Raw genomic sequence first — 288358 nt, 5'->3', positions numbered from 1 at the left:
ATCCCTGCTAGAAAGATTCCTATATATCATTGACAATACACCATGAGCTACTCTTGCAGCCCATCTGCACTGCTCAGAGAACTTCATATCTGCCTACACCTCCCGCCTCCCCCAGGTCCCTTTCATTCTCTACCACTGTCAGTGTAGTACCACAGAGTTGATACGTTGCTCTGGGGTTGCTGTTTCCCATATGTAGTACTTTACATTTGTCAATGTTAAACTTCATTTGCCATCTCGCAGCCCATCTGCTCAACCTTTCGAGATCCTGATTGCAGCAGCATAGTGTCAGTAGTGTCCTTGATAACCCTGCCAAAATTCGTATCGTCTGCAAACTTGGACATTAAGCTTGATATACCATCATCAATATCATTTATAAATACAGAAAACAATAATGGACCCAACACTGAACCCTGAGGGATTCCACTAATAACATTAGTCCACGATGAGCAGTGTCCATTTATTACCACTCTCTGTCTTCTCCCCCTCAACCACCCCTTTTATCCATAGGAGCAATTTGCCTCCAATGCCACACTGCTCCATTTTGTGCAGCAGTCTTCCATGTGCAACAGTATCAAAAGCCTTTCTAAGATCCAAGTATATAATATCAAAGTTATTCCCTGCATCCAGTTCTTTTGTGACTGCATCATAGTATCCAATCAAATTGGTCAGGCAAGACGTCACCTTAACAAAACCATGCTTTGTCTGAGCTACTGAAGTCTTATCTAGATGATCCTGCAGTGCTTCTTTAACCAGTGCCTCCATTAATTTTCCTGGAACAGAAGTTAAACTCACAGGTCTATAATTACTTGTGTCAGCCTTTGATCCACCTTTGTGAATTGGGGTCACATTTGCACATCTCCAGTCTGTGGGTACCTCCCATGAGTCCAAGGAAGCTCTCATAATTATGGCTAAGGGTTTGCTTACTTCCTTTGCTGCCTCCTTTAATATAACTGGATAGATCCCATCCACCCCAGGTACCTTTCTTGTGTTTATCTTCAACAATTTCTCCTCCACTTTACTCTTAAGTCATTACAAGATTCTCTAGCTTACTGCCAGAGTTGAATACACCTCTTTCATTCCCCTCGCTGAATAACTCCTCATGTGTGAATGTCAATGCAAAATATTCATTTAGTTTGTTAGCTACCTGAGCAGGATCATCAACAGTTGACCCATCGATATCCAGTGGACCAATCTGATTCAGCTCTTTCCTTCTAGAGTTTACATAGGTAAAGAAGTCTTTTCTGTTTTCCTTTCCATCCTTTGCCAAGGATTTCTCATAATTTGCCTTTGCCTGCCTAATCTCCTTTGTGACTTGGTTACAGACCAGCTTATATCTATCATAGGCTTCCATGTCACCCATTAATTTATATGTATCCCATGCATTTTTCTTCTCTGTCATATGTCTCATTAGTTCATCTGACATCCATTTAGCCTAAACCTTGAACAATATTTCTTAGTTGGTATGTAAAGCCTAGTAGCTTCCAAGGTAGGTTCTTTGAATGCTTCCCATTTTGAATTTTGCTGTTGGCAACGTCATCAGTTGGTCCCGCTGTATAGAATTTAAATACTGTCTCAGTCCATCATAGTTGCCTTTACGAAAGCAATAACCTTTCCCTTTACCCCTAATGGTAGTTACCTCTTTGAGTAAATCCAACTTCAGCACACTGTGATCACTGCCACCTAGTGGTTCATTTATCTGCAGATTCTTAATGCATGAAGAATCACTACTGATAATCAAATCAAGAGTATTACTTCCTCTAGTTGCCTCCCGAACATGCTGATGTAGAAAATAATCATCCAATAAATCCACAAAAGCCTTGCTAGTGTGTGAGTGACCAGCCCCCAAATTCCAGTCAATATCTGGGAAATTAAAATCCCCCATTATAAAACTCTCTGATTTACTGGCCCACTCTATTTCCCTATACAGTTTCTTATTATACTCATCAGAGTCATTAGGCCTATAGCACACTCCTACTCTCAATTTTTATCTCTCAATGCTTATGTCACACCAAACTGACTTGACACTGCACTGTCCAGCGATGTCGACTGGCTTGACTTCCTTGGATTTTATGTGTTTCTTAACTAATAGCATAACCCCTCCTCCCTTCCTATCCTGTCTATCGTTTCTGTAGATATTGTACTCCCCAAATTGCAGTTCTGTATTCCTTATATCTGGGTGACACCACGTCTCTGATATCCCAACAATATCTGCCTTTGATGTTTTGAACAATACCTCAAATTCATCAAATTTATTTACTAAACTCCTAGCATTTTTTTTTTTTTTTGGCTGATGCTGCATAAGCTTGCTTTCTTGCATCAAATGCCTCTACTAATGCTAATGCTAATGCTAATGCATTGGTGTACACGCAAGTATACATGCGCCTGTTTCTATTCTTAGCTAGCCTTGTCAATGATATATAGGAATTTTGCTAGCAGGGACAGGAATGTGATTATCCCGTTATACAAGGCAATGGTCAGGCCACACCTAGAGTACTGTGTACAGGTCTGGAGGCCTCATTTTAGGAAGGATATAGAGTTGCTAGAACGAGTACAAAGAAGCACAAGATTAGTGAGGGGAACAAAGGCATGCTCTTAGAAAGAAAGGATTAAGTTCTGCAAATTGCAGCGCCTGGAGAGTAGGCACCTACAAGGTGATGTGATTGAGGTGTATAAGGCCTTGAATAGGTTGAGCAAGCTGAATGCCGATGGGATTCTTCCTCTTGCTCAGATTAAGAACCTGAGGGGGCACAGATTCAAATTGAGAAAAGACAGTTGTAGAATAGATGTGCAGAAATTTGCCTTTAGCCAACGGATAGCTGATTGGTGGAAGGAACTTCCATTTTTTGTTGTGGAAGTTGATAGCCTAAATAAATTTAAGGCTGAGCTGGACAGGCATTTGGAACAAATGTAGGGGTGAAATGGGAAGGGTTTTTTTTGGCTGATGCTGCATAAGCTTGCTTTCTTGCATTATATGCCTCTACTAATGCTAATGCTAATTATGCAGTGAGAGCAAATAAACTCACCACAAAAGCAAGAGTAAAACCAAATCGATTCGATTTCCCTCAAGTTAGACCAGTTCTGAAGGCCAAAAATTTGATTGAAGGCAGTTAATATTCCCAAAAACAGTATCAGCAGTCCAAAAGAGAAAAAAAAAAAGTAGCAAAGGATTGACAGAATAGAAGAGGGAGAGGGGCTTTGCTCTTAATTAAAAAAGCACAAAATCGGAGGCAGTGCATCCAATTGACACGGGTGGCCAGTGCAATGTTGAGTCAGTTTGGTGTGACATTAAGTACTGGAAAAATGAAAATAGCAGTGTGTTATAAGCCTAATGACTCAGATGAGTACAATGAACAGCTATACAGAGAAATTAAGTGAGCCGATAAATCAGAATATCTTATAATGGGGGATTTTAACTTTCCAGACATTGACTGAACTTGTGGATTGGGCACCCACACACTAGCAAGGCTTTTGTGGGTTTATTGGATGACTGTTTTCTACAGCAGCATGTTAGAGAGGAAGTAATACTCTTGATCTGATTATTAGCAGTGGTTATTCATGCATTAAGAATCTGCAGATAAAAGAACGCTAGGTGGCAGTGATCACAGTGTATTGATTTGGGATTTACTAAAAAATGTAACTAACATCAAGGGTAAAGGGGAGAGGTTTTTGCTTTCATAAAAGGTAATTACGGTGGTCTCATACAGCTTTTAAATTCTATACAGTGGAACCAACTGATGATGTTACCTCAGAATTCTAATGGGAAGCATTCAAAAGATAAATCTATTTATTCTGTAATCAAGTCACAAATGAGATCAGGCAAGAGAAGGAAGATTATGAGAAATCTTTGCCGAAAGATGCAATGAACGGTCCAGGTTATGTCCATCCTTGCAGACCATCTGCATCCTTTCATGGTCATTGTGCACCCGCGAGACAATGGACTCTTCCAGCAGGACAATGAGCCTCCTCACAGAGCCGTGGTGACTAGGTCACTAGAACATGGTTCGAAGAGCATTCTGTAAATTTTACCACCATGAAATGGCCTCCCCATTCATCAGACATGAACCCTGTGGAGCATCTTTGGGATGCTATGAAAAAGTCCAATTTGAGTTTTGGATCCTCCACCCAGGAATGCAACGGAATTATGAACAGTAGTGTAGCAAGCAATGATGGAAATACCTGTGGAACGCTTTCGTGAACTAGTGGACTCAATGCCTTTCCATGCGACTGCCCTTATTCGGGTGAAAGGTTAGCCTACCCGTTACTAGGTAAGTATTCCCATGATTTCTGTCCACTCAATGTATGTTAGCACTGGGACCACATAGGTGTTTATGGCTTTAACTGCTTACCCTCTGTTTAGCTTTGCTTTGAACGGGCTTCTGAGTCACTGATGGTATTTTTTAGTCAGGCAGATCTTGATCTCGTTCGTTAGCTGCTAAGCCTGCATCATCTTCAGGTATTTATAGGTCTTTTCCACCCTATCATGGCTTTGATCTCTTTACCAGTCTGCAGCTGGTAGTTTCAGCTGACTAATTTCCCTGATGCAATCCGTAAGTCTTGCATTTGTCTAGACCTAATTCCATCCTGAATTCTTCAGTGATCCAGAGTAATTGCTGGAGTTGCTAGTCGGGTTGCCACGTAGAGCCTAATGTCATCCATGTACATCAGGTGGGAGACTGTGTACAGGTTTTTCTTTCCTTCTTTGAGGTTACTGTATATCCATACTTTCTGTTGTTGAGCATGGCAGATAGTGGGTTGAGTGCTAAACAGAACCACAGCGGGGTCAGGGCATCTCCCTGAAAGATTCCTCTCCTGATGGGGATAGGTATGGTTGCGATGTGCTCAACCTTGATGGTGGTACTCCATTTTGCCATGGATGCTTCTAGGAAGTTTGCCACTGTCAGATTGACTTTGTAGATCTGACTTGGTTTTTCTTTTATTTTATTATTAATCCTTTAATCCCTATATTCTTTTTTATTATTCTACTTTACAGAGTCATTGTGATAGTAATTTATAAATAATTAAAAGCCAAAAAGGTGAACATAAATATGATAATAATGGTCTTCGGGTTTCCTATGTGCCGAGGCATGTGCACTGCAAGGCCTTCACTATGCTGAGGCTGAAAATAAGTTGACTGCCAAAAGAATCAAAGCAAAAGAACTGAAACTTAAAATATTCTGGTGTATATTCTGAGAAACAGACTTTTCAGATTGTGATGTTGACGATAAACCTGACATTGTCATCCATTTAAACGCACTACATTCAAATCCAAAGATGGAAGTGAATGTAGTGCATTTAAAAACATGAATGATAGTGTTATTATTGAATTTATTTTTTGTAACACATAACCAGCCAAAATGTGCTGTACATTTTTTTTGAAGCAGCATATGGGATCGATCTTGCAATGTGCAAGCCTGCATCTTGAGTATGCTACCTCAGGCATAACCAACTGTACATTTAGAGATCAATTTAGAGATTGCTATACTCCATAGCCAAGTGGACAGGAGCGGGAGTGCAGTAGCACACGCTCTTTGAGTAGACCGGGGTTCAAGCCCCTGACTGCTGAATACAGTCGATCTGCCAACCCGCACCGGACCAGCGTGGCAGATTATGGTCCATTTCCCTCAGCATGAATTGTTGAGGAGGCTTCCATCCTGCAGTGGGTTGATAATGGCTGCACTTTACCTTTTTTTTTTTTATACTGCTATTCCCAACACATTTTGTCATCAGCAGGCACAAGAGCAAATTATTATGCAAATCATGAAATCAGCACCTCTGGCAAACAATGTTATCTTATGCGACACCTTAGGTGTTCTTAAACTGGAATTGGCCTATATGGCTGAGCTGCCCCTATAAAGTTTCTGGACTGGCGCAAGAAAAAGAAAAGAGGTGAAGGAGCTAAAAAATAGTTTTATTTTTTCAATCAAAATAATCAACACCTGATTGAATGCAATTATTACAGCATTCTAAAAGAATTTCTGAAAAGAGTCAGCAAAGACATCCAAAGAAATTATGTTGTTCAGCGGTTACATGTTCTATACGTCATCAACATCCTGAAATCTGTTTCCTTTGAGAGCACCTTGAGAAAGAGGAAGTAGTCCGCTTGTGCTAGATCAGAAAAGTAGGGTGGTCATTGATTTATACAATGCCATGTTCCATCAGAAATATCTTCAAAACAAGTGAGGAATGGATAGGGACATTGCCATGTGCAACAAGAACTGTCTGCCTTTCTCTCGAAATTGCAGCCGCACTCGGGAAATGCACTTCAATAGTCTTTGAAGCACGCAGAATGCAGCATTCACTCTCTCCCCTTCAGTTATAAATTTTTCATGAATCACACCGTTTGTCAAAAAACATTATCAGCATCTTTTTGATCCTGGACATCTGTAAACGAAACTTTTTGGGCTTTGGTGATGATTTTGAGATCCAGTGCATACTCTGACGCTTTACTGAAATACCCATCTCCAGACAATACAGTCGAGGAAATTAGGATTGTCTTGAGAAGTCTAGATGACGTCTTCGCATGATGACACTCTTCATTTCTTCTGCTCATCCATGATGCTGTGTGGCACAGATTTTGCACAGATCTTCCTTTTCCATAAATCTTCATGCAGAATTTGTCGAATCGTCTCCTCATTCATATGCAACTCATCAGCCATCATTCTGAGGGATAAACAACAATTGCCTGCCACAATTTCCCAAACTTTTGCAACTCTGTCCTCATTTCAAGAGGCTGACGAAGTTTTCAATAACTCAAGGCCACCCCTTGAGTTATTGAAAACATCCTCACGTCAATTTTTGAACCACTTTTACCATTCAAACACACTGATACGACTGCACGTTTCATCATCATAAACAATTTTTAACCTTTCATACGTTATTTATTATTATTAATCATGTCGTGATGACTTTCTCTAGGACCTTGCCCAAAACTGGAAGTAAGGCGATTGGCCGGTAGAATGTGGGATCCTGTTCTGGCTTGTCCGGCCCTTTCAAAATAATTTTCTGATTGGCTAGTTTCTAAGTCCTGGGGAAGGTGCCAGCAAGGAGGCAGGAGTTAAGGGCCCCATGAATGGCTTGGGGCGCAATTGCCACACCCTCTCTTTAGACCTCAACTTCAATGGCATCATGGCCCGGGCATTTCCCACTCCTCGTGGTGGCGATAGCATAACCAATTTCTTCGTTTGTGAAGGACGGTTCCATTGGGGGTTCTATATATAACTTGTTTTTTTTTTTTTTGCCTTACTTCCTTTTGGTATGGCAACTCACTCCGGTCTATATCCGGATGTGTGATGGTATCCAATATTGCATTGATTGTTTCCGCCCAATTACAAGTGGGGGTGTTCCCTTGCACTTCTATTGTGGTATAAATTTCTGGAGAGAGGATCTCGCTATTTATCATTTTACCAGACCAGACCCCATGGGTCTGGATTACCTTTGGTTTCGATCAGTTTTTCCCAGACTATTCTCTTCTGCAGCTGAATGTTATGATGGTAGGCTCTTCTTGCTTGTCTGTATCGCTCTTGTAGGTTGTGTATTTCTTGTTGGGGTCTGGTTGGTTCTCACCGGGCTCTTTGATATTCCTTTCTAGCTAGTTTGGTTTGCTGCTTCCAGTCGGTTTTGGTTTTTTTTTTTTTTTTTTTTTAGGAGCATTAGCAACTAAGGCCATATTGCTCCGGGATATGCGGTGGTCATTCCCTAACCTTTCCGCATCCTCCGTATTTGGTGGTGACGGGCTCGAACCCCGGTCTAATCAAGAAGAGTGTGCTACCACTGCCGCTCCTTCCCACCTGGCTACGGAGACGCCGCTTCCAGTCGGTGAGGGTTGCTGTCCACCAAGGGACATGGTATTTTTTTCTTTTTCAGGGCTTCATGGATGCAATGCACGATTTTATTATTTTTCCTTGCAGGCTCTCTATATGTTCTTCAGTTGTCAGATTTTGTAGGGTCAGTATGTCTTCGTTTATCAATTCCTTCTTTATGGTGGTTTCAAACTCATCCCAGTTTGCCGATTTTGTTTGAAATCGGAATTGGTCTGTGTTGTCATTCCTGGTGAATCTGGTTCCTCGTGTGACAGTGAATGTTATCGTATTATGATCGCTAGTCGTGATGGTTTGTTGGACTTCCCAGTTTGACTCTTTGCCCAACATTGGGGTTTGCTAGGGAGACATCTATATATGACATGCCATGTGGAGTTATGCACGTTGGGGGATGACCTTGTGAGCTTAGCATTTTCAGTCTGTGCATTATAATTACTTCCTCCATGATCTGCCCTTTGTCATTTGTCTGTGGGCTGGTCCATAGAGTTGAGTTTGCGTTCATGTCTGTTAGTATCAGAACGCTTTTGTTTTCCTGGGTGTTCAGTGTGAGTTCCAGGTAGTCTGTGAATGGTTGGATAGGATCTGCAGATTGCGAGCACTGGCAGTACAAGGATACTACATACATCTGGCCGAAGTTGCCCTCAAGGCAAGTACAGACTGCACGCATTGTACACAATGGGGTGACCTTAGTCACCATGATGGTTGGATCCGTTATAACTATGGCAACCCAGATCATTCTTCTTCCATTTTCACCTCGCCCCAATGTGATTAGGTTTGATTGAATGATTTGGTGGGTCAGGGGGATTCCTTTAATTGTTCCCTTATATGAGTAGGGTTCCTGTAGTGCCGCTACTTGTATGGATTCGTCTATTATTAGAGTTTTGGTCATGTCGTTTGTGACACCAATGGCTCTTTCGCAGTTTACTCGTAGGAATTTAAGGTTCCTTGAATTTCTTCTTGCTATGGTTCTGTTGTATTGTGTGTTACTCATAATCGGTTTTTTGTCTTACAAATTCAACTGCTTTTATGTACTCCAGGCATTTGGGATCTTTGAATGAGTGGTTATTGTTTCTTTTGTGTACAGGTGGGGCAGTTTGGTGGCTTTTCTATATTTGGACAATCTTGAGTGTTGTGTCCTTCCAAATACTCGAATACCCACAAACACCTCGCCGACGGTTTGTGCGTATTCCCTCCTCGGACAATTTCGGTAGGTACTAACCACAGCTGATCGTAAGCATTCCACCAGCCATGCCATTCAGATATGCTCTGACCCATTCATCTGGCCATTACAATTTGGCCTTTGTAAAGCTCGCTTAAGTCTGCTGCCTTTCCCATCTAAAGAACAAGAGTAACACTGATTAACGCAAATCAGTATCAGGTGTTTTCTTTATACAGTGTCCCAACCTGTGCACGCGCCGTTGTTCACCTGGAGTTGCTTCGATTTGCATAACGACTCACTGGTCAATGTTTTGGCTCATCGGTGTAAACTAGTACGTAATCAAGTCATAAAGGAGCTTAGGCAAGCAAAAGAAGATTACAAGAAATCTTTGACAAAGAATGCAAAGAAAAACAGCAGATTTTTTTACTTATTTAAACTCTAGTATCAACGGGACGAATTAGATTGGTCCACTTGACATCGGTGGTTCGACTGTTGATGCTCCTGCTCAGGTAGCGGACAAACCGAATGAGCGTTTTTTATCTACATTTACATACACGACCTGGGGTAATTGTGCAGTCAGATATGAAGTTTTCTGAACATTGCAGACAGGCTGCTACTGAAGGTCATAGGATCTTGTCAATGATATACAGGAATTTTGCTAGCAGGGATAAGGAGGTAATTATACCCTTGTGTAAGGCAATGGTCAGGCCACACCTTAAGTACTGCGTACAGGTCTGGAAGCCTCATTATAGGAACGATGTACAGTTGCTAGAACGAGTACAGAAAAGGGCAACAGACTGGTGAGGGGAACAAAGGGGTGCTATTACGAAGAAAGACTTAAGTTCTGCAAATTGTAGCGTCTGTAGACTAGGCACCTGTGAGGCGATCTGATTGAGGTCTATAAAGCCTTGAACGGATTGAGAAGGCTTAATGGTGAGGGGATTCTTCCTCTTGCTCAGATTACAAACCTGAGGGGGCATAAAGTGAAATTGAGGAAAGACAGTTGTCGAACAGATGTGTGGAAATTTCCCTTTAGCCAGCGGGTAGTTGACTTCTGGAATAAAGTTCCATCTGTCGTTGTGGAAGTTGATAGCTTAAATAAATTCAAGGAAGAAGTGGACAAACATTTGGAGCACATGGGTGAAATGAGGTTTTTTTTTTTTTTGGCTGATGCAGTATAAGCTTGCTTTGCTGCATCATATGCCTGTACTAATGCTAATGTGGGAACAAAATTCCATGGTAGGCCGGATTTGCGATTTCTACAGAGACAACAACTGTTTGGAAGAAAAGTAACGTCGAAAACGAAAAAGAAAGAGAAAATCCAGTTTTTTAGTTGCAGAGGAAGCAATATTTGTAATGTGGTTTATGCCAAGAGAGAGGTCAGAAGTCAGGGTAATCCCCAAGATCTTGCCTAGAAATCGGAGCGTCATCGAAGATAAGCACAGGAGCAGAACAATCCTTTTTGTGAGATATAAGACAGGACAAAGTTTTAGAAGGATTGAAATTAAGTTATCTTTACTCCACAGGAGATATAAGACAGGACAAAGTTTTAGAAGGATTGAAATTAAGTTATCTTTACTCCACAGGAGAATTACCTGGAGATCAGCATTTAAGGATTTAAGAGTGGGTTCTTGAGAAGCTGAAGCTGTTTGAGCAGGGCAAGGTTTCTCAAACTGGGAGGTGGAATGCAATGTGCTATCGTCAGCAAAACTATAGATAGGATTTCCAGTCAATTGAAGAAGGTCGGTCATTAATATAAAATGAGCTGGAGAAAATACAGAACCTTGGGGACACCAGCATTAGTGGAGAAGTTAGAAGACAGAGAGTGTCTACCATCACCCACAGTGAGTAGTCGGGGAGAAAACTGGATACCCAATTACAAAGAACAGCTGGCAAACCATAAGATGGAAGCTTATTTCGAAGACCTTTATGCCAAACACGATCAAAAGTCTTTGAAATGTCAAGAGCAATGGCTTGAATTTCACCAAACGTTTCCATTGAATTTGTCCATAGATGGATAACATAAGCCAGATATCACCAGTGGAACGACAATGACGGAATCTATACTGGCGATCGTTGATTAGATGAAAGATTTACAGATAGTTTAAGAGTTGGCGGTTAACTGATTTCTCCATTACTTTGGAAAGAGTAGAAGTAATCGCAATGGAACGAAAATTGGATGGAAGGGATTTGTCACCCTTCTTAGGAACTGGTGGATATGAGCAAATTTCCAAGCAGAAGGAAAAACACTTTTGGAATAAGAAAGTGAAGCAAGATGATACAAAACAGGAGTAAGTTCAGGGGAACAGAGTTTGAGAACAAGTGGAGAAATGCCATCAGGACCTGGAGCTTTCCTAGCATCAGATTCATTAAAATCCTTCTGACATCCGTTTGACGGAAGACCACAGGAGGTATTGAATGGAGTATACTGGGAATGGTTTGAGGTGATTTACCAAGGTCATCAATACATGAGTTGGAAGGAAAATAGGATACTAACAGGTCAGCTTTATCTTTGGCTGATGTGGCAACAGAACGATTTGGTTTTGATAGAGGTAGGAACAGAGACGGGCAAAAATTGCAGCCAATAGCTTTGGCAAGAGACCTGAATGCTCGGCTAGCATCTGGATAAGAAGCAAGTTTTCTACTCTTAGCCTGTTTGAAATCAGTTTGGACTGATTAAATACTGCTTTACAAAGTATAAATAATACTAATATTAATTTTTATTATTACGCAATGTCGCTTATAAAAATGTGGTAGTGGAAATATTTTATAATAAAAATTCAGAAATATTATACGATTTCAGAGAATATACGCTTAGTGGTTCACATTAAAAATATTATGTTGAAAGGGGTTCGCGATAAAAAAAATATTACGTTGAAAGGGGTTTGCGAGTCAAAAAAGGTTGGAAACCGCTGTGTTAAGGGAAGTTTAAACTAAAAATACCATTGGTAACACCAAAATTCGTTCCAATCAATCTTGCCCTTCTCTGTACTCATTGCAGCAGCTCTACATCTTTCCTAAAATGAGGCCTCCAGACTTTTATACAGTACTCAAGGTGTCGCCTGACCACGGCCTTACAATTGGGGACAATCACATCCCCACCAACAAAATTCCTGCACATCACTGACAAACACTATGAGCTGCTCTTTCAGTCTTTTTGCACTGCTCAGAAAACTTCATATCTGACTGCACAATTACCTCCAGTCCCTTTCATTCTCTACCACTGTCAGTGTAGTACCACACAGTTGATACATTATTCTGGGGTTAACGCAACCCATATGCAGCACTTGACATTTGTCAATGCTACACCTCAGTTGCCACCTCTCAGCCCATCTGCTCAACTTTTCCAAATCCTGTTGCAGTAGCGTATTGTCATTAACAACCCTGCCAACCTTCGTATCTTCTGCAAACCTAGACACCAATCCTGATATACTTTCATCAATATCACCGATAAACACAGAAAACAACAATGGGCCCAACACCGAACCCTGGGGCACTCCAACAACAACATTTGTCCATGAAGAGCAGCGTCCATTGATCACCACTCCCTGTCCTCCCCCACTCAACCATCCCTTTATCCATGGTAGCAATTTTCCCCTAATGCCACACTGCTCCAATTTGTACAGCAGTCTTCCATGTGCCACAGTATCAAAAGCTTTCCTAAAATCTAAGTATATGATATCAAAATTATTCTTTGCATCCAATTCCTTTGTGACCGCATAGTATCCAATCAAATTTGTCAGACAAGACTTCTATTAACAAATCCATGCTGTCTGAACTATAACTGTGGTCTTGTCTAGATGATCCTGCAAAGCTTCCTTAACCAGTGAGTCCATTATGTTCCCTGCAACAGAAGTTAGACTAGCAGGTCTGTAATTACCAGTGTTACCCTTTGACCCCTTTGTGAACCGGGGACACATTTGTGCACCTCCACCGAGTCCAAAGAAGCTTTCATAATTACGGCTAAGGGTTTGCTTACTACCCTTGCTGCTTCCTTTAAAAAATTCAATTTATTTAAGAAAAAATCAAATACATCTGAAATGAAATGCACTGTATACATTAAGCTTTTGTAACCTATCATTGTTAAAATTATAAAAAAATGCTGTACGTACATCTTCAAAATAGACAGTGCTTTCGTACATGATATAAGATTGAAATAAACTCATAGCATATAACTGCAGATCAAATATAAAAATATAAAAAAAATAATAAAAAGGAATAGAAAAACACCCATGGTCATTTAAAGCAGAAACACAGGGTAAAGTTTATTATGTTTCATATTAATATTATTAATATTATCTGGGGTCTCTTATGTGGGGTTTTGCTTCTTCCTCCCCTTCCTTTCCTTAAAGAAAGGAAGGGATGGAGAAGCAAAACTTAATATTACCACTGACTTGCAAACACTATTAAGTTCTACTGTAGCTTGATTTTTAAGAGCGGGATATAATCCTTCGTTTTTACATATTCGTTCTAAGTTATACACATTTTGAAACAGGCGGAGTCCCAATACATGTTCTGGCATTCAACAACCTCAGAGCACGATACCAAAGTTTCTAAATGTCAATGAAGTTTAAAATGCAACAATGGCTTCTCAGCCACCTCACCTTTCAAAAAATTAACAGAAAACAAACATTTAGAAAGAAAGAGCACGCGCAGTTGTTTGCAACAATGAAAAAAATTCAGTTACCAACAGAGCAACATTCCAGTATTCCATTTTAAAATCCCGCACTCAGTTATCGTGTTGTGCTGTAAAACAACACGGTCGAGCCTTCATGGAGTAAATCATCGCTGGACAGTCTCTGCGTCCCGCCTTTCCAGCGATAGTGTGGAACGCCTGAGACCATGATATCCAAGCATCAGGCAACAGACCAGCGTCATCACTCTTCTGCTCTTACAGCTCCTCAATTTTTGGCTAAAGAAGGCTATAGATTAGGACGCGTAATTGGCGAAGGATCATATTGCAAAGTCAGGTTAGTAGCAAGCAAAAATACATAGATGAAACTGTAATTAATAATAATAAAAAAAATAAACTCCCATAACACAAATTTAAACAAAATCCCCTAAAATTTCGATTATATATGACTTTCACCAGATGTGTTTTTCTTCAAAATTCAAAATAGAGTTTAATTCTAAATATATATATATATATATATATATATATGCAGGTGTATTCGAAATGACTGCACAGATTTAATTTTTGCGATTTATTGAACAAATGAAATTGCAATATACATTAAGGCCGACTTCTACAGCGTATTACTGTATATTTAAACACACTATCTTTTATTTTACAAAATACATAATGCGTACGCAGTGTCACTCAAACTGCCGTAGCCTAGTCAGGTCAGGCGCGCGCGGGTGCATAAGTACACGTGCCTTGAGTGACCGGGGTCCAAGCCCGTGACTGCTGAATACGGTTTGGTTTGGATTTTATTGGCGCATTAGCAACTAAGGCTATAATGCGCCAGCTGAATACGGTGCTGCTTCTTATATTCTGTCTATCTTGTGAACTCCTCTGACCGTTTGGTCGTCCTGGAGTATAAACAGAAAATTTATTATTATTATTTTACGATTGCGAATCCATTTTGATTCCTGGATTTACCGGTGATCCACCAAAAAAAAAAAAAAAAAATTTTTTTTTTTTTTCTGATTGCTCTGTAATAAAACAAACACCTATCTTTAAAATATACCCTTACACATTTCAAATTAGGCATGTAGATTTACAAAATAAAATTAAAATATTTTGTCCCGTCTGTCTATAGTCCGCTCGATACATATAGCATTCCGACTTTCAAGAACGCTAGGCGGGGGAGGGGAAGTCTAACAATTTACCTCTCAGAATAAGTATCACACTTAGTTAGCTTGTGTATCTTTTGTCATGTAACTCATTTGTGGTGCACATAATGAGCAGAGAGACCACCTCGCGAACCTCCACTGAACCTCTCCGCGGATCACTTTGCGCGATACTGGCGTGACAAAACAGTGTAAGCAGAGAATATGCAAGAATTAAAATAATGGACCACTAGAGGGCACTGAAGTTTTAGAGTTTTGGAAGCCGTGGGAAATGATTTAGGCGGGTCCTTATTCTGACGAACAGGTAAAATAACCCCAGGGACTCACATCTGGTGAGTATGGGCTTGGCACACCTAGGGTACTGAGCTGGATATCATCATTCTTCTCTTTCTTGGTGACTCCTTTCTACTTCTGATTCTCTCTTTCTCTCTCTCTTCCCCCCCCCCCTCCCAGGGTAACTCGGAAATTTTTTTTGGCTGGTACAGCATAAGCCCCAGGCTTCCTTGTACCATATGGCTAATAATAATAATAATAAAACACACTGGTTAAAAAAAAATAAATAGACTCTAGAAGCTGTGATCCCTCTATCAGTGGCGAAACTATAAATTGTGGTCTCGCTGGATTGCCGAGAGGCCACGTGATTTTTTAATAACAACAAAAAACCAGCCGTCAGGCCCTCTAACTCCTTGGCCCTCCCCTACCCGGTGGCGAACCTAAAAGTACGGTAGTTTTGTCACTGTTCTATTACAGAATATAAACGCATAATGGAGAGTGAGTTAGAGACTACTTTCACAATCCCACAACACAATCTCGTTTGGAGAGGTGTGAATTCAAATCCCCTCGACAACTGGACGAATTTCTATAGTCCTCTTCGACTGAGGTTGTAGTAAGCCGGTCTCAGGCGGAAGGGTAGAGTCTTCTTCGTGATTTATTCCGGGTTTTTCAAATGGCACAACGTGCATATCGACCAGTGCACACATACTTGATATTGATGAAGGTATATCAGGCTTGGGCGCCTCCGTAGCCAGGTAGGCAGGAGCAGCAGTGCGTAGCACACGCTTCTTGATTAGACCGGAGTTCGAGCCCGTGACCATCAAATACGGAGGATGTGAAAGGGTCAGGGAATGACCATATATCCCTGGAGCAATATGGCCTTAGTTGCTAATGCTCCTAAAAAAAAACAAATAACATATCAGGCTTAGTGTCGAAGTTTGTAGATGATACAGAGGTTGGCAGGGTTGTTAATGACAGTAATGGCAGTGTGCTACTGCAAGAGGATCTAGATAATTTGGGAACATAGGCTGAGAAGTGGCAACTGAAGTTTAACATTGACAAATGCAAAGTACTGCATATGAGTAGAAGTAACCCTAGAGAAACGTACCAACTGTGTGGTACTACACTTAAGGTGGTAGAAAATAAAAAAAGACCTGGGAGTAATTGTGCAGTCAGATATGAAGTTTTCTGAGCAATGCAGACAGGCTGCCAGGGCAGGTCATGGGGTTTTGTCAATGATATACAGGAATTTTGCTAGCAGGGAAAAGGATGTGATTGTCCCTCTGTATAAGGCAATCGTGAAGCCATGCCTTCGGTACTGCGTATAGGTCTGGAGGCCTCATTCTAGGAAGGATGTAGATTTGCTTGAGCGTGTACAGAGAAGGGCAACAAGATTGGTGGGGAGAATGAAGGGATCCTCTTACCAAGAGAGGCTTAAGTTCTGCAAATTCCAGCGACTGGAGACTAGGCACCTGCGAGGTGATCTGATTGAGGTGTATAAGGCCTTGAATGGGTTGACCACGCTGAATTCTGATGAGATTCTTCCATTTGTTCAGATTACGAACCTAAGGGCGCATAAATTAAAATTCAGGAAAGACAGGCGTAAAATAGATGTGCGGAAATTTGCCTTTAGACAGCGTTTGGTTAATTGCTGGAACAAACTTCCATCTGTCGTTGTGGAAGTTGATGGTTAAATAAATTTAAGGAGGAATTGGACAAACATTTAGAGGGAATTGTTTTTTATTTATTTATTATTATTATTATTTTTTTTTTTGGTTGATGTTGCATAAGCTCATACACTTGCTTTCTTGCATCACATGCCACTACTACTACTTCTACCGACATAATAAATTTCTTTGGATAGAAGTTACGCCTCGGAGCCCTTTCATTCCTTGTAAACCCTAACACGCAATTATCAGTGCAATTATACCTTCATGGGGCCCAAGGCAAAATGGAATTTGGGAAACAGCCTGGTTCGGCTAGAAGGGTGTACATTATGCAAATTCGAGTTGATTACATTGATTGGAATTACAAGAAATCAAAACAGATTGAAAATACAAAAAAAAAAAAAAAAAAAAACAGTGAATCCAGGGAAATCCTTCCACATAATAGTTATTGTTCGTGTTTATAGACTTCTATCAGGATGTCCTGTCTATAGCGCTTCGAGCTGCAGAAGGTTGAGGCATCAATTTCAATTCCCATGGATTTATACATTCCGAAGGTATTCGGCGGAAACACTGATCTAAGGTATTGCACGTTTTGCAGCCAAGATCGTGTACAAGGTGTTGAACAGCACAGAGTTCGTTCTGAGGTCCGAGGGTTTGTAGAGACGTCCCACATGTCAGGCGAATCCATTTGGCGGCACAGAAGTTGTGCCAAGGTGTGGAGATTCCTCTCTTTGATGATGGATTCTCAGGGCTTCATGCCATAGAGCACGCTCTTAGAGATGGTGAACTTGTAACCCATCTCCCTGTTTCACCATTTCGGGAGCCAATATTCAACCCAAGAAATCTCTTTAGTTGAGTAGAGGAGGCTTCTGACCAGAGTACCGAAGCGTAGAGCGGTATGGATGTCAATTTCCTTTGGACGTATTCCAAGAGGAAACCTCAAGGCCTAACACCGACCAATTCCTGCCGGTTTGCCCAAAGCGCCGCAAGCGTTTTTAGCTTGGCCATCTTGAGGTGGGCTTTGAAAGTAAGCCTGTCATCCCACTTCAACCCCAAATTCGTGTGAGTGAACCTTTGTAATGGCAGTCCCGTTGATTGTGAGCATAATTTCATTCATAGTCCTCCTTTTCGTAAAGGTCATCTGAAATGCTTTCTGAGGATTCAGCTTAAGACCTAGATAATCCTGGAGTTCAAACAATACTCTGATTTTCATAGGCGACTGCCTCAACTTTTGCTGGATCATCAAAGGTGAACTGCGAAGTGGTGCGTTATCCTATAGACCAACGGTTTACAACCTTTTTTGACTCGCGAACCCATTTCAAAATAATATTTTTATCGCGAACCCATTTCAAAATAATATTTTTATCGCGAACCCCTAAGCCTATATTCTCTGAAATCGTATAAAAGTGCTGAATTTTTATTATAAAATATTTCCAGTACTATGTTTATAAGCGACATTGCGTAATAAAAATTATTATTAAGTATTATTTATACTTTGTAAAGCAGTTATTGATTAATCCAAACTAGATTTTAAACAAGCTAAGAGTAGAAAATTTGCTTCTTGCCCTAATGTAGCCGAGCATTCTGGTCTTTCCAAAGCTTGGCCGAAATTTTTGCCCATCTCTGTTCCCACCTCTGTCAAAACCAGATGGTTCTGTTGCCACATCAGCCAAAGATAAAGCTAACCTATAAGCACCTATTTTTTTTCCAACTCATGTATTGATCATCTTGGTAAATCAACTCAAACCGTTTCCAGTACTCTCCATTCAATGAATTCTGCCGTTTTCCGTCAAAAGAATGTCAGAAGGATTTTGATGAATCTGATGCTAGCTAGGAAAGCTCCAGGTCCTGATGTTATTTCTCCACTTGTTCTCAAAACCCGTACCCATGAACTTACTGCTGTTTTGTGTCGTGTTGTTTCACTTTCTTATTCCAAAGATATTTTTCCTTCTCTTGGAAATTTGCTCATATCCAGACAGTTCCCAAAAAGGGTGACTTCCATGCAATTATCGTCCCATTGCGATTACTTCTATTCTTTCCAAAGTAATGGAAAAATCAATTAACTGCCAACTCAAACTATTTGGAAACCTTTCATCTGGTGAACGATCGCCAGTATGGATGCCGTCAGTGCGTTCCACTGGTGATATTCTGGCTTATGTACATCTATGCAAGTACTTCTACAAGAGACAAAAAAGCAATGAAAAAAGGAGAGAAAATGGAAGTGAAAAAGAATATTGACACTATCAAAGAAAAACGTTTAACGTGGTATGGACATGTAAAATGGATGCAAGAAACCAGATATTCAAATGCTATCCTGGAAAGGATACCTTCTGGAAGAAGGAGAAGAGTAAGACCTTAGAGGACGTGGATGGATGGAGTACGGAATGCATGACAGCCCGAGGTTTAACTAACCAATACAATTTGAACCGCACTTTATAGCGGGAAAAAATTCGTACCAAAAAATAACATGTAGGCTGACGAAACCTATTGTAAATGGAACCACTCCTCTTGAAGATGTGCATCTATGGTTAAATTCAATGGAAAAGTTTTTGGTGAAACTCAAGGCATTGGTGTTGATAAATCAAAGGCTTTTGATCGTGTTTGGCATAAAGGCCTTCTAAGTAAGCTTCCATCCTAGGGTTTGCCAGCTGTTCTTTGTGATTGGGTATCCAGTTTTCTCTCTGACCGCTCATTGCGCGTGTGATGATAGACGGCTCTCTATCTTCTAACTTCTCCACTAATGCTGGTGTTCGCCAAGGTTCAGTTCTTTCTCCCACTCTTTTCCTCTTGTATATTAATGGCATTTTTCTATTGACTGAAAATCCTATCCATAGTTTTGCTGGTGACAGCACATTACTTTCCACCTTCCAGTTTGAGAAACCTTGCCCTGCTCAAACAGCTTCAACTTCTCGAGTATCCACTGCCAAATCCTTAAATGCTGATCTCCAGGCAATTCTCCAGTGGGGCAAAGAAAACCTCATTTCAATCTTTCTAAAGCTCAGTCCTGTCTTATATCTCACAAAACGGATTCATCTGCTCCTATGCTTATCTTCGATGACACTCCGATTTCTAGGCAAGATATGGGGTTTACCCTGACTTCTAATCTCTCTTGGCACAAGCACATTAAAAATATTGCTTCCTCTGCATCTAAAAAACTTGGTTTTCTCTTTTGATCTAGGCGTTACTTTTCTTTCAAAGAGCTGTTCACTCTGTACAAATCGCAAATCTACCCTACCATTGAATATTATTCCCACATCCGGGGCGGTGCCCCCAAAACCTCTCTCAGGCTTCTAGATTCCATTCAGAAGAGGGCAATTGGGTTAATTAATGACTCCTCTCTAATAGAATCTCTCCACTCGCTGTCTAATACACGTTTTGTTTCTGCCGCATGTCTTTTCCATCGATAGCTACTTCCATGAGCACTGTTCTTCTGAATCGGCTTCTATAATTCCCACCCTCTCTTTTAAAGCGGTCCGAACATGTGATGCAACCAGCCAACATCCTTTTACTGTCCAACTTCAAACTCACAGAACCAACTTTTCTCCTTCCTCATTTATTCATTCAACTTCTGTTTTCTGGAACAACCTTCCTTAATACGTATTTCTTGAAAATTACAATCTAAATAAGTTCAAGTCTAATGTCAACAAGTATCTTCTTTCATATTTTCAACCCATGCATGGTATTAATACTATAAGTTCTAAAATAAAAGTACCTATACATAACGATGATCCTTAAGAATGAAAAAATATAGTATGGAAAACATTTATTTAAAAAAGGTTGTTTAGGAACATTTTTACTATTACTACCCAGGTAGTATGAATGCATCGTTTATTCATATGTCATATTGTGAATGAACCTTCAGAACGAGTGGCCGAGATATTGCACTGATTTGAATAAGTAACTTCACCAGACTAATGTTACTTATTCTCGGCAGATACCACCACCCAGATGGCACCGTTTCGAAGCTTGTTGGCTTACCCATCGGTAGTTGGGCAGGTACCCTGTTGTTGTAATAGTGACGTCCCGGTTATGAAGTATAACTCCACAATATGAGAGATACTTGATTGTGTGCATGGTTTAATCTTAAACTATTTCTTGACTAAACGTCCAAGAGTATGAAAAAGATTGTTTATGCATGGGTAATGCACTTCTATCATTTCTACTACCCAGGTAGTATGCATGCATGTATCTGATTATATCTCGCATTACCCATGCATAAACAACCTTTTTCATACTCAAACATTTAGTCAAGAAATAATTTTAGATATTTATTTAACATGATATACTGTAAGATAGTAAAGTAATTATAAGGAATTGTGGGGGGGGGGGGTTTATTTCCTTGGCAGTTCTTTACTTTTTATTTAATTTTATTTTACTTTCTTGTTTATTATTAATTATATTTTGTAGTTTACAATAGCAGACGCCATTACAGAATTTTTAGTGCGAACCCCCTGGAACACTTTCGTGCACCCCTGAGGGGTTCGCGAACCACCGGTTGGGAACCACTGCTGTAAGTTAACAATGAGGCAGAACTGTCCATTGGTGTTCCTGAAATTTGCTCGTAAAACAGATTGCCGTTAAAGGCAAAGTTATTTTTCAATAATTTTTCAGTTATTTTTCTCAACGCACAGATTGGCAAGATTATTCCAAAATGCAACATTGCATTTAATTACATGTTTGTATTCATGGTATATTTCCTGTATTCAAATTATTTAAGATGAATGCTGGTGAAAACACTTTGGAAGTCACGGGTTCGTATATTTATGTTACAGTTATGTAAAGTATCCAAAACTGGTAGATTATTAAATATTATTTTATTATTAGGCAGAAAAAAAAAAAAATGCCCAGGATGCGTTTAAGTAGTTCCTTTAATGTTTTTCCAGGTATCTGGGCATAACTGCTTCTGCAAGAGGTTATAAACCTAAAACTTACAGGGCAGGTGCTTTGTGAAATTTAATAATGAAATATACATATAGAAAATTACATTTATTTATGTTTAATTTCAATTTCTTGTTTAATGCCAATCACTTTTTGATAATGATACTGAGAAAGGAAAAAATGCGTTTATTAAGACTCTCACTAGACCGAAGCTTTTTCTTTAAAGTATTAGCATAAAAAAGCTTTACAAATAAAAGCATAATTATTGGAGGCTTTGTCTACAGGGGTAATAATAAAATGTACTTGTAATTTTTTTTTTTTTTTTTTTTTTTATGTAAACCCCAAACACGAGAGGAGTTAGAACCTATAGTACTTAGTACCGTGCTTGGGTTGGAGGTTGAGAAGACAAAAGAAGATATTTGTTGACATTGGACTTGAACTTCTGTAGATTGTAATTTTCAGAAAAGACATATGAAGGAAGGTTGTTCCAGAAAATGGTAGATGAATGAATAAATGAGGAAGATGAAAACTTGGTTCTGTGAGTTTGAAGTTGGACAGTAAATGGATGTTGGCTGGTGGTGGCACGTGTTCGGACTGTTTTGAAAGAGAGCGGGAATTATAGAAGCCAATTCAGAAGAACAGTGCCCATGGAAGTATCTGTAGAAGAGGCATGCAGCAGAAACAGAACGTCTATGAGACAGCGAGTGGAGAGACTCTTAGAGATTAGTCATTAATTAACCTAACTGCCCTTTTCTGAATGGAATTAAGAAGCCTGAGAGAGGTTTTGGGGGCACCATCCCAGATGTGGGAACAATATTCCATGGCAGGGCGCATTTGCGATTTATACAGAGTGAGCAGCTGTTTGGAAGAAAAGTAACGCCGAGAGCGAAAGAGAAAACCAAATTTTTTAGATGCAGAAGAAGCAATATTTGTAATGTGCTTGTCCCAAGAGAAATTAGAAGTCAGGGTAATCCCCAAAATGCCGACCGGGCTAGCCGGGTGGGTAAAGTGCCTGCCTGGCAACCCAAAGGTCGCGGGTTCGATTCCCGCCTCGGGCTTGGATCAAAGTACTGCAAAAACCTCGGGAGGTGCATTATGGCCACAGAAGCATATGCGCCAAACAACTACAAAAAAAAAAAAAAAAAAAAAAATCCCCAAAAGAGATATATCATTTTGCCTAGAAATCGGAGTGTCACTAAAGATGAGCAGAAGAATCCTTTTTGCCAGATACAAGACAAGACTGAGTTTTAGAAGGGTTGAAATCAACTAAGTTGTCTTTGCCCCACTGGAGAATTACCTGAAGATCGGCATTTAAGGAATAATAGCAGATTTTCGAGAAGTTGAAGCTGATTGAGCAGGACAAGGTTTCTCAAAATGGAAAGTGGAATGCAATGTGCTATCATCAGCAAAACTGTGGATAGGATTTCCAGTCAATGGAAGAAGGTCATTAATATACAAGAGGAAAAGAGTGGAAGAAAGAACTGAACCTTGGGGGACACCAGCATTAGCGGAGCAGTTAGAAGACAGAGAGCCATCTACCATCACCCTCAGTGAGCGATCAGAGAGAAAACTGGATAACCAATTACTAAAAACAGTTAGCAAACCATAAGATGGAAGCTTGTTTAGAAGACCTTTATGCCAAACACGATCGAAAGCTTTTGATAAGTCAAGAGCAACTACTTGTGTTTCATCGAACCTTTCCATTGAATTAGTCCATAAATGGGTAACATAAGCCAGAATATCAGCAGTGGATCGGCACTGACGGAATCCATACTGGCGATCGTTGATCAGACGGAAGGTTTCTAGGTAGTTTAAGAGTTGGCGGTTAATTGATTTCTCCATTACTTTAGAAAGAGTAGAAGTAATTGCAATGGGACGATAACTGGATGGGAGGGATTTGTCACCCTTTTTAGGAACTGGCTGGTTATGAGCAAGTTTCCAAGCAGAGGAAAAAAGACCTTTGGAATAGGAAAGTGAAAAAAGGCGGCAAAGAATAGGAGTAAATTCAGGAGCATAGGTTTTGAGAACAAGTGGAGAAATACCATCGGGACCTGGAGCTTTCTTAGCATCAAGATTCGTCAAAATCCTTCTGACATCCTTTTGACGGAAGACCACAGGAGGCATTGAATGGAGCGTGTTGGGAATTGTGGGAGGTGTTTTACCAAGTTCATTAATACATGAGTTGGAAGAAAAATGGGATGCTAGCAGGTCAGCTTTATCATTGGCTGAAGTGACAATAGAACCATCTGGTTTGGACAGAGGTGGGAGCAGAGATGGGCAAAAGTTGCGGCCAATAACTTTGGCAAGAGACCAGAATGCCCGGCTACCATTAGGGCAAGAATTGCAACTGCGCTTTAATTTTGGCAAAACTGTGGTGTCTAAAATATTTGTGAGCGAAAGATTTAGGATATATTTTTCAAGTAATTTTTAATTAAATCAGGAAACTCTTCATTCCACATATGGTAAGCTTCAACAGGTGTGTTGAGCTTACACGCCAAACATATACAATAGTCTAATAGAACTTTAAAAAAAAAAAAAAAAAAAAAAAAAAAAAAGTAGAATTATCCTAAACTTACATCCAAATGAAAGAATTTTCTTTAGGTTCAGAATGCGCCACAATACCCAAATGTCCAGAAATACCATAATTGGGATAAATGTAAGATGGTAAATTTTGTTCTTTACAAATGCAATTGTCCAAATCATAAGTGTCAGCACATAAATAAGTTTCTATAGTTTTATAACTGCAAGTTATTAAGCCAGGGGGTTTAGAATATTTATTCAGCAATACCCCGCATAGCACTGATATTTGGTACCGAAACTATTCAGTGTTATGAGAAACCGTGCTGATTACAGTATAATTATAATGGGCTTTAATTGAATGCGTACCAGAGAAACAGCCTGTAAACAAATTATAATAAATCTATAAACAATTTGCGCTTGATAGCCAATTAAAAGGATGTGAAATAAAATATATATATACTGCAAAAATTTTATTAATGAAAAGGTAACATCACGAGAGACGAGAAAAAAAGTTTACAAAAAGGCGGTTGGTTATTTAGGTCTTTCAATAATGAAGTCGTCTCTTCTTTTTCTCGATGCTACAAGTCTTTGTAGCATCGAATCCCATCTTGTAAAATTTGCTGTATCTTGATGCTACGTTCAACATTCGGATCTCCATTCATAATCGCCTCGCACAGTAAAAATGAGACCGCAACTGACCAACGAAACTCAATAATGAATAAATTGATATGACTGCATGAATCACAACTCGTGCATTACAGGTTATCTCATGCCTCATACACTAACAGAGCCGACATTAGACGTGCAACACAGCTATTCGTGGCAGCACGACCCATCACCCGTCAACCACACGTTCCAAAAGATCTGGGTTCAGTTCCTGTCGACTAATGATGTAATTTCTAAAGTCCTCTTCATTCCAGGTTGTAGTTAGCCGATCTCAGACGGAAGGTGTGATATTTTACCACTGAGTTAATACCGGTTTTTAAAAGCCCGCACAACATTAAAATCTACCTGTGAATACTCTTCTACAGACATAATATACTTACGGTTATAAGCGCACGCTTTGAGGCAGGTAATTTTAATATAGTTGGGGAAGGACGTTCCGTGGTATTTTTCTATAGAATTATACTTTTAGTAATGACCAACACTTATACCACGTATCTATTAAAATAGTTTATTTGTTAATAACTGAATCCTTATAGAAGCTTATGTCTGTAGAAATGAGCGCACACTTCTACAGATATAAATAAGCTTATAGTTATGAGTGCACGCTTGGGATCCGCTAATACCAATACAAATGACCTTTTGGCCTCGTGGAGAAGAGGCACTCAACCCCCCCCCCCCCTCCACGAGTTGCTGTCCTCACCACGAGGAGGTAGGTCTCTACTATCTAAAATGTCTTAATCTACAATCACATCTAGCAGAAGTAAGTTCACATGTAGTAATTACAAATACATGTCATATAAATGAAGATCCACCTCCTGAATAACACAATAAGCGATTTCAGTAGTAAAATTACAATTATCAATAGGATAGACGAAAATGAAACGACAAAGTCAGCAAAGCAAAAAGATTAGAAAGAATCCCAAACAAGCAAGCCTGTGCAGCAATAATCCCGCCTGAAACCTTTATCGTCGCCAACCAAGTACACTTCTTCGTGATGACTGTGTACCCAAACAATCCCCGCGTCAACGCGCCATGCCACAAGATCCGTTAGGCTTCTAAGTGGTTTCAGGAACATAACAATGAATTCTCCGTCATACCATGGCGGCCCACCTAGTCCGATATGAATCTAATTAAGCATGTGTAAAGTGTATCAGTTTTCTGACGGCACCAGGGGTTCCCCCCATCTCCACATTGTATTCTTTGTAAGTGACACAGAACGCTGGAAGTGGTCTGTTGTGTAGCGTTACGTTCTGTTGTTTCTCTGACCCTTTCGCCGTTGGGCCCCTATTGGGACCACCGTTGCCCACACTTTGCCACGAGGAGGCGGGTCAGGCACCCACTAGATCAGTGTTTCCCAACCTTTTTTTTTACCATGCCCCACCTAAGTCTTTCTAAAATTCTGATGCCCCCTATGTAACGTTGGGAAACACCGATATACATATTTTTTATATTCAAAAATTGAATTATTCCCTAAATGAAGCCTAATTACAACTTGTTCAGGACACAAAACTTAGGTTTTAGGAAGAAATCATTAGGAAATTATTAAGAAAAAAACAGTAAGTAAATTTTCAAAACATATAATGGACAACTAAAATTCAAGTACAAAATAATTTATATGAAAGATTTTTTTATAATATTTTAATTTTTAGTAATTATTATTTAATTGTTTAATAATTTCAACATTCCATGTGAAGTCACTTCTAGATGAGTGCACTAAATTTAGTGAGACCCTTGTGCTTGATGCTTGCCGCAGAGAGATTTTATATTGGGCTCCAATTTAGTCAGCTTCAGTCTCAAGTCTCCCCGTTTTGTGATATCCAGTCGATTTCTTTTCTTTAGGAAAAAATCATTTATGGCACTAAATCCACATTCAGCTAAATATGAAGATGGAAACGGTAACAATAGCTCTCTTGCAAAGTTGGTTGAATTTGGGTATTTAATTTCTGTTTCATCACAAAGCCATGCCATCGCTCCTTTTATATTGAATAAAGTTTTAACTGACTCATCATTTTGCATTTCTGAGAGTTCTTCTTGGTACTGCATTGATACATCAGACAAATCCACTAACATTGGTTGCATCATCCAGGTTGTAAAATCAATTTGTTTTAAATCAGAAAACCTTTCTTTTAAATCAGCGGACAGAATTTTCAGATGATCGACAATAACAAGTACAGCGGTATCAGTCACTTCACATTTTTGCAGCCAACGAAACTGTTCAAAATTTTTGTTACAAATATATTTTTGACATAATTCAATAAATGTAATGAAACCAAATATCTTCGCTTTTGCATCGACGAGAGTTTTATTTGTTCCTTGAAGTTGTTTATTTAATATATTTAGTTTTTCAAAGATATCGGCTAAATAACTCACAAATGCTTTACCATCGACCGTTAACAGATGCTTCATTTCAGGTTTGTCACTTAAAAAGTCACTAATAGTATCAAATAGTTCCATGAATCTTTTCAAGCAGTTCCCTTTCGAGAGCCACCTTACTTCAGTGTGAAGTAAAAGTCTCACATGGTCTCCATTTTGTTCTTCACAAAAAAGCTTGAAGAGACGCTCACATTTGGCATTAGCTTTAATAGCATTGACACATTTTATAACTGATTTTAGTACTTCATGAAGAACAGGCGAAATATTTTTAGCTACCAAGTTTTCCCTATGAATAACACAATGCACAAGAAGCATTTCTGGATTCTCATCTTTCATCAATTTTAAGCAGCCATTTTTCTTGCCCATCATATTAGGAGCACCATCTGAAGCGCAAGATGTTATATTTTTCATTGGTATATTATTGTCATCTAAGTAATTTTTTAGCTTATTATATATATCTTTGGAGGTAGTGGTGCTCTCTAATGATTTACAGAATAACATTTCTTCAGCAAAATTACCTTTATCAATATATCTCACATAAGTTATCAGTACGGCTTCACTGTCTCTCAAAGTTGATTCATCCATTTGCACTGAGAATTTTCTTGTTTTCAGCTTTCCAACAAGTTGTATTTCAATATCTTCACTCATTTCATCTATTCTTCTGCTAACAGTATTGTTATTGAGTGGCATAGCTTTCACGTCTTTGTCATCTTTTTCCAGAACTGTTTTAAGAAATGCTGATATTGATGGTTTGATTAAATTCTCTCCTATAGTATGATTTTTCCCAGATTTAGCAATGAGTAAAGAAATTTCATAACTAGCCTCAAGAGTACGATTGACAGTTGCAGTATGAGCAATAAACAGAGACTTTAATGTTGCTCTTTTTTCAAAATTCTTCTTTAAAGTTTGAAAGTAATCTAAATCTGAATTTACATGAGCATTATGTTTCGCCTTCAAATGCGCCTCAAGACGACCTCGCTTCATTGATTCGTTGGTCAAGCATTGTTGGCATAAAAGACAAAAAGGTGACCTTTGATCGTGGATAGCGGGTATGAAACCAAATTTTAAGTATTCCTCTGAATACTGACGAACTTTTTTTTTACTTGCACTACTCATTTTACTGCGCAACTGAAAGAAATAAATATAAGATAAATCAAAAACTAAAAATAAACTATGCATTAAAGTTAATTTAATTTTATTTTAATATATCAAAATTAATTATTAGTACGCTTTTTGAATGAATAATTCACACGAATTACTGAATTCGGGCTATTAAATCTGTGGTCTCTGTGAACAAGCAGATAAGTCTAATTTGTCAAAAATGAGATAAGTGCACTATAATAAAGTATTTATTATTTACTATTATGTGACACGCAGCTATCTTCGTTATTGTAGTTTTAGCGTGAGTAATAAATATTTGTATATTCGAATATATGCGTGTTTATATGAGAGTGTGAAGTTTATTTTTCCTCTCCTGCAAATTCGAGTTTTTGGACTTATTTGCTTATTTACTGAGACCACAGAAATACATATATGACAAATACATACCATTGTATATCACGGTTCTTCATTAATAATAATTCTGTGCGTGGACAAAGTAATTTTTATTTTAATCTGAGATCGTCAAACCTATCCAAATGTACAGTCACGATGCCCAAACGAGCGTTTGTATGAAAGGAATTACCTATTTCATATAACATGCTGAGTTTGCGGTAGGCTACAGTAGACAACCACTTTGCTTGCACATTGCATATGCCATAAGCAATCGTCCAATACAGTATGTACTATTCCTTCACTAGGCATAGTAAGCAATACTCTCCGAGCAAACTGTAGTTGATATTACTCCAAACTTTCAAGTGCAGCCCTATAGAAAGTACAACATTTAACGAATGCTTATTTAAAATTGAGATACCAACAATTCTTCTTTTGTACAAGTTAAATCATAGTAGGCGGTTGTTTTAAACTCTAGACGAGCAATTTTTGAATTGTCCCCCTGAACAATCAAATTGCCCCCATGTGGGGCGTGGGACCCACGTTGGGAAACACTGCACTAGATTATTTAAGTACTCTGGCAGGCTCCATTGCCTAATTTCCAAGAATTTCAGTGGCAAGGGCAAAAAAGGGGGGGGGGTGAACTCTCCCTCATGCTAGGTCACTCTTTCCTTCACCAAAACTGACATTTATACCCTTTTACCATAATTCCTAGTTCACTCAGTGCCCAGCCTATTCATTCTGTCTTTCATTCTACATTGCATCCCCTCGCTATTAGCTTACTGATATTTTTCAGCTAATCTGCTTCCCTTGCTCCCTGTACATCACCCTCCCCTATGTGGGGCCCCAGGTTCCTACACATGGCAAGGTAGTCCAGGGGGGTTTTGCCCTGTCAGGGCACAGAATACTGCTATCCTGACACTTTTTACGTCATCGTCTGGGCGTGGTGGGACACGTGGACAATTTTAACTATTGATTAATTGCTGGGGGACTGAACTGCCATTCTTTGGATAGTTCTGCGCATTTCGAATACTTTCTGTGTGAAGGATGTAAAGGCTTTATAATTGTCCTCTTCTATAAATATCTTTAAATACCTCAGCAAGGAACCGACGTTCTTCTCCCCTGGAAAGGGGAGCCAATCTGTGCTATTAGCTTTGTTCTGGCCATGTCATATATTATACTTTCATATAGAAAGTGTGTCCAGTCTTCCCTCTCACCATAGGTGCTGTTTGGGTAATCAGTCAGCCCTAAGGAGGTTAGTTTCGCCTTTAGGGAGCCGTGACCTGTCAATATAAAAGTTGTAAAAAGTTCAGGAGCATACCACTTAGGTGACTTTGGGCTAAACATTTTACCACCTGTGGCAGAAACTTTTTGGTAACCAAACCTCTGGTTTCCTGCTCCCACTTAGTTTGCCATAGCTCATGGAGCTTTGTGGCTATTCTTTTTCTTTTAGCATTGAAGGTGTTAGTTGTATCAAGGGCTATTCCCAGAAATTCTGTGGGTGTGCCCTTTTTAAGTCTATAATACAAGCCTCTTTTGGCTACTTCTAGGTAAAGTGGGAGAGTTCCGGCCAGCAAATGTAGCGCAGGTGTGCTTTAGGCGATATTTTGAGCATGTGCATTTGTGCCGACTCCTGCAGCTGCAAGAGGGCGGTATTTGACCTTTGCTCTACAACCACTAGCGTGTTACCTTTTACAAGGAAAATCATGTCATCTGCAAAGACCAGGCTTTCCACGGGGCCAAGATCCAAATCCAGAAATTCGTCTAGAACAATTTCCAGAAGGGCCAAGGATTGAACCCTGCGGGCATCCTTTATTCACAGGGCGTGTCAATTCCTGGAACCTTGTGCATATTGAGACACTCCTATCTGTAAGGTAGCTGTTTATTACCTTATAGAGGTTTTGTGGGGCATTTGCCTGGCGGAGTCTCCTAAAGACACTAGGCCAAAAGAATGAGTCAAATGCCCCAGAAAAGTCAATAGAGACTGCTAGCATATATTTATCCTTTGAGTTTTTAACTGTTGTCAGTAGGTGGTGCATGGCATCCTCCGTAGTTGCTATGCTTAAAACCATACTGACTGTTGCAATGTAAACCTGCTTCCGTGTAGCATTGAACTAATCTACTATATACATTAGTCTTTCATATATTTTCCCTAGTACAAGGAGTAGGGCTATTGGTCTATATGATTTGGGATCAGTAGGCGGTTTCTCGGAGTTTGAGAATTAATCTTAACACATCTTTTTTCCATATTATTGGGAATATACCTTCTGTCATACAGTTATTATATAGTGCTATTAATTTGTCTGGTGATATTTCTGCTAATTTTTTGATAATCTCAGCCTCTAAGAGGTCAACACCTGGGCATTTATTGTGTTTGGTTTTAGATAGTGTATTTCTAAATCATAGGCTCAATATTGGCATTTTCATATTCAGTGTTTTCTTTTTTAATGTCTAGCTGGGTGGGGAATGATCCCCGCTTTCAGTCTGACTAATACTGTCTAGGATGTTATTTACAGAATCCGCCCAACACAGGGTTGGGATTCCACCTGGTTAGACAGTAGTTTCCAAGACTGTTTCCAAATCTCCTCTTGGCAGCTTGTCGGTCACAATTCTGTAGACAACTCCCCAAGGGTTATTGTTTCCGGTAGTTCCCACTAAGTGCTTCCAGCATTTCTTTTTCTTGTCTCTTATGAGGGCTGTATACTGATCCCTGAGAGTTCTATAAGAATCTCTCAGTGCATCCACCTCATTTTGCGGCCAAGATATTCTGGCTCTTCGAAAATTTCTCCTCGCCTGGTGCACATTTCTTCTGAGTATAGTCAGTTCAGGACACCACCAGGGGACTGCTTGCTTCCTCATTTGTTTCCCGTGGAGTAGACAGGTTTACTGTTTTTGTTAAAATGTTTGTCATAGTCAGTGCTTGTTCGTCCGGGCTACAGCTGTCTGATCTAAACCACTCATTTTCCTGTTTTTGTAGCTCAGCTGCTGTATGTTCTGCGAAAATCTGCCAGTTTGCCTTTTTAATGTTATATCTTTTAATATCCAAAAAGGAGTGTTAGGTTATTTGTAATTGCCTGTTTAGTTTTAGGGTGAAGGCTCTATGATCTGATGAGATCCAGGCTGGCTGGACACACCAGTCTAATTTTACAGGCTACTGAATTGGTGGCAAGAGTGACATCAATGTCACTGTCCCACGTGGTACTGCCAAAAGTTGGTAAGTTGTTAGGTTGATTTATCACTTGAAAGGGTGAAGTGGCTATAAAACCTGACAATACTTCGCCATGTGTATGCCTGCTCTGTCTTCTGTACGGCTATACCATAAAGCGAATGGATCGGTGAAATGGGAAGGTTTTTTTTTTTTTTTTTTTTTGTGGCTGATGCTGTATAAGCTTGCGTTCTTGCATCATATGCGTCTACTAATGCTAATACTAAAAAGCTGGCCGGCAGTTGACATCAGCACACACTATGATATTTGCTGTAGGTAGATATTCTATTGTAGATAAATATGTAAATATTCTATTGTAGGATTTATATCTTCACCAGGTCTGGAATAAAGTGAGATAACATAGAACTGCCCACAACACTAGTGATATGAGCACACACTGCCGCTGGGGAGCAGAGGTGACCCACCTTTGTGACTGTAAGGTCAGTGTTTTTAACTACTATTGCTGTAGAGGGGACATACGAGGTGTATTCTATGATTTTGTAGTTTCTTAGGTATCCTTGAACTCTATTCATATATGTTTGTGTGTGTGTATGGTTCTTGGAGTACCAAGATGTCTGTCATTTTCTTCTAATTTGAGCTTCATCTGATCTACAACAGCTCTTGCTCTTCGAGTAAATAAATTTTCTGTTTATACTCCGGCACGACAACCAAGTCAGTAGAGTTTACAATAAATCGTCAATACAAATATTTATCGTATTTAGTAGTCACGGGCTTGAACGCCGGTCCACTCAAGGAACGCGTGCTATGCACTCTCGCTCCTGACCACTGGGCTACGTCAGGCGCAGTATTCAAACGGACGTGATTTAGAGCCCTAGTCACGTTTATATTTTCAATTTGGCCCATAATTGGTCCCAGATTATATAAGTTTTACAATTTTTTTTACAGCAGGGGCATTTGTCATCCCTGATGCTGTGTGCATAGTCAATCAGCTCTGCTACCTTGCAAGTAGCACATTTTGGCTGCTGAGACTTATTTTTGTAACTTTTATAATCGTGGCCAGTGACTACACAATGACCACAGACAGCTTCTGTTTAACCGCAATCCCTAGCAGTATGACCATACTTATGACATTTAATACATTTTTATATGAAGAAATGTTCCTTGAATCTATGGCTGGTCCAGCCAGCATGGATTCTATGTTGTTCCTGCAGTGTCATCCATATTTTAAGTGTAATTTCTGCTATTATGTTAAATAATCCATTTCTTTTGCTTTTGGTTCTTCTTTTTAGAAGGAATTCAGCAGAAAATTCATCTATTGTCATTATGCTACTGAAGTTTTTATAATGAACATCCATCATTAAGTCTTCTTCTAATGTTGCCTCTGGAAAATCAAAAATTAAGATGTGAGGATTTTTTCCTTTTGGCTTTCTGTTTTAAACCCAAGTTTTGTGACTTCAGGTGCATGTTTGAGACTTACTGGGAAATGACATTCGATGCTACGACACTATCCATCTGACAATATGTGGCAGGTGTACCATCTACTGGAAGTGGCCCACCTTCCCGTGGTCCACGAGTACCCAGAATCATATCTCCTGGTGACTGATGCTTCTGGGTAGCCAAAGCGGGCCAGAACATTACAACAGAACACACACAAACCTGCAAATTTCTGGCCCTTTTACAGTGGTTCTGTTCTCCACAGAGATACGAGGCGAAGTTGAATAGACGTTCTAGGAGCCGCCTCTTACATAAACACATGTCCACATGACAATATGTGACAAAAAAAAAAAAAAAGGCAATATGTGGGAAAATGGAACTTTTTGAAACTCATCTAATTCTTGCCAAGAATTGGTTTTTACCTCGGTGGGATCACTGTGGTAATGATTGTTACTTAATCCAGTCTTATTGCCTTTGAGGAACCAATAAGAACTTAAATACTAATGATTGTACTATTTTTACCTCAGAGAGGATGAAGTAGATTTTATGTCACAAGCCTTGTGTTCCCTCAGTGATGACACTGTGGCTGAAGCGACAGATCTCTTAGGATTATATAGTTAATACGTATTGAGTACAGTATTCTCTTTAATTTTAAATTAATGAAAATTGGCGGATATTATTATTATTATTAGCCCTACGGTACAAGGAAGCCTGAGGCTTATGCTGCACCAGCCAAAAAAAAAAAAAAATAATAAAATAAAATCCTGAGTTACCCTCAAGTAGAAAGGAATCACCAAACAAGAGAAGAATGATGATATCCAGCTCAGGACCCTGGGTTTGCCAAGCCCATACTCACCAGATGTGAGCCCCTGGGGTTATGTAAGACACCAACTTGAAATTTCACCTAGTGGATGACACCACGGTCATTTGGCTTTGATTGTTACGAGGATCTGGTGATCTCTAAAATACCTCAGCAAGGGAGCTGTAAGCAAGACTGTTCTAATAATAATAGTATATATGTTTTTCCCTCACTGATAACGAAGTGGGCTTGAACACTTCCCCATAGGAATACTATGGTAACACCTAGTGAAACAATAGTAATGAAAAGAAATGGATAAAACAGGTAATTTTTAATTGAATTACATAAGTGGGGCAGCTTTATATGATGATGAATGAATGCTATAGTAGAAATTAGAACTTTCTAGGACAAGTATTTATTGTAAGCAGCTTGACTCTGTTATGTTACCTCAGGAACAATTTAAGGGACATGATAAGTGCTTGTGTGGATGGTTTCACCTGAGGGGTAACACCGTGGAAGTTACAAGTTAAATTATAGTCAAATGAACAATATACATGCATAGTGGTTTGAAAGGGATACTGCATATTTGTGTCTGGCTTTTGTGATGTACATAGTATTTCTACTAATGACTACGTAAATAAAAAATTATGACTCTGGAAACAAGAATTTAAGGAGTTTCTTTCTGTGTTCTGGAAACTTTGGATGGAATTTGGGGTGAATGCTAAAGTGGAATTTAATGATATAAACCTAGGACAGTGGTTCCCAAACTACCGAGATCTACGGACACTATTAAAATTCGAAAAAAAAAAAAAAAAACTTCACGGACCCCCTTCAAAAATCAAAAAAAGTTTTTTGATTTTTGTGTGTGTATACAGGGTGATTCACTACCAGTGAAACAAATTTGCAGGAGGTGTAGGGGGCACAAAGACGAACCGGAATTACATAGCATTGCAGGGTCCGAAATGCCTTCGTCATGCGGTAGAGGACGTTGAACGGGAAGTCGCGTGAACAGCGATCCCGCTGGAAGTCAGCATTTGCGAACCGGTTCCCGAGACAGTAGGATGGACGAGTATTCAAACGTTGAACTGGCCGACATGCACCTCGCGTATGGAGCTGCGGACTGTAACGGGTGCGCCGCTCTGCGCTTGTACCAGGAACATTTCCCGCACAGGCGTGCTCCTCATCATACGATTTTCGCACGTGTGCACAGAAGGTTACGTGAGACTGGTTGTTTCACGAGAGGTGCCATGAATCGAGAGCGAACGACGAGGACGCCAGACAATGAGGAAAATGTCCTACGTCTTGCAGAAGGCAATCTGAGTACGAGTACTCGAGCGATAGGCCAACGATTGGGTATTTCCCAATCCACTGTATGGAGGATACTGTCAACAAACCAAATGAGTTCATACCATCTGCAACGCGTCCAATCATTGGAGCCTGCGGATTATCCACTCCGGAGGACTTTTACTATTTCGTTTCTTCAACAGAAACGGTTCGGAAATGCTGACTTCCAGCGGAATCGCTGTTCACGCAACCTCCCGTTCAACGTCCTCTACCGCATGACGAAGGCATTTCGAACCCTGCAATGCTATGTGATTCCGATTCGTCTTTGTGTCCCCTACACCTCCTGCAAGTTTGTCGCACTGGTAGTGAATCACCCTGTATATGTATCAATACTGGGTTTTCTGAAAAGAAAATGCAAAGTTTTAAGTTTAAAGCAACTCAGCTTTATTCTTATTTTTACATAAACATATAATAATAACTATATTTATCATCAATTTGCTATACATAGAACGAATAATTTGACCAGTTCCAGGGGGTACATTTCGCGGACCTCCTGGAAATGGTCTACGGACCCCAGTTTGGGAAACTGTTCTAGGACAAAAACTTTTCGAAGGTAACTTGATTCTGTTGGGTTACCTGAGGAACAACACAGTGGACATGTCACACGCCAGTGTTGGTAGTTTTCGTCCGAGGGGTTACACCGTAGATTTTACAAAATACATTATCGTTAAACGAACAATATATAGTGATTTGTAAGGGAAACAACTTATTTATGATTGGATTTGGTGATGTAAACAGTATTTCTGTATATTGATTACTGGACTCCGCTGTAAATGGTATTTCCGCATATTGATTATGTAACCACAAGATTATGACTCCTAGAAACAAGAACTTGGGTTTCTCATTGTGTTCTAGAAACCTTAGACGGAAGTTTTTATCATTCTCCAGTGAATCACTGGAGGTCTATATAGAAAATTTAGAGTATTAGAAATAGATGGAGAACCGAGGAATAAAAAAATACTAGGATGAACTTTATTAGTTCCAGATCTTGAAAATGAACTTACAAAATTTCTGTTAATAGAGTTTGGAATAATATTTCTTTATACGAGAAGGATTTTAATAATCAAACCCAATCTGCGCGTGGTTTTTGGTGTTTCTTCCATTTGAGACTACACCAGACTATGTATAAAAAAGTATTCTGACAGGTACTTTCAATCTGTGAAGAGGACTGTGGAAGTGGTCTCATAATGGCTACCTTCCACACAGTATCCTTTTTACAATTAACTAATACCTTGTTTACTGAAATTTACTTTCCGTGGATTTCGGAAGCTTCCAGATCCATATCTTCAACTATTAAACTAAATTCTCAATGGTACTGAGTAAACTATTCTAATTACACCACTAGTTGGGTTTTTTTTTTTTTTTTTTTTTTGCTGGCTTCCAGGTTTGGGCAACCCTGGAGCGGGATTTCAAGCACCCATCGATATTGCACTACATCCAGTGGGTGCGGGATATGTGCTAAAATGCACAAACAGACGATAGTAGACCCGGCCTGCCGCTCCCTGGTGGGGACGTAGCCTGACACTAACAACACAACACACAAAAACGTTTTCAGGCCCGTTTCGTGGAGATTCTACGTCATCATAAGTGAACAATACGGAGATAGCTCATGCCTAAGAGCCACCCCGACACACACACACACACACACACACACACACACACACACACACACACACACACACACACACACACACACACACACACACACACACACACACACACACACACCCCTGCGTAGCCAGGTGGGAAGGAGCAGCAGTGCGTAGCACACGCTTCTTGATTAGATAGGGGTTCGAGCCCGTCACCACCAAACACAGAGGATGCGGAAAGGTCAGGGAATGACCACCGCATATTCCCGGAACAATATGGCCTTAGTTGCTAATGCTCCTAAAAAACAATTAACAACAACAACACACACACACGACAATATGTGGGCATTGCTGGGCACACTGTGCTACGAAATGGTAGCATTACCACAGGATTAGCATTATAATTAGTTAAGACATATGATGCAAGAAAGCAAGCGTATCAGCTTATGCAATATCAGCCAAAAAAAATCCACACAACCATTCCCTCTAAATATCTGTCCAATCCCTCCTTAAATTTATTTAACCTATCAATTTCCACAACGACAGATTTAAGTTTGTTCCGGAAATTAACCCCCCGCTGGCTAAAGGCAAATTTCCGCACAACTATATTCTACATCTGTCTTTCCTCAATTTGAATTTATGCCACTTAGGTTCGTAATCTGAACAAATGGAAGAATCCCATCAGAATTCAGCGTGCTCAATCCATTCAAGGCCTTATACACCTCAATCAGATCACCTCGCAGGTGCCTAGTCTCCAGCCGCTGCAATTTGCAGACTTAAGCCTCTCTTAGTAAGAGGATCCCTTAATTCCCCTCACCAATCTTGTTGCCCTTTTCTGTACACGCTCAAGCAAATCTACATCCTTTCTAAAATGAGGCCTACAGACTTGTACGCAGTACTCAAGGCGTGGCCTGCCCATTGCCTTATACAAAGGGACAATCACCTCCTTTTCCCTGCTAGAAAAATTCCTGTATATCATTGACAGAACCCCATGACCTGACCTAGCAGCCTGTCTGCACTGCTCAGAAAACTTCATATCTGACTGCACAATTACTCCCAGGTCCTTTTCATTCTCTATCACTGTCAGTGTAGTACCACACAGTTGGTACGTTCCTCTGGGGTTACTTCTACCCATATGCAGTACTTTACATTTGTCAATGTTAATCAGTTGACACTTCTCAGCTCATCTTCCCAAATTTTCCAGATCTTGTTGCAGTAGCACACTGCCAGTACTGTCATTAACAACCCTGCCAACCTTTGTATCATCTGTAAACTTCGACACTAAGCCTGATATTCATAAATATACAAAACAACAGTGGACCCAACACCGAACCCTGTCCGATTCCACTAATAACATTAGGCCACGAAGAGCACCGCCAATTGATTACCACCCTCTGTCTTCTCCCACTCAACCATCCTTTCATCCACTGTAGCAACTTACCCTTAATACTATTCTGCTCCAATTTGTACAGTATTCTTCCATGTGCAACAGTGTAAAAAGCTTTCCTGGCATCCAAGTATATGATATCAAAATTATTTTTTGCATCGTTCCTTTGTAACATCATAATATCCAATCAAATTTGTCAGAAAAGACTTTCCCTTAACAAACCCATGCTGTGTCTGAATTACTGCTGCAGTCTTGTCTAGATGATCCTGCAATTCATCTTTAACGAGTGACTCCATTATTTTACCCGGAACCGAAGTTAAACTAACTGGTCTGTAATTACTCGTGTCACCCTTCAATTCCCCTTTGTGAATTGGGAGGTTACATTTGCACATCTCCAGTGCGTGGGGACCTCCCCTGAGTCCAAGGATGCTCTCATAATTATGGCTAATAATTTAGGTGTTTCGAATGCAAAGCTAATTCAGTGTGCGTGTGCACGCGGAACCAAAATCAACTTTATTATATAGTGGAAATTCTGGCATTCCCATAAGCGACAAACATCTATGCTTACAAACATGGATGCATAAGATATCGTGTTAAGGTTTTTTTTTTTTTTTTTTTTCCCTAGACAGATACAAATAATGGATGGAAGTTGCACCAATGCTGTTAAACGAACAAGGTCAAAATATGTTAAAGACGTAATGTTGGACGGACAACTTGTGTAATCGAGACCAGCTAATATCAGTAAAATCAGAAAAACGCTAACTCATTGATTTTCAGTTGTACAGGATCTGTGTCCTCATTTTAAATTAGATTTTTTAAATCAATCTAATATTTCAAGCAATTTTTTTTTTATAGTTTTGTTAATGGATTTCACTCTGATTAATATTACGGAATGCAAAATAATGTGATATTCTTATCACAATTTATTTCAACACCGTTATGCCATTAATAATAACTGCAATTTCCTTCACTGGCAGGGAGGTTGACTATGCGAATCGACATTTCGCTGTCAAGATTATATCACGGGATCAAGCTTCTAAAGATTTCCTTCGCCGTTTCCTTCCTCGCGAACTTGCTATTCTACCTGAACTCGACCACCCCAACATCGTTAAGATTTATCGAATTGTGGAATTCCCAGATAGCGTCTACATATTTATGGAACATGCCGAGAGAGGCGATTTGTTGGAGTACATCCGGGTAAGTAATTCCTACATACTATGTCATTTAAGAATCAGTATGTATATCAAAAGCTCAAAACGTTATTTCCTTCAGTCGACACGCATTTATTCCGCCTAACAATATTGTATATAATTGAAGCTGTATGACAGAACCTACAAAATTGTTGATATTCCTCTAACAAATGTCAAAATATATAGAAAATATATTCGAACATATTTTAGAATATGTGAAATACATCCAACTCAATGTTGAAAGCATCTACTGCCAATACACGGTTGGTCACGAGGTTAGAAATTCAGAAAGGAATGCGAAGGAGGAAACTGCACATGAAAACAAGTTGTATCCAGCTAGGCTGTCAGTATTTTCCAGAATTTAGCCGTGCAAAGATACTAGCAGCGGACGCTTTCAGCATCTTTTATGAGTTAAATCTATTGAACATGGTCCAAGTTGTATTCAGTGTATTTTCTGTATGTAAGAGGGTGGTTGAAGGTTGTTTATTTATCTGTGCAATAAATAAATTTATTTATTTAATTACTTTGTTTTATAAAAAAAAAAACATACATACCGGATAAACAACAATCTTAGTATGGAGAGTCTTATTGTTACTAGCCTACTGCTAAACCAATTAACCTCACTTGTCAATTTTGGCACCTTTCTTTTGGGAAACTTTTCCACTCGTATCCTCGCGGTAGCGCAATGAATATAACCATCGTCCTCGCCACACCGGGCCAAAAAGATCCCCAGTTCGAATCCCAATAATGAAGCGAAGAATTTTAACTAACGGGCCTTTGATGTGAAAACATCAAAGCAGCACCTACTAAATTTTTCGTACTGAAGTAAAACCGATTGATAACGAAAATGAGCGTCGGAAATGACGCAAACTCAGTCACTAACGTTGATTCGATAGAGTAAGCAGCGGGCGTGAGCATAAAACGCTACGTCTCTCACAGCTTCGGTTCTAGCTGTTCGATTTTAAAATTTTAAACGGTTTTCATTTTCGTCAAAGATGTTTTCACATAAAATAAAACACCTTTCGTGTGTACAGGATACGCACTTTTTTTTTTTTTTTTTTACAACGTGGCTGAGTTCAACCTCAAGAAAGGGTTCCATGTTTCCAGGAAACTGATTGTGTGTATTCTGAGGTAGATTTGTCTGTTTGCTAGCAAACACGCAATTTAGAGATACAATACACTGACGCCTCATAGCCTTAGTTGCCTTGGCCCTTTTCACGCGCGCACGCACAAACACTTCTACTCTTTTGAAGAGGCCTGGGTTCGATCCACGTCGAAGAATTTCTAAAGTCCTCTTTATTCGAGACTGTAGTTAGCCAATCTCAGCCGGATGGTGTAGGGTTTCCTTCGTGAGTTATTCGGGGTTTATATATGACTGTATGTGTTCAAAGAAAGTACATCGCCCAGGAATTTAACATTTTTATCCTTTTTGACGATGATATGTTACATTAATGACTAGCATCACAAATAGCTACCAAGCTTTTCATACCAACTAAGAAATACAGTACTGTTCAAGATTTAGACTTAAATGGATGTCGGATGAACTTACGAGACTCGTGGCATAATGGATGCCAGTTGAACTGATGACACTCGTGGCCTAAACAGATGCCAGATGAACTGATGACACTCATGGCCTAAATAGATGCCAGTTGAACTGATGAGCCTTGTCTGGATACACTCGTTGCATATAAATTATCAGGCGACATAGAGACCTATGATAGATATAAACTAGTCTGTAACAAAATCACAAATGAGGTTAGGCAAGCGAAGGCAGATGAGGACAAAAATTTGGAAAAGGATGCAAGAAAAACAGTAAAGACCGCTTTACTTAAGTAAACACTAGAAGGAAAGTGGGGAATCAAATTGGTCCATTGATAGCGATGGTTCGGCTATTGATGATCCTGCTCAGGTTGCTGACAAACCTAACGAGTATTTTGCATTTAAGCGCACACATGAAGTCTTTAGTGCAGGGGATGCCATAAGTTTATCAAACTTTAACGGAGAATTAAATGATTTTGTGATAAATGAAAGGAAAGTGGAAGGGAAATTGTCGAAGTTACACATAAGAAAGGCAACTGGGGAGTATGGGATCTATCCAATTATATTAATGGAGGCAACTAAGAGAATAAGCAAACCCTTAGCCATAATTATGAAGAATCTTGGATTCACGGGAGATCCCCATGGACTGTCGATGTGCAAATGTATCTCCAATTACAAAAGGGGAGTTCAAAGGATGACACGAGTAATCACAGACCTGTTAGTTTAACTTCTGTTCCGGGAAAATAATGGAGTTAATGGTAAAAGAAGTAATGTAGGATTATCTAGATAAATCTCCAATTAAACTTCAGACACTGCATGGGTTTGTTAAAAGGAAATGTTGTCTGACCAATTTGACTGGACAGTACGATATGGTTACAAAAGATCTGGATGCAATAAATAATGTTGATATCATATACTTGGATTTCAGAAAAACTTTTGATAATATTGCACATAAAAGACTGCTGTAAAAATTAGAGAAGTGTGGTATTAAGGGAAAGTTGCTGCTATGGATAAAGGGATGGTTGAGTGGGAGAAGACAGAGTGGTAATCAGTGGATACTGTTCTTCGTTATTATTAGAGCTGGAAAAGGAATTAGAAAATGTGAATTGGAATATCATCGGTTTGGCTGAAACAAGAAGAAGAAATGAATCACTTATAAGTTTATCAAGTGGAAATCTGCTGTACACCAATGGAAATAGTGAAAGGAGTGAAGGTGGAGTTGGCTTTCTGGTCCATAAAGATATAAAAAACAACATTTTGGAATTCAAAAGTGCATCACCAAGGGTGTCAAGACTAATATTCAAGATTTCTAAGAGGTATAAGCTAAAGATTATAATGATTTATGCACCAACATCAAGCCATGATGATGAAGAGGTTGAATGTCGACGAGGAATATTACAACTTTCTGAAAGTGATAAAGCCCAAGAAACCTATAGGGAAACAGAAATCCAAAGAAGAAAAAATTAGTCAAGAAACACTTGTCATGATGAACCAAAGACGACAAATGAAGAGCAAGAAAAACACTGACAGGGAGAAAATTGAGTATACTGAGTTATGCAAAGCCATTAGAAAGAGACTCAGAGAGGACATAAGAAGATTTAACACAAGAAAAGTAGAACAAGCATTAAGGGAAAACAAAGGATTTAAATCAGCAGCCATGAATTTGCTGCTGATTTAAATCAGCAGCAGTGGAATTTGCAGAATCTCAAGGACTGTCAGTAATGAACACTTTTTTCAAGAAAAGGGCGAACAGAAAGTGGACATGGAAGAGTCCAAATGGATTAACAACTAATGAAATCGACTTCATCCTCACTAACAGAAGATATATTGTGAATGATGTTACCGTCCTGAATAAGGTAAATGTTGGAAGTGATCACAGAATGGTAAGATGTACACTTGATATAGATGTAGGAAAGGAAAGGAAAAAACTGACTCGAGTAAATAATACAAAGGTCTTTGAAATAACAGAGGAGGAGAAAAAGCAGTATGTACTGGAACTTAAGAACAAGTTTGAGCTTCTGCAGACTGCTCAGGACCAAGATATCGACGAGGAATATTACAACTTTCTGAAAGTGATAAAGCCCAAGAAACCTATAGGGAAACAGAAATCCAAAGAAGAAAAAATTAGTCAAGAAACACTTGTCATGATGAACCAAAGACGACAAATGAAGAGCAAGAAAAACACTGACAGGGAGAAAATTGAGTATACTGAGTTATGCAAAGCCATTAGAAAGAGACTCAGAGAGGACATAAGAAGATTTAACACAAGAAAAGTAGAACAAGCATTAAGGGAAAACAAAGGATTTAAATCAGCAGCCATGAGCAGTAATACAGAAAGACAAATGATACTGAAACTGAAGAATAGCGATGGTGTACTTATAAACAGCAGAGAAGGCATAATTCAAATAGCAGAAGACTACTATAGAGAATTATACAAGGAGCGAGGGAATGATACCAGCAGTGGGGAACATGGATTGCAAAGTAGCAACACATACGACATACCCGATATTCTTCCTGATGAGGTAGAACATGCATTGAAGAAAATGAACAATCGGAAAGCCCCGGGGGAAGATGAAGTTACTGTAGAGTTGTTAAAATTGGGAGGAAGAGACATAACACAAAAACTGGCAAGGCTCTTCACAAAGTGCATTAGAAAAGGTGTGATGCCTAAGCAGTGGAATAATGCAATCATAGTTTTTCTGCATAAGAAAGGAGATAAATCAGAAATTGGAAATTATAGACCAATTAGCTTGTTATCCCATATCTACAAGTTGTTCACAAGGGTCATTACTAACAGATTAGAAAGAATACTTGATGAGAATCAACCAAAAGAGCAAGCTGGCTTTAGGACAGGATTCTCAACTATGGATCACCTTCACGTAATATCACAGCTAATGGAGAAAGCGAATGAATATAAAACACCATTATGCCTGGCATTTGTGGATTATGAAAAGGCATTTGACTCCATACAGCATAAGGCAATGTTTCGGGCACTGGAAAGACAAGGCATAGATACTCCATATATTATGATTTTGAAGAAAATATATGAGAGTGCTACCTCCTTTATTAGACTAGACAAAGACAGTAGCAAATTTAAAATCGAGAAAGGAGTTCGACAAGGAGACACAATATCTCCGAAGCTGTTTACTGCTGCCCTTGAGGAAGCTTTCAGAAGATTAGACTGGTCGCAGAAAGGAGTCAATGTGAACGGAGAGTACCTGAACCATTTACGATTTGCAGATGACATTGTGGTCATAAGCCACGATCCCAAAGAATTAGAGGAAAATCTTAACCAGTTATGCACAGTTAGTAAGGATTTTGGACTAAAGATGAATATGTCTAAAACAAAAGTAATGATGAACACTATGCCACGGAAAGGGAAATAATGATTGAAGGAGCAGTAATTGAAAAGGTGGAGTCATATACTTATCTGGGACAAGTTATTAGCTGTAATAATGATAAATGGCTGGAAGTCAACAGAAGAATAAATTTTGGATGGATAGCATTCAGGAAATATAGTCACATACTGAAGAGCAATATCCCAGTTTGTCTGAAACGTAAAATAATGAATCAATGTATACTCCCCACCATGACTTATGGAAGTGAAACTTGGGCACTCACCAAAAGAATGGAAGAGAAGCTAAGAACTACACAGCGAAGAATGGAACGAATTATATTGGGAATCAGACTGTTAGATAAGAAGAGAAACACATGGATTAGGCAGCAAACTCAAGTAAAGGACATTCTTATCAAAACTAAAGAACTAAAATGGTCTTGGGCAGGACACATAGCTCGAAGACATGATGACAGATGGACTAAGAAAATAACAGAATGGTACCCAAGAGGAGCTAGAAGAAAACCTGGAAGACAAAGGCGGAGGTGGATAGATGAAATTCATGAGTTTTTGAGTAGTAAATGGATGGCCAGTGCTCAAAACAGAAGGAACTGGAAAGTTGCTGGAGAGGCCTTCATCCTGCAGTGGATTGAAAATGGCTGATGATGTGATGATGATGATGACTGTTCTTCGTGCACTAATGTTATTATTGGAGTCCGAGACTGTCTTTCCTATCTGGATTCGGCTTTGGGCCCATTGTTGTTTTCTATATTTATCTATTTTTATATTTATGAAGGTATATCGGGCTTAATATTCAAGTTTGCAGATGATACAAAGGTTGGCATGGTAATTAATGAAAGGAATGACTATGCTACTGCAACAAGATCTAGAAAAGTTAGGCAGATGGGCTGAAAAATGGCAAATGAATTTTAACATTGACAAATGTAAAGTCCTGCACGAGAGAGAGAGGAGAGGAGAGGAGAGGAGAGATCCCCAGGGCTCAATATCTGGTGAATCACGATCCAATCACCAGATATGAACCAATGGGGATAATATTTCGGGGTATCGGAAAACGAAAAAGACACGAGGTTAGTTGTGCAGTCGGAGTGAAGTTCTCTGAGCAATGCAATCAGGCTACCAGGTCAGCTCAATAGATTTTGCCAATGACATGGCTTGTCGTCGTCAGAGGATGTGTCCGACTTTGCTCGTCATTTAATGTGATATTATACAGTGCTATGGTTAAATAACTCAGTAAGTTTAGCATTAGCATTAGTAGAGGCTTATGATGCAAGAAAGCAAGCTTATGCAGCATCAGCCAAAAAAAAAAAAAAACCCCACTTCCACTTCACTCCTCCATTCGTTCGAAATACCTGTCCAGCTGAGCCTTAAATTTATTTAGGCTATCAACTTCCACAACAAGGGATAGAAGTCTGTTCCACCAACCAACTACACGCTGGCTAAAGGCAAATTTCCGCACGTCTATCATGCATCTGTCTTTCCTCAATTTGAATTTATGCCCTCTCAGGTGATTATTCTGAGCAAGAGGAAGAATCCCATCAGCACTGAGCTTGCTCAAACCATTCAAGGCTTTATACACCTCTATCAGATCACCTCGCTGGTGCCTAGTCTCCAGACACTGTAATTTGCAAAACTTAAGCCTTTCTTCGTAAGAGTACAGCTTTGTTCCATTCACTAATCTTGTTGCCCTTCTCTGTACTCGTTCCTACATCCTTCTTGAAATGAGGCCTCCAGACCTGTATACAGTAGTCAAGGTGTGGCCTGGCCATTGCCTTATACAAGGGAATAATCACCTCCTTATCCCTGCTAGAAAAATTCTTGTATATTATTGACAAGACACCATGAGCTACTCTTGCAGCCCGTCTGCACTGCTGAGAGAACTTCATATCTGTCTGCACAATTACCCCCAGGTCCTTTTCATTCTCTACCACTGTTAGTGTCCTTGACAACCCTGCCAACCTTTGTATCGTCTGCAAACTTGGACATTAAGCTTGATATACCATCATCAATATCATTTATAAATAGAGAAAACAATAATGGACCCAACACTGAACCCTGAGGGACTCCACTAATAACATTAGTCCACGATGAGCAGTGTCCATTGATTACCACTCTCTGTCTTCTTCTCCTCAACCACCCATTTATCCATAGCAGCAATTTGCCTCCAATGCCACACTGCTCCAATTTGTGCAGCAGTCTTCCATGTGCAACAGAATCAAAAGCCTTTCTAAGATCCAAGTATATAATATCCAAGCTATTCCCTGCATCCAGTTCTTTTGTGACTGCATCATAGTATCCATCAAATTGGTCAGGCAAGACTTCCCTTTAACAAAACCATGCTGTGTCCGAGCTATAACTGAAATCTTGTCTAGATGATTCTGCAGTGCTTCTTTAACCAGTGCCTCCATTAAGTTTCCTGGAACAGAAGTTAAACTCACAGATCTATAATTACTTGTTTCAGCCTTTGATTCTCCTTTGTGAATTGGGGTCACATTTGCACATCTCCTGTCTATGGGTACCTCCCCTGAGTCCAAGGAAGCTCTCATAATTATGGCTAAGGGTTTGCTTACTTCCTTTGCTGCCTCCTTTAATATAACTGGATAGATTCCATCCACCCGGGTGCCTCTTTTATGTTTATCCTCAACAATCTCCTCCACTTTCCTCTCAGTTATTACAAAATCATCTAGCTCAGTGCCAGAGTTTACTTCACCTCTGGCATTCCCCTTCCTGAATAACTCCTCATGTGTGAATGTAGATGCAAAATACTCGTTTAGTTTGTTAGCCACCTGAGCAGGATCCTGAACTGTTGAACCATCAATATCCAGTGGACTAATCTGATTCATCTCTTTCCTTCTAGAGTTTACATAGGTAAAGAACGCTTTCTTTTCTTGTTTTTCTTTGCATCCTTTGCCTGCATAATCTCCTCTGTGACTTGGTTACAGACCAGCTTATATCTATCATAGGCTTCCATGTCACCCATTAATTTATATTTATATAGTGTAGTATTCTTTATAATTTATTTATATAGTGTAGTATTCTTTATAATTTATTTATATAGTGAAGTATTCTTTAATTTATATAGTGTAGTATTCATTAATTTATATAGTGTAGTATTCATTAATTTATATAGTGTAGTATTCTTTATAACTAGGATCGAGGACGCCTCACCGAGGCTCAAGCTAGACATTACTTCCGTCAGTTGGTCAGCGCCGTTAGATATCTTCATTCCAAACAAATCACACACAGAGACCTCAAATGTGAGAACATTCTTCTGACTAAAGAGGATACAATCAGACTTGTTGATTTTGGTTTCGCCCGAAAATGTGGTAAGTATTCCAAATACTAAAATATCCACTGAGTTCAATAGCTACACAGTATCAGGACACAACTGGTATTCTGATACAAAAAAAAAAAAAAATAAGGCTGAAAGGGCTTACTTTCAAAATTAGAAAATACAAACTTTGAAAAATCATTCGACACAATGACAAAAAACCACGAAAACATAAGTTTAGGATTTCATTCCTGTAGTCAATATTTTTTCCTCGAAAGGCATTATATCTATATCAAACGTATTGGCAATCTTAATTGAAAGAAATGGAACATTCGCTCCTGTGAACGGATTTTATAAGAGATCCAAGGTATATATTTCTTGTAAGTTTAAAGCGAACGTGCCATCCAATTTATTTTCTTTCCGAGATGATTGAAACACCCATTAAGAAACATTTTAATAAACACAATAAGAGATTTAAGTTGAACTCTTGCTTAATTAAGATGAATTTTTGATATATAATTCTGTTCTGAAGATGCAGGAATGGATTGTTCCATATTGGCCCACTTTAGAATTAAAACTTAAGCAATGAAAAGAGACAGTAAAGAGAGGCTTTAAATTCGTTGATGATTTATGTTGAAAAAGTTCAACATATACGTATCTAATAATGATGATATCAGTATCAGAGTCATGGGGCTGATTCAACAAAATTTTCTGTGGGCTATAGATTTTAATTTCCTAAGCTAAATTCCAAAAAGAAATGTTTTATCAAATAATAAAACGTCAGTTTTACGATTTGATAAAACGCACTCTAAACTCAAATGATTTAATACTTTAAATTATCAATGAGAGATATAAAAAGCCACTCTTCATGATGATCAACTTTACAAATTTATTTCGAGATCAAATGAAAGTATATTTTTAAAAATAAAATTAGTTTTAGTATATTTAAAAAGACATGTTTAACAACAAAGTCAGAGCCTTATTCAAGCAAATGTTATTAATGTTGCCATTAGATTGGGTGATGGAAATGGTCGAGTTTTAAATGTTATCCGTAGGAAGGTAATGGAATTCGATTAGTGGTTTATTCGGGCCGGAACGACGTTTCGGTACTTTTATCTAAATGCCATAATAGAAAATAATTAAATTTATACACCTAATATTATGAAACAATGGCATAATCGAAGGGGAGGGAGAAATATCTATTTTACCCATTGCTACTAAAAATATATATTAATAGTAATCTTTAAAATTAATAGATTTCTTTAAAAATTTATTTAAAAACAAAAATATAAATTTCTCAATGAAACTTGAACGTTTCTTACTAAAGTACAATGTGTTAGATAAAGAGATCCAAAGAATAAGATATACTGTGATGCGCGCGAACGCTGCATTTTGATTCGCCATGAGCTGAAACGCTAGAACTGGTTGTTCTATGAACCGTGAGTCTGAATTCTGATTCAGTTACTGTACAGTCGATGTGGCGTTATCATATAGTCTTCTAGAGAACGAGCGTTCCGGTACTATTTTTTTTAACAATACACCTCTGAGTAAGACCCCCGTATCCGCAGGGGATACGTTCCAAGACCTACCGTGGATGGCTGAAACCGCGGATATAAGCGAACACCTGTTGACCCCATATATAACGTGATTTTCTTGTACATATACTGTATACGTATAATAAAGTTTAATTGATAAATTAAACACACAGTAAGACAGTTAGTTTAACTTCTGTTCAGGGTAAAATAATGGAGTCGCTGGTTAAAGATGCATTGCAGGATCATCTAAACAAGACTGCAGCAATAATTCAGACACAGCATGGGTTTGTTAAGGGAAAGTCTTGTCTGACAAATTTGATAGGATATTATGATGTGGTTACAAAGGAACTGGATGCAAAAAATAATTTTGATATCATATATTTGGATTTCAGGAAAGCTTTTGACACTGTTGCGCATGGAAGACTATTGTACAAATTGGAGCAGAATGGTATTAAGGGTAAGTTGCTACAATGGATAAAAGGATGGTTATGTGCGAGAATACAGAGGGTGGTAATCAATGGGTGCTGCTCTTCTTGGACTAATGTTATTAGTAGTGTCCCACAGGGTTCGGTATTGGGTCCACTGTTGTTTTGTATATTTATCAATGATATTGATGAAGGTATATCAGGCTTAATGTCGAAATTTGCAGATGATACAAAGGTTGGCAGGGTTGTTAATGACAGTAATGGCAGTGTGCTACTGCAACAGGATCTAGATAATTTGGGTAGATGGGCTAAGAAGTGGCAACTGAAGTTTAACCTTGACAAATGCAAAGTACTGCATATGGGTAGAAGTAACCCCAGAGAAACGTAAAAACTGTGTGGTACTACACTTAAGGTGGTAGAAAATGAAAAAGACCTGGGAGTAATTGTGCAGTCAGATATGAAGTTTTCTGAGCAATGCAGACAGGCTGCCTGGGCAGGTCATGGGGTTTGTCAATGATATATAGGAATTTTGCTAGCAGGGAAAAGGTGATTATCCCTCTGTATAAGGCAATGGTCAGGCCACGCCTTGAGTACTGCGTACAGGTCTGGAGGCCTATTTTAGGAAGGATGTAGATTTACTTCAGCGCGTACAGAGAAGGGCAACAAGATTGGTGAGGGGAATGAAGGGATCCTCTTATCAAGAGAGGCTTAAGTTCTGCAAATTGCAGTGGCTGGAGACTAGGCACCTGCGCGGTGATCTGATTGAGGTGTATAAGGCCTTGAATGGGTTCAGCACGCTGAATTCTGATGGGATCCTTCCACTTGTTCAGATTACGAACCTAAGGGGGCATAAATTCAAATTAAGAAAGGACAGATGTAGAACAGATGTGAGGAAATTTGCCTTTAGCCAGCGGATGGTTAATTGCTGGAACAAACTTCCATCTGTCGTTGTGGAAGTTGATAGGTTGAATAAATTTAAGGAGGAACTGGACAGGCATCTGGAGGGAATGGTGTGATTTTTTTTTTTTTTTTTTTTTTTGGCTGATGCTGGATAAGCTCATACATTTGCTTTCTTGCATCACATGCCACTACTACTACTACTACTACATTACCAACATTAAATACGGTAATAATAAAGTACAGCAGACTCTCGATTTACCAGGATTAGATTAACGGGGACACTGCAAGACTCCAAATTATAAAATAAAAAAAAATATAATAAAAAAAAATCAACTAGAAATCATAAAATTCAAGTACTAACTAGAAAGGTATAAACAGCTATTTTGCAAGTCGTAAATAAGCGACAAGAAATAAGTCATCATTGGGAGGTTAGTGTACCTATTATCACGCATTTATTTTTCTCATTGTTTTGCTTCCCTTTATTTTTTTCATTGTAAAAAATAAAGGGAAGCAGCTATTCGATTTAAAATCGACATCGTAAAAAATAAAGGGAAGCATCGTATTGGACAAGCGAGTAGTACGTGTTAAGATTTTTCGGTTTTTTTCCGTGGTTAATCGCGGGTAACTGAATCAGCGGATATGGGGGCACAACTGTAATGGGAAAATTGGAGCTAAAAACGAAAAGACCTAAAAAATACCACCCTGGAGATTTCTAATCCTTCCACGAATTAGTAACGGTGAACATGAAATCTTGCTTAGAAAGCTTTAGAAATGGCAACAGTAGCTACTTTAGATTCTTCGAACTTTTCCTTTCAAAGTGTTTCAAAATACTGAGAGCTGGCAGTTGATGGAATTTTCGATTACTTTAGAAAGAACTATGACTAAAGTCACTGCCGACATTACGGCTACGGACTACGACTGCCAAGACTTCACCTCCATGTAGAAGTGCTGACACTGGCTTAAGCTAGTGGGAAAGTAAAATACAGGTTTTGCTGATATCATGCCCTGTGATATGTGCTGACAAAGGCCCTTGGACCTGTGTGAGATTGATTGGAACTGACTGCTAGCATTGTGTCTTGACACGATGTGGGATTTTATTTGCTGACGCTGTCTTCTTGGCCAGTGTCAAATCGCCTCTTGGCAAATAGTTATGAATGAGACAAGAGCATTAAATGGGCAGAGCTCCTACACGAGGCCCACCACAGTCTTATCGCTGCCAAGCAGCACCCACCGATTATGACAGCTGACACCACGTTTTTATCTTTTATCTTACTGAACCATCCTGACGAAGGCTGGACCAGCTTTTTTTTTTTTTTTTGTGAGATCGCTGACACTGGCCAAAATCCCACACAGAATTTGGCCCATTTCAGGCCCAGCCTTCGAAGGATGGCGATCTTATCCACACAGGGCACCCTAGCCCCGCGACTTATCTTCCGCACACTGTGTGGTCTCCCCTCCCCTCTTTAGTTTTGCCTAAGGATGGGGGCCCATAGATGGGTCCCAACCTGTCTCCCCTCTGACAAATTCCATTCTGATGAATGCCTTTGCCTCCAACCACCCGTGTAAAACGGTTACTTCCCCTCCTGTTCCCGTACTATCCCCTCCTGCACTCTATTTCAATAAAAACTGTTTTTGGGGCCTCCTGCGAATCTCCGGCGATCCTCGCGTTTAGCCCCCCACCAGAGAAATTGTTCTTCCTGGTCCCACTTCATAAGTCGATGGACGGGCAAAGGAGATCGCCGACGTTCTACGGTCCCGTGGCTAAGAGGTCAGATGAACAACACAACCCATCACTAACACTACTACAATTCATACTCTCTGGCCTTTACAGAGTTTGTATACGAAATACAGTTCACTACGCAGAGTTGGGGAAGACCTTCAATGCCGCTTGCCATAACACCACACACTACATAGCGTATAGTACACAATACTATTGCACCTCCCTAATAGCTAAGTGGCCAGAAATAATAAGACATATACTGCGTAAACATAACATCATACTCATATCTGGCTATTTTACAGAGTTCTGTAGGCGGAGTTTAACTAACATTTAGGACCCACCCTACATACGGCCTCCGTAGCCGAGTGGTCAGGAGCGGGAGTGCAGTAGCACACGCTCTTTGAGTAGACCGGGGTTCAAGCCCCTGACTGCTGAATACGGTCGATCTGCCAACCGGCACTGGACCAGCGTGGCAGATTATGGTCCATTTCCCTCAGCATGAATTGTTGAGGAGGCTTCCATCCTGCAGTGGGTTGATAATGGCTGTACTTTTTTACTACATAAGACAACACATGTCTACTGTATCTAGGTTAATAATACGAGCACTTTTCCATTTGATATTGAATCAACTACAAATCAGAGTTTGAGGGAATCTGATCATGGTGAGATGACACTAGCCTCAGATGGGGGAACTAGTTCAACTGCTGGATATTTTAGCATGATAAAAAAAAGCATTATATTGTTATATTATTTATATTTAGCATGATATGGCTCTCCAAATGACTGGAAAACGCTATGATATGGTTTAAGTTCACAAAATTTGTTTTTATAAACAGGGTGAAGAGTATTATATTTCTAGTAGTTTTCAATAAGAAAGTAACGTAACCATAAATAAGTTTTGGCTCAGACTTTTTATCCGGCAAATTAAAACATCACTTAGTTTTACTGATTCAAAATCTAACTTTTCATTTGCTTTTTTAACACTTGGAATTAATATTGTACATTATTTCATTAAAAACGTTTTCTTAGGATTTGTGCACATGCTATTAGGATGTGATTGAGAAAATATTATTTAGGGTAATATATTGCGGAAAGGACACATGTAGTTTTTACGTGAAGAAATACATCGAATCCTCGTGATGAGTCTAGTGAGGCTTCTAGATCCTCTTATCATGCGGACGTGGTATTTCCTCACGTAAAACGTGGGTGTAAGCAATCAGATTAAAGTTTTTTTTTTTTTTTTCTATTTATTACCCTAGTGGACGCAAATGGGAAACGCATTTTAAGTCGAACCTATTGTGGCAGTACAGCGTACGCCGCTCCCGAAGTCTTGATGGGAACGCCCTATAATCCGAAGATGTATGATGTCTGGAGTCTAGGATGCGTGCTCTACATTATGGTGACGGGTTCGATGCCATACGACGATTCTAACGTCAAGGTGATGGTCAGCGATCAAATGAAGAGGAAACTCAAATTTCCAGGTGTGACAAGTCTAATAACTCAATCTTGTAAAGATCTCATACGACATATGCTAGAACCAGATGTCACAAGAAGGGCAACTGTGGAACAAATAATGAGAAATAGTTGGATGCAAGTAGGGGAAGAGAAAAAAGAAAACATATTGCAGAAGAAATAAAATTCTTAATCTATGCTTATATTTGTTGATGTATTTATAAGAGCAGAAACTAACATTTCAATTCTACCAACTAATAACTGAAATTTATAAATACGTAATATGAATATTAGATAGGCATTGAAGAGACAAGATGTAGTTCAAAGTAGGGTAAATAAATGCTTCTCACATTAATATGTGGGAACCAAGCAGCACTTCGGTCACCAAAAAATTTGCAAATTTGGCGAAAATAATTCAAAAAATCTATACTGGCAGTTATTGGGAACGTTTGTGGTAGTTCCCATAAAAATACCACGATCGACAATGCAACCTGACTAAGTTATAATTCTCTCAATGCTCAAGCGATCCAAGAGCGCGCTTTTTATTTATTTTTTTAAATACAAATATATACACACTGGCCAAAACAATACAAACCTTTGTATTAAGACAGTCACAGAGAGAAGAAATGCAAATAAATGCGAACAGATGCAAAGAAAACTGCGACGTAGGGCGATTACGTGTTGCCACCTTGAGTATAAAGACTGCACAAGTTGTTCCACTGCAGTAATTTGATATCAGAACGGTAAAAACGCGTGATCTACCAGACTTTGAAAAAATGTCTTATCTTGGGTACACGTTTAGCAGGAGCTACGATTCAAATGAAAGATATAACTGGTTTCTCAAAAGCATCCATTTCAAAGGTTTTTAAATGAATGGAAAGCAAGCGGTTCTTCCACATCTCAAAGGAGGGCATCCAGTGTGCAGTAAATAACATCTGAATTCAACCAAGTCCCGAACTGCCTATTTCAGCCCGTACCATTCGCAGGGAATTGAAGAAATTGGGTATTGGTAGTCGTCTGCCTATTCATAAGTCACTTGTTTCAAAAAAAAAAAAAAATAATAATAATAACACAGAAAAATGTGCTTGCAGTGATGCCAAGAACGTCGTAATTGGACGGTGAAACAATGGAAGAAAGTCGTGTTGTCAGACGAATCACGATACACACTGTTTTGCACTGATTGGTAGGCACCCGCTTGCCTTGTTAAGACAACTCAGGCATCTGGAGGTGATATCATCGTATGGGGAACGGGTTTTTTTTTGGCACAGATTGGGTCCGTTGATACCGGTGAAAGGTCGAATGTCATCTAGGGAGTACCGGATCTACTGCACCCTGCAACGTTACACTTTAATCATGAAATTGATGGCCATTTTTATGGATAGCAATGCAGCAGCGCATCGTGCCAGAATGGTTCGGAGAACATGACACGGATTTCCACCAACTACTCTGGCCCCCCCACATTTACTGATCTCAATCCTATTAAGAATGTGTGGGATACGCTGGTGAGAGCTATTCGGGAACGAAGTCCTCTTCCTTCAACTTTGTCGCAATTGCGCGATATATGCCGCGCGGCACACTTCCATTGTTATTCAAAACAAAGGCGGCCCGATTCGATACTCAATAAAATATTTATTTATTTATTTTTTTATTTACCAGTGTATGTGTATTTGGCAGAATTATGTTATATATTATGGGCAATTGAGATTGACATACAAAATCGAAAATACCAAAACATTATTCAACAACGTTTACACATACATATACGTAAATGGGAACCATTACTAATGATCGCTTTCCATCTTCACTTTTTTTTTTTTTTTTTTTTTAACTTTCTTTCATTCGTTTAAAATTCTAAACACTACACGGCGATCGAAAAGTCTTTTCGCAACGGCTATTGGCACACATTATTTATACAGTGGATAGCACTTACTCTAAACACAGCAGTGTGTTCTAAATAACATGTAAAATGTTTACCAATAAAGTTATTGTATGTCTAGTATTACTGCGGAGAGGCCTTTTTCACCCTGTATGATGCAACTTTAATTAATCAAAAGTAACCATATATTCTCAGAATTCGCATCTGTCTTGCTTTAAGAATTCAATATACAAATTACCTCTATAAATTATGCTGAATTCAATGAAACCTAAAATGTTCAATACAATCAAACTTGTAACATTAACATCTATAATTCAAGCTTTCAATAATGCTTCCATTTCACAATACCTGTAATTTTCAAGGAACACAGTTATCGGTACAGTAGTATTTCTTCAAGTTAAAATTCGATTACTACAAATGTAGAAGACAGAAACTTGCCAATATGAAATGCTCTCTAATCTTACTCTCTTAACAACAGAATTCCTTCTAAATACAGGTGCGACCCAATTTATGTTAAACTTTCATAATTAATTCTTCTTTCTTTTAAGTTCTTCTGACACTACATGACCTATTAGTAAAGTGACCAGATCCTTAGTATTCCAATGCGGGACATTAAGGGGGGGGGGGTCAATCCCCCTAGAAACAATATACACATTTTTTTATATATATATATAAAAAATATTCACATACTAAATATAAATTAAACACATACGCTTCTTTGAACTAAACTTATAAAATATCACACTTCTTAAAAAAAAAAAAAAAAGTGTGTGTATATATATATAGTACGCTACGTAACGAACAGTAGGTTGCATGAAGGGCGTGAAGGACGTGAACTGAGAAAAATAGCTGCAATTAAAAGGGGGGAAAAACTTATTGGAGGGGTCATGTTTTTAATCGAAAAAAAAAAAAGGCTAGGCTTTTTTTGTGAAATAATAATAAAAATACTTCTGTTAACAATAAAAACAAGAGAAATTAAATATATTTTTCAGCTGAGTGAATTTTTCTTAATAATTCTTCATTATTTGCTATTTCTTCGTACAATTCTTCACAAGAATTAGCAAAATTGCATTTAACTTGTAGTATTGCTCTCAGCGTTTCTACGGTCAGTTGTGTTTTTGTTGACGTCCACAGCTGATTTACTACCGAAAAAACCCTTTCCGTTGTACCAATGGTTCCCGGCAAACATAATGCAAATCATTTGCATTATGTGTGCCATTAATTATGGAGGCTACATGTCCAATCAGGGACATTTTCCGGGACAGCTTGCAATGTGGGGCAAACGACTGAAATCGGGGACTGTCCCGCATAATACGGGAAGTCTGGGCATTTTACCTATTAGGTATAAACCTGCTATTAATAATATCTGTAATTCATAAATGATAAGCAGCAAAAAAGCAGGAGTTTGTTGCAAAAAACAGAAGGGGAAACAGAAGACTTTAAAAAAAAAAAAACAAGCGAAAAACTGGAGGGGTTTTTACAAAAAAAAAAAAAAAGGAAATTTTGAAAAAACAGAAAAAGCAGTGTGGGTTTTACACTGCACTAGACGTTAAATTTAATTGATATTTTATATTAAAATACAGACAGAATTATTTATCAGTAGAGTATGCTTTCAAATATTAGCTTACTTGGGATTTGATGTCTGTGGATTTTCTGTTAGAAAAACTGATTTTCATTACATATTCTCCAAAAAAGATACTGTTGCAAACATTACAGAAATGTTGAGTCAATGTTTCATTCATAAAATCCCTGCTATCTAGATTTGGCTGTTACGACCATTTCCAGAGCTTCACCAGAAAGAAGATCTAAACTCAGTTTTTGTTTTTTTTTATCACCTGGATGAATATTCTATCATAATTATGCACTGCTATCAGGAATTGTTGAAATGCCAAACGTGACATGAGATAATTTGTTTATCTCATGTTATTTAATTTGTTAGATAATATTTCAAGCTTCCTCGTGCACTTGTCAATTCCACAACCAACGACCACTATACAACAATTCTTTTTTCGTTCATCTAGTGCCTGGTGGGCTCCCTCACTGAAACAGATGCTGCAAAACATCTACTGTTTCATCTGTGTCTAATGAATAATATTTATTGCTGAAAAGTACTGTACAGGTACTAGAAACAATAATGCTAATCACGGCGATGTAGCTAGTAGTTTTATATTAATGTAGAAAACGATTAATGTAATTAAAAAATTGGAAAAATGAAAAGTTACATAAAAAATTATATTACACAAAAATGAAAAAGCATATAGAAAATATAAAGAGAAAAAATATGAACATAGTAGCACATAACAAGAACAATGAAAAACAATGGCAGGGAAGGTGAATCAAAATCAAACCATGGATTCTGATCAAACAACAGATGAGAAACAATTGTTGTTGCAGCTCAAAAACACAGCTCGGCACGAATTGGCGAGGTGGACGGCCGATGTCGTCGTTTAGTAATCTGGCACAGTTTAAGCCACAAGATTTGGAAGCAGTTATTCCAGTTGAACAGATGCGATCGACTTTAGGAAAATGGGACGGTATTTGTAATCGACAGCAATTTTCTGTAGGTTTTCCAAGACGCAAGAGTGGCTATATTTTAAGAAGTTGTTGTAAGGTTTTAGGAGCATCAGCGACTAAGGCCATATATTGCTCCGTGTAGTGTCTGTACACCGCGTGTGTCCTGAGGTCGATTTTCTGTTTGCTGGACGAAGACCACCAGTTTCCTGGGAGGAAAACCATGCTACCCTCGCTCGAAACCAACGAACTCAGACACGTTGTGAAAAAGGCCCACAAAAATTCCTCCCGTCATCGATGAGACTGAAAATCGGGTCTTTTCCACCCGGTGTGATTTTAGGAAGTGCATTGGCAGGTAGGAAACGATTACAATGTTTCAGACGGCTGTATTTTAGGATTAATATGGAGTTGGGTCTCAAGGATGGCGAGGGGTTGTGCCACTGGCAGAAATCCCAGACGTTCGGGGCATTTGTCACTCCTGTGATATTTTTTACCGTAGTCATTAAACACCTGATGCCAATTAACTTTGGGAACCTGGGTACATAACTGTTCAGTCATGTCAGTGGTTCTCAATTGAGGGGTCGACGATGCTTATTTGTGGCCCATTTCAGGGTCCAGTATTCACGTGCGAACACTGATTTTTGAAGTGAGGGCGAAACAGATACCCAAATTTCATTAGCATATAAAATAACCAGATAAACTGTGGTTTGCAGATATTTGGTAGTGGTCGCGGCATCGTTGACATGGAGTAAGTGTTGTTTCGCTCTACAGTGTACGGTGATAAATCACTTCCGGAAGTATTCTGGGTGTACATCAAATCTCAGCTTCGGATCAGAATAGACACAGAGGTCCTTGCGGCCGGTAACTAGCGAGATGAGTGCCACAAACTGATGGTTGGTCGCAATGATTTATTCTGAGTGAATAAATCATTATTCACTCAGACTTAGATTTAGAAAGGTTAAGGTTTAACTCAAAAATCTTTAAGTAAGTTAAAAGAACGGTAAAGTTCGTTCTACTGCTGCTCTTTCTCTGATGGTGGCTGGGTGCTCTTTTTACTTTAGCGTGGTATCTGGAGATATGGCCAACTTATGCTATTCCTGAACTACACAATCGTCTAGAACTAGAGTCTCATTTGTTGACACCTGGGTGTCCTGGGAGTGGGAATATTATGCCGACACCAAGAATCCCTTCCTTGTTATATGATTTTCTCTTCAATAGCTCTTATGTAGGCCATAATCTGATCCCAGCTTTTGCAAGTTCTCTTTTCCCCAATCAACTCGTGAATTTCCTAAACCCTTCTTCATGGTATCTCTTCTAATACAGGATTCTATGCTCTACGTTCGCCTGGGAAGATGTCTCTCCTAATATCCCGTCTATGCCTTCCTTTTTATAACAAAAACTCTCCCTACCATCGACCCCCCATCTTTCTCAAAGTCCAGCCTTCAATCTTGTCGTGGCAAGAGTGTAGGAGGACCAGCCAGTGGTTATTTGCAATTGAAGTGTGGACGACCGGCCTCCTGGTGGTAGGGACAGAATTAGACAGCAGTTCCCCCAGTGATTGCTGCTGGCTGTTTATCAAGAGGCTGTCCACACAATATAAATACGATAGCACATTAAACACAAGCCAAACAAAACCCTCACAACTGGCTTAGCAGTATTCATGCTTCTTCAGTGACATTTGGCTGGTTTGTGGGAAACCCCTTGCACCGCTTAGACAAGTAACACTAATGCCACTATAGCGTTCGTTCCAATTTTCTTCTACCATAACCGTTTTAAAGTTACAATCAGCTGCAAGCGGAAAAACGGTTATAATTAAAATGATATTTAAAGATTCATTGCCACAATAATCAGCAGTTTGTGCAATAAAGTATCACTATCAGCAAAAATATGGCGATTTATTATTATATATACAGTGAAATGTCAAGAAAACCAATTCGCAATGAAAAATATATATATTAGTTAAAATAAAATTTCATTACAGTGAAACTCAGAAAAAATTTCAGAATAATAAATTACATATTAAAAAATAATTATAAAGAAAGTTACTTATTTAATTCAATTTTATATTTTTAAATTAAAAATTAAGTGTTTTTTAAGCTCATCTTCAATGAAACAAAAAAAAAAAATTAAACCCTGCTTGAACAAAAACAAGGAAGAAAATCATTAGAATCATCAAACTACAGATTTTTCCATTTTCAAATTTATAAAACTGTAATAAGCGCAATCGATTTAGACCGAGGTTCGAGCCCGTGACCACCAAATACGGTCAGGGAATGACCACCGCATATCTCCAGCCCGGATAAAGGGTGGGGGTTGGCGTCAGGAAGGGCATCCGGCCGTAAAAATTGCATGCCAAAACAATAAAAACGCTGACCCCATATATAATGGGAAAAAGCGAGGACAAAAAAAAAATAATAATAAAATAAGCGCAATCGATTATAAAAATACTACGTAAACAATCTTCTTCGATAAATCTCTGAAATGGAGACGGGTCTTTTCCTACGTGAATGAAAAAAAACGAAAAACGAGTGAATCAAATAGGTTCTGAACTTGATCAAACTGAAAAATCATGGAAAGCCCAACAGAACTAGCAGATGAATTGAATAGGTATTCTGCAACGATCTTTACACAGTTGAAAGTCCATTTGAACCACGAACGATCAGTAACAAGGAGTCATTCTACTGTAACTTATGTGATATATCCATTTCATAGAAGAGTATGTGAGGGAGAACCTACTGAAATAGAATGAACATTTACCAAGGCTCCTGGAGTGAACGGTATATACATCCTATTATAAAAAAAAAATATGTGGGTGCAAATCCCATTGAGAATATTAATGAGATCACCATCAGAATCTGGAGAGATTTCCCTAGATTGTAGAGCGCTAACGTTTCCCCAATCCAGAAAGCAGGTGCAAAAGACGTGTAAAAAGACGTGATGGGCAAACTATAGACCACTGAGTTTGACTTCAGTGGTGCGCAAAATCATGGAGTCTCTGAGTAAGGATACAATACAGGATCATCACGAAATAGGAATAATCACCTTAACAGATCGCAGCATGGGTTCGTGTAGGGGGGGGGAGTCTTGCCTGACCAATCCAGCTAATTATTATGACGAAGTCATAAAAGAGTTAAATGCGAGAGAGAGAGAAACTTCTTAAATTATTTACCTTGACTTCATAGTCAGAGTATATTAATGTATGTATGGTGACACCTAGACTTGAAGTCCATCTCCACCGTATGATCAGTATCAAGTAGAACATCTACAAATAAAAAAAAAGAACCACTCTGTCACCAGGAAGCAAACGCAAAATTTGCGATAGCTTCCCGCTGCTCATCCCTAGAGCCGGGCCTGAGTCAACTTTTCTTGTCTGTGCACAAACTCCACACCCATCGGATGAAGTGTAATACCGATAGGTGTCACCTTTCCCGCATCCTGGCTGCCCACACTAGGAAGCACAAAAAAAAAAAAAAAAAAAAAGAAAAAGAAAAAACGTGTGCAAGCAGTCAGGAGTAAATCCCGCATCATCAATTCATGATGCCAGCAAACAAAAACAAAAACCACTTATCTAGGCCCTTATCTAGGCCACTCAGCAATAATCCCGCATCTTAGCATTATAAGTTATCTTGACTTCACTAAAACGTTTGATGCGTTTCCCCATAGGCTATTATATAAACTGGAACAATCACGATACAGAGATTAAAAGCAAGATCCTTCGCCGGATCAAAGGCTGACTAAAAGATAGGAGACAGTAGTCATAAATGGAACAGGGCATTTTGCTTCAAAATTACTCATACAGATTGCACAAATGGTCTGAAAAATGGCAAAAGAAGTTTTATGCTTCTAAATGTAAGGTTTTGCACCTAGGGATCAGAAATCAGGAATTACTTATAAACGAAAAGAAGGGGGGGGGGGTTAAAAGTGGTCCAGGACGTAAAAGACTTAGGGTTTACAATTCAGTCAGATATGAAATTTTCCATGCAGTGTAAACAGGCGGCTATGAATGCTCATGGAGTCTTGTATAAGATATATATACAGTGCCTTTGCATGTTGGAAAAAGGATGCCATGTATCTTTGCATAAGATGCAGTGACCAATTTTTTGGCATCTTATTGGGTAACTGACAGAGGTGGATAAAGGTGGACAGAGGTGGATTTACTGATTGCCCTGAAGGCAATCAGTAAATCCACGTAACAATTTTAAGGCTCGCGCCTCATCTATCAGCACTTTTCACTAATTATGTAATTCTACCTAAAAAAAAAAAACCTGTCACTTCAAAAATACATGTAAGACTTCCAGAAAGTAGACGGATTCTCAGTTCGTAAATCATTGCAACTCTGGCAGAGGCTGAAACCCAAAGATCAAAAATTTTATGCCATATTATTTAAGGAGTGGCCCGAACCACAGCTCGGCAATCGCCGCTGGGTAAATAGCAAATTTTGGTCATCGACTAAGAATAATGGCTTGAGTCGCCCTAGCCGAGTAGTCAGCGCGAGGATGCATAAGTTCACACGCTTTGAGTTACCGATGCTCAAGCCCTCAAGACTGATTTATACGGTGCTGTTTCTTGTATTATATCTAGTAACTTCCTCTGTGTGGTTGTCTAGTCCCAGGGTATAAATGGAAAGTTTACTTTGTTTCAAATGAGGCCAAAATCGTTGAGAATCGCTGGAGTCGAAACCTGCCCGTTCGGGCCCTGATAATGATTATATATTTTCATAGCAGTATAAATTTTTATTACGCCAAAGTAGTATTTTCGTTACGATTATTGATATTCGTTTAAGCGGAACATTTTTACATATAAAGATACACAGTAAATTATCAGTGGATGGAAAACGACTTCGTTATACCAAATATTTCATTACACCGACATGAAACCCGTGTATTCTCAATAATAATATTTGAGAGAGAGAGAGAGGGAGAGAGAGACAGAAAATCTAGTTGCAATTTTCCCATCACGGCCAAAGGCTCACATCAGAATCTAAGTGTACTACTTCTAGATACTAATACAAATAGCATACTAATACTTAAATTTGAAATGAAGCAGAATTCAGCTAATGATCAAGTTTTAAATAAAAATTTTAAAAAATCAAAAATCCTTCAGTTACATCAAAAATTCTTAAATCCTATAAATGGATACAGATATAAACCTTGTAGTTGTCTTCTCAAAATTATGTTTCAAATTATACTTCTGAAAGTCAGTATAGTAACAATTATTAAATATAATTTCTGTCTTTCTTAATATGTACTTGATAACGAATATTCCAGGTTTGGAGAATTACCTATGTGAATAATGCATTAGTAAGAGTTGAATTGTTTTACAAGGTTTAATAAAACCAAGCTTTCTGTATGCTTGCAAAATGTTATTGTTAACGTTCTTGAAAAGAGCAATTATAAAGACCATATGTGAGGCTGTGAGATGATATGGACGATTTCTTGATGGAAGAGCTAGATGAAGCAGAGGCAGACGCAGTGGAACTTGATGCAATGGAGGTAGAAATCTGGTCTGAGAATTCTGCGAGTGAAAGACGCTTATCTTTCTAATTTCTGCAAGTTATGGAGGTAATTAATACATGTGTAGGCATTAATTACCTCATAAAAAATACATACAAATCGGCCTACAAAAATACACTTGAAATATAGTACATGATAAACAACCCAACCAGCACACACAATGACCATAAGAGTCGTGCCAAAAATCCCGAAAACAAGAACTGTAATAAATTGATATAATTTTACCAGAATTTTTTCATACATTTAAGAATAATGTCAGATACGAAATTTAATTTTTTCCGACAATATATTCAACAGGCCTTACCACTTGGGGCCCATCGGAAATTTCCCAGTGGCCAAATCTGCCCCTATTTCTCAAGTAAGTGATACTTCAATGCGGCAGTTCAGCTGACAGACTTCTGTGCCTCTTGTGGCCACTTTTGAAATAATGTAAGTTAAAAAAAAAAAAAAAAAAAAAAAAAAAAAATATACAAAACTTACATTAGGTGGTCATACACGAGAGGTTTTATTTTTATCATTGGTTTTGTTCCCCTAGATCTAGGCAGCCACGGTACAGATCTGCGAGGAAAACTGTTCGTGTGTGTGGCCGTCTACTGTAAACATTAATTTCCAACTTTCTTAAAAATTTTCTTCAAGCAAATTTTTTAATATAAAATTGTTCCTTATTAAACATTATTGCTTTTTATTTAATGCATTGTTGTAATGTTTAATTATTCAATTCACTCTTTCTACTGGATAGGCAGGTGGTATAACACAGCGGCACACTACTATTTTTTGATCAACGGGTTCGATAATTTTGTAAAAACGACTCAGCAAGAAAAAGTATAATTTTATAGAAACTCCTGCAGCTTATCACTGATGCAACCGTGTGATTTTTAAAATTTGAGGAGGCATGAGCTTTCCAGATGGATGGATGCCGGATATCTGGGCTTTTATTACATATCCTACTACAGCGTTTCCCAAACTGGGGTCCGCAGACAGTGTTCCAGGCTGTCCGCGAAATATATATAGCGTAATCAAGCATGTAGAGGCAAATGCTTTTTGCTGCCTCTGATGTATGCTTTACCCCCTTTTTTTTTTTTTTTTTGTAAGATTCAGTTTTCAATTATTTCAAACATTATTCAAATATAAGTATATCACATGACAGTAGTGGGCTAATCTGCTAACGCTGCGCCTGTGCTGCCATCCATAGTTCATGATTTGCCTATATAATCTGGTTAAGATTACTTTTGTCAGTGGTGTGGCTTTGCATTTCAGTGCTTGTATCTGTCCTATTTTTAATTTTCGCTGCATCAGGACCACCGCTATTCAAGTCCTCTGCATTGGCGATTCAATCTGGGGATCGGATGGTGGACTGATCTTTCGATCGATTCGCCTTTGTGGCGATTTGTCTAGCGATCGAAATGCAGCGATTCCCTGACCATTACTGGCCTTGTGGTCCTCTGTTGAGATGGGGCATAATGGTCAGTCTATTTTTGCTTTTGTTTTATTTTATTTTATTGTGGTTGTTCACATCTCTGCTCGTGATATTTCACATAAATTTGGACCTGGTACCCGTCAGAGGGGGCGATTAGATTATATTTTATTATCGTTGTATTTAGACTTTCTAAAAAATCTTCGAGAGTGTCTGCTGCAATAATTTTATTCTCTTCCCTCCCTGTTGGTTTGATCGTTACGTATAATTTCAATTTTCGCTCTTCTGTCTTGCCATGCTACTGGCATTTTTATTTATATCATTATTCTCACTTAAGTTTTTTTTTTTTTTTTTAATTTTGAAGGGGTCCGTAGATCTCAGTAGTTTGGGAACCACTGTGACCTACTACTTCCGTTCTACCACCAATCCTCGAACGGGAACGAGAGTCTTTTACCACTACGTTTGATATCAGTAATCTCGGCATCAAGGACATTTAGAATTATTATTAACTTTTGAAGTGAAAATTCTTTGGGCGCGTTCCAGGCAGTTTTCAGATGGGAATAACTTGCGTTCGTGAACGAAAATGCCACTGTTGTATTAGTAAACGCATTACAGGCACTCTGAACAGCCAACTATTGTGCTAAGTAAATGCCTCGGTTTTCGTGCGATCACCAGAATTAAACAGCGTTAGGATGGGTTACTAATTGGGAGAGTACCCGGTGTAGTTGCCTTTCTTTTTTTTCTCTTTTGTTAACCTGTGGAAAATATTTCAATTCTTAAAACGTGATCACAATGACCGGCAGTACACATCCTATAGTCAATGGTATTTTGCTATGGAGTGTCAATCGTAAAGTGATTTGATCGTACAGTGAACCAAACGTAAAGCTGGGGGGGGGGTCCACTGTAGTGAGCGTTGTAAGGTGTAGAGAGCATGTACACGTTCAATGCGTCCTTGTATTAACAAAAATGACCAAGAAAATGAAACATGAAACGATTCATCCCCCCCACCATTGTACCACTCTGTACCAGGCACGAGCGACGCATTGACCCAATAAGTACCCCTACTGATTGCGTCATGCCATTTCTTTCGCCATTCTCCACTGTATTTAATAAAAAATTTCGACAGAAAATAATTTATAATTCAACATGCCGAAGACTAACAGTGAGCGTTGTAAGGCGTATAGAGCACGTATACATGTAATGCGACCACCGAAACCACCTCCATTAAGTACAAAGCAGAGATCTATTTCAACAGAGGAAGAAATTACAGCGCGCGATGGAGTTGAACAAAGAAGTCGAAGAAGGTCCATCCACATCTTCAGAGCTTTACATCTCCCCAGAAATGTTAAAAGTGAATTTGGGAGAAGTCATGGAAGTTGATACTGTAAATGAAAACGATGAAGAGTCCTCGTAGCCCAGTCATAAACGAAAAGCGAAGTCAAAACAGACTGCCAGAAGTACTCCATCAAATCGTTCAACTGTGTATCACGTAGTGGGCGTGATACACAGCAGGAGCAGCAACAGGATTTTAAGAAACACAGAACGTCCACACACAGTTTAAACGTACATTCCTGGATAATGATTTCGGTTCAGTCTGTTCAGCGTGTGATCAGCTTTGGTTCAAGGACGATGTGAAGATTGTAGCTGCTGAGATCAGGCTCTTCTTCACCCAGTATTTCCAAATGTGGATGCAAGTCAAATGTATGCTGTAACAGCTGTCGTGGCTCTCTCTCTCTCTCTCTCAAGAACAAAGTGAAGATTATAGCTGCTGAGATCACGCTCTTCTTCACCCAGCATTTCCAAACGAGGATGCAAGTCAAATGTCTGCTGTAACAGCTGTCGTGGCTCTCTCTCTCAACAACAAAGTGATTCTGTCTCTATCGAAGTCAAATGGTTTTAAATATCATCCGATGTCACAGCACTTGCCGAAACTAGATTTGGTAACGGATGTCACATCCGATGCTCCCATTCATGCAGATTCGTCGCCTTCAGCATTCACACGGGATTCTCAGTCAAGTGCTAAATGTTTGCCTAAAGAAGTTTCACTTAACTTCTCCTATGCGTGCTCAGCACGGACACAGTATTTTAATTTCCACATCAGTGGGCATTCCCGGAACAGCCTATTTCGGCTAGAAAGGTGTATATTATAAATATTCAAGGCGATTACCAGTAAGAAGACATTCACTCGCAGGGCTTTTTTTTTTTGTGGCCAGTGGCGCTCACTAAACTGTGTAAAGATGTCCATCATGCCCGGAAACAGTATCAGCGGCATCGTGGATGGCCTCCTCCAGACATTTGCAGGATCTATAATGAATACATTACTAAAAAGAATCAGTACACAAAAGCAATAGCAAGCATGAAAAAAAGAAACGTGGACCAACTTTGTTAAGGACTCTGGCAATGCGAATCCCTGGGGGCTCCTCTAGAAAAATTGCTAGGGAGAAGACCTTTACCTCGTACATCTTGGGGTCTGTGGTCGTAGGAACGAATGAGTCAACTAATTGGCTCGACTCTGTCAATCTCATTCTGGATAATCTTTTCCCAACTGATGACCCCTTGGAAGATCTTCCCGAACATCTTTGAACACAAAACGCTAGTTACTACTCTCAGTTTTCAGCTGACCTTTACCATGGACCTTGGAGCTGCATGCAGTACTGAAAAAAATTAATCCCAGGAAATGTCCGGGCATGGACCTTATTGATTGTATCTTCATCCTTAGGTTCCATAAATTAAGGCCATCACATCTTTTGCTTCTGTTCAACAAGTGTCTACGAGACAGTCGATTCCCTAAGTGTCGGAAAGAGGCGCTGCTCCAGCTCATTAAAAAACCAAATAAGCCCTCAACTGAACCACGGTCATTCAGACCTATCGCACTATTGGATTGGCAAACCTTGAAAAAATATCAGAGTGGCTAATGGCCCTCAGAGTTACCACTTTGTTCCTTTCACAGGATTCAATCTCCCCATCCCAGTATAGCTTCACACCGTGCCGCTCCTGCGAGGAGACCCTCTTTGATCTGGTCCTGCACCTGGAGAGCTCTACCTCCAAATACGAACTAGCGATTTTCGTCGACTTCCAGGGAGCCTTTGACATTGTTTGGTGAGAAAGTGACTTGAACGTCTCCGTGCTGCCAGATGCCCTTCCAATTTGTACAAGCTGTTCCAGAACTACTTTTCAGAGCGCTCCGTAATAGTAGTAAAATCAATTTCTTTAGATCACAAGGCCTGTCTACCAGGGTTGTCCTCAAGGGCTCGGTCCCCTGGTCTGGAACATGGTTCTCCAAAATTGGCTTGGAAACTCCTTTGACAACACAAAAATTGTAGCATTTGCAGACGATCTCACCATCATGTTTTATCCAATATCTCCATCTGGACTAGGTTAAACAAGCTCCGCATAAATCCAGCTAAATCCAAAATGAAGATCTTCAAGAACAAACTTGACTTGGAAAGACACCCGCAAGTCAAGATCTCGGGTGCACAACTGCCCTTAGTTACGCAGGCAAGGGTCTAAGGGGTCACCATTGACTACAAACTCTACTTCTTCCCACACAGTGCCTCCGTAGCCAGGTGGGCAGGAGCAGCAGTGCGTAGCACACGCTTCTTGATTAGACCGGGGTTCGAGCCCGTGACCACCAAATACAGAGATTGCGGAAAGGTCAGGGAATGACCACCGCATATCCCCCCGGAGCAATATGGCCTTAGTTGCTAATGCTCCTAAAAACCAAACAACAACATCTTCCCACGCCTCCAACACCTCAGCACCAAAGTTAAAGGTTTCTCTGCCTCCATTCTCAGAGTCTCCGGAAGTGATTGGGGTTTGTTCAAGAGAACGTTCCGCTATACTAAAAAGTGTTCCTACCCATTGTAACTTATGCTGCCGGCGTGTGGTTCCACCGTCCAGTTATTATAAAAATGAGAAACAAACTCAACTCCACTCAAAGAGGATTGATACTGGCCACCCACCAAATCTGTAGGCCTATCTCCACGGCAGCTATTCAACTAATTGCGGGAACTCTCCCGCTTCATTTGTTTACAGTTTTCCGCGGGCTCTGCTTCAGCATTAAAAAGAAAATATCAACCTGTATTCTGGATATTGAGCTTAATCTCACTGCATATGTAAAGCGTGAAAAAACACGATGTTACAACGAACTGGTCAATGTCTGGAAAACCAGGTGGAATACATCGCCACAAGACACAGTAACCAAGAAATTCCTCCCCGAGGTAACGTTCGCAATCACCAAAACCGCAAGATCCTGGTTCTCTCTCAGTCTTGGGACGTCCTTCTTGGTGACTGGCCACGGCTCCTTGAATGAAAAGCTATACCAACTGGGCTTCTAGCTACTAACCGATTCTTTTATGGAGCCAAAGAAAACTAGTACCATCGTTTTGACTGCGACTTATACTTCTCCCCAAACCAGGTGGATCAACTAATCCAGACTCCAGACAATCTTTCTTCTCTGCAGGCCTTTGCATCTGGCATTTTTACCCGGCGGAAGATCTTGTATACTAATGCCAACCAAAACCAAATAAGTGATTCTACAGCCTAGATTTCACCGGTGAAATGAAAGGCTAAATTAAAAAAAAAATTTTTTTTTTTTTTAAATGTTTATTTATTTATTTTGCTAAATTTGCCATACTTCTTATTTTTTTTATATACAGTATTTTTGTTATTTTAATCTGCACCACTAGCTTTTTTATTAATATTTACTTATTATTATTATTAGTTTTTAATTAATTTTTTTTATTATTATTTTGTTTGCTGCAATTTTTTTTTCACAACCGGAACCACAGAATTCCCCCCCTCCTCTTCTCTTTTCCCTTTGCAATGGGCTCCCAGAGGATCCCGGCCCACCTCAGTAACACACTAGGTGGGTCAGCGTCTCTCTTGGGACAGTACGTGTTTTGCTGGGACTGGCCCACCTTCCCGTGGTGTGGACGAGTACCCAGAACATCTGTCCAGTGACTGATGCTTCTGGGTAGCCAAGAGGCCAGAACATACACATAAACCTACACTATACACATTTCTGGCCCTTTTATAGCGGTACTGTTCTTCACAGAAATACGAGACGGAGTTGAACAAACGTTCTAGGTGCCGCCCTTACATATACACGTGTCCAAGGCGATGATGACATTGATTGAATTTAAAAGATAGGAAAACTCAATTTACAAGTAAGCTAACAGACAATGAAGTTTCAAAACTGTGAAAGTAGTACAGTCAATAGTTCTAGTTTACAAGCTTCTTTCAGGGTGTTCTGTCTGTGGCGTTTCGAGCTGCAGAAAGCCGAGGCATCAATTCCGAGGGAGTTATATGGTCAATTATCAGTACCGGCAAACGATGCAAGAAAGCAAGCTCATACAGCATCCTTTTTTTTTTTTAATTTTTTTCCCCTGATATTAGAATGTATAATTTTCGTGAGAGTATAAATATGTTATGTAAGCCCCTCAATCAATTCCCCCTTCCGCCATTACAATTCACGAGTTCAACTCGCGACAAAATGTATCATGTTCTTTTTTATTTGTGAATACCACTAAAATCCCACATTTTTTCTCGTCAAGGTAATCAATGATGGCTAACATCAGCTACGCCACAAAAAAGCAATCTCGTGAATACACAATAAGATTTTGCTTTCGATACTCGTGTCTTGGGGCGATGCTCAACTCAAAGGCAAATACAGGTAGTCTGCGACCCTGGTATACCTAAACAAAATACCATACTGTTCAAATATAAAGTTACATAATTAAAAGTGGTAACTGATGCGTACAGTATACTGCCGTGCGTTATATATTTATGAATAGAGTTAGTGCAATAAACGAAAATAGCAATACAGTATTACAGTAAATGAAATGCAATTAAAAGCTTTACTGTTCACAGTAACTGAATTGGTGAGGGATCCCTGTTACCTTGTCTAGCTGTCTACCGTGATTAGTGATATCTACTAAAGCTAACATCAGCGGAAAGAATTTAACCCAGTGGTTTACAACCGGGGTGCCGTAATAACAACATTCCAGGGGTGCCACGTAATTTGGGTTTAAGTTACTTAAACTTATTATTTTTTAATTTATATGTTTATTTCATTATAAAAAGGTGTACAGTATCTTTTTAATTTTGTGGTGATCTATAATTGATGTTAGTACCTCTATATAAAGAATAACATTATATACTGTATATATATAATTTGTATTATGAAATGTAATTTTTATAATTATATTATTGTAATAAATATCATATAACATATATATTTTTAATATTATATATATATATATATATATACACGGATATATACAGAGAGAGAGAGAGAGAGAGAGAATCGGATCTAACAGGCAGAAAATTTATTGTGCGCCACCCTACTCATCACTGATCCATTTCGATGGCTCGGTGATGAGTAGGGGTGGCGCACAATAAAATAAATTAATTAGGGGTGCCGTAATTAAAAAAAAAAGGTTGAAAACCATTGATTTAACCCATGGGAAAAATTTCCCAGGAAATTTGCGCGATTGGTCAGTTAGCTGACAATCTTTTTGGTTCTCATTTGTTTCTCGTACTCCTAGCTGAAAGCCGACACACATCACAATATATTAGCATAATTTATGCATACAGACAGCTGTCATCGCAATTCGTAGTAGCAGACCGCTGGTATTGCCTTAGAAGGCCGCCGTAGCCGAGCGGTCAGGCACGCGGGTGCATAAGTACACGTGCCTTGAGTAACCCGGGTTCAAGCCCGTGAATGCTGAATACGGTGCTGTTTCTTGTATTATCTATGCCTTGTGAACTCGTGTGGTCGTCCCGGAGTATAAACAGAAAATTTATTATTATAAACTTCACGGATTTCAGTCATGTGAAACTCCCTAAAATACAGTAATTTAATATCGACCAGAAATAATTGTTTAGAATTTTGAACGAGGTGAAAGACAAATTTTTAAGTAAAGCAATGTGCTGCGTCAAGAGTATAATGTTTGGCAGAATGGAAGGCAAAATGAAATTTTATTTCTCAAGTAACATACTGCGAGCATAATGTTTCGCATGAAAGTTAACTGCATATACCCTGTGCTTTCTCCGTTTAGTTCTGCATGAATTGCGGGCTTCTCCTTTTGCAAATTTCGGTAATCTGACCTAATATATTAACACTGTTGTATACAGTTAAGTTACGGAAATTGGCTAAATTACGAAACTGTATGGATAAACTGAAATTTAATTAGTAAATTCTGTTATATTTTATACATATAATAACAAAAAATATAACAAAATATAATTATTTCCAAATAAAGCGCTCCGCTTTCTTTAAGCGCGCTCAGATAACTTTTTGGGCATCAATCGACCAAAACGGTAATGATAGTAAAGGTTAAAAAAGACGATGCGCTCGCTGCTCAGGGTAAGGTTTCATGAACCTATCAAGCATCCATCGTTGATCGCAGTTGGTCGTTCCTGCATCGCGCAATCGATGGAGCTGATCGCGCGAAAATGATGGAGAACGATGCGCCGCGTGTTAAGTAATCCAGGAATCCAGCAGAAGATAACCTTGTAGTTGGCTGTTTGATGGTAAGATAATTTAGACCGGATCTCTTTAAGAACGGGATGAGAGGGAGGAAAGGTAGATTGAAAGGTATACATTGTTGTTGTATTTGAGGTTTTTTGGCACAAGGGCCTCTTGGGCCATATTGTGCCTGTTCATTGTTTGGATATCACTGATTTCACGTTATGGTTAGAGACTATTATATAAATTGATGCGTTTTAAATACTTAAACAGATCCTCGAAATTTGCTTCGTTGCCAAGAATATGTGATAACGTTAAGGGTTCCTGCAAATTGGAGAGGGAGCTGAAGCTGGAATTTCGGACAGATGAAAGGTGTGGACATTCAATGAGAATATGTTTTATTGTTAGTTGCGACTGGCAGAAAAAACACTTAGGAGGGGTCTCTCCTAAAAGCAAATGCAGATGAGTTGGGTGTGAATGACCGATGCGAAGCCTTGCCAGAATTACTTCTTGTCGCCTGTTTCTTCTAAAACTAGATGTCCACAGTTGGGGCTCTTTTTTTATCTGGAACAGTTTATTATTGGTTTGAGATTGCCAGAGATCAGACCATTGTTTCCAACATGTTTTTTTTAATAATGGATTTATAGTCTGTGTATGGAGCTTTCAGTTGACTGTAAGATCCAGAGTCGGGATGTTTAGCAGCCTCATCTGCACAATCATTGCCTTGGATGCCGACATGACCAGGAATCCAGCAGAAGATAACCTTGTAGTTGGCTGTTTGATGGTAAGATAATTTAGACCGGATCTCTTTAAGAACGGGATGAGAGAGAGGAAAGGTAGATTGAAAGGTATTGATTGCACTTAAAGAGTCTGTATATATCAAAAAGATTGTGTGATATGATATTTGTTTATGTTATCTAGAGCCAGTTTTATTGCAAATAATTCTGCAGTATAGATACTGCATTCAGTGGGAAGAGAGGCAACTGTTAAGAAAGTGGCGGAAACTGCTGCTGCACCAACAGCCGTATCTGTTTTGGAGCCGTCGGTATAGATATGAACTTTCTCTGAGTTTTCCAAAGAATGCATTTTATGTAGCTGTTGAATGTTGGTATTTGCCAGGGAGGATTTTCCCCATCTTGAAAAGAAATTGTCACAGAGAGGTATGAATTCAGTCCAGGGAGGTTCAGGAGTGGCAAGGTCTTGGAATATATTCTTAAAATTAATTTTCCAACTGATCATGAGTTCTTGCAGTCGAATCCCTGCGGGGCGGTTTTCATTAGGTTTATTGTGATATAGCAGGGTGTGTTGAGGATCAAACAGATACTGCCAGCTGGGGTGGGCTGGGTTACTTCCAATCTTTGCTGCATAATTTAACAATAACATTTTTCTCCTGAGATGCAGAGGGGATTCGTTTGCCTCAATATACAGGCTGTGAACCGGAGATGTTCTGAAGGCTCCAACAGCTATTCTAAGGGCACTATGCTGGATGGTGTTCAGACGTAATAGAGAACTTTTCCTGGCGGAGTCGTAGATAGGTGCTCCATAATCTAAGCGCGATCTTATTAAAGCTCTATAGAGGTGTAGGAGAGAGCTTCTGTCAGCACCCCAGGACATAGCAGAGACAGCTCTTAGGATATTAAGTTTTTTAAGACAAGTATTCCGGAGGTATGCCATATAGGAAGCGAAGTTAAGTTTGTTATCTAAATGTAATCTCAACAGACGGAAATTGGTAGTGACAGGAATGAGGCTGTTATTTAAAAATATTTCTGGATCCGGATGTAGTTTCCGTTTTTTACAGAAATGAATAGCAGCAGACTTCTTTTCTGATAGGGAATAACCATTCCGCAATGCCCATGATTCTATTCTAGCTATAGCAATTTGAAATTGCCTTTCAATGGTGTTCATAGTCTGGGATTGAGTAGAGATAATGAGGTCATCGGCGAACATGTACGATTGTACTGTATTTGGTACATCCCTTGTCATGTTGGTGATTCTTATTGCAAATAACGTTGGACTCAGAATGGAACCCTGTGGTACACCTTCCTCTTGTTCAAATGTTTTAGATAAATTATTCATGTATCTGACCTGAAAAGTTCTATGGCATAGGAAGCTTTGTATAAATTGGGGTAGATGACCTCTCAAGCCGAAAGAATGAAGATCTTGAAGAACACCATATCGCCAGGTGGTATCGAAGGCTTTCTGAATATCTAGATTAATCATGACCAGATGCTGTCCCCTTATGAAGGCATTCCGTATATTCGACTCTGCTTTTATCATTACGTCTAAGGTGGAACGGTTTTTTCGGAACCCGTACTGATTACTATTTAGCAAGTTGTTTGTTTCCAGGAACCAGATTAACCGCCTGTGAACCATTTTTTCCAGGACTTTGCCTAAACAATTGGTCAGTGAAATTGGCCTATAATTATGTGGAAAGGTACGATCCTTTCCGGGCTTTGGGAAGGCTAGAACTACTGAGTGACACCAGAAGATAGGGTATGCATTTTCTAAGAATATTCGGTTGTAATAGTTTAACAATGATCTTTTTTCTCTGTGGTTCAGTTGTTTTAGCATTATATAGTAGATCCCATCTGGACCAGCAGCGCTATTTGATGTTTTATTGAGCGCTCCAAAAAGCTCTGTTAATGTGAATGGCTGGTTATATGGATGTGAAACTCTGGTAGAGAAATTAATCTTATGCTGCTCTGCAGTTTTTTTTAATTTGCTGAAAGGCTGGTTTGTAGGAGGCTATTGCTGATATACTGGCGAATGATTCCGCTAAGGCATTTGCTATTTCTCCCGGGGATGACAACTCTTTCCCTTCCCAGTTTAGTATTGTAGCTGGGGACTGAATGTATTTGCCATTTAGCATTTGTATTTTCCTCCAGATAATTCTGCTGTCTGTATCCTTGTTTATGCTCGAGGAAAAGCTGAGCCAGGCATCTTTCTTTGCTTTTTGTCTTATTTGGCGGAACTTGGCTTTCAGTCTTTTGAAGTTAATTAGATTGGTAGTTGTGGGAAATTTACGAAATAAATTCCAAGCTCTATTTTTGTACTGTTTGGCGTGTGTACAATCTTGATTCCACCAATAATTACTATGTTTCCGTTTCCCTGAGAAAGATTTTGGTATTGCAGAGGTAGCAGCTCGTAATATTTGATTAGTTACATGTTCTGTGACATTGTCTATGGGTTGAGATTGGATTATTTTGTTGTCTAACTGCACATGAGAGGCATATTCATACCAGTGTGCCCTACGAAATTTCCAAGAGGAGCGACGTAGTGAAGGAGAGTTTACCCGTGTTTGCAGCTTGCAGAGAATCGGAAGGTGGTCACTGTTTAGCGGATTTTCAAGAACCGACCACTCCATAATACTATATACGGAAGGAGAACAGATTGATAGGTCTATTGCACTCATGGATCCTGTCGAAAAATGAATATAGGTAGGTTCACCAGTGTTCAGAAGGGTAAGTTGATAAGAGTCCAGAAGGGATTCTATTAACTTGCCTCTCTTGTCAATTGTTAGAGATCCCCACATCGGATGATGAGCATTAAAGTCTCCAAGTAAGCAGAAAGGAGACGGTAGCTGTTCTATTAGATTTTCTAGGTCATCTGAAGAAAATGAGAAATTAGGAGGAATATATATAGATGCTATTGTAAGAGTGATGCCAATTTCAATGCGCACTGCCACTACTTCAAAAGGAGTCTGAAGATCAATATGTTTGGATGGTTACGTTGTTTCTTATAAGAACCGCCACTCCTCCACGGGCTGGAGAGTCGATACTTCTATCTCTTCTAAAGATAGAGTAATCTTTTATAGTAGGACACACTTGTGAATTTAAATAAGTTTCCTGAAGGGATATGGCTGCTGGATCATAACGGTGGATGAGATCACATATATCATCTTTTATACTGCGAAACCCTCTACAATTCCATTGAAGAATTCTTTCCATTAAGCGGTTTTGTTGGTTGTTTTTGTTTCTGACTGCTTTTTAGTTGTGACTTGTTTACATCGATCCGATTTTCCTTTGTCTTTCTTTGGAAAGTGGGGGCGTGTTACGTCCATCTCATCAGTCGCATGAAGTTCTAATATGGCCTCTTCGGAGTCATTGTGCTGGTCAATATCAATTCTGGTTGAATTTGGTGGTTTCAGTACCATGGTTTCTGTCACTTTTTGTTTTGCTGTTGGGTTTACATTAGCTGGAATGGTAATTGGGGTATTACAGGCTTGTTCAGTTTTTTGTTGCGAAGGACACTGTTTGGGAGCAGAGAGAATGGAGCGTGCCCAATTAGCGATGGACATATTTGGGGGAACGGCAACATCTGTTTGTGTACCTATTGACTGAAATTGTTTAGCAGCCATTGCATATGTACGTGTTCGATCTGTTTTTAATACTTGCCTTCTGGCCTCTGAATATGTCACTTTATTCTCAACTTTATATTTCTGGATTGTTTTTCCTTGCTTCCAAAGTTCGCAACTTTTGGAAAAAGCTGGGTGATCACCCTTACAGTTTGGGCAAACAGAAGTCGTAGCAGTGCATTCAGTTTGATTGTGCTCCTTCGATCCACAAATTGGACATACTGACCACCTCGACATGCAGTTTGGGAGTGTCCGTATTTTTGGCACTTGTAGCACCTGATTGAGTTTGGGATGTAAGGCCGGACACGGCAATGGAGATAGCCTGCTTTAACAGATGATGGTAGGATGGGAGAGCTGAAAGTGAGAATTATGCTCCTAGTGGGAACAAGAACACCATCTTTCCGAGTCATAATTCTCCTTGCTTGTATGACTTTTTGTTTACCTAGCTCTTGAACTATCTCCTCCTCTGATACAGTTAGCAAGTCCCATTCTGCGATTACTCCCTTCGAGGAGTTTAAGGTGGCATGGGGAGTAACTTTTATTGGTTGTCCGCCAAAAGTAGTCATCTTTAATAATTTTTCGGAATGCTGTGGTTTCATAGTTTCTACAAGAAGATCTCTAGACTGGAGCCGCTTTACTGTTTTTGGTGAGCCTGCAGCAGACTCGATGCATTTTTGGACAAGGAATGGGGACAGTTTACTCAGAGGCAGCTCTGATAGAGAGTGTAGTATGAGGAAAGCTGGTATTTCCTCTTGTGGGGTTGTTTTCAACCTCTTTGGTTGAGAATAGTCATTTTCGGTGTCTTTTTCTAGTCTTGAGCTCGATGGCTCTAAAGGTGGAAAAGAACTGTTTTCCATCTTTGCTCCTTTCAGCCCCGGGAGAGTGGATTTCTCCTCCCAGGTTACCGGCCCCGCCACGGGGAGGCAGGAGCAGTGCCGCTAGAGTGACCAAGCGGTTAAGGGTTAATGCGTTAGTTTAAAGAGAAAAAAAGAAAGGTGAATTTCCTTCCTGTAACTTAGTTACAATTCGTAATGCTAAGTTAACAAATAATTAATGGGAACGTAAGAAAACTTTTACAAATGAATATAACTGTAGCTTTGACAAAAACGCTCTAGAAATCACTCAGGGAATCGCTTGATCACTATAACGCTTGGCACCCGGGGCCAGTACAATCATTAAAAATCTCCCCACCTCAGACGGTATCTGATTTTTACAAGGTTTAATAGGCGCCTCCATAGCCAGGTGGGCAGGAGCAGCAGTGCGTAGCACACGCTTTTTGATTAGACCGGGGTTCGAGCCCGTGAGCCACCAAATACGGAGGATGTGGAAAGGTCAGGGAATGACCACAGCATATCCCCGGAGCAATATGGCCTTAGTTGTTAATGCTACTAAAAACAAAATAACAAGGTTCTATGAAAAGGGCAGTAAAATAAATAAAGATGATATCTTAACGGTAATAAAGGCAAAAAAAAAAAAAAAAAAAAAACACACACACAATAGGCTCATTATTAGCTGTTGCGCTGGTACGAAGTTAGTTGCACGAAAACTGCGACAATGAAGCTAGTTAACTTCTTACTAACAACTAGTTAACTTCTCCACATGCATTTAAATAAGTAAGCTGGTCAATTTGAGGCACCCTGTATATTCAAACTTTGTACGGAGCCATTTTGACTCTGCAGGAAGAAAAGCAAAATTTAGGTAGTATGAGACCCTAGAGCACATTTTTAGAAGTTTTAGGCCAATAGAACTACACTGTTCTCGAGAAGCGCGACCTTTGGGCCCTGGATAAACTACGCCATGCACCTCAGTAAATCCAGCATTGGCTGGAAGACTGCTTTCATCACCGATCCCGCTTTCGGTGGATGCATAAGGTGTTCCTCACATATACTACTTGGTGTAGGTACCGCAGTTTTCACAAGTGGTAAATAAATCCCATTACTAGAACACCTTCCTAGCAACTCTGTCCAGAATTTTACGTTTAAAAGTACGACTAGCCGACCGGGCTAGCTGGGTGGGTAAAGTGCCTGCCTAGCAACCTAAAGGTGGCGGGTTCGAATCCCGCCTCGGGCTTGGATCAAAGTACTGCAAAAACCTTGGGAGGTGCATTATAACCACAGAAGCTGATGCGCCAACAACTACCAAAAAAAAAAAAAAAAAAAAAAATCAGAAAGAGACTCTTATCCATGGATCTTTGTGACAGCAATGATTTTTTTATTTATTACTTTTTTAAAGCGGTCCCAGCCAACCAATAGCAACCCCGCTGTCAGTTACACATAATTTAGCAGCATAATTTTGTTACTCCCTCTCCTGTTTGCCCAAGTACAGTGAGGGAAAAAATCTGCCATGACCAAAAATGATTGATATGAACAAATTTAAAATAATTAAATTACATAAAAAATAAATATACATATAATTAAATTTCAGACAAAGTCCAAACTTCATTGGAAAGAACTGCATCTGTTCATAATCTGTTGGAGAGCCAGCAGCTGCCGAGAACATAAATGCCAGCACAAGGAGCTGGAGTTGCTGTGGATATATCAGACTCAAGCCTCCACGATTTCACAGAACTCTAGGTGATTCGGCATGCACCATACCGCATTACAAACCCAAGGCTTCCAGATGCAGAAGAGTCTTCCGTCTAAGAAATATTGCAGTTGCAAAGGCCTGGAAAGCCAAGAAGTTCTCCTGTTTATCAACTAGAATTGTTTCGCAGCCTTCTGCCATAAGATTGAGATTACTAACCCGAGATACCAATTCAATTCGTAGATCGCTGTACTCCTCACAGTTGTACATAATATGTTCCCATTATTCTCTTTCGCCACAATGGCAACTAGATCTTTCAGTAATTCCTAAATCATGCAACTTTGCATTAATCGAACCATGACCAGTTAATAAGAACATAGCTTTTAAGTTTGGCGGACAGCAATGATGGCCAGATTTAACTCCATCCCTATTTCACACTAAGTGTACAATCTATTCCTTTGCGCAATTTTGTTCCCAGATTTAAAACCCATGGCAAAGGGGGGGGGACCAGTTCCCCAATAAACGGTTTACGGGTTTCCCCCTTACCACTGGTTTTAAATCGGGAAACAAAATTACCTAAAGGAATAGATCGTCCAATTATCGCGAAGCACTAGAAGCTAAACCTGTCCATTGCTCTATGTCGCAAAGGTCTATGGGTAAGAATCTCTTTCTGAATTTAACCTAAGGACCTTTTTAACTCCTTCATATTTGGTCCAAGAAACTGTTCTGTTATTAATAGGGAGTAGTTTTTATTATTTATAAACGTCACTTGAAAATCACCTGCGTATCCTACAAAGATTAAGTATTACTGTATTAATAATTGTTAAACTGGGGCCTGGGGAATACCGACTGTATTTCATAGTCTGTTCTATAAAACAAGTACAATACGTATGCGCAGTTCAGGATTATTTGCAAGTGCCTATTCTGAATTAAAATCCAACAATTTTATATTTCTAACAATTGCATGAACTAAGTAAATAGTCCTGAATCAAAAACAATAAAATAGAAGTATGGATGTTAATTTTTCACCTGAACCTACTAACTGTGCCGAGAAGTGTGTGAAGGTAAGATAAGGTCACGATAGCCTACAATGTTCTGTCTGTGCGACCACGCCTTTTTAACCAAAAAAGCCACACGCCTTTTCGAAGGCCATAATCATTCTTCATGCTTGTCGGGATTATTCTCTTGGGTGATTCTAACATCCTTTACTTTAATACAGGGGAAACTAACTTATCTAAGCATATAAAATCTGAAAGAGAATAAGGTTTGCAATCACGTCGATCGGTCAATACCACAGCGCACGCAAGGTCAAACTTCAATGCATGTCTGTTGCTATGGTTCCTCTGCTATCCCTAAAGATCATGACCTCTTAAGACTTAACACAACGCTTCAACCACTACAAATCCTTTTTGACCCCAATAAAACGACAATTGCGATAACTGTATATTCGCAGCTTATCGCCTGAGCGACACGATTTTCCAAGTACGTGAAACTAAGTTTAGTGCTGACGACTAGCATATCTAAGAAGGTATCGGTTTTGATAAAATTATGTAAAAATAACATGCTAACATGACAATGTTGTCCCTGTACGATTATTTCCTAATGCACGTGGCATAAAATGGGGGGAAAATCATTCTAAATTACGTGTAGTATCAAGAAGTATTTAAATTATAAAGTCAGCATATTTTCACTTCCATAGCATTGGAAAAAAAATGCGTAAGCAATACAGATATATTCATAAAGGGCATTATTTGTAAAATGCAATTGTTTGCATAAATAATTTATTACATACTCATAACGAAATACGATAGCATTAATTCGTCCCGAATTAGTGTTTATGGCATTACAGAGATGATAACGCAATCGACTATTTTGCATTTTATTTGGGCGACTTTAGATATTTGCAATTTTCAACGCTTCACAACGATAAACTGACGTATCTGGAAATCACAAAACTCAAATATACTGTGTTCAACATTCTTTAGAATGCACAAACGAAACAAGCACTTGTACAAAATGGTCATTAAAATACTCAACTATTTTTCATTAAAATATTAAGATTAAACTGAACTTATATTGCCTTTAAATAACCACATACCTAGTTTATTTGATAAATAATACCGGAATTCCGTTTCAATCAGAAAGGTACGAACTTCCACATCTCGTAACGCTGTTCAGTTAGTTTGATTTTTCCTGCTAACACTAAATCTCAGATACGCACAAGCCACCAAAATAAAAATTGTATAATTGAGCAAAAAGGTTGTAGATAAACAACAGCAAAACACCTGGACTGATATTATTAGCTAAGTTACACTTCTGCTTACTGTAGCATTCGACTGTGCTGCCATCGTTTATTTCATCAAAAATAAATACTAGAATCCAAATTTCCAAAAATAAATTTAATAATATATATATTAAATAAGTATTAAATTACGGTAAAAATGATGCAAATGGACTAGCTTATACATAAGTATTAAATATATTAACTTGTACATAAGTATTAAATATATTAACTTGTACATAAGTATTAAATATATTAGATTATACAATATATTATATACTTTTTTCAATAAAATATATAATTACTTTTAAAATAAATATTTCTTATATATTACTCACTAAAAATATGCATTCCACTGACCGATTGTAAAATACCATACTTCAAATAATTAAAATAACAATTATTAATACAGTAATACAGTTTTTTTTTTTTTTTTTTTGCTCATATACCTTTTTTCTCAAGGAATCTCGGACTTCTTCATCCAGAAAAACAAACTGACCAGAGAAGTCACGCATTCTCGGACATAATACACGTGGGTAAATGAGTATTCTCTCAGATATTTATTATTTCCTAATACTGTATTTCATATTAAGGAATTAATAAAAATTTCCTAATAGGAAATATTTATTTATTTTTTTTATACGTTCATATATTCCCCTCCAAACCCTGGGATTATTATTCTTCTCGTTACCATCGATGTAACATTGACAAATCTATAACAAACCCAATTAGCTTAAATAACAATTAATGCTTTATCATAAATCCATCAAACTAAATATCAGTAAATGTTTTATCACAAAGCCATTAGTCTAAATACCAACAAATCTCTACCAAAAAACCATTTAAAAATAAAATTATTATTAATTGAGGAAATTAATGTTGAATTCCTAAAATACAGATTTGATATGAGAATGATTGGATCTAGGCTGTTTTTCTAGTGGAGGGTCGCAATATAGCGATAATGATGTGTGATCGACAGTAATTAACATGATAGGCTGCCTACTGGCTTTCGAGATGGATGGAATTCATTGCAAGGTCTGCAATGTCCAAAACTTGCATCCTTAGTCCCCACTCAAAGCCATGATGGAATGACCTCCTGACCAAGGCCTTTAGGGAAAAACAGGCAGCCCATGCCTCTTACAAGAAGTCGCCTTCACAAAAGTCTTACGCCAAATTTTCCAAAGCAAGGATGGATTTCCAGAAGAGTAAACAATTTGCGATTGACAATTTCATGAACGGCCGGCTATCCAGGGGAACACGTGTGTGGTTCACTAGTCATACTTGCACCCCCTCTATCTTTAGATGTCCAGGAATGGTGTGAGCATGTGCTGCGTTTTAAGCGAGATCACCGGGTGTCACACCGAGATCACAGCTTATCCTTGGAACGAAGCGTTTAACGTTTCTTCACCTTCTAGTAATACAGAAATTTCCGAAGAACAGCTAATAAAAATAATAAATTCACTACCTGACAAGTCCACCATAGGAATTGACGCAATACCTCTTTTTAGTCTAAAAATTGCTTCTTATTTCATCAGCAAAGAGCTCACTCAACTCTACAACAAAGTACTCAAATTTGCACAGGTGCCTTCAAGCTGGTTATCATACAGAGTCGTGGCAGTTCCGAAAAAGCCTCGTGCGAAAAGACCGGCTGACTTCAGGCCAATATCAATTGCCTCTCCCTTCCTGAAATGCCTCGAGAAGTGCATCAATGATGATGTAGCACTCGCAATCTTTGCGCATAGGCCAGAACATACCAATTATGCCATGCCTAATAGATCTACTGTAACCTGCCTACAGTACTTATCACAGAAAATACTTCACGCCTGGAATGACAACGAAGATCTTCACACCATTTTCTGGACATGAAATCTGCTTTCGACTCAGTCCAAATAACACCCCTTCTTGCCTTACTTGAGAGATTCTACGGGATATCCGGAAATATGCTCGAGATCCTCAATAATTTGCTATCTAGGAGAATGCTTCACTTCAAAGGCAATGGCATTACAGTCACTAAAAGCGTCGAAGTAGGGATCCCACAAGGTGGTTCTCTCTCAGCCTTGCTATTTGCAGCAATATTCGTTCCACTAATGGATCAAATTCTAGCTTTCCTATCGTATGCTGATGATATTGTATGCTACTTGCCATGCAAACACCATGTTGGTGACTCACAAGAAAGACAAACCTTCTCTGAATCTGTAAACAGCTACCTAAATACTTTCTGTAAGTATGCTAAATTTTTTGGCCTGTCAGTCAATCCAGAGAAGTCAAACTATCTCAACTTTACGCCAAGTCGGATGACTTCTACTGATACTGCGTCTTCTCTACTTCCGGAAATGGCAGGAAATGTTCTGACTCCCACAGACAGTGTCAAATTCCTAGGAGTAATCCTTGATGCCAACCTCACCTATAAAAAAACAAATCCAAGCCCAGTATTCCAAAGCCCTGAGAGCGTTCTGGGGAATGAAAATTGATCTGTGCAAAACGCACAATAAGCAAATAATCAAGAAATACCTCGCAACTTACTTCTGTAGTGTACTCTCCTATGCCGTGGAAGTTTGGTCGGCGGCACCACCCACCAGCCTCAGGAAACTATGGGGTCTCGAATTCTGGGTGCTGAAGTGGGCCAACTTGTGGTCGCACCAGATCTACACATCTAAATCTACTCTCTGCTGCAACCTGCAATATACGTCCATAGTCCACAGAGCCCATGTGCTAAAAATAAAATCAATCCTTCATCTGTGCTCAGCTAAGCAGGATCACATCAACATCTGGAACACGGTTGGTTGGCGTTTTCCAGGCAGACATCTCCGTAGTACACCCTCCTTGTGCTCAAGGCTCCAGCGGTTACAGAATTTCAAGAGACACTTTCCAAATGTGACTCTGGACACTCTCAACTCGCTCAACATCAACATCGACCTGTGGACTATAGACAAGGCATATCGCGATGGCATCTTGTCCCATCTTGCTGTTTGTAAAGGACATTTATGTAAGTGCCGATCTTAGTTAGCTGATGTCATTTCATGTTCTGCTCAACTTGTAGCCCTTTCGCTGTAATTACTACTTCATTCATTTTTACATTTTAATTATCATCTTTGCTTTGATCTATTAATTATTATTTAGTTATTATTATTTTTTATTTATTATTATTATTTTTATTTTATTTATTATTATTATTTTATTTTATTTATTATTATTATTTTATTTTATTTTATTTTATTTATTATTATTTTTTTTTTATAAAACAAAATCACTTGTATAAACAACAAATTGTAAGATTCCTCTGGCTTTCTGTGTAAGGAATCACTATTGTATAAATTTTATGTTAATAAAGAATCTTATTATTATTATTATTATTATTATGATAAAACAATATTTGTTCCAGTTTACTGAGGGCTGCTCCTATTGGATCCGCCATTCAGTAAGAGCCACATGATTAACATGAGACTTCCATATCCCCCTCAGAAATTGCCCTGTAAACGAGTGGTTGGCTTTCATTCTCATCTCCAAGAAGATAAATTTACACTATATCTGTATTATTCCACATCACTTACGTGTTTCAGTACCATTATACCTCATTAAGGAAGCAGGTAGGAAGAAGTGACACCCCTCTGTCATTATAGAAGTCAGTTAAAGCAATGGTAACAAAATATTTTAGTGATAATGAAATTTAAAAAGAAAAAAAAAACAATTACATTAGGATCACCCGGAAATTTCTTTCATATATCCATATATATATTGTGTCTGTAAATTGCGTGTGTTCTCTGGTCGATTTGCCTATTTGATAATGAAATAAAGCAAAAAGAGGCATAAAAAATTATATGTTCAACAGAAACAAATTCAAGGGCCTTGCCTGTTATCAGTTGCCTGATTAACACACAGGGGGTCATTGTGAGTAGCACTGTTGGTATAATGCTCTATCATCTTCCCCACACCAGAGGAAAAAGACCTGAGTTCGAATCCCGCCAATGACGGGAGGAAATTTTATAGGTCTTTTTCACAACGTGGCTAAATTAGTCGGGGGAGGGTAGCATGGTATTTTCTCCCGAAAACTAGGGTTTTTCCCAGCATACAGCAAATCGCCCACGGAACACCTTCAATTTACAGACATATTATATAAGGCGCAATATGGCCTAAGTTGCAGATGTGCCTAAAACCCTACAACAACAACATAACATAACAACACAAAGCCACCTTAACATCGAATATGCATTCCATTGTTTCACCAAGCAGAGAATATTTTCCTTGCAACGAATGATGAAATGACAGCCTACTGCACAGCAAAAGAAGCACTAAAGAAATGCCGTCCAATTAGAAAGCATCTCGCCAAAGCTTTTTTTAGAGGTCCTAAAAGATGTAAATCACAGAGGTGATCTGAATTGTAAAGGGGGTGAAAAAACCAAACTGTAAAGGAATTGGTATGCTTTCTCCAACAATTCCTATCCGTTCCGCATTTTGTGTTCACTGGATTTGCTACTGTGGTTAAGCGTTGTCAAAAAACTTTCTCTGTGTCTGCGTATCTATGCGCGCTTGCTCTTAATCGCTTTATGCAAATCTTGCAGTGTTTCTCTAAATCACTGAACGTGTCTGCGCGGCAGCAGAGTGGTTACAATCACCGTCCTTCCAAAACCGGGTAGAAAAGGTCCTGGTTCGCATTGCTTGAATGACGCAAGGAACTTTTATGGACTTTTTTCACTCCGTGGCTGAGTTCGGTCTCAGGCTTAGATAGCAATTTTTTCACTCAGAAACTCGAGTAAAACAATTGCCTGTTTCTCTCGTTGTCGAGAGAAACAGGCAAATTGACCAGAAAACATATGCAATTTATGTACATAATACACATGGGCATATAAGTTAGTCCATGGGTGGCTCTAAATGATAGTTTATATCACTGATCGTTATTAGAAAAGCCAAGTTTCTGAAACTCCCGAAGTAGGATCCTCGATGATTGAAGAAAAACACCAAGAATAACTCAGTAGCGGATTTTTCACATCTCGTAAAACTGTGAAAGCATATCTGTTCTTCTTGTGACCGCTTCATGTCGAATATGCAACAGCAAATCTCGAATTTTTTTGCCTCTTAAAAAAAATCAAGTTTCTACCAAATTCTAGATCTCTTCGCCTCTAGAAGTAAGTGTGAATCGCATTTCTTCACAAGTCACAATCTGTTTTTCTGACTATTTCTGATCAACATCTTGGAATGAATCTACTTGCCATGAATGCACCCTTTTCCTCCTGCCATGAAACAGCCTGATATTCATATAATTTTTTGAACCCTGTTCTGAAACCATCCGCTTATCCCATTGCCATAACAGTTTATCAGGTTAGTTAAACAAGATTTCCCGTTTACAAAACCATACTGTGTTCCGCTGAGAAACCATCTCTATCTAGATTACCCTGTATTACATTCTTAATCATTGCTTTCATGATTTTTGCATTACCCACTTCTTCATTGTTGAAACTGCATTTATGGACTGGCAATATGTTGGAAAGAATGTGAATTTTTGTTTAAAAAGAAACTAATATCAATGAGTAGGTGATCTAGTTAAGTTTAAAATATTAATTAATGGCTTCAGCAATGCATGTGCTAGAACATGCTTCTTGATTAGACCGGGGTTCGAGCCCGTCACCACCAAATACGGAGGATGTGGAAAGGTCAGGGAATGACCACCACATATCCCGGAGCAATATGGCCTTAGTTGCTAATGCTCCTAAAAACCAAAAATAACTAACTAACTAACTAACATGTGCTAGAATTTAAGGTAAAAGATGTTGTCATACTCGATTCTTTAACGCCACATAAAACTTTAATATTCGTGGGTTCGATATACGTCCTAAGACAGTAAACATAACTTTCTAATGTGATGACCTAGAACTTGGGTCTGCAAAATAAATGAAGTAATTAAATACAATTACTTAATTATTTAATTACTTCAATTAAGAAACTGCAAATGGTTCAAAGAAAGGAGAGCAGATCATGCACGTATGAACAATGGCTTAGAAGTGTGAACTATAAAGTTGACAAGTAGATATTTAAGGAGAAATCTGATTGAGGTGTATAAAGCACAGGGGGGTTGAGTAAAATGAATGCGAAAGCTTTGTATATATATATATATATATATACAAAGTCATGTTAATATATATATATATTAACATGACGTATATATATATATATATATATATATATATATACTATCATTAAATATTGACAAAAGTTAAATTTATAATAAAATAAATAAATAAATAATTGAGCATTTAATTAGAGGCAGCGACTTGCAATTCCTCCATATGAAGCCGAAATATATTTTAAATTAACTAAAATAAAACATAAGCCAGTAGTATGGCAAAAACTGGAAGCCGAAATATATTTTAAATTAACTAAAATAAAACATAAGCCAGTAATATGGCAAAAACTGTAGAGCGAAAATTAACATAAAAATAACCAAATAACAAACGGAAAAGAAGAATAAAAGTTAGACATAAATAATAGCCCAGAAATCACTATATAATTTCGAACTTTAAATCCAATTAACATGACGTATATAAAATTTAGAATAATGCCAAAAATTTAGAATAATGCCAGTTTCAAAAGACGTGAAATATCACCAAAAAAGGGGTTGAAGGAACTACTGAAAGATAACAAAATCAGAATAAATTAAAATAAAATAGACTGACCATTATGCCCCATATCGACAGAGGACCACGAGGCCAATAATGGTCATGGAATCGTTGCATATCAATCGCTATACAAATCGTCGCAATGGTGAAAAGATCGAAGTACCAAATCACCTTTCCTCCCCCGATCGATCCCCCAATGCAGAGGACTTGCACGGCGGGGGTCCTTATGTGGCTCTGCTCTAGAGTGCTGTCCGTTCTATAATTTATTTTTCGCTGCATACAGTTTTTGCCATACTACTGGCTTATGTTTTATTTTATTTTATTTAAAATATACATATATATATATATATATATATTTTTTTTTTTTTTTTTAATTTTGACTGATACAGAAAAAAAAAAGTCCGCTTCCTTGCATTTTTTGGCTAGTGCTAATATCAATACTCTGAAGCCCGTGGAAACAATTCTTTAAGATAAGAACATGTAATTTCATGAAAGGACCTGAAATTAAATGTTCTAATCCATTGCCAATCATCGGAAGACGACCAATATCATGCCTTAACAGCGAAACACAAGAAAAATATGTCTGCAGTCAACCAATATTGGACCTACATGGGCAGCAGATCGTTTTAAGGTATACCGTGAATCGCAGGCTTAAACAGAGGGGACGCTGGTCTAAGTAAAACTTTCAATTTATATTTCTTTAACTCAATCCCACAATCCGTTTATCGTGGAGCACAGAGTACCTCAATTGGGATGTCATGCAGACAGTGGAGTTAATCCCTCGTCTGTTCTCTGAGTCCAAGTTTAGCCTAAATAGCGTTCTTATGTGTTGTAAATAGTTTTGCATCTGTAGGGACGTGATAGTAGACCTCCCACCTATGAAAAAGGAAAGCTTTGGTGGCGGAGGAATAATGGTTGGTGGAGGGTGGAGCTTTGCTGCTCAATGATATAAAATCTTAGAGCCCTATGTGATGCTTTTCGGAGTGCAGTTGGTCTTCAATTGCATTTTATGAACGATAGCATACTTTCTCGTGGGGTTCCGTTGACGGATTTCGAGAAAGAGAAGATATTCAGAGAACGGAGTTGCCTTGAAGATTCCCAGAACTGAATCCTATAGAATATACCTACAGTGCTTTGGGGAGGTGAATTGAAAGTTGTCAGTCTGCAACAAAAACCCTATATGAGCCATATTATGCCTCCAAAGAAGAATGGAATTTATTGCCTATTTACCTCCTGAATAAATATGCTGACAGTATGAAGAAAGTGGAGAGTTGCATAGTATAACCATTTTTTAATTGTATAAAACTTGCATGATTTTTCTTCCATGACATTCACGTTTGTTTTGTTTTTGGTGAATTTTATGAGTTATTCATTTACAGAAGGCTAAAGAAAATTTAATACAGTTGTGATTAAATTGAAATCACAACTGTATTTAAAATTTCAGTATGTCATATGATGCCATTATTTTCACATTCCATAGCGTATACGATCAAATGGAACACGGATGCGCTGGCATATTAATAAGAATTCCATTTACCTCTCTTACGTATAAATACATTTTAGTGAATTTATGGATGATCATTTTGATTTTTGAGACCATTTTCTGAACATATTGGCATTATCCCGTCAATAATGCGATATATTGTGGAAAAATTTCATTATTGCATTTAAAATTGTAATATAGTATTAGTTAATCTGGCCAAATGATGCAAGGGATCTTGTTCTAGTTTAACCTGCCTACGCCAGTATTCTGCATCAGCCAAAAAAAAAAAAAAAAAAAAAAAGTGAGTCGATAACTAAGTCAAATTTTCCCCCGTTGCTAAAAAACACTCTACCTCAATTGCCTGTCCACGTGGGTAGCCTCATGGATAGCACAGTTAGTATAATAACCGTCCTCCCCACACTGGATGGAAAAGACCTGAGTTCTGGATGGAAAGACCTGGATGGTAAAGCATTATCCCGTCAATAATGCGAGGAATTTTTATGAACCTTTTTTACAATTTGGCTGATTTAGTCGATCGGTCTCGGGGGAGGATAATATGGTTTTCTCTTCCGGGAACTCGGATTTTTGTCCAGCAAAACACAAAATCGACAGCTGAATACAAGCAATTTACAGACATAATATATTTAAAAGAGCAAGAGATTCCCTCAATCTTTTGCGTAGAATGTTTCCAATCAATGCTCTCCAAATGTAAAACGAATGAAATAAACAGATAAAATGCTCGTATACGGTTTTCCGACTTTCAACTATTTTAATTATTCTGACAGAATGTCTTCTCGCACTCATCGTTTTTTCTGAGTTGGTTTGATGTGTTTCGGGGTCGAGTTGGGGCTGTCAGCTTTCGATTCCGTTGTGAGCCGGATCGGCCATGTCTATATGAGTGATAGAATTCATTAAAATCATTTCATCCATTTATTTTATTCGTTTTACATTTGGAGAGCATTGACTGGAAGCATTCTGCGCAAAAGACTGAGGTAAACTCTTATTCTTTTAAATACGTGTATATTGTTACAACGTATAAGTTATTGAGCCTAGTAGCTCTGTGTTTTTTACAGACATAATATATAAGCACAATATGATCTCAGTCATTAATGTGCCTAAAACCCTACAATAACAACAAAAACAACTGCCTGGGTAGCACAATGGTTATAATCACCATTTTTCCCACACGGGATGAAAAGGCTCGGGTTCGAATCCTCAATGACGCGAGGGAATGTTATGGGCTTTCTTCACTACGTGGCTCACGCGTGGGGACAGCAAGGGTTTACCCCCTCGGAAACTCTGGTTTTTCGTCGAGAAAATTAGGCAAAAAAAAAAAAAACTCTACCTCAGTTACCCGTCGACGTAGGTAGCCTTCGTGGGTAGCACGGTTGGTATTACCGCCGTCCTCTACACGCTGGGTGGGAAAGACTTCAGTTCGAATCGCGTCAATGATGCAAGGAATTTTTATGGGCCACATGCACAGAGAACACATGCAATTTATAAACATTACACATGGACAGATGCGATGGCTCTAATATGACAGAAACACTTTACCTCAAATACAATAGGAGGAAAGTTGTTATTCAAGTGATCAATACCAGGCTACTCGAAGATGAACTTCGTAAGATCTAATTTTCTGTTTCTTTTTCAAAACTTTATATTTGTGTCCCTTGTTCTAGTTTCACCTGCCACGGTGAATAAACCTCACTCATTCACCAATATTCCTCCATCTTACTTATTCCTTTAACGGCCTTAAACACTGCTATCAGGTCACCCCTGAGGTGTCTGGTTTCCAGACTCCATAATCCAATGGTAAGGGACAACCTTTATCATTGGATTGCGGACTCAATTAATTTAGCTTTCCTTTTTTGGTCGCTCTTTAGCAATTCCAAGTCCTTTTTAAAAGACGCTTCCAGAGCTCAGTACAACATTGTAAATATGATCTCACAATCGTTTATAAAAGGAAATAACGAACATTCTACGTGATAGCAAAGGTTGTATGGATCCGTCTCATTCTGAATAAACTATACTCGTCTTATTCTGAATAAACCTTTAATTCTGGGGTTTTCTAGTCTGAAAGTCACCTTGCGTTTCTTTTACCTACCCATACATTTAGCAGGATTAAACTTGTTGCCATCTTTCAAAACATATGTGCAACAGATCTACTGTAAGTCAATCTAAAGCAGCATAGCCTGGTACTGATTATTTACCATCCTACCTACCTAATTTAAAATCATCAGCAAACTTTGGCAGCTTTCCTGCATACCCTCATCCGTATCATTGAAGCAAATTAGAAGAAATAAAGGCCCATCACGGAACCATGCAGGACACCTCTCTCAACATTAGTTCATGCTGAAGAATATTCATTGAAACCACACTCTTTCTCCATCACTTAGCCAGACCCTGATTCACTTAATGGTAGTAGTAGTGGCATGTGATGCAAGAAAGCAAATGTAGGAGCTTATGCAGCATCAGCCAAAAATCACACCATTTCCTCCAAATGCCTGTCCAGTTTCTCCTTAAATTTATTCAACCTATCAACTTCCACAACGACAGATGGAAGTTTGTTCCAGCAATTAACCACCCACTGGCTAAAGGCAAATTTCCGCACATCTATTCTACATCTGTCCTTTCGTAATTTGAAATGATGCCCCCTTAGGTTCGTAATCTGAACAAGTGGAATGATCCCATCAGAATTCAGCGTGCTCAACCCATTCAAGGCCTTATACACCTCAATCAGATCACCGCACATGTGCCTAGTCTCCAGTCACTGCAATTTGCAGAACTTAAGCCTCTCTTGATAAGAGGATCCCTTCATTCCCCTCACCAATCTTGTTGCCCTTCTTTGTACACGTTCAAGTAAATCTACATCCTTCCTAAAATGAGGCCTCCAGACCTGTACGCAGTACTCAAGGCGTGGCCTGACCATTGCCTTATACAGAGGGATAATCATCTCCTTTTCCCTGCTAGCAAAATTCCTATATATCATTGACAAAACCCCATGACCTGCCCTGGCAGCCTGTCTGCATTGCTCAGAAAACTTCATATCTGCCTGCACAATTACTCCCAGGTCTTTTTCATTTTCTACCACCTTAAGTGTAGTACCACACAGTTGATACGTTTCTCTGGGGTTACTTCTACCCATATGCAGTACTTTGCATTTGTCAAGGTTAAACTCGAGTTGCCACTTCTTAGCCCATCTGCCCAAATTATCTAGATCCTGTTGCAGTAGCACACTTCCATTACTGTCATTAACAACCCTGCCAACCTTTGTATCATCTGCAACCTTCGACATTAAGCCTAATATACCCTCATCAACATCATTGATAAATATACAAAACAACAGTGGACCCAACACCGAACCCTGTGGGACTCCAGCAATAACATCAGTCCAAGAAGAGCAGCACCCACCGACCACCACTCTCCGTCCTCTCCCACTCAACCATCCTTCCATCCACTGCAGCAACCCACCCTCAACACCACTCCGCTCCAATTTGTACAATAGTCTTCCATGCGCAACAGTGTCAAAAGCTTTCCTGAAATCCAAATATATGACATCAAAATTATTTTTTGCATCCAGCTCCCTTGGTCTTCCAAGTAATGGCAGTATACTCCAGTTTGTACAGTAACTTCTCGTGTGACGCTAAATCAAAACCTTTACTAAAATCTAGGTATAGAATATTGAAATTGTTTCCCGCATATAAATGCTTTATGACTTTATTATTGCAGTTGACCAGCAATTAACTAGGAAGGCTTCTAGGGTGGATGGGGGCGCATCCACCTTAGGGGTATTCCTCTTTCAACCGGTATTTTTCTGATGGTGCTTCTGGCAGATCATTGTATCACTAAACTTACTGCAATCTGACTCTGCTCTGTTTACCATTAGTTCAAAGGTACTTTCACTTGTAAGAATAGATTCAAAACTCCTCAATTCCGGCTGAAATGTCTATGATTTTAAGATTTAATATTGAAGTTATGTTTCTTGAAAGAATGGAGTATACTAATTTGTTGTTGTCGTTATTGGATTTTAGGAGCATCGGCAACCAAGGCCCTGTTTCTCCGTGTATTGTCTGTAAATTGCGTGTGTTCTGGGGGCGATTTTGTTTACTGGACGAAAAACCCGAGTTTCCGGGAGAAAAAACAATGCTACCCTCGCCTGAGACTGACTAACTCAACTACGTTGTGAAAAAGACCCATACCAATGAAAACCGTATAAGAGGACTTGTTCGTTTGTAATACTCAATTTTATGTGTATTATAGGCCTATACTCATTTTGGATATTCTGATTTTCTATTTTACTGTTAAATATTTACGACCTCATTCAAAATCAATCTCATTATGAATGAATCCAGATGAAGAATGGCGTTCTTCCCCAATTTAATATTAAGGCATTTTATTTATAAGTAGCTACAAAGGACTAAGAAGTAACCAGCACAATACTAGTACAGTAGTTAAAACATAAAATGTTTTAAAACTCTGCTGAATCTCGTCATCAGGCTTGGAGAACAAAAGGTTTCAAAGGTAACCCATTTGCGCTTTCTTTGCCCCCTAAGCCCCTTTGTCACCTGCTCTTCTTGAGGCCAGACGAAGAGATTCTGCAGAAATTTGAAACGTTGCCTTAGGGACTGTTACTTTATAGTAACCATTACATATATAAGGAGTGGAAATACTATTTGCCACATGATACTATATTAATGAGTGGTAAATTAATGCTCCTGCAGCTTAATTTAATTCACTATAAATAACTGCGTGGCACTTTCAACAGTGTCTTTATTATTTTACCACATTAAGTGAACCAGTTATCCGAAACTGGCGCCTCCGTAGCCAGTTTCGGATTTTTACAAGGTTTAATAGGCGCCTCCGTAGCCAGGTGGGCAGGAGCAGCAGTGCGTAGCACACGCTTCTTGATTAGACCGGGATTCGAGCCCGTGACCACCAAATATGGAGGATGCGAAAAGGTCAGGGAATGACCACCGCATATCCCGGACATTTATGGCCTTAGTTGCTAATGCTCCTAAAAACTAAACAATAACAATAATCCGAAACTCTTTACTCAATTGGTTATCAAACTTTGCATAGCCCTTAAACTACCAAACTGGATCGAAACCAGAACATGGGCGTACATTCCCAAACGAACCTGAACTAAATCTTTATTTAAGTTCGTTCAATGCCCTTATTTCTAATTCTTCAGTATTCTGACTCTACAATAAATGCAACCGCATATTGCACTGAACCAGGGTTTTCTAAAGTGTGGTCTGCGCCCGGTACCGGTCCGCGAACAACTTATATGAAATATACCTAAATTTTCCTGAAGAAATGAAATGTAACAAAATACCAAATACCCAGGTATACTAAAAATACTCATTAAATAAATACATATTTATTTGCCCAAAAACAGACACAAAAATATGTCAATTTTATGTAAACTTTTGATAATAAACAAAGAAATGAATTGCCTATCTTTTATTTATATTTATTGATGTTAATGAATACATAATTGCATTATTACTGGTATGTTAAATGACCCAATGGTAGTGTCATTATTTCCTGAACTTACGAGTATAATTATTGAAAATACATTAATTTATAACTATAGGTGGGCCACGAAAAAAAAAAAAAAAATATCTGCAAACACCCGTCCGCGCTTGAAAACGTTTGGGAAACCCAAACCAATGACTGAACCATACAAACCAATGACATTTGTTTATTACGGTCATTATTTATTTGGTGAATTTAACCTTGTAGATGTCACAGAGACCACGCTTAAAAAATGGCAACTTTATCTAATCATATCTACCACCAGTAACGGATTAAGATCGTTTGAGGGCCCCGGGCGCAGAAGAAAATATTGGGCCCCTTAAAAAAAAAGAGAGAGACAGGGAAAATAAAAATACATGTTAACCAATTTTTAAAATAAATAAAAAATATTATGTACTATTAAGGTTTTATTTCCAATAAAATTTGAATATATGTATAATATAATTAATAATAGCATAACAATAATCACAAAGTTTTGAACTAATAGTTGAACATATTAGTTCAACTAGTTTGTTGGGGTTTTGCGTATAAAGTTGGGGTTTTGCATGGGCCCTTCAGAAGTCTGGGCCCAGGGCGCGCCCGCCGTTAAATCCACCTCTGTCTACCACCTACAATTTTATTTGCAATGACAGAAATGGGAAAAGCGGAGGAGGAGTGATAATCTTCTATTCCAATCTTTTTATTATTTTTTTTTCAACAAACTATATTTGTAATGGGTGAATCAGGCAATTCTGGAACTTTATGTTCTTCTTTAGAAGTTCATATAAATAAAAAAAAAAAAAAATGGGTAAACAGCAGCCATTATCAACCCACTGCAAGATGGAAGCCTCCTCAACAATTCATGCTGAGGGAAATCTACCATAATCTGCCACGCTGGTCCAGTGCGGGTTGGCAAATCGACCATATTTAGCAATCAGGGGTTGGAAACCCGGTCTAAATAAATTTTCTATTTATACTCCGGCACGACAACCAAGTCAGTAGAGTTTACAATAAATCATCAATACAAATATTTATCGTATTTAGTAGTCACGGGCTTGAACCCCGGTGCACTCAAGGAACGCGTGCTATGCACTCTCGCTCCTGACCATTGGGCTACGTCAGGCCTTACTCAAAGAGCATGTACTACTGCATTCATGCTCCTGACCACTCGGCTACGGAAGTTCATATAATCTTGTTCGAATATGCCTGATATATCGTGATCGGTACCATAATGACAACGCAAGATTGAGATCGTGGGCTAGATCAGACACCATCTACAACCTTGCTCCCCACCCTCGCATTTGTCACGGACAATTTTTAATATTCCCAAAACATGCAAAAACAAAGGGGAAACTGAACACAATATTGAAAGACCTTCAGTGTCACACTAAAGGTTATCCTTTCCCAATAAGGGCTAATCAAGCACCAGATCTATCATAATTTTTCAAATACAGTATCAGTTCTCATAATTTTATGCTTTATTCAGACAATCTGCCCCTATCATTCGAATTAAGAACCATACTCGATGACGCAACATACGGAGACTAATTATTATTATTATTATTATTAATATTAACCATATGGTGCAAGGAAGACTGAGGCTTATGCTGCACCAGCCTAAAAAAAAAATTTTTTTGAATTACCCAGAGAGAGAGAGAGAAGTAGAAGGGAATCACCAAGAAAAAGAAGAATGATGATATCCAGCTCAGGACCCTGGGTGTGCCAAGCCCATACTCACCAGATGTGAGCCCCCTGGGGTTAAGGTCAGCTTCTCTACCAAATTCATCACATGCTTGGGTATATTTCTATGTACAGACACAAACGTGAATTGGGTTTACCCGTAGGAATTTAATGGGGAAATTCCATGAACAGTATTTCAAAGATGGTTTGTTATATGTTACTGTACTAATTTGGTATATAATATCTTCTACAATCGTGCGCGCGCACACACAACACACGTACACACACCCACACAAAAGAAAGAGAAGGGGGAAGTACCAGTAAATACGTACCATTTGTCACCGATAAAACATATGTAGCTACTGTAGTCGTATAAACTGTTTCCGAGAAGAATTGTTTAATCGATATGTTTTCCACTACAATATATTTAGCGAGCTGAAACATAAATACCACTTAAGGGATAATGGTAAGTATAGGATATCCTTTTAGAAAATGATTGTTTTATTTGTTTATGTCAAGCACTTTATGGTGCATTGCTTATAATCAGTATAAATAAAATCAGTATAATCAGTACTAAATTCTTCACAGTGTGCTAATGGACATCAGTGATGTTCTTTGACAACCAAACATCATTGTATTATTCAAAGATCTTGAACCATCATTTTACTAAAGGCAACAATAAGTCATTCTACCAATTATAAAAGGCTAAATATTTCCAGGCATCGCCATAAAATCATGGGCACCATTTCTATGTACAAATTATTTTATTTATTCTCGACGAGAACAAATGAAATAATATTTTACAGAATTACATAAATACAGAATCAAATAAACATTTACTCTAGAATGCTATCGGCATCTAAAACAGAAAATAAAGTTCGCCATGGTTTTTGCACCAATAAGTTCTAAGAACTAATGAAACCTAATTTCTGATGCTTTCAATGTGGTAAATAATGGAGTCCATTTCAATCACGTTTCTGGATTGTTATTGAAATAGAGTTATCCTAGTCAGACGGCTCTGTGCTAGCGATAATTTAACAGGTACATGAAAACGGGTTCGCTAACCGACACCATGTGATACGCAACTGTCTTATGGTAATAGAGTTTGGAAAAACATCCAAAATCTAACGACAGGCGCAATCGAGTCCAGTAACGTCCACGACTAAGCCTCCTGTAACGTTTTCACTGTTTGTTTGTTTGTTGTTTGGTTTTTAGGAGCATTAGCAACTAAGGCCATATTGCTCCGGGATATGCGGTGGTCATTTCCTGACCTTTCCGCATCCTCCATATTTGGTGGCGACGGGCTCGAACCGCGGTCTAATCAAGAAGCGTGTGCTATGCACTGCTGCTCCTTCCCACCTGGCTACGGAGGCGCCTAACGTTTTCACTTGCTGCATGTGTAAACCTCTTGCAACCCTAACTGTTCCTCCCCCCGTTTGGCCCAATGACAGGTTTCTACAAAAGAACAGAAATATCGCCATTTAATTCTTATTTCTTTAGTACTGTATAGAGATAATGACTGAGTTGGATACATTGCTTGTTTGTTATTCTACCTGTAACGTACAAATTCCCTTTAATGCCTACAAATACTTAACATCTGAATCAGCCCTAAACACAGAAATACAAACACTAAAAAACAGATTTCAAAATAGAGGTTACTCCCTATCTATTATAAACGAAATAAGGGTACAAGCAAAAAAGTTTAGGCAATACCTCTCCTGTTATCAACAATAATAACATAAAAAAATATTTTATTGTTTTACCGTATATTAAACAATGGTTCAAACAACTAAATAGTATTTTCAAAGACACAATTCAAAATCATTACCAAACCCACAACGAAACTACATGCTGCCCTAAAAAAACCACGAATCCAATCCTCTTCCACATTCCAATTAAATGACTTAGTCTACAATGTATCTTGCAAGGATTGCAATTCCTCATATCAGGGATCCACTCCTTGTACATTCAATACAAGAATGAGACAATATTAAACATGTCCTTTCATCCCGCTCCTTGGCTTGGGAACTCGCATTCCATGCGATCAGTGAAGGCCACACCTTTCTATTCAACGAAGCAAAACTTCTCAGCATCCAACATGACTACATTAAACTATCAATTTCAAAGATGCCTGAAATTAAATTACATCAAAATTCAGTCAATATACGTCGTCCCTACACCATCTCAGATTCATGGTCCCTCACGCGCATGCACCAGGATCGCAACTAATCTCCATGCTACAAATTTCTTCCGCAAAACCCGCGGTTTCACTTTCCTGTGATCATGACCCTGGTCGAAAAGCCCCATCCGCTTCAGGGAAGTAACAAAATTCTTTAGTTTTAGAGGATTCTTAATGTTTTTTTTTTATGTTTTAATATTAGTTTTTAAAGTATTAAAAGTATTTATTTGGTTTCAAAATAAAATATTTAATAGCTATATATAAAGTATATACAGTATATAAAGTATTTATTTGGTTTCAAAGCATTTAAATTGTTTTTAAAATACGGATGTATTGTATTTCCTCTCGCTCAAAGATTAAGGTTGGTGATTCGATGTGTTTTGGGGTCGAGATTGAGGTCCGCAGGTCTCCGATCCCCCTGGTACATTAGATCATTGATTTTGTCTACGGGGGGGGGGAAATACATGTAAGCTATTTGTATAGTTATTCAACTACAGAGAGTATCAGCAGTAAAGTGTTCTACAAGACACCATAGAGGTAATTCTTCCATTTCTAAACTAATTTATTTATAACGTAGAACGTATTGAGCTTTTGCTGCTCTGTTGTCTTTTAATTAAATATAATTAATATTGAAAAATTATGCAATGAAGCAAGCTCATACAGCATCAGCCAAAAAAAAAAAAAGTTCACACACTGCCTGTCCATTCCCTCCAACGTTTTGCCAAATCCTTCCTTAAATTTATTCCAATTACCCACTTGCACATCAGATGGAAGTTTGTTCCAGCAATCAATTACTCTGAGCCCATCCGCCTTATTCTCCTAGACCCTTGTTGCAGTAGTATAGCCTGATTCCTTTTAGTTACTTTTAGCTCCAGTCATTAACGGCTCTGCCAACCTCTGTATCATCTGCAAACTTAAACAACCTGATATACATTCAATGTGGTTGATAAATATTGAAAACAATAAGAGGACTCCAATAATAGCAAATGATTAACTGACGTCCAACGTTTTAAATTTTTACAGGTAATTGCTTCTCCTAAATATGAATATAATTTCCTTCACTCTAATAATCAGCTAAAAACATTAATGCACATTCGTAAATTGCAACTGGAAAACACTCGTATCATCAGCAATGACTGTCAACTCATTTAATGAATGAGTTGACAGTCATTGCTGATGATACGCATTTTGTCAACTCATTTAATGAATGAGTTGACAAAATGCGTAATTTGTACTGTATGTCCAATTTTTTTGAATAATTATATTTTAAATAAGAATGATAAAGATAGAAGTAATTCAAAAATATGGGGGGAATAAAAAAATTCATTAGTTTAATATTTATTTTGAAATTTCTCTGGAAATTATGTAATAAACAGTTTGCTCATTTTTTCCACATTGTATTTTAAATTATGAGTTATATTGTATCTTGAAGAAGAGTAACCTCTCTTGAGATGTGGTCATTCATTAAATGAGTAATTTGTACTATATGTCAATTTTTTTTCTGAATAATTATATATATATTAGAAATAAGAATGGCAAAGATACAAGTTACTCAAAATTCAAGAACATGTGGAAAATTAAAAAAAAATCATTAGTTTAATATTTATCTTGAAATTGCTTTGGAAATTATATAAGCAGTTTGGTTGATGTATTTACATTATATCTTAAATTACGAGCTATATTTTTATGAATAGATCTCTGTTATTTTTATTTTGCTACAATCAATGTAAGTCTATTTAATCTGAGCTAGACATTTTGCAATCAAAATGTCTATTTAGCTCAGATTTCATATTACAGTATTTCATTCTGCATTATTAATTCGACGGTTATAATGTAAGCAGAAATATCGTGACAGTGAAAGTTTACATTTACCTATTAGTTAACTGAAATGAATTTTTTTTCCCTTTATACAAAAAAGTACTTCATGTTATTAGCATTTCATTTTCTCTAGCAGATTTGGAATAGTTTTCCAAATCTGCTGGAGAAATTAATTGTAAATTTTAAACGTCGAATTATTATTGCATTAATATTCCTTAGCCCATACGAGCCTTTCATATAACGCTTACTATTGCCGCCATCTTGATTTCGTGCTGCGGCACGAAGCACAGAGGTTCCCAAACTACTGAGATTTATGGACCCCCTTCAAAAATCAAAACATGTTTGCAGACCCTTATATATATATACACACCGATGAGCTAAAACATTATGACCAGCGAGTCGTTATGCAAATCGAAGCAACTGTAGGTGAACTACGGCGCGTGCGCGGGTCGGGACACGGTATAAAAAACACCTGATACTGAGCTCAGTTAATCAGTGTTACTCTTGTTCTTCAGATGGGAAATGCAGCAGACTTAAGCGAGTTTGACAAAGGCCAAATTTTAATGTCTAGACCAGGAGTGGCCAACTTAATTTGTGATGCGATCTACCATCTCAAAAAATATTTAAAATTCGTCGTGATCGACCGAAATTAAATCCGCGATCGACTCGTTGGCCGCCCCTGGTCTAGACGACTGGGTCAGAGCATATCCGAAACGGGATGCTCACGGTCAGCCATGGTTAGTACCTACCAAAAGTGGTCTGAGGAGGAGAAACCCATGAACTGCCGGCGAGGTGTTGGACGACCACGGCTCATCGATGCTCGAGGTGAGCGAAGACTCTCCCGCTTCTTGTGCCTCTGCTACTTCTGCTTCTTATGCCACTGTTACTGTATTTTTTATGTAGGAAGGCATATCAGAGGTATAGGCGGTTGGGGCTGAATGAGGCTCAATTTTATCACGCATGTTATAGGAATAAAAAGAAAATTTATTATAGGGCTATTTATGAGAGTAAATTAAAGGCTTGGAGAAATCTAGTTACTAGTGCGGGCAATACAGATCCGTGGGGATTAATTTATAAACTAAGTATGAATAAAGTAAGACCTGGAGAGATAATGAATACCGTAATCGTCAATGGTGTGGAAACAACTGATTGGATTACAACAGTGCAGGCAATAACATCGGAGTTGTTTCCTCATGAGGGTATCAAGGACACTAATGTAACATACCTTGGGTCTGTTGATATTAGCTTATTTACTTGAGAGCCGTTTCTAAGAAAATTAACATTTCCAAAGCTCCGGGGATCGATTTAGTAGAGAATATCGCTGTTCTTAAAGTGATTGAGCTTTATCCTAACATATTGTTAAACTTATATAATAAATGCTTACTTGAAGGTACCTTTCCTGGGATCTGGAAAGTTGGTTTGATCAAACTGTTAGTTAAGCCGAGTAAAAAACCAAATGACCCAAGAGGGTATAGGCCAATTTCGTTATTGGCCAATCTTGGCAAAGTTTTTAAAAGATTGTTATTTTTAAGATTGAACCAAGTCATGGATAAAAATGGTCTGACCCTGCCTTATCAGTATGGTTTCAAGAGAGGGCATTCTACGGAGGATGCTATTAATGATCTCATGAATTTCACCAACCAGGCAGAGGATAAGTATGTGTTAGCCATCTTTATAGATTTTACTGGAGCTTTTGACATGGTGTGGCATGAGAGTATTCTGTCTGCATTAAGGGGTATGCAATGTCCAGACTTATTGTATAGGACGATACAGAGTTATTTGCATGGTAGGAAAATTATACTGAAAGCTAAGCATCTACAGTTTAATAGGAATCTTTCGAGAGGGTGTCCTCAGGGGTCTGTATTGGGCCCACTTTTTTGGAACTTAGTACTTAATTTATGGCTAGAACAATCAGTTGAAAATCTGCATAAGATTGCTTATGCAGATGATTTGGTTTTATGTTTTACTGGTAAATCCAGGTCTGTGCTTGAAATAAGAGTGGCCCTAATGATTACTAATTAAGATTTGGTTATATACATTTTGATTATCTGTTTTTTTTTTAGTTTGTTTATATTATATGTGTGTGTGTACATAATTTTATTTTATTTTATTATTATTATTATTATTATTTATTTATTTATATATTTTTTGCTAGCTCTCAGGTGTGGGCAGCCTTTGAGCGGGATTGCTGGCACCCACAGGTATAGCACTACTTCCGGTGGGTGCAGGATTTTTGTGCATGAGGCACTCAAAATAGAAGACCAGGCCCAGTACCAAATGAATATGGGCGGCCATTAGGGTCTCTTCGCCACCAGGGAGCGGCTGTGCAGGTGCCAGCTGCTCCCTGGTGGCGAAGAGACCTTCCATACAGGTCTATTTTGCAGAGGTTCTGCACAAAGTCAGCTTATCAGGTGGAGATAGACGGAAGTCTAGGTGCCACCTTAGACATAATAATAATAATATGCCTCTGCTACTACTTTTCCGTGACGTTTCCGGTTATGGGTTCCTATGCGATTCACATTCCTTTAGATGTTACCTACCTCCCCTAAACGTTTGTACCAATATTTTTGAGACACCCTGTATATATATATATATATATATATATAGTAAACTAATAACTAAAACAAAAAAAGTGACCTCTTAATAAGTGCAAACTGAAAACCGAGAAAATTTTTCTTTTTTTTTTCTGCGCATCTGCAGTATTTCCCATTCATTCCTCCAATCAGCGCACCGCAACAAACGATATACAATGCTTCAATGATATCCAATATATACGGTATATGAACAACATATGTCATATGCATGAAACAAAGAAATAACTACCGAATTTCTACTTGTCCGAGTTTAATGAAATTTGAGGTTGCTACACAAATCTTTCTGAAAAGAGTCAAATATTAAGTTTCATGAAAATCTGTCCACTGGGAGTCAAGTTATTATATGATGGCAGACGGAGACAGAAGTACATCGACAATAAGTACTATATGCATACATGCGAACATGCAAAAAAGTGGCCATGCTAGAAGAGTGAAAGCACTGGTCTTGGAACTTTTTTTTCAACAGTGTGTGTGTGTGTGTGTGTGTGGGCAAATGAATCACAACATTCTCAACCAGAGTATGAATTTGAAAATATTAATAACCAGAATGTTAATTTTCGGCAACAATTACACGATTAAATATACAGTATTAGGTTTTTTTTTTTTTTTTTTTTAATCAAAAGTCCTGGTATAGTATACATCAAAACAAATATACAGTATACTAATTCTTATTGGTTCTGATTCTATACTGATGACACAATAAATTGCGAATGTGCTGAAACTTGTAATTGGCAATGACCACCTTGATGCTTTGGAAAACTTTCATTGGGAAGTTTAACAGCTGGAATGGTTGAGTTTAATTGTAGGAAGTAAACTTATAAATTGAACATTAATGGTGAATTTAGAACTAGTTTTTAGTTAGTTTTTTAAAAGTCAAGCAAGAGGTGAATTAGAAATTTATTTAGTGCTCGTTTGTTATATGTGAAAAAAAAAATGATGTACCGTAAATCTACAGTAATATGTGAAAAACGTATACTGCACTTTTTTCACACATTAATGTACTGTATTTTGCTTAATCTGGGACAAGTCATTAGCTGTAATAATCATAAATGGTTGGAAGTCAAGAGAAAAATAAATGTTGGATGGATAGTATTCAGGAAATATAGTCACACACTGAGGAGCAATATCCCAATTTGTCTGAAACGTAAAACAATGAACCAAAGTATACTCCCCACCATAACTTATGGAAGTGAAACTTGGGCCTTCACCAAAAGAATGGAAGAGAAGCTGAGAACTACACAGCGAAGAGTGGAACGAATTAAATTAGGAATTAGACTTATGGATAAGAAGAGAAACACGCGGATTAGGCAGCAAACTCAAGTAAAGGACATTCTTATCAAAACTAAAGAACTAAAATGGTCTTGGGCAGGACACAGCTCGAAGACATGATGACAGATGGACTAAGAAAATAACAAAATGGTAACCAAGAGGAGCTAGAAGAAAATCTGGAAGACAACGACGAACAGATGAAATTGTCGAGTTCGTGGGTAGATAGTAAATGGATGGCCATTGCACAAAACAGAAGGAACTGGAAAATTGCTGGAGAGACTTTCGTCCTGCAGTGGATTGAAAATGGCTGATGATGATTTTACTTAATAAAATCTAAGGATCGAAATGGAAAATTTTACAAAACGGAACGTTAGTTAACAAATACTTTTTTAATAATCAAGCATATACATGACATTGCGATGCGTGTAACGAAATGGAATGGTGTCCCGGTGTACTCCGATCCCTAAATGTAAGAAACTTTTTTCTTGGAACACGCTTTCGAATTCCGTGCAGCCGTATGACCATGGCGTCTAACTTTATTTCTTAACGGAGTTTTCGGTTGCATAAAGTTAATTAATACCTCAAACTGTACAATCAGAGAACCTCTAGATTTTTGTTCAGTGCACACTTGGCAGAATCAATGGCTGATAAATATGTATAAAATAAATTACTCGTAACACGACATTGGAATATATTTAAAAAAAAAGTATTTTTTGCGAGCCGAGACTCTAAACTCTCTTTTACCATAGGCGCTTAACTTCACCATTTGCCGATTTGATGTCGGCGGACAACCTTGGAGACGTAACCTTGTGAAAAGTGAGTTTTTCCTGTTCTTAATGTAAGATTTGACAGTATATAAGATAATCTATGCCTTTTAATATGTTAATAACGGCACTGATTCGAGTCATTTTTGCGTGAGTGTGCACTACATGCTCCTGCTGTTAACCACTACGAACACACATTAAGTTTACTACATGCTCCTGCTGTTAACCACTACGAACACACACAAAGTTTAAAGTCACGACACATCGTCGCTGTTTCCAGGTAACGAATTGTGGCGTACTTAGACATGGCGTGTAGCATCAGTTGCCAAGGCAACGACACTGTTTTCACAATCACGCAATGAATGGCATATCGTATCATAGGTGGCCTATTTCTGTCGCCACGCATACCAACTGTTGACACTTCACTTGGTATAGTGTCGGTAAAGTGAAAGCAAGGAAAAGTGAGTACTTGAATGTAGAAATAAAATCACAATACGTCAACGGTTATTTTAGAACTGAAGAAAGAACATAGCTAACACTATTTATTGTAATGTTATGGAAATCGGGCGATTACAAAAGCTGTAATGACAGAACATCGGGAAAATCAGTCTTCAAGTAACAAGTTCACAAGAAATCAAAAAGAAATTAGAAAAAGTTTGTCAACCCCAGAAACAAGGCAGGCTTATTTGCAGAGGAGATATTCTAATCGAGATTATGACAAGAGTAAAGCTACTTCTTTCGACGGTAATAGTTACCTCAAGAGGGAAATTTCTGTTGATTCAGTGGAAAGTATAGATACTCTAGAAGATGAATGTATTGGTGAATGGCCCCTTCCTTCCACCCCTCGGAAATTCAGTGGTAAAAATTTGAAAAAAGATTTCAGTGTCGATTTCGATAGGTCACCGACAGACGATAATCAGTTTAGGCACACCGCACCAACTCGAAAGCACCTTATTACTCCTCCTCTCCTCGACCCCCGACCTTATTCTGTTGGTCATCAGTTCTCGTTGACTAGCAGACCAAGAACTGCCGATATCTTGTACGAGTGGGACGGAGAAAGGCGCAGGAGTGCGCTCTCACGATACATTCCCTTGCCAGCCATTGGATCTAAGGGTGAGGATGACTACGACGAACACATAAAATCTCTAAACAGCGTAGTGCAAAATATCAGACTCGGGGACGAATCAGATGATTCAGACTTTGACGAAGTGATCACAGCATATTCTAATTCTGGTAGAAGTCTGGGAAATGAAAACTTTCGAATGAAGCGACCTTTGGCAAGGTCAGCAACCTTTACGATTGTAAAAACGAAAGGTAGTCCGGAGAAAGAAGTTGGTTGGATAGCTAGAGCTCACAATGGGTCATACATGTTGCCTCACTGTTTAGAGGAAAGTGGAAAACTTTTACTGGCTGTCAAACTCCGAAATGGCTCAAGAATTACAGGCCTTTTCGAACCGGAAGAAACATTAGAGAAAGTTTTGTCATTTGTGAACTCTGAGTGCGACAAAGAATTCACGAAATGCCAATTTGTGACAAACGAAGTTCCAAAACGCGTTTTCTCTGATTTGTCAAGTACTTTAAAAGAAACTGGAGTTCAAAACAAAACGATGTTTTATCTTGAAGAATTATGATGTCTTGGGAATAATAAGATTAAAAAGAAAGAGGAGGTTAAAAATCATCGTCTGTACAGTAAGTGGTAAACGCAAATTCTGTTTCGTGTGTGTTGTATATTCTCAGAATTCATGCTTCACACTAGCATAACTTTTTCCATACTGCGTAATGACAAAGTTCTTCGCTTATTATACGAAGCGACAACAGAATTCGAGGTAGGATGAATAAATAAAGAAGAGGTAGGCATTTTACGATTCCTGAATTCCAGAAAATTACCAAAAGCGTCTGGTTATGAATATGAAAAAAAAAAAAAAAAAATATATATATATATATATATATATATAATGAACGTTGAAAAGAAACTTAGATATTCTCATTTACGCCCTCATTGGAAATTTATATTTCTAGCGTGTAATTACCCTTAATTATAAATTCTTGCATTTCCTACATTTCTTATATATTGCATTTCTTATATGTAATTCACCGCTGTCTTAAATTTTGGTTGTAATTTATGCTTAAATAAAGTCTGCAAACAGCGATCGAAATTTTATATTAATTTTAAATTAAAAGTATTTTTTCACTCTATGGTACATTATTTCTTTCTAAGCAGTACAGTATCTCAATTCAAAACAAATGAAACGGTAGTCTTATAACAAGTAGACTGGTTAAAAATTTCATATTATATACACTTTTAAATATAATACTACTAATATAAAATGAGATATCAGCAAATGTGGACATCACTTTGTGATTTATATTATAGGAGGCCCTCAGAAGAGAGTAGTATGTCATTGATAATCAGTTTTGACTTAGCCCATTCCATGTTTCTTGCAGAATGTGCTCTATTTAAAGATGGTGTAATTCTAAAATTTATTCGGTAACTTTACAGAGCAGACCTCAATACACTAAAGAAAAAAAAAATAATAATAAATCTGTTTATACTCCGGAAGACCATAGGGTCAAGGTAATACAAAAATATCATAGTATTTAGCAGTTCGTAGAAGTGTGCACAGATAAAGTCGTATTAGTAGATTTCACGTTGAACCACCATTCTGATAAAAATGAAGGGTCGTACGGCTAACAGTCAAAATAGCCACCTGCCAAAAAAACAAAAAAAAAAAAAAACGTAAACAAAAAAAAAATGTCAACCTGTTCTCAAACAACGACAAGCATATATGTATAATTGAATACAGTAATACCTGTAGTCAGTGCCGCATTCAGGGTAGGGGCACGTGCCCCTCCTGTCGTTTTTCGGAGAATATTCACCAATCGTTTCAATTCCCTTTAGCTACAAAAAAAAAAAAAAAAAAAATTTTTTTTTTTTCATTGTTAACATAGAATTTTATCTGTTTTTGCATTGTGGCTCAGCTGTTTTCAACTGACTGCTGTTGGCAATGCTGATGTGATCGCCATTCTAGTTCTAGGCGTCACGCAGTTTGGTCGTGTGTAATGTTTACTTCAAAGTAATTCAGAATTCTATGTCCGCCAGTCACATTATGTTTGAGTGTCATATTTGTTTTGTTCTATGCATTATGTTGTGCCCAAACAAGGCACAAAATGGTGGCCCCTCCTGTCATTTTTTTCTGGATCCGCCACTGCCTGTGTAATGGACAAAATAAGAAACTTCGGAGGAAAATCATTCAAAATCCAGAATTATCTGTCGATCACAAGTTCGTAGTGTCTGGACTTTATTTCTTACCAAACGACTAATTTGTAATTTGGTAAGATTATTGGGTCTGCTGTTAAACAGATGGATATCTATGTTCTTGGGCAATGGTATAAATTATGAAAGAATCTCAAAAAAAGAGAAGCCTTTCATGTCGCACAAAATGAAGCGGACCGACTTCCTTTCAACTGAGCCAGTAGAAAACTGTCACAAAACGAAGGCAAGTGAAAGACAAGATGGAAGTAAACCGGTTGAAAATTCAGTGGATTGGCGCGGGGGAGGATACCAACTTTTTTTTTTTTTTACGAGGAGAGTAACAGCGACGTCATCGATGTTAACAGTGTTCTGGATTTGAAGAGTAGCAGATGCAGTCGGCCAAGCTGTTTTAGTGCTGTTCCACAAACTAAGCCACGTTTCAGAACTTATAAAAAGTGACAATGCAGGATCTTTTTACCATTCATTCTGCCTATACATTACTCACTTTTCAAAATTTGAAATCAGTAAAAGTGAATCCGATACTGGACTACTTATCGATGAAAAGTAAGAGATGGCATAATTAAACTTTTTATGGTGCATTTGCATATATTCTCTTCGCCATGTCCGTTCGTTCATATGTCATAACTCGATTACCTGCCGGCGAATTTTCATTAAATTTGGCTCTTCTAGAGCCAAATTTTAAATTTAATGAAATTTCATTAAATCAACCCAAATTTCATTAAAAAAGAAGTAAAGTTATTACTTATTTTTTCGAGTTATTTTTGTGTATCACATTAAGCTATTTATTCATTACCATATATTGCAGTTGGAGCATTGGATACTGTTTGTTGCTGCACGCTGATTGGAGAATGAATGGGCAATATGGTGGATGTAAAGAAAAGAAAGGTCTCGATTCGCGCATATGGAGTGGTTGTTTTTGTTAAGCTTGTTTCTTTGTTATCAATTTGCTAAATGTATAAATCATGAATTGTTAGTGTTGCATATTATATTAAGCGCGGTAGTACATCGGTTATAATCACCATCCTGCGCACACCGGATGGAAAAGGCTCGGGTTCAGTGTGGATGAGATAGTCCGTCTCAAGCGAGGAGAGCATTCGCAGACACCCGACATCCAGACATAAAGGGTGCAAGAATATTTGCTGATGCTATCGAAGCAGTGTTAGGTGGGTCGGAAAACTGCTAGCTTGGGGGGGATACAAGGACTAACAGATCAACAGTAGCCACTGGCAGAGGTGAAAGTGATTCTTGCACTGCTTCTATTGGAATGAGCAGAAGCCTGGAAAACAAGATGCAGGATATTTCAGAGACTGCTGGGAGTTATTGGGGTACAAGTGAACACATGGGTTGTGTTAGGGTAGCCAAGAATAGGAACAGGTGCATGTATACTTGCATGTTAACAGGAGAGATTGCTTCTACAGGGATGGGATACACTTAAATAGAAAGGGTGCAAGAATATTTGCTGATGCTATCGAGGCAGTGTTAGGTGGGTCGGAAAACTGCTAGCTTGGGGGGAGACAAAGACCAATAGATTGACAGAAGCCACTGGCAGAGGTGAAAGAGATTCTTGCACTGCTTCTATTAGAATGAGCAGAAGCCTGAAAAACAAGATGCATGGTATTTCAGAGACTGCTGGGAGCCATTGCAGTACAAGTAAACACATGGGTTGTGTTAGGGTAGCTAAAAATAGAAACAGGTGCAGGTATACTTGCGTGTACACCAATGCTAAGAGTTTAGTAAATAAATTTGATGAATTTGAGGTATTGCTCAAAACATCGAAGGCAGATATTGTTGGGATATCAGAGACGTGGTGTCACACAGATATAAGGGATGCAGAACTGCAATTTGGGGAGTACAACGTCTACAGAAAGGATAGACAGGATAGGAAGGGGGGAGGGGTTATGCTATTAGTTAAGAAACACATAAAAACCAAGGAAGTGAAACCAGTCGACATCGCTGGACAGTGCAGTGTGGAGTCAGTTTGGTGTGACATAAACATTGGGAGATCAAAATTGAGAGTAGGAATGTGCTATAGGCCTAATGACTCTGATGAGTATAATAAGGAACTGTACAGGGAAATAGAGTGGGCCAGTAAATCAGAGTGTCTTATAATGGGAGATTTTAATTTCCCAGATATTGACTGGAATTTGGGGGCTGGTTACTCACACACTAGCAGGGCTTTTGTGGATTTATTGGATGATTGTTTTCTACATCAGCATGTTCGGGAGGCAACTAGAGGGAGTAATACTCTTGATTTGATTATCAGCAGTGATTCTTCATGCATTAAGAATCTGCAGATAAATGAACCACTAGGTGGCAGTGATCACAGTGTGCTGAAGTGGGATTTACTCAAAGAGGTAACTACCATTAGGGGTAAAGGGAAGGGTTATTGCTTCCGTAAAGGCGACTACGATGGACTGAGACAGTATTTAAGTTCTATACAGTGGGACCAACTGATGATGTTACCAACAGCAAATTCAAAATGGGAAGCATTCAAAGAACTTATCTTGGAAGCTACTAGGCTTTACATACCAACTAAGAAATATTGTTTAAGGTTTAGGCCAAAATGGATGTCAGATGAACTAATGAGGCATATGGCAGAGAAGAAAAATGCATGGGATACATACAAATTAACACATGACACAGAAGCCTATGATAGATACAAGTTGATATGCAACCAAGTTACAAAGGAGGTTAGGCAGGCGAAGGCAGATTACGAGAAATCCTTGGCAAGGGATGCAAAGAAAAACAGCAAAGAGTTCTTTACTTATGTAAACTCTAGAAGGAAGGGGATGAATCAGATTGGTCCACTTGATATTGATGGGTCAAGTGTTGATGATCCTGCTGAGGTAGCTAACAAACTAAATGAATATTTTGCATCGACATTCACAGATGAGGAGTTATTCAGCGAGGGGAATGCCAGAGGTGTATTCAACTCTAGCAGTAAGCTACAGAATCTTGAAATAACTGGTAGTAAAGTGGAGGAGAAACTGTTGAAGATAAACACAAGAAAGGCACCCGGGGTGAATGGGATCTATCAAGTTATATTAAAGGAGGCAGCAAAGGAAGTAAGCAAACCCTTAGCCATAATTATGAGAGCTTCCTTGGACTCAGGGGAGGTACCCATAGACTGGAAATGTGCAAATGTGACCACAATTCACAAAGGAGGATCAAAGGCTGACAAAAGTAATTATAGACCTGTGAGCTTAACTTCTGTTCCAGGAAAATTAATGGAGGCACTGGTTAAAGAAGCACTGCAGGATCATTTAGACAAGACTTCAGTTATAGCTCAGACACAGCATGGTTTTGTTAAGGGGAAGTCTTGCCTGACCAACTTGATTGGATACTATGATGCAGTCACAAAAGAAATGGATGCAGGAAATAACTTTGATATTATATACTTGGATCTTAGAAAGGCTTTTGATACTGTTGCACATGGAAGACTGCTACACAAATTGGAGCAGTGTGACATTGGAGGCAAATTGCTGCTATGGATAAAGGGGTGGTTGAGGGGGAGAAGACAGAGAGTGGTAATCAATGGACACTACTCATCGTGGACTGATGTTATTAGTGGAGTCCCTCAGGGCTCAGTGTTGGGTCCATTATTGTTTTCTGTATTTATAAATGATATTGATGATGGTATATCGGGCTTAATGTCCAAGTTTGCAGACGATACAAAGGTTGGCAGGGTTGTCAAGGACACTACTGACACTATGTTGCTGCAACAGGATCTGGAAAGGTTGAGCAGATGGGCTGAGAGGTGGCAAATGAAGTTTAACATTGACAAATGTAAAGTACTACACATGGGAAACAGCAACCCCAGAGCAACGTATCAACTCTGTGGTACTACACTGACAGTGGTAGAGAATGAAAGGGAGGGACTTGGGGGTGGTTGTGCAGGCAGATATGAAGTTCTCTGAGCAGTGCAGACGGGCTGCAAGAGTAGCTCATGGAGTATTGTCAATGATATACAGGAATTTTTCCAGCAGGGATAAGGACGTGATTATTCCATTGTATAAGGCGATGGTCAGCCCACACCTAGAGTACTGTATACAGGTCTGGAGTCCTCATTTCAAGAAGGATGTAGAGCTGCTGGAACGAGTACAGAGAAGGGCAACAAGATTAGTGAATGGAACAAAGGGGTGCTCTTACGAAGAAAGGCTTAAGTTTTGCAAATTACAGTGTCTGGAGACTAGGCACCAGCGAGGTGATCTGATAGAGGTGTATAAAGCCTTGAATGGTTTAAGCATGCTCAATGCTGATGGGATTCTTCCTCTAGCTCAGAAAAATCACCTGAGAGGGCATAAATTCAAATTGAGGAAAGACAGATGTAGGATAGACGTGCGGAAATTTGCCTTTAGCCAGCGGGTGGTTGGTTGGTGGAACAGACTTCATCCCTTGTGGTGGAGGTTGATAGCCTAAATAAGTTTAAGGCTCAGCTGGACAGGTATTTTGAACGAACAGAGGGGTGAAGTGGAAGTGGGTTTTTTTTTTTTTTTTTTGGCTGATGCTGCATAAGCTTGCTTTCTTGCATCAAATGCCTCTACTAATGCTAATGCTAATGTACACCAATGCTAGGAGTTTGGTAAATAAATTTGATGAATTTGAGGTATTGCTCAAAGCATCAAAGGCGGATATTGTTGGGATATCAGAGACGTGGTGTCACACAGATATAAGGAATGCAGAACTGGAATTTGGGGAGTACAATGTCTACAGAAAAGATAGGAAGGGTTATGCTATTAGTTAAGAAACACACAAAATCCAAGGAAGTGAAGCCAGTCGACATCGCTGGACAGTGCAGTGTCGAGTCAGTTTGGTGTGACATAAGCACTGGGTGATCAAAATTGAGAGCAGGAGTGTGCTATAGGCCTAATGACTCTGATGAGTATAATTAAGAAATTGTACAGGGAAATAGAGTGGGCCAGTAAATCAGAGAATCTTATAATGGGGGATTTTAATTTCCCAGATATTGACTGGAATTTGTGGGTTGGTCACTCATACACTAGCAAGGTTTTTGTGGATTTATTGGATGATTGTTTTCTCTATCAGCATGCTCGGGAGACAACCAGAGAGAGTAATACTCTTGATTTGATTATCAGTAGTGATTCTTTATGCATTAAGAATCTGCAGATAAAAGAACCACTAGATAACAGTGATCAACAGTGTGCTGAAGTGGGATTTACTCAAAGAGGTAACTACCATCAGGGGTAACGGGAAGGGTTATTGCTTTCGTAAAGGCGACTGTGATGGTCCGAGACAGTATTTAAATTCTATACAGTGGGACCAACTGATGTTACCAACAGCAAATTCAAAATGGGAAGCATTCAAAGAACTTATCTTGGAACCTACTAGGCTTTACATACCAACTAAGAAATATTGTTCAAGGTTTAGGCCTAAATGGATGTCAGATGAACTAATGAGACATATGGCAGAGAAGAAAAATGCATGGGATACATATAAATTAACACGTTACACAGAAGCCTATGATAGATGTAAGTTGATCTGTAACCAAGCTACAAAGGAAGTTAGGCAGGCGAAGACAGATTACGAGAAATCTTTGGCAAGGGATGCAAAGAAAAACAGCAAAGAGTTCTTTACTTATGTAAACTTAGGAAGGAAGGGGATGAATCAGATTGGTCCACTTGATATCAACAGATGATCCTGCTCAGGTAGCTAACAAACTAAATGAATATTTTGCATTGACATTCACACATGAGGAGTTATTCAGCGAGGGGAATGCCAGAGGTGTATTCAACTCTGGCACTAAACTAGATAATCTTGTAATAACTGAGAGTAAAGTGGAGGAGAAATTGTTGAAGATAAACACAAGAAAGACGCCTGGGGTGGATGGGATCTATCCAGTTATATTAAAGGAGGCAGCAAAGGAAGTAAGCAAACTCTTAGACATAATTATGAGAGCTTCCTTGGACTCAGGGGAGGTACCCATAGACTGGAGAAGTGCAAATGTGACCCCAATTCACAGAGGATCAAAGGCTGACACAAGTAATTATAGACCTGTAAGTTTAACTTCTGTTTCAGGAAAATTAATAGAGGCACTGGTTGAAGAAGCACTGCAGGGTCATCTAGACAAGACTTCAGTTAATCAATGGACACTGCTCATCATGGACTAATGTTATTAGTGGAGTTCCTCAGGGTTCAGTGTTGGGTCGATTATTGTTTTCTGTATTTATAAATAATATTGATGATGGTATATCAAGCTTAATATCCAAGTTTGCAGACGATACAAAGGTTGGCAGGGTTGTTAAGGACACTACTGACACTATGCTGCTGCAACAGGATCTTGAAAGGTTGAGCAGATGGGCTGAGAGGTGGCAAATGAAGTTTAACATTGACAAATGTAAAGTACTACATATGGGAAACAGCAACCTCAGAGCAACGTATCAACTCTGTGGTACTACACTGACAGTGATAGACAATGAAAAGGACCTGGGGGTAATTGTGCAGGCAGATATGAAGTTCTCTGAGCAGTGCAGACAGGCAGCAAGAGTAGCTCATGGTGTCTTATCAATGATATACAGGAATTTTTCTAGCAGGGATAAGGAGGTGATTATTCCCTTGTATAAGGCAATGGTCAGGCCACACCTTGAGTATTGTATACAGGTCTGGAGGCTTCATTTCAAGAAGGATGTAGAGCTGCTGGAACGAGTACAGAGAAGGGTAACAAGATTAGTGAATGGAACAAAGGGTTGCTCTTACGAAGAAAGGCTTAAGTTTTGCAAATTACAGTGTCTGGAGACTAGGCACCGGCGAGGATCTGATAGAGGTGTATAAAACCTTGAATGGTTTGAGCATGCTCAGTGTCGATGGGATTCTTCCTCTTGCTCAGAATAATCACCTGAGAGGGCATAAATTCAAATTGAGGAAAGACAGATGTAGGATAGATGTGCGGAAATTTGCCTTTAGCTAGCAGATAGTTGGTTGGTGGAACAGACTTCCATCCCTTGTTGTGGAAGTTGATAGCCTAAATAAATTTAAGGCTCAGCTGGACAGGTATTTCGAACGAACGGAGGGGTGAAGCTTGCTTTCTTGCATCATATGCCTCTACTAATGCTAATGCTAAATACACATGGATAGATTATTTCCGGGTGGCCCTCATATGGCAGGTTTTATTATATTAATCACAACAGAAACTTGAATTACATGTTATCTTTCCACTGTTATTGAAATATAGGAGATAATAAGTAAAGTATATTTCAAAAATACTGATTGCATTTTATGAGCTGAGATACGTGTTGCTATTTGTTTATTTCATTAAAATACAGAAGAACCGTGAAATTGCATGGTTTTGATATGTGGTGCTGGAGTTTTGCACATCATAATGGTGTAAAATGTTAACATTTATCACTTCAATTTTTATTTTAAATTCAGAAATAAATAAAGCATTACAAAATTTGAGCGAATGTTATATTGCGAGGTATGCGCAGCAATGCAAAAACAATTACTTTTATATTTTATTCATTGGTAACAAGATAATCAGATTTTTTTTTTCCCCGCTTTAATCAGGGAACAGTAAAAATGTGGTTAATTTAATTTAAATCAAACACGTGAAATGTAATGTCACGTACGTTAGGCCACCGTAGCCTAGTGGTCAGGCGCGCGGGTGCATAAGTACACGTGCCTTGAGTGATCGGGGTTCAAGCCCGTGACTACTGAATACGGTGCTGTTTCTTGTATCTTGTGAACTCCTCTGACCGTTTGGTCGTCCCGGAGTATAAACAGAAAATTTATTTATTTATTACCTAACTCTTTTTTTTTTTTTTTTTTTTTTTGGAGTACAGTAAACCTTTCTTTGTTAGGTGTTTTCTTTAGATATATGTCCAATTAGTTCAGTTATTAAAGTCATTACAGCTTGATATTTTGATATAATGTTTGGAGCACAACTAATATCAAAACTCAACTCATAACTATTATAGGTTATCTGGCTATTTAGGTACCACAGGTAATCTGTGAAAATGAAGCATAGTAAAAAAAATAGAATAGAAATATAATGAATGCTGGCAGATGTAATAAAATTTTTTATATTTTCTTTTGATTTTTGTTTTTCTTAATTTTATATTAATTTTTCGATTTTTATCTGAAATATGAGCATTCTTATTTTTCAAAACAAGGAAACTCTGATTCATACACCTTTTCTTCTGAAGGACTCATATGTAATAATAAGCATGACTCAGTCTGTGGAGAGTACTGATTACCGATTAGATATGAACTGAGTGGCTACTTTTTAGGTACATCTGCCATTTTCATGAAATGGAGCACTCCTTAACTGCATGCGTCATTATCATTATTATTATTAGCCAATACGGTGTAAGGAAACCTGAAGCTTATGCTGCACCGGCCAAAAAAAAAAAAAAAATTCTGAATTACCCTGAGAGAGAGAGAGAGAAAACAGAAGTAGAATGGAATTACCAAAAAAGAGAAGAATGATTATATCCAGTTCAGGACCCTGGGTGTGCCAAGCCTATACTTACCAGATGTGAGCCCCTGGGGTTAATGTGATTTTACCATACAATATAAAGCAAGTAGAGAGATATGTAGGGAGACTTTTTGGGAGCGGTTCAATGTGGAATAGACAAAACACAAACGAAAGATTTAAATGACTTGGATCGTGAATTGGAAAATTAAAAAAATAATAAAATAAAAAATAACAGAAAACGCGAAATCTCAGAAATTGTAGCCCTTCTGGGGTTTTCAAGTACGACTGTTTCTCGGCTGCATCGTGATTTGTCCAATAATCAAATAACATCCAACCAACAGCAATCGTGTGGTCAGAAACGGTTGGTTGATGTGAGAGCATATGGAGACTAGCATAACTTGTGTAGAGTTACAGAAAGTATACAATTAGTCGAATAACAGTAGTGAAAAAAAAGAGGCATTTCAGAAAGCACAACTCCTCATACCTTATCATTGATGGCATATTGCAGCTGATGGCTGAACCGGATTATACACTTCTCATAAAAAACAAGAAGGTACAGTTACAAGTGGGCTCAGGAGCCCCAGTACTGGACAGTAAAGATGGAATGCGTTTTCCTAGTCAACGAATTACGAATTTCATGAAGCTGATGGGTGGACCAGAATATGGCTTTGATATCAGTAAAACATCATTTAGCTTCTACAGATTATCTAGTCTAATTAAATTTAGTTATCCACCTGCAAATGTTTCTCAAATAGGATAATATGGCATCACAAAGTCAGAATTTTGTTGAACTGGTTCCAGAAACATGAAGGTGAATTCAGCTTACTTTGGTGGCTTTCGCCACCACCAGATCTCAATCTAGTGAATGCCTGTGGGATCAGGTAGAAAAAACTCTTTGAATTAAGATCCGCAGTTATTGATTTACAACTGTGAAAATCAATTGAGTCAATATTAATCAACATCCCTTTAGCATGCTTCTGACACCTTCAAGCCCATGCTACGAAAAATCCATGCTGTTCTGAGGGCTAAAGGGAGACCAACTTGCTATTAAGTAGATATACTTAATCAAGTGGACACTACGTGAACAGTAGGCTCTATCACATTATACAGAGGTTATAGCCAGCACCTTCCCCACACTAGGTGGAAAATATCCGGCTTTGGATCCTGTTAATCCCACAAGAAACTTTTATGGGTTTTTAATGTGAAAACATCTATGGCAGCACTAGAGTAAAATTGATTGGTAACAACATTTTTTTTATAATAGAAATGACACGATTGATGACATCACTTCCTAAATGGCACTAACAATGCTAACTCAATCACTAACTTTGATTCGTAGAGTAAGTAGTTGATTCAGTAGAGTAAGTTCATACTAAGATATGGAAATGACGTCACTTCCTAAATAACCCCAACTCGGTCACTAATGTTGACTCAGTAGAGTAAGCAGCCGGTAGTAATATTATGCATGAATAAAAACAGAATATTATGCAAGAATAAAATAGACTAATAAAATCTGCTTCTCAACATTTTGATCAACAACACCTTCTAAGTAGTGTAAGTAGGTAAGTTTCGATCAAACCGTTCAAAAAGTTAAATGGTTTTACTCTAGTGCTGCCATAGATGTTTTCACGTAAAATAAAACATCTTTCATATGTACAGCAAGGCCCCCTCTCCAGCATAACAGGAAAATTGACCAGACAGCATATGCCATTTATGATGTAAAACACATTAGCAAATGAGTTAGTTCTGGGGTGACTCTCACGTGGCAGTTTATTTTATGTTTTTCATTTTAGTTTCGATGATAATAGCCAAGATATACACAAATTGAGATTTTATATGCAGGATCATCGAAAAAGGTGTCCGTGATTTCCTTTTTAATTATCTACAGAAATATTTGATTGATTGCTGTGATCGTAGCAGCAAACAGTGTGGTAACTCACTAAGTTTTATTTGACACATCAACAATGACCGTGGTTGCGCTGTCAGTGTGCGCAAATGACTCCCATGTGCAATGCTGCAGTCAGTGTCAGTAAGATGGCCATTCAACAGAAAGCGCAGTGTGTGTTGTGGCATGCTGAATTTAAATGTCATAATAGTGTAAGGTCAATACCAACATACGGTGGTATAATTCAGTACTATAATACACACTGCACTTGCTGTTGCATGACCATCTTACTGAGACTGACTGAAGTGGTGCGCTTAGGAGTCATTCTGTGCACACTCACGGTGCAGTCATTGTTGAGGTGTCAAATAAAACTTAGTGAATTACCACACTGCTGCTATGATCACAGCAATCGATCAAATATTTCCAAAGATAATTAAAAGGGAAATCACGGACACCTTTTTCAATGACTCTGTATATATAGTGGTGGACCAAAAAACTGCATCACTTGTGAATTTTGCAAATAATGTGTATTGTGGATTGCAGAAATGTTCGAAATGCATTTGTTAGATGGGATATATATCTCTGGAAATGAAATCCAATAAAGACTCCACCTGATATACCTAATTGCCATAAATATCTTCCCAAAGGATAAAATGGAAATATGAGAAATCATGCAAATGGCAATCATGACAACCAAACATACATTTTATTGCATTTACGTGTACAAACTAAAATGACAAGTTAACGTAATAGCATTATGTACTGAAATCAGCAAAATAAGTCCTCAATATTTTGTTGCTCCTCCTCGAGCTGAAATTACAGCCTTGAAATGATCTGGCATAGAGTTAATCAACTTCTGGATATACGGTTGCCCAATTTTGTGGTTGTAAGTAAGAGCATTGTAAGTAACACACCCTTACAATGCTCTCCTACATCTGAACCTTACTTGTTGGCTTCTTGTGAGCAATTTTAGACATTATATACCAGCAATTTTCAACAGGGTTCAAATCTGCACTGTTGCCGGGTCAGTCCAACACTGTAACACCAGCATTTCTGAAGTATGACTGCACCTTACCTCAGCCTCAGAAAAATCAGGGAAAACATTGGTGTAAGTATGTTTTAAGACTTGTGAGACAAGACAAACTCGTCATTAAATCTAAATAGCATAAAACTTACCAATTTTGCTGTGTGGCAAGGTGCTGAGTCCTGTTGAAAAATGCAGTTTTGGACGTCTGTGTAGTTATCCCTAATAACGGGTTTCAGGCGCTCATCCAAGACAGCAGTGTAGGTTTCTGCATTCACCGTTCCATCAATAAACTTAATTCGCTCTACCCTTTTCCTTGTTATGTATCCCCAGACCATCTGACTGGCAGGGAACTTTACAGTCAGTGTTATGCAGTCAGGATGGTATACCTCAGATTTTCATCTTCTGACATATCTCTTCCCATCCAAGCCATGCAGGTTGAATTTCGATTAGTCAGAAAAGATGACTATGTCCCATTGCTCTGTTGTCCATGAAACATGCATTTTAGCCCAAGCAAGTCGATTTTTCCTCATTTGTTGGGTCAACAAATGCTTCTTTTTGGGCCGATAGGCATGCAGACCACATTCCAAAAGCTGTCTTTAGACAGTTTGTGTATTTGTTTCAACACCAGAGGCCATCTGAAAGTCCTGTTTTAGATCAGGAGCACTAACGTGGCGATTACGAAGGCATAGCCATTTCAAATATCGATCTTGGGAAGGCATAGTCACTCTCTTAAGGTCTGATCCAAGTCTTCTCTTTTCCTCAACAGTTTTGCACTGTAATTTCAGCACCCGGGATACTATTGACTGGTCGCAGCCTATTTTATCAGTTATAGCATGCGTAGAAAGCACGTCCTGGGACAGAGCAGCAGCCACACTTTTTTTTCTTGATATCAATTGAACATATGGAGCCATGCTTGCACCTCCACAAAACAGGATACTAATGAGTGTGTACACCCTTCCACTACCGTATTTATAGAAACAGCTGATGCAATACCTTGTAATTACTGTCTGATGAAACAGAAGCTTTATCTGATGCAATACCTTTGCTTTGCAACAAATAAAATGACTGCAATCAAACAATATCTTATGCATTTCACTACAAATGTAACTTTTTTTAAGGTGATGCAGTTTTTTTGTCCGCCGCTGTATATATATATATGAACTTTACAAATATACAGAACCTCTGATTTCCTGTTATAAGCTAGTGTATTAGTTTTCATCTCTTCTATTCTATGTATAATAAAAACTGTTATTAGTGTTGCAAATTTTAAAACAAAAGTAAATAAATAAATAAAATAACATTAGACGATATCATTGCTCATGCAAATTTAAAATCCTTGAAATTAAGATTGTCATATCTTACAAAGTGAAGCTCTCAGAAGAAACATACTAACTTCTAACTGCTACAGACCACAGCCAAGAAAGATGAGGAGATTGTAATTATTTGACTCCCCTGAAATGTGCATTTTTTAAAAATGTATTAGCGAGTTACCAGAAATAAATATCAAAGCTAGATATTATCACTATGCCGACTGGGCTATCAACCAAGTGCCCATTTATATATGTTGGCCCTAGACAAAATATCCATATAAATGCCCCACAGAGAGAACTTGGGGAAATTTTTCAAATAATAATAATGCTGTATATACTAATTAGAGGCTATTTTTATTTTAAAAAATGGTACAAAACAACTTTAGACTTTAGCCATCCATTTTATAAGTAACACAATTAATGCAACAGAACATGGACCTGGAGATGTCATGAGCTTGCCAAGTTACGACACCTTGACAACTGTAACTTATTTAGGCATAAATTCGCCAGGCTGTCAATGGATCAATACCGCAGCATGAATTAGTGAGTGATATATGCTTTATAAGAATTCGGGCAGGTGGAACCAGGAGAGGTCCCAGGCAGGAGCTAAAGGGACTATAGTTGCTCTCTGATGATCAAAATAATGCGATTCATTTTATTACTACTACTACATGATTAAAGAGCTTGATGATTCCCTGGGAACACTGCTTCAGCCTCCTCTTTAGAAAATCATGGGACCACTAAGTCCCATGATTTTCTAAATTTGGCTGTGTTATTATGATTTCCAAATTTAAATTTTGTCTACTCAATTGTACTTTTCTCAATGGGAAAGTTATTCCCCATCCTCGGTTTAGTCTAAAAACATTTTCAATGCAAAGATCATACCAGATTATACCCTGTCAAAGATTATACCAATATCTTTATGAGCTATAACATTGTTAATTCTAATGCCTTGGGTGGCCAGGTGCATTTGTATGGGTTTGTGCTTGAGGGAAAAGGTTAAAGTTGCTGACTTCTGTATATAACTTTTGATTAGTGCTTGTAATAATTGTTCCTGCAGTGTCATTGAGAAGAACAACGCTGAAAGAAAAATGCTTTCTCCACGTACAGAAGATTTTATCGTGGAATAAGCGTCTAACATTCAGTACAATGGAGGAAACAATCTCACAAAAAAAAAACCTCAGGTAAACTGTACATTCCCAATATTTTTTTGGAAGAGAAAATAACACTAGTCAGAATTTTTCTGCCAGATAAATACTACATTTTAATTACATTTATGAACAGACTTCAAAAACTAAGCTTAATATATGTCAATCACACCAGGATGGATTTTTAATTGCAATATATTTTCATTGGGCTGAATATATAAAAGGTTAACACATTCAAAGCCTGAGTACTTGGAGTCTTAGGTTTTGAAATTAAAATTTTCAGTGAACTCAAAGATGTTTAAAAAATAAATAGAAATATTTCTTCATCACTTTCCCTCTCCCTTTCTTTAATGCAACAGGCCTAAGAGATTAGAACAACAGCCACCAGTGCACAAGTTATGGCTGCTATGTTTACAGAATGAAGAACTTTTGTTTTCATGCATGTTTTGTTTAATAAAGAGAATATGCATATACAAAAGAATCATAGTCCCATAACTCCTGCCGATAACTTGTGTTTCACGTGTAACAAATTTACAATTAAGACATAACAAAGACCAATTTCCAAGTTTATAAAGATATCTAGAACATCTGTAATCAAGTAAGAAGAAAAAAGCTTCATTCCACATAATTGCACATGCTATAAACGTTTCAGGCAATGGGCAGTCAAAAACCCCTAAATGATTACTACTTGTGAATGGAAACTATTTCTGTTTTCTCAACTTCAAACAAACAACAGTACTGAAGACTCTGAAATTTTAACTGCATTAAAATGTATTGTGCAATGAATAGCTACCAGTTTCTGCCCCATCAACTGGGAGTGATAATGATAGGATCAAGACACTGCATACCTCCCTAAAAAAGAAGTCAAATCACCATCTCTATTAAAAAAGCTGAACAGAATGCCTTGATATGAGACTTGCACTTAATCATATATAAATATATATATATATATATATATATATATTTTTTTTAGTAATGGCCATATGGTGCAAGGAAGCCTAAGGCTTATGCTGCACCTGCCAAAAAATAAAAATAATAGTACCCATTGGAAAAATTTCGCAATTGGTAGCAGAGGTTTTCTCTAGCTATCCTAAAGAAATATAGTCCGTGTTTTGTTGTGAGCAGCTAAGCCAATACACGTCAAATCCTTTCTCATTTCTTGTATCTGAGGAATCATTTTTCCGATTATTCAAAATGTGCACGTTGCATAACAATTTCACATGTACAAAATGTAGTAGTCTCTATAATACTTCTTTGAAAACAAAATTTTTTTATATTCTTGTGCCCCTCTGATAACCTTATCTTAACATGCTGGAATGATCTGACCTGAGACATTGCTATATACAATTGGTGATGACTAAATACAGGGTTAGTAAACAAAATTTCGACTCTATGAAACGTTTACCCTTGATTTTTATTTATAGCCAGCCAAATAGGAAACTGCCGTCTCTTAAATGAGAATGGCAAAGTTGAATCAGATGGAGTCGAATCTACACGCGGTAAGGCTGCCTACCTTAGCACATTTGGTAAGATTTCACAATTGGTAGCACACTTTTTATTGCCTGATACTTCCCGAAAATTTTTGAACAATTCATTGTCATCTCTATAAAATACTACTGAAAAGTGCAGAATATTAAAAAGTACACTAAAAACTCACCTTTCACTTTAAAAACTTGGTCAAGCTTTCATTATTAGTGTTTCATTTCTTTTGTTTTCTTGCAGATGCTTCTACTGTACAGTACCTCTTCAGTATCCAGCAAATATCAGCCCTGACATTGACATTTCAACTCCCCTGGTACCTCATCTCCATGTTTTTAATGTCCTGTTTAAACCTCTCACCCTGTTCTTCACTTACTTCCAAATGTGGAAGTGTAAAAATGTACTGTGATGATCACAACTTCTTGAAGTTCGCCAACATATTCTCAACAGTAGTCCGGATCTTTGTTGTCTCTAAAAAATTCTTAACCACAGACCTGAAACTAATGCATACTTGAATTTCCCTTTTAAAATTTGTTCCCTCATTGGTATGCAAATTTAAAGTTTTCTCTAGCTGTTCTAAAGAAATGTAATGCATGTTTTGTCATAAGCAAGTACACCAGTACACATTGAATCCTTATGTCGTAAGCAGGTAAGTTAGTACATGTTGAATCCTTATGTCATAAGCAGGTAAGCCAGTATGTGTCGAATCCTTTGTCTTTTCTTGTATCCTTGTATCCAAGGAAACTTATAAATTTTCTTTGATTTCACCATTTCAGACTGATTCCTGAATACATTTGCAGAAACACAAAAAGGCGTGTATCTTCTTTGCCACAAGGTACATTCAACATGACCAATCATAGTAGCATGGCAGCAGACATGCCTTCCTGATTGTGGCATAATTCCAAATCGTTAAATTATTACTTGCCTTAAAAAACAAACTTGAAGTTGATAACGATAAAATGATCAGTTCTGAACGTTTTAAACGTAGCAAATGGCAATGAGTGCATGAGCTCGTGTGTGCAAAGTGTGGACCCTAACAATCAGTTCTTTCTTTTAAGGTAGGCAATTTCACAATTGGTAGCAGAGTTTTATTATTATTATTATTTTTTTTTTATCGGAACAAAGGACATGATTGTGCAAATTGTTAATCAGAAAAAATGCCTTATCAACTTAGACAACTGTTTGTTTCACAGTTATCTTCCTGTGGCTCCATCTATGAAGTGAATGTTGAACTATTCTCGCTTGTTCTACAAAACTGGCCCATTCCATAAAATCAAACTATTTGGAATTTTTAAATTTTAACAACTTTGAGCACACCTAGGAAGAAATAGCTTCAATGTGAGACCACTTCCAGCCCGATCGGTTAAGCCTATCGCTCATACTGACTGTCAAAAGAAAACTCCTTCCGTATTAAATATATAGATAAGAGAAAAGGAAATAGACAACCTATGCATTTCCTTCCTCCCATAGATAACTATCCAGCTGAACTTCGAATTTCCCCAAACTGTCAGCATCTACCACCATTGTAGGTATTCCAGCAATTTCTAACTCGCTGGCTAAAATAAAAGTTCTTGCAATCCAGTCTAAACAGATCTCCCCATAACTTGAATTTATGGCCCCTAGTTCTAGAATCATTTAAAACCATGAAAATTTCATCATTCATTTTACTATTGCCTCTCAGAGCCTTAAACACCTCAATCAAGTTGCCTCTAAAGTGGCTAGTTTCCAACTGTGCAACCCACATATTCGAAGTCTTTCCTCATAGGGACGTCCTTTGGCCGATCTTACCAGGTGAGTTACCCATCTCTGGACTCTATCAAGAAACTTACTGTCTTTTTGAAGTGAAACTTCTTTAGGCATGTCCCAGGCAGTTTTCACATGGGAGTAACTTGCATCCATGAACTGACAAAAATTTCAAGAAAATGCAACAAGAAATGAAATACGTAGCAGCAATACATGACGTAATCAGTACTCCTACAGTGTGGACATGGTGTAACTCACACGGGTCACGTTTATGTTTTAAATCGCTATATCTCAGCTTCAAGCAGTCAGATTTTTTTAAAATTTAAAACCAAAATATTTCTTTCATCATTCTCTACCATATTTCATAAAAAATTTCAACATGCTGAAGACTAATTGTGAGCGTTGTAAGGCATATGGAGCATGTATATGTGCAATGTAACCACAGAAACAACCTCCATTGAGTACAAAGGAGAGATCTGTAAAAACTTTGTAAACCTGTAAAATATTAAACCACTGTAACATTGAAATAATAAACGTTTCAAAAGATGCTAAAGAAGTTTCACTTAACTTCCACTATGCATGCTCAGCATGCACACAATTTTTTTTAGGTGTGGTCTAGCAATAGTCTTATGACGTCCTTATCTCTACTAGCAAATGTTCAATAAATCATCGATAGGACACCATGAGCCTTCCTTGCAACCTGTCTACAATGCTTGCAGAACTTCATATCTGACCATATCGTAACTCCCAAGTCCCTTTCTTCCACCACTATTGACTTTAGTTCAACTCCACCAAGTGTATGTATGCTATTTTAGGATTACTGTTCCCCAGGTGTAAGACCTTGCACTTTGCTGGATTAAAGCATAGCTGCCACTTTTCTGACCATCCCTGAAGTCTATCTAGGTCATTCTGATGAAGCTCTGCTTGGTGATCATTAACTACTCTACCAATCCTTGATTTGCAAATTTAGACATCATACCCTCTATCCCTTCATGGATGTCATTTAAGAAAATCAAGAATAACGGTCCCAATACTGATTCTTGGGGACCCCACTTCTCATATTAACCCAATCTGAGGAATAACCATTTACTACGACCCTCTGCCTCCTGCCCTGAAGCCATCCTGCTCCATCTAAAGATTTTCCCTGTGATTAGTATTAGTAATGGCCACATGGTGCAAGAAAGCTTATGGCTTATGCTACAGCTAACAAAAAAAAATTTTTTTTTTTTTGGAACAGATAAGGAATAAGATGGAACAGATTCCAACCTGTTCCTGCTTATAAAGTAACCGCTCATGTCAGACTGAGTCAAATACTTTGCTGAAATCGAAAAAAACCATGTCAAAATTATTCCCTAAATCCAGCTCATGAGTGACCCTGTAAAAATAGCTAACCAGATTTGTTAAAAATGATTTTCCCTTTACAAAACTATGCTATGTATCCTTCAGAATTCCATTTCTATCCAAATGATCCTGTATTCCACCCTTGATCATTGCCTCCATGATTTTCCCCTACTACTGAAGTTAGACCGACTGGTCAATAATTTCCCACTTCACTCTTAGATCTGGTTTTTTTTTTTTAGGAGCATTAGCAACTAAGGCCATATTGCTCCAGGGATATGCGGTGGTCATTCCCTGACCTTTCCGCATCCTCCGTATTTGGTGGTCACGGGCTCGAATCCCGGTCTAATCAAGAAGCGTGTGCTGCGCATTGCTGCTCCTGCCCACCTGGCTATGGAGGCGCCCTGAGGATATGTATGTGCCCCCTCGCAATGAGGGGGCACATACATATCCTATTATGAAGTCTATTTTCACACATAACAATGATAACTGTCATGGCATCTACAATACATTAACTGCTGGATCATTCCAAGAGCACAACTAACTTCTCTTCACCCCTATTTCTCTTTTTCCATTTTGTTTCTTTTTTAGCTCTCTCATCTTTCCTTTTCCATTGCTGAGTATGATGTGCCGTGTTTTTACAATCCCTGGTTACACGTGTATTAATGGCATTCTGAGTTGTTTTAAGTTGACAAAGAGACACACAGCTCCTGTATTAGTGTATAGTTTTGTGAACATCGTTGATTTGCATTGTGCTGTACACATTTACTTTCTCTGCCAGAGGGAAATTTTGTTTAATAGACTCTCCTCTTAAAGAGAAGATCCCACGGGCTTACTGAAGTGTCATTTCTTTTCTATAACATTTCATGAGATTCTGTACTAGTTAAAAGTGAAACAGAAGGCCCTAATTTCAAATTAATTTTGATGCAAATTCATTACTCAGTAAAATTACTCATTTTAAAATGCGAGGAAACACAAAATACATTCTAATTGATGCAAACCAATTCAGAATGACTGCAGATACAGTTTATTCATTCATTACTATATCTAGATGAGTTGCCAAACAAGTTGTGATAAGGTGCAACAAGCTATGACATCACAATTACAAAATATAAAGTTGTTATAAAGCTATGACATCACAATTACAAAATATAAACCGAGTGAAATAAAAATATAAAGTTAGTCCAGAATATACTGATCAGGAGCAGTAATTGAAAAGGTGGAGTCATATACTTATCTGGGACAAGTTATTAGCTGTAATAACGATAAATGGCTGGAAGTCAAGAGAAGAATAAATTTTGGATGGATAGCATTCAGGAAATATAGTCACATACTGAAGAGCAATATCCCAGTTTGCCTGAAACGTAAAATAATGAACCAATGTATACTCCCCACCATGACTTATGGAAGTGAAACTTGGGCACTCACCAAAAGAATGGAAGAAAAGCTGAGAACTACACAGCGAAGAATGGAACGAATCATATTGGGAATCAGACTGTTAGATAAGAAGAGAAACACATGGATTAGGCAGCAAACTCAAGTAAAGGACATTCTTATCAAAACTAAAGAACTAAAATGGTCTTGGGCAGGACACATAGCTTGAAGACATGATGACAGATGGACTAAGAAAATAACAGAATGGTATCCAAGAGGAGCTAGAAGAAAACCTGGAAGACAAAGGCGGAGATGGATAGATGAAATTCACGAGTTTGTGGGTAGTAAATGGATGGCCAGTGCTCAAAACAGAAGAAACTGGAAAGTTGCTGGAGAGGCCTTCATCCTGCAGTGGATTGAAAATGGCTGATGATGATACTGATCATACCTTGTAGTAGTAGTAGTAGTAGTAGTGGCATGTGATGCAAGAAAGCAAGTGTATGAGCTTATGCAGCATCAGCCAAAAAATAAAAAATCACACAACCATTCTCTCCAAATGCCTGTCCAGTTCCTCCTTTTAAACCTATTTGAATAGGGTCTCAAATTCTTAATCACAAAGTTTTGGAAAGAACTTATCTTGAAAATTACTGATTTACAATTTGGTACAAAGGATGGTTTTAGAGTGAAAAGAACCTAAAATAATGTAGAAGTGCCTCCATCCAGGTTTGGGTTATCCATTAGGCACTCTCAAAAACCACTAGGAGATTAGTATTACCAAATGATGAAAGCAAGTTTATACAACGCGAGCAAAAAAAAAAAAAAAAAAAAAGACTGTTTCCTCTAATAATTTGTCTAATTCCTCCTTAAATATATTGGAGTGTTGACATTGCCTATGAAGCTCCCAAGGGCATACTGTCACTCTTAGAACCACCCTTATGTATGGGAGATACATTGGCACTTTTCCAATCCAACAGAATCTCTCTTGAGTCTAGTGATGCTCTCATAATTAGCCTCAATGGTTCAATGCACTCTCTTACTGCCTCCCATAAAATTATAGGGTATATGCAATCAACCCCGGGAGCCTTACTTGCCTGTAGGCTCGAAAATTTTTGCAATAAATATCAAACTTCTGGTGTTACAGTTGCAACAGAAGAATTTGTTGATTACAAAAATATGAAAAACCATGTATATAGAAACTGCAACCAGTTTGCTTTTGTTTATTTTGCCATTCAAGAATCAATGTGTGCATATTTGTGGATGATCTCATGCAAAACCTGGATTTGCAGTGCAATTTTAATTGACGTAATTTAATCAAACTCCCCAAAGATCAGCTTAAAATGTTTTACTGCACAATGATAAAAAAAAAACCTTCAATCCAAAAGTTCCCTGGTGGTGCACCATGGCCTTAGTTGCCCCATGCACCCTAAATACCAAGATACCAAGTTGTGTTAAATAAAATGATCATGGTTAGCAGGCAAGTGGTAATTAAAAAGAAATCAGACTGTTACAGGTAGGTTTACAAATTATATGTTGATGATTTTGCCTTCAGCAGTAATTCTGCTGACAAACAACAATTTTAAACAACAGCCACAAAAGAAAGTATTTTCCCCAACAAAGGAAATGTGAGATATTTACCACAAGCAGATATGAAAAGATGATTGTTTCCTACAGCAAGTATGCCTTTACAAGGAGCACTCCCAAGCCCTTCAAATTTAAGAATTTAAATTTCTATCAGCATGACATCAACATCAATTTTAGTACTCCTCAAGTATTGTTTTAGCTTTCCATCTGCATCACTAACTCAGTTGGAATTAAAGTATGGTCATAAGAAAGTAAAAATTCAGTAGACTCGATTTTCCGGGATAGATGGTAAAAAAACAAATCCCGGATAATTGATTTCCCAGTTAATCCAAAAATACAGAAGTCCCCAAGATACATTCCAAGACTTCTTACTTCGTCGAGTTTTACGTAACTCAGGAATGACTAATAATATATTGCTACTATATTTATTATTGACAAATCTGAATTCAGAGCGATACTTGTTAATGTTTGACCATTTTCATACATTCTTATTAGTTTTTCTGATCCAAATCGATTGCTTTCCCTTTCTTGGTAGATTTACTAGTACCGCTGTCACGTATTCTCTTAGTCGGCACCATGATAAAGCTAAAAATGAAATTTTATGTAAACAACTTCACAGGGTTAAGACGAAAACTCACTATTATCACCCAGTGCAAGCTCACATTTTACTAAAGCACATTTCTGGAGGTCACTACCATAAAACAATAAAAACAATTTGTACTTTCCGTGTTATCGGGTTTTTCTGTTGGTGCATCTAATTATAAATGAGTAGTAAACTCGATCTTACTGCACTTGCGAAAATACTGATAGCTGGAATCCTGTGAGTTTTTACGTTATCATGGTGAAATGTGTCCCCTTCACTGAAATCTTCAGTCATATAAAAAAAAAAACTATAAATAAATTGTAAAGAATCTTCTCTTCTTTCATATTTTTTACTTGTTACTGTGTATCTCACTTGTGCAATTTGTGCTTGCCACAATCATTGTTATTGATTGCTTATTTATTTATTTTTTGGTTTTAAATTTTACAATCCTAAAAAAAAAAAAAAAAACCAAGTGAAAAAAAATTTACGTAAATCCGTAGTTGTGTAAGTCGGGGACTTACTGTGTCAAAAAATGTTCAGTAACCTACGTAAAAAATATAGTGATAGATAAAAAAAACTTACCATGTACTACTCGTGTGTCCAATACGATGCTTCCCTTTATTTTTTGCAATATCGATTTTAAATCTAATAGCTTCCCTTCGTTTTTTACGATGTTGTGTATGGTTTGGTTACCAACATTATAAAGGTTCATTAAAGATTTAACGGATGCACCATTTTCGAACTTTTGAATAATTTCAAGTTTTTGTTTAACTGAAAGTGCAACTCTTTTGCGTTTACCCATCATTTTCGTGATTTCTAAACAAAAAAAAAATAAAATAAATATTTACTATAAAAAAAATTTCGACATCCCTGACATAAATAACAAAACAAAATTTGTCTTTTTGTGGTGCAACGGCGATGCAACGCACTAAAACAAACTAAACATTTGGTCTCTCCCTTTTTTTTTTGAGCGGCGGATTCACACATGGCTGTTTCACAACTGGTTGCAAGATAATAGGTACATTAATTTCCCAATAATGACTTATAACGCCGCTTCTTGTCACTTATTTACGACTTGCAAAATATCTGTTTATACCTATTCTAGTTATTATTTGAATTTTATGATTTTTTTTTTTTTTTTTTTAATTTTAAGTCTTAAAGTGTCCTAGTTAATCCGATCCCGGTAAATCGAGAGTCTGCTGTATATGGCTCAGTCTGACAACTGGGCCACATCAAAGCAAGGTGCTTTTAGTTTCACATTGATTTACTCAAGATTTGTGCATTAGTGTGTGGAAAGTCTTAGTGAATTTGCATCATTACTATACAGTTGAATTTTTTAGACAAACCAAACTTTGTACACTGTCATCGTTATTGTAACATCTCATATTGTGAAATCCTTCATGGGTTACTTCTTATATTTCAAATAAGTAACACTTCCCCATTACAGAAGACACAACTGTTAGTTACTTAGACAACTTGCTAGTTACTTAATAAGACTATATTTTCATGTGGTGGTACTCAACTGAAAGTAAGTAACAGTAGTCTTGTTTACCGGGGAAGGTTTACTTATTTGAAGTATAACAAGGGCAACTTGTGAAGGATTTCACAATATGAGATGTTACAATAATAATGTTACAATTTTGTTAAAGAACAGTTTTAAACAATTTCTTACCTATTTGAAGGTTATTAAAAGGGAGCCCTTCAGGGCAATCCACATTCATTCAAAGGAGTGACTTTGGAACCTGCTGGAGAGTTAATGAAGAATTTTGCACAAGCACCATACAGAACAGGTGATAGCTTCAACTAATGAGAAATTTAAGTGATGCAGATCTTAAAGAAGGAATATTTATTCAGCAAATATTCCTTCTTTAATTAACTGTATAGCAAATCTTTTAAAAAAAGATTAAAGACTTTATAGGAAACAAAAAAAGGAATGTGAACATGGTGTTGACCAACAAATACAAGAACTGAAATCAAAACTATAATAAGAATACAAATTAACTACATATGATAAAGAGTGCAATGCATAAAAATTTATATAAAAAAAATAGAATTTTGAAGGCTAAACAACATGGTTTTGTTAGAAGAAAATCATGTTTAACTCACCTGTTTAGCTAGTTTGACACAATTACTCATGAGGTGGACTGGAAATAATTTCATCATTATTTAGATTTTAACAAAGCATTTGACTCAGTCTTGTATAAGCTGAAACACATTGGTATCGCAGATAAGATCCTAAGTTGGATTGCAGGATGGTTGCAGGGTAGGAGGCATGTAGTTGTGATTAATGGTTACACTTAAGACTGGTTTAACATTAGAAGTGGATCTCACAAGAATGAGTTATGGAACCACTGTTGTTCCTGATTATCATAAATTTTATTGACAAAGGGATAGAGGACATGGGGTCAAAATTTGCAGATGAAATCAAGAATGGGAAAATAATTAATGATCAGCATCAAGCAGCACACCTTCAAGATGACTTGAACGGCTTCAAGGACGATGAAAAAATTGAAATTGGCAGCTATGTTTTAATGCAACAAAGCGCAAGTTCTCATGACTGAGGAATAGCAAACCCAAAATGACTTATGCACTTGGCAGGGTTTAATTAAAAAGTAGAGGAAGAAAGGGATTTGGTAGTTAAAAGTTCTCCAAGCAATGTAGAGAGGTGGCAAGGAAGGCCCGTAGTGTGTCCTAATGAATATTTGCTTGTAGAGATGGGGAGATCATAATCCCACTGTATAAGGTAATTGTAAGACTGAAGTTGGAATATTGTGTCCAAATATGGAGGCCACACCTAAAAAAAACACAAGCTTCTTGAAAGGTTCCAAAGACAGGCAACCTAGTTGGTGAGATATGTGAAAGGGCTTACTAATAGAAAGACTTTGAATATGTGTGGTACAGAGATTGGAAACCAGACACCTTAGAGTGGACCTCACTCTGAGTGTCATGTTTACTATCCCCTCTCAATCTTATAGGACTCTGAGAGGGGATAGTAAATGAATGAATGCAAAATCTTTCACTGTTATGATTGCAGAACAAGATGCCATAAATTCAAATTACAGGGAAGAAGATTTACACTAGATTGTAGGAAGTTTTATTTTATACAGTGAGTTGTTAATTACTGGAGTAAGTTGTCTGTGGTTTGGTGCTGACAGCTTGGAAAAATTCACAGGTCAGATGGATAGTTGATTTATGAAGGAAACACAAGTTATTTTCTTTTATTTTTTATACATTTATTTTTATTATCTTTATGTATTTAATTTTATTTAGTTATTTTATGACCATGAGGCAAAAGTCTGAGGCTTCCTTGCACTATAATGCTAATATTAATGCTAATATATAATGCTAATACAATATGGAAATGTCTGCATGTCAAATTGCATTGGAGCTCTTATTAACCACAGGTAATACTGTATCAAGGTATCACAGGTTTAAATAAAGGGGAGTGGATGCTAGAATATCTGCCATTTACATTTTCCTCTAATTCAATCCTGTAAGAGAGCTTGCTTATTATAGAGTAGGGACAATCATAATTGGGACAATGAACAATGGAGTTGTATTTTCTGATGAGGTAAGGTTCAGTGTGAATAATCAATGTTATTACATCCAGAGAGAACATAGTGCATAATATTAGCCCTCTAACATGAGGGATAAGGACAGTTTTGAACATTACCATTAAAATAGCACACTCCATCTATGTCTTTGAGGGCAGAACCTTGACTGCTCAATATTTGGTAATGAAACCTTACACTCTACATGAGATAGTTCTGGGTTGCAATTAATTCCCAATTCTCTTTCATAGATAACAATGTATTTGCCCAAAGGACTCCTGAAAAGCAGAGATGATAGCAAATGAAGTGGCTTGCCAGATCCCCAGATTTGAACTGTATGTAAATTCCTGGAATTTTTTGAAAAGGGGAATTTCAACTTGAAAACACAAATCTGTTCTCAAACTGTAATGGGATTAATTGCTGACTTCTTGAATATTGTTAGCACGAGGGGCGAGTCTGAAAGTTGTATAGCAGTGAGGAGTGTTATTTACTCCATTAATATTTGTGTAACCTTATATGATAAGGTTATATGATACTCACAATCATTGCGTTTTTAATTAATTTTATGAATTATTCATTTAGAGACGTCTGTACTACATTTTATTGAAATATTGATGACAAGATATTTATAAAACTGTAAGACTTCATTAACATTGCATAAGTGTATATTATAATTGAAAATACAGCATTGTGCTTATATTTTACTTTACCTAAATAATCACTTTATATGAGGGGGGGGGTATCAAAAAGTTCACACCCTTTACCTAGAAATGATATTCCTAGAAGGGTGAAACTTCACAGGAACTTTAATTCTTTTCTATGTACTCTCCATGTATAATAACAAGTTTCTCCCATCTATGGATCAGTTGTTTAATGCCTTGATCATAAAAGTCCACACTTTTTGCCTGAAACCATGATTCCACTGCACTGATGACTTCCTGAGATGAATCAAAGTGGTGTCCATGTAGAGCTGCCATCCGTCCTCATTTTTTACATATCATGGACTGTCCAGGAGGAATTTTTAAAATACAGGCATACCTCGATTAACGAATAGGATGCATTCCACGAAATTACTTCGTTAAGCGAAACTTCGTTTTCAGAGGTAAAAATACTATGGCCAGAATAGGGATACGTTCCTACGTAAAGAAAATGAAAAGCTTTTTTTCGAACAAAGAAAAGTTTTATTAAATAAACAGTCAACTTACATACAAAGTGAAATCACATTTTAAAATATGAGGTTAAAGTTGATTGTTTATGCTTTTTTTCTCTTTCATTTAACAATTGCCTATACGGAGTTATTGCATTTAACACTGATCGCTTAACAATAACACTTCTTCCTAAATCGGGATCATTTTCACTAAAAAAATTTAAAACGTTTTCAATGTCATTTAAGCACCTTTTTAAATCTTTGGTTGTTAACACTTTTTCAGCAGGAACTTCTTTAACTTCGCCTTCATTATCTTTGTCTTTGTTGCTAACAAGGTTTTCTAAATCTTCCACTGAAAAACCATCATCTTCTGCATTCAATAAATTTCTAACATCCTCTTCATCGACATTTTCGAAACCTATTGATTGAGCCATCTGGATAACTTCATTTCTAATTTCTTGGATGTTATTTTCTTCTTCTAGTACAACTTCTGGCCATATTTTGCGCCAAACTCCATTTAAGCATTTCTTAGTGACTTCTTTCCAAGAACTATCAATGTTTTCAATTGCGTTTTTAATGGTGTAGTTTTTCCAAAAAGTTTTAACTGTCATTTCCACTTTATCCTCTAGTTCAGTTAAATTGCTTAAAGTTCGACGCAGATAATAAGCTTTAAATGATGCTATTACTCCCTGATCCAATGGTTGAATCAGGGAAGTTGTGTTTGCTGGAAGAAACACAACTTTGACAGGAATGCATGTGTCCAACGTGTTAAGATCAGTAGGATGTCCCGGAGCATTGTCTAACAACAAAAGAGCTTTTTCTTCAAAGTTGTTTTTTTGACAATACCGTTTTACTCCAGGACAAAAGTGGTTAACAAACCAATCAGTAAATAACTCCTTGGTAACCCACGCTTTTCTATTTGCTTTCCATATTACAGGTAAATTCATTTTTATGTTACCTTTTAACGCCCTCGAATTTTCTGAATGGTAAACTAATAGCAATTTTAATTTATAATCACCAGAGGCATTTGATCCAAAGAGTAACGTTAAACGGTCTTTGGCTGCTTTAAATCCAGCAGCTGATTTTTCTTCAATAGAAATGAAGCTTTTTGTTGGTAGCCGTTTCCAGAACAAACCGCTTTCGTCAACATTGAACACCAAATTTGGTGGAAAATTTTCACGTTCAATTATTTCCTTTAGTTTTTCTGGAAACTTATTTGCAGCTTCTCCTGTTAATTTTACACTATGAATCCTGGCCCGTTTTTTAAATTTCTCGAACCAACCACGAGAAGCCCCAAAGGTTTCCGTAATTTCTTCAGTTTGTTTAGATTTCAGGTGATTAAACAAAAATAATGCTTTTTCTTGAATCACCATTTGACTTAAAGGCATATGACGTTGTGACATATCATCTATCCACAAACTTAACATTTTCTCCATTTTTTCTAAAATTGGATTCCTTAAGCGAGTTAATTTTGCCGCTGTAACATCTGTACAATTCTGAGCAGACTGTTTTATTTTTTCTGATTGACTTAGTATGGTTGTTAAAGTTGATTGCGCTAATCCTAAAGAATGTGCCACATCGGATTTTCTTTCGCCGCTTTTAACACGTTGTACGATATTTAGTTTAGTTTCCAAAGAAATTGCTTTTCTTTTCTTTGATTCTGACATTTTAATTAACTAAAACAAAAATATTTCTATTAAAATTTACAAAATCTACGTTATGTAATGCTATAAAGAACCTACGTCGATTATTGCAATGCGCCACACTGAAACAACGTCAATCATGTAAACAACAACTAAATTACGCGATTGACACGCAAAACTGTTATAACAGATATGCCCGCAGCTCGGGAGCACTCGGGAATACGTAACGAGTCGCCGTCAGTCACCAATCGGATGATTGTCGGGCGCTGGCCTTAAATTGGAATATTTTTTTATGTTAAATGGGGCTTGAAATTGCGGACTTCGTTATATCGAGGCTTCGTTATCAGAGGTAACGTTAACCGAGGTATGCCTGTATATGGAATCTTAAAATTTGAAAATCACCCGATTCTTATCATTTGTAAAATTTGTAAGGCGTACAGTAATCAGGTTTGTGGTATTAATCCCAAAAATCTCCACTTCCGGCTGTAAACAACGCAGATCAAACGTCAAGGAGTTTATCATGCGTTTGGAGTTAACAATATTTTGTTCGTGCAGTTTGACTTTTTCACTCCATTTTTTTTATTCTCTTTTACATTCTTGGTGAGTAGACAATTAAAAATAAATTTTATTTTACCTAAAATTCATTCTAATTAAGTGAATTTATTCTAAATTAAAATTACGATTCCACATTTTTTCAAGAGATCTCACACTTTATATTCTTCTTTCAGCAGTTCATATAAACAATAATTTTATACATCCAGCTTTACTTTGTCGTATTTATTTACGAATAAGTATAGTTTTTTTATGCAATATTTCTTAATTATCAGTTGAAGTAATCAGTCACTTCTTCAAATAATTTTTTATTTCTACTATTTAAATTAAAATAATGCTTTAATTTACTTAAATTCATGAATACCCATTATGCCGAAAAGGAAGTGCAAGTTTACGGGCGACTTGAGTATGAAATATCCAGGTTTCAAAAGGGAAGAGTAGATGAGGAGGCGAAATGCATCGTTTGGGGTCCAGAAAGTTACATCTTTTTTGAAAAGATAGTAAGAGAATGTAAGGCATTTTTTGGTACAAGAGGGAAAGGCGTCTTCAAAAGTTTGGATTTTTCTGATGAAACCTCCTCATTTTTAACGTTAGAGAGGTGGCAGCCCTACATCCATGAAATAGTTTCTTCATTTCTTGAAACAAGTCTGATGGTGCTAGGTCAGGAGAATAGAGCGGGTGCTGCAGTAGTTCGAAGCAGCACTGGACAACAAAGTTGGTGGTGGCAACGGCTTCTGCAAAGGCATCAGCAATCTTCGAACCCATCGTGCAAAGACCTTAGACATGTGCAGATGGTCATGTAAAATTCTGTGGGCAGACCCATAACTAATTTTCACTGCATTTGTGATGAAATGAATTGTCACATATTTGTCACTCAGCACAGCTGCTCAACCTTTGCAACCATCTCACTGTCTGTGGATGTTGAAGGCCTTCCTTCTCTTGGCTCATCAAAGACATTTGTATGACCACACTGGTACTCCCGCGTTTCCTCTTTTTTACAGTGTCCATACACAGTTTTGCCCATACACAGCTTTCATTTCTTTGTTAATTTCCTGAGCTTTCTTGCCCTGCAAATGCAGGAACTTGATCACTCGATGCTCCACTTTGTCAAACATAGCATCCTTCCTCAGATTCCAGGCTCCACCTCTGGTGTACGATCACCTACGGGAATGAAATTTCACATGTTAGTTATTGAATATGTAGAAAACTTGTATCAAAAACGGCATCTTCCTACCAATGTTTTATCTAGGTCAGGGTACAAACTTTTTGATACCCCCTCATATGTGCAGATAAAAATTATCTACACACACAGCATGAGTTAAAATAATTTTTAACTCATGCTGTGTGTGTTATGCTGACAGAGAGCAAAATGTTAATACAAAATCTTCAAAAATAATATTCACATTTTTTTCCATTGACTTAAAATTGGAATTGTTTCTTAACAGCATTTGGTTTTTTTGCTCCAATGTTTAAGCTCTTCTCCTCACTTGAAGTCAGAAAAAACATGCAACTACTGCAACTCAAGTTTTGACAATTTCAATTAATTTATTCGACACCAAATTCTAGTATTTGTGATTTTAACTCATGCTGCAAAGCCATACAAGCAGCAGTTGCAAATAAAAACCATCTTTTTCAGTATATTGTTGACATCATAACAGATCAAATGTCTGCAGTAAAGATTGGATAATGGAAACCCACTTTATTCAAATTCACATTTTTGTTTTCTCCTGAAATTGTAATTAGCAAGATTTCATTATATTTCAGTGACATCATTTAGTTTTTAATGTACATTATATATGCATGTTCATTTTCAGGATATTTGTGTAAATTCATGAATACCCATTATGCCGAAAAGGAAGTGCAAGTTTATGGACGACTTTAGAATGAAATATCCAGGTCTATCAGAATCACAGTGAATTTACGCATGTCTATATAACAGCATTTTAATATGTACGGTTTAAATCAATCATGTCAAAACAATACTCTTGTCCTGTTCATCTTCTAGTTTTACTATTTCTTCACGAAATTTTGCAATTGTTTCTCTAGCAGTTTTCAGCCTTTCTTTAAGGTCAGTTATTTCAAGTCGTATTTTATTCTTTGCTGATAAAATGCAATGCAGTGTCTTCTCCTTCTTTTCTTCAACTAAGAGAGTAAAATATAAGCAACATAAAATCAACAACAAACAAACTGGCTATATATACATAAAATATTGTTTTAATAATCATATAAATAAACATAATGAACAATTTATAAATCAGTATTAGTCATGTAAAGATATTATAACATGACATGTGAAAGTGGTCACTAAGTACAGTAAGCAACGGTTACTGTACTTAGTGACCACTTTCACATTTACAAATGTGATAAATTGAATTGATTTTGTATATTGAATCTAATAAACAGTGATTCTAATAAGCAAAAATCAATGAATAATATCCACAGGCTATAAAAATAAAGATATAAAGCACAAATTTACACTTTATCACCAGACGTTTATTACCAATTAAATGACACGTAAAAATCGAAAGAATAGTCTATATCCACAGGTTAGCAAAATAAAAATAAATTTATACTTAATGTACATAGTTTAATTAATATACATATTAATTAAACATAACATTTTGTAATATAATTATAATTTAAAATAGTCACTTATTTTAGATTGTTTTAAATTATCACTGCAAAGTCAATTTATAGATTTTTCAATATTGTATAACAGTCTATATTCATAATCACTTGCACCAGTTTCTTCCAATGCTCTCCTCAGAATGGCTAGCTTCATGAGTTTGCGGTTTTGTAACTGGAATTCGTTCGGATTCATCTTCATTTTCCTCCTCCTTGGTGAAATTATCAGTAACAGACTGGGCAATTTCTTCATCTGTTAAAGCTGTAGTAACTTGTAGATCATCATTTATTTCCACTCAATTATTAAACTCCTGTTCACCCATGTCTTCAGGCTTTTCAACATGATCAGTATCGTGACTTTGTTATGAGTAATTAATTTACAGTTTTTGAAACAGTTGCTAATGCAGGTTTCAGAAATTTCATTCCAGGCACTCATTGTCATATGAAGTGCATCTAGAACAGTTATGTGCTTTGTGATATCATATGATGTTCCCAAACCATCATTTATAGACTGGATGATTCTTTGTCTCATATCTAATCTATAAAGGTCTTAAAGGTTTTTATTATTCTCTGGTCGAGTGGTTGAATCAGTGATGTGGTATTCGAAGGTAGAAAAACTAACTAATGTTTTTGAAAGTCAATTTGGATGAGCTGGGCAATGCAATTTTTTTGTTTTTCTTATCCAATTGCAAATCCCATTTATGAAGATAATCTTTAAATAAAGAAGCTGTCATCCAAGTGTTGGCATTATTGGCATATTTAACACACATTACTTCTTTAAAACATTTAGTCGATTTACTCTTGTCTATAACTAATGGCTAACATCTTGATCATTCCCGTAATGTTGCATGTTAAAAGAGCTGTAATCCTGTCTTTGATCTTCTTTCCTGCAGATACAGTGGAATTTTTAAAAATCATGCAATGATCTAGGGCAGCCCTGAAGTACAACTGTGCTTGATCTGTAGTAAAAATGTCTTCAGGATTATGTGCTTAACACAGTTTGCCAAGAGGTTTTCAACCAGTTGTCAGCTGCAGAACCATCAGAATCCTGTTTTTCTCTGTGAATTTTTTTTATAAACAACATCATGCCTCTCCTTCCATCTTGTCAGCCATCTGTCTGTCGCCTTAAACTCTTTGTGTAGTTTTTCAGCAAAATCATTAGTTTTTTGAAGAAGAATGCTACAATTGATTGGTGCATTAAATGAGCTAGCCTGTTTGAACCAAATGAACAGAGCTTCATCTACTGTTTGGCATTTCCCTTCATGCTTCCTTTTTCTGGTTTCAATAATTACATTAGTGTTTAATGTGTGATGTGATTTTAAAAGATTTTAATAAAGATGACTAAGAAATTCCTAATTTTACTGCTGTTTCCCTTTGAGACATATTGTTTAAGTTTAACTTGTCGTATGTTTCTATAATTCGTAACTTATCTTTTACATTTAAATCACTCTCTTTCTGTTCACTGACATTTTTTTGGGTAATAAAATTTAAAACAGTAAAAAAGACAAGCATTCATCAATCAGTAACAAAGCACATGGCATGCACAAACTGGAACTAACAAGTCACTCGCATGTAAGATATGAAGTAAAAAGTTTACGAAGTTTAGATACAGGAATGAAGAGCAGATTTCAGTGAAGGGGAAAACGTGTTTCACCATAATAATGCCAAAACACACAGAATTCCAGAATCAGTTTTATAGCAAATGCAATAAGATTGAATTTACTACCCATTTATAATAGATTGTACAAATAAAAAAGCCCAATAAACCAAAAACTGCAAATTGTTTTTATTGTTTTATGGTTGTGACCTCTAGAAATGTGACTTCCAGAAATGTGCTTTAGAAAAATTTCACAGGGGTGTTCAAAATTGATTCTTATAACCAAAAATGTGATTTCTAATAAACGATAAAAGTGTAGTGTATTTTATTGATCTGAATGGTTCTTTGAAATTTGATTCTATAAAGTGGTTGATTCTAATAACCAGTGATCATTATAACTGGTGCTTACTGTATTTATCTCTTTTATCACTTCTTCTCCTTTGATAAAAATTTTTATAGTTTTGTTTTATTGTTATGTTTTACATTATTAGTCAATTATCTTTTGCTAACTGTGTTAACTCCTCCCTGTGACTGACAGCTGCTGCTATGTTTTATGTTCTAAATGGGAATAAGAAAAAAATTTTATTGGGAGTATTTTTTTGTTCATAGTAGTGTTATTTTTGGAGTAAGAATATGATGTATTTTGGGTCAACACTGGCAGTGTTACTTCTTTATGAAAGAAATTTAAAAAAATTAAAGAAATGAAAACATGAAGTATACCTGAATGTGCAAAATATGAAGGAATCAATTCATAATATTAAATTGTGAAGTTATGAATGAACTGCAAAAAAGTCAATAAAAGGAATAAAATTGTTTAAAAGCTTATCAAAACAGCTGTTTCAAGCAAGCTGGTAAATGGATTCTTGGTGCATTGACTACAACCATAGAGTACTGGTTCTCATGGTACTAGAGATGACCGTCATTAAGTATTACATATGTAGAAGTGTGTTTATACATTGTAGGCTGAAAAAATTTAAAGCAAGTATTCAGAGTATTGATAGACAAATCAATATACCAAAAAAAAAAAAAAAAAAAAAAGTTATTTTTACATAGAATTAAATAAATTATATTATTTGGTGAACTCAAACAATTCATTATTGGACATTTTAATAGAAATTTTTAAAATATGACCAGTGATACAAGTGTTCTGAAATGCTGACTTTAATGGTGAATACCATGCACATATGTAGAGAACAGATATGGTTTTCAAAAGGCTAATGAATTATGTGCATAAAGGCTTTTGTATTGGATAAACAAACTGAATCTATTATAGATGAGGTATAACTTTTATTTCTACATCAATAAAAGAGAAGTTTAAATGTTAATGATTTTTTTTAATAAAATTACATTAGCACTAAGTATCAACAATTCAAGCATTGTTACTTCTTGAGGTAGTCCCTGTTGTGCTTCCAATTTCAAGGAAGAAATAACGGATATTTTTGTCAAGCAACCTTTGCCAGTGGCTGATTAATACAGCCATAATGAGAAGAAAGCTCAAAAACATCTCTGCCCTCCCTAATCCAGATCGATTTAACCTATAATTTTTGAATTCAGTTCATAAAGATCACCAGTGAAGGAGTCAAACAAATAATAATCTGGAGATGCTAAGTCTAGACTACAAAGAGGGAAGGCTCTCCCATTCCATATCTATCAGGGCATTAATACTGTAGCTCAATGAGGCTTGGCATTATCTTAGTGGAAGCAAATGCCTTTGGAAATGACCTCTACATTATGATAATATTACTTGTTTTACCTTATCCTTAAATCGCTTGCAACAGTAATCTGAATTAATAGTCTCTCACTCCACAAAAAAAATCAAAAAAATCAATGAAAGTGATACCTTTTACAGCCTAAAATTCACAAACATTTTCTGTCACTAGGCATGGAGTTGGGCATATTTTCATGACCTTAAATGAAGACTTTTATATACTTGTGAAATACATGTATAATAAACATTCATTTTCATGCTGAGCCTTAAGTCTCTTAAAAATTTTGCTTGGTTTTTTTACATTCGATAACTTTATAATAATGACTGTGCAACAGAACTTGGCACTTTTATTTCAGACATGCTGAATACTGATTAAACCAGGCTTTCTGTACTTACTGCAGTTAATGATCACTCCTACACCTGGTGAGTTACCACCACATTTCTTAAGCTTGTAATAAAATAACTATCATTCATAACCGAACTACCTCAATTAAATTTTCAATATAATTTTTCCTGTTCTGCAGGAAGTTCAATCAACTTCTAATGAGGAAATGAATGATAACTTTTATAGTGTTCACACAAACTGAAGCCTTTGTTTCACATACTTAACTAAGTTTGAATTTCATAGATGATATTTTCATTTCTTTAATTTTATAATTAATTCCAGTGCTGAGTGTTGCTCCAAAATACATAATAAAGACTACTTAACTTGACACATCAGTGTAAAGTAAGGCTTTTATTGAAATTAAGCTTTGACAAGCTTAGCAACTAGAGTTCTACTAGATAGTGATGTGCAGTTTGGGGGGATTCCATGAAATGCATTCTCTATTATAAGAATACGGCTATTCTTTCTGAAATCACTATTTCTTCAAGTTCTTAATCTCACCCGAAAAACTTGAAGGGCTTAATCTACACATCCACAATAATTTATCTGCAGATCCATCAATTGGCATACTTCATATATATAGGTGCTTCCACTTGCATAAAGGAATAATGGAATTTGTTCAAATGGGTGAAATCTCACTCTATGTTTAGAAAAAAAATGAGCAGCAAACAAACAGACAATCCTCTCTATCAATTATGAAAACTGGAACACATATTCAAGTTATTTATTTAACAAAATCAGAAAAATGTGTTACACGAGCAGGTGCACTTTGTATAAAATGAAATTAAGCCTATCATTTTATGTTTTTAACATTCTATTTTACTTTCGATAATTAATCATAAGGATCAAAAGTAAACACAATAATTGAGGAATAGTAAAACTGACCTGACATTAGTGCCACTCTGATATAAAGTATATGTATTTTTAATTTAAAGGGCTGTGGTATACTTTATATGAGAAGGCATCTGTCTGAGGAGTATTTAAGATGATAGATTAATTATGGAAATAAAGAACAGAATATTCAAAAGAAGTACAAAAAGCTAGTTAAATTCATTTAGAGAAAAAGAAAAATTAGCCAAAATACTAAACTTCTGCTTACAACAGTTTTGAAGCCTTTTTTAACCAGACACCAAGAGCTAAGTAGGAAATAGAGGAATTAATCAAAAAATTTGAATCTTCAGAAATGAAAGTTTTAAGAAATATAACCAGAACTAGCAGAAGAATGTAATGGTAAGACCTCATTACAAATGAGGAAATAAGAAAGAAAAGCCTGAGATAACTAATAACTAACATGTAATCAAAGGTAACTGAACAAAACTTAAGTTGGCATAGGATACAGAAGGGATGGATTAAGAGAGAAATTACAAAGATATTTAATAGAAAAATTTTCAAACCTAAGGGCAAGTAAGGCTTCTAGGGTTGAAGGCATACGCTCTGCTCAGTAATTCTGGGGGAAGTGGTGAGAGAGTGCATCAAACCATCTGCCCCACTCAATACTAGACCGCTGCCAAAGTATGACTCCACTACCCTCCAATCTTTCCTAAATACATTATACATACCATATTGGAACTTTTCATCCCTAAACTTCCAGATAGCACCACATTTCTATTAGCCATATTATGTCAGCATTAGTTATCCTAATTCATCATTGACTTCGAATTCATCCATTTTATTGACAGCATTCCTGACATTACTGTAGACACAGTTAAGACTAAGTATTCTTCTATAGTTTAATACAATGATACACCCCTTGAAATTATTTAGGCTTCTTTCCCTAGCTTTATCTTCCTACACATTTCCTCAGAACATCTTGTGAACATTTGCTGTTGTGGCAACAAAAGAATTCTTAATATGTGTGCAAGCATTATTTTGATCCATATCGTCAGATAAATCTGACGATAAGGGTCAAAGTTGGGTCTCCCAATTAACAATTTCCCTGAGCCCTTAAGATATTAAGCTTTTTCCAGTATCATACATTAAGCATTAGCAAAGGCACATGATGCAAGAAAGCAAGCTTATATAGCATCAGCAAAAAAAAAAAAAAAAATAAATAAAAATAACACCCTTATTTCACCAATCCACTCGCTCCAAATGTTTATCAAGTTCTGCCTTAATTATTTAAGCTATTAACTTCTACAACGACAGATGAAAGTTTGTTCCAGCAATCAACCACCCACTGGCTAAAGGCAAACTTCCGTACATCTATCCTACAACCGTCTTTCCTCAATTTGAATTTATGCCATCTCAGGGGATTATTCTGAGCAAGAGGAAGAATCCCATCAGCATTGAGCATGCTCAAACCATTCAAGGCTTTATACATCTCTATCAAGATCACCTCGGCAGTGCCTAGTCTCCAGACACTGTAATTTGCAAAACTTAAGCCTTTCTTCGTAAGAGAAATCCTTTGTTCCATTCACTAATCTTGTTGCCCTTCTCTGTACTCGTTCCAGCATCTCTACATCCTTCTTGAAATGAGGCCTCCAGACCTGTATACAGTACTCAAGGTGTGGCCTGACCATTGCCTTATACAAGGAGATAATCACCTCCTTATCCCTGCTAGAAAAATTCCTGTATATCATTGACAAGACACCATGAGCTACTCTTACAGACCATCTGCACTGCTCAGAAAACTTCATATCTGCCTGCACAATTACCCCCAGGTCCTTTTCATTCTCTACCACTGTCAGTGTGGTACCACAGAGTTGATACATTACTCTGGGATTACTGCTTCCCATATGTAGTACTTTATATTTGTCAATGTTAAACTTCATTTGCCACCTCTCAGCCCATCTGCTCAACTTTTCTAGATCCTGTTGCAGCAACATACCGTCATTAGTGTCATTAACAACCCTGCTGACCTTTATATCGTCTGCAAACTTGGACATTAAGCCTGATATACCATCATCAATATCATTAATGAATACAGAAAACAACAATGGACCCAATACTGAACCCTGGGGGACTCCACTAATAATACTAGTCCACGAAGAGCAGTATCCATCAATTACCACTCTCTGTCTTCTCCCACTCAACCATCCCTTTATCCATAGCAGCAATTTGCCTCCATTGCCACACTGCTCCAAGTTGTGCAGCAGTCTTCCATGTGCAACAGTATCAAAGGCTTTTCTAAGATCCAAATATATGATATCAAAGTTATTCTTTGCATCCAGTTCCTTTGTGGCTACATAATAGTATCCAATCAAACTGTATCAAAGGCTTTTCTAAGATCCAAATATATGATATCAAAGTTATTCTTTGCATCCAGTTCCTTTGTGGCTACATAATAGTATCCAATCAAATTAGTCAGACAAGACTTCCCCTTAACAAACCCATGCTGTGTCTGCGCTATAACTGATGTCTTGTCTAGAGGATCCTGCAATGCTTCTTTAACTAGTGACTCCATTATTTTCCCCGGAAACAGTTCTATAGTTATTTCTGTCACCTTTTGAACCCCCTTTGTGAATTGGTGATACATTTGAACACCTCCAGTCCATGGGGACCTCCCCTGAGTCAAAGGAAACTCCCATAATTATAGCTAAGGGTTTGCTTACTTCTTTTGCTGCCTCATTTAATATAACTGGATAGATTCCATCCACCCCAAGTGCCTTCCTTATGTTTAACTTCAACAATTTCTCCTCCACTTTGCTCTCAGTTATTACAAAATCACTTAGCTCCCTGTTAGAGTTCGATAAACTTCTGGCATTCCCCTCATTGAATAACTCCTCATGCATGAACGTAGATGCAAAATACTCATTCAGTTGATCAGTTACCTGAGCATGATCATCAATAGTCAACCCATCTATGTTAAGTGGTCCAATCTGATCACCATTTTTTGAGGAGTGTGATGTGAATCATCAGCTTCCTTGTTACAATCCTACGGCTTAACTAGTTCTGACTTAAAGATTACTGCACGCCGAGTCTTTCAGGGAACGTCTTTCATCATCACAGTCAATGACCTCAATGACTGTGATGATGCCTTGTTATATAGTTGTCTGGAACACAATTTTGTGGCTACCATAGCCATATACACTGCCCTACTATTAATATCCAGACACTCTTCCATGGATGGGGAAACAGGTCCTATGCATGCAACACGTCACAGAACCTGCTATAAATATGCACACTGGGCTTTGAACAGACAATTGCAAAAGTAGGCATGCAAGATGGCACGTTCAACAGAATTAACAGACTTCCAACGTGAAATGACAGTAGGATGCCACATAAGCAAGCATTCTGTATGAAACATTGCAGTCACTCTGGGAATCCCTAGGTCAATGGTTAGTGACATATAGGAATGGGACTGAATCAGCCAAAAAACAGCTAGGTAAACTCTGAAAACTAACAGAATGGGACAAGAGAATTCTGCGAAGAACTGTGCATCAAAATCTTAATTTGCCATTGTCTCAAGTCACAAAAACCCTCTGTGAGAGTATTCGGACTAATGTCAGCACTAGTACAATACAAAGGACACTCCATGATATGGGTTACAATGGTCATGCAGCTGTTCACTAATCCTACACTATAAAGCAGTGGAAAACAGGCTCATGGATAGACGAGTCGAGGTTCGGACTCTAACAGTCTGATGGCCGTTCCTGGGCGTGGTGAAAGCCAGGGGAACAGTTCTTTCCTGATTGTATCTTCCCAACAATGAAGTTTGGTGGAGGCAGTATCATGGTATGGGACTCCTTTCATGGTTTGGCTTGAGCCCATTAGTTGTTATCGACAAAACCATGAATGCTGTGCAATACCAGGACATCCTGGACAATTATGCACTTCCAACATTATGGCAATGCTTCGGGGAAGACCCATACCTGTATCAGCAAGACAATTGCCCATGCCATACTGCTCGGGTTGTAACAGAGTGGTTTGAGGACATGGGTGTGGAAAAGTTGGACTGGCCAGCCCAAAGTCCTGATCTGAACCCTATCGAGCATCTTTGGGATGTATTGGATTGTCGGGTATATATCCGTCGAGACTGCCCAAAGAACAAGGCCAAGTGGAGGAACATATCACCCGACATTTATAAAAAGCTGGTTGAGAGTATGCTGCAAAGATTGAAGGCTGACATAAAAGCAAAAGGTTTCAGCACAAAATATTAAATGTCACAATAAAGCTTTTTTTTGTCTAAAGGCATGTCTGGATATTAATGGTAGGGCAGTGTATATAATAATATAATACTACACCGATATCTGTAGTTGTATATATGATAGTTTTTCATGTGTTACCAACAAATTCTTAAATAATCTCACAAGCCTTTATTTTGATTCAATGTTTAAAAAGTTGTGAATCAAGTATTATACATATACAAATTTGTATATAAACTTAATTGGTGGAAACCTCTTGTTATGCTATCAGTGGTCTCATCTGAGTCTTTAAAATGTATATATTTGTATATGTTTTTATTTTTGCATATGATTACTATATATAAAGTGATAATGGAAAAGGAATAAAAGAACAGTTAAAAAAAAAGAATAAAGTCAAAGAGAGTGAGAAGTGAGAAAATTAAAGAAAGTGAGAGAGACAGAGTAAATTTAGATTACTTCCCCATTTTTCTACTTTATTTCTACATTCATGTTCTATTTAATATATGTGTGTGTATATGGGGTTGTTAAAATTAAAGTATCCCTATGTAGAGGGCTCTGGAGCGAGTTCTAAGGCTAGTACTGAAGAGAAATTTGGACAACAGGTACAATAAAGAATGTGCTCACCATTTATTGGAAAAAAAAATTAGTTACAAAATTTGTCACTGTATGGTGCGTAACTATCTTAGTTACGATTATGCAAATAATGTAAGGTAAGTTATTTGCATAATCATAAGTTATTGCCACAGCACCACTACTCAGCTCTACTCTACTGTATAAAAGCAAAGCAGTATCTTCAAAATCATACAGTAGATGTTTGCCTGCACTACAACAGCAATGTGAACAGTGTTGCAGGAAAAGGCGGCATTAGTGAAGCTGTACTATCAGAACAGCAACAATGAAGCATGGCTATCAGAGAATTCCGGCATCAGAAGTGCATAAGGTGTGGACCTATGACTGTTTGTGCTGTCCACAAAATGATTGCGAAATTCGAAGCGGCAGGACATCTTGGTGTTCAACCAGGTAGAGGTCGAAAAAGAGTGGACTCCTCTCGTGTTGAAGTTGTGGCTATGGCTGTCGTGGATTTATCAAGTTAATCTCCATGTGGTAGCACAAGTGTGCCAGCTGTTTCTCATGAAGTGGACATGTCGTATTACACTGTAAGGCTAGTAATGCATCAGGTGTTGCGGTACTATCCTTACAAGATGCACATGCTACAGCAGCTAAAGCATGGTGATGCAGATATACATTTCACATATGCACTTCAGTTTCTGGCGTGAATGACAGTGGATATCACTTGGTCATGGAACGTCCTTTGGAGTGTTGAAGTCCACTTCTGCACAAATGGACAAGTGAATACACACACCTGTCACATTTGGCAACAGAAAACCCTTGAGTTATCCAAGAGCATTGCAATCTCCAAAAGTGACAGTGTGGTGTGGATTTACGGCCACATTCGTGATTGGGCCATATTTTTTTGAACAGGTAACACTGACCGTACCCCCGCACCTGTTCCGTCACTGGACATATAGTGTATAGTGTGTTTAGGGTCTAGGTTTAGGGCACCAGGGGTTTCCCCCATCTCCGCGTAATATACATTGTGGTGTGATACAGAACACTGTAGAGACCAGAGGTTTAAAAGAGTGTGGATATTGTGGTGTGTAATGTTTTGTACCGTTGTTCATCTGGTCTTTTAGCCGTTGGGTTTTAAATAAGACCCACCGTTGCCCACACTATACCTTGTGGAGGCAGACCAGGTACACAGTATTTTAGAAATATACTCTGGCAGGTCCTGCCACCTAATTTCCTGAGATTTCAGTGGCTAGGACCAAAAAAAAAAAAAGTGGAGGGGGGGGGGGGAGAAACGCTAGAAATTGGGTTAGGCCGAAAGAGATATAAGTTATGCGGGTTAGAGTTCATTTTTATTTTTATTATTTTAGTGTGGAGCTTGTGTAGTTTTGGCAAGGGTCAAACGCTAGTCGCAAGATAGCTAGAGAGGGAAGGGAGACTGAAAAACTGGGGGGTGAAATACAGAAATATGGGGTCAATAGTGAAGATAACCCCAAAAGTCGGCGGGGCAGGCCCATGCCTCACCAGGTGAAGATAGGGGATGGCAGGGGGGGGTACAGAGTAACCATCCCCTGCCAAGGGAAGGGAAAGAAAGTGAACCGAGTGGGGGTACCCGGTTCAGATCGCCTAATGATGTTTCGGCAGCAAACTGCATAATGTCTTTGTCAGGTCTTTGTATGCCATTCCTGGGACAATCCGTCACTGGACAGCAATATTATGAAATGGCAAATTTCGCAATACCAGAGCTGCAACAACATGAGTGCCTTCAGGATACCATATTCATGCAAGATGGCGCACCACCCCACATCCACTGTTGTGTTCAAAGATTGCTAAGGCAACACTTTACAGACGAATGGGTCATCAGCCATTGTTTCCAGACATCTTGGCCACCCCGATCACCGGACCTCATCCCATGTGACTTCTAGTTGTGGGTTTTTTTTTGAAGAACCAGGTGTATCGGGAAGGATGTCAAACTCTGGCAGATCTGAAGAACAGCATTAGATGTCATGTGCTGGCTATTCCAGTTGACATGTTACTTTGTTGTTGTTGTTTGTTATATTTGGTTTTTAGGAGCATTAGCAACTAAGGCCATATTGCTCTGGGAATTTGCAGTGGTCATTCCCTGACCTTTCCGCATCCTCCGTATTTGGTGGTGATGGGATTGAACCCCGGTCTAATCAAGAAGCGTGTGTTACGCACTGCTGCTCCTTCCCACCTGGCTATGGAGGTGCCGACATGTTACGTTCTGCTGTAGAAACTGCTGTTCTTCGAATGTTGTTGACCAAAATGGAGGACACATTGAGCAACTGTAGCACTGTTCAAGTGATTTGTATTGCCACAGTGCCATATAGTGACAAAATTTGTAACTAATATTTTTTTTTCCAATAAATGGCAAGCACATTCTTTATTGTACCTGTTGTCCAAATTTCTCTTATTGAAGAGAAATTTGGACAAGAGCCTTAGAACTCACTATGGAGCCCTCTACATAAGGATACTTTAATTTTAACAACCCTGTATATATATATATATATATATATATATATATATATATATATGATTACTATATAGAAAACAGAACAGTATTATTTTTTTCTGTAACATTAGTAATTCATGTATGTTTATACTTGTTAAAATATTTGTACTTGCACTTGCCTTATTAAAGAATTTATTAATAAATTTCATATTACCGTATTTCCCCAGGTATAAGACACACCTTAATTTTGGGGCCCGAAATTTGAAAAAAAAAAAAAAAAAAATGTATTACATAAAGTTATTGAACTCAAGTTTTATTTATCATAAAATTCATACAACTCCTCGTCACTGTCAAAACTCCCATCCATTAGCGTGTCCTCATCTGTGTCTGATGATGAATCACTGTCTTCATATATTGCCTCGTCCTCAGTTCCATCTATGGCATTCGAAATGCCACACTTCTTAAATGACTTGACAACGATCTCAATCTTGATATTATCCCAGGATCTTTTCACCCAGGTACAAACTTCTCCTATAGTTGATTTTTTCACTCTTCCTGCTGGTGTCAAATTGTCCCCAGAAGACTTCATCCATTGGTTCCATTCATCTCTCATGGCAGCTTTGAAGGGTTTGTTAATGCTGATATCAAGTGGTTGGAGCTGGGATGTCAAGACTCCAGGTACGACGGCAAGTTTTGTTTTTTGCTCTGCAGCAATTTTCTTTGTGTTTTTTGTTATGTGTGCCCTAAACTGATCAAGCACCAGTAGGGCAGGTTTGCGTAAGAGCCCACCTGGTCTCCTGCTCCAAACTTTCTCAAACCAGTTCTTCATCCCATCCTGATCCATCCAACCCTTGTCACGAACGTGGACAATCACTCCTCGAGGAATGTCTTCTTTTGGCATTGTTTTGCGTTTGAAAATCAGCATAAGAGGCAGCTTGGTTCCGTCCGCACTGTATAATGGCTCTTTTCATGTCCACTTGTCTTCACAGTTACAGTTTTCACCCCCTTCTTATCAACAGTTCTGTTACTTGGGACATCAAATTGAAGGGGGACTGTCCATATTTGCAATCTGTCCCAACTCAAACTGATGTGTCTTCCGACATTGAATGACAAAACAATGAAATTCAAGGACCTTCTGCTCACAGCTTTCAGGCATCTTTTGGGCAAGTCTGGTGCGTGTATGCATGCTTAGTCCATTCCGTTTCATGAACCTTAAGCACCAATTGTGTCCTCCTTTGAAATCAGTAACTTCTTTTTCATCAGCAATTCTTTTTGCCTCATGCTGAACCATCTTTGTGGACACAGGAATTCCAATTGCTCTTTGCTCTTCAATCCATATCTTCAATTCCCTCTCTAAATCAGGCCATTTTGCTGACTTACCTCTCATGGCCTTCTTCTGCCGTAGCGTTTTCAGTAGGGTTTCTTCTTCCCGTAGCCAGTCTCGGATTGTTTTCTCAGTTGGAGGAGGACCAAACTTACGTTCAGCAGCACGATTTCCATTCACTTTTGCAAACTGGATCACTTTTAACTTGAATTCAGCACTGTACGAAAATCTTTTCTGAGCCATTTCTGAGCACAACGTGGCAAAACGTAACTTAATATACCAGTAACAAGTGCAAAACAATGAGGACAAAGATAACAAGCGCAAAAAAGCGGGAAATGCAAGTAAAAAAATTTACAACCACTGTATAAGACGTTTTTAGACCCAAAATTTTTCGAAAAAGGCTGCGGCTTATACATGGGGAAATATGGTAATTTATTTGCCTCCCCTGCTATACTTTATCATAGCAGGGGAGGCAAATTCTTCTTGCCTTCGAATGGACTTATCTAATTTAAAAATAACATAACATGAAATTTTTCATGGATCACAGAGGATTTATAACTACTACTATATTTTATTTTTGATTTCAGTATTATGGCCTGTGTTACTTCTTAAGGTCCTCTTTTTGACTCCTGTATGGTCAGAAGTCAGTCAGAGCTGGTTTAATTCATAGTCTGCATGTAATGCAATGACATGCAGTAAAGGATTCAATAATACCTAATGTGTTGCGTGAAAGGCATAACACACGTTGTCAACACTAATTAAAAATTAAATTAAATAAAATGAAGGAAACAAAATACCCCACATTTATGCAATTAGTTTATTGAGAATTAAATGATCAGATACCATAAAAACAAATACAACACTGTGTGCAGAAACATGTGGGATATTTATTCTGAACTGAAGCTAATTTCTTGAATTTAATTGCAAGAGGGGAAAAGGAATGGATTATTAATAACACCTGCCATTTCAGCAGTTGCCTTTCTCCCTTCCGAGACTGCAATACATTAAAGGGGCATTAATCAGTAAGTCTAAACTTACTGATTAATATCTTTTTAATGTACTGCAGCCTCATAAATAAAGGTTAACTGAATTAAAAGTAACAAAATAATAAAAAAAATTATAATAAAATAAATTAAAATAAAATTTTTATGTATATACATGCACAAGGCCAGCTTAAGGGGTGAGCCAACATTGCACTGGCTCAGGACACCAAATTTAGGGGAACCAAAATTTGAAAGAGCAACAGAAAAAATATCACTTGCAAATCTACAAGGAAAAAGTGAACAGTTCAAAAAGGGAATTCTAAACAGGAAATTATAAGCTCCAAATTTTCAACAATTGAAAGACTAGTAAACCAAATTTACCTACTAATCTAGTTGTTTGGTACAACATTTTGAGCCAAATAAATTACAAGCATAGGCCTCTAAGAGGTCAATTTGGTTATATCACAACAAATTGTCTCCTTACTTTCAAAATCAATCAAATACTATAAAATTTACAGAAGAGGGGACACATTTATATGACTTCTAGAATAGTATTTTCTGTGTGGTCTATAGACCACTTTTAGTCTGTGTAACTTATGAAAGTGGTCCACAGGATGTAACAGCAAAACAGAGCTTGGCAACAAACCTTTAACATTGGTTAATAAGATTGTCGCATTAACAAATGATGTAAGAAAGCTTGTTGTTATCTGTTATCTGGTTTTTAGGAGCATTAGCAACTAAGGCCATATTGCTCCGGGGATATGCGGTGGTCATTCTCTGATCTTTCCGCATCCTCCGTATTTGGTGGGCATGGGTTCGAACTCCGGTCTAATCAAGAAGCGTGTGCTACGCACTGCTGCTCCTGCCCACGTGGCTATGGAGGCACCTTGTAAGAAAGCAAGCTTACATAGTACTAGTAAGAAAAACAAACCTCTCTACATCAATTGTCCATCCCATCCAATAGTTTGTCTAGTTATTCTTTGAATTTATTCAAACTTTCCGCTTCCATAACAGATGATAGTTTGTTCCAACAATCAACTGCCTGAAGGAAAACTTCCACATCTATCCTGAAACCACCATTCCTCAGTTTGAATTTATACCCCCTTGTGTGCATAGTCTGAGCAAGAGGAACAATCCCATCAGCACTGAGCTTACCGAATCCACTCAAAGCCTTAAACACCTCAATCAGATCACCTTGCAAGTGCCTAGTATCCAGTTACTGCAATTTGCAAAACTGAAGCCTTTCTTGGTAAGAGCACTCCTTCACTCCCCTGACCAAACTCCATACCCTTCTCTGCACCCATTCCAACAGCTACATCCTCCCTAAAATGAAGCTTCCAGACCTGTATGCAGTACTCAATAACATGGCCTGACTATTGCCCTGTACATTTGAATAATCACCTCATTATCCCTGCTAGCAAAATTTCTGTATATCATTTACAAAACCCTATGTGCTATCTTGGCATCCTTTCTGCACTGCTCAGAGAATTTCATATCTGACTACACAATTACCTCCAGATTTTTTTCATTTTCCACTGCTCTGATACCTGGAGAGCCCTCTGGATGAGGTGCTTTCTCCCTTACAGAAATTTAGACCACACAGGAAAAAGTAGACTTAAAAAACCTTAAAACAAACAGACAGGACCTAGTGATCCACATTAGCAAAGCTAATAAAAGGGAAAGGATAGTCATTTTAAATACAGGGTGATCATTTGAAATAAGAACTCACGAAATTGTGTACAATTCAGAGTAAAAGAGTGCTAGAGACATGAAATTTATACGTAACATTCTTTATTCTCTAACATTACTCTCTCTGATTCTGAAATGGATGTTGTCAAAAACACTGCCTGCAATGTGCTGAGGAGTGATGTGACGTTGATCCCATTCCCAGTCTCTCTGAACATTTTCATAAGCTGGCATTATTGCATATTTTGATGGTGCCTTACAACGAACTGCCTACAAAATAACATTGAATAATTGTAAATGAGTCTGTTTTGGTGTTATGTTCCTTCATGAACACATGCTTCACTATACTGAATGCTATATTCATTTACTGATTGCACTATCATTTGTAGTTTTACAGGTTATTGAAAATTGCAACACCATGCACAGAATAAAACATATTACTTGTAACTCTTTAACCTGAATTTACTTATATTTTCATGGGTTATAATTTAAAATGATTACCCTATACTTTAAATTACAAAACCAAAATTGGAGTTACTTGCTCTTTCCAAAACTTATACTGAATTTATTAGAAACCCTTCTGCTCAATTAGAGAAAAAAAAATTAAGAAGTATCCTCAAGACACCCCTTTACTAAATAAAAAATCAATAGGATTACCCATAAATACTTTAACTTCAACAATTTGGAATTTCCCATTATTTTCATTAGTATTAAGGCTCATAAAGGCTGTTGGAATGTCTTTGTGACAGCTAATGGGAAATAGCTATAAAAATATTGCCCAAGGCAAAGTCATTTCTGTATGGTCCATCCCCATTCTATTAAAAATGCAAACATGCAGCAAGACACAGCAACTGAAACCATGTTGTTAGAGTTTTCTGACTGTGAGCATGTTGTCACCACAAATAGGTCCCAGAGGGACAAACAATGAATAAAGAATTTTTATTCATTGAATAAAATTTAAAAAAAAATGTTTAAATTCAGAGGTACCTTTGTAATGCAGTTAAAAAAAAATGACCAGAAAAGTGGAACTCCAAAGACTGGCTGCTTCACCATGATAATGCTGTCACATTTATCACTACTTGTATAAAGTATTTTTTTTGGCCAGTCCAGCAACTCCTGATCACCAGACATGACTCCAAGTATTTTTTGATTTCTCTATGACTGGATGGGGAGGAGACTGAAAGGACATCATTTTCATGATGCACAAACAATATAGTAATATGATGGTTCAGCTTTTGAAGATTTTGAAATGACCTTTCCCAGTGGTACTTCCAAAAGCGGGAAAATTGTTGGACTAAGTGCAACAATTTTGCCTCAGAAGGACACTATTTCAACCATAAATATGCTTATTGTTACTCTATTGCAGCAGTCCAGATACTTTTTGAACAGACCACATATTCCTAATATATTTAAAACTTCTAGAGCTATCATGGTATGCCCATATTTATAATTTAAAAGGCAGTTTTACAAACAGAAAGAGTTCAAATCTATCTCATTATATTAATAGTAATTATGACAAATTCATCTTCTTCTTTTAGTTTATTATTTTCCATCTCAAATTTCTACCCACTCATGCAGTTGACAGCAGCTCCATGGTTTGAGTTCCTTCAAAGTAAGCACCTGAGAACCACACTGTTCTGTGAGAAAACTGTAGAGACTTAAAATAGGAATCTGAAAGTCTACACAAACACACACAAAACCATCAACTTTGTTGCAATCAACCAAAGTTCAGTTTGCCACATTTACATTTTAAAAACTGGATCATTATCAACAGTCACTATTGGTATGGACAAATCCACAGTATATTCTGCCTGTTTTTTTTGTATGGTACATAATTTTTTTTCCTGGTTTATTTGTGTATATACTACAGAGGAAGTGTCCCCCCCCCCACAAAGAGAAGTTTAATATATGGTTCTTTCTGAATCTATAAACTTTCTTCAGCAAAGAAAGCATTTGGATATCATGTTGTTCTGTTACACATTTTTGACCTTTATATTAAAGTGCTGAAATCAAGTTGATATGTGTGCCAGTTTGTTGAGAAACAATGTCAACAGTGAACTTCTCAAATATCTAACCTAATTTGGGTTTATGTTTGCTTAATAAATCTTTGAAAATATATCTAAAATCATTTATAATTTTGAGCTACCTTGTATAAGATACCACAAGTATTGATATTACTGATACCAATTATGAACAAGGGCAATCATATAGCATCACATCATTCCAGGAAAAAGAAATGAAAGTCTCAGTGTGGACTGGAATTTGTTTTCACTTGCAGCTGGTCACAGTAAAAGCTCCACAATATTCCTGGCATCTATATTCTTGGTTTCAACTATTAATATACAAAATCCTTTGTATATTCATTTTGTAATCAGCAAGTATGCAAACTTATATACCACAATTACAAAATAGCTATACAAAGTTTACTGTATAGTGAATTATTATGAAATATAGGAACAGATTTGTTAATACGGAAATTGAAAATTTAACTATTCTATGGGTGCAAATATGAAATTTAATATATGGATTCTATAGAGTACTTATGCATATACATATTGAGGTTGTTTCTTTGCAGTCAAAAATTTTTCTTGAAACTCTATTGGAATGTGGTGCATCTATTAAATATTCAGATGTAACAGGAGCTATTTTTGTATTTATAGTAGTTTCACAAATCAGCAGAGAAGTGTGACCTTTCAAAAAGGCAACTGCACTTGTTGATAATGATATCAGTAATACCAATGCTTGTGATATCATATACAAGGTGGTTCAAAATTATATATAAATGCTTTTGAGATATTAATTTAAAGGTTTATTAAAGTAGAACTTGAAGTTTATGAGCTTACATAAGCTGAAACTGAATGAAGTAACACATTTTTTTTTATGCTATAATCTACATTACAGCATCAAAAAAAGACTAATAATAAATAACTACTGCTTTAGATATTTTTTATATATATTTTTTCTCACTCCATAAAAACATTCCATTAAAAAATGAAATGTTTTTATGGAGTGAGATTTTTGTCAAATTTTTTTTAATTTGACAAAAATCTCAACTCCAATGTTCTGGATATATAGAATCAGAAGAGGAAAATATCAACATTTAAAAACATTTATGTACACAATCTTTTAATTTTTATAAAACTTCTGAATTCCTCAAGAAAATCACTCTTGGTGTCAAAGTGTACGAAGGCAGATGTGGTGTTAGAGACTAAAATTAGCACAATTCAATCTAACAATTTTATTATAAACAATATATAATATCAATTTAACAATTTTATACCAAATGGGAAATTCTGCTAGAAACTGCAATAAAATAATGCTAGCTACCTGCTAGCATGGCATGATGTATATTGAACAGCCTGAACAAAGAAAAAAATAAAGATAGTGAAATTAAGAGATTTAAATTAAGCAAGAAAATTTATTTATTTTTTGATTACCATTCCACACCCTCTCTAAACAAGAGTAATACAAAACTTTTTTTATTATTTTTTTTCCATCAGTCATAACTTTGCTAGAATTTTTGATATACATACACAGAGTGACTACTACAATTAAATGTTACTAAACAATTCTGGAACATTTCTGACAGAGCCGATTGCATTAAATCATAAAGGTATTAGTGGGAGAATCAAAGCATTCAACTTTAAATACCTGCTGTAAAAAGTTGTGGAAGGAAGCAGTGAATGATTCGATTGACTTCAATGCAGAGGAGGTTGTAGATGACACGGCAGGAATGACATTTTATGTTTTGGGTGGGTGGGTGGGGGAGTTCATGGTCAATCAGTCTACACATGTAGCATAATTATAATCAGTATTCTCATCATGAAGATTAGAAAGAACTGATCATGCATAGTGATCCTGAAGGTGATAACAGAGTATTGAATCTGTTACTGTGAAAGGTTTTATTGTTTTTTAATGAAACCTCAAACATGGAAGGTATCAGAACTTATAGTACTTAGTACTGTGAATGGGTTGAAGGCTGAGAAAACGGAAGATACTTGTTGACATTAGACTTGAATTTCTGTAGATTTTTCAGTAATTTCTGAAAAATACACAAGAACAACAAAGAACAAGAACACAAGAAAAACACAAGGTTGTGCCACAAAATAGGTATAGAAAAAAATAAACGAGGAAGAGAAAAAGTTGATTCTGTAAGTAGCAGCTTGTATTTGGACTCTTTTGGAAGACAGCAGGGAAATTAGAGATGCCAATTCAGAAAAAAATGCCCATGGAAGTACCTGCAGAAAAGGCATGTGGCAGAAAATGAATGACTATGAGACAGAGTGAAGAGAATTTGTAAAAGATGGGCCATTAATTAACCTGATGGCACTCTTTTGAGTAGAGTTAAGAAGCTTGAAAGAGGTTTGGGGACACTACCTCGGATGTTTTTCTGGAGCACCACCTCTTTCAAATTTGCCCTACCATTGAAACAATATTCCATGGTAGGCTAGATCTGAGATTTGTACAATGAGTAGTTTAGAAGATAAGTAACACTCAGAGTTAAAAATAAAATCCAATTTTTTTGATGGAGAGGAAGCAACATTTGTGATGTGCTCATGATGACAGAGAATAGAAGCTGGGGTAATCCCTAATAGAGATGGGAAATCAATAATATGATCTCATCTAGAAATCTGAGTTTCATTGAAGATGAGCATAGGAGTAGCAGAGCAAGAAATTAAGACAGGATTGAGTTTGAAAACGACTAAAGTTAACAAAGTTTTCTTTTTTCAATGGCACAGGAGATCAGCATTTAAGAAATCCCAAGAAGAAGAGGCTGTTTGTGCAAGGCGAAATTTCTCAAGCTGGAAAATAGAATACAATGTGCTATTATCAGAAAGATTATGGATCAGATTTCCAGCTGGTGAAGAAAAACTGTTAATATACAAGAGGAAAAGAGTGGGAGAAAGAATTGAACCTTGGAAACATCAGCACTAGTGGAGAAATTAGCAGACATAGTGCTATCTACCATCACTCACAGTGAGCATTCAGAGAAAAAGCAGGTTGTCTAATTGCAAAAAACAAGTAAGCAACCAGGGAGTCGGAGACCTTTATGCCAAACAGGATTAAAAGCCTTAGAACAAGGGCAATTCTTTGAATTTCACCAAAATTTTCCATCATATTTGTTCAAAGATGAGTAAAATAAGAAATATATCACCATTTAATTGATACAAATGGAATCCATTTGGAAATACTTAATCAGATGGAAGGTTTTGAGATAGTTGAAAGAGTTGGTGGTTAATATAGTTCTCCATTAGTTTAGAAAGAGTAGAGAAAGGTGCAATTGGGTGAAACCGGAAAGGAGGGATTGGTCACCTCTTTTTAAGAAATAGCTGGATAAGGGAAAATTTCCAAACAGAAGGAAAAGCACCAGTAGAATAAAAGTGTAAAAAAGCCACAGAACAAGAGCAAGCTCAAGAGCATAGGTTTTGAAAACACATAGGAAAATGACATAAGGACCTGACCCTTGTACAGAATTACTCTAACCTTTTTCTTCCAGTAGACCACAGGAGACGTCAAATGGAGTATATTGGGTAGTAGGTGGTTTACCAAGCTTGTTGATACAAGGGTTAGAAGAAAAATAGGGTGCTAGTAATTTAGCTTTGTCTTTAGATGAGGATGCAAGAGAACCATCATATAAGTGATGGGAGTATGGATGGACAGAAACAAGTTTTCTATTTTAGTCTGTTTCAAAATCAAGTCAGTGTTAGTACTAGTATTAGTAGTCACACTGATGCAAGCTTACACAGCATCAGCAAAAAAAAAAAAAAAAAACAGTACCCAACCTCATCTGTCCTCATCTCAAGGCGAGGTGATCTGATTGAAGTGTATAAAGCCTGGAATGGTTTGAGCATGCTCAATGCTGATGGGATTCTTCTTCTTGCTCAGAATAATTGCCTGAGAGGGCATAAATTCAAATTGAGGAAAGACAGTTGTAGGATAGATATGTGGAAATTTGCCTTTAGCCAGTGGGTGGTTGATTGCTGGAACAAACTTCCATCTGTCGTAGAAGTTGATAGCTTAAATATATTCAAGGCGGAACTTGACAAACATTTGGAGCAAGTGGATGGGTGAAATAAGGCCTTTTTTTTTTTTTTTTTTTTTGGCTGATGCAATATAAGCTTGCTTTCTTGCATCATGTGCCTTTGCTAATGCTAATGCCCATCAACTGAAATGCTGATGCTAATTTGGATACAAGTCAATTGTAATATGCTACAATCTTATCTTGAATAGCAATTTATTGTAAAACCAAGATTTACATAAGTGACAGGGTTTTAGAGTGGAATATGGAATAAAGGATTTCATTCCAATAACTATAATTTCACCGAAAGTATGAGCAAACATTGGGATCAGAAGACTTAAACCAGCAATTCAACCAAGGAAAGAATAACAGAAATCACAGAGATCATTCCATTTCACCTTCCTGTATTGCCAAATAACACCAAGCTGAGAATGGCTGTGAGAGAGAGAGAGAGAGAGAGAGAGAGAGAGAGAGAGAGAGAGAGAGAGAGAGAGAGAGAGAGAGAGAGGCGCTTCACTGGAGAAGAAACTATCATCAAATTGTTATATGAAGTATATATGGATTGTTTGTTTGGGAATTTTTTAGGCGCTTCGGCATCTTCTGGCCATAGTGCGCCAGAAGTATAGGGAGGACTGCTAACACTGATCACATACTTTGAAGGGTTGTTGGTGAAAAAAAGATCAAGGGTGTTCGGTGTGTGGTTGGTTAAGATTGTATGGTATTCTGGTAGGTGAATGAACAAGCTGTAATCACATTAGTAATCACAAAAACCTCAACACCTTGACTAGTTGGGTCCATGTAACTAGAAAACTGAAGCCAAATGGGGTTGCGAACAATTACCAAGAAAAATTTCCTGACTGTTAGGAAAAAGTTAGAGAAGGGAGAGTTTCAAAGAAAGGAAGACAAAGAATTCCAAGAAGTTAGTCGAGTTGGAAGAACAATAGATGAAAATAAAAATTTGAGAGAATAAGGTAGAGAGATTTTTAGCCAGATGAAATCAAAAAGAGGAGATTCCAAGTTAGGAAGTATCTGATAAGGAATATCAAAACAAAAATATGCACTAGTACCACCGCTGAAGCAAAAGGAATCACACAACAAATAGTTAGGGCAAATGAGATGAATAGTGGTTGAGGCAACTGATAATTGAGACTGTCAGAAAAATAAGTGGGGGCTTGGCAGATTGTAGGTGGAAATGTACGTCATCAAGATTAGAACCGAGACCACATATATTTGTGAAATGAATGAAGAAGCTTTAGATCTTTTCACATATGTCTTTCTCTTCATGATACATTAAATAGACAAAGTTAAAGTGGAGGTGGGGAGACATTGTAAGAATTAATAAAACTTTGCATATGGTGTACACACATATGCAGACAAGCTGCAAGAGCAGGTCATTGGGTTTTATCAATGATATACAGGAATTTTGTTAGCAGGGAAAAGGAGTTGTGATTATCCCTTTGTATAAGGCAATGGTCAGGCCATGCCTTGAGTACTGCATACAGGTCTGGAGGCCTCATTTTAGGAAGGATGTAATTTGCTTGAGCATGTACAGAGAAGGGCAACAATTTAGTGAGAGGAATGAAGGGATCCTCTTACCAAGAGAGGCTTAAGTTCTACAAATTGCAGCGGCTAGAGACTAGGCACCTGCAAGGTGATCTGATTGAGGTGAATAAGGCCTTGAATGGGTTGAGCATGCTGAATTCTGATGGGATTCTTCCACTTGCTCAGATTATGAACCTAACGGGGCATAAATTCAAATTAAGGAAAGACAGTTGTAGAATAGATGTGCAGAAATTTGCCTTTAGCCAGCGGGTGATTAATTGCTGGAACAAACTTCCATCTGTTATTGTGGAAGTTGACAGCTTAAATAAATTCAAGGAGGAACTGGACAAACTTTTAGAGGGAATGGTTGTGCGAATTTTTTTTTTTTTTTTGGCTGATGCTACATAAGCTCATACACTTGCTTTCTTGCATCACATGCCTCTATTACTATTACTATTATACAGCAAGAATATACCCAGAAACTTGACATAGCATGGCTTCAACAATGTGCTTAAATCACAATTAAAAACCTTTTCCATCACATTTAAATTAACTCAAAGTCTAAATCAAATTTAATAATCCTAGCTCAGGAAATGAAGCTTTCAGTGATTTCACTAAATTGTTTATGGATACTAAACCTTACACAGAGAATCATTATATTTAAGGGGGACAGAAATAGTTTGTCATATTGTAGAGAAGTTTACTAAAATCCCTGGAAGTAAAAATAGGCAACTATAACAAACTGCTTCAGGCCAGCTGACAATCATCTTTATAGTTCCACCCTTATTAGTAAAGTTGTTGTTGTTTGGTTTTTAGGAGCATTAGCAACTAAGGCCATATTGCTCCGGGGATATGCAGTGGTCATTCCCTGACCTTTCCACATCCTCCGTATTTGGTGGCTCACAGGCTCGAACCGCGGTCTAATCAAGAAGCATGTGCTACTCACTGCTGCGCCTGCCCACCTGGCTACGGAGGCGCCTATTATTAGTAAAGTAGCGAATAAGTGAACATATTTAGTCAATGACATATTTTAAAATTATTTTTCTAACTGTATGTGTATAAACTGTAATGTACCACACTGTAATGCTGTAATTTTCTGCAACAGAGGCTTTTTTGTATTTTTTTTGTTTATATTCAGCATAAACCTACCTTTTCTTCATAAGGGTATTCTTTCCACATTTTTTTGTATAATGAGGAGTCTCATTTTTATTAACTGAATTCCAAATATTTTAAAAATGTGTTTTTGATATTAATTAAACCAGTAGGGAAATTACTAATGATAATTATTAACATTTGAAATGACATGGAATCAGTTTCAATTTTGACATATACATAAATATTAACACTTACAATCTGTTTCATGTTTATATGGACCCAAAGTCAACTGACGGGAACTTGTTAGCAGCTGTTGCATCATCGCTGAAGGATCCTGAAATATCTATAGGAATGCAAATAATTACTTTTTAAAATTAACTAAGTATTTTTAAGGGGTTATTTATTTATTGTAAAACAGATATCAAAGTTGTTTTGCCTATCATAAACTCATGATTTGATTTTATTACCTGTTACAGTGGAAAAGCTAGCACACTTATGTCATGCTGAAGAGAAGCTATGCTCACTTAACATTACATTTATAATATCACTAAACGGCTGTTTGCATTATCCTATAGAAACACTATACATAGCAAAAAAACTAATATCAAAACCCTTATGATATACAGAGTGAATGATTTTATAATATTACATAAGTATCTTTAATAATGAAGATAATAAACACTAGCTCCACATGAAGTTTTCAAAAAATTAACCTTCAGTCTTCAGTTTATTCTCTAGACCAAGGGTGGTGAACCTTTTTAAGGGTGCATGCCAAAATTGGCTAAATCTTTAAAAAAAAACTACCCTCGCGTGCTGCTCAGAATTTTGAAAAGTACAGTATTGTTATTTTTCTTATACATGGTTTATGTGACAAAAGGGTAAACAAAAAAAGAATGAAATAAAAGACACTATTTCAAAGATGCTGTAATAAAGGTATTAAAATAAATTCATTCATAACAAAAATGTAATGTAAGAGAAGAAATTTAACATAAAATGAGAAACCTCTCATATTTTAAATATAAAACATCAGTGAGACTTCTGTTGCTGCACCATCGACGACAGATATTTTACAGGCTTATACTTTGTAACTTTTAGAGCTATGCATGCAGCACTAGTTTCATCCGTAAAACTACTCCTATGACTAGACTTTACAAAGTTCATCACTGAGAACAACAAATCACAAGAATATGTTATGAGAAAATTGTTAGTAATACTGCTGTCAGATTTTTTAAACAGACAAAAGTTTCCGGAATGGAATTCCAAACTTTTAATACCTAATTTTCTGCAGTTTTCTTTGCTAATCTGTTAACAAATCATTCCCTTTCAATATTTTATAAATCAGCTGTGTGATCAATAAATATGTGCCTCCAAATTGAGCTGTTCTGAAAATCAATCAATTGCACATCTCAAAATCATCCAGGTCAATCCACTGAAACATTTTCAGGTTCAGTTTGGCTAGTTTTACACTGTCTGCAAACTTAATGAATTTTGCAGTTTCTTCCAATTCCCTGAACTTGACAAATATTGAAGAAAACTGTTCAATAGTTGACTCAATTTTTTTGGGCTCTGAATTCCATGTGCCCAAAAAAATTGTATAAGTGTCACTTCGGGCATGCGTGCCATAGGTTCGCCATCCCTGCCCTAGACCCACCACATTTACAATACACTAAAACATATTTACGTATATGAAGTTTCTGAACCCACTTTAGGATTCTTTTCCCAATTCAAAAACCATAAATTTAAGAAACATATGATCATGATGAAATTCTGATATTTTACTAGTTTCAAAATTTTATTACAGTTGGATATTCCTTAATTTTATGGTTTGTTATCTAAAAAACAAAATTTCAAAGCAGGTTCTGAAATGCTGTCATTTAATGTTTTAATTTGTCAAAAATTACAGAATTTTTGAAATCTAATACTGTACTGCAGGTAGTAACCTGAGCAGATCTTCTGTAGGAAGATTATGCAGCATTCCAATAGAGTGGCAAAACAACATTGTCACGATTGAGTCAGAAAATTTCACTTCGGGAAACTTTATCAAGCATCATATTCTCAGCATTATGTTAAAAAATAATAATATAAATACAGTAAAAGCGTCGCTACCTGACATCGATTTATCTAGAAAAACATATGCAATTTACACATTTTAAAATATATATAAAAAAGGATATCTGCACTACCTATCCAGTAGCAAAGGAACCATCAGTTAAGTAAGTAAACATTATAGAAATGCATTAAATAAAAACAATGATGCTAACAAGGCAACAATTTATATTAAAAATATGCTTGAAGAAATTTTTGAAATTGGAATATACTGTATTTCCTGTTTACATTACATCAAAAGTGACCATCAGAGTCAATATAGTCTGTCCTATTTTAACCAGCCACCACCATTAAAGTTGGTTACTTGAGCAAGTGTATTTGTATCGTCATACCCATGATTGCCTCCCCACTTCCACTAGCTATGATATCCGAAAAAGGCCAGAAAGTTGGTGAAAATATAGACATATTGTGCTAGCCTTAAAGCAGAAACTGGATACTTGTAGAAGACTAGAAAAGGGCAAATATCACAATACACTAATGAAGGAGCATGACCTTGGCTTTTCAACAATTTATGATATAAAAGCATAATCGATGATAAATTTTCAATGATAAGTGTTTTAAAATTAAGCTAAAGGAAATAAAGTATAGTAGACACTCGTTTGTTGTTTGTTTGTTATTTGGTTTTTAGGAGCATTAGCAACTAAGGCCATATTGCTCCGGGATATGCGGTGGTCATTTCCTGGCCTTTCCGCATCCTCCATATTTAGTGGTGACGGGCTCGAACCCCGGTCTAATCAAGAAGTGTGTGCTACGCACTGCTGCTCCTTCCCACCTGGCTACGGAGGCGCATTAGACACTCGTGTGACTAAGAAGTTTAATTTCACATTACAGATTGTTATTGTATAATACCAGCACCTATATGAGTGACACTCATCCACTTTCAGCTCCCAATTTCCATAGATGCTGGATAACTGGACTTATACTGTGTGTGTGTGTGTGTGTGTGTGTGTGTGTGTGTGTGTGTGTGTGTGTGTGTGTGTGTGTGTGTGTGTGTGTGTGTGTGCGCACCTACATATATAAATAAATAATTTTCAAAATAATTAGAGGAATTACTGCAATATATGCATGTAGGAAGTTTCTTTAACACTCTCCTTGAATTTAAAAGAATATTAAAATAATGAAATGAATTCTACCCTCGGAGGCAAACCATTAGCAATCCAGTATACTCAGTATCCGTGGTCCAAGAGTTCTAAACCCATCACCAAAATACACCAGAACTCCAACGAACGACAATGAGTGGAAGATGGCATTGTGTCTATAAATTAAAAATTAATACAAATAACTTCTGAAAATCCTAAAAATTCAAAAAACTTATTTACTTCCCTTAAGTGGATGGGACTTTTTGACCTTAGTCATGATCACAGAATAGCAAACTTAAAACAAATTGTTGAATTTATATATGAGATTATTTGCTGTAGTGGGGCATACGTGTAAAAGACTAGGAATCTGAAATAGAGTAGGGGCATCGTACATTAATCAAATTACAAGTTAATTTAATTTCCAGTGTTTCAGCTATTAATAATTTTGTATAGTTATGTTGGATGTTAACAATTTTAGCATCATTAAATAAAAACATATGGCCCTCACTAAAAGGATGGATGCAATTCTGAGGCTGCAGAGAGTGAAGCACATACTGTGTGCTTCACTCTCTCTGCATATAAGAATAAAACAACTGTGTGTTGTTTTATTCTTATATGCAGAGTACAGAGTTGTAGATCTCCGACAGGATGAGTCAAATCTTTACACGAAATATGATAAACTAAATCATTTGTTTGAAACGTGACAGATTGGATAGAATGACTGTGGAGTATAGTCTGTCATTTCTGCATAATTAAAGGTTTAGAAATAATTTTAAATTCTGTGTCTTTAAAAAGTCGATTGCGCTGTTTGTGCCATTGTTCAAGGTAAGTACAGAAATAAAATATTTTTTCTTATTATTGTTGTTATTTGGAGCAATGTGGTTCAACCTATTTTACGTTTGTTCTTAGATATGTTGAATCACAAACAGGGGTAGCCACAATTTCGAAATATGTTTGTCAATATTTCTATTTCAGTGTTTAAGGCCAATTCAGATGAAGAATATTTAAATGCAGTAAGGAAATGATTTAAACATGATCAATCTTTTATACATGAAGGGATGGTAGCTGCCATAGTGTAAAAACATGCCAGTGTTAGTAGGTTTCCTATATATTTTGTTTGTTTGTTTGTTTGTTATTTGGTTTTTAGGAGCAATAGCAACTAAGACCATATTGCTCCGGGGATATGCAGTGGTCATTCCCTGACCTTTCTGCATCCTCTGTATTTGGTGGTCACAGGCTCGAACCCCAGTCTAATCAAGAAGCGTGTGCTACGCACTGCTGCACCTGCCCATGGAGGTGCCCTATATATTTTGAACAGAATGTCATTCATGTTATAGGTAAGGGTAAAATTTAAAAAAATTAATGATCTATTGTCCATGTTCTCAGTTTCTAAGGTAAGATGTATTCTAGGGTGGATATTATTGAATGTATGTAAGATTTCTTGTATGGTAGTTGAGTCTGAAATACAAAGGACATCATCTAGATATTTACAGTAACATGTGATTCTAGGAAGTAAAAGTGATAAATATAACTGTTCAATTTTTGACAGATAAATTTCCGCCATGAGGCTACTGAGATTTAGACCCATCGGTAATCCAAAAATCTGTTTGTAAACATTGTTTTGGAACGCGATGTAGTTTGCTTCAATTAAAAATTTGATCAAATCAAAAATTACTTTAATAGGAAATTTTGTATAGTTTATTGGGAAGGAGTTTTTACTCCTTTCTAGTTATGCCATTTTTATTTTAGATAGAGATTTTGTAGGTTACTACTTAATATATACGGTAAAACCACTGTTTCATTCAAATCTTGCCACCATTTTTATAGTATAGAGTGAGTGGTAGGGAATTCAAAATTTTTAATTGTGATAAATAGGTAGCTTTAACGTAAAACTAGATAGCATAATATGTATCGCTGCATTTAGGAATCTATTAGATAGTGTGGTATTGATAATTAATTAATTATATTTATTAATCTTATTAATTTTCATTGTTAATCAATTGTATTTAATCGGATATCATGCCACAGACAACAGCAGCAGGAGTGCATTGACTTGGGGAGAACTGAGGGGAGAGATTCTCCAACACACTACAGCCTATAAAAATGTGCAATTTGTGAAATATTTGCAGATCTTTCTGGAATAGGACATGATCTAGCCAAGGATGATGTCTTTGTGTGTGCTAGGTGCAGAATGTGTCAAGAAATTAAGCACAAACTCAGTGTTCTGATGGGTGCCTATGAAAGTTTGAAGAGTTGGGTGTGGCGCCTCCGTAGCCAGGTGGGCAGGAGCAGCAGTGCGTAGCACATGCTTCCTGATTAGACCAGGGTTCGAGCCTGTGACCACCAAATACAGAGGATGCGGAAAGGTCAGGGAATGACCACCACATATCCCTGGAGCAATATGGCCTTAGTTGCTAATGCTCCTAAAAACCAAATAACAACAAAAACAACAAGAGTCGGGTAGATGCCCTCGAAAGTATTAAAGTGGAAGATGCAACAAGCTCTCAGCTGCCCAACTCAACACCAGAGTTCACTCTTGTGAATCAGGCAACACAGTGGCAATCTCCAAGGCAGAATGCACTGATCCCATAGGAGTTAGTTATTGTTGGTGAATCCATTGTCAGGGACACAGGTAATATATTGTCTAAAAAGAAAGGTGGAACAGGATCAGGGTATGTCTGCCAGGGACAAATGTTGATGATGTTGTAGAGAAGATATCATCTTTTAAGGGCACAAAGGGCGATACTGTTGTACATGTTGGCACTAATTACATTAAGAGTAGATCTACAGATTTAATTAACAAGTACATGTCAATATTAAAAAAAAGTTATGAGTTAGGATTAAATTTGAAAGTGTTTGCAATTCTGTCAAGACATGATAGGAGGGAGTACATAATGAGAGCACTGTCAATCAATTTGGCCCTGGAGAGATTGTGCAAGGCTCATGGAGTAGAATTCTTAGCGTAGTTTGTGCTTGTTAACAGGAGAGAGTGTTTCTACACTCTCTCCTGTTTCTACACTTAAAATAGAAGGTGTGCAAAAGTGTTTGCTGATGCTATCGAGGCAGTGTTAGGTGGGACGGAAAACTGCTAGCTTGGGGGAGTCAATAATTAAAAGATTAACAGTAGTCACAGGCAGAGACGAAAGTGATTCTTGCACTGCTTCTATTAGAATGAGCAGCAGTCTGGAGGGCAGAGTTCTAGGGATTTCAGGGACTGGTGCGAGTCATCATGAAACAAACAAATAAATACATCGGCTTCATTAGGGTTACTTGTGCATGTATACTTGCCTGTACATCAATGATAGGAGTATAGTTAATAAATTTGATGAATTTGAAGTGCTAGTCAAGGCATCAAAGGTGGATATTGTTGGGATATCAGAGGCATGGTATCACACAGATATAAGCAGTGCAGAATTAGAATTTGTGGAGTACAATGTGTACAGAAAGGACAGACAGGATAAGAAGGGAGGAGGGGGTTATGCTGTTAGTTAAGAAACACAAAATCTAAGGAAGTGCATCCAGTTGACATAGATGGCCAGTGCAATGTTGAGTCAGTTTGGTGTGACATAAGCACTGGGAAATCTTGTTTGTTATTTGTTTTTAGGAGCATTAGCAACTAAGGCCATATTGCTCTGGGGATATGCGGTGGTCATTCCCTGACCTTTCCGCATCCTCTGTATTTGGTGGGCACGGGCTCGAACCCTGGTCTAATCAAGAAGTGTGTGCTACGCACTGCTGCTCCTGCCCACCTGGCTACGGGGGCACCACTGGGAAAGCAAAAATGAGAGTAGGAGTGTGTTATAGGCCTAATGAATCTAATGATTACGACGAACAGTACAGAGAAATAGAGTGGGTCAGCAAATCAGAATGTCTTATAATATTGGGGGATTTGATTTTAACTAAACAGATACTGACTGGAACTTGTGGATTGGTCACTCGCACGTTAGCAACACTTTTGTGTATTTATTAGATGACTGTTTTCTGTAGCAGCACATGTTCGAGAGGCAACCAGAGAGAGAGAGAGAGAGAGTAATACTCTTGATCTGGTTATCAGCAGTGATTATTTGTGAATTAAGAATTTGAAGATAAAGGAATCACTAGATGGCAGTGATCACAGTGCATTTATGTGGGATTTACTTAAAGATATAACTACCATCAGGAGAAAGGGAAGGGTTTTTGCTTTCATAAAGGTGACTATAGTGGTCTCAGACAGTTTTTAAATTCTATACAGTGGGACCAACTGATGATATTACCAACAGCAAATTCTAAATGGGAAGCATTCAATGAAATAATAGTGGAAGCTACCAGGCTTTTCATACCAAATAAGAAAAACTGTTCAAGGTTTAGGCTTAAATGGATATCAGATGAACTAATCAGACTCATGGCAGAGAAGAAAAATGCAAGGGATGCATATAAATTCAGGTCTGTAATCAAGTCACAAAGGAGGCTAGGCAGGCAAAGGCAGATTACGAGAAATCCTTGGCAAGGGGTGCAAAGGAAAACAACAGACTTCTTTACTTATGTAAACTATAAAAGGAAGGAGATGAATCAGATGGTCCACTTGACGTTGGTGATTCGACTGTAGAGATGATCCTGCTCAGATAGCTAACAAACTGAATGAGTATTTTGCATCTACATTCACACATGAGAAAATCTGTAGGGAAGTGAAGGATAGAAGATTATTAAGCTTTAACAGGGAGCTTAATGATTTTGTAATAACCTAGAGCAAAGTGGAGGAAGTGAAATTGTTGTTTCCCTGGACACAGGTTAAGTCCTCACACACACACTGGAGATGTGCAAATGTATCTCCAATTCACAAATGGGAATCAAAGGGTGACATGAGTAATTACAGACCTGTTAGTTTAACTTCTGTTCCAGGGAAAATAATGGAGTCACTGGTTAAAGAAGCATTACACGTTCATCTAGACAAGACAGCATTAATAATTCAGACACAGTATGGGTTTGTTAATGAAAAGTCTTGTCTGACAAATCTGATTGGATACTATGATGTGGTTACAAAGGAACTGGATGCAAAAAAATAATTTTGATATCATATATTTGGATTTCAGGAAAGCTTTTAATACTGTTGCACATGGAAGACTACTGTATAAATTGGAGCAGTGTGGTATTAAGGGCAAGTTGCTACAATAGATAAAAGGGTGGTTCAGTGAGAGAAGACAGAGTGGTAATAAATGGACACTGCTCTTCGTGGACTAATGTTATTAGTAGAATCCCCACGGTTCGGTGTTGGGCTCACTGTTGTTTTGTTTATTTATCATTGATATTGATGAAGGTATATTAGGATTAATGTCCAAGATGGAGATGATATAAAGGTTGGCAGGTTGTTAATGACAATAAGGCAAGGTGCTACTGTAACAGGATCTAAAAACGTTGGGCAGATGGGCTGAGAAGTGGCAACTGAAGTATAACATTGACAAATGCAAAAATACTGCATATGGGTAGAAGTAACCCCCCCAAAGAAACGTACCAACTATGTAGCACTATATTTAGGGTGGTAGAAAATGGAAAAGACCTGAGAGTAATTGTGCATTCAGATATGAAGTTTTCTGATCAGTGCAGACAGGCTGCTAGAGCAGGTCATGAAGCATTTTAAATGATACACAGGAATTTTGCTAGTAGGGGAAAGGAGGTGATTATCCCTTTGTATAAGGCAGTGGTTAGGCCACATCTTACAGCATACAGGTCAGAAGGCCTCATTTTAGGAAGGGTGCAGAGTTGCTTGAGTGAGTACATAGAAGGGCAACAAGATTGGCGAGGGGAAGAAGGGATCCCCTTACCAAGAAAGGCTTAAGTTCTGCAAATTGCAGCATCTAGACCTGCGAGATGATCTGATTGAGGTGTATAAGGCCTTGCATGGGTTGAGCAGGCTCAATACTGATAGGATTCTTTCTCTTGCTCAGATTACGAACCCGAGGGGCATAAATTCAAACTGAGGAAAGAAAGTTGTAGAATAGATGTGTGGAATTTGTCTTTAGCCAGCAGTTAGTTGATTGCTGGAACAAACTTCCATCTGTCGTTGTGGAAGTTCATAGCTTAAATAAATTCAAGGGGGAAGTGGACAAACTTTTAAAGGGAATGATGTGTGAAACTTTTTTTTTTTTTTTTGGCTGATGCTACATAAGCTTGCTTTCTTGCATCACATGCCTCTACTACTACTCAACATTTCCCACATGATATCTAGCGTGTACGCTACATTCACATTGGTGTATAGTGATGTGACATCAAGTGAATATAGCAAATCATATTAATGGCATATCTTTAAACTATTAAAAAAAGCAATAGAATTTTTTATATTGAAATTTATAGCTTGCCGAAATGGGTTTATTATATTATATAAATGTGTGGCTAAGGACGCAAAAGCTGAGTGCTTGTACGAGATGATTGGACAGATGGGGTAGTTCATTTTATTTAACTTTATTTGACCAAAAAGTGCAGGAATATTATATGTTCTAACTTTTAAATCTTTGAGTTGGGCCATAGAAATGTAATCCTTTCGGTATAAAGTCAACGATTTGTTATATTGGTTTACCAGATTGGCTTTCCATGCTATTAGTGAAGAGCATACGTTTTTATTTAATGATGCTAAAATTTTTAACATCCAACATAACTACACAAAATTAAACTTGCTGGTCTCAAAAATTCACAAATCACATTACTCAACATGTCAAGTTGTAATGACCCCAATAACTGATGTGGAGGTAAATTTGATTGAAGAACTCTCCTCACATTTTCATACAATGGTATAACAAAAAAGGAATAAGCATAATGCTTTATTTAAGGTAGAAGAAAGGATGATAAACAACCCTTCTGCACATTCACTTCTTTTCTTTTTTTTTTTTTAAACTCCTTTTGGATCATGAACCAAATTTGGACATCAGTCAGTGCCATGCCATTCGCTAATGATTGCTTGTTTCAATTTAGTAACCAAGAACTGCTTATATAGCTTTCTTAGCACTTCTAACCTTTTCACTGTTTTATTAGTCAAGTTAGGCATTTACCTAAAGACAGCAAACACGTATGTACATTTTTCAAAATCTTTTTTCACTTCTTTCCAGACACCAGAAATAAAGTGTAAAAAAAATATGCTCCTTCCTCCCTTTCAACACACAAATTAATCAGATAAAATTGACAGCCTATTAACACTGAGTGCTCATTACTCAATCTCCTCTTTTAATATGAAGAGATTGAGAACTGAGCACTTTTAACTTTCTGCAGTTTTAATGCTTATTATAGAGACATCATTGTGCCAAATAGTTTTCTAAAAGAATCACGCCAGTATCACAGCAAACTTTTGTTCAGTTCTGCTCTAACTCTTGTCGAATTCTGCACTCCAGCGCAAAATTCAATTTCATATTCCTGGATTCACAACCCTTTGTTAGGCATGCAAAGAGAACTTTGTAGGAACCCTTTGGGACAGTTTCAAAGAAAGGTTTTTTTTTTTTTTTTTAACTTTGTAGCTTAGAAAAAGATCACAATGAATTTCTGAGAATATGATTATTAGAGAACACTTGACAACCGTATCAGGGCCACTGTAGCATGAGGAATGGTGCATTCTGCATTCTTGTTGCACTTTTTCCATGGTTCTACATTCTACATAAGAATGTGAGGGACATTTAGGGAGGCCTCTTTGGCTAGGGTCTCCAGTACATCTCACTATACCAGTTTGTTACATATATGCTACACCACTGAATCCCACATGCTTACAGGTCAGTCAGAAGATCCAAAGAAAGCTCTGCAGCTGCTAAAATTGGTCTTTATTTTTTACAGCTCCAGTGAAGCTAATGAGTTTTTGCTGAAAGAGATTATGAATTTTTGTAGTTTTATCATTTATTTGTGATCACATAACTGAGCTTATTACTTAAATCAAGCAAGTATTTCAGAATATATACTTGTTTGAATTATGAGCTGTTGCTGGAGTTATTTTTAGTGCAAATGCCCCAAATTACAGGCAAACATTTCTTTGTGTAATTACAAATAGCATATTTAACTGATTATAAACAGTACTGAATCTCAAGTAGGTTAGCTTATTTTTGTAATTAGCTAGGCATTTAAAAAATTACAGCTAATATTCACAGAGCCTTCATTATCAGTAATTTTAAAATAGTATAAATGACACACACGCACGCAAGCGATAATTAACCAATGCTCATCTGAATTTATAGCTAGATATTTTGTAATATTAAATTCTATTTAAAAGAGATCATGGATTCGCCAAGAAAACTTAGTTATAACATACTAAATTATGATGTGACAGAGGTGAAATTACCAGAGGCCATTCTATGCTGAGTTATGGCCTTTTCTGATCGCACTCATCACATGCATGCCACGCTTTCACTAGTTGATGGATAATTCCTTTGTGCACGATGTTAGGATTATGACAAACTGAATTCGAAACTCAACATACAGCTAGGCATGACTGAGTCTAATAAAGCAAGTTGATGCCCCAGAGCAATTCAATCCAGAGGCTCACTGGAGACTCAAGTGTATGATGTTATATGGAGCAATATATTTCCAAATTTAGTCCCAGAAATGGATCAACTGGTACAGAAGACCCTGCAAGGCTTCTGGGAGAAAATTTTTCTCAGTAGAGCTGACCTCAGTTGTAGATAGAATTTATTTTGTAAAGACTTAAACAGAGAAGATGCAAGTGCTAGCCCTTTCTCTGATCCCTTAATAATGCCAATGGCATTATTAAGGGATCAGAGAAACTGATAGTTTGAGCAGGGATAGGTTAATTGGTACACAACTGACTCAGATCACTGGGACAGAATTACATTTGCATCCTCTGAGAGCACTTGTGTGCAACCATTAAATACCCTAAACACTTAAATGGAAATTGTAATAGAAGCAAATCTCACCAACAATCTAAGAACACAGAAAAACTATTTTAAGTAATTATAAGTTGTGCATCAGGGTTATCAAACTCAATAAAGTACACAACTTAATGTCTATACAGGAGCGATGCAGGAGTACTGTAAACAAATTAAATGAATTTGAGTCTTTTATTAGGTCAACTAATGCTGACATAGTTGGGACATGCTGCCACTCATCAATACAAGATTAAGGATTTAATTTTGATGAATATTGTTTTCAGGAGAGAGATAAGGAGGGATGGACAGATAGGCAAGTGATGCTTCTGATCAGGAACTGCGCAAGGGTGGCATGAATGTTCGCAAGTCAGATCAAGGTAATGCAGACATTGAGTCTGCATTACCTTGCAGTAGGAGAAAGATGACTGTGGGGGTAGGTTAGAAGCCAAATGACTCAGAGGAGTGTGACAAAATCTGAGAACTAGACCATACGGGCTAGTGAGAATGACTGTCTCATTATGGGTGACTTCAACCTACCTCTTACAAACAAATACATGGAACAGAAATATGCAATATGGCAACATTTTGAACAAAATGTTGTTCAAAATGGATAACTGCTACTAGCCCAAATTGTCCAAGAGAGTACAAGGAGCTGTACTATTCTAGATGTGGTTCTCACTAAAGAGCCAAACTATATCTACAGATTAAAAGTGGTGGAAATAATAGTAGGTGATGACCACAATACCATAAAATGGGTATTGTGGGTATAGTGTAAAAGATCCAAAGAAATCTTTTTGGCTAGAGGTGAAGGAACCCATGTGGTCACATCTCATTAGAGTTCACCCTCTTCATCAAGGGAAGGGAACATAATGAAATGAGACATTTTTTGTCTCATTTCATTATTTGTATTTGATTCTATTTGTATTTGTCCTATTTGTATCTAACATTCTATGATGTTAGATACAAATAGGACACAGGAAATATTCAAAGGATTTATCCTTGAAGCCACAAATGTATTCATACCAGTGGTCAAGTTCTGTAAATATATACTGGTAGTTCTCCACTTTTATGAGTTAATTTGTTCCTAGCACGCGCTTGTAAAGCAAAAACTCTTAAAGCGGCACGCGCTCGTAAAGCAAAAACTCTTAAAGCGGGAATTTATTTCCCATAGACATAAGGTTAAAAATAGGGGTTACATTTTCAACAGTGATTGATTTATCGAAAGAAATGCAAACGTAGCCTGTAAAATCAAGCAAATTATAATAATAGAGAAATTATTTACGACTTACAAATGTTAAAGAACGTTTATTCTTCATCATCAGCCATTTTCAATCCACTGCAGCATGAAGGCCTCTCCAGCAACTTTCCAGTTCCTTCTGTTTTGAGCACTGGCCATCCATTTACTACCCACAGACTCATGAATTTCATCTATCCATCTCCGCCTTTGTCTTCCAGGTTTTCTTCTAGCTCCTCTTGGATACCATTCTGTTATTTTCTTAGTCCATCTGTCATCATGTCTTTGAGCTATGTGTCCTGCCCAAGACCATTTTAGTTCTTTAGTTTTGATAAGAATGTCCTTTACTTGAGATTTCTGCCTAATCCATGTGTTTCTCTTCTTATGTAACAGTCTGATTCCCAATATAATTCGTTCCATTCTTCGCTGTGTAGTTCTCAGCTTCTCTTACATTCTTTTGGTGAGTGCCCAAGTTTCACTTCCATAAGTCATGGTGGGAAGTATACATTGGTTCATTATTTTACGTTTCAGACAAACTGGGATATTGCTCTTCAGTATGTGACTATATTTCCTGAATGCTATCCATCCAAAATTTACTCTTCTCTTGACCTCCAGCCATTTATCATTATTACAGCTAATAACTTGTCCCAGATAAGTATATGACTCCACCTTTTCAATTACTGCTCCTTCAATCATTATTTCCCTTTCTGTGGCATACAGTTCATCATTACTTTTGTTTTAGCCATATTCATCTTTAGTCCAAAATCCTTACTAACCGTGCATAACTGATTAAGATTTTTCTCTAATTCTTTGTGATCGTGGCTTATGACCACAATGTCATCTGCAAATCGTAAATGGTTTAGGTACTCTCCATTCACATTGACTCCTTTCTGCGACCAGTCTAATCTTCTGAAAGCTTCCTCAAGGGCAGCAGTAAACAACTTCGGAGATATTGTGTCTCCTTGTCGAACTCCTTTCTCAATTTTAAATTTCCTACTGTCTTTGTCTAGTCTAATAAAGGAGGTAGCACTCTCATATATTTTCTTCAAAATCATAATATACGGGGTATCTATTCCTTTTATTTGCAGTGCCCGAAACATTTCCTTATGCTGTATGGAGTCAAATGCCTTTTCATAATCCACAAATGCCAGGCATAACGATGTTTTATATTCATTTGCTTTCTCCATTAGCTGTGATATTACGTGAAGGTGATCCATAGTTGAGAATCCTGTCCTAAAGCCAGCTTGCTCTTTCGGTTAATTCTCATCAAGTATTCTTTCTAATCTGTTAGTAATGACACTTGTGAACAACTTGTAGATGTGGGATAACAAGCTAATTGGTCTATAATTTCCAATTTCTGATTTATCTCCTTTTTTATGCAGCAAAACTATGATTGCATTATTCCACTGCTTAGGCGTCACACCTTTTCTAATGCACTTTGTGAAGAGCCTTGCCAGTTTTTGTGTTATGTCTCTTCCTCCCAATTTTAACAACTCTACAGTAACTTCATCTTCCCCCGGCGCTTTCTGATTCTTCATTTTCTTCAATGCATGTTCTACCTCATCAGGAAGAATATCAGGTATGTCGTATGTGTTGCTACTTTGCAATCCATCTTCCCCACTGCTGGCATCATTCCCCTGCTCCTTGTATAATTCTCTATAGTAGTCTTCTGCTATTTGAATTATGCCTTCCCTGCTGTTTATAAGTACACCATCGCTATTTTTCAGTTTCAGTATCATTTGTCTTTCTGTATTACTGCTCATGGCTGCTGATTTAAATCCTTTGTTTCCCTTAATGCTTGTTCTACTTTACTTGTGTTAAATCTTCTTATGTCCTCTCTGAGTCTCTTTCTAATGGCTTTGCATAACTCAGTATACTCAATTTTCTCCCTGTCAGTGTTTTTCTTGCTTTTCATTTGTTGTCTTCGGTTCATCATGACAAGCGTTTCTTGACTAATTTTTTCTTCTTTGGATTTCTTTTTCCCTATAGGTTTCTTGGGCTTTATCACTTTCAGAAAGTTGTAATATTCCTCATCGATATCTTGGTCCTGAGCAGTCTGCAGAAGCTCAAACTTGTTCTTAAGTTCCAGTACATACTGCTTTTTCTCCTCTTCTGTTATCTCAAAGACCTTTGTATTATTTACTCGAGTCAGTTTTTTCCTTTCCTTTCCTACATCTATATCAAGTGTACATCTTACCATTCTGTGATCACTTCCAACATTTACCTTATTCAAGACGGTAATATCATTCACAATATATCTTCTGTTAGTGAGGATGAAGTCGATTTCATTAGCAGTTAATCCATTTGGACTCTTCCATGTCCACTTTCTGTTCACCCTTTTCTTGAAAAAAAGTGTTCATTACTGACAGTCCTTGAGATTCTGCAAATTCCACAAGTCTTTCACCTCTTTCATTTCTTTCACCAATTCCAAAATTTCCTATAGTTCCCCTTTCTGCACTGTTTTGTCTTTTTCCAACCTTAGCATTGAAGTCCCTCATAATAATAGTGTAGTGGGTTTTCTGCTCATCTAGAAGACTCTCAATTTCGGTGTACATTTCATCAACCTCTTCATCATCATCATGGCTCAATGTTGGTGCATAAATCATTATAATCTTTAGCTTGTACCTCTTAGAAATCTTGAGTATTAGTCTTGACACCCTTGGTGATGTACTTTTGAATTCCAAAATGTTGTTTTTAAAATCTTTATCTTTAAAATCTTCATCATCATCATTGACTAAATGCACACTTGTTGATCACTCATTACTGGTTCGGCACTCATTGGTTTGTTGCACAAGGAGTCGTCATCTTCAGAAATGTTTCAAGAGGCGTTTGTTTCCAAGATAATCTTCTCTTTTAATTATAAATTTCATGATTGCATGCATAAGCATTTTTAACGGCACACACAAATTGCAACTAACACGATTTGTGTGGAGTAACAAGTTTACAAAGCTTAAAAAAAAAAAAAAGGAATGAAGAGAAGATTCTGAAAATTTATTTATGTTTTTTATACGATTGAAGATTCCAGTAAAGGGAAAACACATTTCATCATAATAACTTAAAAAAACACACAATTTCAGCTATCAGTATTTTTGCAAATACAAGAAGATTGAGTTTACTACCAGTTTATAATTGCTTGCAGTAACAAAAAAAGCCCAATAAACTGGAAAGTGCAAATTGTTTTTATTGTTTTATGGTCATGACCTCCAGAAATGTGATTTAGAAAAATATCACGAAGGTATTGATTCTTATAACGGAACATATGATAACGATGAAAGTGTAATGCACTTTAATGATTTGAATTGGTAACTAATACAATTTACAAACTACGCTCACCACCTTTTATACGGCCTTAAGGTCACGCTCATGACCTTAAAAATGACATTTTAGAGAGATAAATAGCTTAGTTATACAGCGAAAATTTCAACTTCCGTGATCTTGAAACGAATTACCAAAAAACATAATGTGTTATTGGGTTCACATTACGATATTTTAACGATACAATGGTGTCTCTGGAACTGATTAATATCGTAAAGCGAGGTACACTCTGTATTGTAAAGCTATGCACGTGGTTTGGAATGCGGTATTTATGAATGTTTAACATTCATTTTTTGCAATTAATGGTCATATTTTCGATAAAGCTTATTGATACTTGGAGAAAAAAAAACTAGTAAACCCGGGAACTCGTAAAGCAAAAACTCGTATAGCAAGAACTGCCTGTAATGCCAAAATGGATGACAGATGAGGATAAGATTTCAAATGAGCAAAAGAAACAATCATTAGACAGCTATGGCCTGATGGGGCAAGATAAGCAAAAGCTGATTAAGAGAAAGAACTAGCAAAGAGAGTTAAGAATGGGTATAGAGAAATTCTTCTTATGTGTGCACACACACACAAAAAAAAAATAATAAAAAAAATATTAATAAATCAAATAGGTCGTTTAATTGGATACAGAGGGTTCACAGAAAGCACGGCAGAAATGCCAGATAAGTTGAATAGAACTTCAACAATATTTACAGCTAAAAGAAAGCTTGAATCCCTAGGAAATGCTATAGAGTTGAATATAATGAGCTTAGAGAAGCCTTTCTAAGAAAATGCTAATGTGGTTAAAGGACAGCAAGCTCCAGGTTTATTTAACCAATATATTCAAGTATTAAATTAAAAATGATAGCATGTGGGTATATGCTATCTGATATGATAGCATGTGGGTATAAACTGTTGGGAATGTTAAAAAGAGCTTCATTAGATTTCAAGAAGATCTCCTTGTTCCAGAGAAGTGCTAACACCTCTCCAATCCACAAAGACGGTGTTAAAGAGTTGTTAAGTAATTATGGGCCAGTAACTCTGACTTCTGTGGTAGGAAACATAAGTCTGTGGTTAAGGATGTGAATTAGGACCACCTTGACAAGAATCATATCTCAAATAGATCCCAGCATGGGTTCATTAGGTAGTAATGCCACATTGGGCAACCGTTTGCACAGATAACACTATTCATCTAGGCCTGAACACACCTGGGATCTACAGCCATGCTGCCTGCAAAGCTTTCTGCAGTGTCAGTATAGACGATGGTTGCATATTAATATGCCTCATTACGCATTCCAAAACATTGCACATATGTTAAAATGGATTGAGGTGGTGAATTTGGAGGCCAATCAAGATGGGTGATGTCTTCACTGTATTCCTCGAACAACTTATGCATGGTGTGGACCCAATTACATAGTGTATTATTGTATTGGAAGATTCCATTTCTGTCTGGGAAAAAATGCAACTTGGCAGGGTGGTCTCTAAAGAGCTGCCAGTAGCCCTCAGCAGTGAAACATTGGTCCATATACACCAGGGATCCTAGTTCTTGCCAGCAAAACATGCCCCATATTAAGCAACCACTGCCACCTACCTGAATAGTGGGCACTATGTACGATGGGTCCATGGACTCATGTTGCACCAGGTTTTTCGACTCATCCAACCAGCACACTTGTTTCCAGTCCTCTAGTGTCCAACCAACAGGTCATTGACACCACAGTATTCACTGTCAACGATGGTCAGTGGTGAGGAAAGAGTGTCTCTTGGGTCATCTGCTGCAGAGCCCCATACATCTGAGTAAGTGGTACATTGTTATTTGGGATATTGGTTTTGCATTTCTCATATTGTATTGCAATGTCAACTGCTGCACAGTGACCTGTTGTTCAGCACGTACAACAGGCTGCATCCTTTGCTCACCATGAACATCCACCTTGCATAATCCTTTACAGTTCTGTCAGCGTGAGGTGGTTTGACTCAATCACACCCTTCTTTGTACACTTTAATGATAGTGGGCCATAAGCAACTGACAAGACATGCTGTTTCTGATATGAAAGCATCCAACACAAAAGTTCCCACAATCATGTCCTTTTTGAAACACTGTGATATCTTTACCATGTTACATAACTGCTACTTTATCACTTTGACTTGCACAACCAGATGCAAATTACCACTGCTCTATTGTACAAAAGTGTTCAGCTTTTCACACAGCGAGCTATGTGGCATAGTCGATTACATGATACTCAGTCACCAAACTGGTTGAGAAAATGCTTAGTTTCTTTCTGCTTAGAACATACAAGCAACCTAAGCAATTATTAATGTTTTGATATACTGTATTTTGGTCATATTGTAGTTTAATTAATATCTCACACATAATATTAGCATGCTCATACAATGAAATGGCCAATATACCTTCTGCAACTGTTTAGTAACTCTTATAAATTTTACAGCAGAGGTCACCAATCAGTTTTAATTACTGTCTGTATTAGAAAAATGTCTCATCACTGTCTGAATCCCTTATTAGCATAAAATTAATAAAATGTCAAATAAATATCATAACAATATATATTTTCATTTCCTTTTATTATTACAGCACACTTAGATATATTTATAATTATATTCCAAAATCTCTGTATATTAATCAGAAAAATCAAATGTTAGAGAGTATTACACATATATGCAAAATTATTACTTCTTAGATTAATGCAGAATTGTCGCAAATATATATACAAGTAGCAATGCACATCTTACGTTCATTAGCATTATGCTTCTTAATACTAAAATGTTCTCATAACATATATGTATAGCTAGACTATGCAGCAGAGCAACTGTAAAGGTTAACTGTTCCCTCCAATAGTTATGCATTTAATTATTAAATTCTGTTATAAAATAAAATGATATATATTTCAGAAATTTTATGGCACTGCATGCAAAGAAAGGTGCATTCAATAAATTATGCAAAATAAATTTTTTAAATGCCACTTGTAAAATTAAGGGAACTTACAAAAAGCAGAACTAAATTAATTAATTTATGCACAAATTACTGACAAGATCATATCTTTGCAATCTGTGAAAAATCACTGGTGGTGTAGATGGAGACTGAAGTTCACCAGTTGGTGACCTCCTGCTCCATAGATTAGTAAATTTATATTGACTTACCAATTCATCATAAAATTCTGAGACCAGATGTTTCTTTCCTAACATAATATTTGTTTCACTTTGAAACAGTTTCAAAATGTGATATATTGTAACCTAGAAAGAAAAAAGAAATACAAGGTTTTTAAATAGATTTGAATTATCATAGATGTTACAAATGTACAAAAATTAAAGTCTGTCTTTATTAGAAATCCTAGTACAGTGGCATTCAGATTGTAAGTTGCTATTACATCCTTGGGATGGAGGATTGTAATGTTACAAAATAAAAAGGCAAAGAGGGGTCATAAGGTGGAAGTAACATATCGAAAAAACTTCACCCAGCAGTGATGACATGTGACTTTGCACACCCAAAAAATATTTGTGGCAAAGAAAGAAAATTCTCCATGGCAGACACTACAATACTACATCAACACAGATAAGGTTTCGAATGCAGAATAGTCATGATAATCCTGCAGGATATCAGAGTGGTACTTGACAAAAAATGTCAAGTAGGATGTAAAGACACCTGTAGGATGTCCAAAAAGTTCCTTAACCAATAGTAACACCAGACATAACAACCACCCTGTGTACTTGGTTGCAATACCTGTCACAGAGCAAAATCCACTAAACAGGGAGAAATAATAATAATAATAATAATAATAACAACAACAATAATAATTACAATAAGTGTCCACAGCAAACACAAGATCAAAAATCAGAGAATAGGAGAATACTTGGACACGCCGAATGAAGCAGAACCTCCTCATACTCAGCAAGAGACTAGCTGATACAAAGAGAGCTCCCAGAGGGAAATAAACTGAATCTTCGATGAAGACCAAACAGCTTTCTACAGAAGTCTCGGAGAAGACAGGAAAGATGGAAATGGACCACATAAGCAGAAGACAATCAAAGAGTTCTGGGGCAACATATGGAGTACTGAAGTAACACAAAACAGCTGAGCCCCTGGATAGAACTAGAAAGGAAGAAAAATAAGGACGTATAAGAGATGAGAGTGGGATATTAAGGAGGAAGAAGTAAAACAGTTGATCAGGAACTCCCACAACTGGCAAATCCCAGGAATAAATAACATCCACAAATGAATACGCTGAACATCCACAACCGAACCCCAGAAATTGATAATGTTCACTTGCAGACATAAGCACCTAGGTGAGCGGTTCACCTGAATGATAAGGCACCCAGAGACAATCCCAAAGTTTCTCACTCAAGGAATCACATATCTGAAGGCTAAATACCAAGATACAAGAAACCCAGAAAAATACAGGCCAATCACCTCTCATCCAGTGATGACAAGATCCTGAAAACCTGCAAAACCAAGAAGATATCAGACAACTTGGAGAGCCAAAACATAATGGCCAAACAGCAGAAAGAATGCAAACAGATGAGCAAAAGATGCAAGAAACAATTAACCATAAATGCTGCAGTTATAGAGCAAGACTGCAAGAGGCGACGTAACCTGTACATGGTCTACATTGATTACCGCAAGGCCTCAGACGCCGCGCCTCATAGCTGGCTAATAGAAAGGCTGAAGATCTACAAAGTCAATCCAACAGTGACAAGCTTCCTAGAAGCAACCATGGCAAAATGGAGTACCACCATTAAGATCGAGAACATCACAACCAGACTGATCCTCATCAGGAGAGGAATCTTTCAGGGAGATGCCCTGAGCCCACCGTGTTCCTGTCTAGCACTCAACTTGCTATCCACCATGCTCAACAGCAGCAAGTATGGATATAACTTCAAGAATGAAAAACCTGTACATCCTCTCCCACCTGATGTATGGAGCACATCAAAATCTATGTGGCAACCGAGAAGCAAATCCAGCAACTACTCGGGATCACCGAAGCATTCAGCAATGATATCAGGATGTAAATTTGATCCAGACAAATACAAGACCCATAGATTACATCAGGGGAAATTAGTCAGCTGAAATTATCAGCTGCAGACTGGTAAAGAGAGCAAAGCCATGACAGAGGGAGAAATCTACAAATACCTGGGGATGATGCAAACTCAGCAGTTAAGGCACAAGGAAATCATGGCCTGCCTGACTGAAAAATACCATCAGAGATTCAGAAAACAGGCCAAAGCAAAGCTGAACAGAGGGAACACAGTTAAAGCCATAAACACCTATGCAGTCTCAGTGCTAATATATTACTTTGAGATCATGGATTGAAGTCACACTGAGATTAGCTTGAGGATATCATGAAAAAGACAAGGACACTGATGACCAATAACACCACCCAAAATCAGCTGTGAAGACACTGACAACAGTTTGGAAAGAAGGAAGGAGGGACCTGATAGGCCTCAAGTAATCTGAAGAATTGCTTTGATTACCTTTGATTACTTTGATTGATGAAGGTATATCAGGCTTAGTGTCAAAGTTTGCAGCTAATACAAAGGTTGGCAGGGTTGTTAATGACAGTAATGGCAGTGTGCTACTGCAACAGGATCTAGAAAATTTGGGAAGATGGACTGAGAAGTGGCAACTGAAGTTTAACAATGACAAATGCAAAGTACTACATATGGGTAGAAGTAACCCCAGAGGAACGTACCAACTGTGTAGTACTACACTTAGGGTGGTAGATAATAAAAAAGATATGGGAGTAATTGTGCAGTCAGATATGAAGTTTTCTAAAAATGCAGGCAGGCATGATGTACAGGAATTTTGCTAGTGGGGAAAAGTAGGTGATTGTCCCTCTGTATAAGGAAATGGTCAGGCGACGCCTTGAGTACTGTATACAGGTCTGGAGGCCTCATTTTAGGAAGGATGTAGATTTGCTTGAGCGTGTACAGAGAAGGGCAACAAGATTGGTGAGGGGAATGAAGGGATCCTCTTACCAAGAGAGGCTTAATTTCTACAAATTTGCAGCAGCTGGAGACTAGGTACCTGCAAGATGATCTAATTGAGGTGTATAAGGCCTTGAATGGGTTGAGCATGCTGGATTCTGATGGGATTCTTCCACTTGTTCAGATTACAAACCTAAGGGGACATAAATTCAAATTGAGGAAAGACAGATGTAAAATAGATGTGTGGAAATTTGCCTTTGGCCGATGGGTGGTTAATTGCTGGAACAAACTTCCATCTTTCGTTATGGAAGTTGATAGGTTAAATAAATTGAAGGAGGAACTGGCCAAATATTTAGAGAAAATGATTGTGTGAATATTTTTTTTTTTTTTTTTGGCTGATGCTACATAAGCTCATACGTTTGCTTTCTTGCATCACATGCCACGATTACTACTACTACTACTACTTCCCCAAAGTCTGTACTAGAGATCCAAACCCACAAATTGTACTGGCACCACACCATAATAACAGACAAGACAATCCTGCACAACAGACTGGACATAACCCTTGTTGACAAGAAGGAAAAGGCTACCAATCTGATTGACACAATGATGCTCAACACTGGAAAACTCCAGAAAACCCACAACAAAGAGATCAGGAAGTACACGGACCTAAGACAGGAAATCAAAGAGATGTGGCATATGCAACAAGTAATGACCAACCCAATCATTGTGTCAACCACCAGTATGGTGCCTAAGATCCTATATAATAGGCAAGCAGCAATTGGTCTCCCATAGAACACATACAAGGAACTCCAGAAAGTCACAATCCTGAACACCTGTTAGGATAGTCAGAGAGTTCCCCAAATCAAGAGTAACACCAGACATACGACTACCCTGTGCACTTGCTACCACTACCTGTCACGGGGGTGGAACCCCCATCAGGATGGAATAATATAACAATAATAATAATACTAATAATAAGGGAACATGATTAGTCCAGTGATTACAACCAGCCCACCAATATCATGGATCCAGGTTCAAATCGCACCACAGGGCGGAAAAAAAACCCCCAAAAGTCACTTCATTGCACCTACTTTCCCAAAGATTGATGTGACTGCTGAAGCAGAGTGGCACCATCTGGTGTTGCTCCCATAACTACCACCCTCCAATGGATGTCAAAGCTAAACAGTTCTACCTCCATAGCTGGATGAAGATCACTTATAGATATACTGAACATACTGCACTGAGTGTGGCACAGAATAAAGTCACTCATGTTCAGAACTTAGGCAGAGATGTCAGTTAAAAAAGTCGGACAGTCTCCTGCGAATGACAGTGGAGTGAGTGCCACTGTGTCCAAAATGACAACTGAAGCGCAAAACTATCCAGTCCAACCAACTGGAAATGCTTTCTGTGCAACTGCATTAGTAACCACCCAGGAGGGTAAAAGAAAATGCACGAAGTGGAGCATCAAAATGAATATGTTCATCATATAAGCATACTACGAAGTAACAAGGCTAGAGACAGGCATGACAATGTACAGGATGAAACTAGACACTAAGTAGTAGGAACAATTCCTGACTGTGATGGACTATCATCAAGAAGAACCTGATAGCTCCTGCAATCTTGGAAAAAATGAAACGGAATGTGAGCGACCAACTACAAACAATAATGAATATGGACACAATGGAGCCAGAACTGGAGGAGGAACAGCAAGTATAATAACTAAAACCTGGAGCAGCTGAAGTGGACACAGATGATATCGCAATATCCAGAATAGAAAAAGAGTGGAAGAAAGCCGTAGAAGAATTAGAGAGAATGGACCCCACAAAGACCCATACCATATCGAAGGAAAGCCATCAGAATCCTGTGGCAAGTCACAGACCACTTCAATAAGTGAATAATACCAGATTATTTCAAAAACAACGAAGTAATACTAGACATCATGCACACAGCCATTTACTATGCCACAGTAACAGCCACCAGGATTAATGGAAGGGAAACCAGAGACCAACATAATACAAAACGCAAGACAAGGAAACACCAGTCTGGGAGAGAAGGCTAAAGCAGAAGATAGAAGAGATAAGAGCAAAGATAGACCAACTGACCCAACACCAACATAACTGAAGTGCAAAGCTGATCAGAAAAGTGAAGGCCATCCTCAAGAAAGATAACATCCATAGCAAATATGAGATCTATAATCGGAGGATCGAAGAATACCTTGCACCCTCAAGCAGAAACTCCTGGCACTCAGCAATAGACTTTGATGTTACAATGAGAGTGCTCAGAGGAAAACAGACAATGGGATATTTGAAAACCAGAGAGCCTTCTACAGGAAAATCAGAGAAGAGGAGAAGGAAGGCAATGGATCACCCAACCAAAAAGTATTCAAGGAATTCTGGGGAAACCTATGGAGCAGCGAAGTTAGCCATAATGGCCACGTGCCATGGATACACATAAAAAGAAAGAAAACCTAGAGATGACAGAATGGGAGATTCCAGAGGAAGAAGTACAACAGTCGATCAGAAAGTCTAACAACTCCCGATCCCAAGATATAGATAACATCTACAACTACCAGTACAAGATGATTGGTTCTAAAACAGAGTTTGCAGGCCGGCTACTATATAGTCCACTGGACCAAACCTATTGGTAACTCTCTAGGAGGCTTCCTGATCAGCTAGTGTACAATTTTGATGCCTCTACTCTGTCAGATAGTGACTGGAGGGAGTCTGAGTAGTATGTATGCATGAGGCACTGTGAAGGACATGATATGTCAAGCAGCTGGGTATATTCTTATCATGTGTATGCCATTTCCAAAAATTTCATTACTTCATACACCACATCGCTCCACCTTTTCTTACTACTGAATACTACTGAATTCAGTAGTAAGAAAGTTTCTTACTACTGAATACACCATGAATTGTCAAACCAATAGAATAAACTTATCTGCAAAAACATCTAAACTTCCCAAACACTTATTCCTTCATTTCACAAACATACATGGTCTCAGTTCTAATCTCAATGATGTCCATTTCCACTTATATTCTGCCAAACCCCATGTACTTTTTCTGCCAGAATCCCAGTTATAGGATGATTCAAATAGGTTGATTCGCTTGTCCCAACTATTTGCTGCATGATTCCTTTTAACTTAAAAGTGGTACCCGTGCATGTCTGTTTTGATATTCCCTGTCAGAAACTTAGAGATTCGGAATCTCCTCTGTTTCACACTTCTCTGGCTTAAAGTCTCTCTAGCACATTCTGTCAAATTTATCTGTTGCCTCTATCATTCTCCCACATTCACTAATCCCTTGAAACTCTTTGACTGTTTGAAACTTGATTTTCTACAGTCCAACTTTACTAACAGTGAGGTACTTTTCCTTGATGATTTAATGTTTAAAACTCCAGCTGGCTTCCATTTTTTAGTCACATAGACCAAGCAGGTCGAGATACTGAGGCTTTTGCAATTAGCATTAGCATTGTACAAGGTTAAAAAAGTTAGCATTAGTAGAGGCATATGATGCAAGAAAGCAAGTTTATGCAGCATCAGCCAAAAAAAAACCCAAAAAAACACTGCCATTTCACCCCTCCATTCGTTCCAAATACCTGTCCAGCTCAGCCTAAAAATTTATTTAGGCTATCAACTTCCACAACAAACGATGGAAGTCAGTTCCACCAACCAACTACCCGCTGGCTAAAGGTAAACTTCCGCACATCTATCCCACAACTGTCTTTCCTCAATTTGAATTTATCTCCTCTCAGGTGATTATTCTGAGCAAGAGGAAGAATCCCATCAGCATTGAGCACGCTCAAACCATTCAAGGTTTTATACACCTCACAGGTGCCTAGTCTCCAGACACTATAATTTGCAAAAATTAAGCCACGTAAGAGCAACCCATTGTTCCATTTACTAATCTTGTTGCCTTTCTCTGTACTCGTTCCAGCAGCTCTACATCCTTCTTAAAATGAGGCCTCCAGACCTGTATACAGTACTCAAAGTGTGGCCTGACCATTGCCTTTTACAAGGGGATAATCACCTCCTTATCCCTGCTAGAAAAATTCCTGTATATCATTGACAAGACACCATGAGCTACTCTTGCAGACCGTCTGCACTGCTCAGAAAACTTCACATCTGCCTGCACAATTATCCCCCAGGTCCTTTTCATTCTCCACCACCAGTGTAGTACCACAGAGTTGATACGTTACTCTGGGGTTACTGCTTCCCATATGCAGTACTTTAAATTTGTCAATGTTAAACTTCAATGACCTTGCACACATTGTTCATTTACCTACCAGAATATCAAACAATCCTAACCACACAGCCAACATGCTTGATCTGTTTCTCACAAACAATTCTTCTAAATACATGGTCATGGTGAGTGGTCCTCTAGGCAACTCAGATCACAACTTGATGATGGTCTCTTCTCCAATGGTGCCTCTCTGTCATGGCCATTTTCAACCGCATGTTTTCTGGTATTAGAAGAATGCAAAATGGGATGATCTGCGAGATTTTTGTTCAGATTACGGTTTCAAATCTTCTGATGTCAACATTTGCTCAAATTGTGTCAGAGATATTATTCTTGTTGGCATGAAATCCTTTATTCAACACTCCACCTTAACATCTCATCTTTTATTTAAACCTTGGTTTTCCAAGAAATATGCTATTACTGTTCAAGGGAAGAACGTTGCATATTATAATTGGCTCATTTCCAAATCTCCAAGTTTATTTCTGCCTACACCAAAGCTTGCAACAATTGTAAAGCAGTTATTAATTAGTCCAGACTAGATTTGGCACAGAATAACAGTAGAAAACTTGATTCTTGTTGAAATGGTAGCTGAGCACTCTGGCCTCTTGCCAAAGATATTGGCCACAACTTTTGCCTATCTCTGTTCCCACATCTGTCAAAATCAATGTTTCTATTACCACTTCAGCCAAAGATAAAGCTGACCTGCCAGCATCCTATTTTCCTTCCAACTCATGTCCTTGATGACCTTGGTAAACCACCTCCCACCATTCCCATTCCATTCAATGCCTCCTGTGATTTTCCGTCAAAGGATGTCAGAAGGATTTTGATCAATTTTGTTGCTAAGAAAGCTCCAGGTCCTGATGGTATTTCTCCACTTGTTCTCAAAACTTTTGCTCCTGAAGTTACCACTGTTCTGTGTCACCTTTTTCAATTTCTTATTCCAAAAGTATTTTTCATTCTTCTTTGAAATTTGCACATATCCAGCCAGTTCCTAAAAAATCACTAATCCCTCCCATCCAATTATTGTCCCATTGCACTTACTTTTGCTCTTTCTAAAGTAATGGAGAAATCAATTAACCACTAACTCTTAAACTGTCCAGAAACCTTCCATCTGATCAATGACTGCCAGTATGCATTCCGTCAGTGTTGATCCACTGGTGATTTACTGGCCTATGTTAGTCATCTATGGACAAATTCGATGGAAAAGTCTAGTGAAACTCAAAAAGTTCTTCTTGACATTTCAAAGGCTTTTTGATCATGTTTGGAATAAAGGACTTCTAAATAAGCTTCCATCTTATGGTTTGCCAACTGTTTTTTTGTAATTGGATATCCAGATTTCTCTCTGGCCACTCACAATGTGGGTGATGGTAGATGGCTCTCTGTCTTTAACTTCTCCACTAATGCTGCTGTTCCCCAAGGTTAAGTTCTTTCTCCCACTCTTTTCCTCTTGTATATTAATGACCTTCTTCCACTGACCAGAAATCCTATCCATAGTTTTGCTGATGATATCATATTGCATTCCACTTCTGAGAAACTCTGCCCTGCACAAACAGCTTCAACTTCTCAAATATCCATTACCAATTCCTTAAATTCTGATCTCCAGGTAATTCTGCAGTGGGGCAAAGATATCTTAGTTGATTTCAATCCTTCTAAAACTCAAACTTGTCTTATATCTCACATAAGAGCATTCTTCTGCTCCTATGCTTATGTTTGATGACACTTCAATTTCTAGGCAAGATCATATATCTCTATTAGGAATTACCCTGACTTCTAATCTCTCTCTCTCTCTCTCTCTCTCTCTCTTGGCATAAACACGTTACAAATATTGCTTCCTCTGCATCTAAAAAACTGGGTTTTCTCTTTTGCTCTCGGCATTACTTTCTTCCAAACAGCTGTTCACCCTGTAGAAATCACAAATCCACCCTGCCATGGAATATTGTTCCCACATCTGGGGCAGCTCTCTCAGCTTCTAGATTCCATTCAAAAGAGGGCAGTTAGGTTAATTAATGATTCATCTCTAACAGGGTCTCTCCAATCTCTGTCTCATAGATGTTCTGTTTCCGCTGCAAGCCCTATATATAGATACTTTCATGGACACTGTTCTACTGAACTGACTTTTATAATTCCCACTCTCTCTCTTTTGGAAATTATCTCTGTCAGTTCATCTATTCAACCTTCAATCCGTGCACAGTACTAGTGTACTATTGGTTCATAAAAAAAAAAAAAAAAAAAAAAACTGCACATACAAGGCACAGAGCAGAGCAGTTCACCTAGATTACAAATATTCAAGAATGTTGCAAGCTCAACAGTTAGAGCATAGGGAGATCAAGGCCTACCTGATTGAAAAATACCAACAGAGACTCAGAAGTCTGAGTCTCTGTTGTACCTGTACAGGCCCAGCACTAACATACTCCTTCAAGACCATATAATGAACTACCACTGAGCTGGAAGAGATCAAGAGAAAGACAAGAATGATGATGAGCAACAGCCACCAACACTATGCGAAGTCAGCCATGGAGAAACAAACCATAATCTGGAAAAATGGAAAAGACCTGTGTTGTTCTGGAAATTACTTCCAGAAAAACACAGCGCCATACTACCAGTTCATAAGGAAGACAGATAAGCAGCATACCCCACTCAACATAAGTGTGGAGACCCCTCCCAACCAGAAAGAAAGATGGGCAAGAAGGCACTCCACACCAGACACTACAATTATTTCCATGAAGACCATAAAGATAAGACCATAAAGGCTTCCAGCACATGGCTTGCAAGTGGGACGCTCTTCCTTGAGATTGAAGGATTCATGCTTGTCATCTGAGACCAGGGTAACCAACACTAGGAAGTACAGAAAATGCATCAACCAAGGATCCTGGAGTGATAAATGACATGTGTCAATGAGATGCCACCTGGCTTCAGAAATTATGGGATTGTACCATAACAGACATGACGATTCCACACAACAAACCAACATAACCCTCATTAGGAGGGAGTACTGGCCATTGCTGAGAATGAAAAGGCTACCTATCTGATCGAGATAGTGGTGCCAACAGTGGCAATGTGTCATATGAAAAAAGTAATGACCACCCTGATAACTGTGTCAACCATTGGTATAGTGCCAAAGAGCCCACACAAGAACCTAGCAGCAATAGGCCTCCCAGACAACACCTACAAGGAATTCTAAAAAGTCATAATCCTGAACACCTTTAGGATAGTCAGAGTTCCTCAACCAAAAACAATAATAGTTGGACATAACAATTACCTGTGCACTTGGCACTAGTACTCTTCACAGGATGAAAAAAATAAACAAATAACCCCATCAGGAGAAATAATAATAATAATTGCATTTAGTAAGCATCTCAATTCATTACGAAAAGGTCAAGCATTGGTATACTACAAACGGAATTAAAAAAAGAAAAAAACTTTTACTTTGTAATAAAAAAGGAATAGGTGGGACTGGCAGGCCTCAGGTAACCATGTTTGTTGCAACTGGGGGGGGGGTTGATTTCACTGCTGCCAATTTAATAGCCACTATCCTGACAAACCATTTTTCTTAACATTAGCGCAAGATATTAATACAATTAATAGAATACACTAGCAAGAAAATGCCTGCTTTCTTGTTTTATTTGATCTCTCCACTGAAAATTTCAGAAATCTGTTAATTATTGTACAATTAGGAAAACTTCATTTATTAAAATAAACCTAATTATATACATGTGTTGATCTTTCTCCTTTCCTGTAATGTCCTCCTTTCAGCTGGCTGTCTGCACTCTTGCAGGGGCAAGAGTACAGGCAGCCCAACAGACATCTCTCTATTTCCATGGCTTAGCTCCTCATGCCAGTGGATGAATGCTGGGAGGGTCTTTCCTTGGTTATCGAGCTTCACAGTAACTAAGCAGCCAAATGAAAAACACATTATGCCTACCATAATTCACACACCCAACTGATCTTGGCAGTAATGATTTCACCACAGAGACACAAAAATGTGGTTTTATGGGAACAACAGGAGCTGTTTGATATGTGACATAATACAATACAATTTCTATCTTTACTATGGGGAAAAAATAATGAATCTTTAAAAAACAACTAGGCTAAGACTATAGATGTTTATTGAACTAGTGTGAAAAGAAAACAAGTAACCTGAAACTACAAACACAGTGTCAGCACCTGTCTGGTGTCATGCAGCTCTTCAAACAAAAAAAAACAAGATACTTGCAAGGATGGTGGTGGAAGTAACCTGAAAAATTATCCTGTGCAATTTCTATAAGAAAACCATAAAAATTCATTTCAGCAGTAAAAGTTGCCTATATTTAGGAAAGTAGAAAGTTTTTCAACAATTAATGATTAACACAGGAAAACTATTTTCAGAGGTCACCTGTCAGTAATTTGCCGCTACCACCAAGTTAATTTGAACTTTAAATCATTCATGTTACTTACAGGTCTCTCATTAGTATCATGAAAGTACACTTTGATCACAATTTCAAATTCACCCCAGCCTGTTTCTGTTACTTCATATGGTGGCTTGGTCACAACTAAATGAAAAAAATGGAAAAAAAAAAAAAAAAAAGAAATTCAACATACTTTTTAAAGTTAACTGTCATCTTAAAAATAGTTATCAAATTGTTACAAATATTAATAAATAGTTAAATACTATTTTTGGTAAAAATAAAGTATTTGAAAACCAACTTGTCACTTGTTTGGAGAAGTCGGGTTCAAGTCCTGTCAACAACTAGAGGAATTTCTAAAGGCTTCTTCAACCAAGACTGTACTTGGGCAATCCCAGATGGAGGGAGTACTGGCCTGTGAACAGTGACTACAGACATGAGGGAGATACATAAATTCAAATTGAGGAAGGATGGTTGCAGAATAGACATGCAGAAGTTTGCCTTCACCAGTGGGTGGTTGATTGTTGGAACATGTTTCATTATGTAGTGTGGAAGTGGGTAGTTTGAATAAATTCAAGGAAGAACCTAGACAAATTCTTGGAGGGGTTGATGGGTGAGGTGGGTAGTTTTTTTTTTTTTTTTTAAATGATGCCCCATAAGCTTGCTTTCGTGCATCATTTGCACTACTACTAATAATAATACTAATACAGTCGATTCCAGTTATTTGGGACACATCGGGACTAGTGCATTTTGGCCTGATTAAGCGGCTGCCCCAATTATGCAAAATTTCATATAAATAGTTAAAAATACAGCTTTACAATTGATTTTCTGTACGATCAAATCACGTTATGACGGACTCACCACAGTAAAATACCATTCACTATACGACATGTAGTAAGCACTGGTCATTGTGATCACATTTGTGAATTGAATTTTAATTCTATTAAACAGTGATTCTAATTAGCGAAAATAGGAGGCATATTATCCACAGGCTATAAAAGTAAAGATATATTAAGTACAAATTTACACTTTATTTACCTTACCAATTAAAAATTAAATGATATGCAAAAATTGGAAGAATATTTTCCACAGGTTAGAAAAATAAAAATAAATTTACGCTTACATGCATAGCTTAATTAATACTTACATACTAACATTAATAGGTACATTAATATGTACATACTAACTAGTTGATATTTCTGTTCACTAGCAGTTGTGGGTGGAGGTTAAAATTTAAAACAATAAAAAAGATAAGCAATCAATAACAAAGACACGGCACACACAAATCGCAAGTAACACGATATGCACAAGTGAGAACAGAGTAACAAGTTGCAAAGCTTAAAAAATAGGAATGAAGAGAAGATTCTGAAAATTTATTTTTTATATGATGAAGATTTCATGGAAGTGTAAACACCTTTCACCATAATAACTAAACACCCACAGAATTCCAGGTGCCGGTATTATCACAAATTCAATAAGATCAAGTTTACAATCCGTTTATAATAGATTGCACTAACAGAAAAGCCCAATAAATCGGAAACTGCTAATTGTTTAATGGTTGTGACCTCCAGAAATACGACTGGACAATGTGGTGTGGTCGGAGACAATCGTATGGTAATCTCAAGTGCTGTGGTCTCGTGCTCCGACTAAACGGCATGTTGTCCCAATTAAGCGAAGTAAACCCTAGCTATTTTCTCGATTGGGTTCTGTTCTTTAAGATTTGTCCCAAATAAATGGCTGCCCCGATTAAACGGTGGCCGAATAACCAGAATCCACTGTACTAATTCCTGCTGTCAAAACAGGAGTTAAAATACAATATTAGCAGGCAGTCATCTTTAGATAGAAGTGCGAAAATGCAATTAGGCTGAAAAAGAGGTGGATGTGCAAAAATCAGGACCAATGGCTGCAGCAAGGGATCAGAAGTCCAACAATCATTTCAGATACCAGGCAAGATTCTTACTCTTGGAGTTGAGTTTGAATTGTTTTGTTAATTACAAGAAAGCCTGTGTAGCCAAGTGGTCAGGGGAGAGAAAGAGTGCAGCAAAACACACACACACACACACACACACACACACACACACACACACACACACACACACACACACACACACACACACACACACACACACACACACACACACTTTGAGTATACTGTGGTTCAAACACGTCTAACTTAACTATGGTAAATGATTATGTTCATGATTTATCGTAAACTCCTCTGAGCAGGTGGTCATGCTGCATAAACAATAACTTTAAACTAAAATTTAAGAATGTCTTCCATTATGCCATCAGAGCAATTATCAGGTTTGGAGGATTTTAAACAGTAGTTTAATGAAGAAAAAGAAGAGAAATGTCATATTCGTGAATTTTGAAACGTAATCAGAAACCGGAAGAAACATTGTTGACTACAGAACAGTGCCTGTGAAAATACAGAAAGTGTACAGCAGGAATTACATGTCTGTGTGATATGTAGAAGTAAGAATGGGATCATTGATTATTCAGACCAATCTCTTTTGTATTGAGTTGACGAGTTTCAGACAAATATAAATTACATATTATAATTTCTTGCATACATCTACCACATGAAAGAACTTTAATATTTAGTGAAAGAGTACACATAGTTGAATTAAAAAAGTAAACTGGCACTAGGCACAGACATTCAAGATATAACAATAACTTTAGCACAAAAATCAAGATATGATATACTTAATTTAGCATTAGCATTAGTAGAGGCATATGATGCAAGAAAGCAAGTATTATTCAGCATCAGCCAAAAAAAAAAACCTTCCACTTCACCCCTCCGTTCATTTGAAATACCTGTCCAGCTGAGCCTTAAATTTATTTAGGCTATCAACTTCCCCAACAAGGGATGGGAGTCTGTTCCACCAACCAACTACCCGATGGCTAAAGGCAAATTTCTGCACATTTATCCTACATCTGTCTTTCCTCAATTTGAATTTATGCCCTCTCAGGTGATTATTCTGAGCAAGAGGAAGAATCCCAGCATTGAGCATGCTCAAACCATTCAAGACTTTATACACCTCAATCAGATCACCTTGCCGGTGCCTAGTCTCCAGACACTGTAATTTGCAAAACTTAAGCCTTTCTTCTTAAGAGCAACCCTTTGTTCCTTTCACTAATCTTGTTACCTTCTCTGTACTCGTTCCAGCAGCTCTACATCCTTCTTGAAATGAGGGCCCCAGACCTGTATACAGTACTCAAGGTGTGGCCTGACCATTGCCTTATACAAGGGAATAATCACCTCCTTATTTATCCCTGCTAGAAAATTTCCTGTATATCATTGACAAGACATCATAAGCTACTCTTGCAACCCGTCTGCACTGCTCAGCTTCATATCTGCCTGCACAATTATCCCCAGGTCCTTTTCATTCTCTACCACTGTCAGTATAGTACCACAGAGTTGATATATTGCTCTGGGGTTACTGTTTCCCATATGTAGTACTTTACATTTGTCAATGTTAAACTTCATTTGCCACCTCTCAGCCCATCTGCTCAACCTTTCCAGATCCTGTTGCAGCAGCATAGCATCAGTAGTGTCCTTAACAACCCTGCCAACCTTTCTATCGTCTGCAAACTCGGAGATTAAGCTTGATATACCATTATCAATATCATTTATAAATACAGAAAACAACAATGGACCCAACACTGAACCCTGAGGAACTCCACTAATAACATTAGACCATGATGAGCAGTGTCCATTGATTACCACTCTGTCTTCTCCCACTCAACCATCCCTTTATCCATAGCAGCAATTTGCCTCCAATGCCACACTGCTCCAATTTGTGCAGCAGTCTTCCATGTGCAACAGTATCAGTATCAAAAGCCTTTCTAAGATCCAAATATATAATATCAAAGTTATTCCCTGTATCCAGTTCTTTTGTGACTGCATCACAGTATCCAATCAAATTGGTCAGGCAAGACTTTCCCTAAACAAAACCATGCCGTGTCCAAGTTATAACTGAAATCTTGTCTAGATGATCCCGCAGTGCTTCTTTAACAAGCGCCTCCATTAATTTTCCTTGAACAGAAGTTAAACTCACAGGTCTATAATTTCTTGTGTCAGCCTTTGATCCTCCTTTGTGAATTGGGGTCACATTTGCACATCTCCAGTCTATGGGTACCTCCTCTGAGTCCAAAGAAGCTCTCATAATTATGGCTAAGGGTTTGCTTACTTCCTTTGCTGCCTCCTTTAATATAACTAGATAGATCCCATCCACCCCGGATGCCTTTTTTATGTTTATCCTCAACAATTTCTCCTCCACTTTTCTCTCAGTTATTACAAAATCATCTAGCTCACTGCCAGAGTTTACTTCACCTCTGGCATTCCCCTTCCTGAATAACTCCTCAGGTGTGAATGTAGATGCAAAATAGTAATTTAGTTTGTTACCCACCTGAGCAGGATCCTCAACTGTTGAACCTTCAATATCCAGTGAACCAATCTGATTCATCTCTTTCCTTCTAGAGTTTACATAGGTAAAGAAGTCTTTTCTGTTTTTCTTTGCATCCTTTGCCAAGCATTTCTCATAATTTGCCTTTGCCTGCCTAATCTCCTTTGTGACTTGGTTACAGACCAGCTTATATCTATCATAGGCTTCCATGTCACCCATTAATTTATATGTATTCCATGCATTTTTCTTCTCTGTCATATGTCTCATTAGTTCATCTGACATCCATTTAGGCCTAAACCTTGAACAATATTTCTTAGTTGGTATGTAAAGCCTAGTAGCTTCCAAGATAAGTTCTTTGACTGCTTCCCATTTTGAATTTGCAGTTGGTAACATCATCAGTTGGTCCCACTGTATAGAATTTAAATACTGTCTCAGACCATCATAGTCGCCTTTACGAAAGCAAAAACCCTTCCCTTTACCCCTGATGGTAGTTACCTCTTTGAGTAAATCCCACTTCAGCACACTGTGATCACTGCCACCTAGTGGTTCCTTTATCTGCAGATTCTTAATGCATGAAGAATCACTACTGATAATCAGATCAAGAGTATTACTCCCTGTAATTGCCTCCCGAACGTCTGATGTAGAAAACAATCATCCAATAAATCCACAAAAGCCTTGCTAGTGTGTGAGTGACCAACACACAAATTCCAGTCAATATCTGGGAAATTAAAATCCCCCATTATAAGACTCTCTGATTTAGTGGCCCACTCTATTTCCCTGTACAGTTTAGAACAAACATAGAACACAGAAATAGTAGCTTTCAGGTATTGTACGTAGCCTTTATCAATTGACTGAGCACTGCTAAGTGGTGGTCTTATGTGCGTGGGTTGACCTTCAATTACGTAAGCTCATGAGGTCAAGGAAGGAAGGAGGTTGGGGTGCAGAGGGCGATGAGGAAATGGCAGTGAGTAGTCTAGATAGAGGGAGGGAGAGCAAAGGGTTTGAGGTAGGTGACAATGATGGCAACTGCTGACAGTATGAGAAAATGATGGGGGGTATGCGGGTGCCGCAGTCTCTGTTGATTGTAGTTTCAGTGGCAATGATGTGTGCCAATTCTAACCAATGGCAGAGCTTGAAATTATGTGAAAAGCCTATGATTTTAGCATCATTGGGTGTGACTTCGTGTCCCTCCTGCCAATGGTGCGCAGCTACTGCAGAATGGGCAAAGTCAGCTCTGTGGTAGTGATGTGGTGATCCCTAAGACAGATAGCTTCGCCAATGCAGCTAGTGCCATAGTCCCAGCAGGGTATGTGGTAAATGACTCCACTCAGCTACAGAGGTGGTATCCATGTTTTTAGAGGGGGGTGTAAATGGATTGCAGTTTTTTGCTAGGTGTTTGTATGGTGCGGATGTTGTAGCTACGTAAGATTCTGGATATACCCTGTGATAACATGGGACAAAATGGAATGTGGGTGATGCCTGTGAAACTGGATGTGTCTGGCTCTCTCTTTAACCAAACATCAAAAAATGGCAGGGCCTAGTCTTTCTCAGTTTCTATGGTGAATTTTTAAAAAGGTGAAAAGCACGAGATCTTGCCAAATTAAATAGCTACAAAGACTCATCACAGATCAGAAAACCAGGAACCACCAAAGTTACAGCTGCCACACCAATGATTCATTTGTCTTAAATTTAAGCCGCCAGTCCTTGCCACAGGAAAAGCTAGATATATTAAAATTTGGCCCAAACGTTGCCTTGCCCCTCTACAGATTCCCAGGATGGAAAACTATTTTAGGTGTTGAAGCCAGCCTCTTGGGACTACCCAAAAGAAACCGCTATGGAGGCATACTACAAGATCATCGATTTAATAAGATCAGCATAAACAGCCAAACCAAAACCTTATAGAGGAAAAAGTGCATCACCTGAACCAAATCCAGAACAACTCCGACATTATCATTGTGCCTGCAGATAAAGTACACATGACTGTAATAGATAAATAGACTGCACACAATGTCACAGCATTACCCATACACTCATGAACATGGCTTGACCAAGAGAAAGCTTTGGAACACCTCGGTGATCACATGGCATACGAGGTATGCCACCCATCCCTAAACTATCTAGAAAAAAAGGTGAACTCTCTACTCAGCAAATGGCTTAACCAGGCAAAAATTAGCAAAAAACAGTATTGGAATCCCCATGCTACCGACTGCAACTGGGGCCACTTCTACAGACTACCAAAAATCCATAAACCGGAAACCCCCTGCACCCAATCATATCAGGCAAGGGCTCATCCACCCATGAACTCTCATGCTTCATTTAGACTCTCATAAAACCGCTGGGCCAGACAGACTTCATAATCCAATCCAGCCAAGAACTCATACAGTGCTTAAGAAACCTCAGCATCAGTGACCAAGACCTTCTCGTCTCTTACGATGTTCATATACACCAGCATCTCCATCTCGTGTGCTATCGACAGTGTCCACCATGGACTTGACCTCAACCACACCTCTTGTGACAGGACAGAACTTTCCATAATGGATATCTGTGAGGCAACACAGCTATAACTCAACAATACCAATTTCATATTTGAGAACCCAGTATATAAGCAAATCGAAGGACTAGCCATGGGCTCTCCCATCAGTACTCAGTTAGCAAACTGATCATGGAGTAATTAGAAACTGATTCCCCTACCAATTCCCCATTCCTGATCACCCTCTTGTGTAGATACAGGGACAAAATAATCACCATACTCCCCCGAGGCTCCAAGATGACATTTCTAATCTATCTTAACAGCAAATTGCCTTTTTTAAAATTCCCACAGAAACTGAGAGAGACCAGGCTCTGCCATTTTAAGATGGCTGATTAAAGAGGGAGGATTCACGCATAACAACATCAGCCCATCAGAAACCCACCTGTGCCGGACAGTACACCAACTACCATTCCATTCACACGGGCACACAATGTCACAGCATTACCCGTACACTCATAAACACGGCTTGGACACATTGCTCCAATGAAACAAGCATATGCTTGTTAGTTTGTTAGATTGTTATTTGGTTTTTAGGAGCATTAATAACTAAGGCCATATTGCTCCGGGGATATGCGGTGGTCATTCCCTGACCTTTCCGCATCCTCCGTATTTGGTGGTCACGGGCTCGAACCCTGGTCTAATCAAGAAGCGTGTGCTACGCACTGCTGCTCCTGCCCACCTGGCTACAGAGGCACCACAAGCACATGCAACGAAATACACAGGGTCAAATCCAACCTCAGCAAATGCGGCTAACCCAAACAGATCCACAATTACTGGGACCTGCACGCATCAACAGTTACACAACACAGGAAATTCTTCATCCGATGACTGTCAACCCGACATTAGCAAAGGCACATGATGCAAGAATGCAAGCTTATATAGCATCAGCCAAAAAAAAAAAAAAACAAATAGAACACCCTTCTCATTTCACCCATCCACTACTCGCTCCAAATGTTTATCTAGTTCTGCCTTGCATCTATTTAAGCTATCAACTTCTACAACAACAGATGGAAGTTTGTTCCAGCAATCAACCACCCGCTGGCTAAAGGCAAACTTCCGCACATCTATCCTACAACTGTCTTTCCTCAATTTGAATTTATGCCCTCTCAGGTGATTATTCTGAGCAAGAGGAAGAATCCCATCAGCATTTAGTGCTCAAACCATTCAAGGCTTTATACATCTCAATCAGATGACCTCACAGGTGCCTAGTCTCCAGACAGTGTAATTTGAAAAACTTAAGCCTTTCTTCGTAAGAGCAACCCTTTGTTCCATTTACTAATCTTGTTGCTCTTCTCTGTATTCGCTCCAGCAGCTCTACATCCTTCTTAAAATTCTTAAAATGAGGCCTCCAGACCTGTATACAGTACTCAAAGTTTGGCCTGACCATTGCCTTATACAAGGGGATAATCACCTCCTTATCCCTGCTAGAAAAATTCCTGTATATCATTGACAAGACACCATGAGCTACTCTTGCAGACCTTCTGCACTGCTCAGAAAACTTCATACCTGCCTGCACAATTACCCCCAGGTCCTTTTCATTCTTTACCACTGTCAGTGTAGTACCACACAGCTGATACATTACTCTGGGGTAGCTGCGTCCCATATGCAGTACTTTACATTTGTCAATGCTAAACTTCAGTTGCCACCTCTCAGCCCATCTGCTCAACCTTTCCAGATCCTGTTGCAGCAGCTTACTGTCACTAGTGTCATCAGCAACCCTGTCGACCTTCGTATCATCTGCAAACTTGAACATTAAGCCTGATATACCATCATCAATATCATTAATAAATACAGAAAACAATGGAACCGACACTGTAGATGAAAACATCGGAATGGATACTGCTCTTCGTGGACTAACAACATTAGTTCACAAAGAGCTGTGTCCATTGATTACCATTCTCTGTCTTCTCCCACTCAACCATCCCTTTATCCATAGCAGCAATTTGCCTCCAATGCCACACTGCTCCAATTTGTGCAGCAGTCTTCCATGTGCAACAGTATCAAAAGCGTTTCTAAGATCCAAATATATGATATCAAAATTATTCTTCGCATCCAGTTCTTTTGGGACCACATCATAGTATCCAATCAAAATGGTCACACATGACTTCCCCTTAACAAACCCATACTGTGTCCGAGCTATAACTGAAGTCTTGTCTAGATGATCCTGCAGTGCTTCTTTAAGAAGTGACTTCATTGTTATGGCTAAGGGTTTGCTTACTTCCTTTGCTGCCTCCTTTAATATAACTGGATAGATCCCATCCACACCAGGTGACGTTCTTATGTTTATCTTTAACAATTTCTCCTCCACTTTGGTCTCATTTATTACAAAACCATCTAGATCACTGCTAGCATTTAATTCATCTCTGGCATTCCCCTCTCTGAATAACTCCTCATATGTGTATGTAGATGCAAAATACTCATTTAGTTTGTTAGCTACCTGAGCAGGATCATCAACAGTTGAACCATCGATATATTAAGTGGACCAATCTCATTCATCCCCTTCCTTTTAGTGTTTACATAAGTAAAGAACTCTTTGCTGTTTTTCTTTGCATTCGTTGCCAAAGATTTCTCATAATCTGCCTTTGCCTGCCTAACCTTCTTTGTGACTTGGTTACAGACCAGCTTATATCTATCATGGCTTCCATGTCACCTGTTAATTTATATATATATGCATTTTTCTTCTCTGCCACATGTCTCATTAGTTCATCTGACATCCATTTAGGCCTAACTTTAGTTGGTATGAAAAGCCTAGTAGCTTCCAAGATTAATTTGCTGTTCGTAACATCATCAGTTGGTCCCACCCTATAGAATTTAAATACTGTCTCAGACCACCACAGTCACCTTTACGAAAGCAAAAACCCTTCCCTTTACCCATGATGGTAGTTACCTCTTTGAGTAAATCCCACTTCAGCACACTGTGATCACTGCCAGCTAGTGGTTCCTTTATCTGCAGATTCTTAATACATGAAGAATTACTACTGATAATCAGATCGAGTATTACTCCCTCTAGTTGCCTCCCGAACATGCTGCTGTAGAAAACAATCATCCAATAAATCCACAAAAGCCTTGATAGTGTGTGAATGACCAACCCACAAATTCCAACCAATATCTGGGAAAATAAAACTCCCATTATAAGACACTGATTTACTGATCCACTATTTCTCTGTACATTTGTTTGTAATACTCATCAGAGTCATTAGGCCTATAACATACTCATACTCTCCATTTTGCTTTCCCGGTGCTTACGTCACACTAAACTGACTCAACACTGCACTGTCCAGCCACGTTGACTAGCTGTATTCCATTGGATTTTATGTATTTCTTAACTAATAACATAACCCCTCCTCCCTTCCTATCCTGTCTATCCTTCCTATACACATTGTACTCCCCAAATTCCATTTCTGCATTCCTTTTATCTGTGTGACACCACATCTCTGATATTCCAACAATATTTGCCTTTGATGTTCTGACCAACACCTCAAATCCATCAAATTTATTTACCAAACTCCTAGCATTGGTGTACATGCAAGTATACATCTACCTGTTCCTATTCTTAGCTACGCTAACACAGCTCATGTATTTACTTGTTCTGCAATGACTCCCAACAGTCTCTGAAAACTCCAGCACCTTGTTTTCCAGGCCTGCTCCTCGTTCCAACAGAAGCAGTGCAAGAATCACTTTTACCTGTGCCAGTGGCTACTGTTAATCTATTAATCTATGTATCCACCCCCCCCCCCCAAGCTAGCAGTTCAATAGCATCAGCAAATACTCTTGCACTCTTTTTATTTAAGTGTATCCCAGCTCTGTAGAAGAAGTCTCTCCTGTTAATAAGCACAGACTAGGCTGAGAAAAATTCTACCCCATGAGCCTTTCACACTCTCTCCAGGGGCGAATTGATCAACAAGGCTCTAATAATGACATGACTAGTTTCACAGGTGTCACCTGCATTATCACATGGCATAGCCAGAATCTTATGGAGCTACAAGATCAGCACTGTACAAACACCTGGGCAAAAACTGCAATCCATTTACAACATACCCTGCGAGGACTGGGGCACTAGCTACATCAACAAAGCTATCCAACTGCTTGGAAGACCGTCTTAGGGACCACCACATTGCTATCACTAGAGCTGACTTTGCCCATTTGGCAGTAGCTGCACATCGTTGGCAGGAAGCACACGAAATCACATTCGACGGCGCTAAAATCACAGGCTTTTCATGTAATTTCAAGATCCACCATTGGTTAGAATTGGCACGCATCAGTTCCATTGAAATTACACTCAACAGAGACTGCAGCACCTGCATACACCCCATCTTTCAGCCTCTCATACTTTACAAGGTCGGCAGTCGCCATCACTGTCACCTACCAAAACCCTCTCCCTCTCTAGACTGCTCTCTGCCATTCCCTCATCAACCTCCACACACCAACACATCCTCCTCCTCCTTTTGTGACCTCGCAAACTTACAGAATTGGTCAACTCACGCATCTAAAACCATTATTTTCCAGTGCTCAGTCAGTTGATAAAGGCTATATACAGTAGCCAAAAACTATTATTTCTGTGTTCTATGTTTGTGCTAAATCAAGTGTGTTATAGCTTGATGTTTGTGATAAATTTATTATGTTATATCTTAAATGTCTGTTCCTAGTGTCAGTTTACTTTTTTAATTCAACTATGCGTACTCTCTCATTAAATATTAAAGTTCTTTTCACTTGGTCGATGTATGCAAGAAATTATAATATGTATCCAACCCCGCCCTCATAGAGATCTTATCATAATCAATAACTTGTGCTTATGTGTGGTTTGTTGTAGTTCACTTAACAGTTTTATTATCACATGTAGATTTCTGACCTTTCTTAAGGTCTCTACTTTCGATTTCTCTAGTGCTATTTGTCATCAGTAACTGTTAGTGTTTACTCTCCCGATATAACCTGAAAATTTCCATATGACATTGTATGGGTTTAAAATATAACAGAAAGTTTGGAGGGTCAATAAATGCTGAAATTTCAATTATCATATATTTACACTACACTGTAATCCTTATTATTGATTTTTGAAAGCACCTTTGAAATGTCTTTATACTTGCTCAGATGAATATCTCTCTTATAATGGCTATGCATAACTGAAATGTGTGCAAACTTCTTAAAGTTATGTGGAATGTATTTACAGAATATTCTATGAACCTGCTAAGCAATTTTGTCCCTTTTTGTCGACTACAAAGGAATAATCAAAAAGTAAATTCTCTTGGCTGTTTTTCTTTCCTTTTTGTGTAATTTAATTTTCCTTTGTGGCAAAACTGTTGCTAGTGAATGCACAAAACTGAGATGATGCAAGAAATTGTGTTGATCTGAGCTTCTGCCCTTTTCAAATTGTGTGTGCATCTACCAGAAAAGGCACAGCATCAGCATTTTGGGACAATGACAGAATGATTCTTTTGGAGTTCATGCCATTTGCAATGACAAAGCCAGATATTATGAAGACTGTGGGAAGTCCATCAAACAAATATGACCTGGAGTCATCCGTCTTGTGGAGTAATTCTTCAGCATGAAAATGCAACAGTACATAACAAACTCAGAGCCTGTTTATCATTTGGATGGGAAGTTCTCAGCAGACAGTCTGAACTGTCTGCTGAGAACTTCCCATCTAATAAGGCCTGAACTACTGTACAGCAGGGCACCTCCGTAGCCAGGTGGGAAGGAGCAGCAGTGCGTAGCACACGCTTCTTGATTAGACCGGCGTTCGAACCCGTCACCACCAAATACGGAGGATGCGGAAAGGTCAGGGAGTGACCACCGCATATCCCGGAGCAATATGGCCTTAGTTACTAGTGCTCCTAAAAACCAAATAACAATAACAACTGTACAGCAGACAGTTCATACCTTATTCACCCCAACTATTTTTTGTTTCAGCTGCTGAAGGAATACGAAAAAAGCAAACATTTCAATTAAATGCTGAAATCCAAAAGTAATTTCTTGTGGGTCAATCAATAATCCGAATAACCCCTCTGCCCCAAATGGCTCTGGTCCCCATGTTATGGCAACCCAGACCACAAAGCCTTGAAAGAGATACAGACATAAAAAGAGAACATATAGCCTTGCAGTTGTAAAAATTCTCAAAGGACATCCTCCCATATGAATATGGCTAAAAATCTGAATATGGCAACAAAATGAAATTTAGCAAAAAGACTGAACAAAATACCCTAAAAACTGCATGCAAATGTATATTTAATATTTAAAAAATATAAATATATATATATTTAAAAATTGTGAAAAATTATGCTATAAGTATAATCTAGTACTAACAATAAAGCAAAAAAAAAAAAAAAAAAAAATGCAAGTTGCACTTATTTTTTCTTCTTTTTTTTGCTACATTCCTCACATCTTTTTGTGAAGAATTGGGGTTCTTTAAAAACCTTTTAGGTTGAACCCTTCAAATTAGCAGTAGCAGTCACAATGAACAGACATTCTTGAACCAGCTCTGGTATGCTTTTGGATTATAGAAGGTTAGGATTAAAGTATCCTAAAGTATCTACTAAAGAAACCAGAACACCATGAAAGAGTGATCCGGTTTTGACCAACGTTGGTGTGTTAAGAAGGATTACAGAAATAAATGATTAAATTTTCAGGGAATCTGATTCTATATTAAAAGAAATATAATGTTATCTGTGAACAAATTATAAAGTTGAAATTACTGGGGTTTTTTTTTTTAAACAAAAAATACAATTTTTGAAAGTTTTTGATTAAGATATTCTGTATTCCTAGAAAAATTCCCAAAAGAAGACAAACTGCAATATATCCAATTGACATACAGAGAGGAAGGATAATTGGTTTACTAGAGGGTTGAATGTCATTCTGCAATACTGATGAACAAATTGGATGAGGAGTATCTAAAGTTCATTGGTACTGGAAGTGAAGTTGAGATCTTTAGTCTCATTGAATTGTTTGCCTCTCACTCCCCACACATTATCATAAACATCCAGTGGCACTGTGAACTTACTGATTTGAGGCACAAGGTCTCTCTTTTAAAGAGATCTTGGCAAAAAAAATTACCTTGGAGAGCATTTAAGTTACTCCAAAATGATTTATACAACCACACAGCCATCAATTGGTTCTTGATCTGTTGGCACTGTCTGAACTGTTTGCTTCTCACTCCTACACATCAACATGAACATCTTCAGTGGCATTGTGCACAGGTTGATATGAGGCACAAGGTCTCATTTAAAGTGAGCTTGGTTAAAAAAAAAAAAAAAAAACACTCTTGGAAAGCATTTTAAGTTACTCCAAAATAATTTATACAACCACACAGCCATCATTGGGTTAAAATATAAAAGAACTAAATAATAATGAGGATAATTTCTAATCTAGATCCTTGAACAAATTATATGCACAGGCACTTGGGTGTCATTTTAACCCCATTCTACACAGACTCCTTGAATTTTTCATAACATAACACAACTAAGAAAACATTTTTGAAAGATACTGAGTTAGCTGAGCAATTTTGAAGATAAAATTGCTCAGCTAAAAAAATGAACTAAAAAACGTGGAGTCAAAACGATCTCTACATGTATGCCAACAAGTTTATTTCAAAAGAGATAAACAGCAAAATCCTTGTCTACAGTTTTTTTTTTTAAACATTTAGTAGAATTATAAAAAAAAACAACTGAATTTTAAATATCTGAAAGTAAAGCACACACATATACATTACCTCGGTTCTGATTTGCATAACTTTCATGCAGTTTAAAATGAACTTTCTTCACATATATTGACATATCCTATAAAACAGTGGATAATAATCACACATTAGGAAATTTGATTCAAAATTCAATGTCATAAGAGACTAAAATTTAAAACAAAAGAAAATGATAAATATCTTACTTTCTAAAATAATGGAGAAATTCATTAAATGGTACCTTGTACACTCTTCATTTTACTGAGAGCCAATATGGATTTCATCAGTGTTGATCTAGGGAATCCCTTGGTTTATGACAGCTCTGGAACAACTGGGAGAAACTCACACTACTGCTTCAGGAATTTAAAAAATCATTTGACTAGATTTGGCTCTTCACCCTATGGTCCATCTTCAGTCTTTTGCAATTGAGTGGCCTCACCACAAACTATATATATATCACGATAGATGGCTCTTTATTTTCCCACTTCTCAACTACTACATTAGTACCTCAAAGTTCTATTCTTTCACCAAGTCTTTTCTATTGTATGGGATTTTCAGTCAGTGGAAGGTCATATACAAGAGTAAAGACTAGGTGAAAGAACACATCTTCGAGGCACTACAGTAGTAGATGAGAAATGGGAAAATACAGAGCCATCTATTGTTTTTTCAGGATAAAACTCTACGTTCTAAATTCCAATATAACAAATCCAGATATACAGACTGTTTTGTAAGAAGAGTGATAAGGATAGCCTGACAAGCCCCAGATTTTTACTTTAATATTTGAAATAAAAAATAATAAATGAATTAATTAAATTCTACAAGCCTCATGATTAAAAACAAGGCAAACTTTTGTAGTAAAATAGGATTTAATATCCAAAGATATAGAAAAATAGAGGTCAAAGATAGAGAAAGATATTGGAAAATACTGGAAATCAATGTTCAAAAAAAAAGAAAAAGAAAAAGCTACTCAAAGATCCGTTAATCTAAATGAATATTATATACTGCACTGATAAGAATAAAATTTAAGGATTATAGGAAGTGCAGGCATCATTATCTACATGAAATACAGGACATTATATATATATGAAAGAGGAAATGCAGAATATGTCTGAACTATATAGGAAGGAGGACATTAGAAGCACTAAAAGATCTGTTGACTTGCTAGTCCATTGTAATCAGTTTATCACTGAAATAATTTAGTGTCTGCAGCAGCTTGTTAAGACAAAGTGCAGAATCACAAAACAGCACTAAATGAAATGCCTGCATGCTCATACAATGTACTTCAAAACGATATAGAAATACTGTATATATTTCTACAGTTTACATATAAAGTACATACTAACAAATTATCCCTGTCCCTGTTGAAAAATTCTGATCTCTACACTGGCTACTTTGGAAACTATTAAGAAGTGCAAATTGGATGCTGATCTGGAAGAGAAAAAAAAATAATGTCAAACTATCTTTAAAATTAATGTTAACAATGAAGCAGGTTTCCCTTAACCTGGCAGTAGTATTGTCCTGTTTTGTAAGAAGAGTGATAAGGATAGCCTGACAAGCCCCAGATTTTTACTTTAATATTTGAAAGTACTCTTGAATTGTGCTTGGAATATACTAATGCTCAATCTTTTACCAGTAGATCGCAATACTTATTAATTTTATTTCTTCTTTTTTTATAATAATTGAAAATTTTGCAAACATTGCACTTTTTGACAACTAAATATACTCTTTAGTTTTAATGAACTTAAAAGCTTAATTATACTTAAATATTCAGAAAAAATATTGGTATAATTAAACATAAAACAATTTAAGTTGGCCAAATTTAAGTTTGTGGATGTATTAATCACATGAAACTTTGACATTACTCTAACACAACAAATTAAGTTAAAATTATTTTAAATTATCATATTTCAATGAAAATAAATAAATTTCTATTAATTATGCTTATGTATGTAACTAATATTATAAATATGAACTCATCCATATCTTTTTTTCCCTCCCAAGGTAACATCACTACATGAAAATTCAGTGGGGGTTAGCTGATTTACTGTTTGTGGCCACAAACAAAATCAAAATTTCTCTTATTTTTCATAATAATAGCCACATAGGTGAGTGGTGAACTTTGAGGAGTTTCTGGATAGCAAAAATCATGCCACTGTGATGAAAAGCAGCATTACACTTGGCCAGACACAATAGAGTAATATAAATAATATCACCTATCCTCGCAGCCCATTCAGCTTTCACAAAGTGGATAACAATCTGAAAAAAAAAAAAAAAAAAAAAAGCAGCACATACAAGACTAAAGATACTATTAAGAAAGTATAAAATGTAACAACTACTAATCTCTAACCAGTGAGTTACTAGGATTAAATATTTTCCAACTGGGCCTGTCAAACAATGTAATGTTACTGCTGAGTTCACCGGGCTAACTATTTATCAAATCAAGCCCCGCTCAGAGATAACAAAGGGAGGGTTGGGGAGAGGATGGGCAAGTTTTCAAGTGGCCAAATTGAATCGACTGAACTATATACAACACATATGAAAAGGGAGATATATAAAGGAATTCAAACTGTACATATTTAATGCTATATTACATTGAATTTCAAGGAAATTTTGAAAAGCACTTATAAAGGTACACTGTTTTCCAACTTAAGGGTTACTTCCAGATCCAATTTCAAGTTAGGTAAGTCTAATGCAATTATCTACGTTCCAAAATTCAAGTCCAACATAATATCTAGGTTACCGGTCTCCTTGGTCTCCATTTTTCTAGCTGGGCTCATTTAAGGTAATATCCTACACTTCCTTTCTTTAATTCTCAAATTGGTAATTACACTGCAAGTGAGGTTGTTGTTGTTATTTGGTTTTTAGGAGCATTAGCAACTAAGGCCATATTGCTCCGGGGATATGTGGTAGTCATTTTCTGACCTTTCTGCATCCTCCGTATTTGGTGGGCATGGGCTCGAACCCCTGTCTAATCAAGAAGCATTTGATACTCACTGCTGCTCCTGCCCACCTGGCTATGGAGGCACCCTGCAAGTGACGCTGGGTGTCATAACACTGGACTTCAGCTTTTCAATCTTGCTCTACAGTGAGAGTTATTGAAATACAACATCCCCCAGGTTTTTTTTTTGCTCAACTAGACTCCTGATGGTTCCTAATGACATGGGACATTGTGTCTTTATATATAAGTTACAGTAAGCTTTGTATACTTTTGCAATAAATGTGATTTTTCAACTTGTCTTTAATATTCAATGCAGTGTAGTGTAAAATTACAAAAAACTGTAAGCTTCTATATATATTGCCTTTTGCATACATACATATTTTAAGTATACTTCAATCCTAAAACTCAGTCCTGTCATATTCTACACAGAAAAGATTCTGATGAAATACATTTTTGCTGGTTACAACAATCATATTGCACAGGAAAAAAACACATTTTACCGTAATTAACCAAACTTTACCTTTTCTGTGCATGGGTATACCATAAACATTGCTTCTTCTGCATCAAAAAAACTAGTCTTTCTCTCATTCACTCCCTGATGTTATTTCTTCTGAGTTGCTGCTAACTCTATACAAATCACAAATCCAACTGATTATAGCATACTATCCTCCTATATATAATGCAAAAATTCTTGACTAAAGCAGGTTAAATAATAGTTCCTCTCTCCTTGTCACTTAGGCATTCAGAAGAATACTGAATATATACAAGAAACTTCTGAAATGATGTTTTTAAATGTAGAGCAGTTGGAATCAAACAGTTGCTTCTGACCTTAGCAGAAAGGTCTTCCAAACAAAGCACCAATCTTAAGATTTGCCTTCTGAATTTTGCAAATGGGTAGCCAGTTTATTCTCTGATTGTATGTAACAGCAGATGACCCTCTGCTTTCCAACTTCTCAGTATAGAAAAGAGTAACTGAAAGAAAATAACCATGCATTCCCAAGGTTTCGTTCTTTCATCCACTGACTGAAAATCCTATCCATAATCTAACTATGCTGATGATAATTTGCTACATTCTAGTTTCCACTTTGATAAACCCTGCTCTGCAAAAACATCTATACCTCACATATCTACTACTAGTTCCATTAATTCAGATCTCCAGGGAATTCTCCAGTAGGAAGAAAAAAAACTTCAATCCTTCTAAACATCCAGTCAATACCTTTTTCTGTCTTATTTCTTGTATAGTTCTCCCATGCTGATGGTCAGTTACTCTCAGATTTACGGACAAGACCTTTACAGGGGATGTAACTTCTAATTAATTTTGGCATAAGCATATCACAAATGTGGCTTCCTATTCATCAAAAAAACTATGCTCTCCCTTTTTCTCTCCATATTAGTTTTCTTCTAAACAGCTTATTACACTATAGAAATTCTCACTGACTACAAAAGGGGGCAGGGATGATTCCCCCAAAATCTAAAACTCCTAGACTATAACCAAATAAAAGCAGTCAGATTAAATAATGATCCCCCATTTACAAACTCACTCAACTCCTTAACACAAGGGTGTTCAGTTTCTGCTGAAAAGTTTCTGCAGGTATTTCCATAGGTGCTGTTGTTCTGAATTTTTATTATCTGTGATTCCACCAGTTTCTTCTAAATCAGTTCAAACACATGCAACTAGCCAACTTACAGTCAATTCAATTTGTCCATATCCTGAGCACAATTCTAGTACACTATAAACTCAAATAACCAACAACCTTTCATCTTTGGCAAAAGCATAAAAGTAATAATATGCCTGGTATATGAAAACATAAGACATGTTAGTTTTAAATTAACAGAACAATGCACGAAAGCAAGATTTAGATACCATATACTGTCAAAAATGAATAAATAAAAATTAAAACAAAAAGAATACGTACTATATTGCCTTAAGTAACTGGACAACAGCAAGTTTCAAAGAATTTTTTATTGATACAATATTTAATAATGTGTTCATCCACTGTTGGCTTTAATTACATGCTACATCCTCTTCAGTAGACTCCAAACCAGTTTTTGATGACCAGAAGGTGGTATATTGGTTCATTCCTCCTTCAACATAATTCAGCTACTCACTGTGGGAGTGTTGGTCTGGACAAAGCTGTGATTACAGTTCATCCCAAAGACATTCAATGGAGGTTAAGGTTGGAGCTCTGAGAAGGCTAATAAAGCTTTTGCATGCCCACACCTTCAAACCAAGTTGCTAAGATTGTGCAGTATGACATGATGCACTGTTGTGCTGAAACATAAGAGCTCTCCCAATACTGATACCACAGTCTATGAAGGAGTTGTCCTGAATGTCAGTGTGGCATATGGTCCAATGTGCCAGTGGTCCAAACCACAAGAAACAACCCAAGATGGCAACAGCACCTCAGTAAAAAATCACAGTTGGGACAACACACTCTGGTAAATGCAAGGTGTGACTATTAAATAACAAGACTGTTGCAATAAAATAAATATAATGAAATCTTTTGTACCTTACAAGTTATACCCTTTAAAATAATTGCCTTGGGCTGCACACACTGTTCCATACATTTCTTCTAAACAGGAACATTTCTGGAAGTCATCTTCTGTAAGCCCTTGTAACACTTCAGTCGTTTTTTTTTCTGAATGTCTTCACTGAACTGAAAATGGGTTCCCTTAAGCACACTTTTCAGTTTAGGGAAGAGAAAAAGGTCACAAGTGGCTAAGTCTGGCAAAGTAGGGTGCACGTTCACACACAAGGATGTTTTTTTTCTTCAAGAAACTGGCAAACAGAGAATGCATTGTGTGGTAGCAAATTTTCTTGATAGAGCATCCAACCATCCTTCCACAATTCAGATCTCTTCCTTCGAATTTTTTCATACAGCCCTGTCAGAACTTCAGCGTACTATGTCTGATTGACAGTCTAATTTGGTGGGATGTATTCAGCCATAATAATTCCTTTAATACTGAAGAAAACAAGAAGCATGGTTTTCGTTTTTGATTTTGACATCCTTTCTTTTTTTTTTTTTTTTTTTTGGTCTGGGGAATTGTTTTGTCTTCTACTGCATTGGACTATCATTTAGTTTCTGGGTTGTACTGAAACAGTCAACTTTCATTGCAAGTAATTACAGTACTCAGAAAGTCTGAATCTTCCTGAATTATTTTCAAAACATCTTCACAAAACTTGAAACCTTCCCATTCTTTGATCTTCATTCAAAACGTTCACACCATCTTAGCACACACTTTTCTAATGCCTGAATTTTTAGTTAAAATTGTCTAGTTGTTTCTTTGTCCATACTGAGTTCTGGTACAACCATTCTAATGCTTAAACAATGATCACTTGTAATCAATGTCCTTATGTGAAATTTTCCCGAGGCGCCTCCATAGCCACGTGGGCAGGGGCAGCAGTGCGCAGCACACGCTTCTTGATTAGACCGGGGTTCGAGCCTGTGACCACCAAATACGGAGGATGTGGAAAGGTCAGGGAATGACCACCGCATATCCTCGGAGCAATATGGCCTTAGTTGCTAATGCTCCTAAAAACATCCTATGGCAACTCCTGCTGAAAGTTGCTAAACAACTCCCAACTAATCTTCTGTATTTCATTGATTTTGCTTGCTTCTAGCATGAATGCAGTTGCTTTTTCATTTTCTACAAATCCTATGGGTGTCCAGATTTGTATGGAAAAACAGTGTAAACAGCTGTTTACACTACTGACAGTCCATGTTGGACTGTCAATAGTGTCAATTCAGCCTATTGACAGTCAAACACTGACTGTCAACGGGTTGAATCATTGCACCATGTCATTGTTGTTATTTGGTTTTTAGGAGCATTAAGCAACTAAGGCCATATTGCTCCAGCACCATGTCATGACATGACATGTAATCAACAAGGTGTTGAAGAACAACTCAGGGAATATTGGACCATTTATGTAATAAAACCATCAGCTCCCAGATTCACCTGGACAGAGTACTGCACTGATAAACACAGATTTCCAGTTCATCTCACAGATGATTAATGGATTAAGAACCAGGGATTGGGCTGGACAGAACAGACGAAGTCTTCCACTTTCTGCTCAAATCACTCTTTCGGCACAGCGAATGGCTGCAGTGTTATCTTAAAAATATCTCTATCCATAGAGTTCAATATACAACATTGTTGGGTGCACCTGATCTACAATGATGTTCAGATGTGCTCAAATCACTCTTTCGGCACAGCGAATGGCTGCAGTGTTATCTTAAAAATATCTCTATCCATAGAGTTCAATATACAACATTGTTGGGTGCACCTGATCTACAATGATGTTCAGATGTGCTTTGCCATCCACACTACCCTTCAGCTGGATCAGGAAATCACAGGTAAGCCATGAAAATATATCCCACACTATTACACCTCCATCTACTAGTAGCCTGCACTGTCAGTAAAAAATCACAGGATGGTTCCAGTTGCGTTGTACAGTTTACTCCATATATGCACTCTTTCATCAATGCTGAAAAGCATAAATGGACCTAATCAGACCATGACTAACTTCCACTCCCTCTTCATTAATCCTTTGCCATCCTAACTCAATGCAGTCACATTTTGTGACTGCATTGAGTTAGGATGCATTGAGTTGGTGTCTGACAGGTGGATTCTCTATAGGTCTCCTACTACTGCAGCACATTCCCCCATAGGTTCTTTACATGGTGTGGCTACCAATACCTTTTGATGTTCCTGCATTAAATGCAGAGCAGTTAACTTCTCCTCCATCATTTAGTAATGATTACATTTGATAATCCACTCCAGGTGTCAACCACCTTACATTTTCACCTATAGTTACTTTTGTTCAAGGATGTTTTCCAGGCATTTTTCTATTTGGGAAAGGCTCAAATAGCTTTGAATGCTTTCTGCTGAATCACCTACAAAATTCACTCTAACAATTATACCTCTTTGGAGTCCATGAGATCCTGTTTGTTCCCAACTGCCAGTGAGCTGATTTGAGGACAAGTCAGATCACACAGCTTTACACATGTGGAAGAAAGCACTACAGTGCTTTCTTATAAATGTTGAAACATCACATGACCCCTTTGATTTACATATTTTTGCACAGATTGTTAAATATAGTCCAAATCACAAATGTCCCAATAAAGTAACCATATTACCACCATATATAAGTACCCATATTATAAGAAAAATGCTATTTATTGTAATCAGCACTTTGGTTTTTGTTATTGTTTTTTTGCCTTATTGCAGTTTACACATGTGCAGTGGAAGTGATTAAGTAACACCCTGATTTGTTCTTAACCTCCGACACACTGTGTGGCTAGTTACTGCTGTTGCTTCATACAGTTCATATGGTTATCGGTGGCATTACTGCACAAAAGAAAGTATTGTACCTGTACTCCTAGCAACCAGACTTTTACAGTAGCGCATTAACCCTTTTATAACTGCTGATTTTAATATTTTCTTATTTGTTTTTAATAGTTTTTATGGATTTCAAAAAACATTTTTATTAATGATTTTCTCAAAGAAATAGTTGATAATCAAATTAACACACTGCTTGATTTGAATGTTTCCTTTCTGTCCACTTCATCTTTTTATGTACATATTTCCACTCTATCCATAAACAATTCCAAAGAGCTGTATTCTTGTTTTTTCAGTTATTGTTATCACTTTATCTGAGTCCCAAAGTGCTCACAATAAGCACTGTCTACTGTATTTGAAAATAAAATACATGATAATACACTGGAGTCCCGCTAGTCAGAACTAATTGGGACCGAGCCCTGTTCGGATTAGCTGAATAACTGTAATAATGCAGAAGCAAGCAGTAAAACAGGTCTGGTTTATTAAGGAATGAATGTATACAAAGCCTACTAGCATTTGTATGCAAGCATGACACACTGGAAGCAAACCCTTCCCCTCCACGCTATGACTCATTGCACGCAACATTATGCATTAAACGTGAATGTTTAAATCTTCGCTCTACATTGTAGTTTAGTTTAGTTCAGTTTGCTGCCACGATGGCCACGAAACGGAAACACACAACGTGCACACGTTGAAAGATAAGCTGGAAGTTTTGAAAAGGCTGGACAAGGGTGAAAGTGCAACGAAATTGACAATAGAGTTTGGAGTGGGCAAGGCCACAATAACTGGACTCAGGGGAGGTACCTATGGACTGGAGATGTGCAAATGTGACCCCAATTCACAAAGGAGGTTCAAAGGCTGACACAAGTAATTATAGACCTGTTAGTTTAACTTCTGTTCCAGGTAAATTAATGGAGGCACTGGTTAAAGAAGCACTGCAGGATCATCTAGAGAAGAATTCAGTTATAGCTCAGACGCAGCATGGTTTTGTTAAGGGCAGGTCTTGCCTGACCAATTTGATTGGATACTATGATGTAGTCACAAAAGAACTGGATGCAGGGAATAACTTTGATATTATATATTTGGATCTTAGAAAGGCTTTTGATACTGTTGCACATGGAAGACTGCTGCACAAATTGGAGCAGTGTGGCATTGGAGGCAAATTGCTGCTATGGATAAGGGGATGGTTGAGTGGCAGAAGACAGAGAGTGGTAATCAATGGACACTGCTCAACGTGGACTAATGTTATTAGTGGAGTTCCTCAAGGTTCAGTGTTGGGTCCGTTGTTGTTTTCGGTGTTTATGAATGATATTGATGATGGGATATCAAGTTTAATGTCCAAGTTTGCAGATGATACAAAGGTTGGCAGGGTCGTTAAGGACAATACTGACGCTATGCTGCTGCAACAGGATCTGGACAGGTTGAACAGATGGGCTGAGAGGTGGCAAATGAGGTTTAACATCGACAAATGTAAAGTGCTGCACATGGGAAACAGTAACCCCAGAGCAACGTATCAACTCTGCGGTACTACACTGACAGTGGTGGAGAATGAAAAGGACCTGGGGGTAATTGTGCAGGCAGATATGAAGTTCTCTGAGCAGTGCAGACGAGCTGCAAGAGTAGCTCATGGTGTCTTGTCAATGATATACAGGAATTTTTCTAGCAGGGATAAGGAGGTGATTATTCCCTTGTATAAGGCAATGGTAAGGCCACATCTTGAGTACTGTATACAGGTCTGGAGGCCTCATTTCAAGAAGGATGTAGAGCTGCTGGAACGGGTACAGAGAAGGGCAACAAGATTAGTAAATGGAACAAAGGGTTGCTCTTACGAAGAAAGGCTTAAGTTTTGCAAATTACAGAGTCTGGAGACTAGGCACCGGCGAGGTGATCTGATAGAGGTGTATAAGGCTTTGAATGGTTTGAGCATGCTCAATGCCAATGGGATTCTTCATCTTTCTCAGAATAATCACCTCAGAGGGCATAAATTCAAATTGAGGAAGGACGGATGTCTGATAGATGTGCGGAAATTTGCCTTTGGCCAGCGGGTGGTTGGTTGGTGGAACCGACTTCCATCACTGGTTGTTGAAGTTGATAGCCTAAACAAATTTAAAGCTCAACTGGACAGGTATTTCGAACGAACGGAGGGGTGAAATGGGAGTGGGGTTTTTTTTTTTGTTTTTTTTTTGGCTGATGCTGAATAAGCTTGCTTTCTTGCATCATATGCCTCTGCTAATGCTAACTGACTGGAAAAAAAAACGTGCAAAGATCGAGCAGTTTTGTACCTCTAAAACTAATAGAGTTTGTTACTTCTGAAAAATGACTTTTGTTCCTGTTTTGGTGTGTAAGTATAGATCTGTAGTTTTAATAGGCCATGTCAAACACTGATTTATTAATTTTGTATTAGTACAGTACTACAATAAAATACAATTTTTTTGTGGAATTCTACATGTTTTTGTACCATTAATACCATTTAAATTTAACTGGAAAATACAAAAAAACGTATATTTTGTGAACTAAAACAATTTCCTCTCCACCGACCGAAACGTGTTCGGATTAGCGGGAGTCCATTGTATTACATTACAAATACTTTTTAAAGTTATTTTTGAGTAATATCTTAATTATAATAACAAAATCTTGTCAATACAGAGTTCAGGTTTTGTAATTACAAGTTCTTCCAAAATTATCAAAACTTGACCACTTTCTTTCTTATATATATTCTTACCCTTGTCTTACAATAATAAGAATAATATTTTGTTCAGATTTTCTTTTATTTACAAGAGAAACCATGAAAAAAGAAACAATATCATTAAAATATATATATATATTTGCCAAGTTCAAAAATATTCTCTGCTTAATATTTTTCAAGAATGGACTGTACACCACACAACCAGTCTGTAGCTTTTTCTCTAAGGCAATCCAGACTCACTGCAACATTTCATGAAACTAAGCTATTCCTGTTTTTAAATCATTGAAGCCATCCATTGCTGCATTTGAAGTTGGGAACATGCTCATGAAATATTAATGAGTTGCAGTATCCTTCGCACTAATTATACAAATAACAATTTTGTTCTCACAGGTTTTCTACTTAAGTATTTGGGTAATTTATTCAACAAATTCAATAATCAAAATTAATACAGTGGATTCCGGTTATTTGGGTCACCAGTTAATTGGGGCAGCCGTTTATTTGGGGCAAATCTTAAAAAAACAGAACAAGAAAATAGCCAGGGTTTACTTTGCTTAATTGGGACAACATGCCGTTTAATCGGAGCAGGAGACCGCAGCACTGGAGATTACCCTACGATTGTTTCCAACCATACCACATGGTTCGTTCCGATTTCGGGAGGTCACAACTATAAAACAATAAAAACAATTAGCAGTCACTTGTTTATTGTGCTTTTCTGTTAGTGCAATCTAACGGATAGTAAACTTGATCTTATTAAATATGCGATAATACCGACAGCTGGAATTTTGTGGGTTATTATGGTGAAATGTGTTTACACTTCCATGAAATCTTCAATCATATAAAAAAAAATTTATTTTCAGCTCTTCATTCCTATTTTTAAAGCTTCATAACTTGTCTCTGTTCTCACTTGCACGTATCGAGTTACTTGCAATTTGTGTGCTGTGTTCTTTGTTATTGATTGCTTATCTTTTTACTGTTTTAAATTTTAACCTCCACCCACAAATAAATGTCAGTGAACACAAATGTCAACTAGTTAGTATGTACATATTACAGTACATATTAATTATTATGATTATCACGTATCATTTAATTTTTTTTAATTGGTAAGGTAATAAAGGGTAAATCTGTGCTTAATATCTTTACTTTTATAGCCTGTGGATAATATTCCTCCTATTTTCACTAATTAGAATCGCTGTTTAATAGAATTAAAATTCAATTCACAAACGAGAGATCACAATGACCAGTGTTTACTACACATCGTATAGTGAACAGTACTTGACTATGGTGACTCCATCGTAACGCGATTTGATTGTACAGTGAACCAATTGTAAAGCGGGGTATATTGTGTTTTTAACTATTTACATGAAACTTCGGATAATTGGGGCAGCCACTTAATCGGGCCAAAATGCACTAGTCCCGATGTGTCCCAAATAACCGGAATCGACTGTAAATGAATATGTTTAAGTAGAAAATTCTATCCTTTAACAGTAGAATGGTATGTGATTTGTATAAATGAGAATTCTGTATAAACCGAGTTTTTATTAATTAGGTTCTATTGCATTATTTTTTGTTCAGGTTTAAAAAAGTAATGTCTACCAAAAAATCAATAATTTTACAAAAGAAGACAGAGCTGCGTGTGATGAAATGCCATTTTATAAAAATATAAAAGGACTGCCATGAAACTATATCCACAAGGAGATGAAGGCATGAGATGACAGACCGTTATACAATCAAGAACTGGTTTTCTGAATTCAGGGCAGATGACCAGTGAATGTTGTAATCACAGAAAGCACTGATGCCATTTATAATCATAACCAGATCTGATGACCTTTCAAAAGAAAGGTCATCAGATCTGGTTACAATAAATAGCAAAGATAATAAACATATCCTATAAATGAGCCTATCACTTTGCTCACAAAGATCAAGTAAAATTAATACACTTCAACTGTAATTTCAATCAAGGAAAAATCATTAGTAGAAGAAAGATTTCTCTGTGATCAAAACCAAATGCATATGCAAAAATCATGCAAATTTTACAAATCATACAGATTTAAACTACCACACTGAAGTTAGCCCCTACAACCCGAAAGAAGTGAGTGTGAAAAAAAAATTTCAGCAATACCAAAAGCTATGAACATAGACCAGAACAAATACGTCTTTTGCAGAGACAATTCTTGAAAACTTTTCTCAGGATTCAAATAAGGTTTATCATCTGATTTGGTTGATGACCATGGGTGAAGCTTGAATTCATTACTATGATTCAAACACCAAACCAAGTTCATTATGAGATCATAAATCCATGGAGTGGTATCACGCAAGATTTCCTTACCACATGAAATTTAAAAGAGTGCCACCAGCTACCAAGGCAATGCCATCAGATTTGGGAGTAAATGAATAATACTATTTGTTGCTACTGAAATTTCAAGAATAATTAACCCTATTGGCTGTTTGTTATTTTGGTTTTTAGGAGCATTAGCAACTAAGGCCATATTGCTCCAAGAATATGCGGTGATCATCCCCTGACCTTTCCGTATCCTCCGTATTTGGTGGTGATGGGCTCAAACCCCGGTCTAATCAAGAAGTGTGTTACGCACTGCTGCCCCTTCCCACCTGGCTACGGAGGCACCTCCTATTGGCTGTAAATCTACATTTTAAGTATTGGGAGCAAAAGAACGAGTATATGTATAAGTACATTTTTCAGTCACTTGAACTATGTTTTAAATAATGTGACTGTTAATGTACAAATCATCTTGAAATATCCTAGTATGTGCTGTATCTTATACAGCACATACTAGGAAAACATAGATAAGATACTAGTAATAGTATCTTATCTATGTTTTCTAATAGTATTTATAGTTTTAATAGATGGCAGCATGAAAACAGCTCTGAAATTCAGGGGAGGAGAAGTGGGGGCAACAACTATTAGCATTAGTTATCTTATTTAGGCCAGAAATTAAAGAAATTCTTTGGAATTCAGACATAGAAGTTGAAACTAAGTCAAGTAATAAATAAATAGATAGAGGATATTAATGCATTAAAAAATAATGGCAAATTTTTTAGTTTCGTAAAAAACTGTGATTTGATTTCTTACAATAATTTCAAACCAATGTTGTGCAATCAAGTCAACATAAGAACAAATTAATATTTAAATATATTTATGCACAAAGACTTTTACATAATTTCAAAATTCCCCAAACAAACTCACTTAAAAGTCAATCCCAGAGGAAAATTGGCAGCACTAAACAAATGCACATTCAGCAAAATTACTGCGGAAAGGGTTAAAGACCAAATATTCTGGGAAACTCTTTAGAGGGATCCTCTTCTTGCATGACAATGCCTTGTAATGGCATATCCATTTCCAATATACTTGTAATGGCATTGCAAAAGGTTGTTCATTTTCTATAATAGATGCAAAATCAATTCAAAAATAATAGCAAGTACCTCCTGAGGCAATAAATCAATTAGACTATGAGAACAAGAGGTCAAAATAGTTATGACTCTTGAGCCTTCAAGCACTTCAGTCTTTCTTAACAACTCCTTAGGATGCAAATTTAAATCATCCACAAAAATTCAATCATCTGTTTAGAAGAATGTCAGAGCTTTACTGTCTACTCCAGTGGCTTTCAAATTTTAATGACACAAGGACCTCCATTTAGCTTGAACTTTTCATGGACCCTTACACTTAACGAAATTCAGCTCTAAATTTTTTCACTTTTAAATATTAATAAGAAATTTTGAACATTATTTGAAGACTCCTGAAGCATGTCTACAGACCTGGTTTGAGAAATGACGATCTCTTCCATTTATAGGCAGCAATTAGATTTCACCAATGAACATTTCAAATATTTTCATCACTCTCTAGAAATGGGGCTTTAAATGTCAAGTTAAAGATCAATCTTTCACTAAATATGCCTCAGAATAATTGTCCAATTTAGTATTAGTAGTGGCAAATGATGCAAGAAAGCAAGCGTCTAGTTCTTCCATGAATTTAATCAAACTAACCACTTCCACAAAAACAAATGTAAGTTTGTTCCAACAATTGACAACTCACTGCCTGAAAGTAACCTTCCAAATATCTATCCTGCAACCATCCTTCCTCAATTTTTAGTTTATAACCCCTCACATGTGTAGTCTAAGCAAGGGGAAGAATTCTAACAGCATTCAGCTTGCTCAATCCATTCAAAGCCTTAAACATCTCAATCAGATTAAATCTCAGGTGCCTGGTCTCCAGATGTTGCAATTTGCAGAACTGAAGCCTTTCTTGGTGAGACCATCCTTCACTAATCTCATTACCTTTCTCTGCACCTGTTCTGGCAGATCTCCATCCTTCCTAAAATAAGGCTTTCAGAGGCCTGTATGCAAAACTCAAAATGTGGCCTAACCACTGCCTTGTACAATAAAATAATGACTTCCTTATCCCTGCTAACAAAGTTACTCTATATCACTGACAAAACCCCCATGAGCTGTCCTGGCAACATGCCTGCACTGCTCAGAGAACTGACTGCATATCTGACTCCACAATTACCCCCGGTGTTTTTCATTTTCCAATACCCTGAGTGTAGCACCACACAGTTGGTACATTAATCTTGAATTACTGCTACCCATATGCAGTACCTTGCATTTGTCAAATTTCAACTAGCATTTTTTAACCAATATGTATAATTTGTCTAGTTCTTGTTTAAGTAGCTCACCTTCATTGTCATTAATCACTCTGCTTGATATACCTTTATTAATATCATTAATAAATATAGAAAACAACAATGGGCCTAGCACTAAACCCTGGGGGACTCCACCAATAACATTAATCTACAAAGAGTCCATTAATAATCACTCTGTCTTCTCTCATTAAACCATTCCTTTATCCAGAGCAGTAATTTGCCCTTAATGATAAGCTGCTACAATTTGTACAGCAGTCTTTTATATCCAACGGCATCAAAAGCTTTCCTGAATTCCAAGTATATGATATCAAAATTATATTTTGCATCTAGTTATTTTGTTACTGATTGCATCTAGTTATTTTGTTATTTTGTTATGATTGTTTACTAATCAGATTAGTAAACAATCAGATTGGTCAGAGAAGATCATCCCTTAACAAATCCATGCTGTGATTGAAGCATAATTGCATTCCTATCTAGATGGTCCTGCATTACTTCTTTAACCAGTGACTACATTATTTTCCCTGGAGCCGACCGGGCTAGCCAGGTGGATAAAGTGCCTGCCTGGCAACTCAAAGGTTGCAAGTTTGAATCCCGCCTCAGGCTTGGATCAGAGTAAAAAAATGCAAAAACTTTGGGAGGTGCATTATGGCCACAGAAGCCGATGCGCCAACAACTAACAAGGGAAAAAAAAATAATAATATTTTCCCTGGAACATAACTTAAACTAAACAGGTTTGTAATAACTCATATCACACTTTGATCTCAATTTGTGAATTGGGAGTTATTGCACAGATCTACAGTCCACAGGGACATCTCTGAATCCGAAGATGCTCGCATAATCATGGCTAAGAGTTTGCTTATCTCCTTTGCTGCCTCTCCTAATACAATTAGATAGTACCATCCACCCCAGTCCATTTTTATATTACGCTTCAACAATTTCTCTTCCATTTCCTCTCAGTTATCACAAAATCATTCAGCTCCCTGTTAGTTTGATGAACTTCTGGCATTCCCCTCCCTAAAGAATTCCGCATGCATGATTGCAGATGCAAAATATCTATTCAGTTTGTCAGCAACCTGGACAAGATCATCAACAGTTAAACAATCAACACCAAGAGGACCAATGTGATTCAACACTGTCCTTTTACTGTTAATATAAGTAAAGAGGTCTTTGCTGCTTTTCTTTCCATTCTTTGCCAGAGACTTCTCATAGTCTGCCTTAGCTTGCCTAACCTCTTTTGTGACTTGATTACAAACTAGTTCATATCTACCATAAGCTTCTGTATCACCTGATGGTTTATATGAATTCCATGCATTTTGTTTCTGTGCAACCAGTCTCATCAGTTTATCTGACATTCATACAGGTCTAAACCTTGAACAGTATTTCTTATTTGGTACAAAAAGCCTTGTAGTTTCTGATTATTTCTCTGAATGCTTTAAAATTGATGTTGTTACCAACAGCAAATTTTAAATTTGCTGTTGGCAACATCATGAGATGGGTCTACTGTATAGAAATTAAAAAATGTCCAAGACCACTGTAGTCATCCTTATGAAAGCAAAGCCTTTACCCTCGACAGTAGTTATGTCCTTAAGTAAATCCCATATTAGTACACTAATCACTGCCACTCAGTGGATCTTTTACCTGCAGGTTCTTGATGTACGAAGAATCCCTGCTGATAATCAGATCAAAAGTATTCCTTCCTCTTGTTGCCTCTAATAATGCTGCTGTAGAAAACAGAAGCATATTAGAGAGGTAATAAATTAATCTAATAAATTCACAAAAGTCTTGTTAGCATGTGGGTAACCAACCCACAAGTTCCAGGCAATATCTGGAAACTTAAAATCCCCCATTATAAGTAATTCTGATTTATCAGTCCACTATTTCTGTTAGCTGTTAGTTACATTCCTCACAGTTATTAGTCCAATAACACACACCTACTCCTACTTTTGTTTCTACAGTGTTTATGTCACACCAAACTGATTCAACATTGCACTGGCTATGAATGTCGATTGGATGCATTACCTTAGATTTAATATGCTTCTTAACTAAGAGCATAACTCCTCCTCTCAGTATAATTGCACAGAGAAGAGGGGCAGACATTGTAGGGTTATGAAAGATATGGTGTCTGAGTGACACCATGTCTTCGATAACCCTACAATATCTACATTTGATGACTTAATCAATACTTTAAATTCATCAAATTTATTTACTATGCTCCCAGCATTAACATACATGCAAGTATACACACAGCTATTCTTTCTACCTTTTACTTTTTTGTATGATGACCCAGCGCAGCACTCAAAATCCCAGATTGCTTGCTTTTCAGGCTGCTGTATTCCAATAGAAGCAGTGCCAGAATCACTTTTGATCCTGCCTGCAGCTTTAGTTTATCTATTATTCTGTGTATCCACTCAAGCTATCAGTTTTCTGACCCACCTAACACTGCCTCGATAGCATCAGCAAATATTCTTGCACCCTGCTCTTTAAGTGTATCTCATCCTCTGTAAAAAAACAGTCTCTCCTATTAATAAGCACAGACCATGCTAAGAAAAATTTTACCCTGTGAGCCCACACAATCTCACCAGAGCTAAATTGATTGACAAGGCTCTCAAATGTATACCCCCTCCTATCACACATGGGCAGAATTGCAGATATGTTCAAATTTAATCCAACTTGCAACTTTCTCTCAACATTGCCCTGTACTAGATAAGTAAGTCCTCAGATCTCCTACTCTTATTATTAGTGCCAATCACCTTTCATGCTCTTAAAAGATATCTTCTCTACAGCATTTACTTCTGCCACTGGCAGATGTACCCTGATCCTATTCCACCTATCCTTTTTGTACAACATATTTCCAGTTTCCCTTACAATAGAATTACCAACAATAACTACCTCCTATGGGACCGGTGCATTCTGCCATGGGGATTTCTAATTCACAAGCATAAGTTCTGGCATTAAGTTGGGCAGCTGAGAGCTTAATGCAGCCCCCACTTTAATTCCTTCAAGGGCATCCACCCTGTTATTCAAGCTCTTATAAACACCCATTGGAATGCTGAGTTTGCAATTAATTTCTTCACACTTTTAGCATCAAACAAATATAAAGACATCTCTCTTGGCTGTATCATGTCCCGTTCAAGAGATTCACAAACATTGCACAAGTAGTACATTTTGTAAGGCCATAAGTGTAGGAGAACCACCCATTCAGTTGTTCCCAGAGCCACATTACTCCTGCTGCTTTAAGTCCATTGCTCTGCTGCTCTAGTCTGAGGTATGATTTCCATTTAAATTCAATTTAATTTGATAATACTACACTAAACTAATAGATACCTAAATTTAATAATATGTATTATGCTATCAAGTTTACATTATATGTATTACACTATAGCATTATGTTTGTAGAGTTTTAAATTAGTTAAAACCTTACTAGAAATAAAAATTCTTAGCTAAAACAAAAAATATATGCCCACCTACATGAGTAAAATCTTCAAGCTACTTATTTACCACAATTAAAATCCTATAATTTCACCACTGTGCACTACACTGTTAGTTATGTGATACAATATTTTCACCCAAATACCAATACAACAGCTCTATGAATATTAAGTCATAACTTACAAAATCTCTAGCTAAATTCAAAAATAAGCTAACGAACATGACTAAGACTATTAAGCTATTTATCAAATAAAATTTAATGTTAATTAAGTGAATAAAAGGCAAAATTTTTCAAAAAAATTCTGTTTTTTAAGATCTCAAAATTCTTCATCTGCACATAACCTTGAAACTATCAGATCATACTTGATAGATATGATTGAAACACCATAAAAAATTTTTTTTTTCTAAATAACAAATACTTTTTATAGTATAAACTGTTTATGAGTGGCTGTGTGCCAATATATTTTTTTATGCATTCCACTCATTACACACGTATTGCCGGTTTTCCATTGATGGTTTAAGATATAACGAGGGTATTTGAAATTCCTGATGCTGAAGCTCATTGTGAAGAACCCATAAGTAAGCCAAGTAATATTAAGTTTGCTCAGTTCGGCCTGTCTATTAAAATTATCAATGTGTAAAAATTATGTGCATAAACAAAGTATATCATTTTTTTTTTAATATTGCTAAATCCTATTAATATTCAATACTTTGTTAAGCCTGGTCTTGGCTGTGATGTAACAAAGATTAAATTATAATTAGACAGAAAAACTTACTTCATTTCGATAAGGTTTAACATACACTGTCCACTGATGAGTATGACCATCTTCTTCTCTCTTTTTTCCAAAATAACGGGCTACATTGCCATAGACTATTGGTTTAATGATTGTAACTCCCTGAAATAATTAAACATTAAAATTAATAATTTTTAACTTTCTGTAGCTGCATGAAATTGTAAGCAAAAATTTTTCATAGATTAGGAAAAAAACTACCTTGGGAAAAAAAAAAAAAAAAAAGAATTACTAAGCAAACCAAACAGTTGCTAAGTGTCCAGTAATTGGAGCAACATAAATTTTTATGTTGAACCTCATTTTTATTTCCTTCTCCTTTTACTATATAGTAGAATAAGTGTCCATCAAAATGATGAAACACTAAAAATGTTCAGAAGAAGGAAAAGAAAAATGTCCGTGAGAAATTTTTATGAATTTTTTTACCGCTCTACCAAACCACATGTATCCACATAGTGACTTTTTCCTCGTTCACTTTTGTGAAATGAACAAAGAAAGAAAGAATGAATCCAATATAGTTAAGGAAGGATGATACACGGTTGTTTTCCATTAAGGTTATTATTATATTAATACCACCCTTATACCATGTGAAATTAATAATATAGTTTATTAGGCTGTTCTCGCCTACATTAGTATACATTAAAGAGATGTTCGGTATCTTACCGATACCCATCATCAGATTATGCTCTTGGGGAAACAGAAAATAGAAAAGGTTACAAATTTTTAATATTTTAGAATATTACAGTTACAATTACCAAATTTTTACAATACAATTACCAATATTATAATTACAATTTGCAAATTATGATTCTAAAGTATTAAGTTTTGAATTAATATTCTTCTGTCGCACAAACACAAAAAAACAATATTTTGTGAAACCTCCCCTGCAAACCAACAACCTCAGGATCACTGCATATGTTCTAACCGTAATCCTGGTATTTACAGCAGGTAGAACCTTAGACGTGCTTTCATGGCTTTCTTTTTTATGTCTAACTGAATGAAACACGGGAACTGATGGAAATTTGTTGCCACTATGAAGCAAAACTGATTTGAAACTTAATTTTGAGGCATCTATGAATAAATCCTATTTATCTGACTTATGCATGACACCTAATTCTTTCAGAAGTCCAATAATGTCTTTGCAAAAACCCATACTGTCCTTCATAGCAAAATATTTCGAAAACTTTTCATGTCTTTTTCGGAACACTGAAATCTTTGTTCTTGCTGCGAGTATATTCCACTGCTGTAACCTAGAACCTAATAGTTCAGCTTGTTCTTTCAGCAAATTTAAATCTCAAACCAAATCATTCAACTTGTCTTGTTTGATTAAATGTAGCTCACTACCTGAACTTACTAGCTGATAGTCAACATCTTGTGAAGACTTCTGGGGAATCCTCAACTTGAATTTGATCACTATTATATTCCCCACTACTGCTATCCCAAGTTTTGGGGGGTACTGGTACTGACAAATCGTCACTGTGTGGAACGAGCCAAATTGCAGAAGGTATATTTGGATATATTATAGCATGTTTGCTTTTTTTAGACAAACCAGATATTTGTCATACAAAAATAGCAATCATTAATGTGGTTAGACGGTTCTCCCCAAACCACAGGGACTGCAAAATGTAACGCTTTGAGTTTGCCATGTAACTACTCCCTAAAGTTTGTCATACAGATAATACAACACTTGTGAAGAGTCCAAGTTTTGCCTTGATCACCAATTTTACATCTGAAATAAAAAGAATAAGAAAGTTTTGTATTGTCATAGATATTTTTCCATTGAGTCTTCGGAGTAAACCATCCACGAACAAAACAAAAATTGTCTGGATGATTGATACACTTCCTATGTGTCCGCTTATTCATTGTATCACTAAATAAATTTCTGAAAATGTAAATTCAGTTTTGAACACTACAATATAAAAACAACACAAATTCAATTTTTATCACTACACAGTACACAGATGTGGCAACTTACTAGTTCTACTCGTGTGAAAACACTGAAAGGAAAAATATTTGCAAATCAGCAGGTAGAGCCAGAAATTATTTTACTGCTCCCGCAAGAGTTGCGGGTCGCACCATCCTACTCTTGAGGGGCTGCGTATGTTTGGAGGATAGATTTACAACCCTGAGAACATGTCATGATCAGTTAATACTTCGAAAACCTTAGCATGGCCTACAAAACTCTTCACCAAAAACATTAAAGTATGCTCACTTCAAATTGCTGCATCGGAATTTGAACCTAAGAACCATAGGTAGAAGTCTGATTATGTTTATCACAAGAAAACCAAGGCCATAATCAATTGCTAAAATCAAGAGAATTAGCTTATATTTCTTAAAATAAATCAGTATGTCATACATTACTGGCTAGATTATGTGCAATTGGCATATTTTGGTGAAACATAACTCCCTCTATATTTAATAACTGTGACATGATGTGAAACTATTATGGTGATTTTTGAAATCTACACATAAAAATTGGTTAAAAACAGCATTTAAGTTCTTGTAGGTAAAAATCATGTTGGCTAGTGTAATTAGTCTAATCTCCTCTAAATTTAGTCAAATTACCCTCTTCCACAACATCTTTCCTCAATTTGAATCTATATCCCCCTCAGGTTCTAAATCTGAGCAAGCAGAAGTATCCCATCAGTATTGAGCCTGCTCAAACCATTCAAGGCCTTATATACTTCACAATCAGATCACCTCCCAGGTGCCTAGTCTCCAGATGCTGCAACTTGATTGGTGAGAGGAACAACCCCTTTGTTCCTCTCACCAATCATGTTGCTGTTGTTATTTGGTTTTTTGGAGCATTGGCAACTAAGGCCATATTGCTCATATTGCTCCGGGAATATGCGGTGGTCATTCCCTGACCTTTCCGCATCCTCTGTATTTGGTGGTGACGGGCTCGAACCCCGGTCTAATCAAGAAGCGTGTGCTACGCACTGCTGCTCCTTCCCACCTGGCTACGGAGGCGCCCAATCATGTCGCACTTCTCTGTACTCATTCTAGCAACTCTACATCCTTCCTAAAATGAGATCTACAGACCTGTACACAGTATTCAAGGTGTGGCCTGCTTATTAGCTTATACAAGGGGATAATCACCTCCTTGTCTCTGCTGGCAAAATTCCTATATATCATGACAAATCTCCATGACCTACTCTGACAGCCCGTCTGCACTGCTCACAGAACTTCATATCACTCTCTGTCTTCTTCCACTTAACCAGCCCTTTATTCATAGCAGTAACTTGCCCTTAATGCACACTACTCCAGTTTGTACAGCAGTCTTTTATGTGCAACAGTATGTTCAGCCTTTGAAATACAAGTATATGATATCAAAATTCTTTTTTACATACAGTTCCTTGGTCACTGCATCATATAACCTATAAGATGTTGTTATACAAGACCACCCTTTAGAAAATCCATGTTGTGACTACAATAAAATTGCATTCCTGCCTAGATGATTCGGCATTACTTCTTTATATTTTCCTTGGAACAGATGCTAAGCTAATGGGGCTGTAATTACTCATGCCACCATTTTGATCCCCCTTTATGAATTGGGGATATATTCACACATCTCCAGTCCATAGGGATTTCTCCTGCATTTAAGGATGCTCTCATTAATTATGGCAAAAATTATGGCCCGTCTGTCCTTTCTGTACAGTTTGAGCATAAGTACAAGTATAAATAGGAGTATGATTTTGGATCAAGTGTACATTGAAGGTATGTGAATACCTACTTGAAATGAGAGTGCAGAGGAGTGTGGTTAATGATGATGATTGATTGTGCATGAAAGCTAATTTGTTGGTCTGTGGATGGTTGTCCCTGTGCATGCATGAATGATTGGTGTTAAGTGAGATGGGAACAAGCAAGGATGATTGCATGGAGTGAAAAGCCGCTGTTGCAACTTGCTAGATGGTTTTCTCTCCCGGCACATGTGACTTGAGTGGGCCTAAACTCAAAAGACACCTATCCTTTCAGGAAATATATCAAAGCACCACTCATCACAAGAGTGGCAATGACCCTGGTTTTCTAGTGGTGATCCTGTTTTGGTGATTGTTTATGTGCCTTCACATGAGTCTGTGTGCAGACTCATGTGAAGTTCATGTTTCACCTATGTGTGAATGTACTTATGACTGTTTACCTGTCCTGAGTGTTCCTAACTTGCAGAAGTTATAAAAAAAAAAAAAAAAAATCACAAATGTGTGTCCTGTCTATATTCACAGTGCTGTGATGAGTACCATGTGCAAGATCTTGAGTAAATACCTGCATACACCTGTAATAATTGTTCTGACTGAGTACCAATGATTAAAAAGTTTAGTCTTGTAAACAAGAAAGCTGTGTTTTATGTTGTGGACAGTCCCCTACCAAATGCAGGTGAGATGACCCCCCACTGTCACTTGACAGAATACACAAAAGTCCCCACCAAATTTCACACTTAGAGCTGGTGGGCCCTGATTGGGACCAGTCCCCTCAGCTCTCCCCCTTGACTGAGAACATACTTGCTGATGCCATGCTTATGCCTCATCCTTGGCAGCAGAATGGTGTAGGATGCTGACACTGGAAGCAACCAGTGTGGGATCAACTGCCCACTAAACTGAGCACCAGGAGCCAGCAGGCAAAACAACCCAACACATAAGTCACCATGCCCCTATGACTTTAGCCCCAGCTGCCCCTAGGAATTAGTCTCTCTCACTCCTCCCTACCCAAAACTTCTACCTGGTGTACCTTATCACCACAAAAAAAATCATCTTTTGTTCCTTCACCAATATTGTTGCCCTTCTCTACACACATTCTATCTGATTTACATCCTTCCTAAACCGATCACCTCCTTGTTCTACTAGCAAAGTTCCTATATGCCACTGACAAAACCCCATGAGCTGTAGGTCTGTCTACACTGATCAGAGAACTTCATAACTAACTGCACAATTACCCCCAGGTTTTCCATTTTCCACTACCCTGAGTGTAGTACCACACATGTCAATCTGGGGTTACAGCTAGCCATATGCAGTACCTTACATTTGTCAATGTTAAACTTCAACTGCCATTTCTCAGCCCATCTGCCTAATTTCTTGACAGTAATCAAGGTAAGCTGCTTCAACAAGATTCGAAGAATCTTGTTAGCATTAGCATTAGCAGAGGCATATGATGCAAGAAAGCAAGCTTATTCAGCATCAGCCAAAAAAAAAAAACCCACTCCCATTTCACCCCTCCGTTCGTTCGAAATACCTGTCCAGTGAGCTTTAAATTTGTTTAGGCTATCAACTTCAACAACCAGTGATGGAAGTCGGTTCCACCAACCAACCACCCGCTGGCCAAAGGCAAATTTCCGCACATCTATCCGACATCCGTCCTTCCTCAATTTGAATTTATGCCCTCTGAGGTGATTATTCTGAGAAAGATGAAGAATCCCATTGGCATTGAGCATGCTCAAACCATTCAAAGCCTTATACACCTCTATCAGATCACCTCGCCGGTGCCTAGTCTCCAGACTCTGTAATTTGCAAAACTTAAGCCTTTCTTCGTAAGAGCAACCCTTTGTTCCATTTACTAATCTTGTTGCCCTTCTCTGTACCCGTTCCAGCAGCTCTACATCCTTCTTGAAATGAGGCCTCCAGACCTGTATACAGTACTCAAGATGTGGCCTTACCATTGCCTTATACAAGGGAATAATCACCTCCTTATCCCTGCTAGAAAAATTCCTGTATATCATTGACAAGACACCATGAGCTACTCTTGCAGCTCGTCTGCACTGCTCAGAGAACTTCATATCTGCCTGCACAATTACCCCCAGGTCCTTTTCATTCTCCATCACTGTCAGTGTAGTACCGCAGAGTTGATACGTTGCTCTGGGGTTACTGTTTCCCATGTGCAGCACTTTACATTTGTCGATGTTAAACCTCATTTGCCACCTCTCAGCCCATCTGTTCAACCTGTCCAGATCCTGTTGCAGCAGCATAGCGTCAGTATTGTCCTTAACGACCCTGCCAACCTTTGTATCATCTGCAAACTTGGACATTAAACTTGATATCCCATCATCAATATCATTCATAAACACCGAAAACAACAACGGACCCAACACTGAACCTTGAGGAACTCCACTAATAACATTAGTCCACGTTGAGCAGTGTCCATTGATTACCACTCTCTGTCTTCTGCCACTCAACCATCCCCTTATCCATAGCAGCAATTTGCCTCCAATGCCACACTGCTCCAATTTGTGCAGCAGTCTTCCATGTGCAACAGTATCAAAAGCCTTTCTAAGATCCAAATATATAATATCAAAGTTATTCCCTGCATCCAGTTCTTTTGTGACTACATCATAGTATCCAATCAAATTGGTCAGGCAAGACCTGCCCTTAACAAAACCATGCTGCGTCTGAGCTATAACTGAATTCTTGTCTAGATGATCCTGCAGTGCTTCTTTAACCAGTGCCTCCATTAATTTACCTGGAACAGAAGTTAAACTAACAGGTCTATAATTACTTGTGTCAGCCTTTGAACCTCCTTTGTGAATTGGGGTCACATTTGCACATCTCCAGTCCATAGGTACCTCCCCTGAGTCCAAGGAAGCTCTCATAATTATGGCTAAGGGTTTGCTTACTTCCTTTGCTGCCTCCTTTAATATAACTGGATAGATCCCATCCACCCCAGGTGCCTTTTTTATGTTTATCCTCAACAATCTCTCCTCCACTTTCCTCTCAGTTATTACAAAATCATCCAGCTCACTGCCAATGTTTACTTTACCTACATCATTCTCCTTCCTGAATGTTGTTGAAGCAGCTTACCTTGATTACTGTCATTAACCAAACTACTATCCTTTGTATCATCAGCAAACTTGGACATTACGCCTGATATCATTAATAAACATAGAAACAACAATGGGCCCAACACTGAAACCTGGGGGTTTCCATTAATAATATTAGTCCATGAAAAGCAGTGTCCATTAATAACACTCTCTGTCTTCTCCCATTCAACCATCCCTTTATCCATAGCTGTAATGCCACACTGCTACAATTTGTACAGCAATCTTTTATGTGCAACAGTATCAAAAGCTTTCCTGAAATTCAAGTATATGATATATCAAAATTATTTTTTGCATTCGGTCCCTTAGTTACTGCATCATTAATATCCAATCAGACTGGTCAGACAAGATCACCCCTAAACAAATCCATGCTGTGACTACAGTATAATTTCATTCTCTAGATGGTCCTACATACCAGTGACTCCATTATTTTATTAAAATAATAAAATAAACAGGTTACAAAATAAAATAAATTTATTTATTATATCAAAAAAATCATTGATTTTAGTTTTAAGATTTTATATCATTTAACAATGATTCTTCAAAATTTGCCAGTAAATTCTTTTATTTTTTGAAATGTTTTTTGAAAGATAAAGCCTCTCTTTTTAACTGCACTATTTATTTTCAGGTATTTCTTCTTTAATGTCTCTGGTAAATGAACTTTGTTTGCAGCAATGAAAGATTTCACTCACAGATTCATCCCAATCAATAGTTTACACTGTTTATTTCACATATTGGCAGATCCATTTCTAAGTTTAAAACTTGCTCTATTGAGCAGCCAAGCAGTTCCTGGCAAGAGTTCAACAAAGTCATCTGGCATTTTCTCATTTGGCACACTGTGTAAAAATGAAAATCCACACCTTTGGAAACATTTTTGAAGTGTCAGTTTTTGACACGGACTTCGACCAAGAACTTATCCAAAAAACTGCATCCAATAAATTTATGAATTTTAACAATTCTGGCTTAGTAATTTCATTGTTGATGTCCATTTGGCTTAAAATATACGAGAATTGTTTCCTTCTAAAATTTAATTTCATTGCTTTTATTATCCCTTGATCCAAAGTCTGAGTCATACTTGAATAATTAGATGTAAAATAGATCATTTTTGCATACTCTAATGATACTTAATTTTTTTTATTTTTTTTGATGTACTAGAGCAGGGATGGCCAATGAGTCGATCGCAGATTTAATTTTGGTCGATCACGACAAATTTTAAATATACAGTCATCCCTCAATTTGTATACCGTGTGCAATGAAATTTTTGCGATGGTAGATCGTGGCACATTTTGAAGGAAAAAAGTAGATTGCATTACAAATTAAGTTGGCCACTCCTGTACAAGAGCATTATCTACAGAGAGTAAAACATTTCTACCTTCTCTCTCTCTTTCTCTCTCTATTTTATCATTAAATTGCTTAATATAATTTTCAGATATCCTAGTTGCCATCCATGCCTTACTGTTACATTCATAAAATACCAGCAATTTTTTGCACACATTTTTAAAACACCCGAGTTTGCCATATTTTCTAATAACTAATAAAATTTTGTTTTCAACAACACAAAACAACAGAAAGTGATTCTTTCTTTACTTTGTTTTTATACTTCTTGATTTCTCACTCAAAAAGATTTTTAGGTACAGATTTAAAACAGAGAATTGGTTCATTTAAATTATAAATACCTTCAGACTGATATCCAGCACAGATGCTTGCCAGCAGTTGCCAAACTGACCTGAACACTTTTACCACTGTCAGAACCAAAAACAATATTATGCTGTTTTAAAAATGACTGAAATCATCCACTAGAAACTTAAAGCCCTTTCTTGGATTAATGGCTCAGTTATGAATATGTATTTTACACAACAATCATATAATTTTTAACATAATTCATTGATTGTTGATTTTTTTAATATCAGGAAGACTCTTATAATCTTCAAGCAAAATATCCTTCAAAGGTCTTTTTTTTTTTTTTTTTTTAATTTGGCTACCACCAACTTTTAGCACAATATTTTTAGTACTCATACCTTTACATTTTAATTCAATTGCCTGCTTTTTCTTTTAAAGTTAAAACTTTATACTCTTAAGATTTTTTTAACACAGCACAGTACTAAACTTCAAAGTGGTATGTGTTGTTGTAGTCATTATACTTTGCTCCTTCATGAAACATTAAACCATGTAACATTGCTCTAATTGATGTCACATGCCACATTCCTTATTGACAGGTACTGTAAGAGCATATTAATTGGTTTTTATGTAAACAATGCCTCAATTAGAAGTGCTGCATGATCACTATAAGTAACTTAGTTTCAAAGTTTAATGCACACAGCATTATAAGTATAAATGGGCCTGTTGTACTGGGATCCATGGTACAATGAAATAAGATAAGTGTAAATCCAGTAAATATCTTTAATTATGAATCCTTTGGAGCTTTCGAGCCAATCGTGTCTCTTCTTCAACAGAGTTTGAACTTAACAGATACAGTTATGCGTGCAGTGAGGCGAGTGAAGGCACATTATTCAGTCATTAAACTGGCATTCATTGTTGCTGCGGGAACATTCGCAGTTCTTCTCCAGCGCTTGTCAAGGTATAAAACAGTTGTTTCCAAGATGGGGTGCAGTCTCATGCCCTTGCAGCGGTTCATGGCTCTCGAATTGCTCAATATACTGAGTGACTCCAACCATAGGCAGTGGCAGAAGTGCCTGGAGTGGTCTATTATTTTGTAGTCTTGTTTGGGATTGAGGTCGTGGTTGGTAGCCCAGAAGTGCTTGCCTCACTGCACGCATAACTGTATCCGTTAAGTTCAAACTCTGTTGAAGAAGAGACACGATTGTCTTGAAAGCTCCAAAGTACTCATAATAAAAGATATTTACTGGATTTACACTTATCTTATTTCACTGCACAGAGCATTCTCATTTTGTATTTTTATGTTATGGTATCAATATTTGTTGGTGATAGAAAAGAGAAAACTGTTACATACTGTATTTAGTCAACCAGTATGTAAACAGATTTTAAAAAAATTTAAAGCTTTCAAAAATAGTATAGAATTAAATTTTCTACAAAACAAAAATGTTTCCTTAATATAGGTGAGATTAGTTTTCGGGGACTAAATGCACTCATGTTTACTTTAGACAGGTACATGTTTAATAGAGGATGTCCATAAGAGGGATTTAATAAAGAACCAATAAAAATCCACTTCTTAACTGAAGGTAGTGCTTAACAGAAGGCCATTAAATCAGGTTTCACTGTAATTATTTTTCAATTTGTTAAACTGTACTGTACAATGTAATTAATTTTTTTCCCAATAAAATGTTTTTTAAAAGTCAAGCTACATATCAGATAATCACAGCTCAGTAGTCATTTGGAATCAGACCTGTATTGATGTAACTTTTTTTCCCCCTTTATATATTTCAATACCAGTCTTTTGTGACTTACAACACTGTTTCTGAAATACTTCCACTTTCTTTCACTTATATTATACAGCTATCATTTTTCTTCATTTTTGCATTTGCCTTTTTAATGTGTCTTATTAAACATGTTAAAGAATATATAATAAAAATTTCATAATACAAGTGCAGATTTTCCCACTCAATTGTATTTGGTTACAGTGTCATATCTCACACCGTACAAGCAGAGGCGTAGCTAGATTTTTAGCGCCCTTGGCAAATTCGTGGCTACGTGCCTTTTTCGATAATTGGTAAAATCACAATAAAAAATAATAAGTATAAATATTTCTTGGCTAAATGCCTAAGAGTATGAAGAAGTTTCCTTATAAATGGGTACTGCATGTACAGCATTTCAACTACCAAGGTAGTTTTTAATGCATCGTTTAATTATATCTGATATTTTGAATACCTTCACAACTAGTTGCCATGGTATTGCACTGCTTTGAATAAGTAAGGCTTCACCAATGGAGAAGACTAATGTTACTTATTCTTGGTGGATACCACCACCCAGATGGCACCGTTTCGAAGTTATTGGCTTCTCATCGTGGGTGGGCAGGTACCCTGTTGTTGCAATACCTTGGTAGTAAAAATGGTGTCTACATAAATGGCACAGTGGTACCATCACCGTCCTCCCCACACCAGGTGGAAAAGGCCCAGGTTTGAACCCCATCGATGACACGAGGAACTTTGGTTTTTTTAACTCATGGCCGAGTTAGTCGGTCTCAGGCGTAGATGGCAAGGTTTCCCCCTCAGAATCTGTGGTTTTTTTGTCCAGCAAAACAGACAAATCGATCGTAGAACACATACAATTAACAGACATGATACACACAGCACGGCATATGAATTTAAATATTTGGATGGCCTAATATAATATTTTTTTTTTTTTTTTTGGTAGTATTAATGGTGTATGTGCAGTACCCATGCATAAACAAACTTCTTCATATTCTTAGGTATTTAGCCAAGAAATATTTTTATATTAAACTACGTACACCATGAAGCATCTCTCATATTCTAGAGTTATACTTCATAACTGGGTTGTCACTATTGCAACAGGGTACCTGCCTACCCACCGATGAGAAGCCAGCAAGTTCCGAAACGGTGCCATATGCAAGGGGCTTGATGCTGCCTGAGTTACCACGAATAGGTAACAATAGTCTTTCCTAACGGGGAAACGTTGCTTATTATGAGTGAGGAGTAACTGGCCATTTTCTCTTTTGACGGGGTGCCTCCATAGCCAGGTGGGCAGGAGCAGCAGTGTGCAGCACACACTTCTTGATTAGACCAGGGTTCAAGCCTGTGACCACCAAATACGGGGAATGTGGAAAGGTCAGAGAATGACCACTGCATATCCCCGGAGCAATATGGCCTTAGTTGCTAATGCTCCTAAAAACCAAATAACAAACAACAACAACTCTTTTGACGGCATTTATTTTTTCCTCTCCTACTGTCACTTTTCTACACCTTTTTTGCTTTCTTAAGTCTAATAAGGACAGTATGGGGATAACACAGTACCTTATCCCATACCATTTTTCAAATGGTACCCTCTGGGTGGTGGTATCTGCCAAGAATAAGTAACACTAGTCTTCTCCATTGATGAAACGTTACTTATTCAAGGTAGTACAATACCATGGCAAGTTGTCGTGAAGACTTGCCATGGTATTTCACAATATGAAATATAATTAAACAATGGATTCAAACTACCTTAGTAGTTGAAATGATGTATGTGCAGTACCCATTTATAAACAAACTTCTTTAATAATAAGTACAGTCGGACCTCTGTTTAATGAACTTCTTTTCAGCAATTTTTTCTATTTAACGAATTTTTTTGAATTCCCATTGGTAATTACATTAAAAAATAGTTTCCGTGGAACGAAGCAAATTTTTCATATAACGAATGGATTACAAGAGATTTAAGTGGATACGCATTGTTCACACCTATGGCCTGCAAGCAATTTAGGCAACAGTAATAGTAGTAGTGGCATGTGATTGCAAGAAAGCAAGTGCATAAGGTTATGCAGCATCAGACAAAAAAAAATTACAAAACAAGAACATCTATTCTACATCTGTCTTTCCTCAATTTGAATTTATGCCCCCTTAGGTTCATAATCTGAACAAATGGAAGAATTCCATCAGAAATCAACACGTTCAACCCACTGAAGGCCTTATACACCTCAATCAGATCACCTCGCAGGTGCCTAGTCTCCAGCCGTTGCAATTTGCACAACTTAAGCCTCTTGGTAAGAGGATCCCTTCATTCCCCTCACCAATCTTGTTGCCCTTCTCTGTACAAGTTCAAGCAAATCTACATCCTTCCTAAAATGAGGCCCCCAGACCTATACACAGTACTCAAGGCGTGGCCTAACCATTGCCTTATACAGAGGGACAATCACCTCCTTTTCCCTACTTGTAAAATTCCTGTATATCACTGACAAAACCCCGTGACCTGCCCTGGCAGCCTGTCTACATTCCTCAGAAAACTTCATATCTGACTGCACAATTACTCCCAGGTCTTTTTCATTTTCTACCATCTTAAGTGCAGTACCACACAGCTGGTACGTTTCTCTCGGGTTACTTCTACCCATATGCAGTACTTCACATTTGGCAATTTTAAACTAGTGTTTAAAATCAAGTGCTAAGCATCAAATATCTTGATGCTTAGCAACACCAGTGGTGTTGCTAAGCATGAATTACAAGCTAAAGAGATTACCGTCTGCAACTTAGTGGTAGCCGTAAAACTGATCCAACTACCTGTCCTACATACTGAGAAGTCGAGATGGGCAACTTTGGTCCTTGAGGTTGTCACAGACATTCTCTCAGATATGCCAGACAAGCTGCACTTGCTACCTGGGAGTCTAAAACGCTGATGGAACTGATATTCGGGTGACACTCAAGTGGACCCAATTTCGGCATAGTCCGGACGGTCTGTGACAGCCAAATCCTCTGCTTGCACCTTCACAATGGTGGGACTGTTAGTAATCCTGGGTATAACCTCCATGCTCAAGTACATGGTGGGTGACCACCCAGGTGTGAACCAATGTAAGCAGGGGTCGAGATGTGGCGCCCACACCACACAGAGGAATGCCGCCCCTCTATGTTACCAGGCAGTACTAGGTGGTAGCAGCCTCCGTAGCTGAGTGGTCAGGGGCTGGAGTGGAGTAGCACACGCTCTTTGAGTGGACCGGGGTTCAAGCCCCTGACTGCTAAATACGGTCGATCTGCCAACCCGCACTGGACCAGCGTGGCAGATTATGGTCTATTTCCCTCAGCATGAATTGTTGAGGAGGCTTCCATCCTGCAGTGGGTTGATAATGGCTGCAGTTAACTTTTAACTAGGTGGTAGATGACTCTCATCAACCGGTGCAATACCACCACTATGCTTATTGGAGGCTTGAAGTGGTGGAACCCATGTTTAGTCTCTAGAGCTAAGTTCCGGTCAACCCTTCCCTATCTCTTCCATCATGCAGTATGATTGATGAATTTTGAGATTATGATGAACATCGTGGCGAGATCCAATATTCCTTACATTTCGAGGGTGCAGCTCTAAAACGGTGTTTGCAGGCCGGCTGCTAGTTAGTACACTGGACCGAACCTATTGGTAACTCTCTAGGAGGCTTCCGAATCAGCTAGTGTATAATCTTGCTACCTCTACTCTGCCAGGTAGTGACTGGAGGGAGTCCGAGTAGTGTGATTGTGGGGAGCACTGTTGAGGCCACGTTATGTCAAGGATCTGGGTATATTCTTACCATGTGTACGCCATATCCAAAAATTTCAATTTTTGAAGTCCCACCCACTTTTTCTTACTATTGAATACACCATGAATTGTCAAACTAATAGAACAAGCTTATCTGCGAAAAGATCTAAACCTCCCAAGCACTTCCTAATTCATTTCGCAAATATACGTGGTCTCAATTCCAATCTCAACGATGTCCATTTCCACTTGCAGTCTGGCAAACCCCATGTACATTTTCTGAGAGAATCTCAGTTATCGGTTGATTCAACTACTGCTCATCTCAGATGCCCAAATTATTCGCTGTATGATTCCTTTCGCCTCAGAGGTGGTACTTGAGCATATGTCAGTTCTGATATTCCCTGTCAGAGACTTGGCAATTTGGAATCTCCTCTCTTTGATCTTCTCTGGCTTAAAATCTCTCTACCTCATTGTGTCAAATTCATCTGTTGTCTCTACCGTTCTCCCAACTCCACTAATCACTTGGAGCTCTTTGACTTCCTCTCTTTGCAACTTAACTTTCTCCAGTCCAACTTTCCTAACAGAGAGACAATTTTCCTTGGTGATTTTAATGTTCAGAACTCCAGCTGGCTTCTGTTTTCTAGTCACACTGACCCAGCTGGTCGAGATGCTGAGGCTTTTGCAATTACTAATGACCTTGCACAGATTGTTCATTTACCTACAAGAATACTGGACAATCCTAATCATACAGCCAACACGCTTGATCTTTTTCTCAAAAACAACCCTTCCAAGTACACGGTCGAAGTGAGAGGTCCTTTAGGCACTTCAGATCACAACTTGGTGATTGCCTCTTCTCCAATGGAGTCTTTATCTCATGACGATTCCCAACCTCGTCTTGTTTGGCATTACAAGAATGCAAAATGGGATGACCTGCGAGATATCTTTTCTTCTTTTCCTGGGTTGGATTACTGTTTCAAAACTTCTGATGTCAACGTTTGCTCAGATCGTGTCAGTGAAATTATTCTTGCACGAATGGAATCCCCTGAATCCCACACTCCACTTTAAAATCTCGTCCTTTATCTAAACCTTGGTTTTCCAATAAATGTGCTAAGGCTGTTCAAGAAAAGAATGTTGCATATCGTAATTGGCTTGTTTCTAATTCTTCAGTTTTATTTTCTGCCTACACCAAAGCCGCAACAATTGTAAAGCAGTTATTAATCAGTCCAAACTAGGGTTTGAACAGGCTAAGAGTAGAAAACTTGCTTCTTGCCCTAATGGTAGCCGAGCATTCTGATCCCTTGCCAAAGCTATTGGTTGCAACTTTTGCCCCTCTCTGCTCCCACCTCTGTCCAAACCAGATGGTTCTGTTGTCACTTCAACCAGGGATAAAGCTGACATGCTAGCATCCCATTTTTCTTCCAACTCATATATTAATGAGCTTGGTAAAACACCTCCCACCATTCCCAACACGCTCCATTCAATGCCTCCTGTGGTCTTCCGTCAAAAGGATATCAGAAGGATTTTGATAAATCTTGATGCTAAGAAAGCTCCAGGTCCCGATGGTATTTCTCCACTTGTTCTCAAAACCTGTGCTCCTGAGCATACTCCTATTCTTTGCCGCCTTTTTTCACTTTCTTATTCCAAAGGTGTTTTTCCTTCTGCTTGGAAATTTGCTCATATCCAGCCAGTTCCTAAAAAGGGTGACAAATCCCTCCCATCCAATTATCGTCCAATTGCAATTACTTCTACTCTTTCTAAAGTAATGGAGAAATCAATTAACCGCCAACTCTTAAACTATCTAGAAACCTTCCGTCTGATCAACGATCGCCAGTATGGATTCCGTCAGTGTCGATCCACTGGTGATGTTCTGGCTTATGTTACCCATTTATGGACTAACTCAATGGAAAGGTTTGGTGAAACACAAATAGTTGCTCTTGACATCTCAAAGGCTTTCGATCGTGTTTGGCATAAAGGTCATTTAGACAAGCTTCCATCTTATGGTTTGCCAACCGTTTTTAGTATTTGGTTATCCAGTTTTCTCTCTGATCGCTCACTCAGGGTGATGGTACATGGCTTTCTGTCTTCTAACTTTTCCACTAATGCCGGTGTCCCTCAAGGTTCAGTTCTTTCCCCCACTCTTTTCCAATTATATATTAATGACCTTCTTCCATTGACTGGAAATCTTATCCATAGTTTTGCCGATGATAGCACATTGCATTCCACTTTCCATTTTGAGAAACCTCGCCCTGTTCAATCAGCTTTAACTTCTCAAATATCTGCTACCAATTCCCTAAATGCCGATCTTCAGATAATTGTCCAGTGGAGCAAAGACAACTTAGTTGATTTCAACCCTTCTAAAATTCAGTCTTGTCTTATATCTCGCAAAAAGGATTCTTCAGCTCCTATGCTTATCTTTAGTGACACTCCAATTTCTAGGCAAAATGATATATCTCTTTTGGGGATTAACCTAACTTCTCATCTCTCTTAGCACAAGCACATTACAAATATTGCTTCCTCTGCATCTAAAAAACTTGGTTTTCTCTTTCGCTCTCGCCATTACTTTTCTTCCAAACAGCTGCTCACTCTGTATAAATCGCAAATCCGCCGTGCCATGGAATATTGTTCCTACATCTGGGGTGGTGCCCCCAAAACCTCTCTCAGGCTTCTTGATTCCATTCAGAAGAGGGCAGTTAGGGTAATTAATGATTCATCTCTAACAGAGTCTCTCCACTCACTGTCTCATAGATGTACTGTTTCTGCTGCATGCCTCTTCTACAGATATTTCCACAGGCACTGTTCTTCTGAATTGGCTTCTATAATTCCCGCTCTCTCTTTCAAAACAGTCCGAACATGTGCCGCCTCCAGGCAACATCCATTTACTGCTCAACTTCAAACTCACAGAACCAACTTTTCATCTTCCTCGTTTATTCATTCAACTGCCGTTTTCTGGAACAACCTTCCTTCATACGTATTTCCTGAAAATTACAGTCTACAGAAGTTCAAGTCCAATGTCAACGAATATCTTCTTTCGTCTTCTCAACCTCCAACCCAAGCACGGTACTAAGTACTATAGGTTCTAATACCTCTCGTGTTTGGGGTTTACATAAAAAAAAAAAAAAAAACTACTTTCTAATCCACAGTCAGTGCAAGCATCCTATTAGAGATTTAGGAAAGAGTGATTTGCCTTTACCGTGACAAGTGGTCATTTGTTGTTTCACGGTAGTGAATCATCTGCACTTTGCCGTAAGTTTCTATTTCTGTTTACATGATCACAGTAGTTGAATATCTAAGTGACTCCGACATTTTAGACAGGGTCAAGAAAAAAAAATTGAAATTTAAGAACTAACAACAATATTGATGACAAGAGGAAGAAAATGAGGGCATCAAAGATATTAAAACTTTTAAACATGAAATGTTGGCAGCTATTGAAACTTTGTTAAGGCCTTCAGTGTGAAGAAAATGTTATTATTAGCCATATGGTCAAGGAAGCCTGAGGCTTGTGCTGCACAACCCAAAAAAAAAAAAAAATCCAAGTTACCCTAAGAGAGAGAGAGAGAGAACAAGAGTCATAAGTAGAAGGGAATCACCAAGAAAGAGAAGATTGATGATATTCAGCTCAGAACCCTGGGTATGCCACGCCCAAACTCATCAGATGTGAGCCCGTTTCTGAACATATAAGTATTTGAGTGTTAAAACAAATAAGAACTGTTTATATAGCAAGCACAAAAACACTATACACATTATTTATAACTTCTAACTTATTCAGCAGAAAGCACACAATGCGTGCATTGCCAACTGTTATGCATTCGAGCACGCGCTGATTCGGTCGCTTGATTGGTCCCTTCAAAGTTACGTTCTGGACTGCCAATAGATCTATGCTGCTATGCAGTAGTACTCAGTTTTAAGGAAACACACAGGCTTGAATAGCCCTCTGAAAATAAAGCATTTGGCAGGAATTAATTTTCACCCTGCCCTCTGCTCTTATCTTGATGCGACGTCATTTAGCGGTGCCAATTTATCAGCCAGCCACGGGTATCGAAATAGTTTGGTACAGAACTGATGTAGCCTGTCAGTGGCGCCTTTCTGATACCAGCGTCCTTGACACCTGCCCCAATGGTAAGGCATTACTATGCTACTGCGTACAAGTCAGAAATTTGATATGCTATAACCAGGAAACTGGCCAAGTGCAAATAGCACTTCAGAGGATTAGTCTGGCAACACACAGTCCACTAGTCAATTCAAAATTAATTGCTTTGGTGCTACTTGTCTGGAACTGTTCAATTCAATACTACTCTTAAAAATGTTTAATTTTGGGATGTTGCACATGTAACATTTTCCCAATTTAATATCTAAATATACATACATATATAAAATAACATTTAATATAAATACATGAATATTTCGAGGGTTTAGTGTCAACGTTAACTACAAAATCATTTTGTAGCTAACGTTTTTGTAATTAACCAAGAAAAAGTCATTTAACAGGAAATGTATTTACAGCCCAAGCTAACTTGTAAAGTACTAGAGACAGACAGTCATGATATGCATTGTTATTTGTTGAAAGTAAAACAAAAGCTATCTAAAGAAAAATGCAATTTTGTAGTTAATGTCATTTGACACTAAACCCTTGATTTGAGAAATCACAATTATTTAACCAGCAGAAAGAAGAAAGAAGGTTATTATTTAAATTAATGCAAGCTGAGATCAGAGAATACTTTCATAATCCATCTTTTTCCTGTGTGCAGATCTAACTCAGAAAAATTGAGAATTAAAAATATGCAGGTATACCTTCACTCTACCGCCTGAATCTGGTCCAAATTCTGCCATTTTGGATTTCAGCACTGCCATAATGAGATATATAAATTTGCCTCCAAAAGAAAATTTAGTCTTCTTTGTGAATTCATGATTAACCTGCAATAACAGATTTTATTAGCATTTAAATTAGATATATTATATTTTATTTATAAACTGTTTCCTAATTTTTAGTAAGTCTAGGTTTAGACAATAAATATGCAAATTCCAGGAGAGCAAAACTACTTGCATTACCTCTTCAGAAAGGTACAAATAAAATTTAAGCATGTGTGAAAATGGAATGAAGAAATTAGACTGCACCACAACAAAATTCAAGAAGGTATACAGTAAGGATACTCAAACACTGCAAATTATCTCATCTTGCATTATGAATCTACAGATAAAAGACCCACTAGAGGGCAGTGATCATAGTCACTGATGTGCAATTTACTTAAAGGTGTAACTACTGTCAAAGGAAAGATTTTGCTTTCTTAAAGGTGACTAAGGTAATCTCAGACAGTTTTTAAATTCTATAGAGTGGGATCATCTGATGATGTTACCAACAACAAATTCTAAGTGGAAAGCATTCAAGGATGTAATTATAGAAGCTACTAGTCTTTTTATAAGAATTAGGGGATACTGTTCAAGGCTTAGACCCAAATGGATGTCAGGTGTACTCATGAAACTCCTGACAGAGAAAAAGAATGTATGGGAAGTATATAAATGATGTGTGATACAGAAGCCCACACTACATATAAACTAGTCTGCAATCATATCATAAAGGAAGTTAGGCAAGCTAAGGCAGATTATGAGAATTCTTTGGCAATTCCTCATAGTGTTTACACTATGAGGAATTGCCAAAGAATTCTCATAATCTGCCTTAGCTTGCCTAACTTCCTTTATGATATGATTGCAGACTAGTGTTTACACTATGAGGAATTTGGTGAACATATTGGTCTGCTTGATATTAGTGATTTAACTGTTAATGATCTGCTTAAGTTGCTGAAAAACTGAATAGGTATTCTGCAACTACATTCACATATGAGAAATTCTTTAGGGAAGGGGATTCCAGACATTTATCAAACTCTAACAAGAGGCTAAATGATTTTGTGAAAATGGAAGAGAAATTGTTGAAGCGAAACATGAAAAGGGCACCTTGGGTGAATGGGATCTATCCAATTATATTAAAATAGTTGGCAAAGGAGATAAGCAAGCTCTTAGCCATAATTAGGAGAGCAACTCTAGATTTAGGGGAGGTCACCTGTGGCCTGGAGATGTTAAAATATATCCCCAATTCACAAAGAGAAACAGGAGTAATTACAGACCTGTTAGTTTAATTTATCTTCAGGGGGAAATAATGGAATCACTGGTTAAAAAAGTAAGTTAGGACCACATAGATAGGAATGCAATTATACTGCAGAAGCAACATCGATTTGTTAAGGTGTGATCTTGTTTGACTAATCTAACTGGATGCTATGATGCAATAACAAAGGAATTCGATGCAATGATTTTAATATCATTAACTTGGATTTTAGGAAAGATTTTGATACTGTTGCACATAAAAGAATAAATTAGAGCAGTATGGCTTTATGCCACACTGCTTTATATGGATAAAGGAATGGTTGAGTGGAAGAAGAGAGTGGCTATCAATGGACACTACTCTTCTTGGGCTAATGTTATTTAGTGAAGGTCCCCAGTTCAGTGCTGGGTTCGTTGTTTTCTATACTAAGTAATGATATTGATGAAGGTATATCCAACAATGTCTAAGTTTGCTGATGATGGTTAACAAGTTGGTTAATAACAGTAATCAAGGTATGCTACTGCAAAAAGATCTAGAAAATTTAGGCAAATTGAATGAGAAATGGCAATTGAAGTTTAACAATGACAAATGCAAGGTATTACATATGGGTAACAGTAATCTCAGATTAACATAGCAAATGTGTAATACTACATACAGGGTGGTGTAATACCACACATTTGCCTCAGATATGAAGTTCTCTGAGGTGTGCATACAGACTACTGGGTGAGGGCCTCCGTAGCCAGGTGGGCAGGAGCAGTAGTGCATAGCACATGCTTCTTGATTAGATCGGGGTTCGAGCCTGTGACCACCAAATATGGACGATGCGGAAAGGTTAGGGAATGACCACCGCATATCCCTGGAGCAATATGGCCTTAGCTGCTAATGCTCCTAAAATCCAAATAACATAACAACTGGGTGAGCTTGTGGGGTTTTGTCAATGATATACAGGAATTATTTTGCCAGCAAAGATAGGAGGTGATTATCCCACTGTATAAGGCAATGGTTAGGCCACATCTTGGATGCTGCATACAGGTCTAGAGGTCTCATTTTAGGAATGATGTGGATCTGCTGGAACAGGTGTCAAGAAGGGCAATAAGACTGGTGAGAGGAACAAAAGGGTGCTCTTACCAAGAAAAGCTTTAGTTCTGCAAATTACATCTGGAGACTAGGCATCTGTGAAGTGATCCGATTGAGATGTTTAGGACCTTAAATGGATTGAGTAAGCTTAATGCTGATAGCATTATTCCTCTTACTCAAACTATACACAATGAGGGGTCATATATTCAAATTGAGGGAGGAGGATGGTTGCAGGCCAGATGTGCAGGTTTTTGTCTTCAGTCAGCAGGTAATTTATTGTTGGAACAAACTTCCAAGTGTAGTTTGAATAATTCAAGGAAGAACTAGACAAACTATTGGATGGAATGGACAGGTGATGTGGGAAGTTTTTGTTTTTTTTTTGACTGGTGCTTTATACGCTAGCATCGTTTTTGCATCATTTCTTGCATCATTTTACACTACTAATACTAATCTAACACAGAGAGTGGAAAGACTTTGCAAGAGATGGGCCATTAATTAATTTGACTGTTGTCTTTTGAAGGGAGTTATGAAGCTTGAGAGAGATTTTGGGGACGCCACCCAAGATGTGGAAACAATATTCCGTGGTAAGGCAGATTTGAGATTTGTCCAGACAGTAGTTGTTTAAAAGAAGAGGAATGCCAAGAATGAAAGAGAACACCCAGTGATTTCTATGCAGAGGAAGCAATATTTGTAATGTGCTTATGCCAACAGAGCTTTAATGAAGTCAGGGAAATCTCTACTACAAATATGTGATCTTGTCTAGAAATCTGTGTTATAAAAGATGAACATAGTAGCAGTTAAATCTATTTTGAGCTTATGTTATTAGCATTAGTAGAGGCATTTGATGCAAGAAAGCAAGCTTATGCAGCATCAGCCAAAAAATAAAAAATAAATAAATAAAAAATAACCACTTCCACTTCACCCCTCTGTTCGTTCGAAATACCTGTCCAGCTGAGCCTTAAACTTATTTAGGCTATCAACTTCCACGACAAGGGATGGAAGTCTATTCCAGCAACCAACCGCCTGCTGGCTAAAGGCAAATTTCCTCACGTCTATCCTCCATCTGTCTTTCCTCAATTTGAATTTATGCCCTCTCAGGTGATTATTCTGAGAAAGAGGAAGAATCCCATCAGCATTGAGCATGCTCAAACCATTCAAGGCTTTATACACCTCTATCAGATCACCTCGCCGGTGCCTAGTCTCCAGACACTGTAATTTGCAAAACTTAAGCCTTTCTTCGTAAAAGCACCCCTTTGTTCCATTCACTAATCTTGTTGCCCTTCTCTGTACTCGTTCCAGCATCTCTACATCCTTCTTGAAATGAGGCCTCCAGACCTGTATACAGTACTCTAGGTGCGGTCTGACCATTGCCTTATACAAGGGAATAATCACCTCCTTATCCCTACTAGAAAAATTCCTGTATATCATCGACAATACACCATGAGCTACTCTTGCAGCCCGTCTGCACTGCTCAGAAAACTTCATATCTGCCTGTACAACCACTCCCAGGTCCCTTTCATTCCTACCACTGTCAGTGTAGTACCACAGAGTTGATACGTTGCTCCGGGGTTGCTGTTTCCCATATGTAGTACTTTACATTTGTCAATGTTAAACTTCATTTGCCACCTCTCAGCCCATCTGCTCAACCTTTCCAGATCTTGTTGCAGGATATGGAAAGGTTGAGTAGCATAGTGTCAGTAGTGTCCTTGACAACCCTGCCAACCTTCGTATCGTCTGCAAACTTGGACATTAAGCTTGATATAACATCATCAATATCATTTATAAATACAGAAAACAATAATGGACCCAATACTGAACCCTGAGGGCTCCACTAATAACATTAGTCCACGATGAGCAGTGTCCATTGATAACATTATGTTGTTATGTTATTTGGTTTTTAGGAGCATTAGCAACTAAGGCCATATTGCTCCGGGATATGCGGTGGTCATTCCTTGACCTTTCCGCATCCTCCATATTTGGTGGTGACGGGCTCGAACCCCGGTCTAATCAAGAAGCGTGTGCTATGCACTGCTGCTCCTTCCCACCTGGCTACGGAGGCACCTCTATTTTGAGCAATATACGACAGGACTGGGTTTTAGAAGGATTAAAATTAACCAAATTATCTTTGTCCCATTAGAGAATTACCTGAAGACCAACATTTAAGGAATTGTTGGTGGATATTTGAGTTGAGGCTGTTTTGGTAGAGCAAAGTTTCTCAAACTGGAGGGTAGAATGTGCTTTCATCAGCAAAACTACTGATAGGGTTTCCAGTCAGAGGAAGAAAATTATTAATATAAAAGAGGAAAAGAGTGGGGTAAAAGACTGAAACCTTAGGGAACATTTAGTGGAGAAGACAGAAAACCTAGAGCCATTAACAGCAGAGAGCAGTCAGAGAAAACTGGATACCCTGTGGGGGGTGGAATTAAAAAAAAAAAATGATATTATATATTTTTATTTATATTTATTTGTTCCCTTATAATGTTGTTTTCCACCTTATTTTAATTTCCCCACTTACACATCTGACTTTACTTTACAGGAGAATTCCAAATTCGAGGGAACTTCTTAATTATTAATAATTCCCATCGGACAGGCTGAGTGTTCAAGAATGACAAACAACACACACATTAATATATAACATAACATTTTATTTACACTTATATACACAATATAAAAATTATCAACTCTCAAGCACATATTATTATTTCTCAAATTTGCCTATGTATTATCAGTTATATATGACAATTAAATACAGTGGTTTTACTCTAAACAAGGTTATCCACTTCAATACAACTCAATCAATATCATTACATAAACTTATTTTAGTTTCTTCTTTCTCCACACACGAACAATAATTACTTAAGAGGTATAGTTCACACTTTCTCTTATGTAAATCTTTTTCTTACCTTATAAATTGATTTAGGAATTTCACTCTTAATTTCTAATTTAATTAGTGCCCCATTTTGTCTTGGGGAATATAACTTCACAACTTTCTTTAATCAAGACAGATAGTACATTTGACATCAATTTCTGGACTAATGCTGGTCCCAAGGGTTAGCTACATTCATAAGGCTATTTCTTTCTCTGTATTTCTCTACCCTTCCCTTCCAAAATATATCATACCTATATGTTAGACAATAACTAATAACAAATATCAAATTTCTCTCCTTTTCCTTTCTACATATGTCTAGTTATACATTAATCAAAACTATCATCTGACTTATCTCTATATTTATGTATATATTTATATTTTTGTATATCCTTCCTTTAACATCTTTCTAAACATTATACTAATCTGATATTAGAGTTCCAACAGTTCTTTATTTGTGAGGGAGAATACTATATATATCTAGTCACTTACTTAATTTTACGAATCGGATTTCTCCGTTTTGGGGCCTTCAGCTCCTTGTCTGGGAATGGCATCATCATTTACCAACTGCATTCATCTCAGAACTTCAAGTTTCTCCATGGCTGCAGTCTACGTCTGGACAGGGCATCATTGTGTCTTTTAGGAAATTTATGGGCTCGTCTTCGATACTGCTACTTAATCTTCGGTTCAGCTATTCTGGCGGACTAGGAATTACAACTTTATCTTCTCAGCTCACGTATCTGCGCCTTGCCTTTATCACTGCCTTCAGATGGTCGACTAGGGTTATTTCTCTCCGTACACAACACTTATTTGCATGCTGGCCACTTTCACTACCTTCCAATTACGGATTAGGCTTATTTTCTCCTTACCAAGGCTCCTACTTTCAGCTTCACAAGGCTGCTTCTTTCAGTTTACCAAGGTTACTCCTTTCACTTATATGTACATGGCCACTTTCACTGCCTTCTGATGACGGACTAGGCTTATTTTCTCCTTACCAAGGCTCCTACTTTCAGTTTCACAAGGCTGCTTCTTTCGGTTTACCAAGGTTCCTCCTTTCACTTATTTTCGCTCTGGCCACTTTCACTTCCTTCCGATGACGGACTAGACTTATTTGCATACGGGCCACTACCCTTGCCTTCCGATGACAGACTGACTCGACTCTTCTCTTCTATTATGAAACTCCACTGACTGCACTTAACTTATCTAACCCTACACAACTTATTACTCAATTTTCCCACTAACACTGTCAAAAACTCACATCTGTCTTTCCTAACTCATCTCCACAAACCACTAACAAAAGCCCAACTCTGTGTTCTTTTTAACCCATTTCCACAAACACCGACAAAACAACTGTGTCACTTTCCTAACTCATCTTCACAAAACACCAACGAAATCTCAACTGTGTGTGTCTCTAACTCATCTTCACAAAAACACAAACGAAATCTCAACTGTGTGTGTCTCTCTCCCCGTTCACTCACTTTTGTCATTTCAATTACGTACCGCCTCCTTATGTCGGGCCTACCTTTTTTCTCAGATTTACCCAATCTTCTCATTTTGTCAAACTTTCATCATTTCCTATTCGTCCTTTAAAATTTCTCAAGCTGTATATTCAGAGCTCATTTTAATAAATTTCCAAATTTTTCCCAGGCAATCCGCTGCTTTGAAGTACGCCGTCACCTTCGCCATCCCTCGTTAAACGTAGCAGATTTATTTTACATGCTCTAACGACCTTGCCATCGCCGACAGTCAGACGCAAATAGATTGCTATCCGGAGCAATTTGACCCGTATTTACTAGCTGGCCGATATTTTAGGTGTCACCAGACAAAGGGATGTCCGACAATGTTCAGTCTACAGCCCTACGTTCTTCAGAGCCATAGTATTCGCACCTGCTCGCCAGTAGTGCTGTCACCATTCCCGTTGTTATTGTTTGTTCTTTGCCACGGTGGGAACTGAAATGTATCCCTAATTGCTAATAGCTTACCGCTCCCTTCTCTAATTCAACCTTGTCTAATTTTTAATTCCATGTGAGTGACCTAGAATAATATTTGTGACTGAAAATGTTTACTGTCCTATTTTGCTATTTCCTAACCTTTATTTTAAATAAAGCTCACTCATTTCTAAAATATTAACATGTAAGATTTTACATCTTACAACCCAAATGCGAAAACAGTCAACGATCCATAACATGAAAACTTGTTTAGAAGACTCTTATACCAAACATGGTCAAAAGCCTTAGTAATGTAGAGGGCAATTCCTTGAGTTTCACCAACTTTTCTATTGAATTTGTCTACAAATTCATAAAATAAGCAAATATATCACCAGTGCAGAGATATTGATGAAATCCATACTGGCAATATTTGATCAAATGGATGGTTTTTTATTTATTATTAGCCATATGGTGCAAGGTAGCCGAGGCTTATGGTACACCAACCAAAAAAAAAATTTCTGAATTACCCCGAGAGAGAAAGAGAGTCAGAAGTAGAAGGGAATCACCAAGAAAGAGAAGAATGATGATATCCAGCTCAGGACCCTGGGTGTGCCAAGCCCATACTCCCCAGATGTGAGCCCCTGGGGTTTCAAGATATTTTAGAAGTTAACAGATTTCTAATTGCGATCATTAACAGATTTCTCCATTACTTTGAAAACAACAGAAGTAAATGCAATTCAACAATATTTGGATTGCATTGCAGGGATCAATCACCCTTTTTAGGGACTGGCTGGATATGAGCAAATTTCCAAAAAGAAGGTAAACACATACACAAGTACCAAGGGAACGAGAAAAGGTAAAAAGGAAACAGAACAGGAGGCAAGCAGGTTTTGCGAACAAGTAGATAAATGCCATCACGACCTGGCATTGAGATTTTCAAAATTCTTCTAACATCCCTTTCACAGAAGACCACAGGAGTCATTCAGTTGAATGTAGTGAGAATGGTAAGTGGTTTGCCAAGATTGTGAATACAAGAGTTAGAAGAAAAGTAAGATGCTAGTTAAGTCAGCTTTATCTTTAGCTGATGAGGCAACAGAACAATTACGTTTTAACAGAGGTGGGAGTACACATGGACAGAAGTTGTGGCCAATAGCTATGGAAAGAAACTAGAATACTTGACTACCATTTGGAGAAGAAGCAAGTTTTCTGCTCTCAGCCTATTCAAAATCAAGTTTGGATTTAATTTATAACTGCTTTAGTGTAGACAGAAAATGAGGTAGGAGATTTGGATGCAAGTCAATTGCAATATGCAAAATTCTTATCTCAAACAGCCTTAGTGCATTAATCAGAAAACCAAGGTTTTTAGATAAAGAAACAAGGTTTTAAGGTAGAATGTGGAACAAAGATTCCTTCAAACATCCCTAAAAGAATAATTTCATTGACACAATCTGAGTGAACTGCAACATCACAACATTTAAAACAGTAATCCAACCAAGATTAAAAAAAAAAAAAAAAAAAGAATAGTAATCTCACAGATCATCCCATTTCACATTCTTGAAATTCCAAACAACACAAAGCTCAGAATGGTCATGAGAAAAGCTACACTGGAGCAGAGACCATCACCACCTGAGTAGCATTTATTTTTTCTTTAACAGGTGCCTACAGGACAACTCACTTCAACCGTGTACTTAACTGTGTTGTTCGTGAGAAAAAGATCAAAAGTGGCACGTATTCTGGTAGGTAAATGAACAATTTGTGAGAGGTCATTAGTAGTTGCAAAAGCTTCAGCATCTTGACCAAGTGGTTCAGTGCGACTAGAAAAGTGGAGCCAGCTGGATTTGTGAACATTAAAATCACCAAGGAACATTACCTCAGTGTTACTTCATTCCAACTCAAAGGAAGAACTAGACAAACTTCATTCCAAAGTTGGAATGAAGAAAGTCAAGTTTCAAAGAAAGGAAGTCAAACAGTTCCAAGTGATTAATGGAGTTGGGAGAAAGATTGAGGCAATAGATGGATTTGACAGAATTTGGGAGAGAGATTTTAAGAGTTAGAAAGATTTTAAGCCAGAGATCAAAAAGTGGAGATTTCAAATTAGTAAGTCTTTTATAGGAAATATCAGAGCAGACACATACACAAGTACCACCTTTAAAGTAAAAGGAATCATATAACAAATAATTAGGGAGTCTGAGATGACCAGTGGTTGAAGCAACCAATAATTGTGATTGTCAAAAACAGTAAGTGGGGGTTTGTCAGACTGTAGGTAGAAATTAATGCTGAGACTGGAACTGAGACCATGTATATTTGTGATGTTTTGTTATGTTATTTGGTTTTTAGGAGCATTAGCAACTAAGGCCATATTACTCCGGATATGTGGTGGTCATTCCCTGACCTTTCCGTATCCTCCATATTTGGTGGTGACGGGCTCGAACCCGGTCTAATCAAGAAGCGTGTGCTATGCACTGCTGCTCCTTCCCTTATTTTTTATAGACATGTTTGTTCTATTAGTTAGCCTACTAATGATGCATTCAGTAGATAAAGTAAAAGTGGAGGCAGGAAGCCATGTTGTATGAAGTAATGAAATTTCTGGATATGGCATATGTACAGAAAAAATATTCCCAGTTCCTTGGCATAACAATAACATGGTCTCCACAATGCCCCCACACATACACAATACTCAGACTCCCTACAGTCACTAGTTAGCAGAGTAAAGGCAGTGAGGTTATACACTAGCTGATCTGGATGCCTCCTAGAGAATTACCAATAAGTTTTGTTTGTTGGACCATCTAGCAGCCAACCTGTGAAAATCATTTTACAGATGTATCCTCAAAATGCAAAGAAGACTGGATCTTGCCATGACGCCCGTCATATCCTCAAAAGATATTGTTCATACTGCACGATAAAAAGAATGGAGCTGGCCAGAACTTTTCTCTGGACACTAAACATGGATTTCGCTACTTCAAGCATCTAACAAATAAAGTAGTGATATTGTACTGGTTGTTGAGACCCATCTACTGCCTAGTATTGTCTGATAACACAGAGGAATACATTCCTCAGTGTGGTGTAGATGCCATACCCTGACCCTTGCCTACATTGGTTCACACCTGGGTAGTCATCTCCATTATACTAGGTTGTTGTTGTTATTTAGTTTTTAGGAGCATTAGCAACTAAGGCCATATTGCTCCGGGGATATGCGGTGGTCATTCCCTGACCTTTCTGCATCCTCGTATTTGGTGGTCACAGGCTCGAGCCCCGGTCTAATCAAAAAGCGTGTACTACGCACTGCTGCTCCTGCCCACCTGGCTACAGAGGCGCCAGTATACTAGGTGCCGAGTTTCAGGACTTGCCCCCACACATACACACTACTCGGATTCCCTACAGTCACTAGTTAGCAGAGTAAAGGCAGCAAGCTTATACACTAGCTAATAACTCATGGCTAATAACATTCCCAAAGTTGTGAAGGTGCAAGCAGAGGATTTGGTTGTCACAGAACTACCAGACATCACAAAAATTCAGTCCACTTGATTTGTGAGTGTCACCTGAATATCCGTGTCATCAGCATTTTAGACTGTCTCCCAGTTAACAAGCCCTAAATTGTCATACCTGAGAGAATGTTTGTGACAAGCCACAGTGACCACACAGCCTGTTGTAGATCACTGAAATAGCACAGTGATCAAGGCAGAGAATTTGGTAAAATCCAAAGGAACGGCAAAGCTACTTTTTTGGTGATGGGGAAGGTACGTGCAATATAGATTCTGTGATTTTTTTTTGACTGATACAGAAAAAAGTCCATTTCCTTGCATCATTTAGCTTTTATAATACTAACACTAATTTCTGGAAGCCATGATATCAGTGAATATGTATCAAGCAGACTGTGCACTGATGTAGAAATTTTTTATTTTATTTTTTAAATCTGTATTATTTTCTAAATTTTCCCTTCCATTTTGAAACTTTGAAGGGCAAATTTTTAAGGCAGATTAGAAATATTCATTTGTTGATCACAATATTTTATTATTAAGAACAATAAAAGAAAATATAACTTCAATTTGGTGGTCTGCCAGTAAGCTAGGAATCAAAAGGGGGGTCTGTGGCTGAAAAAGTCTGACACCGGTTTATATATTATAAAAAAATTCTTTGAAGACAAATTTGTTTTATAGTCTATCAACCACATTTAGCAATGAAACTGTAAGAGTAATTCGAGGGTTTAGTGTTAAACAACTAACTACAAAATCATTTTGTAGTAAATGTTTTTGTAATTAACCAAGAAAAAGTCATTTGACATTTTCTTGGTTTACTGGAAATATGCATATAGCCCAATTGGTTGTTATTTGGTTTTTTTTTTTTTTTTTTTTTTAGGAGCATTAGCAACTAAGGCCATATTGCTCCGGGATATGCGGTGGTCATTCCCTGAATGACCTTTCCGCATCCTCCGTATTTGGTGGTGACGGGCTCGAACCCCGGTCTAATCAAGAAGCGTGTGCTACGCACTGCTGCTCCTTCCCACCTGGCTACGGAGGCGCCATATAGCCCAAGATAACCTGTAAAGTACTAGAGAGAGATACAGTTCTATGACATGTATTTGTATAAAGTAAAACAACACTAAACCCTCAAATTGGGTATAGAATTATATAACAATAAAGTTCTCATAAGAAACCTTGAAGTATTTTTTTTTAAATTTAATTAGCAAGTGTGTTTTTTTTAAATTACTTACTAATTTTATTTTATTTTTTCTCTATGACACAAAAAATTTCTATAGAGCATTAGTTTTTAGTTTATTTTTTTGCTTTGTTGCTTGTTTCAGCTTATTTCTAGGATGCAGGGTGGTGAAGATTTACCACTGCTGGCCTAGACATTATATTTAATTTAATTTAGAAAATTTTTACTATTTTATTCTAAACTGCATATATATATATATATATTGTGTGTGTGTGTTATGAGTGTTTAATGGCACATAAGCTACACTGGCTATAGTGCGCCTTACATATATAGTAATAAGACATACACATATATAGTAATATCATTTGTTATATCAATTTTATTTACAACCACTATCAGATAAGATGTCATTAGGATCTGCAGACACTGTTATGCACGTTTATTAAAATGTATTTATTTTTTTTTAATGCACAATCTGTGCAGTTCAACACAAAATTTAAATAATTACACCGACAGCAGGGAGTTTTGTCTCTGTAACAAGACTGTTTTAGTTTTATGTGGTTTCAGTAATCATAATATTGAAATTTCTCTAACTAAATAACATTTTATAGAAAGCCTGATAATTTTTAGCCTGCTAAAGAGAGAGAGATTTCTCAGCACAAATTTTTGTCTTAAGGCACAGCCCAATGTATACATGACAATACAACACCAGAGCACTGTCAGAAGCCAGTGGATTCTATGCCAAGATGAATGGCTGCTGTGTATCAGGCAAAGTAACATAGGAGGCAAATACCTAATATACCTAATTATTCTTATTATTAGCCATATGGTGCAAGGAAGCCCGAGGCTTATGCTGCACCAAACAAAAAAAAATTTCCCAAGTTACCCTGAAAGAGAGAGAGCAAGCAAGAGTCAGAAGTAGAAAGGAATCTCCAAGAAAGAGAAGAGTGATGATATCCAGCTCAGGACCCTGGGTACACCAGGCCCATACTCACCAGATGTTAGCCCCTGGGGTTATAAAGTGAAAACTGATTATAATATACCATATATATATTTTTTTTTTGATTTGGTAGTTATTGGCGCATCGGCTTCTGTGGCCATATTGCACCTCCCTAGGTTTTTGCAGTACTTTGATCCAAGCCCGAGGCGGGAATCGAACCCGCGACCTTTGGGTTGCCGGGCAGGTACTTTACCCACTCGGCTAGCCCGGTCGGCGAATATACCATATATAACTATACAGTTATACAGGGTGTTTCAAAAGTGATGGTCAATAATTTAAAGGTGAACTGTACAGACTACAATATGCAAAAAAAGTCTAGTAAACATGGGGCCTTAAGTGAATCATTTGAGATATTGCACATTTCTAGTTGGGATCCACCACTGACAAGGTGAACTGTACAGAGTTAGGATCCACCACTGACTTGTTTGTTTAGGTTAGGTTATGCTCATTCTCTCCCTTTCCCCTCTCTCAATGCTCTGAGACATAGCGGGCATACTATTACTTGTCAAAGGACAGTCAACATGGAAATAGATTAACAGCAACGAAGAGTATGCGGACATGCACTTCATGTATAGTAAAGCCAATGTCAGTGTACTCGAGGCTGTAAATTTGTACCAAGAAGCATTTCCCCGCTGAAGGCAGCCCAACAGGTGCACATTCATCAGGGTACATCAACGCCTTAGAGAATATGGGCACTTTGCACATGGAGTACAAGCAGGTAAGCCCAGAAGCATAACACCTGATGTTGAGGAAAGGGTGTTAGAAAGAATAAGTAAGTATGTTTTAGGACAGGGTGGAAAGAATAGAACAAAATCCAGGCATTTCGACAAGGGGGGTTGCTCTGCAAGAGAGTGTACTGAGTCATAGCAGTGTGTGGCTAATTGTAGCGTGTACAAGGTCACAGCAATACAGACTACCCTCCAGAGTGAACTTCTGCCAGTGAATGCAACAACAGTGTGTCCTGAACCCCCAATTTTTAAACATTTTGTTCACTGATGAAGCTGGGTTTACTCGTGATGGTATTTTTAATTTTCATAACTGTCACGTTTGATCTGACGAAAATCCTAATATGAGTCACGACATCAGCAACATTTTTCGTTGAATGTCTGGGCAGGACTACTAGGAGACTGTCTAATTGGAGCACACTTTCTGCCAAACAGACTAACAGGAGAGCTGTACCTTCAGTTCCTGCAGAATGTTCTTCCAGACCTCCTTGATGATGATAATGTTCCACTTCAGCAATGCCAGAACATGTGGTTTATGCATGATGGTGCACTAGCACATTTTGCTTGAGTTGTGACTCGGTATCTAACTAGGAGGAATGGTCAATGGAGGTGGTCAATGTAAAAAGCTTGGTGTATACTTCTGACATTAACACAGTTGAGGAATTGCAGAGTCAGGTTGAAGGAGCCTTTCAGCAAATCAGAAATGACCCAGGAATGCCTGAGAGGATTCGCAACTCAATGCAGAGAAGACTACAAAGCTGCATACGGATGCAAGGACAGCATTTTGAACACCTTTTGTAACTTTCTATAACATGTAATACCTGTAAAATCCTGCGGTGTTGAAACCAAAAATTAAAAATGTATTATCTTAAATAAAACCATCCTTAGCAAAGGATTCACACCTTTTTGCTAAACTAGTGCTCCCATAATCACTGGCGGATCTGAACAGAAAATGTGCATTATCTCGAAAATGGTTCATTTGCAGCCAGACGTTCACTGGGACTTTTTTGCTTATTTTAGTTTGTACTTTTCACCTTTAAATTATTGATCATCATTTTTGAAACACCCTGTATAATAACTAAATATACCGTATTTAGTTATTATTAACACAAAATTACCATCTTCTGGTAAATTTGTATAATCTGATTATAAAAATTTACAAACTTTAACAGATTTTGGCCAGAACGAAATACATGTGCATATTACTTTCATAAATATTTGTTTACTTCACATTATATACTAAAGCATTTACTGTGCCTCTTACCAACAGGTCAGAATTATGTTCTGTTGCTAAAAGCAGTTACATTTTTAGCTTTCCTTTTTTGGGGGGCTGCACTAGGGCAATTTGAAAGTTGACTCAGATAAAGCATAAACAATCATAAACTGGCCCCTAAAAATCTGATGTAAAAAGCTACCATGCTTCATTATTAATTAATATGGCCCTACTCTCTGATATACATTATGCTTAGATTTTCAGTCACTCTGCTGTATAATTATATTATCTTTATACTGAAAACATTGTTTGCATAGCGTAACAAACCCCAGTCTATTTTATTATTGTTTTTTTTTTTTAAACACCAAAGGTTAATATAACCTATAAGCAATTAGTGCAGTGCATGAGTTGAAGGTTGAAAAGAACAAATTGTAACAGATCTCAACTTTTTTTCAATTGCCAAGAAAACATAAATAACTTCACATAAGTTAGGCCTAAATAACAAAACAATATTTCATAAAATCAATTGTCGAAACAAATACACAAAAAAAGCACGAAAGATTTTTGATTATTTTTGATTATATTATGCTACGATGAGATGACTATTAAAAAAAAAAAAAAAAAAAAAAAAGCACGTATAAGTCACAAACATTGAACGCCAGAGGATAACAATAACGGAAAATGCAGTTGTCTGCTTTGCTATTTTTACACATTGGAGAATTAAATAAATTTAGTGATTTCTAATATTTATTATTATTATTTTTATTATTTCCTTTCATGGCTTCTCTAAAATAAAACTGCACAAAAATTAACATCGAAATTAACCATTTGGTACTTATCTGCTTTTTGTTACATTTGAAACTAGTAAATTGCAGCATACATATTAAGAAATCAATCTATACAACCGGTTCATTATTACTCTTTTACCTTTTTTTTAATTTCACTGTCAATAAATTCCTCAAAATACTTAGCAAAACAAATACAAAATCAGCCACTGTACATTATTTCTATAGTTATTACGATAACCACTAGATGTCGCCATCGTATTTTCATTAGCATCATAGCATAGTAGACAACATTACGAGTTAACAGCCAGCGACATGATTGTGGAGGTGGGGGAGTACGGCATAGAGGCCTATCTCGCTTATTTTTAGGTTTAGGCTATTTGTTGTCTGTAAATCTTTTTTTGTCGTATTTAAAACGAATTTTTTGAATTTCAATTTCATGTCAAAATTGGGCTAAATACTAAGGACTCAGCTAACAATTAACAACAAAGAACAACTTGATGCTCTATTTATTGACGTAAAGGTTGCCTTACACAATATCATTTGAAGTATTACTACTTTTTCTGGGAAAGGTACTTCAAAATTAAAGGTCATATGCTAAAAATATTAAGCAATCTCCTTCGTAAAAGAACCTTTACTGTGAGCACAAAAACTTTATGCACATGTATACCTATTGCAAAGGAGTACCACAGAATGGAGTCCTCTCTTCTCATTTGTTTGTTGCAGCGATTGGACGATTTCTTGATTCACAAAACAACTGCAGTGTCTATGCAGACGAAAAACTTTATTTTACATCCAAAGGCCAGGAAAGAGTTGAATCATAAGCGGACCCACATGGAGATTAGGGGAGTGGGTAAATTCCCCAAAGACATTTCATTTTATATTATTTAATTGTATTATCTGTGATTGCACTTTAATCGTATCATTATAACAGAAAATCGACCACAGAACACACGCAATTTACAGAAAATATACATGAAGCAACATGGTTTTAGTTGCCGATGCTCCTAAAAAAAAAACCATTCTGGCTTGCTCAGTGGGATAGCCACATCTCTAGTACTCATGATAGCAAGTCATCGTCGTTAAGATGTTCTTTGAGATGGCGGGCCGTTGAACGATTTTAAGCCGGGCAGTCGAGGGCGGAGGTGGAACTTTTGCTCAATGTGTGACGCAGTGTCTTCTCGGCACTATGGAAGCGTTTCAAAAGACAGGAAGCATTACAAGAAGAGCTGGTCAAGGTCGCACGAGGGCTGCGTCAACCAGAACAGACCGCTATCTGGCTCTAACAGCAAGACGGAACCCTACGATTCCCCGTCATCAACTGTTTCTTGAGGTTGCTGTGGCCGCAGGTGAAAACATTTCCAAACGGACTATGCTAAGAAGGCTCAATTCAAGTGGACTATAGGCAAAAAAAAAGCCAGTGGTTTGTATCCCATTAACCCCAGAGCACCGCAGAGCTCGTCGAAACTAGTGCCATGGGGTTTTTGATTTGGAGCCTCGATAAAAAAACACCCCCAGGGGCTCACATATGATGAGTATGGGCTTGGCACACCCAGGGTTCTGAGCTGTATATCATCATTCTTCCCTTTCTTGGTGATTCCTTTCTACTTCTCTCTCTCTCTCAGGGTAATAGGGAATTTTTTTTTTTTTTTTTTTTTTTTTTGGCCGGTGCAGCATAAGTCTCAGGCTTTCTTGCACTATATGGCTAATAATAATAATAATAACAATAATAAATGCGTCACCGTCCTCTCCACACCAAGTGGAAAAGGACCGGGAGGAACTTTAATGTGCTTTTTTCACTCCGTGGCAGAATTAGTCGGTGTCAGGCATAGATAGCAAGGTTTTCCACCCCAGGTTCTGGGGTTTTTCGTCCAGCAAAATAGACAAATCAACCAGAGAATACACGCAATTAACAGGCATAAGACACACAGCACACATATGAATTTAAATATTTGGGTGGCCTAATATAATAGTTTGGTACCATCCCTCCAACATCAGAGAAAAGGATACTAATGGTGGACGCGATGGTCGCGTGTGGGGCGGAATAATGATCAACGGCAGCATCTCTGTCCATGTTTTTGATAGGGGTTGCACTAACAAATCCTCGAATCATACGTGTGTGACTATTTAGGGGTCCGTTTAGTCCAGATTGTCTTTTGCACAACAATCTGGACCAATCGATTATGCAGTGACGATTGTCTTGTGCACGACAACGCCACTGCATATAGAGCTCCAGTGGTGAAGGAATATGTTGAAATTGAAGATATACAACTATTATTATCTCAAGTTATGTAAAGAGTTTAACTAATGTAGAAGTTAGTGCAATTGCATCATTTCAGTACATAGCCAACTACTTAAGTAGTTCGGAACTTATTGACTTCTCATCAGTGGGTGGGCAGGTACCCTGGTGTTGCAATACTTATTCGTGGTAGTGAAATATCATAGCAACTCATTGTGAAGGTATTCACAATATGAGATATACTTAATGATGCCAATTTATAACTATTTAAGTACTTGGCTATGTACTGAAATGATGCAATTGCACTAACTTGTACATTATTATTTATAATTATTTTTAGGCCACCTGAATAATTAAATTCATCTGCCGTTCAGGAAGCTCAGGCGACCCTGACGGAGACCTGCCAGAGAATAATGGGCAGCCTGGCTACCTCCTAGTGGTGTGTGCGGGCAACGTGGGGTCCCATCAGGGGTCCTGCGGCCAAATGCCAGGACACACAACAGAACCCAACACAATACTACGTATTCAACACACAACACTTTTCTGGCATTTACAGTGTTCTGTATTTCTTCACAGTGTACATATGGCGCAGATGTGGGAAACCACAGGTGGCGCCGGACACTAACACTATGCACATTATGCCGCACTGTGTGTCTTATATCTGTTAATTGAGTGTGTTCTATGGTCGATTTGTCTGTTTTTCTAGACGAAAAGCTCCAGTTTATGGGGAAGGAAAACCTTGCTATCTACGCCTGAGACCGACGAACTCAGCCACGGAGTGAAAAAGCCCATTAAAGTACCTCGCGTCATCGATGGGATTCGAACCCGGGCCTTTTTCACCCGGTGTGGGGAGGACGTGACGATACCGCCGCGAAAACCATAACCCAAGATCTGTGACCAACAATAACGAAGAACCAAAATGTGGGTAAGCAGCAGCGCTTTGATGAATGTCATGTCATGCGGGTACTCGCTGCTCTCTGTGATCATCAGTGAGGACACGAGGCATAACACTTGACTAAAACACGTCACATTCCCAAATGTTGTGTTAAAATTGATTGACACGTCTCATAAAAAAAAAACCAAATCCACTAGCAACTCTGCAGATAGTTACAAATGTCGATCGGTCCTGATCAGATTACGAATACGAGCAACTGAGTCATTAGTGTTTGAAGTTGTAGAGCAGCCAGAGCGAGTATCATCTTCAAACAAACTATCCACACTGTTTAAATTTTTCGAAACACCCAAAAGTCTTCGAACTATACGTGGCATCTTCTCCGAAAGCTGAGTTTAACATTTCGTGGCTTTCTGTTGCGTTTTTCCCTAATTTTAAACAAATTTTACTGCAGATTCACTGCTCAGTAAAATCACCTATTTTAAAATGCGACAAAACAAAAAACGACTTCTTTTTTAAAGCGCGTAATTCAGAACCGACTGCCGAAAGAGTGAGTCCTGAGTTACTGTGTCTGGACGAATCAACGAACGTGTTGTGACAAGTAGAAACCCGCTACCACGTCTCAATTTCAACATATAAATTCAGTCCCCGAACGTTTTGATCACATTTAGTTTAATCTTGTTTCCTGTTAGTTCTGTAGTAGTAGTTTATCTGCATTGCTGCTGTACAGCGAGAATTTCTTGCAATATTCTAAAAGTCATTTTACTCATGACGAATGACTACTACACAAACTTCTGTGAAGATCAATTTTTTCGTTCACTTTCTCCGTTAGCTATCGATTATACATAAATTATTATTATTATTATTATTAGCCATATGGTGCAAGGAAGCTTGAGGCTTATGCTGCACCAGCCAAAAAATTTTCCCGAGTTACCCTGAGAGAGAGAGAGAGAGAGAGAGAGAGAGAGAGAGAGAGAGAGAGAGAGAGAGAAGCAAAAAAGAATCACCGAGAAAGAGAAGAATGATGACATCCAGCTCAGGACCCTGGGTGTACCAAGCCCATACTCACCAGATGTGAGGCCCTGGGATTAAATGAATCATAATACAGTATTGAATAAAATCGTTATAAAATATTTTATAATAGCAAAAATTTATTTAAAACTCTCATCTAATTAATATTTCATCATTTCTTCCATTGCTAACATTCAGACATGCTAAAAGAAATGAAAAATCACACCAGCATTTGAACTGATTATTTCCCCTACGCGAGCTACCAACTTTATACGGCCTAGAAGGAATGGCAATATTTTATGTTTGTTCATATACTATTCTTGTTATTAAGGCGCATTTGGGGCTAGAGCCTCAAGCTGCGAACAAATTTAGACTATGTATATAAAGTGCTTAGCATCATAATACACAGCCATTTCTGAATAAACAGAAAATTTTTTTTATGGTGGCATCGTTTTAGGTTATATCTCATATTGTGAATACCTTCACAACGAGTTGCCATGATATTGCACTACTTCGAATAAGTAACGCTTATTCGAAGTTACTTATTCTCAGATAGGTACCAGCACCCAGACAGCACTGTTTCAGGGCTATTTGATGTATGTATGTGAATATCTACTCGAATATCCACTTGTCCCTATTAGACTTAGAAAAGCAAAAAAGGTAGAGGGAAAGTTATAGTAGGAGTGGAAGAGGAAAAGAAACAGTGTAGAAGAATGAAAGGGACAGTAACTCCTTCAACTCACACCACTCAAAAACTCATAAACTCCTCGAATAGGCAACGCTTCCCCAGTGGAGAAGGCTGTTGTTACCTATTCTCGGAAACTCCGGACATCATCAAGCTCCCCCTAGCAGCACTGTTTCAGGGCTATTTGGCCTTTCGTCAGTGAGTGGGTAGGTACCAAAGTGATGCAATGATGGCAAAAACAGTTATGAAGTATAACTCCACAATATGAGAGATGCCTGATGGTGTATGATGTATTTAGACTAAGGCGCATTTGGGGCTAGAGCCTCAAGCTACGAACAAATTTAGACTATGTATATAAAGTGCTTAGCATCATAATACACAGCCATTTCTGAATAAACAGAAAATTTTTTTATGGTGGCATCGTTTTAGGTTATATCTCATATTGTGTTATATCTCATATCATGGCAACTCGTTGTGAAGGTATTCACCATATTCCACCAGTCATTCTCAGATAGGTACCACCACCCAGACAGCCCTGAAACAGTGCTGTCTGGGTGGTGGTACCTATCTGAGAATAAGTAACACTAGTCTTCTCCTTAGGTGAAGCGTTACTTATTCGAAGTAGTGCAATATCATGGCAACTCGCTGTGAAGGTATTCACAATATGAGATATAACCTAAAACGATGCCACCATAAAAAAATTTTCTGTTTATTCAGAAATGGCTGTGTATTATGATGCTAAGCACTTTATATACATAGTCTAAATTTGTTCGCAGCTTGAGGCTCTAGCCCCAAATGCGCCTTAGTCTAAATACATCATACACCATCAGGCATCTCTCATATTGTGGAGTTATACTTCATAACTGTTTTTGCCATCATTGCATCACTTGGGTACCTACCCACTCACTGACGAAGGGCCAAATAGCCCTGAAACAGTGCCGCTAGGGGGAGCTTGATGATGTCCGGAGTTTCCAAGAATAGGTAACAACAGGCTTCTCCACTGGGGAAGCGTTGCCTATTCGAGGAGTTTATGAGTTTTTAAGTGGTGTGAGTTGAAGGAGTTACTGTCCCTTTCATTCTTCTACACTGTTTCTTTTCCTCTTCCACTCCTACTATAACTTTCCCTCTACCTTTTTTGCTTTTCTAAGTCTAATAGGGACAAGTGGATATTCGAGTAGATATTCACATTACATACATAAATAGCCCTGAAACAGTGCTGTCTGGGTGGTGGTACCTATCTGAGAATAAGTAACACTAGTCTTCTCCTTAGGTGAAGCGTTACTTATTCGAAGTAGTGCAATATCATGGCAACTCGTTGTGAAGGTATTCACAATATGAGATATAACCTAAAACGATGCCACCATAAAAAAATTTTCTGTTTATTCAGAAATGGCTGTGTATTATGATGCTAAGCACTTTATATACATAGTCTATTCTTGTTATTTTAAAGTAATGTAAAATTTCATCCTCAGCATGAATTTCTTGTTATCTTTCATTTCACCCAATGATTCGTTGTAATCGGAAAGTTTACCACTACTATTTATTGAACACCGAATACGAATACTAATAATACCGAGTTACCTTTGTTATTATTATCATTTTATTTATTTTTTTCTCCCTAACAAGCCTTCTAGGTGTCTGCCGTTTCCTTACTCATATTAACTCAACTATTTGGAATTTTACCAATATATTTCCTCAAGATGAAAAATCAAATTTTAAATCAAACCACCGTTTAACTCTCCATCTATAGTGGCGGACATAAAAACTGCATCACCTTAAAAAAAGTAACATTTGTAGTGAAACGTATAAGATATTGTTTGATTACAGTCATTTTGTTTGTCACAAAGTAAAAATATTACGTCAGATAACGCTTCTATTGCATCACATAATAACTGCAAGGTATTGCAGCAGCCGTTTCTATAAATACGGCGTTGGAAGGGTATACACGCTCATTAGTATCCTGTTTTGCGTAAGGGTAAGCATAGCTTCATATGATCAGTTGACACCAGAAAAAAAGTGTAGCTATTGCTCTGTCCCAGGAAGGGCTTTCTACGCGTGCTATCACTGATAAAATAGGCTGCCCCCAGTCAAAAGTATCCCGGGTGCTGAAATTAAAGCGTGAAACCGGTGATGTGAAGAGAAGACCTGGATCAGCCCGTAAGAGATACGGGCTGATCCAGGTTGCTGTACGAAAAAACCTCGCTATCTACGCCTGAGACCGACTAACTCAGACACAGAGTAAAAAAGCCCACTAAAGTTCTTTGCGTCATAGACGGGATATGAACCCTGGACACTGTTGTGCATGGAAGGCTACTGTACAAATTGGAGCAGATTGGTATTAAGGGAAAGTTGCTAAAATGGATAAAAGTATGGTTGAGTGGGAGAAGACAGAGGGTGGTAATCAATGGGCGCTGCTCTTCGTTGACTAATGTTATTAGTGGAGTCCCACAGGGTTCGGTGTTGGGTACACTGTTGATTTGTATATTTATCAATGATATTGATGAAGGTATATCAGGCTTAGTGGTGAAGTATGCAGATGATACAAAGGTTGGCAGGGTTGTTAATGGCAGTATGCTACTGCAACAGGATCTGGAAAATTTGGGCAGATGGGCTGAGAAGTGGCAACTGAAGTTTAACATTGACAAATGTAAATTACTGCATATGGTTAGAAGTAACCCCAGAGGAACGTACCAACTGTGGGGTACTACAGTTAGGGTGGTAGAAAATGAAAAAGACCTGGGAGTAATTGTGAAAGTCAGATATGAAGTTTTCTGAGCAATGTAGACAGGCTGCCAGAGCAGGTCGTGGGGTTTTGTCAATGATATACAGGGATTTTGTTAGCAGGGAAAAGGAGGTGATTGTCCCTCTGTATAAGGCAATTGTCAGGCCTCGCCTTGAGTACTGCGTACAGGGCTGGAGGCCTCATTTTAGGAAGGATGTAGATTTGCTTGAGCGTGTACAGAGAACGGCAACAAGATTGGTGAGGGGGATGAAGGGATCCTCTTACCAAGAGAGGCTTAAGTTCTGAAAATTGCAGCGTCTGAAGACTAGACACCTGCTAGGTGATCTGATTGAGGTGTATAAGGCCTTGAATGGGTCGAGCACGCTGAATTCTGATGGGATTCTTCCACTTGTTCAGATTACGAAACTAAGGGGGCATAAATTCAAATTGAGAAAAGACAGTTGTAGAATAAATGTGCAGAAATTTGCCTTTAGCCAGCGGGTGGTTAATAGCTGGAACAAACTTCCATCTGTCGTTGTGGAGGTTGTTAAGTTAAATAAATTTAAGGAGGAACTGGATAAACATTAGATGGAATGGTTGTGTGAAATGTTTTTTTTTTTTTTTTTGGACTGATGTTACATAAGCTCATACGCTTGCTTTCTTGCATCACAAGCCACGATTACTATTACTATTACTATTTTCCACCCGGTGTGGGGAGGACGGTGACGATACCATTGTGCTACCGGGCAGACCCCCTCCAGACAGGAAGTATTTTCATACGCTTTTTTTTTTTCACATTAGCTCTATACTCACATTATGGAATGACCAAGGCGGGGAAAGTCTAATGAGTGACCTTGAGCCCCATATTGTTTTTCGCTTTACTATAGTAATGAAAGTTTAACGTCGGAAGCAGTAACAGTAACATTGTCCACTGTGCTAATTGTGACTTTTATAATTAAGATAATGTTACTATAGCAACTCCTGTGAAATATCAGTTCCACGGGAAGAATTTCGCGTGACTAATATATGTAAAATTAACCATCTTCTCCAAAACGTAAACTTATTTATTATATTTAAATTATTATTATTAAAGTTTTATCCTCTTGTATTCTCGGGATTTTTCGGCCATTAGAATAACCATTAGAATGATCAGATGATTTTCAACACGCTCTCAGGTGGGTCGAAATTACGTGATCATCCCACATCTTCTTTCCAATACAATGCTAGCCTAGAATCTGAACTGTGACCATTCAAAAAAGACACAAAATATGCTCAGTCGGTGGTTGTTACAAACTATATATTACAAGCTATTATAAAGTTACCTATTGATATTGCTTATGCAGTTTGTTTGCTATGTTTATGGTTTATTTGTTATATACTTTCATAGTCAATTATAATATCTACAGTGTAAACTGCTGGCCTATCTGCCGTGATAGCATTATTATAATAAATAATCTCTATTATAATACCATTTAGTATTATAATAAAGATTATTTATTTATTTCACAGTCTTATATAATGCACTAAACGGTAGTGTCCTACTTAATCTGAATTAGAAACTTCACCTCATTAAATTAGGCTAAAAAAATTAAGGCGTCCAATTATTTTCTACTGCTCTCAAACCCCAGGAAATTCTTTAACAACACAATAGCATTTACGAAATTACTGTATATCTGTATCAATCCAATGAAGGCCTCGAAAGCGGAACAATCAATTCACTATTTAATTTCAGTTTGATATTTTTATTTCGCAAAGGTAACGCGAAATATCTCGAACTGATTGGTGGGAAATGGTGATATTTAACTAGGTATCGGGTGTAAGTATGAAGTCTTTATATAGCCGCATAATAGAGAACGCTCGGTAAACAGAAGACATCATCGTTACATGTGCCGTTTCGCGCAAAGATAATTGGGGTATAATTAGAAGAAACCCCAAGGGATTCGAGGACATAATGATGACAACAATAAGCCTGTTGGTAACGCAGCTTTCCGGAGTTATTTCCATAGATGTTAGTCAAGTCTGTACCTGCGTAAAGGATAAAGGTAAGAGATAAGAGCGTATGACAAGATATTAAAAAAAAAAAAAAAAAGAATAGAAATAGACACTTTTGTGCTGTCTGTTAGTAGAAAACCAACTGAATTAATATTCTCTGCTATTACAATTTTTGTCAGTTCATAATTTTGTCATAATCAAGTCTATTAAAACTAAGTAACTTTAGAGCAAAAAACATCTGACATAAGAAAGTTAGAAAATATTACTGCAGATGAGCTGGAGAAATAGATATGATGTGTTTAGCGCCAAAGAAACTATAGTAGAGAGAAAAATTCAAAGGCAGGTCAAGGTCATTGGCTAGCTATTCCACGACACATTCACTCTACAATTTCACTTCTTCTCATCAACAAACTGTTGGTCTAAGAAAATCGCTGGTTGCGTAAGCAGTCGATACCACAAATTAAGGGTGAAAGATATATAAAGCGAGAGAGAGTCACAAGGTTTCTGCACATTGAATAGGTTTCTGCACTTAATAACAATCCGAAATCCGCTAAAGACTACAGGCCTATTGCAATTGGCTGTTCATTTAAAAAAATATTTGAGAAATGTATTTTAAATACCATCAACCATCACTGCTTCGGGCATAGACCGGACTACCTTTGTTCAGTGATCCCGCAAAGATCGAGTACCAAGAATCTTATGGAGACTCGAATGCAACACGCCCTTAACTTCAGACATCAATTAGATATTGTCTTCTTAGACGTTAATCCGCTTTCGACAGTATTTCCATGGAACATAATAAAACACGCAGGCGTGTTTTATTATGTTCCATCTAAGCTGTTACTATCATCTTGGAGGAATATTTTCATATAACTGGGTACGACTTAGCAATAATAATGAGTTCTTTGAGGGAGAGACACATCACTGCCATAAATGGAATTTTCAAAGAGATCATCCAAGTCAACAGTGGAGTCCCACAAGGTGGTGTCCTCTCCACTACACTCTTTGCTGCAGCACTGCATCCTTTCCTGGTCCAAAATCAAAAACAATTTGTCGTATATGCAGACGACTTGAAATTTTTCATCACCTCAAACGACCAAAACACATCCTTACAACGCAACAATGAAGCAAACTCCAAAATTGCAGAGTTGCAAGAATACCTTAATTGCATGGGGCTCCGACTAAATGAACACAGGACAGCACAAATGATTTTTACCAACAAGATAATAAAGAACTACATATCAATACGCGTGAATGGCAGCGTGGTCCAGACACATGTTCATCTTGGTCTGAAATGGGATGAAAACCTAAATTCCACACCGCATTTCGGACATGTGAAGAAGAAAACTTTCGCAGCACTATGGACCTCCAAACAGGAGCTGGTAGGTATCAGGAATCCTGACAATATATTTTAAGATGCGTCATTCCCATCCCTCTCTACGCATCTCAGATTTGGTCTTCTGTCCCAGATGCTACCATCAAGGCTTTCCTGGATGCGGAGATGGTTACACAGGATCACTACGCAGCCATTTACCATCTCAAGGGCTATTTTATATGCCAACTTGGCTGTCTCGCCTTGGTTTCACATAATTGTCACAAAGAACATTCTCACGCTTGCAAAAAAGGTGGGCGAATAGGACATCACCTCCACTCAGTAGCGCACTCACGCAGCTGGGAAGCTTTCAGAGAATTTTTCCTTCTAACACCATTAAGATGTACAACGATCTTCAAGCAGACCCAGAAAGTCTTTGCACAGAGAAGTACAGGACTGATATGTTTCAGAATGCATTATTCCACCTATAAATGTTGCGAGGAAGTGAAGCCCACAGATGGAAACAATACAAAATGCAGGAAATGAAGAATGAACTGGTCGGGACTGTTTTTATTCCGCACTGGTTCTCCTGTTATGTTTACATTACACATCTTATCTTTCTGTTACGTTGCTGTAAATGGTGGTGTAGATGTGAACATTCTTTAAATTTCTCTAATTCCTTGTAAAATTACAAATTATGCTTATGCTCTCTATCTGCCTGTCATGTAAAAATAAGGCAATGATATGTATATAATTGATTAGACAATGTATAATTTATTAAGACAATGATATGTATAAATTATAAATGGATAATTATGTATATAACTTATATCTGTATATAAGAATGTGCATCCCCTGGTTAATAGCCGTGTCTCTTAGGAGAAAATACAGATAATACACTGATATGCAAAATTTAAGGACCAGTCAGGTCCTTAAATTTGTAGCTTCTGATAGGAGTGGCCTGGATATGGGAAAAGCATACCAAAGGAACCTCGTGAGGTACAGAAATGACGAAGGAAACAACTCCGACACAACAACGAAAAAAAAAAAAAACGGTACAGAGGGACTTTATTCAAAAATGGCAACGTAGCACTGGCTGCCCTGATACAGATGCATCACCGCCAAAGATGGAACAAAGGGAAGAGGTAGTCCTCAGTAGGAGATATGGCCACCCCTAATGTCGATGCAGGCTTCGCACCGCCTGTCCATACTTAGAACAATGATGTTGATAGGTTCTTGCGGTAACATCATCCATTCCTCTGTTAGCGCCATCTTCAGCTAGTGAACATTTTCTGGTGGGTGTGGACGTGCCGCTAGGCGTCTTCCCAGAGCGTCCCGTATGTGTTCGATGGTATTTAGATCGGTGAAACGGGTAGGCCAATCCATACGAACAATGTCCTCACTTTCCAAAAGCATATCAACAGATGCAGTGCGATGGGGTGTGGCGTTATCATCCATAAACACGAACTCCGGGCTAATGGCACCTCGGAACAAACGCACATGGGGAAGGATTACCTCAATACAGTAGCGTGCACAGGTTACAGTACCGCCTTCCAGTATCTGGAGTTGTGTACGTCCATCCAAGGTGATGCCTCCCCAGACGAGAACACCTCGACGGCCATATCGATCCCTTTCAGTGATGTTTGCGGGGTGATAATGTGTGCCAACCTCTCGCCAGATTAGCTGACGTCCAGAATCGCTGCTCAAACTGAATCCACTCTCATCAGTAAAGAGTACCTTAAGTAAAAATTTGGGGTTGTAATTTAGAAATAGTGTTGGTCTTTAAGTTTTGCACACCAATATAATAATAATAATATTCAACTATTCTTCACTCAACTCGTCTGCTACTTCTGCTGGGCTCTCAATGACATTTCCACTTCGACTAAGTAAGTCCCTATTTGATCGATTCTCTTCTATTTTGTATTCACTTACAAAAAGGAACTTGTCTCCATTTTTAGCTCTCTTTTCCAGTGATTTTTCGTATTAACTTTTGTCTGTCTTACTCCATCAGCGGTTGTTATTTTTTTTTTTTTTTTTAGGAGCATTAGCAACTAAGGCCATATTGCTCCGGGGATATGCGGTGGTCATGCCCTAACCTTTCCGCACCCTCTGTATTTGGTGGTCACGGTCTCGAACCCCGGTCTAATCAAGAAGCGTGTGTTACGCACTGCTGCTCCTGTCCACCTGACTATGGAGGCGCCTCCATCAGCGGTGTTGTTGCAGATACGTTTATAATACTCATATAAATGATTTGTTAAATGGTATGATTCATATTTTTACTTCTTATTAAGTTCATAATTCATTGTTTTTTTATTATTTAATAAAAAATTGTAGTAATCAAATGTTATTCTGAATTTTTTTTTCTTTTCTACTTTATCATTAACTTTATATTCATGCCTTTTTATCTTAAGCCTACAAATACCTCCATAATTTTTTCATTACATTCATCTTTCATTTTCCCAATTATTTTATTTATTTACTATAGGTATATCAAAGATATTATTTTCAGAATAATATGATGAATCAAAGTACTGTACGTCGTCATTTTTTAATATCTTCATAAAATCATTAATTTTAATATGATATAAATGTATACAATATAACTATCGATATCTATATATAAAAGGTTTATATTATTACTATATTTCCGTCTAGTAGCTTCACAATGAAACGAATTCATTTTAAAAGCTTAGATATATCTAAAATAAACATACCAACAAAAATTGGTTTGTCAAAAATTAGTAATGTTTTCTTCATATGAACAACACAAGTTTTACTCAAATATATCTCGTTGCTTAAAAGTTTGGTTTAGGTATTAATTTTTAAACTATATTTTCATCACAACATAATCTAATATCAACTTGTTTTCTTAGTGAATAATCCCATGTATGGATAAATTATGGAAAATATTTTTTCCATAATTCCATAAAAAGATTACTTATTTTATTACTTTTTATTTTTATTTACGCTTTGACTAAAGTGCATATTTTCATAAGATTACTTATTAATTTGTAGAATTCTTTTTTCAAATGTTTTATTAGCTTCAGTTCTTTTATCTGCATTAAAATCTATATGCGATTCCAGCCAGTTATATTCTTTTTATTCTAAAACCATATATATATTTGTGAGTTTTTATCCCACTCCTAAATACAGTACTTCTTTAAATTTATATCATATAATTATTCAAGTCGTCATTAATTTTGGATATTTATTCTTTATACTTTAATGTTCTAGAGCTAAAGGTTAATCATTATGTAAATCATATAGTTCCTTTGAATATTCTAAATCTACTTCTAAAATATAACTAATTTCATATTCATCTGGCATTTGTGTGTACATCTATATTTGTATCACACCAATTTAATCTTCCTCTGAAAAAAATATTCACTAATTGCTAATCCATATAAGTTATTTACATCTAAGTACATTAAAAATGTTATTAATTCATTTATTTAAAAATATTTCAAATATTTATTATTTGTTTCAGCATATCTAGGATAACATTGATCAATTCTACTCTACCTTTTTCAACCATTAATAAATACCAATATCTGTGAAAGTTTGAAATTCAATTTTTGTCATTTTTAATATTGCATCCCAAGATAAATCCCGAGGTACTATATTGCCAAGTAGGATCAAGTTTAAAGGCATCTAAAAATATCTCTAAAGTTTTCAAATATATCGGATAATAATAGCCAATAAGTTTTTAGATATAAATCATAATGTTCACCCATTTTTTAAAAATTCTTTTTAAACTATTTGTACATGATTAAAATCAAGATATTTGACTCCCGTTTAATACATCCTCTATCCATATTTTTTGGATAACTTAGTTTTTTACTTTTTTCCAATGAGTCCGTGTAACCATTAGATATCGCTAAATCTAATTTATCTTCTGGAAACAATTCCTTTATAATTTTGATTTGATCTTTTTTAAGATTACTAGCAAGCTTATTTAAACTGATAGAAATAAATATAAATGAATCTATAAATCTTACTTAATATTTTGTTTTTTGTTGTTTAGAATTTTCATCCTCTTCATTATCAAATTCCTCCTCTGCAAGTTTAATTTATTTATCAAATAAATTAAACTTTAAATTAAATTGTCTTTACCTTTATACTTTGGTTCATTATTTGAAATAACTACAATTTTATTATCATTAATTCTGAAATAGGATTTTCTCCTTTACATATAATATATATACCTTATATATTCTAATATCCATAAGACACCTTATGTGAATCTGACTTTATATATATACATACATACACTTATGTAAAGCTGACTTTCTATGTCTCTTCAAATAATCTTGTACTTCTCTCTCACATTCACATAAAATGGTTTTTTGTTTTTTCATCTAAATTTTTTACATCTATCTTCTTTTTGATACTAATGTGGATGAGAAATATTAAATTCAGTTGCATCTTTTTCTTGTTTACATTTCTTGCACAATTTTGATATAATTTTTGTTTCCATTCCCAAAGAAATATTTTTAAAATTTGTTTTTAAAAACTTATATATGGAGTTAATAAAAAACTAAGAGCTCTTAGTCAGTTTTAGTAACCAATTACAAGACAATCTTAATACACTTTATCCAATTAAAAATATGAAATAATAAAAACACAAACAAGAGATAAAATAAATGCTCATATTTCTACCAGACAGATTTAATCACGAAATAACACATGAAAATATTATGATCAAAGAAATCTAAGAGTTAAGAAACTGTATATCATTTCTTAGGTACAATGTACTTTTTTCCAAAGTTTAAATTCTTTAATAATGTTATTTCCAAGCTAAATGGTCCGGAACGAAAATTAAACGGTCGCACCTCTCTTAATGTTTTTGATAGGGATACTGTAATTGCGCAGGGGTACCGAGAATAGATCCACGAACCCTATGTGAGACTTTTTAGGGGCCGTTGGCACAGGGTTTCTTTTCGTGCACCAATGCCACTGCACTTAGAGCTCAAGTTGTGGAGGAATTTCCTGAAACTGAAGGTATCCAACGACTGTCGTGGCCAGAACAATCGCTAGACTTCAATCCAATCGGACGTGTGTGGGAAGTCCTTGAGCGTTGCGTTATACACCGAACAGCCAACTCCTCGGTCGCTTGATGAGCTAAGGTCTGCGCTGGTGGTAGAATGGGATTTGTTACCACAGAATCTTATAAACACCCCGATATCGAGCATCGTTTACTGCTGTCAGGCTTGTTTATCCGTTGGAAGGGATCATACTCTGTACTGATGTCATGTGACCATATTTTCGAGCACCTTGTATCGACGTCTGTAATGTGACTTTTTTGGTAATTCTTTTAAATGTCTCTTATACCACTTCAAAGTTTTTCGCTGTCTCCTCTTTTCATTGTTATTCTATGGTACACCACTATACCAAACTTTGTCCCGCTTCATCGAAAGCTGCATGAGTTATACCACGTTTTCTGCGTGTTCTGTTAATTTTGTCGAGCAGTGTATATGTAACCAATTTGCTTCTTGCTAGCCAATAGGGTATGATCCAAGGATAATCTCTTTAATAATGATAATAATAAAATGGCACCTAACACTCAATGCAAGTAAGACCAATCAACAGGAATGGCAAGTGGTACTAGTTATGTGACTACTGAGAACTGTGAAAAAAAAAAAAACTGTGTAAGATTTCTACTATCTTACTGCATTTGGTAATAGAATTTTCGTTCCTGACCATTTGACTCGGAAATAACACTATTAAAGAATTTAAGCTCTGGGAAAAAGTATGTTGTATCTAAAAGTGATATACAGCAGTGCTACTCAAAGTGTGGTCCGCGGAGCGGTGCCGGTCCTCGAACTGTTTGTAACCGGTCGTGACCAATTGGAAATTGATCGCGGACGTTACCAGTCCTCCGACGATTCGTCCGTTACCAGTCCGCGAGATTTGTATTTTACAAAAGTACCGGCCCACGACGGATTGGGAATAAAAGAAACTGGTCCTTCACCACAGATAGTTTGAAAAGCACTGATATACAGAGGATGAATTTAGAATTAGCTTAGCAGTTAGTTTCAAAATTACTGTCGGCCTTTGAGCTGATTAGGTTGCTACAGCTCTTATAAAAAAGTGGTACGTTTTACAGTAACCCACATCTTAAAAATAAAAAAAGAAACAAAAGCTATAACGTGGTTTGTGGTTAAAAGCTTATTCAAGAAAATATAAAGACGATTTAAGGGGGTGATACCATAAATGTAGTAAACACTAAATATTTAATAATAGGCGTGATAAAGGCATAGAACAACTTACTATATTCAATCGCATTCCTTACACAACCAACTGATAAAACAAACTCGTTATAACTATTATACATGCAAATATGAATTATTTTTGAAATTTATATCTTAAATGTGGCAGAGAAAAACGCTTTGTTCCATTACCTAGAAAAACTCAGTTTTATTGACACAAAGTCAATAGATGGCGCTCTTATAGCATACCATAACGATTAGTGAAAATGGCGTCGCCACAAGGAAACGTGCAGTGCGTTGCGTGATTTTTAGAAAAATTTTTAAAATGGCATGTTAAAGACAGTCTGCATGTGCGCAATACAATTAATCGATAATACTATCATGACCCAGGTTTTCCTCACTCTTGATGCCGCTTTGTATTCTAAACGCACCATATATTCACACAGGTTGACAGCACCACAAGCGTAGTTACATTACAGCTGTAGCTTGTACACAATTCCACTGGCAAAAAAAAAAATAATAATAAAGAAAAAAGAAATTGAATCATAAAATATTAATATCCTATAATCACATAAAAGTTCGCCAGTATAATACATCAGAAGCTAGAGAAAAAATACCAGTTCATCAAAGAAAGTGTCCCATATTGAAAGTACTAACCCCAGGCTGTACTAGAGACTCAAACCCACAAGGTGTACTGGGATTGCACCATAATAACGGACAAGACAATCCCGCACAATAGACCGGACATAACCCTTGTCGACAAGAAGGAAAAGGCTACCTATCTAATTGACATAGCGGTGCCCAACACTGACAACTTCCAGAAAACCCTCGAGGAAAATATCAGGAAGTATACGCGGACCTAAAACAGGAGATGAAAGAAATGTGGCATATGCAACAAATAAGGCCCATCCCGATCATCGTGTCAACCACCGGTATGGTGCCAAAGACCCTACATAACAGCCTAGCAGCTCTAGGTCTCCCAGATAACACCTACAAAGAACTCCAGAAAGTCGCAATCCTGAATACCTGTAGGTAGTCAGAGAGTTCCTCGATCAACAGTAACACCAGACATAACAACCACCCTATGCACTTGGGACAGTAACCGTGACGGAGTTGAAACCCCCCATCAGGGAGAAATAATATAACAGCAATAATAATAATAATAATAATAATAATAATAGACTTCATCGAGCAACGTATTATTATTATTATTATTATTATTATTTATTTATTGTAAACGAATATCATTTATTGTAAACGAATTCTCTTGATAAATAAAATTATATTGTATTATTATTATTATTATTATTATTATTATTATAGTGAAGGAAATGGTACTATAGCTCCAACATCTGTTTTACACTTCACAGAAGTTTTTTTTTTTTTTTTTTTTTAATTCAAGATTCTCTAAAAGCAAGAAAATTCATCAGAGCAACTACTTTTATGTACCATTTTTTCAGAGTAGAGTTGCCACCATGTTTTTTTTTTTTTTTTTTTTTTCCATATAGGCCAATATCTACTGCATCTACCCTGTTAAAAGTACTGGAGAAAGCTCTATTGCCAAAGTTTTCGAATCAGATACTGACTGGGCAACCTTCATCTTGCAGTTATTGAATAATGAATAAATTCATTATTCAATAACTGCAAGATGAACAATTACTAACCTCCTCACAGCGATACTAAATGCTTTCCAAGCCAGAAAGAAATTGCAATAATTTATGCTGTAAAAGCAGCCTTCTATAGTCTGGATGTACATGCCACAAATAGTCTGGATGTACATAAAAGGCCTTCGATAGTCTGGATGTACATAAAAGGCCTTCGATAGTCTGGATGTACATAAAAGAAAATTTGCTGAAGTTCTTACAGGCCCTACTTACTTGTCGGTCCATTTATTACCGTACAGATAGTCAGATCCTCCAACGCCAACTCCATGCAGGAGTTCTATAGGGTGGAGTCTTATCAGGACTCCTCTTTACCGCCATGATGATCCCGTTCTGCAAGGGTAGGGATGATGTATGCACTTGTGCAGACGATATTAAGATCCTAACATTCATCCGACCGTCCATGACCAATAGTGCATTGTGCGAACATATTAATTATAAGCGTCTGAACTTATTCGTGTACTTAGATAAATTTGGCTTGGCCCTAAATCCGCGGAAGACTAATCATGGTGTACTCGCTCAAAAAATCGCCTACGCTCGCACACTCGAAACTTAATGGCACACCTATCCCAATTGTTGAGACGCATAGAGATCTGGGAGTAACATTTGATACTAAATTCACGTTCAAGTCTCATATTGACCTGATTGTAAAGAAAATTAACTACTTACGTTGGGCAACAAAACAGCACCTCTTGCACGTGAAACATACTACAACAACCGCACGATATTTAAGAATCACAGTTGTTGTTGTTATTATTTGGTTTTTAGGAGCATTACAACTAAGGCCATATTGCTCCGGCGATATGCGGTGGTCATTCCCTGACCTTTCCGCATCCTCCGTATTTGGTGGTCACGGGCTCGAACCCCCGTCTAATCAAACAGCAATGCGTGTGCTACACGCTGCTGCTCCTGCCCACCTGGCTACGGAGGCGCCAAGAACCACAGTGTTTTCGGCCATTTTGTATGGCGCCGAATTGTGGGCGTCAGCCACCCCTACCCACATTAGGAGAATATATGCGAGTGAATTCTGGCTGTTGAAGTGGGCAAACCATAAGCACCATCTCCCTCAACAGTTAAGGACCATGCAGCTCTCTGAACAGCTTAAACTGCAGCGTTTACCAGACATCATTGCATGGAAACGATTAATAACCACAATCAAAATGATGACTGGCACGATATCATCACCATGCTCTGGCAGCTTTGTGAGTGGCACATCCCGCTATCTGCATTAAGAGGCACAAAATTCTTGAGAATGAAGACCAACAGACTGAAGATGGCCGACAGGTTTATACCCGCCAGTGCATTAGAATCAATTCAGTTCCTAACACATATAGGGATTGACTTAATAAGGCTCATAGAAGATCCGAAATACAGGAAACAAACCGCAGTGTCGTTCGTTGAGGCTACTGTTGCCTAGTAGTTGTGTGAATTTCTGCCAAGAACTGCGTGTACGCAATTGAATAGTGTATATCTCGCACAACTTGATTCAGTGGATGTGATGTTAAGATGAACTTTTGTATTACAATTGCCAGGACTCTAGACAGAAATGTAGTGATGAGTAAAGCAGTTTATATTTCATCTTTTCGTGCATATTTAACCTTTCTTGTATATTTTAGACATTCTTTTATTCACATTTTATGGTAATCCCCTTGCATTTTCTGCCGTGAAGGGAATTTGTCACTTACCATTGTACACCTATATTTTAAATTTGATAGGACAAATAAAGATTTATTTATAATGTATATAACTTGCAAAACTATTTAATACTTGTAGTATGTATCATAATGTTTTTAACTGGATAAATTATACAAGTAAATAACTATCAAAAAAGCTATACAAATAAATGGTTTTCTCAAAAATAAGTCTTTTTACTAATTTTTTCCCTAATAAGTAACATTTTACAAATTAATTTTCAGTTACAAAATAATCTTAAAAAATGTGTATTTTAAGTGAAAAAATTTTAGGATTGTTTTCACTATCCCTCCTCCTTCCATCCCCCTAAATCATCTTCGGATAAGAGAACTTGAAAGGGCCAGAGTCAAAGATGTGAACTACTCATATATATATATGTCTATAGTAAGATTGCAATACTGATAGCTAAGCTATGTATATAAAGTGCTTAGCATCAGTATTGCATCAGTATTGTTCGCATCAGTATTGTTCGCAGCTTGAGGCTCTAGCCCTAAATGCGCCTTAGTCTGATAGCTAAGCTTTAATTCTTGTAAGAAATGAAGGGTTTAGAGTGCATTAGCGAAATTTAGTTTATAAATAACCGATAATTTTGTTTTCTGATTTTCCATTATCCAACAAAAATAAAATACAAATTAAACTGAATAAAATTTCTCTTATAGTGTTATCTCCACTTTATAAAAATTAATTCTAAACTTTTCATTACATTGTATGTCACTTTTTTCTTTAATTCCTAAATTATAAAATTTTATGGATGTCATTTTAGTCCATGTAGGCCTATCGTGCTGTATCTACTAGTTTCGAGCCATAATAATTCGAGCGTTACACACTGCAACGAGAAAACTGTGCTGTAATTATGTTGTGTCTTGACTATGTAATTACATATATTGGAAGGAAGGTTTCGTCGTCGTCTGAGAGAGAGAGAGAGAGAGAGAGAGAGAGAGAGAGAGCAGGCTTATTTGCGAAAGTAGTACAGCGCGTGCTGTGGAATCGTAGCTCTAATCTAATCACTGAAAAACACTCCCCCGTGTTCATATGATGAACTATTGGGAATTATATAATGGGCCTATATGATGACGAAGTCATCAAATAGGCACATTAAGTACAGTGAGAAATACTGTAATTTAAACTGCAGGTAATTATGATATCTGATTATGTCTTTCCTTAGCCATCCTTTTCATTTTCAGAGGTATCAGCTTTTAATGTTCTTGTTTATACTCCGTCACGACCACCAGGTCAGTGGAATTTACAATAAATCAATCAGTACGAATGTTAATCGTATTTAGCAGTCACGGGCTGGAACCCCAGTCCACTCAAAGAGCGTGTGGTAGTGCTCTCGCGCTCCTGACCACTCGGCTATGTAATTAAACATGTTTCCGATATTTTTAATTTTTTTTTTTTTTTGGTAGGAAGAAGAAGGAACTAGATGCCAAGCAAGGATAATAATGCCTATGGAAATATCTGAAGAAGCATTCAGCAGCAACTTAGGGTATGTGTTATAATTTATATAATATACTGTATATACAGAGTTGTTAAAATTAAAGTATCCCTATGTAGAGGGCTCTGGAGCGAGTTCTAAGGCTTGTACTGAAGAGAAATTTGGACAACAGTTACAATTAAAGAATGCACTCACTATTTTTGGAAAAAAAAAAAAAAAATAGTTACAAAATTTGTCACTGTATGGCGCGTAACTATATTAGTTGCGATTATGCAAATAACTTACGTTATTTGCGTAATCATAAGTTATTGCCACAGCACCACTACTCAGCTCAACTGTACTGTATAAAAGCAAAGCAGTCTCTTCAAAATCATACAGTAGATGTTTGCCTGCGCTACAGCAGCAATGCCAACAACGTTGCAGGAAAAGGCGCTATTACTGAAGCTGTACTATCAGAACAGCAACAATGCAGCTGCGGCTATCAGAGAATTCCGGCGTCAGAAGCGCCTAAGGCCCACGTGGACCTATGACTGTTTGTGCTGTCCGCAAAATGATTGCGAAATTTTAAGCGACAAGCCATCTTGGTGTTCAACCAGGTAGAGGTCGAAAACGAGTGGACTCCTCTCGTGTTGAAGATGTGACTATGGCTGTCGTGGATTTATCAAGTCAATCTCCATGTGCTAGTGCAAGTGTGCCAGCTGTTTCTCGTGAAGTGGACATGCTGTATTCCACTGTAAGGCTAGTAATACGTCAGGTGTTGCGGTACTATCCTTACAAGATGCTCATGCTACAGTAGCTAAAGCATGGCGATGCAGATATTCGTTTCACATACGCACTTCAGTTTCTGGCCCGAATGACAGTAGATATCACTTGGTCATGGAACATTCTTTGGAGTGATGAAGCTCACTTCTGCTTAAATGGACAAGTGAATACGCACAAATGTCGTATTTGGGAAACAGAAAACCCTCGACTTATCCAAGAGGTCCCGTTGTATTCTCCAAAAGTGACAGTGTGGTGTGGATTTACGGCCACATTCATGATAGGGCCATATTTTTTTTAACAGGTAGCACCCACTAGACCCCGCACCTGTTCCGTCACTGGACAGTGATATTATGAAATGTTGGCAAATTTCGCAATACCAGAGCTGCACAACGTGGGTACCTTCAGGATACCATATTCATGCAAGATGGTGCGCCACCCCACATCCACCGTTGTGTCCAAAGATTGATAAGGCAGCGATTTACAGACTAACGGGTCATCAGCCGTTGTTTCCAGACATCTTGGCCACCCCGATCACCGGACCTCACCCCCATGCGACTTCTGGTTGTGGGGTTTTTTGAAGAACCAGGTGTATCGGGAAGGATGTCAAACTCTGTCAGATCTGAAAGACAGCATTAGACGTAATGTGCTGGCTATTCCATTTGACGTGGTACGTTCTGTTGCAGAAAATGCTGTTCTTCGAATGGAAACTGTTGTAGACCAAAATGGACACATTGAGAAATTGTTACGCTGTTCAAGTGATTTTATTGCCACAGTGCCATATAGTGACAAATTTTGTAACAATTTTTTTTCCCAATAAATGGTCAGCGCATTCTTTATTGTACCTGTTGTCCACATTTCTCTTCAGTACGAGCCTTAGAACTCGCTCCAGAGCCCTCTACATACGGATATTTCAATTTTAACAAGACTAAATGGATAAAAAACGTAGCGATATATGGTATGAAAAAGAAGAAGAAATAGACAGGAAATTAAAAATAAAGATAAGAAGTGAAAAGGCGACCAAAATAAGATAACATTGCGATGTCTTTCACAATCTCAGTGTCATCATCAGAGGTCGTCCACCAAAATTATGAAAAAGACAGCAATGTTCTTGCTTCTGTTTCCGACATGTTCTGTAATACAGAACATGTCGAAATGCCATAAAGAACATGTCGGCTTCTGTT

At 37.6% G+C, this 288358-nt stretch overlaps 2 protein-coding genes across 3 annotated transcripts; one reads left to right on the top strand and one right to left on the bottom strand.

Moving 5' to 3' along the window:
* The first annotated feature begins 13818 nt into the window (after positions 1-13818).
* LOC150079254 (testis-specific serine/threonine-protein kinase 1-like) lies at positions 13819-53924 on the top strand. The gene is made up of 4 exons (XM_090383005.1): positions 13819-13946; positions 39334-39553; positions 47589-47763; positions 53548-53924. The coding sequence occupies exons 1-4, from the start codon at positions 13819-13821 to the stop codon at positions 53922-53924; spliced, it is 900 nt and encodes a 299-aa protein (XP_090239131.1).
* Positions 53925-139409: 85485 nt separating this feature from the next.
* Gas41 (YEATS domain-containing protein 4 Gas41) lies at positions 139410-265316 on the bottom strand. 2 transcript variants are annotated; one of them, XM_090382251.1, is made up of 8 exons: positions 265236-265316; positions 249013-249135; positions 230289-230408; positions 210501-210567; positions 195912-196006; positions 184456-184548; positions 165008-165095; positions 139410-139806 (listed from the first exon to the last, which is right to left on the bottom strand). In XM_090382251.1, the coding sequence occupies exons 2-8, from the start codon at positions 249070-249072 to the stop codon at positions 139631-139633; spliced, it is 699 nt and encodes a 232-aa protein (XP_090238377.1). In that variant the 5' UTR covers positions 249073-249135; positions 265236-265316; the 3' UTR covers positions 139410-139630. The 2 variants fall into 2 exon arrangements, with proteins under 2 accessions (XP_090238377.1, XP_090238378.1); XM_090382252.1 differs by lacking the exon at positions 265236-265316 and adding an exon at positions 263832-263893.
* Positions 265317-288358: the final 23042 nt, after the last annotated feature.

This window comes from Mastigoproctus giganteus, chromosome 10, assembly GCF_048544385.1.
Source record: "Mastigoproctus giganteus isolate SK-2022 chromosome 10, ASM4854438v1, whole genome shotgun sequence".
Taxonomy (NCBI): domain Eukaryota; kingdom Metazoa; phylum Arthropoda; class Arachnida; order Uropygi; family Thelyphonidae; genus Mastigoproctus; species Mastigoproctus giganteus.
The sequence above is the reverse complement of the archived record's forward strand: the minus strand, read 5'-3'. Positions and strand labels throughout refer to the sequence as shown.

Excerpts from the sequence above, each read along its gene's own strand:
- LOC150079254 (XM_090383005.1), top strand. The coding sequence starts at position 13,819 with ATGATATCCAAGCATCAGGCAACAGACCAGCGTCATCACTCTTCTGCT. Across the intron at positions 13,947-39,333 it reads GGATCATATTGCAAAGTCAG|GGAGGTTGACTATGCGAATC; the intron begins GTTAGTAGCAAG and ends CTTCACTGGCAG. Across the intron at positions 47,764-53,547 it reads TGGTTTCGCCCGAAAATGTG|TGGACGCAAATGGGAAACGC; the intron begins GTAAGTATTCCA and ends TTATTACCCTAG.
- Gas41 (XM_090382251.1), bottom strand. The coding sequence starts at position 249,072 with ATGGCAGTGCTGAAATCCAAAATGGCAGAATTTGGACCAGATTCAGGC. Across the intron at positions 196,007-210,500 it reads TTATGCAAATCAGAACCGAG|TTGTGACCAAGCCACCATAT; the intron begins GTAATGTATATG and ends TTTTTCATTTAG. Across the intron at positions 184,549-195,911 it reads ATGATACTAATGAGAGACCT|GTTACAATATATCACATTTT; the intron begins GTAAGTAACATG and ends TTTTCTTTCTAG.